Here is a 286,008-nt window from a genome sequence, read left to right on the forward strand (position 1 = left end):
TTAATTCGTAAATTGGTTGAAAATATACTCCTTTGCCCAACGTAATTACTCTAAGGAGGCGCATACGTGGGTTAGCCAGTCGGCCAAGGCATTGTCCGCCTTATTGTACTTTGAGTTTGATCCTTCTTCCTATATATTAGAGTAATTTACGATATTGCTTTGTCAAAAAATAATAATAATACCCTAGGGACCGTATACTACTTGTTGGGCCATGTTGTCCCTTTGAATAGTTTAGACTCATCAAATGTTACGTTCATTTCAAATAGTGACTGAATGAAATTCAAAAATAGTTTCTCAAATTTAATTTTGCTTCCAAACTAATGGTGTCGTGAACTTGAACTTAATATCATCAACCAACCTTATTTGTACACATTTTCAAAGAAATTATGTTTAAAGTTTTATTTTTATATTTTATATAAGCATATGGAGAGAGAGGGAATTGAATCTAGAATCTTGGATGCACGGATTAATGCTTTTAAATAAGACAAAATGGTCAACGAGGTCTAGCCTAGTGGAAAGGGGCTTTGCTGACCAATGATCTAAGGTTTGAACCCCTATGACTAGGCCTGTAAAACGGGCCGGGCCGGGCCAGCCCGGCCCTAAGAGGTGTGAGCCCAGGCCCTAATTAGTAACGGGCCTTTTCAACCCTAAGGAATTATCGGGCCGGGCCGGGCCAGCCCTATATCAAATATACAAAGCCCAGGCCCTACCCATGGGCCTAACATTTTCGGGCTTATGATCGGGCCAATGAGTCGGGCCTATTTAGCCCTATAAAATGGGCCATTATTTTATGCTTTATTAAACTCCATTTGTTTTCAATGTTTGAAAACTTCATCCATAATTATATAATAACAACAATACATTGAAATTTTGAAATAATGTTGAAACAAAATTGAAATAGACTACAAAACAATAAAAATGAAAATATTTATTCTGCATCTTGGACAAACCACTCTGGCCATTCTTGTTCATCTTGTACAATCATTTTCTTCTTGACTTTCTTTTTTTCTTGTTTAATCCAATCACTTCCACAAATGCATGCTTCAACACTATTTGGAGCCAAACTTGCTCGAACAGCACAAGCACAAGTTGAAAACAGATATTTAAATAGAGATCAAATACCAAGGGAAATCAACTAATATGCTTCAATAAATTGTATATAAAATACCGCAAACTTGAGGAACTGCATAAGTGTGAGAGACGAGAGTCCCCCGAAGTCTTGCTCCTTCTGTCGTATGAGAGGCCACAGCCTAGATGAATGCAAAGCCAGACCTGTGCTAAATAAAGGCAAAGAACCTTTGCAGGATGATACTACGAACCCTAATGGAGCCAAGGAGAAAGCAGTTGCAGGCCAGGGTGAGACTTCTAAAGCTGCTGAGAGTGTAAAGCCAAGCCAGTCTCTGGATGACCAAAAAATTCTCTGGTTTGAAAGAAAGATAGCTACTCCATCTTAAAGAAAGAAAAGTTATATTAGATAGCCGTTTCTTTGTCAGCTTTCAATCAACCAAAGAATTTTTTTGATGAGACAAAGCAAAGCATGCTTTCAACTTTCAAGGAAGAAAGTTGCCGACAAAGCATGCATGAACTTTCTTTTTTTTAATGAGACAAAGCATGCTTTAACTTTCAACAAAGAAAGTTGTCGACAGAATAATATTAATATTACATATAATATAATTATATTAATTAAATTAAATAATTATAGTCGGGCCGGACCGGGTTTTTAAAGGGCTTAAAAATAAGGCCCAAGCCCTGCTCATTAGGGCACTTCCAGCAGTCAACCCCTTGCCATGGCAAGGGGGGCTAAGGCTGATACTATTCACCTCAATAGTGTCTGCCCTTGTAAATAGTAAGTTGCACTTCCAGCAGTTGCCCGGCAAAGGGCAAGTACTATTCAATTTTTTGTTTTTTTCACAAATTTGTTTACCTAAACAATTAATTTGGACAATATTTTCGGATAAAATATTCGGAGAAGATTTTCAGATAAGATTTTCAGTTTCAAATTTCAGATAAATTTTTGTTTCAAATTTCGGATAAATTTCAAAATTTAAATTTCATATAAATTTCATCTGAATTTCAAATTTCAGATAAATTTCATTTGAATTTCAACTGAACATTTCAATTTCAAATTTCAAATAAATTTCATATGAATTTCAAATTTCGGATAAGATTTTCAACCTATAAAATTGCGCCACGTGTCATATGAATTTCAAATTTCAGATAAATTTCATTTGAATTTCACCTTTTCATTTGAATTTCACATTTCCGAAAAATTTCATTTGAATTTCAAATTTCGGATAAGATTTTCACCCTATAAAATTGCGCCACGTGTCATGTCTATCGACCTAAATTTTTCTATAAAACTAAGGCTCAGCTCCACAAACCTCTCACACTACATCTTCTCAAAAATTTCATTTCTCAGATTTTAGATTTCAAATTTCAGATTCCATATTCCATTCTCAATGTCGGACATGAAGGAGGTCTTGGAGAGGCAAGAGCGAGAAATAAGAGAAAGAAGGCGTAGACGAGCTGCAAGCAAAAGAGCCCAGAGAGATCTAGATCAGCAACTTGTCATGGCTGTGGCTTTGCTTGATGAAGAAAACCAAAGCAGTCGTGGTTCACATGAAGGCCGTGCAGCAAATGTTGACAGACATAGGCATTCTCGGGGTAAGAATCTTATGGAAGATTATTTTATCCCAACATCTCTGTACTCTGATGTTCATTTTCGAGGGCGATATAGAATGCAACAACATTTGTTCAATAAAGTCATGCATGATATTTGCAATTATGATGAATACTTTGTTCAAAAGAGAAATTGTGCTGGTGTTTTGGGACTGCTTCCCGAACAAAAGTTCACAGCTGCTATACGAATGTTGGCGTATGGTGCATCTACTGATCAAGTGGATGAGATTGCCCGAATGGGGAAGTCTACTGCTTTGGAGAGTTTGGTTAGATTTTGCGATGCAGTCGAGAATCTGTACACCAGGGACTACCTGCGCAGACCTACGCCCAGGGACTTGCAACGACTTCTACAGAAAGCCGAACGGAGAGGATTTCCAGGAATGATTGGTAGCATCGACTGCATGCACTGGCAATGGAAGAATTGCCCAACCGCTTGGCAGGGAGATTACGGAAATCGGAAAGGCCAAAAAAGTATCATCCTTGAAGCTGTTGCAGGATTCGATACATGGGTTTGGCACGCCTTCTTCGGAGTTGCTGGATCACAAAATGACTTGAACGTCCTAGGTCAATCCCCGGTGTTCAACGATGTTTTGAGAGGAGAAGCCCCGAAAGTCACATATGAAATCAATAATACCGTCTACCAAACTGGGTATTATCTAGCTGACGGCATCTACCCGAGGTGGACAACATTTGTGAAATCAATTCCGCATCCCCGAACCCAGAAGCAAAAACTACTTGCTACCCATCAAGAGAGTTACAGAAAAGATGTGGAGAGGTGCTTTGGTATCCTCCAAGCTCGGTGGGCGATCATTAGAGGTGCGGCACGTATGTTTGATGAGGAGGTGTTGAGGAGCATAATGATGACATGCATCATCCTCCATAACATGATTGTGGAGGATGAGTATGATTATGAAGCTGAAGAGGTGTATGAAGAGGATCCCATGAACACGGCCTTGACAAGAATTTATGAAAAACCCATAGGGCCAAATGGAGAACCATTGGAGCATGAACCATTGGTTAGAGATGGTCGTTTCATGCACCGTATGATTGATCGATATACGGAGATGCAATCGTCGTATATTCATGAACGCCGTCAAGTTGACTTAATGGAGCATTTATGGGCGGTGAAAGGCAATGACGGTGAATGATATGAAGTGAAGACAAGAATTTTTTAAGATTTTAATGTTTATGTTTTATGTTTAGTTATGTTTGGTTTTTTTATGCTTTGGTTGTGGTTCGTTTGTTTTTATATTTTTAATGCTTTGGTTGTGGTTAGTTTTTTAAGTATGGAATGTTTTGAATAAAAAGGAATTTTATTTAATAGTTTCTTTGGTAACTCAAAGAAAACCAATACTACTAATAAAATAAAATACATGAATTACAAGCAAAAATTAAAACAAAACATTAAAATACAATGAAATGAAAAGGCAAGCAAACTAACTTAAGGGTTTTCATCATTTAACCAATCCGTATTGCTAGGTCCATCATCACGAAAAAGTCTTCGTCTCATAATAGCCTTTCGTTCAAGCTTCCAAAATTGTTTTGTTTCAGGAGACATATGGCTTGTATCCATGGCCATGGTTTCCCGATCCTTCTTGTCTTCGTTTTCTTTGCGTTGATACTCCCTTTCTTTGCGTACATACTCCCTTTCTTTAGCATATTCTATTCGCATTGCCCTTTCATCTTCTTGGGCTTTCTTGTCTAATTCAAGTCTCATGGCGTTTTGCCTAGCAATTTCCTCCAAAATTTTAGAGGCATTACTAGTAGAATTATTTCGTCTCTTTGCCTTCGCCGCCTTCCTCCCAATAGGTCTCGGCTCCTTTTCAATGGGTGAGTCTTCACTCATAGGGGATTCCATAGGCGAATCCGAAGCTTGTGAATTATGGAGTGGCGTCTCATTTAACATCACCGTTGGACCCTTTGGAATAATGCTAAATCTCTTACAATTCTTCACCACCTCCCAACATTGGGTATGGTTGAAAGTTTTTTTCCCTTGTCCAGTAGCACCAAACCACATTTGAGCTTGCACAATCTATATAAAAAAAAAATTGAATATGCAAAGAACTTAAACAAAATATTGGTAATGCAAAAAAGATAAACATATGAATGAAAATCCAAGAAATATTAACAAAATATATAGAGAATGGAATAACCATTTAAATAAATATTAGAAATACAAGAAATATTAACAAAATATAAAAATGGCAAGAAACATTTAAATAAATATGGAAATACAAGAAATATTAACAAAATATAAAAATTGCAAGAAACATTTAAATAAATATGGAAATACAAGAAATATTAACAAAATATACAAATTGCATGAAACATTTAAATTAAAATTAATAGGACATTAAAATTAATATAATGAAAATTACAAATAATTTACCTCATCGCTTAGATTTTCCCCGCTTCTTTGGTTATCCATCGCTTTAGTGAGGGCATCTCTCCATTTCCCCAACTCTTTGTTGAGAATTTTCCACCGACTAGACAATGCCGATTCTGTACGGGTGGAACCCGATCTTTCAACAAATTCATGATGAATTTTTTTCCACATTTGACTGAATTTCATCTCATTACCCGATATGGGATCATGACTAATTTGGATCCAACACTCACACAACAAGACATCTTCCATGATGCTCCATGCCCCTCTGGTTTCTTGAGAAAAAGCCATAATATGATAGACAAAAATTAAACTTGAAAGTGAAAAAAATATGGAGTAGAAAATGAAAAAAATATAAAGTAGAAAGTGAATAATAGTTGGAGGAGGAGAAAATGTTTGAGGATTTGTGGTTAAAAATGAAGAGGATTGATTGGCATTTATAGAAAAAAAATTCAGTAATTTTTGGGAATTTTTTTAAATTTTTTCCGATTTTTTTTCATAATTGTTGGCCTTGAAAAATTCATGGGCGTTGGATTGGATGACAAAATCAATCGGAATGACCAGAAGCTGCCACGTGGCGTATGACCGTTGGGGAAAAGCTGACGCGCGCGCAGCAAATTTTTTTTAACGTTGGCGCGTGCAACGCACGCGCCAACGTTAAAAAAAATTTGAATTGCGCCTGCTGGCGTCAGCAATGACGTCAGCTCGACTTCAACGTTAAAAAAAATTTGAATTGCGCCTGCTGGCGTCAGCAATGACGTCAGCTCGACTTCAACGTTAAAAAAAATTTGAATTGCGCCTGCTGGCGTCAGCAATGACGTCAGCTCGACTTCAGGCCAGCACTCGGGCTGATTCTGCCTTCGGGCCTGCCCAGGCAGGTGGACCCCAGTAGTTGCCCGGGCTGGACTTTGCTGCTGGAAATGGGTTTTTGAGTTTTAACCCCCCCCAGCCCTTGCCCTAGGGGGCTGCTGGAAGTGCTCTTAGACTTTGGGCCGGGCCAAGCCCGCCCATTACTTCGGGCCGGGTAAGCCCATGCATTAAAAAATAGGGCCGGGTTCGGGCCAGCCCATCGGGCCCGAGCTTTTTTTACAGGCCTAACTATGACACATTGACAGTGTGTGCGTGTGTGTGTGAAAACCCTCCACCTATGTTGCACAGACACGGACACGAGGACATGGAAATGCGACATGGTGACACGGAAAATCTCAAAAAGCTAAGACACAGACACGGCTAGGACATGACAATTAAAATAATAATAAATTCTAATAAAATTATAACAGTATATACTTTTATATATATATATAAATCCATACTCGATACTTCAAAGCCATAATATCATAAAACAAATTCATACACATTTGAGTTAACTTAGCATTACTCATCTTTCCCTAAACAAAATAAAGAATGATACACATATTTATGATTCATCATAAACCAAATTTCACACATTTTTCGTAATATATGATCTATCATCTTCAAAATAAGAAAAATGATTTCCCACTTCATAAAATAAGAATAGAGTTTGCATAAATAATAATAATAATAATAAAATAAAAAAATTGAATGAATTACCCACTCAAAAAGATGCTTCTCTCACGACCAAATTGCTATCAATATCCTTAGTCAACCAAAAATATTAGCTCTACTATAAAGGAACAAAGAAAAAAAAAAATTTAAAAACATATTGTTTACATTTTTAGCCCATTTTTAAAAAATATTTCAAACATGTCGACATAATTTTCAATAATTATGTTTTGACCCCAGTTTTAGTTTTATAATTTTTAAAATGGTCCCTGTTGTGTCTTGACTTCAGTTGACCGTGTCCAAAAGTGTCTTGACCGTTGACCGGTGTCCAAGCCGTGTCCGAGGCGTGTCTTCGTGTCCGACACCCCAACACTTCGGCATGATGGAGTGTCCGTGCTACATAGCCCTCTAGCCCCAATATCGCTTGAATGGGAAAAAGACAAAATGATATAATGATGCTCCTTAACATATATATACACACATATATAATTTGCATAGTTGGTTTTTCTTTTCTTCTTAAGACTTATTCTCAACCAGTGGATTTAATTGGCCAAAATTGTTGTCGTACTTAGTATATGTTTGAATCTAAAAAATAAAAATCGTGGATTTAGATGTTTGGTGGGTTTAAATAGTGCGAAGATAAGGATAACAATGAGGTGAATCGGAGGCTGGGTATATGGTTCTCATTCCTATCCCCGCCTCTACTAATAGAAAATAATATTAAATGAGGAAAAAGTTATAAACTATTGGTGGGAGTCATGGTACAGAGCTAGAATTCACTTAACAATATATTCATGTAATAAATAAATAAGGGAGCTTTAGTAATATACCCAAAATAGGGGCTGAAATTATAAAAAAAAAACCCCACATGGAATGCACTTTAGAAACATACCCAAAAACTATTTAATACATAAGAAATGAGTGTTGAAGTTCCTATAAATTACATCTCTACCATTTATTAACTTAAAACAAGCTCAACACAAAAAAACTCAAAAAACACCCAAAACAAGCCCAGCCCAATTTTTTTTTTAAAAACCCAAACTTAAAAAAAAGAAATACGAAAATCAAGGAGCTGTCCTTACGACCCTTCTCCACCGAACCTCCGTACACTGTTAATACCATGTCATAGAAGTACATTGTTAATACCATTTCATAGAAGTACACTGTTAATACCATGTCATAGAAGTACACTATTAATACCATGGCATAGAAGTACATTGTTAATACCATTTCATAGAAGTACATTGTTAATATCATTTCATACAAAATTTTTTAAAAATACCCAGCAAGACATCCGATATCTTTTGCAGAAACCATCTCCAATTATCCATAGTTTCACCACATACAATTGCAAAGGCAAAAGGAAATACCTCTACGAACACTGTTAATACTATGTCATAGAAGTATATTGTTAATACTATGTCATAGAAGTATACTGTTAATACTATGTCATAGAAGATGTCGTGAGTACTAAATTCTCCACAAGCTCTGATTACAACCCAGTGAAACAACATCCAAACTTACACAACTACAGAGAGAAATCTTATGAGAATGATAACTAGCAAATGGTACACAGAGAGATCTAATTGGAAAAAAGTGGGCAACTTTCCATACCAACTTCCATAGTGGAACAACGGCACTGAGGAGGTCTAAGCTTACGCAAGCAGATTGTGGTGAACTTGTTTGCACGAAAACCACTCCTTTGTACTTGTCCTGTGGCAATTGTAAGGATAGTGGCTCTCATGATCAAAATCTCCATCAGTACCGAAATCAGCGCGTAACCCAGGATTAGCACAGGATCAATTTTTAGCCATGAAATCAGCTAAAAAGAAAAGGCCATGAAACTGAATATGAGCTTGCATTCAATTATAAGAGCTGCTTGATCCAATTTTCTGTCAACCATACAAGCCAAACCCAGTATATACATAATCACTCTTAAGTAAATTTTCTTTTCTTTCCTTTTTCTGAGCTAAGAAGTTCCTTCTCTCTTCAGAATGTAGTTCACTGCCTCTTCTACGGTATCCACAACCTACAGTAGGAACAAAAGGGTATGCAAAAATTTTAATGCAAATGCAATCAAATGGAAATTATAACCATTGCATCAGTTGTTATTACCTGTCCATGTAATCATATTAGTTAATAACTAGTCAAACATCAAGCGAGAAACACTAGAAGACATACTCCAAGCATGGTAGCCATATTGGGGTGGATCATCCCAGAACCTTTTGCCATTCCCCCAATTCTTATATCTGTCCCTCCAACCTGAAAAATTCACCAGTTTTTTTTAAGGACCAGCCTGGTTTCTATTTTACTGCCTACAGGTTTCAAAAATAAAAACATGATATTGCCAAAGTTTTGTACAGCTAATAAGCAATTAACATAATCCAAAAGTAGCAGATATTGCATTCACTACAGATATAAATACAGGAAACAAGATCTTGCACACCAGAGACTGAATTGCCACACTCTTGCTAACGAGGTCGGTTGTTGTGATTGCCACTGCTGCAGCATCTGCCCTGCAGACCAAGCCAAAATGACTTCTCATGAAGATGATTTAAAAATTTTAAGCCCCAAGGTTTCACAGAAAAAGAAAAACACGAACTGAAATTCGATGCTGAAAATAAACACAACTAGAACAGTTCAAATTAAAAAAGTAGGGTTAAAAAACTAAAAACAAGAAGCCAAGTGTATAGTTAATGGAGAACTTACTCATATTTTAACTTCCCTTCCTGTGCTAGGTCTAGGAGGGAATCTATCAAAACTCTACACTCTTTTGCCTTCTCTGTACTCATCCAATTCTGCAACTAGAATCCCCTCAAGTAAAGATCCTGCAAACATAGATATTTGAGACAAGATGACAGACCATAAAAATATCACCAACAGATAAATGTCAGTGGAACTAATCAGAAATTTCTCTACTAACAGAAACTGGTGGACAAAAAACTGTGTTGCTTTAAGACAAAAGAAATCCTAAATCCTATTTCTTCATCTCCGCCACCAGATGAAGAGCTAACCTAATCTAGGTCTTAAAACGCCTAAAAGGAGTTCTGAAACTATACAAACTTTGAATTTCTAGTCAAATAGACCTCCTAGGCAACAGTACCTGAGCCGACAAAAGAATCAAAATTCCGGTTCGAGATCAAACCGCAGATAGCCATTTTGCTCTGTACCTTTTGATTGAAACTAAAGCTTAAACAATCAACTGCAGCTCAACAAGCTCTCACACCATTTCAGAATACAGAGTCCAGCAACCAAAGAGCTGAATGCAAGGGAGGGAGTGAAACGACAGCATTTTCACGCTCTCAAAAGCTAAAATTGATTCCAAATAACTATACTATCAGCAAGAGCATGAGGAGAGGATCGAAATCCATACCTGGATCTGCGACAACAGTCGCTGGAACCACCAAAAAAGGTGTCGGAAAACTTGAAACCCTCGAAGGTTCCTAGAGCTCGCGACGGCGAAAGGAGGCTGGGCTCAAGCGTGGTTCGCCGACCTCCTCTAGTCATTTTCCGACCAGTCACGCGTCTAGCCATGGCTAGAGCACCAAGATCGCTGGCCAAAACTGGCCAACCTGGTTTCTGTGAAGGGAGAGAGACGAGAGAGAGTCCCAGAATTTTTCGAAAAAACTAATTTAATACTAAAAGGATAATAATTTTGGGTTTTTTTTGGGTGTGTTTATATACATTGAATGATGTAGGGTTTCTTTATAGAAACATGTCTAGAAATGAGTATTTCACTAATTTACTAAATAAATAAAGCCGCAAAAACCTTAACCCGTGGACGATCCCAATTGAAGGCCCCCCCTTTTCTCTTCCATTGTTTGTTTGAGTTATTTATTTATTTATTGGTCTTATTTTATTTTATTTTATTTTCATAACTCTTAAAATTCTGGATCCGGTGCAGCTGTAGAAGTGTTTTCCTTTCAAACACACTAACACTCACTACCGTTCGATAAACCTTGACTTGAGAAAACAAAACAAACGTAATCCTTCACCGTTGGATCCCACAAACAGAATTAGGATTTGTGTTTCTGAGGATTCGAATTAGGGTTTGACGGCGAATTGCAAATCGAATTTATCCGAAACTAAAATCACCACGTTTGTTTCGATGCTGGTAAAAGGAAGAAAGGTTTCTGGGCGGGGAGAGGCCGTGGCGGCGAACTACGCGTTCGGGCCGCTCGAAGATGACGTAATCATCAAGCACAGACTTCTCACTCGAACCACAACCACAAGAGGCGAACCCCCATTGAAGAAGCTCCAGAAGAAGTTCACATCCCTGTTCGTCGAGCTCGACAAGAACGAGGACAACTATGGCGATTGCGACAAGCTGGCCAAAGCTTTCCTCCAAGAGCTCAGCACCTTCGAGATTCCGCTCCTGAAGAGCAAAGCTGTTGTGGATGCTAATCTCAGAGAGAAGCACAATTTCGACGAGTTGAGGGAGGAGATCAATCGGCAGATAGTGCAAGCGCAGACCGACATTGAATTGCTGAAGAAGCAGCTTACTAAAAGATTTTCAGGGAATTTGTAATCCTTACTTTAAAAATGTGATTAATTGCCTATAATCTTACTAAAAATTAACTGAAAAACAAAAAAATAAATAAAAGAGAGAAACTCGTACTTTTCGTTGCATGTAAAGTTTTGGATTTTGTAAGTAATACCTTATAAGTTATACATATAATTTGCATTGCAGTATACGAAAAAATTTAGGTAATTGTTCAACCAAAGATTGACACATTCTGCTTGTTCTTTCAATTTCCTATTTATCTAAATCATGAACAAGATTTTTCTCAAATCAAGCTATGCTTAATATCGTTGATTAATTTCATTTTATGTGTAAAATTTGAGATGTGCCTATAAGTTGCACCGTGGAAGAGGATGAGAAAGAGGGAGAGGCCACGGTGGTGGGGAAGGCCACTGGCCACTGTGATAGAAAGTGACTTATTTGTATATCCCAGTCGGCCATTGCACACCGATTGGGGGGGTAAATAAAGTCTTTTACCTGGGGCAAATAAAGTCTTAACAAGAAAGCGTAGATAATACGCGTCTTGAAATATTTATTTTAGATTATTATAAATAAACCCAATTCTAGGCATGTATTTATAAAAAAACCCACACACTATTTAAATATAGAAACACACCCAAAATCAATTCTAAAATAAACAATTATATATTTTTTGGGTGTGTTTATAAATGGGTTTTGAGTGTGTGTAATGATGGGTTTTGGGTGTGTTTATAAAGTATTTTGGGTGTTGAGTTTTTTTATAATTTCAGCCCCCATTTTGGGTTTTTTAGTGAAACCCCATATTTATTTTATCCTCTCATCATAACTTGCAGATACATTTCCAACATAAGTTAATTAATCCTCAAAGTCCCAACTGAAAAGGGGCTGCAAATTTCTTTTATCATTCGAACTCTCCAAGCATTGAACAAACCAATGAAAATAGGATATGATAAAAGGAATTAAAGTTGTATACTAGTGCTAGACTTTAATCTTAACAAAGTGTTGGTCTTTTTTCCTGTCAGGTATTCTTTTCGCCAAATGTCGTGATAGGCGTGCTCGGAAGAATACAATAGCTGCTAAACCGACACCAATGCCCCGATTGTATCTTTTTGGCTCACGTAGATGCTATTTCAATATTCAACAAAATTGAAAGTTGAATCAGGTTGACAAAAATCCAGTCCAGCCCTGTCTTGGGCTTAACTTCCGGATTCCTTCCGATTCGTGGGTTCTGCTTTATAGGCGTGCCACTGTTGGATATAAGACAAGTCCAACAGACCTGGTATAAGCGAATGTGATGGGTATTTTGTGAAGTTTGCGCCTTCTTTTTGGACCTCTGTTCAAGCCATTGTGCTCCAAGTGGGGTACTGGCTTGGATTGGTTCTTTTCTATGCCCCAGTTAAGAGGACTTCAAAATTCTTTCTCTCGTGTATATATCGGCTCTGGTTGGTGCGAGCAACATCTATCCAAGCAAGGGAAAAAGACAAAGTTCTTGGTCAGTAAACACCTCGCGCGGGTTTACAAACCTAAATCTGAATTTAAATATATTTATATATGAGCTAATCACAAATTCGGGCCCAACAATGTGATTTTCGGGCCCAAATGGTTTATATCCCTTAAGCCTATAAGGCCTGTTTCGGGCTAAAACCTTATATGAGTTTTTAGTTTAAATAAAATGGAAACTGGGAAATGCCTAAATATCACGAGTATAGAGAGAAATGCAGATACAGACATAACAAAGTTCTTTAGACACGAGTTCCATCATTCTTATTTGTTCAGTTCTTAAATCAACGACAGAAACAGTAAAGATCCATGCTTATTGGTTTCCAACTATGAAATACATTATCACGGTGATCTAAGGTTTATAGCCGGCTAAATTATACAAATTCAAATTGAACATTTTCAGAAGTTAGTCATACCATGAAGATGGTAGAGAAATAAAAAGATGAACACAGAGGTCGTCTGGCTATCTGAAATCCGAGTGAGTTTGACTGGAATATCTTGAGTGCTTTTTTTGAGTGTTTTACAAGACGTTGCGTCTGGTTTTTGGAGAGAGAGTCCCTTTCTTCTGTGCTGGGAGCTCTCTATTTATACGAGCAGGGGAGGTCTTAAGTGATGATGACTGAGCGAGGATGTTTGGCTGTTGTCCAAAGTCAGCTTGCTGACTTGACGTCCTGAACCGGTCTATAGTGGGGGTGATTGGACTTTCTGACGAGAATCGCTGGTCCTTCGAAACAACTCTTTGGTCTGATGCGTTTTGTACTTGGCGATTTGATATGCAAGTTGGCTTCTTACCTGGCTTGGTGGTTTCCTTAGGCGGCTGGCTTTCTTACTGGAAGAGGGAAAAGTCAAATCGTCATTAAATGTTGATGGTCCTTCTCCAACTTCGTGTGGGTTTGGAACAATTTCCGATTTTTCATTTTTCAGTAGTCCAATCACTTTGGGCCCTCTGTTCCTGGGCTTCGGTTTTGGTCCTGTCTTGGTGCTTATTTTAAACAAGAAAAGTCCTCTTGAAAAATACAACTTACAGACAACTATTGGGCTTGGGCCCTGGCCATGCTCTTTTTTGGGGAGGGAACCACTTTTGGTCCATTGACCAAAATTGGGTACAAACACAAAGTCTTCTCTGATGTATACTTCCCCTACTGCTTGAGTTTAACATATTATTGATTTAACGACGGTGAGTTGTGATTAAGGAAATTTAAAATTATTTAAATCAATATGCTAAACGACACTAACACAAAATTAATCATACTTATCAAGTCATCAGCCTTTCGAATAAACAAAAGAATGTCATGGCACCATTTTCTCCAACTCCAACTACTTCCTCTGTCTTCTTCTCTAATTATCATCTTCTTTTGCATTAGTTAATGACAAAGGCATCTTTTCCTCGCAACACACCATGACGAAACATTGCTGAAGTCCCTTTCTACACGATTATTTTGTTTTTCCGTTTCTTTATAGTCTCTGTCTTTGCCTTCCTGGAACCTCTCTCCGTGTTCATTTTTCTTTTCCATATTTCAATTGGTGCCATTGAACTACCATCTTTCTAATCATTCTAGATCCGCGATCAGGTGCTGAGAGAAGATATCTTGGAACCACTTTCCAATGGCATTGAGCAGCCAAAGGGCCTTCACTTCAGCTACTGCAGTTTGTCCATGGAAATACCAAGTGTTTTTGAGTTTCAGGGGTGAAGACACTCGCAGGGGTTTTACAGACTATTTATACAAACAGTTGGACTGGCGAGGAATTAGAACTTTCAGGGATGATCCAGATCTTGAAAGAGGGACAGATATCAATCCGGAACTTCTGACCGCGATTGAACAATCAAGGTTTGTAATCATAGTTCTTTCAACAAACTATGCTACGTCAAGTTGGTGTTTGCGGGAACTAGCCCATATTGTTCAGTCCATGAAAGAGAAGGAGAGAATTTTCCCAATCTTTTATGATGTGGATCCCTCTGATGTACGACATCAACGGGGGAGTTTTGGGACAGCCCTCGTTAACCATGAAAGGAATTGTGGTGAAGACAGACAGGTGGTGCTTGAGTGGAGAAATGCTTTAGAAAAAGTTGCTAATCTCGCTGGGTGGAATTCAAAGGATTATAGATAAGCAAGCATGAAGCAACAACTGACACATAGCGCTAATAAGACCAATTCTTGAATATTGCACTTCAGTTTTGCCATGCACTTCAGTTTTGCCATGCACTTTATCTACGATATATTCATATAACCTCATCTGATGATTTTTTTTTTCTTCTACTTCTAGGTATGAAACAGAGTTTATCACAAAAATTGTTGATGCAGTGTGGGATAAAGTGCATCCCACATTTTCATTGTTAGATTCCTCAGAGATATTAGTCGGACTTGATACTAAACTAAAAGAAATAAATCTGCATTTAGATACAAGCGCAAATGATGTGCACTTTGTGGGGATATGGGGGATGGGCGGAATGGGTAAGACAACCCTAGCTAGATTAGTTTGTGAGAGACTTTCTCATAATTTTGAAGGTAGCAGCTTTCTTGCAAATGTCAGAGAGGTTTATGCAACACGTGGTCTAGTTCCTTTACAGAAACAGCTTCTTTCCAATATCTTGAGGGAAAAAAATATACAAGTTTATGATGCGTATAGTGGATTGACTATGATAAAGAGGTGTCTATGTAATAAAAAGGTTCTTCTTATTCTTGATGATGTAGATCAATCAGACCAACTGGAAATGTTGATCAGAGAAAAAGACTGCTTTGGTTTGGGAAGTAGAATCATCATTACAACTAGAGATGAACGTTTGTTAGTCGAACATGGGATAGAGAAAGTATATAAGGTCATGCCATTAACCAAAGACGAAGCTCTTTATCTCTTTAGTAGGAAGGCCTTTAGAAAAGATGACCTTGAAGAAGATTATCTAGAACTGTCTAAAAAATTCATAAAGTACGCACAAGGTCTTCCATTAGCTCTTAAAACTTTGGGGTCTTTTTTGTATAAAAGAAGTCGAGAGGAATGGAAGAGTGCACTAGATAAACTGAAGCAAGCTCCTGACAGAAAAATTTATCAAATTTTGAAAATAAGCTATGATGGACTAGAGGAGATGCAGAAGAAATTTTTTCTTGATGTTGCATGTTTCCATAAGTTTTGTGACAAGGAAAAAGTGATTGAAATGCTAGACAGTTGCGGTTTTGTTGGCACTCGTATTGTGATACATGTTCTTATTGAGAAATCTCTCTTGTCTATTTCAAACACGAGTTTGTCCATTCATGATTTGATACAAGAAATGGCACGGGAGATTGTTCGTCAAGAGTCTGTTGACGAGCCAGGTGGTCGCAGTCGCTTGTATCTTCACAGTGACATCGTTCATGTACTCACGAACAATACGGTAAGAAGTTGCACAAAAAATAAAATACCAAAGCCTTGGATAACATACTATAATTCCATTAAAAAAGATAAGAGAGACTTGATTATGACATTAACTTTTCTTTTATTCCTATTTACAAGGGAACGAAGCCATTAAAGGCATAGTCCTATGCTTGCGTGAATTTGAAGCGGCACACCGGAATCCTGAAGCGGCACACTGGAATCCTGAAGCATTCACTAAGATGTGTAAACTAAAGTTGCTCAAGATTAATAATTTGCGCCTTTCTTTGGGCCCAAAGTATCTTCCCAATTCCTTAAGGTTTCTGGAGTGGAGTTGGTATCCCTCCAAATGTCTGCCACCAAGTTTTCAACCTGGTGAGCTTGCTGAACTTCATCTGCAGCATAGCAAAATTGATCACCTTTGGAATGGAATAAAGGTAAGACCTGTGCAGAGCTATTTCTTTTCAATCTCAAAAAATTGTACGGTTCTTGGAAGTTAATTAATCTACCATTTTCATGTTTTGTACAGTACATGGTGAAGTTGAAATCTATTGATCTTAGTTACTCCGAGAACTTGACAAGGACCCCAGATTTCACAGGTACTCAGAATCTTGAGAGGTTGGTTTTTGAAGGTTGTACTAATATTGTTAAGATTCATCCATCCATTGCCTCTCTCAAAAGACTAAGAGTTTTGAATTTTAAAAACTGTAAAAGCATTAAGAGTCTCCCAAGTGAAGTAGAACTAGAATCTCTTGAAACATTTGATCTTTCTGGGTGCTCAAAAGTGAAAAAGATTCCAGAATTTGTGAGAGAAATGAAGAATTTTGCGAAGCTTTCTTTAAGCTTCACTGCTGTTGAGCAAATGCCTTCATCAATGATACCTTTGATCCCGAGTTTGAAGGAGATTGATATGAGTGGAATTTCTATGAGAGATGCGTCATCCGCCCTGGTTCCAGTGAAAAATATCAAACTCCCTAGATCATGGCATTCTTTCTTCACTTTTGGCTTACTTCCAAGAAAGAATCCCCACCCTGTGAGTCTGGTGTTAGCTTCCTTAAAAGATTTACGCTTTTTGAAGCATCTAAATCTGAGGTACTGCAATCTTTGTGAAGGAGCAATACCTGAAGATATTGGTTTATTGTCCTCATTAGAAGAATTAAATCTTGATGGAAACCATTTTGTTAGCCTTCCTGCAAGCATCAGTGGGCTTTCTAAGCTTGGGGAGTTCACATTGAACAATTGCAAAGGGCTTCAAAAATTGCCAAGCCTTCCATCAAACGGGCTTTTTTGTGTAAACACTGATAATTGTACTTCCTTAAAAATATTCCATTTTGATCCAACACAGAGGTGCGGTGGAAGAAACATTATTATTTTTTCTTTCAACTGCTTCAGTTTGGTTGATCATCAAGGTTCCAGTTCCATAATATATTTAATGCTGAAGAAATTCCTTCAGGTACTTCCCTCTGTCCCTCCTTCCCTCCTTAGTTGTGTACGTAGTACTATTTATATCCTTCCTTTGGTGCAGGAAATTCCTCCTTCATTGAAAGACTTCAGAATTGTAATTCCTGGAAGTGAAATTCCTGAGTGGTTCAGTAATCAAAGTGTGGGAGACTCAGTAATTGAGACGCTACCTTCGGATTCTAATAGCAAGTGGGTGGGGTTTGCTTTTTGTGCTCTATTTGTACCTCTTGAAGAAATTTCAGCTACGGAACGTAATACAATCTATTTTCATCGCCTTTTTGATTTAAACACCCCTGCACCCTTGGCTCATGTTCTTCACGTCATTGATGTAGTGTCCGATCACCTTTGGTTGATCCTCCTGCCTAGGGAAAGTTTGTTTGAGGGAGCAACCGGGAGACCTGGGACCTATTGGAGGGAGAAATGCCATGATCGTAAGATTCGGTTTCATTTTGAAGCCCGAACATATTATATAGAAGAGAATAGGTGGGTGAAGATGAAGACGTGTTTGAAGGTCAAGAACTGTGGAGTCCGCATACTGTACGAACAAGATGCGGAAGAGCTCAACCGAACAATGAAACAATATTCCAACAGAAAGAATTCTTTTTATGAGGACGTTACAGATTGTGATATTGACAAATCAGACAAGGTACAAGGTGCCATCACTAAGCGAACACGTGAACAGTACTGTAATGAGGCAGGACCAAGCAGTATTGGTAGCTTTGGCAAAGAATCCAGTGCCTCAAAGGAAGAGTTGAAAGGTTGGTATTGCTAACTCTTCCCATATTATCATATTGTTAGCTTGTAATAGATTAGTTAGTTGGTTACCTTTCTATCTTGTCATACACAAAGTCCTAGTCCTTATTTTATGGTTACCTTGTTTTAGGGAACCTTGTTTTAGGGAGCTTTACTTTCTTGTCTTAGGGAAACTTTGTTTCCTTGTCTTAGGGATGCCTTGTCTACCTCTTGGCTTGTAGTTATAAATGTATTGTAAGTAATACAAAGTGTATGTTGTTGAAATCAGAAAATATGAGCAGCCTTCAATTTCTCTGCATTCTCTCTACTCAAGTTTCCATTCTCTCTACTCAATCCTCCTAAATTTGACACATATAACATTCTGTTTGAAATCGAAAAAGTACTCTCTACGTCCCCAAACAAATTTTTTGTTTTTTACATTTTAGATTGACGATCCAATAGATGGTTAACTAGTACAATTTAAGAACCTGTCATATAATTGGTAGATTTTCCACACATTCATGGTTTCGCTTCAGTTTTTTATCCTATTAGGTTGGATGAGAATACTTATCCTGTTACGTTATATTTAAATTCAATTGAAATGCATATATGCAGGATGTGTTTTACTAGTGTAGTTTTGTAAATCTTCTTTTGTTGTACCAATCAATCACTCTGGAAGTAGAACAAATTTTGACAGTCTTTATAATCAGATCCAAATTTTATTGGGGGAGGAGAGTTCCGTCATCTGGAAGCCTAACCGCGCGTTTTACCGACTGAAGCATTTGAACACGGTTGGGAGACATCTATTTATACTTAAATGGTTTCTTTCTTAGGCTAAATTCCGAATGCTGTAATACATTCAGTAGGTTAATTAGTGAAGCCCTATTTGAGACATTGACATTAATTGGGGCGTGGACAAGTCAATCAACTCCAAAATGACTTGTGCTGTAATTCCACTACTTCATTTTTCCTTATGCAAAAAGCTTTTATTTGTGTTTTTTTTTCAGGCATCTGTTGTAATGATGCTCATATATATAATTTGCATATTTGGTGTTTTTTTTTTTCTTTTCTTCTTAAGACTTATTCTCAACCAGTGAATTTAAATTGGCCAAAATTGTGGTCCTACTTGGTATATGTTTGTACCCAAAAAATAAAAATCTTGGATTTAGATTCTTGGTGGGTTTAAATAGTGCGGAGGTAGGGATAAAAATGAGGTGAATCGGAGGCTGGTATGTGGTTCTCATTCTTTTCCCCACCTCCATGCTAGTAATATTCTAATTGGTGATTCCCCATCCTTGCCTACGTCCCATTACAAAAATACTAATAGAAAATAATATTAAATGTGGAAAAAAAGTCATAAACTATTGGTGGGAATCATGGTACAGAGCTAGAAGTCACTTAACAATATATTCATATGAAAAATAAATAAATAAATAAAGCCGAGAATTTCCCGATTAGATTCAACATATATACAGGGAGAAGAACTATCTTGCAAGATGGAGCTACAATCTGGATGCATTTGCTTTTCTGAAAATACCCTGTCACAGGATGCCACTGTTAACAAACCTGTAAGTATCCGAAGCCAATAAAATGTCGACAGCTAACAACTAATTTTACTTTCAATTTTATATATTAAAAAAATGTTCTGAACCCATTTTGTCTTCTTTCTTCACTTTAGTCACTCCTACTCCATCATCATCCACACACCCCCCTGCGTTCCTTTTTTCTCTTCAATCAGTAATCCTTCATAACCCACACTTAGTATTGATATCTCAGTTTTAATTTGAGTGAAGTATATTTATTGGAGAAATCTGGAAAATTTGTAAATGGTGGAGTTGAGAAATATTGGGTTGGCTTCGGCTTTGTGGAGGAACAGTATACGTTTTGGGGAAGAAAAACCTTCTCCGGCGTCACTCTCTCTCCTCCAGATCTGAGGAATCTCTTTCCTCCTTTTTTTCCTCAAATTTTATTATATCTATCGGGCAGTTTTGGAAAATTTGGAATGGTGAAGCTGAGAGAGCTTGGGTTCTGTCAGGGAACAGTGAAGGTGCGGTATTGATTTCTTCTCCTGCCATTCCATTATCACAAAGTATTAGCCTTTTTCACATTCAGTTAAATATATTAAGCCCAAAAAATACAGAGAGAAATCAATATATGATGTGTGGGTGTTGAAGGAGTGACTGATGAGGAAGTGAAACACCAGAAATAGAAGAAGAACAGAGTTTTTTTTTTCCGGACTGCAAGAGGAATGGGGGGGAGAGAGAGAAGAGGAAGAACATAGGTGAAAATGCCTTTTTTTTTTTGGGTAGTGTCAAATAAACTCTTTTGCTTTTCCTTTTCCGTGTACAATGGCTACTGCGGCTTTACTCAAGTGGAGAAAATGCTTTCGAAAGTACCTTAGGATGCAACATTGATGCATCACAATGTTTTGAATATTTGATGCTAGTTTTTGAACGTAAAACAATCACCCCAGTTGTATTTGTGTTTGCTTTACTAAGAGAAAGGTTTAACTATTGATCACCAGAGAGCGTAGTGGGGAGACTAAACGTTTGCTAAACAAATCTTCCTCCATGGTAGATTTGCTTTCCCTGTTCCTCTACATGGAGAGAGTATGTATATGTTAAATATATTTCTTTTAGATGAGATGACTACCTGTCACATACCTGTTTCAAGTGAGAGGTTTTGGGCTAGTTCCTGGGAAGCAAAGGGGCATAATTTGTCCTATAGCTTGGGACATCAAGAAGCAATGAAATGGGGATAGTTTGAGGCTTGGTATTGAATTTGGTGTTTATGTTCTGGTACGGTTTTTATTTATTTATTTCTTTATGGTTTTAGATAGTGAATAATCCATTTTGCCTATGGAATGTGTATGTAGATGGCCACATTAGAATTTGTTTCCTTAGTACTTGTGATTGATCTTGATATTGGATGCATACGTGCCTCTCCTCAGCCAACCAAATTTTCTAATGAACATCATAGCACATTTCATAAAGTGTAAACTCTCAAGAGGAAAAAGGAAATTTACATTACGTGTGATGCCAAAACAATTTCTACAGAAAAGAGACTCAAAAGTCAGGGCAAGAAACTCAAGAAGAAACGAGGAAATCCGTAAGAAAGAGTTCAACACGTCCGATACTCAGGATAAAGGACAAGGTGAAAAAAAAAAAAAAAAAAAAAAAAAGGAAAGGAAAACGTGAAAGTCTACAGTCAGAGCACGTGTTGTCATTGGGCTTCAACACGTGAAACTCTATACAATGAAAAAAGTTGAGGTTCCACCTCAAAATGGCTTAATTTAAAAATGAAGGATGAAGATTAGAATTATTTAACAAAAATAATAGTTTAACTAATCACAGACTACTAGCACAAACCGAGAGAAAGGCTACATCCTCATTTGTTGTAGTCTTATGCTTTGACTACTCTGCCATTGCAGATAATGCAACAGATTCTGCTCTTCATGATCAATTTCACATTGTGAATAGGTGGAGATTCAAGACTTTTGGGTCTCATCCACCTGTGCTCTTCATCAGATGATTCAATTATTAACAGCATCCTTGTTGACCATTCTCGTGAAAGAAAAACAGGATAGTGGAGATTCGGTCTGGTCCATGTTTGTTTAACAGCATCCTTATTAACAGCATCCTTGTTGACCTTTCTCATGAGAGAGACTTGATTATGACATTAACTTTTCTTTTATTCCTATTTACAAGGGAACGGAAACCATTGAAGGCATAGTCCTACGCTTGCATGAATTTGAAGCGGCACACTGGAATCCTGAAGCATTCACTAAGATGTGTAAACTAAGGTTGCTCAAGATTAATAATTTGGGCCTTTCTTTGGGCCCAAAGTATCTTCCCAATTCCTTAAGGTTTCTGGAGTGGAGTTGGTATCCCTCCAAATGTCTGCCACCAAGTTTTCAACCTGTTGAGCTTGCTGAACTTCGTCAGCAAAATTGATCACCTTTGGAATGGAATAAAGGTAGACCTTTTTAGAGTTATTTCTTTTCAATTTCAATAAATTGTATGGTTCTTGGAAGTTAATTAATTTAATCTACCATTTTCATGTTTTGTACAGTACATGGTGAAGTTGAAATCTATTGATCTTAGTTTCTTCGAGAACTTGACAAGGACTCCAGATTTCACAGGTACTCAGAATCTTGAGAGGCTGGCTTTTGAAGGTTGTACTAATCTTGTTAAGATTCATCCATCCATTGCCTCTCTCAAAAGACTAAGAGTTTTGAATTTTATGAACTGTAAAAGCATTAAGAGTCTCCCAAGTGAAGTAGAACTAGAATCTCTTGAAACATTTGATCTTTTTGGGTGCTCAAAAGTTAAAAAGATTCCAGAATTTGTGGGAGAAATGAAGAATTTTTCGAAGCTTTCTTTAAGCTTCACTGCTGTTGAGCAAATGCCTTCATCAAATATACATTCCATGGCGAGTTTGAAGGAGCTTGATATGAGTGGAATTTCTTGTTAGCGAGTCCTTACTTAATTAGGATTTTGGTTCCTTATTTCATTAGAATTTTGATTACTTACCGATTATTATTTAGTCCTATTGTAATAGAGATTTACTTCCTATTGTAATTTAGATATATTTCCTATTTTATTTAGGGACATCTTTGTACTTGTATAAATACCTCCATATTGGAGAAGAATAATAATATGAGCATATCTGAGCATATTTGAATATTTGCCCTACTTTGTTTGACATGGTATAAGAGCCTAGGTTTTCTTGTGACCTGTGTTTGCGTTCTCCTTACAATTTAAGTGCTTTCCTCCCCTCCTCTTTAAGGGGGGGAGGGGGAGTGAAAAGAATATGTTTATTGATGTATCCCAATTACCTTGATGTATTCCCATGAAGATGTTGCTTATTTCTTGACTCCGACGACCTCTTCTCTTCAGGGGGAGAGGATGAGTGAAGAGAAGTTATGTCTGCGTGAATTAGCTAAAGTTGATATGGAAGAACTGTTGTTGTTATCGTTGCCTCTACTACCGCAATTGATGTTACCGTTGTTGCTATTGATGTTGCCTTTGTTTGCTTCGCTTTCTGTTGCTATGGTCATTGCCGATGATGTTGCTGTGTTTTGATATGTCTCTACCCTAACCCCAGACACTACCTATTTCCGTTGCACTATACATCTAAGTTATAATCCTAGTCTGCCGTCGCTGCTATCTACCTTATCTTCTGCCGTGCTCACAGGGCTTCTGTGTTCTGCCTTATCTTCTGCCGTGCTCACAGGGCTTCTGTGTTCTGCCTTACTGCTGCCGTGCTCACAGGGTTTCTGTGTTCTGCTATCTGCCTTTTTTTTGTCGTGCTCACAGGGCTTCTGTGTTCTGCCTTATCTATTGTCGTGCTCACAGGGCTTCTGTGTTCTACCTTATCTGCTGCCGTGCTCACAGGGTTTCTGTGTTCTGCTATGTGCCCTATTTTTTAGGGTTTGCTCTTGTGTTTCCGCTGCGAACTTTGCTTTAGTTTGTCACTTGTTTCACTCATGGTTGACGAAAAGACCTTCTCTACAATTGGTGCTTCTCAAGTATGGTGTTCTATGACTCGCTTGTCAAGTTGGGCTTGCGAAATATCTTTGCCCAACTTGAGGGGGAGTGTTGGCGAGTCCTTACTTAATTAGGATTTTGGTTCCTTATTTCATTAGAATTTTGATTACTTACCAATTATTATTTAGTCCTATTGTAATAGAGATTTACTTCCTATTGTAATTTAGATATATTTCCTATTTTATTTAGGGACATCTTTGTACTTGTATAAATACCTCCATATTGGAGAAGAATAATAATATGAGCATATCTGAGCATATTTGAATATTTGCCCTACTTTGTTTGACATTTCTATGAGAGATCCCTCATCTTCCCTGGTTCCAGTGAAAAATATCGAACTGCCTAGATCATGGCATTCTCTCTTCACTTTTGGCTTATTTCCAAAAAAGAATCCCCACCCTGTGAGTCTGGTGTTAGCTTCCTTAAAAGATTTACGCTTTTTGAAGCGTCTAAATCTGAAGGACTGCAATCTTTGTGAAGGAGCAATACCTGAAGATATTGGTTTATTGTCCCCTTTAGAAACATTAAATCTTGATGGAAACCATTTTGTTAGCCTTCCTGCAAGCATCAGCGGGCTTTCTGAGCTTTGGATCACATTGAATAATTGCAAAAGGCTTCAAAAATTGCCAAGCCTTGCATCAGGCAGAATTTTTAATTTTTTAAGGACTAACATTAGTAATTGTACTTCCTTAAAAATATTCCCATATCCAACACTGGCATGCGATGGAAGTACCATTTTGATTCATTCTTTCAACTGCTTCAGTTTGGTTGATCATCAAGGTTCCAGTTCCATAATATATTTCATGCTGAAGAAATTCCTTCAGGTACTTCCCTCTGTCCCTCCTTCGCTCTGTCCCTACTTCCCTCCTGTTCCAGTTCCAGTTCCATAATATATCCTTCCTTTGGTGTAGGAAATTCCTCATTCATTGAAGGACTTCAGAATTGTAATTCCTGGAAGTGAAATTCCCGAGTGGTTCAGTAATCAAAGTGTGGGAGACTCAGTAATTGAGACGCTACCTTCGGATCTAATAGCAAGTGTGTGGGGTTTGCTATTTGTGCTCTATTTGCATCTGTTGAAGAAATTTCAGCTACGGAACATACTAGAATCGATTTTGATCACTTTTATGATTTAAACATCCGTGCATACGGGGGTTATAGTATTGATGTAGCCATTGATGTAGCGTCCGATCACCTTTGGTTGATCCTCCTGTCTAGGGAAACTTTCTTTGTGGAACCAATCTCGGAATTTGGGACCTATTGGAGGGAGAATGATCTTAAGATTCGGTTTCAGTTCGAAGCATGTTATCCAGGAGGGAAGACGTGGGTGAAGGTGAAGAAGTGTGGAGTCCGCATACTGTATGAACAAGACGCGGAAGAGCTCAACCGAACAACGAAACAATATTCCAACAGAAAGAATTCTTTTTACGAGGACGTTACAGATTGTGATTTTGACAAATCAGACAAGGTACAAGGTGCCATCACTAAGCGAACACGTGAACAGTACTGTAATGAGGCAGGACCAAGCGGTATTGGTAGCTTTGGCAAAGAATCCAGTGCCTCAAAGGAAGAGTTGAAAGGTTGGTATTGCGAGCTCTTCCCATATTATTATTATCATATAACGTTATGTTTGAAATTGAAAAAGTACTCTCTACGTCCCCAAACAAATTTTTTGTTTTTGTATGCAAACATTTTAGCATATGATTCACTCTCTTTGTTACCTCTACATATTTCTAATTCATTCATGTTAGTTCACTTTCCCATTATCATATACATTAATTTTAGATTGACGATCCAATAGATGGTTATAACTAGTACAATTCAAGAACCTGTCATATAATTGGTAGATTTTCCACAAATTCATGGTTTCGCTTCAGTTTTTTATCCTATTAGGTTGGACGAGAATACTTCTCCGGTTACGTTATATTTAGATTCAATTGAAATGCATACATGCAGGATGTGTAGTACTAGTGTAGTCCTGTAAATCTTGTTTTGCTGTGCCAATCACTCTGGAAGTAGAACAAGTTTTGACAATCTTTCTGCTTCTTATAATCAGATCCAAATTTGGTTGGGGAGGAGAGTTCCGTCATCTGGAAGCCTAACGGGCGCATTTTACCAACTTAGGCATTTAAACATGGTTTGGGAGATATCTATTTATGCTTACGCGCAAAAGGAACGAAAAATAAAGGTCTCTCGAAAGGAGAGTTTGGTTTAGGGTTTGGTGGTGGCGGCTAGGGTTTTGAAAGATACTCAAATTCTTATGGCTGCAAATCCCTTGATTCCCGTATACTACTATTACTTAGACGGCAAGCAAACGAAGGCAACCAACGAACGCAGACACTAAGCCATTTTGTCTGTGTTGCGTGCGAAACACGGGAAGGTGGAGGGAAGGAACCAGATATGGAGGATTTGGAAAAAAGGTTTGGGTCCAATCTTCGGCTCTCGGAGAAAGAAAGAGTTGGTATCCGCATCTCAGAGGATGAGACTATTGACATGATGAAAAGGTCGCAGTTGTCGTTGGCGGCTAGGGTTCTGACTTATAAGAAAGTTAGCAAAGAAGGCTTTATCAGCGTGTTTTCACGGGTGTGGCGGGGCACGGCGGGAGTCTCAATAAAGGAGTTTGGGGATGGCCGATTCCTTATTCGGTTTGGAAACCTGAAGGACAAGCTTAGGGTCTTGGATATGGAACCCTGGACGTTTCGTGAATGCTTAGTGGTTCTCACTGAGGTTAGACCGGGTATGGATGCCAGAAGAGTAGATTTGGGACAAGCTACGTTCTGGGTGCAACTCCATGGTATTCCTTTGTTGAACATGACCACTATGGTGGCTCGTAAAATAGGGTCTCTGTTGGGGCAAGTGGTGGGAGTTGATCAGGCAGAGGGGGAAGAATGTATTGGGCGATTTCTTCGTGTTCGTATTAGAATCACTATTGACCAACCACTGATGCGAGGTGCATTCGTGGCTTTTCCAGACGAGGGCTCAATTTGGATAAACTTTCGCTATGAATACCTCCCTGAGTATTGCTTTATCTGTGGGTGTATGGGGCACCCAAGCAGAATCTGTGTTGAAAAACTCCAAGACCAGCATGGGGGTAACGAGGTGCTGAAGGATAGCTTGTTGGCCTTTACTGGTCTGGAGGCTGAGGAAGACTTGAGTGGCAGAAGGCTTCGTTCTAATGGGAGACGATCGCATACTGATTCTACTTCAAGCCCCTTAGATGAAGGACCGGGAAGAGACGGTCACCGGCGAGGGGAATCCATGCGATATAAAGGGAGCCATGGGGTTTGGCGTAGAGATGATGGGGGTAATAGTGGCCATCGACGATGGAGGGGACATATGAGTGGAGACTTTGAAGATACGGCTTCAGCTTCGGGTACGGCAACGAATCAAGAGGCTTCCACGGCTGATAGGATTCGCCGTCTCCGAGAGGAGGAGGAACGTGAACGTAGGGTCAGAGAAGAGGCATGGAATGCTGGTGTCTTTTCAAGGGGGGGTGAATCGGTGCCTATAGATGGAGATGTTACGTCTCGCAGGCAAAGGTTGTCTTCCACTGGGGTACAAGTTCAAGCAGGCTTGGAGGAAGGCAACAATGGAGCAATTATGGTTTCTGAAGAGAATGGGCTAGAAATCGATCTGAATGTTGGTATGCTGGTGGGGAAGGAAGCTGAAGCGGTAATGGGAGTTGATCAAAGTGAGCATGCTCTCACAGCAGAGCTGGGGCATATTGGGCAGACGCAACCGGTTAGCTTTACACAAGGGTCTGATCCTTTTAATTTGGGACCACTCATTGCACGGGGGCAACTGCAGCCTATGTACAACAGAAGAGCAGTGATGGGGAAAAGAAGACGAGAGGAGTCGGATGAGATTAGCAGGGAGAAGAGGTTACGAGTAAATGATACCACTAATGTGGGGTGGAGGGGCAGAACAACCACAAGTAGGGAATTGCTCTGTGAGGACGATCACAGTCAGGAAGTGGAGACCGGCCGTAGCGGGTCTCCACGGGCGCCATGAGGATCATTGTGTGGAACTGTCAGGGTATTGGGAGTGCTCTGACAGTTTCTAGCCTAAAGGAGCAGGTTAAGCTCCAAACTCCTGACATGGTGGTTCTCCTTGAAACAAAAAATAGGAGTAATCGCTGTGAGTTTTTACGACGTCAGTTAGGGATGAAGTTTATGCATGCAGTGGAGCCACGTGGGTTAAGCGGGGGACTTTGCATGTTCTAGCGCGACATGCAAGCTGTAGTTTTGGTGAAGTATGCGTGTTTTTTTATTGAGGTGGTGGTGCGAGATGTTGACAAGGGGTGTCAGTGGAGATTTTTTGCAGTCTATGCTAGTACAGATGACCGTATTAGGAGAACTCAGTGGCAGACATTACAAGAGCGAGTTATTCGCTGTCAGGAGGCGTGCTTTGTGATGGGAGATTTTAATGATATATTGGATGCTTCTGAAAAAGTGGGGGGTGTAACACGTACAATGAGAAGCATGCTCGATTTCCGCACCTTTGTCACTGATACTAGATTACTTGATCTTGGATTCACGGGCTACCCCTTCACATGGAGGAACCGAAGACTTGATGGGGGCATACAAGAGAGGCTTGATAGAGGTCTTGCTACAGATCAATGGCTATCCTTATACCCTGAGGCTCAAATTCATCATCTCATTGTGGCGGGCTCAGACCATGCCATGTTGTTATTACAAACTCAAGGTGTGCCAAAGAGATGGCGGAGACGTTTTATTTATGAGCCACGGTGGAACACAATCGAAGGGTTTCGTCAGTTAGTAAAGGACAGATGGAGGACACCGTTTCGTGGCTCTCAGAGTATGCAAGTGGTCTCAAAACTCCAATGGGTCAGGAAAGGAATTCTTCACTGGCGCAGAAGTGAGTGGCGGAACTCACAAGTTCGCATTCAGATACTCAGAGGCGATTTATGCATGGCTTATCAAAATCCCAATTGTGATGGGGTACGAGTGCGGCAGATGGAGTCTGAACTGAAAAATGTTTTGCACGAAGAAGAAGCTTACTGGAAGCTCAAATCTCGGGTACAGTGGCTGCAGGAGGGGGACAAAAATACAAAATTCTTTCATTCTAAGGTGCTAGTTCGGAGGAGGGTTAATCGGATGCTTGGTTTGGAGGACAGTTCTGGGAGGTGGTGTGATGGGGAGAAGGAAATCAGAGACATTGCGACATCCTATTTTGATCAACTGTTTACTACGAGTAATCCGACAAATATTGCTGAGATTGTAGGATGTGTCGGCCGACGAGTGTTGCATTCCTAAAAGGACACAAATTAATGTGCAAACAACCAATTAAAAATACCCGCAAGTGCACGAATCTAATGAAGTATAGATTATGTAAGTACGGGGTCGATCCCACGAAGAACTTGTCGGTTTCCTATAAGTTCTAATTTGAGTACGTAAAGAACACTAATTTTACACAACACACAAACACAATACAAATTGGAAACTAAAAATGAAGTAAGGAAGATAAAAGAAATGAAACAACACAAGAAAACAAAGAAAAACACAAACAGCACTTTCTATCACCCGTTTATCACCATTTGGACAGATTCGTTTCTCTGTTTTTCAGTTTCGACCTCTGTCCAGTTTTTGACCTATAACTTTCCAACCGTTTATCCAAAATTCACGTTCTTTATACGGTTGGAATCAGCACAGAAAATGCAAGAACACAACTCGGACCAAAAGTCCAAAACAATTACGGAAACAAACAAAATTCAGTGACAAAGACACAAAACGTGTCAAACACGCAACTCACACACACATTGGGGGGGTTTTTTTGATTTGGTTCAAGTGACCTATTTCTATTGCATGAAAGTAAATGGACTTTGAATTTAAATGTGAATGGCAGAGATGAATTATCAAAATGTGAAATTAAAATGTAACAAACACTAGGGTTTCGGAATCCACCCTAAACAATTCTACCCATGTTCATGGATACTCAAGTGATGAACTCTAAATGTATTGATGAAGATGTTCGCAATCAAGACCATGGGTCGTGGCTCAAGACGCATTGATTCTCTCTAATATACGTAAAGTGCATGGTTCGTGCTACAATACTTGTGCCCTCCTCATAACCGAACCTAGGTATGGTTCGTACTTCGATTCGATTGCAAGGAAAACCCATTAAGTTCAAAGAGAATATGAACATCACAAGAACCCTAATAGCATGGTGTTTACATTAGGTATTCAAGAAACCAATTCACATGGATGGTTCTTACTCCATCCATCTATTGCTTAGGAAAACATGAAGATACACATAATCCCAACAACCTCAAGAAGCATGCTTTCAAAGGTAATCAATCAAGGAAAACACACATCAAGGATAGATTAATTTGGTGAATTGGAATTCATCAATTGTTGTCAAGAAACCAATTCACATGATGCTCACTTAAACAAGTTCAATCATTTGTTGCTAATTAGAAATTGTGTTCTTGGTTATCTTACACAACTTCTCAACTTTAGCTACATGCATACAACCTAAGGTGATTAAGCAAAGGAAGCAAACACATATCATAAAATTCAATTAGTGAATGGGGTTCATCAACAACATCTAGAAATTCATACACTCAAGCATCAAAACAATAAGGTAATCATGTTTAGGGCTTCAACCTAAGCCCTAGCTATGGAGTTTAGTTGCTCATACTTATTATAAATACAAACTCGAAATATAACTAGAAGGAGTTTACAGATTTGGAAATGATGAAAGCTTGAAGTCTTCAATGGTGGAAGTCTTCTCCTTTCTTCCTTGGCTGCACCTCCTTCTCCTTCCTTCCTCTTAGCTCCCCAAAAGCTGCTCTCAAGTTGTGTAGAATGTGGAATAGCCTGATTTCCCACGATCCAAAGGCTCCCAATATCAGATTGCAATTTTGACTTCTCCTCCCTCTCTCCTCCTTTCCAGCTTTTACCTTTTAATATAAAACTACCACCTTTGATAAAGCCTTAGCCCATTGTCCCCTTGCCATGATGGAGCTTTGACTTCACAAAGATGCCAAAAGCTCAGAAAATATCTATTTTACAAATGTAATTCCTTGTTACCAAGAGTTATGGTAACAAGAAGTTAAGATGACACAAGGGAGGTAAAAGCTGGCCAAATCCGGATTTCCAGAACTGTGGTAACATGATGGATTGGTTGGATAGGCAATACTTGTCCAATGGAGCTCAAATTTGGATATGTTGTAGTTAACATCCATTGGAACAAGTCTCATGAAGATCATGACCTTATCCGAGCACCAGAGCATGTTGATCCCAGGCCAAGAAGTTGACCTACGAAAATGAACAAAAACAGAATTTATAACTAATAATGCACTTTTAGCTCATTTTCATCCCAACCAAGGCAAAATCTAAGAAAACACAAAAAGGAAGTAAAAAGCTATAAAATGTCAAGAACTAACTCAAAATAGTGGGTGAATAACATGAAAAATCATGTGTAAAAATGAACCGAACAACGAGTAACTGACCAATGCAATGCTAATCTAATTAAACCGGTGACCCAAGAAGAGATAACAAGGGTGGTGAAGACAATGAACCCCACAAAAGCACCGGGGCCTGATGGGTTCACAGGCAGTTTTTTTCAACAATTTTGGGAGGACATTGGAGAAGATGTTAGTGGGGTGGTCCAGAGCTTTTTTCATTCTGGGAGGATGTCGAGGAAATTGAATCATACTCATATTGTGCTGATCCCGAAAGTTGCGAATCCCAGGAAAATGACACAATGGAGACCTATTGCTCTATGTAATATTCTGTATAAAATTATCTCTAAAGTGCTTACTAATCGTTTAAAGCAGGTGCTTCCGGAAATTGTGAGTCTCAATCAGTCGGCGTTTGTGGCAGAACGGGTGATTACAGACAACATACTAATTGTTCACGAGATTTTGCATTCATTGAAGGTGCGGACGGGGACTGATAATCGTGGCTTGGCAGTAAAGCTGGACATGGCTACACTACAAGAAAAAAGTCATTTCACAACGCGCAATATGCGTTGTGAAAACATATTGACAACATGCGGCGCACGTTGTTGAAGCCGATGTCGTTAAAAGGTGTAGGGCTTTCGACAACACGCGTTGAACGTCGTCGTTTATTTTGGTGCTCGTTGTGAACAACATTAACCACAACACGCGCACGTTGTAGGAGCGATTGACAACAACGTGCCAAGCGTGTCGTCTTATAATATTATGACAACATGTCTGTGCTCGTTGTTGTTTATGTTTTGACAACAAGCAATGCGCGTTGTTATATCAAATATATATGTTTTTTTTAAAATAATTATCAAAATTACCTGATAAAAGTATAATTTATCTATAAATAGAAGCTCTATGATAAACATAAATATTTCCTTACTTCACATTCATAAGGCATCCCAGAATACAAAGCTTTCATTCAAAAGATAAATAAGGAGTTCCATATACATATTACAAAGTTATATTCATCCCAATTATTCTAATTGTGCATGTAGCTGGAAACCACTGCTTGAAGCTCATCAGCATCCTGAAAACCCCATTGCCTGTTGTAATTTGTTTGCATGCCAAAAGAAGACATGGAATGAGAAGTGCCCTCTTCGAAGCTGCCATATGAGACATTTTCTTCTGGGATATTCACTGAATTTTCATAACCCCCATTAACAGAGTTATTTGAATTCATAATTCCATTCTCATAGTATGATGTAGTTCCAGGATTATTGATGTGGGTTGAATTGAATTGTGGCATGGAGTTGGATGAATTTTCTAACTCATGAAACCAACTTTGAGCTGCTTGATTAGGGTTTGCTACAGCAGAGCCATTGACAAAGCTTTGAGCTGCTTGATCCTTGAGGAAAGCTAACTGTGCTTGTAAGTCGACCACCTGAAAATTTCAAACCAAAAGCATATACTCATCAGTTACTTCAACATACAATCTGAACAGAAACCCAATCTGAACATACAAAGGGTACTAAATGATTAACCTGCTGTTGGAGAGCAAAAATATGTGAAACACAGCCATATATGGGATCTTGAAGCCTGGCGTGAGCTGCATATGATATCGACATTGCGGCCGCGCATCGATCGCTCAACGGAAGGGTTGCTAAAAGCTTCGACACATTGCTTGCGCCAAAAATACTGTGGATGGCAGAAAAATGGATATCTCCATCTTCATAGCAGAAATAAGGCGCAAAAATACACCCTCTCACACATTTTCTTCTCAAGAACTTGCAAGCTCCACAGGGAGAACCACAACCAGCCATGGTTCTGATGATCTTTTTTAATTGGTGCAAATGAACTTCGAAAAAATGTTTTGTGCTTCCTACATTATATACGTTTTATGTTGGTGTTTTGTGCCCCGCATTATTGGTGATTTTTGTTTTTGTTTTTACCTCATTAATGGTGATTTGTGCCCCGCATTATCCGCGATTTTTGTTTTTGTTTTTACCACATTAATGGTGATTTGTGCCCCGCATTATCCGCGATTTCTGTTTTTGTTTTTACCCCATTATTGATTGTTTCTGTTTTTACCGAACCTTGGGATCCTACCTAACAAATAATAATAAACCATGGCAATCAGAATAATGTGTAAAGTGATATATTTTAACAGTAAATCCAAAATTCTCAGGCAATCAGAACCATCAAACGCATGCAAAGGATCACTTGAAGAAATAAATTTCTCCACTAGACATGAGACAAAAGAGCCTAACATGAGTAGGCAGAAGCTATCATCGCCCGAGAAAATACAGGGAAAATACCTAACATGATTATTTTCAACGATAGAAAGAGCTGGACTTGCTTTTGGCATGGGGAACATATTCTCATAGGTAGGATATTTTAGTGATAAAGCTAAACAGGCCAAATCTCAAGTGCATAAGGATCGTATACAGAATTTCATACAGCTTATAGTGGCGATTGGAAAGACCAAGCAACTCTAAAAGTAAAACAAACTTAAATAGGAAATGTCCATGCTAATCTAGTTCAAAAATATTATTTTCACATTCAAAGAACCTCATGATGCTTCAGAGAGCAGCCGTGACTTGTGAACATTGCAAAATATCAAACTTCGCTTAATCAACCTTGGTTCTAAAAATCCATAATATAGACAATAGAAATGATTTGCAGTTCACAATACTTCGGAAGCAAAACAACAATGAGGAGCACAAGCCCTCACCTGATATAACAATTTCAGATTTCCCTTTGCAGAAAGTTAGATTGCTCATCTAATTGCATCAGTAACTCCTAAACAGAAAAAGTTCCCATTTGTAGCTCTCATATCAGATATACGAAACAATCATACACCCCCATTGCTACTAACAGATATAATCGCCAGTTAAACAAACTAACATGATATAATCGCTATTTGTAAATCCTAATCCATTAATAAAAAAAGACCAAAATTTGAAGTTATTAGCAATTAAATCAGCGAAAAAGCCCTAACCTTTTTTATGCTCGTCCTTTACCACTGGCTTGATCACGGCTTCTTCCTCGTCATCCTCTTTAACCGCAACAACAGCAGCAGGAGCCCTAGCCTCTCCACCTCCAAGCACAGCCTCTCCTTCATGTCATGGTCCTTAACGATGTGGATCTTGAAGGGAATCTGTGCCTCCTTCAAGGGCCTGGCAAGATCGTCGGCACAGGGAAAGAAAAGAAGAAGAAAAGAAAGAGAGAGAGAAAGAAAAAGAAAAGAAAGAAAAGAAAGAAAAAGGGAAAGAAAGAGAGAGACTGTCGGCGGTACAGGGAGAAGAGAAAAGAAGAAGAAAAAAGAGAGAAGAAAAAGAGAGAGAGAAATAGAAAGAGAAAGAAAGAGAGAGAGGATGCGCATGCGCATGCGGGGCTTTTCCCGCAAAAAATTTCACTCTCTTTTCCGTCAATTTTTTATTTATTAAATAAATTAATATAATTTTGACAACACGCTTCGTGCGTTGTAGAACTTAAAACTACTACAACATGCAAGGTCGCGTTGTGAAAATAGCTCTATTCTATATTTTGACAACACACTATACACGCACGTTGTTATAAATTGTATAATACAACATGCTGCTTCTGCGGGTTGTTAAAAATATTGTTCAACAACGCATATGAATGCACGTTGTTGATTACATGTTGTCATAAGTTATTTTTCTTGTAGTGCTAAGGCGTATGATAGAGTGGAATGGCCTTTTCTGGTGGCCATGTTGAAGGCTTTAGGGTTCTGTGATAGGTTTTGCAGTTGGGTGCACGAATGCATATCTTCTGTCTCTTACAGCATCCTTCTAAATGGAGAGGCGGCTGGGCATATTGTTCCTTCTCGTGGATTACGGCAAGGGGACCCACTCTCGCCTTTCCTATTTCTAGTATGTGCCGAGGGGCTTTCGGCACTCATTCGCTTTCATGAAGAGAGACAGAGACTAAAAGGTTTCCGATTTCACCCCAGCGGAGTATGTATCACACATTTATTTTTTGCAGATGACTCGGTATTGTTTTGCCAAGCTGAGGAACAGGAGGTACGAAACTTGAGATTTATCTTGGAGTGTTATGAACAGGGCTCGGGGCAATCAATCAATTACGATAAAAGTTCCATATTCTTTAGTCACAACTGCCCTGCTCGAATACGACGAAAAGCAGTGGACATTCTGAAGGTGCAGCAGAATGAGGGTTTTGGTAGATATCTGGGCCTCAATGCAGATTTTGGTGCTTCTAAGAGAGCAGTTTTTGACGATGTGCGTAAGAAAATTGGCTCGAAATTGATGGGTTGGTCGGAACAGTTTTTATCGCAAGCGGGTAAGGAAATCCTTATTAAGGCAGTGGCAATGGCAATGCCCAATTACGCCATGTCATGTTTCAAGCTACCTGTAAGCTTATGCAAGGAGATTGAGAAGGATATTGCAAGATATTGGTGGAACAGCAACTAGGAACGAAAGGGTATTCATTGGGTTAGTTGGCAGCGGCTGAGCTTGCTAAAATATGCTGGTGGACTGAGATTTCGTGATTTGATTTGCTTTAATTTAGCTATGTTAGCTAAAATTGGGTGGCGAATTGTACAGCATCCTGAGTCACTATTGGCGCATGTTCTACATGATAAGTATCATTATGGTTTGAATTTTTTGGAGGCGGTTTGCAGCAGAGGTTCTTCCTGGGGCTGGAAAGGAATTATCCAAGGCCGTAAGGTGCTTGAGGCTGGGCTGAGGTGGAGAATTGGAAATGGGGAGTCTGTGCATATTAGTGATGATGGGTGGCTGCCCCGGCCGTATACTTTTAAGGCTCTCTCCAGACATCCGGAAATGCCTCAACGTGTGATGGAACTTATTGAACCAGAGGTCAAAATATGGCGGAGTGATCTAATCCAACAATACTTTAATCCTGAGGAGGCCCAACTCATTCTAACCATGGTCATTAGCCGATGGGGCTGTCCTGATAGACGGATATGGCACTTTACAAAACATGGGAGGTATACCGTTAAGTCTGGTTACGACTTGGCAGTCAAGTTGAGAAGAAATGGAGTGGGAGGCCAGAAAGGAGAGGGTGAATGCAGCAATCAAAGTGGACAAGGTGGTCCATGGAAACGTATTTGGGCCTTGCAAGTGCCTCCCAAAATACGGATGTTCATCTGGCGGTGCTGCAGAAATGTGCTAGCTGTCCGTGAGAACCTCCGACGACGGCGTGTCGATGTGGAGGCTGACTGTCCACTGTGCGGTGATAATGGTGAAACTGAGGTCCACTTGTTTTTTCGTTGTGAAATAGCCAGACTATTTTGGTTTGCGACCCCTTTACAATTAGATGTGCTTGGTGTAGAAGGTGAAGATTTCCTGAGTTGTTGGGAGTGTTTGCTCCAGAAGTTTGCTCAGGTTGATCAGATTGATGAGATCCTTCAAATTGTGGCTTTTGGATTGTGGAGAATTTGGAAAGGGAGGAATGCGGTAGTGTTTGAAAGACAGACCTTGGACCCCATAGATTTGGTGAGGTGTTTGCGCATGCAGACTAATGAATATCGGGGGGCTCACTCGGCAACCAGGGTGCTTAGGAGTGAACTGGTAAGACCACCAGACGTAACCTGTCCCCCAAGGAGAACTTGGCAGAAGCCCCTCCCCGGATCTGTTAAAGCTAATTGTGATGGGGCTTGGGTGGCACAAACGAAGAGGGGCGGGGTTGGTTGGGTTATCCGGTCTGAGTGGGGTGAGCTATTGCGAGCAGGTGGGCGAAGGATTGCTTGGTGTGGTACAGCACTTGCGGCCGAAGCGGAGGCTATACGAGATACGTTGGGTATTTGTCTGCATAATGGGTTTTTGAGCTTAGAAGTAGAGTCTGATTCACAAGAGATTATTCGGATGATCAGGGGGGATAGTTTGAGTGCGACAGAAATAGAAGGTATACTGTTTGACATCCAAGTTCTAGTTAGACGTTTTCAGTGGGTGGAGTTTCGTCATATTCCACGTCTTTGTAACAACGCAGCACATGAGGTGGCTGCTTATTTCTTTAGAGCTGGGGGCTCTGAGGTCTGGGACCAGTCTGGCCCAGCGTGGCTCCATAGTGTTTTAGCTCTTGATGTTATTGATGCTTAGCTCTTGATTTAATAAAACTTCCAAACTTTCGACAAAAAAAAAGATATCTATTTATGCTTAAATTGTTTCTTTCTTAGGCTAAATTCCACATGTGCTGTATAAATTCAGTAGGTTAATTAGTAAAGCCCTATTTGAGAGATCGACATTAACTGGGGCGTGGACAAGTCAATGATCCAAAATGACCTGTGCGGTAATTCCACTACTTCATTTTTCTTTATGCAAAAAGCTTTTATTTGTTTATTTTTTGCAGGCATCGGTTATAACACTTTCAATGCGTTAGTGTGTTAGAGTTACTTAATATGTATAACAAATTTTTTAACAGAAAAATCATTTCACAGTAATCAGTCAAAGAATTTGGGCTTAAGAGTTAGGCATATATTTTTCGGTCTAATGTGTATATGCAGGGCTTAAGAGTTAGGCATAGATTTCACAGTAATCAGTATCCCTGTCTTTATTTTCAATATGTTGCCAACCATCATCTACAATAAGGAATCACGAAGGTAGGACAATAATTCAAGTTTAGTAGAACTGAGAAATAGCCTCTTACAAGTTTCAAGGCAAGACAATAATTCAACACAAGAATCAATTCAAGTTCAACGCAGGACCTTCGAACATTCAACGACACCTCCTTGCCCTCCGACAATGCTCGCTATTTGATTATGGTTGAATATGTGGCAAGTAGGATGTACTTAGTAAAATTATATTTGTTTCACAATTCAATATATCTTTTTTGGTCATTTTATATTATGGTAAATTAGTAATTCAATAATAGTTTGATAGTAGGATGTACTCAGTTAATTTTAGGGCTCGATTAGTAGCATTCTAATGCATTTTGCTTTCAATCGCATCACATCTTCTCAAATTCATAGTTTTGTAAGCATGAGCTAATGCTTATAGGGTTACAAAATGTTCTTTGTGCAAAATATGAGGAAGCATACTGAGTTGCATAAGCCACTTCAATAGTCTATATAACATTATATTGGTCTTCTAGGCTAATCATGTGTTACTTTTGCTTAATTCGTAAATTGGTTGAAAATATACTCCTTTGGCCAACGTAACTACTCTAAGGAGGCGCATACGTGGGTTAGCCAGTCGGCTAAGGCTTTGTCCGCCCTATTGTACTTTGAGTTTGATCTTTCTTCCTATATATTAGAGTAATTTACAATATTGCTTTGTCAAAAAAAAAAAAAAATAATAATAATAATACCCTAGGGAGACAATAGTATATTGGACTAAGGTTAATTACTCAAATGGTCCCCAAACTTGTACACGATTTACATTTTAGGGCCTGAATTAAATTTTTCGTTTAAATGGTCCATCAACTCTATATTAATTACTCAAATGGTCCCACCGTTACATTCTGTCAATATTTCCGTTGAATATGAGGGCAAATTGGTAATTATTTACCCTAAAATTTGGTTAAATTTAACAGAAAATTAGACGGTGGGACCATTTGAGTAATTAATATAGAGTTGATGGACCATTTGAATGAAAAATTTAATTCAGCCCCCAAAATGTAAATCACGTATAAATTTAGGGACTATTTGAGTAATTTACCCATTGGACTATATACCACTTGTTGGGCCATGTTGTCCCTTCGAGTAGTTTGGACCCCTCAAATCAAATGTTACGTTCATCCAAATAATGACTTAATGAAATTCAAAAATAGTTTCTCAAATTTAATTTTGCTTCCAAACTAACGGGGTCATGAACTTGAGCCTAATATCATCAACCAACCTTATTCGCACACATTTTCAAAGAAATTATGTTTAAAGTTTTATTTATATTTTTTTGACATAAGCATATGAAGAGAAGGGAAATTGAACTTAGAATCTTGGATGTACGGATTAATGCTCTTAAATAATACAAAATGGTCAACGAGGTCTAGCCCAGTGGAAATGGCCTTGACTTTGCTGACCAATAGTCTCAGTTTTGAACCCCCATGACACATTGACAGTATGTGTGTGTGAAAACCCTCCACCCCCAATATCACTTGAATGGAAAAAAGACAAAATTATATATATACAATTAACAATGGATGCTCCTACATATATATAATTTGCATATTTGATTTTCTTTTTTGTCTTCTTAAGCCTTTTTCTTAAGATTTATTCTCAACCAGTGGATTTAAATTGGCCAAAATTGTGGTTGTACTTAGTACATATTTGTACCCAAAAAATAAAAATCCACAAAGACTATCCTCTTACCTAAAGCCACGAAGACCTTAACCTAGGGGTGAACATTATTACTGAAAACCCGACCGAACCAGTCGAATCGGAGGGCTTAAGGTGGTTTGGTTTAGTTTTTAGACTGTAAAATCGATGAACTGGTAAAAAAACTGAACCGGGTTGGACACGTTTTAATTGTCCAAAAATCGCCAAAAACCAAACCGGACCGAATATTTAAATTATATTATTTAAACAAAGTATTACACGTGTCAAGTTATGATTTGTGGAGTTTAAGCCGGTTTCGCTGCTCTTGGCTACACCAGATCGAGCGAAACCCGAAAAACATTTCAAGGGGATTCGATATTTTCATTCCGCCTCCTCTTCCTCCTCTCAGACTCCCTCTCACCTCTGCCGCTCTTAATCACTCTCGCCTCTGCCCGTGAAACTCATCCAGATTTATCACTCGATCTCTCTCAGTCACTCTCTCTCTCTCAGCCGCTCTCTCTCTCTCAGCCGCTCTCTCTCAGTCACTCACTCTCTCTCCTAGTCGCGCTCTCTCTCAGCCACTCTCTCTCAATCACTGACGCTCTCTCTTAAACACTCACTCTCGTCTCCCTCAGCCGGTTTTGCTCTCTCTCACTTTCCAGATTTTTCTCACCCGATCTCTCACTCTCTCTGTCACTCTCTCTCTCACCCGCCTCTCTGAGTCTCTCTCGCTCTCTCTCAGTTTGAGGTATATATGTGTAAACCCTAAAAATTTAGGGATTTGACAATTTTTTGTTAATTATATTTATCTGATCTGACTCTTGTGATTTTTGGTGGACAGAATTGATTTTGGGATCATAGGAAACGATTGGCTTGCTCTAGGTAATTTCTCTGATCTGACTCTGATTTTGTTTGATTTATTTCTGGTGTTGTTGTAATTTCTGGTAATATCTAGGATCATAGAATTGATTTTGGGACAGAAATTATTGTAATTTTGAGTAATTATTTATGGGATAGAATTGATTTTGGGACAGAATTTGGGATATAATTGATTTTGTGACAGAATTGATTTACACACAAAAATTATTTATGTTAGATATTGAGTGATATTGCGTAATAATTTAAGTTTTATGATTATTGTAAAATTGCATTTCGGATTTCATATCGTTTAAGCTTTATTTGTGACATTAATCATTTAAGCTTTATTTGTGATTTCATTTCGGATTTTGGAAAATTGCATCATTCAATAATGTGATTTGGCAGATATTGAGTAATAATTTAAGTTTTATGATTATTGTAATGTCACACTAAATTTGGCACCAATACACATAGGCTAAAGGCATAAATAAGAGGTTAGAAAAGTGGAATTATTAAATAATGTGATTTGGCAGATACGCAATATTTGTATTTTGGTTGCTGCTTTATTTGCAGTTTACAGAAAATATTGATGTTAATGCTTATTGTTTTTTTATTATTGAAGCATTAAATATTTTTATTTTGGTAGGGTATTATTAATTTAATGGAAGGAGAATCTGAAACCCCTGTTTCAACTAACCCACCACCACCATCAGCCCTTCTACATGAATCTAAAAATCCACAAAGACAACCCGTCGACAATCCCAATTGAAGGGCCCTCCCTTTTCTCTTCCATTATTTGTTTGAGTTATTTATTTATTTATTTATTGGTCTTAATTTATTTTATTTTATTTTCATAACTCTTAAAATTCTGGATCCAGTGTAGGTGTAGAAGTGTTTTCCTTTGAAACACACTACTAACACACTACCGTTCGATAAACCTTGAGCAAACACAACAAACGTCATCCTTCACCGTTGGATCCCACAAACAGAATTAGGATTTGTGTTTTTGAGGATTTGAATTAGGGATTGACGGCGAATTGCAAATCGAATTTATCCGACACTAAAATCACCACGTTTGTTTCGATGCTGGTAAAAGGAAGAAAGGTTTCTGGGCGGGGAGAGGCCGTGGCGGCGAACTACGCGTTCGGGCCACTCGAAGATGACGTAATCATCAAGCACAGACTTCTCACTCGAACCACAACCACAAGAGGCGAACCCCCATTGAAGAAGCTCCAGAAGAAGTTCACATCCCTGTTCGTCGAGCTCGACAAGAACGAGGACAACTATGGCGATTGCGACAAGCTGGCCAAAGCTTTCCTCCAAGAGCTCAGCACCTTCGAGATTCCGCTCCTCAAGAGCAAAGCGGTTGTGGATGCGAATCTCAGAGAGAAGCACAATTTCGACGAGTTGAGGGAGGAGATCAATCGGCAGATAGTGCAAGCGCAGACCGACATTGAATTGCTGAAGAAGCAGCTTGAGGAGAGTAAAATCGAAAGAAGGCATAAGGAGGAGTGTGAGGCGATCAGGAAAATGATCGCTACGCAACCGCCTCGGTCCGAAACGCTCAAAATCATATCCGATTTGGAGAAAGAGATTGCCGCTTTGGACGCCGAGAATACGGCAAGTTCAAGGATGCTGGAGCTCCGAAAGAAGCAGTTTGCTCTGCTGTTGCATGTGGTATGCAGCTCTGTTAAATTCCCCAATTTTCGATTATGTTGCCTGCGTTAAGCAGTAGAACCCTTTTGAAATTAGATTTAATTTTGGTTGTATTTGATGTTTTTGCAGGTGGATGAGTTGCAGAACACCATAGAGGAAGAGCAGAAGAGTTTGATTGAGGAGAAAGAGCACAAACACGGAATGGAGGATGCAAGTGCGGGCTCGGAACCCATGCATGTTGATTAGAGTATACAATGCATCTCTTGGTTTTGCAGTTGTAAGATTGTGTTTTTCATGAATGGGTTTCTATCTATGCATGATCTCTCTTGAATCTTGATTTACAGAAACAGGAATGTAAGAGTGGTGCTTTACAGATGCAATATGTCAGCGATATTTTGAATTTCTTAATTTTGTGCAACTTGTAGATTTTCTTGCATACTGCTTCACCAAGTTCACATGATGGGTAGAACTTTGCCGGAACTTCTTTCTGGATCAATTTCAATGTAGCTAATTGTATAAGCCTAATGCTTGTGTACATTGCATATATTACAGTTTTCATCCAGATAAATATTGAGAAGTCGGAAATGCATACTTTTTTTTTTTTGGGGTAGTGTCAAATAAATTCTTGTCCTTTTCATTTTCCATGTACAATGGCTACTGTGGCTTAACTCAAGTGGAGAAAATGCTTTCGAAAGTACCTTAGGATGCAACATTGATGCATCATAGTGTTTTGACTATTTGATGCTAGTTTTTGAACGTAAAACAAATATATATTTGTTGTCACATATGCTATCAAAATGCTAAGGGTTTTTGTTTTTGTTTTTTCAATCACCCCAGTTGTATTTGTGTTTGCTTTACAAAGAGAAAGGTATAACTATTGATCACCAGAGAGGGTAGTGGGGAGACTAAACGTTTGCTAAACAAGTCTTCCTCCATGGTAGATTTGGTTTCCCTGTTCCTGTACATTGAGAGAGTATGTATATGTTAAATATATTTCTTTTAGATGAGATGACTACCTGTTACATTCATGTTTCAAGTGAGAGGTTTTTGGCTAGATCTTGGGAAGCAAAGGGGCATAATTTGTCCTATAGCTTGGGACATCAGGAAGCAATGAAATGGGGATAGTTTGAGGCTTGGTATTGAATTTGGTGTTTATGTTCTGGTACGTATTTTTATATCTTTATGGTTTTAGATAGTGAATAATCCATTTTGCCTATGGACTATGTATGTAGATGGAGTTTCATTGCGCCACATTAGATTTTATTTCCTTAGTATTTGTGATTGATCTTGATATTGGATGCATATGTGCCTCTCCTTAATCTTTTTATTTTTTTATAACAAGTGGTGCCAAAGCCCTATTCAATTGGGCATGGTTTTTCAGGGTTTAGTATTTGTGAGGTCAGAAGTACAAGAATAAGGTTGTAGGGTGTACTTTTAGAGGAGGTGAATGTGTTGGGACTTCCTTGTTATCTCCAAGCATACTTAATACTTCTTTTAGTGGTAATTGGTCTTCAAAAAATGAACAAAAAGTATGGTAGATTTTTGTGAACTTCTTGATGAGGCCTTAATGGCTTATTGGAAGCAGATTTTTGATAACGTATTGTTAGTAGATTTTAACATATCGGAAGTAGATTTTAACGTATTGGAAGTAGATTAGAACCATGTGCATGTTTGATAGTGTGTAGATGATGTTGTAAGGTGGTATGTGTGGAGAGAATGCATCAAGGTTCCTCTCCACATGCATTGTGAATCATGTTGAATCAGGACTGTGTACTGCCTTGACTGAAGTTTAGGTTAGGTACTTGAAAGGGTAATCAAAAAATCAAAGATATAGACAAATGAATGTTTGTTTGGGTCGAGTGAGTGATGGGTTTTTGCTTGTATGTTTGAGCTAGATGGTTCTCTCGTGTTCAGGTGGAGTGCTGCATAGAAGACAGAAGAAATAAGAAAGAGGGTAGTCTTGGAGGTAGAATTTGTATAAAGCTAAAGATGGTGTTTAGGAATTTTGCTGTCTGGGTCTTTCATTGTGTGTCTTTCTGATGCAGGACGCATATGACCTAAATTTATTAGTTTCCTAATGTATTTGTTAGTTTCCTAGATTCTCTAGTTTTCCCAATTCTAGTAGGATTTCTACTTTTCCAGATTTCCAGATTTCTAGTTTTAAGTTTCCTATTTTATTTGGGTTAGGATTTCTGTTTAAGCAAGGGATTTTTATCCTATTATGTCTAGGTTTTAGTTTGCTATAAATACCCCCATGTAGTTCTTTAAAATTCAGATTTGGATATTGAGTAAACCTTCTCTTAAAACTATGTGATTTCTGTCCTTCCTTCTCGGATTTCGGTCCTTTCTTTCGTCCCTACGATCTATATTTTCGTCTCCTCGACCTCCGACATTCTTCTTTGTTCTACTGTTTCTGCCCTTTATCTCGTCACTTCGATCTATATTTCGTCTCCTCGGTCTCTTATATTCTTCTATGTTCTATTGTTTAAGTGCTTAATCTAATACCTAAGGGCTGTTCTGCATCACTTTCTTTGTCATAAACTGAATGGGTTTTGAGACATAAGTTTGGGGGGTAAGCCATGGATTACAGTTAGGAGAGATACAAGTCTCTGAGGGTTTCGCAGGTTTATGGAGATGTAAGGAAGAGTGAAGAAATGGCACCCCTAGCTCTGATTGATCCTTCATTTGTGAAATATATTGTAAGTATCAAGGTATAAGGAGATTATAACATGTTTTTATCTGTATCTTACCGTTTTTATTGTTCTTTTTATTTTTTGTTTATTAACATAAAGAATAGCCTGATTGCTGAAAAGAATTAGGAGATTCAATACACAAATATAACAACAAAACATTCCTTATATTACAGAAAGAAGAAGGCTGAAATACATAAAGGATAAAGTACAATCTAGATCCTAACCCTTCTTTGCATCCTGGTCACACATACTGTGATGATTACATAGAGCCTGTCTTGTACATTGTCTAGAAATTGGAAATATGCATATCTCCATATCTTCTTAAACATTAAAGGACCATAAAATCCCCAAAATCCCACAATGAATCCAAGCGCAAGGGAAATATAAAACCATGGGATTTCATGCCCATTGTCCACATCTTGATTATTCTTATTACCTGCATCAATCCCATTAGTTCCCAGGCATTCATTTGGGAGGGGGGCACCACAAAGTTTTTGGTTCCCCTCAAATGCAGAGGCATTGAAGCCTTGGAGCTGAGTACTTGTTGGTATTGGTCCTTCAAGATTATTGTAGGAGACATTGAAAAATGAGAAGAAATTAAGACGACTCAATGATGTTGGGATTTTTCCAGACAAATGATTCACGGAGAGATCCAACGTATCCATATTTTTGAGATTGGATATTTTGTCTGGAATTTCACTGGAGAAGTTGTTGCTGAGATCCAACGCATGAAGAAGCTGCAGTCCACCAATCTCAACAGGTATGCTGCCACTGATGCTATTGTTGTGTAGGTATATCGATGGCGGCAAGAAAGACAAATAGGTGTATTGTAAAGCTTGAGCACCATCAGGTTGGATGAAGATAGGCAGTTCAAGAAAATTATGGTCTACTTGAGCTGCAGCTTGTTCAGATACCAACATGGGAAGTTTGCATAGCTCCTTTGGAAATTCACCAGAAATTAGGTTGGAGTCAAAGTTTATATAAAAGAGCCTTGGAAGAGTTCCCAACCAACTAGGGATTGAGCCTGTGATTCTATTAAAAGGCATGTCCAAGATCTCTAGCTTTTTGAGCTTATATAACCACATAGGTATTTGACCAGTGAGATCACAATCACCCAAAGCTAAAATTCGAAGATTTTCGAATCCGTCGAAACCAACCATGTCTTCATAAGTGGGCATTTCCTCACCTACAAAACTATACGGAAGAAGGAGGGTCGCAAGACTCTTGGAACCCATTAATATCTTCATTGCCCCTGTGACATTGGTCAGTTCATTGGCACCAAGCGAAAGGTAGGACAAGGATTTTAATGAAAGAATCTCAGGTTGTATTTGCCCCTCTAGATAGTTGGAGCTTAGCCTAATTGCTTTCAGGGACTTGCTTGAGTAAAGGCTTATTGGCAAGTGACCATTGAAGGAATTACTTCCTAGGTCAAGTTTACTAAGTTGACTAAGTTTGGAGAAATTTAGGGTGGAGATTTCTCCTTCGAAGTTGTTGAAACCCAGATTCAGTTCTATAAGGCTTGTGCAGTTCATCAAAGATGGGGGCAGAGAACCTTCTAGATTGTTGAAATGAAGGAGCATGAGTTTTAGTGTGGAGAGTTTCCCAGTATTTTTAGGTAGCTTGCCAATCAAGTTATTATGGTAGAGGTCGAGGACTGCAAGGTTGGTGAAATTGACAATTCTATCGCTAATGGGTCCTTTAAGCGAATTCATCGGTAAAGCTATTTCTTGAAGTGTTGTTGCATTATAGATATCATCCGGAAGTTCTCCAGAGAGATTATTGTAACCAGTACGAAAAACCAGTAATTTGGAACATTCCCCTAGTCCGGGAGAAATTTTGCCACTAAATTTATTCAAGGAAAAATCTAGTACCCTAATGAAGGGGGAAGAATGAAGACAAATAGAGGACGGGATAAATCCGATGAAGGTATTGTTGCTGACATTGAAACTAGTCAAGTTCCAAGCATGTTGGAAGAACGAAGATGGGATTGCACTGTGGAAGCGATTGCTGGACAAATCCAAGACATGGATATTACTACTGGATGGTAGAGAATATGGAAGCTCTCCGGAAAGAAGGTTATAGCTCAAATCAAGGATTTCAAGGCGATTCAATGACAAGAGGAATCCGATTTCAAGTGAACCATAAAGTGAGTTGTGTGAGAGATTGAGGTGGGTGAGATGTGTGAGAGAACCAAGGGAAAAGGGAAACTCACCTCCTTTGAGCCCTTTGGAGGGTAAGAGCAATTGGGTTACCCAGCCATCTTTACAAGTGATGCCTTCCCAAGAGCAACAATTATCAGAATTCCAATTTAAAGTAGGAGAAGACAGATTGAGAGCCAAGGACAGGAGAGAGCTGCGTTCAGTTTGGTTGCATGCAAGGTTCGTAGATATGGTGCTAGAGAATACTAGAATTAAAAAGAAGCAAAATTGCTTTGAGTGATGAAGCTCAACTAGCATGCTTGATCTTTGTGGAACTGCCATATTCGTTATAGATTGCTTAGAGGCTTGTATATATATATATATATATATATATACACACACATTAATGTGATGACCAAACTACCAAGAAACAACATAAGAAAAGAAAAATGATATCGTGTCAAACTCCTGGGTGCCATAGAGGATAAATAAAGATGTCTACCTCCACAATCTACTGGAAATGTTGACATAAAATCTTAATTAATTGAGTAAATTTCTTGGCAGGTAAACCCTATAATGTATAAATTGCAAGCCTTTCCACTTCCCAAATGCCACTAGAACATGGTTACCAGAGAAGTTCTCGGATAATTTTCCTGTGATATATGCATATATGTATAGATTATGCTTTCGCATGTCAAAAATTCAAAGTCTTGCAAAAACTTCAAAGTGTTATTTGATTCTTTAATGTTTGAGTTTTTGACTGGAAATGGTGGCGAGAGCAACATAACAAGGACATTAGTGATTAATTAGGACTACATGAAAAGGACTGGACATCAGCCCTTGAATGCCTTCTTTTCATCGTATGTGGTCCCTACGTACTTTAGTTTTCATGCCATCTTTAATGGCATATTCTTACGTACAGTTTAACGGCATAATCTCTATGTGCAGAGACTCGGGATCCCATTTGGATAATTAATTAGAATCAAACAAGTAATACTATGACAATGATAAAATAGTTAAATAGTTTTAGTGAGCTGACTTTTTTAGGGATGATTTCTGAAGGGAATTGATATTAGCACTTCAAAATAGTGATCTTGCACTCCTTTATGTTTTATTTTTTAACTAAAAAAGAGGAGTGCATAATATCCAACCAAAAAAAAAAGGAACTGCTCATAACATCTCCCTTTCTAAATGGAAAATACAAAAATAGATATTTCAGATTACTGAACTGAACTACATATTACTTTTTTTTTTCTTTTTCCCAAAGGTTTTAGTGGAGTAGAAAGAAAATTCAAGGCTCTAATTCTTTTTTCCTATATTTTTGTGGGAAGGCCCTCAATGGGGCCTGCTTTGCGCTTACATTTTGACAATATATTGGCCTTTCAAGTAACGTAGACATGAAATATTTCTAGTTTCATTGTTAATGACTAGTGACATTTAGGTCTTCCCCTAGTTGGAAAATATCTTAAAGTTCAGCCTCCATTTGGTACACCACGCAGTTTTGAGGCTTTGAGGAGGACCACGGGATATGGGGTGGCACAACTATTTCAAACACTCCAAAACAAAAGAAGCCCAAATCGAGAATCAAAGTTGCTTGAAACGAGTCATTCTATAGTGAGGGCATTATATAAGGACCTTAAATGAAGTTTTATCTCTTAATCGTTAGATCAAACTAACCAATTTGAACTAACGACTAAGAGATATGCCTTCATCTAAGGACCTTAAATAAGGCACTCGTTATAGAATTCTACTACTTGAAACCCATCATCATAAGTTAGTTTGGGCTCATCTGCCCATTCATATTTACAAGGCTTTTTCTCTACTGTGCTGGAAAGGCCGTTGCAATTTGTACTCAAAGGAATAGTAAATTTAGAAATTTAGTGAAATACCCATTCCTAGACATAAAACTATAAATATACCATATACCATTCATTATATATAAACACACCCAAAATAAACCCAAAAATCAACAATTGTATATTTTTTAATTTAATTAATAAGATCAAATACCTTTATTACACTTTTTAGCATTAAATTAGTTTTGGATCTCGTTTAGAATCTATAGAATGCAGAAAACATTAAAATTCAACAAAACCACTCCCTGAGGTCTCAAGCCTCAAGCCCCTCTCCTCCTTCAAACCCACATCTCTCCTATGTTCTCTCCCTTCTTCCCTCTCTCTGCCTTCAAAGTAAACCAAACAGTCTCAAAGCCATGGACCAACACAAGACCGACGACAATCTCCGTTACGTCGGTGGCCTCACACGTGTTCTCGCCGCCGATGCCTCCATTTCTTTTGCAGGTTTGTTCCATCTGCTTCAATTCGTTATTTTCCTTTTGATTTTTGCTTAATTTACTTGAATTTTGACTCGATTTCAGTTTCTTCGTTGAATTTGGCGCTAATTTCCATTTTTTCGATATGAACAGAGCTAATGGTTAAGCTCGCGGAGTTCTGTGGCTACTCTGTAGATTTGAGGTGTCAATTGCCGGACGAAGGCTTTCAGAACGCCGACGCCGGTGGTGATTGTGAGAAGAACGAAGATGAAGACGATTTCTCGTTCATCTGCACCAATCCCGACGAATCGCCAATTTCCACCGACGATATATTCCAAAATGCCGTATATCTTCTTTGTTTAATTGGTAGTGATGTCTTGCTCTGGTTCTGAAGTTTCTTTTGATATATCACAGTGATAGTGGTGTGTTTATCGAATAAATGGTTGTGTGTCAGTCGGATCAAGACCAATCGAGGGCCAAATGGACAACATTTTGTACCAAAATATTTGCAGATTTGCTAGTTGAGCAAATACGGAAAGGAAATAGGAGTAGCGGTGCTTTTTCAAAGTTAGCATGGAAGATTATCCGAGATGAATTCAATAGGCAGACTGGTCTCAAGTTTGATAAACAACAATTGAAGAACCACCTCGATGTTCTGAGGAAGAGATACAATTCTGTGAAGGCAATTCTTGATCACCCTGGCTTTACTTGGGATGCTTCTCAGTCTTGTATGGTGATTTCATGTTTGATTAATTAAGTTGCTGATTAGATTTTCGTTTTTAATTTTTTCAGTCTTGGAGTTTAAATTTGACATGCAGATACTATTCTTCTTGATTTTATCTGTTTATTTTTGTTATTGCTGAATTGGAGGTAATTTATTGGATTTTCTGATTTCGTTCTAATTTGTACTTAGATATTCGTTTGAGTTTTAAATTGTGATTTTAATTTCTTTTTGTTTATAATTTGGATTGATTTCAGATTATGTTTGGTTGTGGATTTGCTGTTTGAGATGTGGTTAGAAATTTGTGATATTCGATTTGGTTTTCATACTAATTGAGGTATGCTTTTTCAGTTGAATTTGAGTATATTCGTGTTTTTTCTGTTTATCACTATAAAGTTCCAGTATAGGGTAATAACACTGCTTGTTTGCTATGAAATCCTATTTCTAATGTATGTATACCACTGTAAAGTTCCAGTATAGGGTAATAACACTGCTTGTTTGCTATGAAATCCTATTTCTTATGCATGTCTACCACTGTAAAGTTCCAGTATAGGGTAATAACACTACTTAATTGCTATGAAATCCTATTTCTAATGCACGTCTACCACTGTTAAGTTCCAGTTTAGGGTAATAACACTGCTTATTTGCTATGAAATCACACGTCTACCACTGTAAAGTTCCAGTATGGGGTAATAACACTGCTTGTTTGCTATGAAATCCTATTTCTAATGCATGTCTACCACTGTAAAGTTCCAGTATAGAGTAATAACACTGCTTGTTTGCTATGAAATCGTATTTGTAATGCACGTCTACCACTGTTAAGTTCCAGTCTAGGGTAATAACACTGCTTGTTTGCTATGAAATCCTATTTCTAATGCACGTCTACCACTGTAAAGTTCCAGTCTAGGGTAATAACACTGCTTGTTTGCTATAAAATCCTATTTCTAATGCACGTCTACCACTGTAAAGTTCCAGTATAGGGTAATAACACTGCTTGTTTGCTATGAAATCATATTTCTAATGCACGTCTACCAATGTTATTACCACATACTGGAACTATACAGTGGTAGACATGCATTACAAATAGGATTTCAGAGGAATCAAGCAGTATTAATACCCTATACTGGAATTTTACAGTGGTATACATGCATCAAAAATAGGATTTCAGAGGAAACAAGCAGTGTTATTACCCTATATTGGAACTTTACAGCCATTAATCAGATGACAGTAAACTAGCGACTAAAATACTGATAGTAAGCAATCAATGCAATAGTGAAATCCAATATAGTTTCAAGATTTTGTCCTTGATTCGAATCTAAAATACTGTTATTACCCTAGACTGGAACTCTATAGCAATTAATCAAAATTACAGTGTAAGTTTGGTTTGTAAATGTCTTACCTTTGAAGCGTTTTCTTGTTGAAATTATTCTCTGAAATTTTGTCTTGGTTTTGTAGGTGGAGGTCAGTGTGTGGTGTTTGTTTTTTAAAGTAGATCAAGCTTGGTGGTGGTTATGGAGTTTCGATTTCGAGAGATGAAGAAGACACTTTGATGAAGACGGTGACTGAAGGGACGTTTGGCAGAGATGGTTAATTGAAGTCACAGGCTGGAAGTTACGTTTTTGTTTTCCATTTTTTTGAACGAAATTATGGTTTTGGAGATGGTAAAATCTTTGGGCTTTTTTATAAGTTTGGGCTGGGATTGTTCTGGGTGCTTTTTGAGTTTTTTTTCTGTTGGGCTTGATAGTGGCAGTGCTTGTAATTTATTGGAACTTCAACACTAATTTGTTATTTAATAAATGGATTTTGGGTGTGTTTATAAAGTGTTTTCCATATGGGGTTTTTTTATAATTTCAGCACCCATTTTGGGTATATTAGTGAAGCTCCCTAGTAAATTCGAGTTTTGATTTGGTACTACTTTTGAAAGCGTTTGACATAAAATTTTAAAAGTATTTTTTGGACATGAGAGCGTTTTCTATAGGTGTTCTTTTAGAAATCACTTCCAAGTCCCTTTCCAATAAACACTTGGAATTTTTTTATAAATATTTCAACATACTTAGGACTCGTTGGGGGAGTGATTCTGGAGAGACCAATAATCACTGCTATGGAGAATCATTTCACCTTATATCCGTTTAAGGGCTTGTTTAGGAGTGATTTTCGGAGGACCATAATCACTTGTGGGGAGAAGCAACTCCCACATGCGTCTCCATATAATCACTTTAAGTGGGTTTAAACGATTATGGGGAGAAACACCTCCCATGTGCTTCTCTATAAAATCAATTAAAACCACTTAAAGTGATTATTGGCTTATTTAGAACTAAAATCACTCCCAAACGAGCCTTTATAATACGCTCCTACAAAAATCACTTATATGAGCACAAGTGTCTTCTAAACGGCCCTAAAATTATCTACCTTTGGTAACGAGATGCATGTACTTTTCTTTTGTATTTTTTTGTGACATGATTTGGGCTGAAACAAGAAGACATGAGCTCTCATGCACACACAGAAGTGTGTTAAACTGTCTAACTCCTTTTTGGAAGTTGATCCCCTTGTTGAATTCAAGGTGTATTCCACTATAATCCAATTGAACTTGATATGGATATGACAGGCCTAACCCACAAAAACATCACACACACCATGACCAGTAGTCTCCATATTATATTATGGAGGCAATGCAGTCCCATCCCAGCAAACTCACTCACACAGTGGTGAATTGGGGCAACAAAAAGACGTGAAAGGAATTAGGTTGGTTTTGTTTTTGTCCAAGATATTGCATATGCTATTAGCTCAATGTTACCATTACTTGTTCTACGTGCAGCTCCAGATCAACGTGGGCCACCGCATGAAACACTAATGCTACGATAATGTTGCTACAATCGACCACCCAAAGGAAAGGACTTTCTTTTTTAAGTATAACCTAAACAATGAAACGAAAATGAAAGACTTCGTATTAAGTATAACACTAATGTTATGATTCAAGTCTAGACGATGTAACCCTCGACGAGGAGGAGGAGAAATTTTTGTGTGCGACCGAAGCCTTTAACCAAACGTTGATACACAGAGAGTCCCACCAAATACAAGGGCACTCTCTATATTGTTATAAGTGTGGGACAAAACGAGTTGGGGACACATGATAATTTGTTGTGCTCTCGAAAGACTATAGCCTACACGAAGTAAGAGCTGAATCCCATTTTTCACTATTTCCATTCCATGCAAAAAAGTATGAGTAACTACACATAATCTTGTTTTATTTTTTAATCTTTTATAGTTTAACAAGATGAAAAGAGATGCACAAAATATAAGTTTGGAGAAGAAGAGTGATTGAACGGAGAAGAGGTGCTTTGGTTTTGAGAGAAAAAAGAGTTTGGTTCTTTGATGCTAAAAGGGAAAAGAAGACCCAAAGGAAAATATACATGCATGATTTATAAATGATAAGGCATGATTAAAGAAAAAGTCAAGCATACCCAAGCAGCAAAAAACCGAATATATGATCCACATTTCTATATAAAATTCTACTTAATGAATACATAATTAAATCTATGATTTATAACGAGATTAAATCCATGGTTTCATAATGAAAGTTTGATTTCAGAAATAATGTGGTAGAAAGAGCGTACTCTATGAGTATGTATATACTTACATATATATATATATATATATATAAAGATTTAGATTGATATCATTCACCCACTGTTTGGGATAATGATTTAAATATACTTTTTTTGCTACCTAATATCCAAAGTTGTTGCTTGGCCATGATCAGGGAGAGATTTTGGCTTCAAGTAGAGAAAACAATTGGGCGGTCCACTAAAAGAATTAAAACACAGACATTCAAAAAAGCTTCTTTGGTACGTTGGCTGTACACAAAACAAAAGTCATTTATTGCTCCAAAGAGAGCCATAAAAAGCCATTTGAGTGGGATTGTGGGACGCTGAAAAGAAAGGACGAGAGAAGATAAAGAACCCTAATTCGATTTCTTTGACTCAATATAAAATCAAGATGGTGGTGGCATTCGTATGGAATGCACACTCCCTTCCATTTTCTTATATTATCCAATCCCCACTCTTTCTTTATCGACACTCAGTGCTTTCTTCTTCAGCAATCCATTGCTCAACTTTTTTTAGTATACAGGTTCTTCAGCAATCATACTTAGTATAAGTTGGTGTTCTGTGGCGTACATTTGATAGGAATTTATTAATCAAATGGTGGTGTAAAAGAATATGAATTTTCTTATGAAGAAATGACTTACAAACCAGCTATAATGAATATACTGCTGAACTTGTCAAAAAAAAATGCAACAACTAGGTGTGACGGTTTTTACACTTATTATCATGTGTAGATAAATTATGAATTTCATTTATTATTAACAAGCATACTAACATTTTTTTTCATTAGTACAAGATATTTTGGGGAAGGGGGTTTACACAAATATCATTGGGTGCCTGGGGTTCGAACCTCTGCCTACATGGGTGGAGATGGAAGAACTCAACCAATTGTGTTGTACCCCACTGGCATTATCACTCACTGACATGTGTACTAACACATCTTTCTTGAGCAGATTTGGTGACTCTTAATTTATTGGGATCGATGAAATTTTGTTGAACTTCTACTACGATAATCGAGGATTTCGATTAATTTGGCAAAGCCTTATAATGAACTCTTTTACTAATGGACACTCATGATTATATTATCATATAAGTCATATGAAACTGACAAATTTGATAGTATAACATTCAATCTATGTACTCTTTTATTATCATTTGTTTCATTATGTGTGCATACTATATAATGTTTTTAGTATTTATGAACAGATTGGAGCTTCTTTCTTTTTGGTTGGCCGCACAAATTTGGGTTAAAATGTACAAATCCCACTGATTTGATGTGTATGGGATCAGGTTTTAAGTAGTTTAGAATCCACAGAAAATTGGGTCCAATTACATTTGCTTCTGGCAAACCAAGTCATAGAAACCGCGTCCACTTGATTCTTTCAGATGAGCAAAGCTAATATACCAAAATATAAACTATATAATAAGAAGACCATAACCGAAAGAATTAGAAAAAGTCATAAAGGGAAGGGAAAGCCTTGAATTATTGCATCCGTTTTGATAACCATGTACGAAAGATTGCATAAGAGTTTGTCTTTCCAGCTTTTGTCTGGTTCCATAGTCACGCTTTGCTCATGATCGAGCTGGGTTTATTTTTTATTTTTTCAGGTGTAATTGCTTAAAAGTATATGTCTTTAATTTCCTTTTACGTTTCCTCTGATCACATTCGTCTGTTTGTTCTAATTTCCGATCTTGAATTTCTTCTTAATTTTCTTTATTTTGGTACAAGCGATAGTCTAAATTAATCTACAGAGAGGGAGATTTGAACATGATCAACGAGCCTAACCCACATCTGTATCTTTAATTTTTCTTCTTAATTTCATATATTATAGAAGCTTATTGTACAATTGGCTCAGAAGCAAAGCTGGGTCGAGATCCACCAGCTATCTCAGCTCAACTTTATTCTATATTACAATTGTTCTTTTTTCTTTTTTCTTTTTCTTTTTAGGTGCTACTTTTTTTCTTTTTATCCTCTGAAGATATAGAGCATTCATACATTCAAGGTCAACACCTAGTAGGATTTGCATCACTAAAACTTTGAGCATTGTCGTGGATATCACTGGTATAAGAGAACAAGGTATTTAGGGTATCTGCTTTTAAATTATCTCTCAAAAAGTTTTATTCCCATATGTAATCAAAAACTTAAATTAATGATTTCTGCTTTCACCCTTTTTTATTTTAGAATGGTTTTCCCTTGTATTTATTCCATCTTTCTCAGATGATATCTCAGTTAAATTCACGCTAATAGGGTTTCACTTTCGTACTGAATTAGTGGACATATCATATGAATTCCACTTTCTACCAAACTACGACGCAAGTCTCGCCATTTGACCACCAAGGCAATTAGTCAAATTAACTAATTATTTTCGTGATAATTTATTCATCTGCTTAATGTTCAAAACATTCTTTTTAAAATGAAGCAAAAATAAAACACACTTATTCTTTGCTTTTTTTTCCCATTAGTGGCTATACCCCACCTTTGCCTCCTCCATAATTGAACCTCTTCCACCATATATACCTTACTTGTGAGCGTGTGTCCTCCACACTTAGCAAATCTCTCTCTCTCCCTCATTTCAGAACAACACACCCATAATCCTTAATCTTCCCCGTTATCCACTTTTCTCATTCATTTTTCCATGGCGCCAAACAGCCAAACATCCATTAACGAAGGCAAGTGTGCCATCCCAATCACCACAAACGACCTAGAACACCAACAAACCCTAGATCAAAATGAGTTCGACTACTCAAAACGCTCCCAGTGGCTTCGCGCCGCCGTCCTAGGCGCCAATGATGGCCTAATCTCAACAGCGTCGTTGATGATGGGCGTAGGAGCTGTCAAGGAAGACATCAAGGTCATGATCCTAACTGGGTTCGCCGGACTAGTTGCCGGGGCATGCAGCATGGCCATTGGAGAGTTTGTCTCTGTGTACTCCCAGTTGGACATAGAGGTGGCTCAAATGAAAAGGGACAATCAGAACAAGCAAAAGAATCTGGCACACGTGGCGGAAGATGGTGATAGCGAGGGAGACAACGAAAAGGAGAGCCTGCCCAACCCTTTGCAAGCTGCGGCTGCTTCAGCTCTTGCGTTTTCAGTAGGGGCAATGGTCCCATTGCTAGCAGCTTCGTTCATAAGGGAGTATAAGGTGAGGTTAGGAGTTGTGGCTGCAGCTGTGAGCTTGGCTTTGGTGGTGTTTGGGTGGTTGGGGGCTAAATTGGGGAAGGCACCAATTATGAGATCAATGATGAGGGTTTTGGTTGGAGGTTGGATGGCCATGGCTATAACCTTTGGGTTAACCAAGTTGATTGGCTCTAGTGGGCTGTGAAACACCTTGATCTTGTATCCATTGTTACTGTGTTATTACATGTTTCATCTTTTTTATGTTCTCTTTTTTCTACTTTTGGTTTTTGTGTAATGAAAGATGACAAGATGTGTATAGGGAGTGAGTTTTGCTAATTTTCTTGGTGTAAGTTGAGTCTCAAAAGAAAGGAAACCCATAGTGTTATTGGGGAATAAAAGTACTATAAAGATCACGCACGTAACTGATCATATATTTTATTTTGAGGAATGTAAGTGGGATTTCCCAAGGCCTCTTTAGTTTAATCAACAAAGAACTTATTCTAACACACTATCTGCAAATCAAGACGCTTTTCCCCGGGATGGAATCTGCTGTCTCCATTTTCCATGTCCCGTCGTATCCCTTGTATAATTTTTTGACACGTGTCCAACAACTTAACCCTAATATAACACTGTTAACTTGAATAAATTAGAAAAATAAAAATTAAACATTAAAAGAATAAATATAACCAAACAGCCACCAGTCCGAGCGCCCACCACCTCACCCGCCACAACCCCTTGTCCTCCTCACTGCAGACCAGCCCTCTCCCCTGTGTCTCTCTCAATCTCCTATCTATTGCAACCTCAAAGGTCTCCCATCTTGGAAGGCTTGGGGAAAATGTCAGGATATTGACCGGCGGATGTGGGTGGGTGTCAGGAGTTGGGTTGGCTGTTGAGATTAGCGGCTGCTAGGTTATTTTTGTTTGTTTTGTTTTTTCGTTTCAATATTAAGTTTTTATTTTTAAAATTTTATTCAAGTTAACAATGTTATGTTGGGGTTAAATATAGACACGTGTCAAAAAATTATGCATGGGACACAAAGGGACATGGAAAAAATGGGGACAACGGATCCTGTCCCCTTTGCCACTGAGCTAAATTCTATTGACCTCTTTGTAGTTTAAACTATCGTTTTGTATTAAAAAAAAAAACCATTAGAAAGAAAAATAGCACTAAAAAATGTCATATGTTTAATATGTTGGAGGTTGTTATGAGTTCCAATTTTAGAAAGAGAAATAACATTAAACTCAAATAATATATTTAACATGTTGTGGAGGTTCTGGGTTCAAAATTTATGGATATACAAAAATTGTTAAATAACTAAAAAAAATGTATGTAGCCTTACTTTTAAGGAAGTGAAAGTTTGCCGACTTAGCTCCCCTTTAAAAATTATGACCAATAAAGTTACCCAACTTTTTAATTTTGTCATACTCAATGTGTGTAAAAACACAAAAACAAAAACTTCAAATTTTTATCAATCATCATGTCCCTCAGATGAAGGGTGAATGTTCGTATTTTTAATTTGGAATTTTAAATTGGAACGTATTTTAATATTGGGAAGTACAACTAAATTAAGACCTAATTCGTATTTTTAATTATTTCATATTGTTTTTGTTAGAAAAATTTAGGGGATATACCTCTGACTCAAACTACAAGTACACATCTATAAACTTTGTAAATTTCTTTTCGTCTTCTTCCATATCCACTTGTCTCAATCAATAGGACAAATAATCATCACGATATCCGGTACATAGTGTTGCCAACAGCGCAACAGTTTTGATAATGACGATGTATATATATATGACGTAGTGGGTAGGGAAAAGGTAATGACTCGACTATAACCAAAAAAGCACCAATTGCATTATTGCAGTATGGGAAAGCCTCGAGTCTTTTGTTTTGATGGATTATATAGGACATTTGGGAACGATTTGTAAAATCATGCCACCTCCATATATATATAGGATGGTAATTGTTATATGGGTAACTGAGTCCTTTTTTCTCGTCACTTGACACTACAATATCATTAATATCATTGAATTTTTTATGAGTGCTGCTAAACCAACCCTAAAATTAACTGAGTACACTCAGGGACGGACTCCCGTTGGAGCAAAGGTGGTCAATTGAGCCCCATAATGCCGGAATTTGACACTTGAGCGAAATTTGTTGACCCCTACAACGGGCGCAGCAGCTATGGTTGCCATGCAATGTAAGCTTTGTTTGGCGCCGTCAATGGCTAATTCCCCACGAGGAAGAAGACCCAACCCTAACTCAACTTTTGTTTTCCTTGAAGACGTCAGATTGAGATGTGTGAGGTTTTTTTTAAGGAAAATGCTAGGCTTACCACAATTTTCATACCACATTTGTACCACCTCTCTAATAGAGACGGACCCCGTTATATTAGTGGGCTCCACCTCTATTAGAGATATGATACAAATGTGGTATGAAAATTGTGGTAAGCCTAGCATTACCATTTTTTAATGAAACAATGTGTTTCGTGTAGTCTGGCTCATACAATAAAGACACCACCGTTTGGTTTGTAAAATCCCCTATTTTGACCAAAACTCTGCCTTTTAAATTCCATATAATCCCTACCATCTTCTTTTCATTCACCCAATAGAATCACTGCACTTAGCCTGTATTTTAATGTTTTGAACCTTGTCACTTCTGAGGTGATTTATTTCTAACCACAAAATATATATATTTTTATTTATATATATTGTATAATAAAAAAGTCCTTTTTAGTTGTTTTATATTTTCTTAATTAAAATAATTTGTCAAAAAAGCTTACGTCTCAATGTCTCGAGGCTTAGGCTTCGCCACGCATAACCAAATGAGATATCAATGATAGAGTGTTAGCTTGGTTGTTTATATTGAGAAATATGATTTTGCTTGTATTGATAATCAAATTATAATACGATGTTTTCATAATATGAAAAATCGTTGTAGACTATTGTAGTTTGTATGAATTATGAATGCTAATACTATCGATTTATTTTTTAAGGGTCTTTTTGGTCAGAAAAAATGTGAGCTTTTACACGTGATTGTAAAATTATTTTTCATATTATGAATTTTACCTAATTTACATAAGGCCAATGCCTAAAAAATAGGATGTAATTTTACAATCACGCAACGAAAAAACCTCAAAATTACAAAACTATTATTAAATGCTGTCAAATTTTATTATTTCATTTAAACTCAATCACAATAACTGCAACTGCACCATCAAACTCAATAAATGACAGTTGTCCTAAACCAATGCCAAAATTACACAAATTGTACAAATATAGGCCTTTACAAACACACATGAGTTTTACTTACTGTATGGGTGGAAATATGAAAAGAAAACATAAACTAGCTGCAAATTAAAGCATGTCATTTTCTTTTTGATAGAAAATATATAGTTCACTTCATTCAAAAATCACTTCGTAAAAATTCTCCCTTCCCTTCCAATCCCAATCCTGGCATTGGGGCAAGTATTTTCCATCATGGCTAACTAGTTCCAACTTCTAACCAAGGAAACCATCTAAAGAGTTTGACTGGTATATATGAACCAGACAAGAAACAAAAAGAGTTTTAACTTGGAAAATTAGTTTAGTTAACATAAACTCAACACAAGTTCAATCAAGGAACTATCCCAAAATAACACACTCCTCTCCAGAACATCAATGAATTGCCAAAGTTTAGGCTCATTATTTCATCCTCAAACTAGAAGCCATTGGTATATATATTATACATTATGTGGGAAGAGAGACAAATCAACCTTTGATTTTTAAGATCCTCTGTAGATGACTAATTTTGAAGTCAATGTCAATTGACTTAACCTATAATGGTCTATGTTTTGTCAAGGTCTCTGATACCTGAAACAGTAGACAAGTATCTGTAGAAACATTTCAAGCTAGGAGATTCGTGAGAAGGCACACCTAAATTTATATATTTGACCTTCTATATACTGCAAGATGCTAAGTGATAGGAATACAAAGTAAATAAATCATCATAGATAAAGGGAAAAGTTCGAAAGAGTGCTAGATATCCCATTAAACAGAATTAATACCAGAAATTAAGGATGCAAGTGAGAAGGCATTTTCACCTCCTGCCACACGCACAACCACTGTAATACCTTTATGGTCGTTGAAGGTGCAGCGGTTCCAAATTTCATTGTCCACAAATGCATATTAATTTCACAGTGATTTTTTTATCAAAGGCAACAAAGCAGGATCTACTTCATCCTTCGACAGTAAATTAACTATCAACTCCATTGTTGATGCATCTGCAGAAAAACCCTTCTCTACCATTGTTTGAATAAGTACCATCGCCGTTGATGTCTGTTTATTATGGATGAACCCTCGGATAATTGTGTTATAGGTGCAACCATCAGGAGAACAGCCTTTCTCTTCCATTTGGATAAGAAACTTTTCTGCTTCACTTGTTAGGCCCACGATACAGAGTCCATTAATCATTATATTGTATGTCCTCAGATCAGGTGGATGTCCTTTTGATGATAAACCACAAAAGAGATCCCTTGCAGATTCAATTTTTCCAGCTATGCACAAACCTTCAATAAGAATATTGTAAATCACAATATTAATATCCAACTTCTTCGCTTCCATCTCTCCAAACAATTGCATTGCCCTAGAAAGTTGTTGGTTTTTACACAGGCCATCCAGTAAAATAGAATAAGTTTGAACATTTGGAAGTTGGCCACAAGCTTGCATCTCAGAGAACAACTTTTGTGCATCCTGTATTCTACCTGCTTTGCCAAAACCATCCAGAAGAGTGTTGTAGGTAACGGTATTTGCAACTAGTCCCTTATGAGACATATCCAGAAAAAGCATCATGGCCTCATCTATTTTTTTAAGCTTACAATATCCATTTATCAATGTGTTGTAACTAACAACATTAACCATCAAGCCCTTGCTAAGCCTAGTTCAAAAACATTTTGTGCCTTGCCTATTTCTCCTCGCAAACAGTAACCATCCATGAGTGAAGTGTACGTAACTGTATTAGGATCAATATCTCTTTGAATCATCATCTCAACCACGCCTTCTGCTTCCACGACCATTCCCTCCTTACAAAGTGTGTCTACCAAGATGCTGAACGTGAACACATTTGGAAAGATATTTTTACTCACCATTTCATTCAACAACCTTGTAGCTTCTTTCCACTCGCCTAATTTGCAAACTCCATGAATCAAGGATGTATAGGTAATGACATTTGGAGCAATACCCTTGCACATCATTTCTGAGAAGAGGTTTAATGCATCATCAACTAGTGTATCCTTACAAAGACTGTCGATGATTGTGTTATAGACAACTAGGTTAGGCTTGCAAACCCCTTCCTCCATCTTCCTAAGCAATTGAATCGCTGCACGGTTGTTACCCCTCATGCAAAAGCCCTTTACTAGTGTGCCATAAGTAACCACATTAGGCTGGCAATTATCTCCCGCAATCATTTTGTTGAAAATTCCTGCCGCCTCCGCCACTCTATTCTCGAGCAGATAGCCGCGGATTAAAGTGTTGAAAGTAAAGACATCTGGTTCAAGACCAACTTTGAAGAATTTTCCCAAGACAGATAAACTAAAACCCATTTGGTTCAAATGACAATAACAATTAATGACAATGGTTAGGTTATAAACATCATGTCCAATTCTCGACACACCGATTTGGTTATACAGGGAGATGACGGCCGAGTAATGTTTCAATTTTGCAACTTGACCCAATATTTGAGTGAAACGAACAACTGAAGGCCGAGGACGCATTTGGAGCATCCTATCAAACACATTGAAAGCATCCTCAACATTTGTGATTTTGGGCGAGTCTCTCACTGGCTGGTCTAGTTGGGTTCTTGTAGATTTGATTGGTTTCGAAGGTTGAGAGTGAAAGAAAGCAAAGTAATTGTTGTCGAAAACAACAAGAGTGGAGTTAGAGTGAAGACAAGGCATACCTCTCCATCTCCGACTGCTGCAATAAAAAGAAGCAGCAGCTATATTCAGCATCTCAGTGAGTCAGTGAGTCTCAGCCAACCTTCAACATTTGGGAAGCGAGACCAAATCTCGAAAGGGAGCGGCGGAGCTCTCAAGTGCGGGGATGATGATCCAGTCGACAAAAACTTTGTTTCGATGAGTTTCGAATTAGATTTCCTTTCTACTTGCATTTAGGCAACAACTTCGAGAACAATGCTATGTCGGGAAAGGGTTGGCCTCTTCTTTTTTCGTCATTTTTACAAAAAATTTATTTCGGTGGGTTAATTGTTACCAATGAATTAATTATAGAGGGTTTCGGAATTATCTCGAGTCCTCATCAATATTTTTAATTTTTATCTTTTAAGGTGTCATATTTGGACCCCTTAAAGTAAAATTCCTGAATCCATCCCTGAGTACATTCTGTTAACAAACTATTTATTTAATTGCTAATTAACATAGTATAAAATGACTAAAAATGATATATATTGAAATGTGAAACAAATGTAATTTCAAAAAGTACACCATACTGACCATATTCAACCCTAATCAAAACGTAAGTGAAAAACACTACTTCCAAAAACCTAAACATAATAGCTGCTTGTTTTGAGTTTAAATACTTGCTATATCCCATATATAACTTGTCATTTTGAACAATATAAAATTATTTCCAGGGAGTTGATGAGTAGGACATCTTTTACAAAGGAAATATGGAGAGCAATAGCTATTATAGTACTTATATTTAGAGAAGTGGCAAAAGCGTGATGGATGTGGAGTTTTTTTATAAGCACGACATGTATGTTAATCGATTCCTTTTTCTAGTCCAAAATGTATAAATCAAATACTTTTTTAACTAGATATGCCATCAAGAAAAATAGGAAAATAATAAAGAAGGAAAATAGGAAACAATCTTTTTGTAATCGGGGCTGGATACAAGGCCTAGTCTTCAATAGTCTTCAATTGCAGGGATGAATACTCAAGAAAGTAAAGTGGTTGATTTAGCCAATTCGTTGGGTACTGGACTGGGGAGTTGGCGTTTGAAATGCTTGGGGGCTTCCACTTTAATCCATCGGCAGCAAGGTGGGTTTGGTGTTGTGTGACAGAGTGTATTAGGGTGTACCATGAGTATTTTTGGTAGTGAAAGAGGGTATACTTAGTTAATTTTACATTTTGATTTTAATATTAGAGTGTACTCAGTTAATTTTAGGGTTCATTTAGCAGCTTTTTTTTACAATTGAAAATTTATGTTGATCTTTTTTTATGTGCTCTTCATCAACCACCTGGAGATGGATGATTTTTTTTGTTTAATAATTTTTATGTTACATTTCATAATTAATTTATAAATATTTTAACTTGATTAATGAATTACTCTTAATAATAAAATATAAAAATACATTCATTTAAGAAAGTAATAAATAAATCAATACCAATATAATAAAATAATATTTTAATTTGACATATCGGTAGAGTGTAAAACTGTGCAAGATGTCAAATTGTCACATCAACCATCAAATTTAAATTTACTGTTTGGTATTTGACATCTCCTTGGAGAATTGTGTTGCATTCTATAGCCTAGTACATCAAATGCATCAAAACTCTATGCAAATTATAAATCCAACTTGGTCTCGCTAATTAGCACCACTACTGATAAGAAGAACAAACACAATGTCTTTCTCCTAAAAGGATATCCTATGCCTATCTTCCAACATTTGAGGAAATATCAAAGTGAGAGTAGAGAGAAATGGAGCCAAATCTCATTATCCGCCTATTTGACACCAGTTTTAGCCTCATGTTGGATTATTAATTTTCATTTCTTATATCTAAAATGGTCACGAGGATCAAAATAACAACCTGAAAATAGAAACAAACAGCCAAAATCTTTTCATAAGACGGTTTGCCATCGATAGAGCAAAAATGAAAAATAAAACATAGTCATGTCTCTTGAGGTTTCCTTCAAGCATATGTATTTTATCATCAGCAAAACACGGGATAAGATGCTTTTCTTGCCATTTTGCTAGCTTCTTCGCTGTCGATTTTCAGCTCTTTCCCCAGTTTTACCTGCTAGACCAGTAGGGTTTTGAAGAGGACACAACTAAGCTGGTTTGCCATGAAAATTTCAATATTACTCTTCGAAAGCGAGCTCACGTGCACCTAAAATACATTTTCCATCAACAGACTTGTAAGGCGGGTATTATAACCTATAGAGACTAGAGTTCCAAAAAGATACGGGTGCAAACTACAAGGACAAAACAACGTAGTGTAGCCTAACATGATAAAAAATCAGAACAGGCCCAGCTTTTGACTCTTTGGAAAAAGGACCTCATGGAAACGCGAGCTGGAACTACTTTTGCTCCCTCTCCACTCTCCACATATGGCATTTGAACTTAGAGTGCCTAAATGTATTGGTGTCGCTTAAAGATCAAAAATCTTTCCACAAGGAATCTCGGCATTCTCTCTGATTGCCGCTGAAGTCAGTAAAGCCCGCAAGTGTTGTGTTATAAAAGAACTGCTCAAGTATCGCATCAGCTTCACTCATGGTATCTCGAAAAGTTTCTTCAATTTCACAACCAGCTTCCATTCGTCAATTGATAGCTCATCCTGAATATTTAAAAGTACAATTAAGAGCCACAGTTGACATAGTCCGAAAAGTGAACTGTACATGAAATTTAAGCTTACCCGGTAATTCGCTTTTAGTATATCAATCGACCTCCTTGAGATATGACTGACAAGTTCATCTTCAATTTCAAAATGCCTACCAAACATCTTTTGCTGTTCATCAGAATTTGTCCCAACTATCTGCAAAAACACAAAGAAAAGACTGCGATAAGCACTATGCCAAGGAAAGTCAGAAGCAGACAGGAACCAGATCACCCATAAAGCAAAGATGAGCATGGGTCAAATGCTAAAAGCCAACAAATAAAAGTAAAAGCGAAGGCCAGTAATGCATCAAAGGACTAGTTGCAAAATCAGAATAGTGCTTCAGTAGGACTTAACCTCAATGAAATCAAACCCCCCTCCCCTTCTCTCAAAACAGTAGTTACAACTAGCTTGATGATCATAGGGAGTTTTTAACTGTTGTCTAGAAATTCTTTTATGCCTTTCCTTCCAAATGGCATACACAGCTTCCTAAAGGCAAAGTTCTTTTACAAGAGTTTCCCTTTTCATTGAGCTACAGCCCCAATCAATGAGCCATGACCATGGAGTCTATATTTTCTATATTTTCAAATTACTTAAGATTCTAATATTAAACGACTACTGAACCCTGTGAAAAATTTAAGTTGCGCGGAAAATATGTGAGCAGTTACTTGTAATACATCAAATAATAGCACTTACACTTCCAATGATAATATCGAAAAGTATCAATCTGTGTATAGCTTTGCTTCGTCATTGCTCATACAAAAGAGCATTGATCTAACAAAAACCTATTATCTAGAACCCACTATTCATAACAAAAGTCATAAAGCCCTATAATTTTTGACAGGGCAACTCCATATATTTACCCGAGGCAAGAACAGCAACAGCTACAAAATTGAACTTTTCCGACTAGTGACACGTGTGTGTGTGTGTGTGTGTGTGTGAGAGAGAGAGAGAGAGAGAGAGAGAGAGTATACGTATACATACAAATGTCAAAAGTTATCATACCTTAATGGCTACCTTCAGCCCCTTCTTCGCTATATCAACAGGTTTGTGGTTATTTTCAATGGATGCAATTCGCCCAATAGTAATAAAATCCCTTTGCGGAATACAAATTGGAGTCCCAACCTGCAAAAAGATCACATAATATAAAGACAGCCAGATTTAATTAACAAACATTTAATTGATCTTATAAAATAACACTTTCAAAAAGTTCCTGTGAAGGCGCTGATCACTATCTACACCCCGGAACATAATACATATGCTTTGAAAGGATGAGGAATGTAACACATGCTTTGAAAGGTGAAGGAATTAAACACATAATAACAGGAGTGGAACTTATTCATATTAAACCAAAAAAAACTCGCAAACTTTGATCATACATGATTCAAGAACTAGTATTAATAAAATGAAGAGAAAAAATTAGGAAAAACCAAAAGAGCTAGCTCTGGAAACATCAAATATAATTTACCAGCATCTGGGGATGAACTTTCAGTGTAACAATACCTAGAATGTGTACTAGTTGTCTGGTATTTCGGATGATAAAGCATAAATACCACACAAACTAAAATTCTCATGAATTTCGAAAATTAATTGTTTTTTTAAGTGCACATTGTTTAAACAAAATATATTGCATGTGAAAGTGCATGAGAAACCTTCTGAGAAATTCCACTACTTAATCCAAGATAGTAGTCGGCAATAAAAGGGCTTTCCCGCTCAGGAGTTACATCCTTAGCAGCGCAAAAAAATGAAAAGGGGAACCAGCAAAACATTGGCAGGTTCCACAGGAACACTCGAGCTTTTTCAGCAAGATTGTTTCCACCGCCTACTTTAAACATTCAACAACTCTAATAACTCATTCGGTGAAAATTACAGACTATCCTTCTACTTGGGGCAATTTTCAACATTGAGTCTAAGAAAAAAAGAATCTAGAACAGAAATAAAAGGAGACAGACACAAATTAAGATGGTAAAAAATTAACCAAACACTCCTAAACAGTACTCTGAGAATAAACACAATGGGCTCTTCCCAAATGTATTGACATGTCATGCCACGATAAACCTAAATTTCAGACGGTATATCCCACTAAAGAGAACAAGGTGAAACAAATTCAATGTATATAATAGTACCTTCGCAATGCCTTCCACAACATCAACTCCCAAAACAATTGGATCCTTCTTGTTGAAAACACAGTTGGGTAAAATCTTGAGCACACAGGGAAAGACAGCTTCATCAGCAGATTCCTTTTTCTTTTCCTCCTTCAGATTGTCAATATAGGCCTTAAATTGATCGAATAAGTGATAGATGATATCGGCAATAAAAATCTTCACACCTAAATCATCTGCCATTTCCCGGGCCTCTGGTGTCACTTTGACATCAAATGCCAGGATGGTGGCATACTCCTTTTTCTTTTCGAGCATTACACTGGCCTTCATGATGTCCTTTTTATGTACGGGACCTATGCTAATACCACTAACAGGAATATTAACTTCTGGGGTCTTCAAAAACTCTAGCAATGCTTCCAAGGAGCCTAGAGTAGATGCTTGTACGCAAACTCCCTCGCCACTCTTGTCAATCCTGTTCAAGACTGACTTCATGTCTTCCATAGCTGCTTCCTTCACCTCTTCCAAGTCATCACGAGGCCCTACCACATGTAGAGCAGTCCCAGCAATAGCATGTTCAAGACCCTGCAGATAACAAACATCAAAAATCAAAACAATCTCACAACAGGAGTTTACAAATAGTAGAATTGAATTGGCCTTGATTTCAGCCAAAATTACCTGTGCTGTAATCTTGATACCCTGTGCAGCCTTAATTTCACTATGATGCAGATAAGTTCCCTGAAATAAAGAACCATTAAATCATCATCTGATGACAACTGCCTAGTCTCAGACATTAAGGGTTCATACATACAAGACATGAGAAAACAATATAATTTTTGGAGCTAATCCAGTTGATAACAAATGAACAGATATTCACTCAATAGGCTGTTAAATAGCTAATTCTTGTTATATCTGAAGTTCTAAGTTCTAACATGACAGAAGCAGAAGAATTATTGACACACTGACATCAACAGAGTGCATTAGAATTTCTAAAATTTTCAAAAATTTGAGGATTGATGTGATGGTTTAACCTTACAGTTTTTTCTCCTACTGTTCGTCTTTTTGTGATTTCAGCATAAAATCCAACAGCAGTTTCTGTTTTTTCCATTTGTATAATATAAACAGTGCAAAAAGGCTCACCTAAGCACCTACAAATAGGCGCTGCTAACATCTATCATCCCGTAGTCATAGGACACCATCCAACGGCTTCAATGATTAAAAAGGTAAATATATATTAACTTTGCAGGTGTTAGATTCAATATTTAATAACTTTGCAGGTGTTGGATTGAACCCAACACCTGCTGTATTGAATCCCAATACCTGCCAGATAATAAACACTCGACGATGCATTCCATAGAAATGAATCTCATAAGAAGTTTCAACTAAATTTAAATTTGAAAGATCAAAATAATAAAAATAAAAGTAAAAATCTACTTTAATGTGCGTTTAACATTTTTAGCAATACTGATGCTGCTCCACCAATTCTTCAGTGGACTTTCACTGGGAGTAACAGATTTCATTCTCTTACCAAATCACCAAAAAGCTGAAAGCAAATTCGAGTAAAAAGGACATGGAAGAAAACTCACCTTCACACGAAGTTCTTTCATTGGATGTGGTGTCAATAAAGCTCGAATTGAAGCAACAATAGGTCCCTAAAAGAGAGAAAAAGAAAATGATATCAATAATGGCAATCATATGTAAACTTCTTCACATGCTGAATGCACCAATTGTAAAATAAATAATCACAATAGTTTGTAAAAATTATAAGTCACAATTTATTAAATTGTCTTGTGAAAAAAGGTTTTAGATACTTGCCTGCATGCCGCAAACAACTATTTGATCTCCTTCATGAAGCACACCATTAACCAATACAACATCAATTGTTGTCCCAAGGCCTTCAATAACTTTAACCTCCAAAACAGTACACTGGTGCACAAGATCAACCCCCACCAAATTACTCACATTTCAACTGTTATAAAAACCTTTACATTTCTGGAAAAAAGGTCAAAAGAAATCAAACCTGCACTTCGTTGCTGTAAGTAAGTTTCTCAACCATAGTTTTCTGGGTCCATTGAACCAACAGTAATAGCATATCTGGAATCCCTTCACCACTGCAATATTCACAATCCAAATTTCAGGACATATAGAAAAGATACTTACAAAACTAACCTTCAAAGTGGAGACTAAGAAGAAAGACAAGGCCAGATTCCACAAGCCATACCTAATGGCACTTGTAGGTATAATACTGTATGTTTCCCCCATTTCTTTATTCTTATAATACAATTCAGTATTTAACCCCTGCTCCTTGAATTGAGTGATAATCTGGCAACCCATACAAGAATTGAAGGTTTTTAATACCAAGAAAGTCAAATTAAATAAAGTGACACAAAAAGACAAGGTTGGAATACACAGGACCTGTACGAGCCTCATATTGAACTCATTTTGCACATCCTTAGTTTGTTGCTTCATTGCCTTAACAATTGGTGCATTGCGGCAGGTTTTCCACCCATAGAGTCTGTCCACCTAAAAATTGGACATTCAAGAAAAGCAAAAACTAATTAAACATTGACAATAAGACACTACTAGGGATCCAGAGGGTGGATTTAACCATAAAGCTCACCTTGTTCAATGCAACAATGAATTCCGTATTCCTCATTTTCAAAAGATTGAGTGACTCTATTGTTTGAGGCTCTAAGCCATGCATGATGTCAACAACCAAAATGGCAATATCACATAAACCTGAACCCCGTGACCGCAAATTAGTGAATGACTCGTGCCCAGGGGTATCAATTACCAATAAACCTGGGACCTTCAGCTTTGCATCAGCTTTCAGTTCCTTAGTTCTCTCACGGATGTTCTCAGCAGGAAAATACGTTGCGCCAATCTGCTGAGTAATACCTCCAGCCTCACCTTCCTGAACATTTGTGCCTCGGATACAATCCAGCAGCTTAGTTTTACCAGTATCAACATGGCCCATAATGCAGCAAATAGGAGAACGAAGGTTATCTTCACCCTCTTTAGTGGCAGAATCTGAACTTGGTGCTTCTTTTTTAGCAGTAGCCTCTTTCTTCCTACTTCTATCAGCGTCAATCTCAGGTTGTTTTTTCTTATTCTCAGCATCCTGAGATTTTATTGGTTGAGATGGAATGCTTCTCTGGGCATAAACTGCCAACTTGGAACCTGCACTCTTTATGTCCTTTTTCACGACAGGTTCAGGCTCAGAGTCAACCTCTTCATCAGAAAATCCACTTTTAAGAGAAAGGTTAACAACAGCGTCATCCCAGCTCTTTGCATCCCATTCTTCATCATCATCTTCTTCTTCTTCTTCGACTCCATTCTCTTTAACAGATTCAGCAACTTCTGATTTGTCCTCTAGGTCCACTGATTCTACCTCTTCAACCTTGTCAAATTCCACAGAGTACAGCTCAGGAACGGTGTCTTGCTGGTTTTCCTCTTCTTCTATGTTTTCCACTGGGTTCACAGGAGCCACACCATTTGCATGATTGGGTACTGCTTTTGACTTCTTTTTCTGATACAAAGGTCGTTTAGCTTTTTTCTCATTGTCTGTGGTAGGGAGAGGCAAACTCCCTGATGCATTAGCTGCATTAGCAAGTATCTGGTTTCTCATTGCCTCCAGCCGACGGGCTTCTTCTTTTTGCTTTGCACTTAAAAGCTTGCCTTCCTGTCTCTTCTTTTGTAGCTTCTCCTTTTCTCTTTCTTTTTTCTTACGCCTGGCCTCTTCCTTTTGCCTTTCAAGTTCTTCCAGCCTAAGCCTCTCCTCTTCTTCTTTCCTCCGTTTCTCCTCGTCTTCCCTTTGCTTCCTCTCTTCCTGCTCCTTCCTCCTAGCGAGGGCCTCTTGCATCTCCCTAACATGCTTTGGCACTTTCTTGTCTGCTGCTTTACCTTTCACTTCATTCTTCTTGGATTCTTTTGGTTCAATTTTTTTTTCTTCTTGTTTTTCATCCTCAATGGCCACAGAAGCAGTAGCAGTCCCTGCAGCCGCTGCTGCAGCTGCTGCCTTTTTCTCCTTTTCCTTGTCCTTCTTCTTTTTCTTCTTCTTCACCGCAGCAGACTCCACAGTCTCTTCTTCACCTTCCTTTTCACCTGAACCATCAACCGGGGCGACTATATCAGGTTGAACCTCAACTTTCTCCTCTTGCATAGGAGCAGCAGCAGGTTTCGATGCAAAAGACCCCTCACCTAGCTCAGCAAGAATCATATCCAAATCATCCTCTTCCTGGGCAGTCCTTCCACTTTTCTTCTTCTTTTTCTTACTTTTTGAAGTTTCTGGAACCTCTTTACTCTTGTTAACTTTAGCATCGTCAGCTTCAATTTTACTAGTTTCCTTACTTGGTTGTTCTGGTTCAACTACATCTGTATTTTCAGCCCCAACCTTAGTTTCTTCACTCGATGCAGTAATAACACTATTACCTTTCTTTTTGGAAGACTTCTTCTTACCTGTGAATGCAATCACAGATGCATCTTCGTCCTCAACTCCGTCATCACCAACTCTAGTTGATTCGGATACAGAAGTATTTTCATCATTTCCCTCGTCAAGCAATGCTGCGCTAAAAGCATTACCACCACTCTTCTTTGAAGCCTTTGATGACTTCTTTTTCTTGCCAAAGAAAGTAATCTGAGGAACATCATCATCCGCATCTTTCTCTTCATCCTTATCCTCATCCGCATCATCGAGGGCATCGAAGCTAGCTGCTGCAAACACACTCCCCCCCATCTTTCCACCCTTGGACGGCTTCTTCTTCCCCGTAAACGCAATTACAGGCTCATTTTCATCATCTTCTTTACTCTTACCCTCAGAATCATCAACAACCTCACCATCACTATCGCCCTCATCACCAATGACATCAAAAGCTGATCCTGTAAACAAACTACCAGCAGATTTCTTTGACGATTTAGAAGCCTTCTTCTTGCCCGAAAAACTCACCACCGGAGCATCCTCCTCCTCGTCCCCTGTTAACCCAGATTTCTCATCATCCTCAACACCCTCATCTTCATCACCAAGCAACCCAAAACTTGAAGTGCTAAACACACTATTCCCACCACTCTTCTTGGACTTTCCCTTCTTCTTTCCAGTGAAAGCGACTTGGGGAACCTCATCATCACCCTCGTCCACCTTTCCCACATCGTCTAAGTCCTCATCCCTGCGCTGTGAAGCTTTTGAATTTCCCTTTTTGCCCTTCTTTCCAGTAACAGCAACTTTCTCTTCTTGGACTTGAGACTCCTCGGACAGCTCAGTTCCGATTGAATACTCATCATCTTCAATTACCAGCGCCTTCTTCTTCGATTTCGACCCTGCAGGTTGCGGGTTCTCTTCGTCGCGAGTAGTCGGCTTCTTCCGACCCATCGAGGTTTCGACTAATTATACAATCTTTTGGAACAATTGAAACGAAGCCCCTCCAAAATCCTAAATTTCAAAATCAATAAACACAATCAAGAAAAAAAGATACAGAAATGTATTTGTTTATGTATGTTTCAGAAGCTAAAGAATTAGATCTAAATTTTTAAAATCAGAAAGCAGTAACCGCAAGAATCATTTCAGAAAAGTGGAAAAGAATCTGATCATATTTATAAGAAAAAACACACATATATCATACATATATATATATATACGTATGTATGTATATTATATATTAGAGAAAGAGAGCTCACTTGAGGCGGTGAGGAGAAAGCAGAAGCAATAGAACCGAGGGGTTGCAGAAGAAAATGACTGTTCGAATGGATTGGAATTACAGGGAAGAAGACAGCGAGCTTGAGAGAGAGAGAGAGAGAGGGAGAGCAACAATAACAAACGTGTTCTCTTTTAAAGTTTCTAGGGTTGGGTTGGGTAGGCTTGGATTTCTTGGAGAGGAAAGGCGGTTCTGGGCTTTCGTATAATTTTCCAGGACCTTGGGCCTTTGTCCAAAAAATATTTTTAAGAGAATAATGGATTTTGCAGACAATTTTTACCTTCATTACCTATACTTTTTTTTTTTTTTTGGACACTTTCATACACAAACTTTACACTCTTGTCGTAAAGAGAACCGAAGTCGTGGCATACCACAAATTATTTAAAAATAATAAAATGAATTATTAGAAAGGAATATTTGTAAAAATGTCACCTGAACTTATACCTTAGTTTCAATTTGTCACTTGAAAAAAAAAATTAAGAGAATGTCACCTGAATTTTTCAAAATCTATAATTTGTCACCTGACTTTAACATCATCCAATTTTTCATCCATGATTAAGGGTATTTTAGTCTTTTCATTTAAAATATATACAATTTTGTATAATAATTGTTCCATTTTTAAACCACCTTTAAAAATAAAAAGACTAAAATACCCTTAATCATGGATGAAAAATTGGATGATGTTAAAGTCAGGTGACAAATTATAGATTTTGAAAAATTCAGGTAACATTTCTCTTAATTTTTTTTTCAGGTGACAAATTAAAATTAAGGTATAAGTTCATGTGACATTTCTAAAAAAAATTAAAATTTTCATTTATTAACATGTATTGTATAAATATTTTTATGGTATTCTAACTATTAACATGAATTTTGATTTTATAACTAATGTATAATAGGCTTTAGAAATAACGGAAGCTTTATTTATATGTGTAAACCTGAACGCACATGATTATAACGAATGTTTATGTTCCAACCAAGAAAAACCTCTCTTTCTCATTGAGATAGTAACACAGAGACATGCTCCAAATTTAAGGTTGTTGGCTTTAGATCTGGAGGCATGCCCCTCCTCGACCATCGTCCAGATGGGTGAGAGAGAGAGAGAGAGAGAGAGTTGGGAGGGGAAACTGGGGAAGTAGGGGAAATCCGTTTGGTTCACGGAACGGAGTTGAGGGAAAATCATTTCTCATGTCATTTCCCAAGGGATGGGAAATGGAAGATTCATTTCTCACGTTTGGTAATATTGGGAAAGTAACCTAGATATATCACTTTATTTCCTTTCCCATGTTTGTTTTGAGTATGAATGAAAAACAAAGTTTGTATAATTTTTTAATTATACCCATATTAAATCAAATAAAATAAGAATGCATTTAATGATATATTGTAATTCTAAATTATTAATGGGGATAAAATGGTCATGAAAAATGTGCATTTAATGTTGACTCATTTTTCCAAACTTTCACATGAGGATGGAAAACAAAACCCAAGTTGGGAGGAGGGCTTCACTTTCCCCCCTACTTTCCCATGTGCTGGACAACCATTTCTCATGCATGGACTTACCAAACATGGGAAAGCAATTAATTTATCATCGCCAAGCCTCCTTTCCCATGCACCAAACGAGGCCTAGGGTGTCGAGGGAGTTATCGGCAACAGATGACACAAAAGGCAACGGATAGCTCACACCTTTTTTTTTTTTTTTTTTTTCTCTAGGGGCAAATTGTGAACTTCAAATTTTGGGAAAAATATATATTTGTTTGGTCCAAATAGATGCACATTTATATATGAATTGCATTAAAGTTGAGTTATTTAAAGCGATTAGTTAAATAGGTCTTCTTTTTTTTTTAATTAAATAGGTCGAATTGGAATGACTATTTTGAGCAATGTTAATGTAACGCATGGGTCGGATTGGGACAAATCCATCAAATGAAGCACGTGTGAACACTCAAACCATAAAATTTTGTTTCAGGTAGGGGTGACAATTTCCAACACAACTCGATACACGACTCGAAACCCACATGAAAAATTAGCTGGTCAACCCGCACGATTAAATTTTTAGGTCATTTTCAAGTCAACCTGCCACTGACTTGTTTATAAACGGGTGAGTTTTGGGTCAACCCGCCAACCCTTTCTTTGTTTCTTCTTCATTTTCTTCATTTTTTAAATTTATTTTATTTCTCTTTCTCAATCTTCTTACATAGAGCGAGAGAGAGAGAGAGAGAGAGAGAGAGAGAGAGAGAGAAAATGCAATCACAATTTTATATAAAAAAAATACAAAATGCAATTACTTGATTAAATTATCAAAATTTTGAATTTTTTTTTATTTGCTACCACTTAGCGGGTCAACTCGACACAACCCGAAATTCGTACGTTAAATTAACGGGTCAACTCGTAAATAATACGTTTATTAAACAGATCGGGTTTGAGTTGAGCATTCTTAGAGCACTTCCTTCAGTTTGCCCTTTACCATGGCAAGGGGGGTTATGGCAGCTACTATTCACATGAATAGTGCTGCCCTTGCAAAAGGTTGTGGTGTTTCCACCCATTGCCATGTCAACAACTATTCACATGAGATATGAGGAGAGAAATTTGTATAGAGTTTTGGTGTGGGAAGTAAAAACTATGACTAAGTATTTATTTTTAAAAAAATATGAAATTTTTTGTATTTTTTGTAGATTTTTTTATAAAAAATTTTGTTGCTGACATCATCACTGACGTCAGCAAACTTGGGCTTGAACTCGGGCTCATCTTGCCTGAGGGCTGGCCTGGTTTCGTGGGCCCCAGCAGTTGCCCTGGCCAGCCCTTGCTATTGGAAACGGTTTTTGGGCCTAAACCCCCCTAGCCCTTGTTGCTAGAACTACTCTTAACACATATATAATCATGACATAACACGACCCATTGCCGGCCGTAATTTTAGGTAACACAAACTATGCTTTTTTCTCCCATCTATGCTTGTTCTTTTTCTCCCAACTAGACCTCACATGCATTTTCTTTTAATCGACAAGGGGCCCAACTACCCAAGAAGAAAACAAACAATTCATCAAGTTTCATCCAGCCTTGTGACGAAGGGGCCTCTTGCCTTACATTAGCTTTGCTGCATTCCAAGGCAGCTTTTTTTTGTTCTGTTTTATTTTGTTTTTTGTTTGTTTGTTTTTCTATTTTTTGTTTGTTTGTTTTTCTATTTTTTATTTTTTTGGTCAAGAAGATCAAATCTTCAATAGGAACAAAACCTCCCCTGCAAAACACATGTGAAGGCTAAAAGGTACAAAAGCCTAAGCACCCGAGAAAGGAAGCTAAAAAAAACAAACTAATCTGTGATATCACATGAACAAGAACAACGAGATTGTCCCAAATGAAGATATCAACAGATAAAAAAAAGAAAATTTCACAACTAAAAGCATTCCAAGGCAGCTTTAGTAATTATATTTACAGGGCAAAGCTAGATAATATTTTCAGCTGTAACAGCAAACAAAACATTTTCAGGTGTCAAAATTTTTGCAACAAAACTGTTAGCTCCGTCAAATACCAAATCAATCGACAATTGTCAGTCTCGGGTATATATCAACAATTGGCTAGCAATAGCCTTCCACGCACCCATTGACTACTAACAGTCATACACGCGCATGTAGCGACTCCCTCAGCCGCCACTAGCAAAATCTTCAAGTCCAAAGTGGAATGCTAATCGCCATGCTATTGGAACTTGGACTCAATACTAATAGTCTAAGGGCATGTTTACGTATCAGTAATGGGTATGGAAAGAAAGGGAATGATTTCCATTCCTAACTTCCCCTGCATTTACTTGCAATCAGGAATGAAAAAATAAGTGGGCCCCACCTCAAAATCCGTAATCACATCCCCTCAAAACTAGGTATCAGATCAACTAGGGGGGAGTAGTCGATACGATTCCCATTCCTGTTTTCTCTTATTAACTTCCAAAAATACCCTTACCACTTTATCATAATTCCAAAACACCCCAAACCCTAAAAAAAAAATAACTCACTCCAAGAAGTTCCAAGACACTCCAACTTCTTTTTCACATTAGCGTTGCAGACACAACCTCTCAGAAGCAGCAGCAACGCCTTATGCTATGTAAGTCATTCTATCTATCTATCTTCTTCTTCTTCTTCTATCTTTTGTCTTCACATTCATCACAAAACAAAGTACGGTCATGGATGAAGACTTTTGTGGAGATTATATATATCTTTTTTTGGTAGTATGAAGATTATGTATTTAATTGTATAAAGATTATGCAAGTTATTATTATTGGATTTGTTTACTAGTTACGTAGGTGAAAGATGTATATTTATTGGAGTTTATTTTTTCGTTTGAAATTGGCTCTGGAAAAAGGTGTTATTAACATTATCATTGAACTGGGCTCTTGCTGTTCATCTTGTTCAGCATATTGAGTCCTCATGTTTACACTGCCTTATTGGTTTGCTGGATTAGTTTGGTCTCCTTAGCCAATTTGAGAATTATATATGTGATGTGGTGAAAATATGTAGGGCATTTTAGTAATCAAATTAATTTGGATTCTGATTCATGAAAATGAGTAAACAATAACAATGGGAATCAACCACATTCCTTTGCTAATTCCATATGTTTAGTAAACAGTTTAATGGGAATGATTCTTCCCATACCGATTCAGTAGTTCCCCGATTCCTAAATTCTCTGATTCCTTACTTTCTCCATTACTGATACGTTAACATGCCCTAATAGGCTGCATAATCCACCCATAATACACATGATGTAAATTGATGGTAAAGTTTATAGTAGTATAACAATAATTTAATGCTATTGGACTTGGACTAGCAAAATTCTCTTTATTTAGCTCACTACATTAAATCCAAAACAACATGTAATATTAACAAACTCACAAAATTTTCTTTTGGGTTTACTCAAATGGTCCTCAAATTTATACTCGAGTTGTATTTTGGTCCATTAATTAAATTATTCATTCAAATGGTCCGCCAATTCTTTATTATTTGGCGCATTGGTCCTATCGTTACATTTTCTATGAGTTTTAGTCAAGTCAATGTTGCAGGTGGGGGTATAGGATGGGTATATACGTCTTTTCCATACCTCGGGAGGCTTTGACAAGGTCGTTCTCTTTTTGATACCTCCAGAGGTTGCTAGATGTGTGCTCGCCTAAACGACATCATAAACCATTGCACCAGACCAATCATGGAATCAAGAGACCAAGCCTCACCTGCATCGTAGCCCTCCAAGTTGTCACTATACCAGAACCCCTCCTTTTTCGTTGTCCTCACCGCCAATAGCCTTCGAAGCATCTACTCCTCTACATCTTCTTTCTCTCCTTCGCCTTTGCAATCACCTTCATTGCCGTGTTCTCCAGGTACCTAATTGCTTGCAACGAATATTTTAATTTTTGGTTTTTTTTTTGTTTGTTTAATTTGAGAATTTAGCTATGTTTGATTGTTGAAAAAAGGAAGAAAGATTGGGGGTGGGTTGCATGGATGGAGGTGTGGGGAGGGTTATGGGGGGTTTATTTATTTTTTTGTTTTTGTTTTTATGATTATTGGGCATTTTAGTTTTTATTTTTTTATTTTTTTTATTTTTTTATTTTTATAATATTTTTATAATATTTTTTATTAATTTATTAATATTCTAGTATAAATTGACAATTTTAACCCTCAAATTAACGGCAATATTGAAATAGTGTAACAATAGGACCAATGCACCGAATAATAAAGAGTTGGTGGACCATTTGAACGAATAATTTAGTTGAGGGATCAAAATACAACTCCGGTATAAGTTTGAGGACCTTTGAGTTAAAAACCCTTTTCTTTTTATTCTAATTCAATACCTCTCAACAACATCTTAACCATGTCGCTGAAAACAAAAACGACGAACATCAGGGCACAAGTTCAAAAACAATATCCACCGTAAAACAGTAACGATTAATGGATGCGAGACCCTAAAACTGCCACTCAGCTACTTGAGTGCTCCAAATAACTTCGGCGCAACCTACACGCCATAAGGCAATGATCAACACATGAGTCTGAACAAAATTAATACAGCACAATGAATTAAAATGAAGACTTACACATTTGTCAACACAAGATATGTAATCAAAGTATTGGCCTGTACAATGCTTCTCGCCATTGTTATCACCTTCAACCCTCTTAACACATGCCTACAATAAATGAAAAAGTTGAACAATTTCAGTACAAATACGAAATTACATTCATTCAAACCAAATGTGAAATCCCCTCTTTTTGTGTCAGCTCAAATAGAAGAAAAGATTCAAATTTTAATTTTATTACTCAACAATTATGGCAGGAGGGAAGGGGTTGCAAAAAAGTAGAAATAAAGACAATAGGAATGCAATACGTATCCACAACTTTTAAGGTTGAACTATAACAAGATGCTCAGCAGAAGTAGCTGCCTAATCATCTACTCTTTTGTAAGTAAAAAGATTCAAGCAGTTTATTAAATCTAGCACAATAGTTCAAGTGGGGGAAATTCGATTGAGACCCAACAGTTTGCGATGTTAGGAGTCATTCTGTGGGTTTTAAACTGCTGCATTTAATACATAACTGTGGTATTAGAAATGGCATTATATTCATAGAGCTACATACAGCAGAATAAGTACCTACAGTGTAAGATTTGTTTTCCATAGCAAGTCCAAATTTCAACAGATTCAAGTGCAACAGATTTTGATTGAGACTTCATAGTCTGTGTAACACTTCCTCCAAAATAAATAATAATTAAAAAAAACCCCAGTAATTATATGTTCTATAATTTTTCCCTGTTCTTAGCCTGTTCTATAATTCCAGTAAGTATATGGTCAAGTGGGAAATCTTGGAGTAAACCAAGAAAGTAAAGGTAGAGAGCCGAATCTTGATGTTGTCTAGGCGAGCGGCCGATACTAAGAGTAGTAGTTATGAACCTTGTAGGCCAACCCAACAATCCCATTAAAATATGTCAAAAGAGCTTGCTTAATCACTTTGGTATGACATCCTGAATCCTGATCTTCTCATACTCTTATTTTGTGCTATAACCTTTGTACAATTACTCTCTATAACGTTCTGCACGGCATACCCAACTTAATAACTTTATATTACTAAATTTCACATTTGATGATATATATATGATTCCCAAATTGCTTCTTCTTATGGAAAAACATAGAGAACGCATTTCTAACTTGTCGGACCATGCAAATATATGGTTCCAACTTCCAAGATTTCATAGGAGAACTAATTTTGGGAGCTTTTCTAGGTTGTAATTCCCTTTACCTCTCTAGTAGGAAGCATGGATATGGATAAAAGACACAGGTACAACAAAGACCAATAAGTTGATACGACTCTCTCTCTAGTAATTAGATTTAAAAAAATATCTGATCCAATTGTAAGTTCATATTAACAGCATCTAAAATTAACCTAGGAAATAAATTTCATTACCTGATATTCAATCAGAGGCTTCACACATTTAGGCTGGCAAGACTCCTCAAGATACTTCTTCTGATCAACGAGTTCTTCATCCGCCCTTAGTAGAGAAAGTAAAAAGATCGATGAGAGAAAGAGAAAAGCTTTAGGTTTCAATCCAAAGAGAAAGAGAAAATTAATATGAAAATTTGGAGTTTTGACCCCTTGATACAGAATGTTCGTGTCGACATTTCAATTTCTCCATGCCTAACATTAATGTGAAAAAGCAAAATCGGAAAACCCGCAAAGATTAATAAACCCAGAGATACTCACATAGAAATGAATCAAAAAGCTCTTCAATTTCCTGCACAGAAATATAAATAAATAAAATCGATAAAAAAAATTGAAAATTTAGTTTGATTTTTGGAGGCGAAAAAGAAGAAGGGTACCTTCTGATTCGAAGAGAAAGATCAGCTCCTGAGTTGCAGAAAAGAAAGAGAGAGAGAGAGAGAGAGAGTGGAAATGGGGAACTTGGAAGTTTGGAACAAGTACGATTATGATGGTGGACCGGACCTCAGATTGTGGAGCTGTTGAATGGGTCTCTCAAGACAGATCAAGTATAGACAAAATCAAGTTTTTTTTGCTTTTGGGCTTGGGTCCAGACGTACACTACGATTTACCAATCATGCTCTTACACAACATTTGTTATTTTATCATTATACTAGACTCTCCGCACGTGTTTCCGCACCTGCGAGAGGTTTTTGTAAAAAAATTTAAATTTATTTTAGAATTAAAAAAGATAATGGGTAATTGTGTTCCATAAAAATAGGATTCATTATCTGACTTTTCTTTTAATTTTAATTTTTTTTTATACGAAAAAGTGTGAATTTACCATATTATCCTCATTTAATTAATAATTTCAATTTTTAATGTTTGAATTAACCTATGGCATTTTTTGGTATTTTGAATGTTTCACCATTCTCTGCCTTTTGCTTTATATATATAGATCTATATATGCCCTAGGTTAATTCAAACATTAAAAATTGAAATTATTAATTAAATGACGATAATATGGTAAATTCAAATTTTTTTCATATTAAAAAAAATAAAAATAAAAACAAAATCAGATAATAGGTCCTACTTTTATGGAACATAACTACCAATGTTATATTTTCTTAATTCTAAAAAGAAAAGAAAAAAGAAAAAAGAAAACCAATTTGCATGCCAAGGGGCTAGTATATATATATTTAAACTTCTAGAGGTCACAAAATGATGATGTTTATTGTAGAACTGTGAGACTGTTCGTAAGAGTTTTAGCTCCTACAAATTGTTTTATTTATTAAAGTTGATGAAATAACAAAGGTAATTGTGGCTTGGTAATTTGGCATGCTCAGTGAAAATGAAGAATTTTGATCATGAACACAAATTATTTGTGGCCTGTTAATTTCAATAACTCGTCAAATGTGAAGAATTTCAGACAAGTAAATAATACAATACTCAAAAAGGAAAAAGAATTTCATTACAACAACAAAAAAATTACAGTTCTGTTGCATTTGATTTCCTGCATCAAAACCTCGCCCCTCATTTCTGCTTTGTTGTCCACTTTCCCAGGCCTTGAAGCAGCTTCATAATTCAAAGCTAACTCTTCTCTGCCCTTACCATGGCCACTAAGGAAGACCATGCTTCCCCGGGTTGCTGCTCGTAGACCGAACATGATGAAATAAATTTTCCTCTCAGCCATCTTGGGCTTACTCCTCATTTCAACTCTTCTTGACTTTCATGATTTCTCGAGTTTCACATCCCTTTCCCCAGCCTGAACCATCCTCTGCAGATCACAAACCCTTCTTCTCGACTTTCATGATTTCTCGGATTTCACTTCCCTCTTCCCAGGCGTATTACATCATCTATGAGACCATGTCCAAATTGCAAGTCACCCATCCATCTAAAAGCCGGAGAGCAGGTCTGCTCCAGGTAATAAGACAGAGCTTCCAGGACAGCCCCTGGTTACCCACTTGACCCATTTCACCATGATGGCTTGACCCTATGGCATCTGATTTCCAATTTCCACAGTAAAGACAGGAGTGTGAAACAGCCAAGGGCAGTGATGGCTTTGTGGAGCTAAGATTGCTGACTGGAGGCAGTGCAGAGTCAGGCCCAAGTGGTCCTTCCTTGCTTAAAGATATTGTTCTGGCAGAAGGCTTCAACCACCACCGCATCAACCTCCTTTTATGGGGCACCATCATCAAAGAGAACCTTATAGAATCGCTTTCTTTCTTCTGGGTCAAACAATCCTCCTCTATCTCCCTGATCATCTGGGTCAGACATCTCAGAGCTCCTGTCCTTGCCTTCATTTGGTCTACCCAAAACCATGCCTTTCTTTTTCTTCTTTTCTAGATTTACCAAATGGCGCCTGCGGTTATATTCATGAAGCCCCTCCTGCATAAGTTCTCCAAATTTTTCCTTCACAACAACAAGTGGATCCTTATCTACCAGTCCTTGCCCATTATAACCTTCTCTAAGAACGACAGTATAGATCTGATACTTATTTGAGACATAGAATATGCCAGGGTGCTTAAGCAGCAAAACGTTCAATCTCTCTGGCAAAACAAATTCTCTCTGAAAATGTCCCAGCTTTGAAATTGATGCTTTCTTCCATAGAGTCAATGACAACAACTCATGCACCAAACCCACCGTCCTCTTCTCCATCTCCTTTGATCCCTCCACTAAGCCTTTGGAGTCCAAGTAGGGTGAAATATAAGGAGTCGCATTAAATTCATGAAATCTTTCCCATGACTTGACCCAAGTTGAAGGCAATGAGCATGTAAAACATGGCTCAGTTCCTTGCTTGTGAGCTGAAGCTTCAATAGCAGAAACTGCTAAATCTGGATTCCAAGAGACCAGCTCAATCTCCATGGAACTCCGCCGCCCACTATAATTAACAATCTGAAACATATCAGAATACTTTGGCACAAGTCTAATCAAATAGTCATCCGGAAAACCTAAGTTCCGCTTTAGTTCATTAAGCTTGACAACATTTAGTCTTTTATTGGAGCTCATCATAAGTAACTTTGCTAATCTCTCAACAAACACAGGTTCCTGCATATCTTTAACAGATTCTTCCTCTTCCACCAAACCCATCATTCGTTTTGTTAGCTGGCAGTAATACTCATCACCCTGCAAATAGACTTGAAAGCAGCATGGGTACTTTTTGAGCCAATTGAGAGCCTTTCCTTGGAGATCAAGGGTCTTGAACTTCTTCTGAATGAATCTCACTGTTGCTACTTGATCAGGGCACCTCAGGATGATGTTTTTTATTTGATTATTCACTATCCATCGGCGATTCTTAGACAAAGCTGATTCAAGATATGGATCCTTCTTCATTGACCACAGAGAAAAGTTCCGAACGAAGTATTGAACAAGTCTTGGGTTCCGAAAGTGCATTGTAACAACCATTTTTCTCTTCTACATGCAACTTCAACATCTAAGCAACAAACTAAAGAAAAATGTAGAAAAATTAATACATGTCCCAAGCACACAAAGTGATGTGGAAAACAATTAAAATTAGAAAATTGGACAGTTAAAATGAAAGACAGATAAGATAAACCAGATAACCAAAGTGGTGCAAATGAAGGTTAACAAGATAAAGTACTTCAAACGTTGCTAACTTTTCATCATAGTTAAAGTGGCTAAATTTTCCAATGTTGGAAATTTGGAAAATTTAGCTACTTTAACTATGATGATTGCCAACGTTAGGCGTTTGGTATCCTATTCAAGCAGGGAACTCAAAAACTTTTATTTTTCTTAAAAACAAGGAGTTCTCCAATGCATTTTTTAAGATTCAAACACTTGTTTGGTATGCAACTTGAAAACTATTTTCAAATCTTAAAAATGTGAGAACTTGTTTGGTTGAATTCTTGAAAACATTTTTTTTTCAAGTAAGATATTGATAAACATTATTGGAATTATATATATATATATATATATATATATATACAGAAATTCTCTTATGCGGACATCCGGACGTTATTATCGTGCGGACACAGTGTATTTTGTACTACCCCTCTCTGTTTTCCTGCCTATTTACAATAGGATCCGCACGATAATAATGTGCGGACATCCGGATAAGAGAATAACTGTATATATATATATATATATATATATATATATATATATATATTCTTGACAAACAACATTCTACTTAATCTAAACTACGAGGAGGGGGATCCGAACTCAGGTGTAGAGTGGGGAGCACATTATTGAAATTATATTAAACATACTATTTTAACATCCACGTTTTAATACCATACATATATGATCGCCAAGCTCAGTCCAGGAGAAGACATTCACTGAGACAAAACATACACTGAAACACATAACCAGAAAAAAAAAATACAAAGGACAACTTGCAAAGCAAAACTCAACACCAATACAAACTCTTATCTCACAGCAGATTAAAAGGACTAGAAAGGGACACCCATCAACGTCAAAACCCAGTTCACGATGAACTCAAACTCAAAACACAGACACACACATTTAACATGCATTAAAATCAAAACCCTTTTCCCAAAAATGACAAAGTAAGGCAGAGAGAAAGACAACCAGGGGTGCATTCACGGGTGATTTCCAGGTCACCATTTACGAAAACCCACCCAACAACAAGGGCACCAACCAATCAGAACCAGTTAGCAAAGAAAAAAAGTACAGAAGTATCTGATTTTTTTAGGGATAAAAAGAAGGAAATATCTGCATATGGACTCAATGATTGATGGCACCTCAACTCATGTGCAGAGTGATTTTAGACCTCCAAGGCTAAAAGATATATTCCCAACCACCTTACATTGATAAGGCATTTCATCTGAATTCTCACGCCCAAAGCTTCAAGCTTTGCTCGACTATTAATTTACCCATATATGGACTCAATTAGCTCTTAAATAATTAAATACCATATACGAACACAAAAGTAGGACATCCAATATTTCATGGTGAATAAGGCATGGGCATAAAAGAAAACAAACCTGAGCACAGATATGAAAAATGAAAAACCTCAGTCTATCAAATATCATGGTTTTGCAATTCATTTGAAACTTCTTCCCTCAAAAATTATCACAAAACCAATTATTAACTTCTTCCCTAATAACAGGAAGAAGCTATTAGAAGCTATTGTAATAATATACAGAACATTACAAAGAAAAATTAATATGTTTTCTTATAAGAAAACAAGTGATGAAAAGTCTAAAATCTCCTCTTATAAGAAAAATAAATCCAAAAGAACAAAAAAAGAACAACACTATACACTATACATTTTTCATAACAGTAGAACCCAATGAAAAAAATCAAAGCTTTCCCCTCCATGACAGGACCTTCCGAGTTTACACTTTAGATTTCTGGAAAGCATAAATGCCCTGCATAGAGTGAAGAAAACAGAACCTGGTGACAGGTTCTGCGGATTGGGGAATGAATTGAAGCTTCCTATGGATCTTTGTTGTGGGGTTTAAACTCTAAAGAATGTGTATTAATGGTTCATAAGTAAAAAAATCTGAAGACTAATATAAGACTGGTTTGATTCTATGATAGGCATAGCAAAATGCAGGGCCATAACGAGAGCATACCAAGGCAACGTAAGCTCTAAACTTTAACATCTAATACGATCTCAGACACTTACATTATCAACTATAATCAATTGAAAAGCCCATTGCATCATAAAACACAACAAATGAACTTGCATAAACAGTATCACAACAAGCCATTAAATTTTAAACAAATCCACACTTAATTATGAAGTCACTAAACCACATAATTATAATCCCAAAACTATGAAAACTTAAAACACATATAAATAAATCACTCATGGGCATCCTCCACTCTACAATCACAAATGGCAATAGGAAAGCCATATGTATCCACAACTTTTAAGGTTGAACTATAACTGATGACCAGCAGAAGTAGCTGCCTAATCATCTACTCTTTTGTAAGTAAAAAGATTCAAGCAGTTTATTAAATCTAGCCCAATAGTTCAAGCAGGGGAAATTTGATTGAGACCCAACAGTTTGCGATGTTAGGAGTCATTCTGCTGGTTTTAAACTGCTGCATTTAATACATAACTGTGGTATTGGAAATGGCATTATATTCATAGAGCTACATACAACAGAATAAGTACCTACGGTGTAAGATTTGTTTTCCATAGCAAGTCCAAATTTCAACAGATTCAAGTGCAACAGATTTTGATTGAGACTTCATACTCTGTGTAACACTTCCTCCAAAATAAATAATAAAACAAAAAAAAACCCCAGTAAGTATATGTTCTATAATTTTTCCCCGTTCTTAGCCCGTTCTATAATTCCAGTAAGTATATGGTCAAGTGGGAAATCTTGGAGTAAACCAAGAAAGTAAAGGTAGAGAGCCGAATCTTGATGTTGTCTAGGCAAGCGGCCGATACTAAGAGTAGTAGTTATGAACCTTGTAGGCCAACCCAACAATCCCATTAAAATATGTCAAAAGAGCTTGCTTAATCACTTTGGTATGACATCCTGAATCCTGATCTTCTCATACTCTTATTTTGTGTTATAACCTTTGTACAATTACTCTCTATAACGTTCTGCACGGCATATTCAACTTAATAACTTGATATTACTAAATTTCACATTTGATGATATCTATGATTCCCAAATTGCTTCCTCTTATGGAAAAACATAGAGAACGCATTTCTAACTTGTCGGACCATGCAAATATATGGTTCCAAATTCCAAGATTTCATAGGAGAACTAATTTTGGGAGCTTTTCTAGGTTGTAATTCCCTTTACCTCTCTAGTAGGAAGCATGGATATGGATAAAGGACACAGGTACAACAAAGACCAATAAGTTGATACGACTCTCTCTCTAGTAATTAGATTTTTAAAAAAATCTGATCCAATTGTAAGTTCATATTAACAGCATCTAAAATTAACCTAGGAAATAAATTTCATTACCTGATATTCAATCAGAGGCTTCACACATTTAGGCTGGCAAGACTCCTCAAGATACTTCTTCTGATCAACGAGTTCTTCATCCGCCCTTAGTAGAGAAAGTAAAAAGATCGATGAGTAAAAAAGAGAAAAGCTTTAGGTTTCAATCCAAAGAGAAAGAGAAAATTAATATGAAAATTTGGAGTTTTGACCCCTTGATACAGAATGTTCGTGTCGACATTTCAATTTCTCCATGCCTAACATTCATGTGAAAAAGCAAATGGGAAAACCCACAAAGATTAATAAACCCAGAGATACTCACATATAGAAATGAATCAAAAAGCACTCCAATTTCCTGCACAGAAATACAAATTAAAAAAATCGATAAAAAAGACATTGAAAGTTTAGTTTGATTTTTGGAGGCCAAAAAGAAGAAGAAGGGTACCTTCTGATTCGAAGAGAAAGATCAGCTCCTGAGTTGCAGAAGAGAGAGAGAGAGAGAGAGAGAGAGTGGAAATGGAGAACTTGGAAGTTTGGAACAAGTACGATTACGATGGTGGACCGGACCTGAGATGTTGAATGGGTCTCTCAAGACAGATCAAGTATAGACAAAATCAAGCATTTTTTTTTTCCTTTTGGGCTTGGGTCCAGACGTACACTACGACTTACCAATCATGCTCATTAGTGCTGTGCGGTTGGACCGCAAATACCGGAAACCGGCGGTTTCCGACCGATATTTCCGGTCGACAAACCGTTGACTTTTCCGGTCAATGACCGGTTGCGGTTGGACCACCGAGCCGAAATATGGCGGATGCGGATGCGGATGCGGTTGCAGGATACCAAAGCCGTCGGCAACCGCAACCAGCCGATATATATATTAAAAAATATATTTTAAATACACCTAGAGGTTGAGATCGACTCTCCCTCATTTCATTTCATTCCCTTCAAATTCAAACCCTAGTCGTCTCTGAATTTCCTCCTCTCCTCGTCTTCCCCTTGAAACTGAGAAACAGGAGGCCAAAAACCCCACCAAGCCAGGCCAAAAAAAGGAGAAGAAGAGAAACAGAGAGAAGAGAGAAGCAACGAAAGAGGAAGAAAAAGAAAAAAAAGAAAGAAAAGAGAGAAACGAAGAACAAAAAGAAAATGAGAAACAGAGATAAAAGATAGAAGGGAAGAAGAAGGAAAACAGAAAAATGAGAGAGAAATGTTTCTCTCTGCCGTTACATTTTCTTCTCACTCTCTTGATATTCTATACAATATTTTAATATTCTAGTGGGGAAATGGGCAAATGGGGTGATGTAATAAATTTTAAATTCTAAATATTAACAACTTTTGATTGTCATGGGATTTTTTAATATTTTAAATGGATGTTAATAAATGCCAAAGGTTTCCTTTCACCTTTCACTGCCCAAGGAAACAAAAAACCATGAGCCTTCTTCCTTATCTTCTTCTTCCCCTCTCTCTTTAACTCATCTCTCTCTCTCTCTCCCCTCCCTTTTCTCTATTTCCTCTCTGGTTCTTAGGTTAATAACTAAATTTGGTTTTTTTTTTTTTAAATTTCTCTCTCCCTCCTTCTCTGTGTTTGTGATGAATCAAGGTTATTTCTCTCTCTTTCTCTACTTTTTTTTTTTGCAGGTTTGTTATTCCAGTTTTGGTAACCGACCGATACCGCAGCTACCCACGATAACCGGCACTTCCGGTAACCGTCTTTGTGCGGTGCGGCGTTGGTTTGGATTTTGGCTAAACTGCAGGTAGTCGGCCGGTAAACGGTTTCTTTGTTTCGGTGCGGTTACCGCACCGAAAACACCCCTAATGCTCATACACAACATTTGTTATTTTATCATTATATATATATATATATATATATATATATATATATATACACTTCTAGAGGTCACAAAATGATGATGTTTATTGTAGAACTGTGAGACTGTTCGTAAGAGTTTTAGCTCCTACAAATTGTTTTATTTATTAAAGTTGATGAAATAATAAAGGTAATTGTGGCTTGGTAATTTGGCATGCTCAGTGAAAATGAAGAATTTTGATCATGAACATAAATTATTGGTGGCCTGTTAATTTCAATAACTCGTCAAATGTGAAGAATTTCAGACAAGTAAATAATACAATATTCAAAAAAGAAAAAAAATTTCATTACAACAACTAAAAAATTACAGTTTTGTTGCATTTGATTTCCTGCATCAAAACCTCGCCCCTCATTTCTGCTTTGTTGTCCACTTTCCCAGGCCTTGAAGCACTTCATAATTTAAAGCTAACTCTTCTCTGCCCTTACTAGGGGCGGCCCTGGGGTGGCGCAAGTGGCGCCATCGCACAGGGCCCTGAATGGTGGGGGAGAGTAGAAAGTGTTTGGAGAATGATGTGCCTAGAATGGTGGATATGTACACTTCCAAGTTGTATGAAACAATGTAAGGCCAAATAGATATAGGTTAAAGAGGCTTTGTTGACGAAATGACTTGAAGCTGAAGCCTCTTCTTCTTCATCCTCTCCTTTTTGTGCACATTCTGATGACCTCCCAATGTTTGTGAGTTTGCAAATTCCTTGAAGCAATATTGGCGCTCAAACTTCTTGTCATCTGCTTTACTGGTTGAGCTTTTCTCATTGCTGGCAGGTTTGTTCATATGAACCTCCCTTCCATAGGAAACAGAGTTCCATGAATTACACTTTCATCTCCTTCTGTAGAGCTTTTGATGAAGTTGTCCTCCTTCAATAGGAATCCGGAATCTAACTCCCCTCAATCCATATGGTTTAGTAAACAACTTCAATATGAATCCGGAATCTAATTCTCCTTAATCAAACTCCTTCTCAATTCAATTCCTCCTAATCCAATTATGGATTAGTAAACATCCCATTATAACCTTCTCTAAGAACGACAGTATAGATCTGATACTTATTTGAGACATAGAATATGCCAGGGTGCTTGAGCAAACGTTCAAGGGAAGAAACGACTGTCGGCAATCGTTTCTTAATGAAGTACCCAACCAAGCAAAATTGCCACTCCTTGGCACAGTCCAAAGCAGCACGTGCAGGAGGAGAGACCACTTTCCTGGACCCCACAATACTAGGTTGACAAAAATGAAGCCTCCTTAGGCCTGAAGACCCAGAAGAATTACCTTTAACAACGTCAAAGTAGTTGACATTAAGTTAGACCACTATAGGGTTGGTGTGTCTCATTCAATCTAGCAGGAACAATGTTCGAGGTGTCAACAGGACTCCTCGAACCTTAGCCTGAGGAATTGACACCACAACAAGAATAGCAATGTGGAGGATGCTCAGAATGAGTAGATTGCACGTTTAGCATAGCAGAGGAAAAGCCAGACAGCAAAGGTTGGCAATAATCCAAATTGGCATGGGGCCCAAGCTCTTGGGAAGAGTGCAAATTCAAACCATTGGTTGCCTCATAAGACCTTAAGGAATCCAAGCCATAACTAGGTATGGAAGCACTAGCCAGATGGGAGGCATCGCCATGACTATGGCACCGAACCATGGAAGGACTCCCACAATAATTTCCTCAAAGGGGTTAAAGATAATACCAATTGTTAATGGCTCATACCATCACTGTGAGCCGAGCCTATTAAAGAACACCACGTGGCCATAGGGGGCTAGTTTGCCCTTATACTGACCCGACCAGATGGACTACCCCGAGTGCCGATAAAAGGCCTCTTAGCCAAACCTGTCAGGAAAGGGTGTGAATCAAATGGTTGGGCATTCGAACACCGACCCGACCACTGGGATACCATGTGTGACTAGAAGTGCATTAATGTTCAACATGCACAATCAGACCCTTGTCAAGTCAGTCACTCCATCTGTCTGATACAACAGCCTAGCGATGGAGAGAGATCAGTTAATGTACTTCACATCCAAAGCTAGGTGTCGCTTTACCATATGTTCCTTGATGAGTAGCCAGGTGATAGAGAAGGATCAATTAATGTGCCTCCCATCCAAAGTCAAGTGTCGCTTTGCCACCTGATCCCTGTCAGACAACATAGTGATCAGAAGAAGTCATTTAATGTAGTCCAGTCCTATCAGGGGGAAGAGAGATAAATATCTCCTCCTTAAATATCTTTGTCTATCCTTCTCCCCCTATAAATACCCCTCACCTATCTCAGGACAAAGGTAATAAATATTCACACCTTACAAACCCTACATCCATCTTTCCACCTATAAACTACTTCTGACTTATCCATCTGAGGGGGTTCAACTGGGATAAACCCCAGTTTGCTCTAATAGCTGTTCGAAGTGTGCATGTAATCTCAAGAGACACCTCTACCACGAGATCGAGTATAAGCTTTAAGCTTAACCCAGGTTCAAGCCATTTACTCTACGAGAAGGACGAACGGCTTACACTAGTAACTTGCTTACCGTTCACCATTTGAGAGTTATAAGCAAGATTTTTTAGACAGGGACTAGTTAGTCTGGTAGCAATTAAGACAGGCAATTTGGTTGTTTGGCTAGGAGGGGTGGTGTCGGGAATATTGGGCATGTGGGTGGGTTGAGAAGTAGTTGAAAGAGTGGGCTTCATGGTGGGGTCAAAAGTATTTGGAATTTTGGGTGTGTGGTTTGGGATAGAGGACTTGGGAATCTTGGAAACATTACTGTTGCGAGACCCATTGTTGTGTGTATTGTTGGGATCAGAAGTATTGCAAGGTTTGGGTTTGTGGGTGGGTTGAGAGCTTGTTTAGTGTTAGCCATAGGAGGATTAAAGGCGTTTAGATAGAGATTTGGGTGGGTTGGGGACTTTGGGGGTGGGGGGCTCTCGGTTTTCCATTTGAGAGGAAAAGTTGATTGCTCTGTTTTAATCCGAGACAACGGCTTGCGCGGCTCTACTTCAATTATTTTCTAAATTTTTCTAATAAATAGTATAGCCGGGCGGCTATACTGGTTCTTTAAAATTTTTTTAAAATTTTTTCTTCTTTGAATTTCATTTTTCGATAAGAGTAGTTTAGAAAATAGACCTTTAAAATAAAATAAAAAAAGAAAACGTACAATACATGTATGTATGTATGTTTCATATCTAATACATGTGTTTCTTTTACAAAATTTTCAATTTCAAATAAAGATTTATGGGTATAGTAGTAAGAGAAAATATAGTATTCTTCATGCAAAGTGTTGTTTGAAAAGTGAAGCATAAGCAAAAGCATGCCATGTCCTAAAATCCTATGTGCCATATCAAATACAAAATGCTTTTCTACATGTCTTTAACCGATGAATGCATCCTTCTACATATAAAATACTATTATAATTAAATATTATAGCCGTGCGGCTATACTCTTTAAATATAATATAATTAAATAGTATAGCCGAGCAAATATACGACGTTTTTTTAATTTTTTTTTTCATAAATAGTATAATCGCATTGCTATATTCTTTAAATATAATATAAAAAAGTAGTATAGCCGAGCAGCTACATGACTGTTTTTTTATTTTTTTCTTAAGTGGGGGCTAAAAGCCCAAAGCCAAACAATTACAGAATAAAAGCACGAGGCCTCACAGCGCCCCTAGCATCCGCATCAAGAATATCTTCAAGGAAGTCAGGCACCTCATCATAGACATGGAGCCCAGGGCCAAGATTATAACTTCTGGTAGCCAAAGCATCTGTGGCTACATTTTGTTCACGGTAGATATGCTTAATTGCACAACACCAGGGTTCATGGATCTTTATTTTACAGCAAGAAATGATGTTGTACAAAGGATGAGTTGGAACCGTATGAGAAGATAAAAGAGTGACAGCAGTATTAAAGTCGCATTCAATCTCCACATCACGATAGCCAGCGTCCCAAGCCAAACTAAACCCCCAAAAGATAACCCATAATTTCGCCTCAAGGATTGTACTTGAACCCAGATTCACAATAAAGCCCTGGATCCAAGCACCAATAGCATCTCATAATAAACCTCCAGCACCACTAAGACCAATGGCATTGATTCTACTTCCATCTGTGTTAACTTTACATGCACTAGGTCTGGGAGTTTTCCATTGGAGCTTAACCACAGTGTGCTCTGGAGTGCCTACAATTGTTTTACAAGCATTGTACCAATCCAGTGCATACTGGTAAACTAGGTCCCTATAATTGTTTTATTTTATTTTTAACTAGCCTCTCCGCATGCGCTTCCGCGCTTGTGAGAGGCCTTTTTTTAAAAAAATTTAAATTTATTTTAGAATTAAAAAAAGATAATGGGTAGTTGTGTTCCATAAAAATAGAATCCATTATCTGAATTTTCTTTTAATTTTAATTTTTTTAATAGAAAAAAGTGTAAATTTACTATATTATCCTCATTTAATTAATAATTTCAATTCTTAATGTTTGTATTAACCAAAGGCATTTTATGGTATTTTGAATGTTTTACCATTCTCTGCCTTTTGCTTTATCTATATATATACACATAGTATAATCGCTAGGCTATACTTTGATTTTTTTTTTAAAGTTTTTAAATGAACAGTATAGCAGCCTGGCTACACTTTTCAAATATAATATAACTAGCCTCTCCGCACGCGCTTCCGCGCCTGCAAGAGGCTTTTTGTTTTAAAATTAAAATTTATTTTAGAATTAAAAAAGATAATGGGTAGTTGTGTTCCATAAAAACAGGCCATTATCTTATTTTTCTTTTGATTTTAATTTTTTTAAATATGAAAAAATGTGAATTTACCATATTATCCTCATTTAATTAATAATTTCAATTCTTAATATTTGCATTAACCAATGATATTTTCTGGTATTTTGAATGTTTCACCATTCTCTGCCTTTTGCTTTATATATATAGATTAAATAGTATAGCGGTGCGGTTATCCTCTTCAAATATAATATAACTAAATAGTATTTTCTAAATATTTCTAATAAATAGTATAGCCGCGCGGCTATTTTTTAAGTTCTTTTAATAAATAGTCTAGCCATGCGGCTATACGGAGTTTTTTTGTTGTTGAATTTTTTCCTTGAATTTGGTTTTTCGATAAGAGAGAGTAGTTTAGAAAATACACGTTTTAAAAAAAGCAAATGTACTATACTTGTACATACGTTTGTTTCCTATCTAATACACGTGTTCTTCTTACAAAATTTTCAATTTCAAATAAAGATTTATGGGTATAGTAGTAAGAGAGAAGTCGTATTCTTTATGTAAAGTGTTGTTTGAAAAGTGAAGCATAAGCAAAAGCATGCCATGTCCTGAAATCTTATGTGCCGTATCAAATACAAAATGCTTCTCTATGTCTTTAATAGATGAATGCATCCTTCTACGTATAAAATACTATTATAATTAAATAGTATAGATGGTTGGCTATACTTCAGTTTTTTAATAAATAGTATAGCCGTGCTGCTATACTTGCGTTCTTTATTATTATTATTTTTTAAATTTGGGATCAATCTCACCTGAAACGGTCACCAGACAGTGACAAAATCGCCGGTCAAAGTTCGGCATCGCTGAGAGAGAAAGAAGAGAGAGAAGTCGCACAGAAGAGAGTGGCATCAATTTTTACCCTGGTCAGAAAGATGTGTTCACCAGAGGCACCTCCTACCGATGCCTAGATAGGTTGACCTCTTTCTTCTGCCATTGTATTTCAGCAAAATCAACCACTTCGGCATCTTAAGGGAACATCTCTTCCATGCCAAGTAGAAGCTTCGGAGGTGCATCCAGGTCAAAGGGCAGCAGCTTCGGTCCTCTCTCCATCATACTCTGGTGAGCTTCCTCCAGCGTCCTCGTCTTTCCAACCAAAGCATTAGCCACCAGACCATCACCATCGTCACGTGACCGTTTTCCTCCCGTTGCATCTTCAGCAGGTCTTTCGCCCCCTTCCTTACCCTCTTTGATCGTGTGCCCTTATCCTTCGGCCTCCTTTCCTTCAGACGTCTTTGCTTCTCCACCTTGACGATTTGGACAACTTTTGGCGAAGGCACCACCTTTGTAAATCCCTTGATAATTCCAGCCACTACCAAACATCAAATAGTTAGAATTCATTTCTAGTACCCAACAAAAATATATACCAAATGCACACTTACTTCCTTGTAGAAGCCTTGAATTTAACAAATTCCCAAGTGTCACAAGATTTGGGTATTCACGAGCCTCTTGTGACAACACTAGCCTCACCAAGTCAATTTCAACCTTCTTATCTTCTAACAACCCTCCATGCTTCACTATACCTGTATCGAAGTGAAAACAAATAAGTAAACAACAAGTATCCTAAATTCTACACAGATAATAAACAAAAAGCACAAGCTAAATCAAGCAAACACAGATTGAAGGTTCTAAGAAAAAAACCTATGGTCAGGAAGTCGGTAGGCACGCGTCTGTCTACCTCTCTTCCAACTACACCTTCCCAATCCCTGCAGGCAAAACACCGTTTCTTCCTCTACATTTTTTGAGATGACGGGATTCAGCCGATGAAATACCTTATTTCCTTCGCCTTAATACAATTGGTCTGAACCCAACCAAACTAGCCCTTCTGCCATGACACCGAGTACAAGCACATAAACTGCTCAAATATTGGCTCCCTCAGCTTTGTGAACCACCAAGCAACATACACACTATGGAGAAAGATCCAAAAGTTCGGATTATACTGACTTACATTTTATCTGAAATTTGATGTTTATGGGGTTGCAGAGATGTGTAGTTGTAGTGATTATTATTATTAGTTTTTTTTTTTTTTTTTTTGGGATTGCAGGGATTGTTTTTCCTTCTCTGATTGCTGGGGAAAAGGTAAGTAAAGAATAATTGTTATATTTACTACACTGTTAATTTTGAACAATTTGGTTTTTTTTTTTCCTTTTAGCCTATCATATGACCAGAAAGACTAATTTGGTTTAAGAAGATTTCTCTAAAAGATAGGCAACTCATTGGGGTCTAGAATTTTGTTGTACCCCTTACAAGAGTTAAAACTCATAAACTCATAACAATTAGTCTTGTATGCTTTCCGGGTTTTATTTTTTGATAGATCTGTATACTCATCTGTTTACTTTTCATTTTTATGTAGAGATCATATCAAGCTTCAATTGTTTTATTCAGTGTCTGGAATCTGGTAAGGATTGCATTTATTGGAAGCTTATGGTATGAAAGTAGCAAGGACTGTGTCTATATATCATCTCCCTCTTCACCAAGCCAACTTGGAGCTGCAACTAACTTAATTGAGACTCATAAGCAAGAGGTACTTTCATAATTCTTTTATATTGGTTATTATAACTTTGTTCTTTTGTGTAAGTTCAATTTAACTAAAGAAACAGAGGTTGGCTGGAATCATTTGTTTCTGCTACATACATAGCTAAGATAATAAAAATATTCTTGTATATGTGTAGTTCCTAATGTTGGTTAAATAGTTCTTTATGAAGTAATTCACATTTTTGTCTCTTATCTTGCTTAGTTTGAGCATTTGTAATAAATCTTTAATCTAATGTTGAGTTTTTGATAATTTGACATGCTTATTTTGTTTTAATATAGCCACTGATAATTCTTGTTACAATTTTTTTTTTCTGGTAACAATTTCAGTGATAATTCTTGTTTTAATACAAGAAAATGTGGTGTTTTGCTAGGGGTATGCTAATATAGTTGATATCTTCAATGACTACTGCGTAGAGATGAGCCTCACAGTGGAGAGAGAGTTTCACCGTGAAGGAGAGGAATGAGAACAACTTAGATTTTTGTGTCAATTCCCACAGATAGCGCCAAATGTTAACATGCGAATTTGTACATAAAGGATTAAGACATAATCACACACACATAACACAAGTGTTTGAGTGGTTCAGCCATAATGGGGCTACATCCACTATAGTTTATAGCTTTGTATTTGTATTTGAATATGTAGATTACATTGCACATGAGAGAGATATGGGGAGAGAGGCTTGAGAGCTCTAATAGAAGAGAAATAAAAAGCTTGGGAGTGCTTTGGATAGCTCTTGGAGAAGTGAAGAAGTAGCATCCGATTCTCTTTTGCTTGGAGGTGGTGAGTTCCCTTTTATAGTCCAAGTTGGAGTTGACAAGGTTGATTGATGGCTGGGACATTTGCATGGCCCCCCTTAATTTGGGGTCTTGGACATTGAGAAGGCATAGGACGGGGCATGGCTAGCTACTCCTTGTTTGGTGGGATGTGACGTATGACAAGCAAAGGTTATCCCTTAATTGGTGGGATTTGCTTAAGGGGGACGGTGAGGTCAACATGGTGTCAACAAGAACTATTGACAAATTTCTATGACATGAAACTCTATAAATAGAATAAACTGAAATGCAATTAAAACTAGTTTGTAGCTCGCAAGAAATGCTATGAAAGTAATTATATAACATTCTATAAACGCTACCAAAACCTATAAGATAGCATTTGAAAAATGCTATAAAAGTTTTGGACATTTTATAGCTTCGGCTATCATAGTGTTTCTGATAATGTTATGATATCCTACGATAGAGTTTCTGGCATGCAATCGATGGTGAGTTATGGTGTAGTGAATATTGGGTCCAAGAGTCTGGCACTAGGCCTTGTGGTGGTACTGGCTGTGTCAATGATTTTGAGTTGTTATACCATATGGGAATTCGTGACAAGAGTGGTGGATTTCAAGTTGATAATGTGCATGTTGGTTATGGTTAGGTTCAGAGCTCTTGGCACATCTTGAGTTCGACAATTGTCTGTTTTTCTTGTTTACTTCCATTTTTTCTTTGTATGAATGATCAGTTCATAATTGTATATCATTTTGTACCCCTCTAGCTTATGATTTGGTTATGTTATTGAGTTAAACTTGTGCTTTTAATCCCTTTTCTGTTTATCATTCAGTTCATTGGGCCTTAGGTAGCAATGGTGGCTTTGGATAGAAAAAGATGCAAAATGGTGCAAAAACGAGCAGACTGAGTTAGCAATTTGTTTCGGCCTTAACTTCCTCCTCCCAACTTGTATTGGCCCAATTAATATGTGGTTGGAAAGAAGAGATTCTGAACTGCAAGATGGACTGCTAAAATGTATCAATTGATGAAGTCAAGCCCAATCCGTGGGCCCATCAAAATGCACACCATACATTCCAGTCTATTTTTGGCAGTCAACTTGCAAGGCCCAAAACGTACACTTGTACTGCTCAGATGGGAATACATTCTTCATAAACGTTGTTCCAACGGGTATCTATTATGACATATCCAAATTTGAGCCCCATTGGATACATATTGAAACCTCAGGCCTTCCTACACCAAGCCTGGTTCAGAAGAATCGTTTTTTCCAGCAACCAAAAGAAAACCCACATGGGTTGGCAGCAAAAGGCAGCCACAATTGAACACCTTTGAAATCTCATGTGAAGAAAGCTTGAGTTGCAGCAAAAGAAGTATGGGATGGGATTGACTCCAACCACACTAACATAGACAAGATGAAGTGGGAGTTATGGATTGTATTAAATGAGGAATGGTAGTGTTGGAATTCATCATAATGTTCCTCCCTCTTAGCCTTATAAATAGAGGAGTCTTCAAGCTACAATATTCACTCCAGCCATCCTCCACACTTCCATCATTCCATCAACACATCTAGAAATCATCATCATACATTCCCACAACCCCAAACACTCCAGCAATCAACCCAATACTCTAAACTGCCCAAAAATCACCAAAATAGCTCCAGAAAACCTCCCTTCCATTTCCCTACGAATTTCCTCTTTCTCAACCATCACCACTCACCCAAACTCATCCCAAATCACCTACTAGCTGTCATACATCATTCTAGATGTGGGGAAGCTCTTGGAGAAGCATTAGACGTGGAGAAGCACTTGAAGAAGTCTTGGACACCACAAGAACTTCAGAAAAAGGGTTTTTCTACTCTTATTGCATTCCTTATGTTTTCTCATTTCTATCTAAGTTTATTTTTCATTATGAGCAGCTAATTTCATAACTAGGGCTTCGATGTAACCTAACATGAATATTCTGGGTTTATAAGTTTGAAGTTTGGAGTTTCAAGTTTGATTCATGATTCAAGTTCTTATTCATTATGCTTATCAGTTAATATGCTTGTTTGAATGATTGATCACCATTAGAACTTGTATGTTAGCTATCTTGGTTTGAATCAAGAGTAGACACCATGCTTTGTTTCAAATTGAACTATGAATAGGAAGAGTATGTATGGACATTCGACAACAGGGATTAGATACATGCTTGGTTGTTTAAATTGTTCTTCTATGCTTAATGGGTTCCTAATGCTTAATTTAGGTTAGACAACAAATGATCAAATTAGGGAATTAGGAACACAAGGTTAGAACCAGACACCATGGCCTAATCATACTTTAGCTAGAATCAATCTTTGAATTTGAATTAGACTTGTTACTTGACTCCTTATAACCCAGAATTGAATTGTTATGGTGATTCAAATGCCCTAGTCTCCAAATCTGTTTTCCAACTCTTAAAACCACTCTTTGTTACATTTGTTTACTTGTTTTTTTTTTTTTTTGCAATTTCATTTTGCTTCTTTTGTTCAACAATCACAACCACTCTTGCTTTAAATTATGTTTTAGACATAACCTCCTACTTTCTTGAATTTGGTAATCTAAGTATATAACTAGTTTTAACTTCTCAGTCTTCGTGGGTACGACCTCGTACTTGTCTTGCTATACTACTAATTGCCCCGTACAATTGCGAGTTAACATAATATTAACAACAATGAATACATCTAAATATGCCCAAGGAGTAGTGGATCTTGCTATTTGGTTGATGATGATATCTATAGGTGGCAACAATTGGGGTCAGATTCATTCATTTTCTTTCTCCAATAACAATTAATTGAGTTGGTTCAAATTCTGAATTTGCAAATGTTGACAAACATTTTGTTAATTTGGAAGTTCTCTTCACAAGCTCAGTTGGTCAAGCGTAAATATTGTAGCTGCTACTACATATTCCTATGGGTGGTGGGCAGTGTTGTACTTCCTGGTTTACATCCTTGAGAATAAGGATTGTTTTTGTAGGGAGGGTAATGATAGGATCCTAAGGGCTATTTAGTCATTTGTAAACTAGTAGCAACTGTCATTGTATGACTACATTATGTGGTTCATTAGTATTAGCAAGTATGTTGGATTCTATTGTGTTTTTTAGTAATAAAAAATAGTTCTCTAAGTACATTTGGGTTAAGGTTGAATGGGGTTCTATCAGAGATGAGGAGTCATAATCCTAGACGGGAGCCACGTGGCAGAGTGTTTTAGGTAGTTGAAGGGTAATGATTTGTGTTGGTTCGTAAATCAAGGCGATGTTGGTGGTCAAGACCATAAATTAGTCCAAGAAATGGAAGGGAAGGTACTTAGTGTTTGTGATTGATTTTGATAAAGTAGTGGATGAGATTTCCAACCAGAGAATGAGGAGGAAGCGATTTCAAGCAAGGGGTATTCACAGCGGAGACCATTTCCGCTCAGTTAAAAGACGAAATTAACAAGGTTTGCTTGATAGTCCCTTGCTTTTTTGAATTAAAATGTTGTTTCCTTGGAACCTTTGCATGAACCTTTGCATGAACAATGAGGATCATCCTTAGAACAGAAAACTTAGGCATACCAACCTTAGGGTCCATGCTTTTGTTTGTAGATGTTTGATGGAAGTTCTAAGAATGAAATTCAAAGTACCCACGCCTTCTATTTGAGGGTACCGCGATGCTGGAAGAACTTTAGAGGAAAATGTGGAAAAGGCCTTAGGGGAAAATAAGGGTAAAGGGAAGGAGGGGGAGGTGTGTCAAGATGCCGATGAGGCGGGTATCTCAAATCATGAAGCCATGATTGCAGAATTTGTCAAGGCTGCAGCGTTGGCTAAATGGATAGTGGCAAACCTTTAAACTCCTATACATGGGTCAAGCAATCAAGCAAGGGCCTTCACATCTGGTCATGTGAAGGTAGTAATGGCGTCGCCCTCAGCAAGCAGTGAGATACCCTTTATGGCACCAAAGGTGAAAGCCTGGGGAGTAGATCTATTCCAGAAAAACAAGATGACGAAGTCAGCTTTAGAAGCATTCAGGGCGAAATACAGCATCCTACCTTCGATAAGTCTGAGGCTATCACAACTAGAGGAAACATTGAGATACCTTCTTGATGGGCATAAATTGATTTTCCTTGATACATTTCAACAGGGTTTGAGGCTACTGTTCCATCCCTGGGTTCAGATGATTTTGGCCAAACTTGGGTATGCACAAGGACAGTACAATTTGAATTTCTGGATTATGCTACGTGGAGTCTATATAGCCTTCAAACTTGCCAGAAATGGAGTACCATCGTTTGAGCAATTTGTATGTCTCTATTCTGTTACAAGGCAGAAGGTTGACTTGGGTTGAGTTCAATCAAATTGTTTAAAGGCAAAGGATCGAGGTTACTTCGTTGATTGGATGTCGTCCTCTCAGTAGTCATGAAGGAAAAGATGGTGTTTTGCATATGATAATTGGGAGAGGGTTGTAGAGAGAGAATAGGAACAAAGAGTCCCCACCAGTTTTCAATCTCTAGATGGTTAATTAAATCCTTGGCATGATATCCCTACCTTTATTGCATGCATACTTGTGTTGTTGGTTACCATTTCTTGAAAAATACTGAAGCTGACAAGAATTTTTATTTGATGCAGGTCCATTGAAGTACGCGATTGTGTCGAAAGTGGAAGAGAATGTTGTTGAAGATGTAAGAAAAGTGATGCCCCATGAAGACCGTTTCTGGAAAAACTTATTGAAGCCACAAAACCTTCGCAACACTAGCATCGAAACCATAGAAACAGAAAATCCGTATCAAAAGCTCAAGCTAAATACAAATAAAACAACCTAAATTTAAAACAAACAACAACAAACTCTTAAAGAGTTCTTGAGAATTATTAATCTTACACAAATTAAGAAGTAAGACCACCACTCCACATCTTCCCGGAAGAAAGCCATTGCGCCATACCTTCATCTTCCTGGAAGAAATCCATCACGCCATAGTGCCGCACCATATAAACCCAAATCTGACACAACCCGACATCTTCCTTGTGTACATGGACCAAAAGACGAAGACTTTTTCATGACTATGACAACGTTTCACAACGGTTGCTTCCACATCAAAAAACAAGGAACAAAGAAAAATTATTAGGGGTAGGGGAAAGAAATTGAGAAGAGGGGGAGGAAGGAGAAGAGAGGGGATGAGGAAAAGATAAGGGAGGTGGGTAGGAGGGAGGTCGTCGACCTCCAAAGGGGCGACTAGGAATTTTTCCCTAGGGTTTTCTCAGAGAGTGTTTAGGTACGCAATAATCATGCAATGCATAAGTTTTTATTGTAAATGGTGTGGAGCACACAAGTAAGTGGTGAAAGGAAAGAAGTAAATGGAAGGTGAAGACTTTTGTATAGCCTATGAGATAGGTGTAAGTCTTTGCCTATAAAAGGGGGTCTCCGTAAGAAGGAAAAATACACCAATCAGAAACTAAGAGAAAGTGAGAAAGAGTTAGAAAGTTTCAGTGAGAAAAGAGAAATTTGAGAGGAAATTTTTTTATTGTAATACTGCAAGAAGAAATACAATTCCTCTCATGAAGTGTGAGAAGAAAATGACTTTGAATTATGTCCACTGGCTAGACCCTGTTGGCGTTCTTTACGATCAATTTATGCCAAGGTGAAAACGAAAATATAAAATTCAATAAAATGTTGAATTAACTTATTATAGTAAAATTGTTTGTATAAAAAAAAAACTTATAGTAAAATTGAGTTACAATGTAGACATGGGCTTAGCCAAGTTGGTTAGGCGGACATTATGTATAATGTATTTTCTACTATTCCTTCTAGTTTACAATAGTGTCCGCACGATAATAATGCTAGGACATCGAATGTGAGAAGATATATATATATATACCCTTCTGGAGAAGCAAGCTCTAGTAACAGTCCTAGCCATAGAACCCTACGAGTTAAAAACTCTCAAGAAATAATCATGCGGGACGTAGAAAATGAGTTGTGCAACTGGGATATACCCAGTGTACCCATCACTGATATATACTATAAGGGATCTTTCAAGTTCAGATCTGATTACGCAATAAAAACTGTTGAAAAAACGATATCTGTCATTGATAAAAAAGATAGTTTTCAGCTATTCACCCAGAGTCAAATTGACCAGCATATGGAAAGAAATTATAACTATTTGCACATAGGATTGGTGCAGGTAGCGGTGAAACCACTTACCAGAACAGGATTGCCCAGTTCAATCTTGCTTTGTGTAAGAGATGGAAGACATAGAAAGTTCACGGATTCCTTATTAGGAATAATTGAGTCAACCTTAGGGGAAGGTCCGATATACTTTAACTGTTTCCCAAACTTTTATGTTGCACTTTCCGACGTAAATATCTTAAAAGCTTTAACATTGAATATTCAAACTCAGGGTTATGATATGGACCCAGGATCCCAAAATCTAGCGATCATTTATAGGGTTTCATATAAGGTTATGAACACTGTCTATCCCAAAGCTAAAGATTTAGACAGCAAAGGTGAAACTACCTTGTTCCAAACCAACCTTGAAAAATCAAACGTAGCAGTCCCAAAAATGATAAAGTTGAGTGATATAACCCTACCAGAAAAGTGGATTTTGGATGAAGTAGTCCCAAAGAAGCCCCTTGAAAATCAAGAACCTACTCAGATCTCCCAATTCGCTGATGGAGAGGTAGAAATACAATTCTCCAACGCTAGAAAAACTAGGATTGATCTAGCACCCTTTGGATCTAACCTAGAACCACATAGGTCGAGTACCTCTAGGATTGATCTAGCACCCTCTAGATCCAACCTAGAACCCCATAGGTCGAGCACCTCATCTGATATAGCTTACGATCTAGACCATGATAGAATGATCTTGGCAAGTCTTAGGAGAACCCAGGAACAGATACAAAGGCCAGCCTACAGGTTTGAACAAACCCTTCCAAACCCAGGAATTAGGATAAATCCACCTCAACCCGAGCCTTCCTTCTCGGATGTAGAATTTGAAATAAATATGTTAAAATCCTTTGAAATAGAACACGAAAAGATAAAAAGGAATTATCTGAGTATTAAAAATATTAATAAAAGAATCTGGTTTGAAACAGCCTTTCAGGAGCATAGGCAAAATCATCTCTGGAAAGCCCATACCGCCTTTATGAAAGAAAAGAAATTCAATTGTTTCTTCTTTACGTGGTTAGATTGGTGTGCTCAGAAATATGACATTCCTGAATATAGGAGCCATATAGAAATGATAGGAAGCCCATTCTCGACTTACACTTCCAGAGATGGGAAATCAGTAAAAGCCGTACATCCACCCGAGATGGTAATTAAACAGAAAGATATGATAGCTGCTCCCTACAAAGAAACCACTTTCCTTGATGATAGCGCCAATAATTTTCGCACAGCTAGTAAAGAGGATATAGGCGCAGTTATTCAGCAGAATAATTACACCAACCTGTTTCTGCAATCTCTAGGAAAGCAAGTCACTAGGATTGAAACGTCTGTTTATGCAAAGGAGCAGAAATCCGACCCCGGTCCCTCAGAAACTAAAAGGATCAAGGAAATGAGTAGTCAGGTGTTCTTCAAACCACCTCCCCCTTTAGATAATAAAAACTTTAAGATGGGAAGAACATTGTCAGAAGATGAAAATTTTGTTGACATCCTGGCGAAGAAATTATCAGAAGTAAAATTGTCAGACAAAGGAAAAGGTCCTCAAGTGTCGGTTCTCACTGAAGGAGAAATAGAAGATCTTGAAATGATGATTAAGGAAGAACGACCTGAAATTAATAGGTTAACAAATGAAAAGAAATTCACTCAAACTGCTAAAACAAGAAATTACTACCCCAGACCCACTCCGGTAGATTTACAGTTTGAGGAAGATGGAATGTGGAATTCCGCTCAGTATGATGGAAGCTCCATAGTAGAATGGAATATTGATGGTCTAACGGAATATCAGATCATTAATGCAATGAAACATATGATGATGTATGCTACAGCCTCTAAGATAAAAGGAAATGGAGATAAGAGGGTGGCTGAAGCTATCATCGCAGGCTTTGTAGGTCAATTAAAAGGATGGTGGGATTTCCACCTAAGCGACTCAGCAAGAGCCCAAATCCTGAATGCCCAGGTGGCTATTGGTCAGTAGAATGTACAAGATCCAGTAACTGGGTTAATCAAAAGTGAAAACATTTACCAGGAAGATGCGGTAAATTCACTAATTTACACAATTACTCTATATTTTGTAGGAACTACAGAATTACAGCACGACAGGTCTAGAGAACTCTTAATGAACCTTAAGTGTCCAACCTTGTCCCATTTTAGGTGGTATAAGGACGTGTTTTACTCCAAGGTATTCACTAGGCAAGACTGTAATGCTGACTTTTGGAAAGAGAAATTTCTTTCAGGATTGCCACTTCTATTCGCTGAAAAGGTTAGGAATAGAATTAAAGAGAAAAATGGTGGTGTCATTCCTTATGGGTCTTACACCTATGGGGAATTGTCCTCTGAAATTTGCGCAGAAGGATTAGCTCTTTGCACAGATATGAAATTAAGAAAACAGCTTGATAAGCAAAAGGCCCTAGGAGAAAAGGAATTAGGTGACTTTTGTGAACAATTTGGTTTTGAACCAATAAAATCATATTCACATAAAACATACAAAAAGGGAAAGAAATTTGGGGGGCGTAAGACTAAAAAATACGAGAAATATAAGTCTGAACCTAAGAAGCCATATAGAACTTTCAGAAAAAGGAAATACACAGGAGATACTAGCAAAAAGGCTAATAAAGGAAAGAAAGGAGCTGTCCCAACATGCTATAAGTGTGGAAAAGTGGGACATTATAAATCTGAGTGCAAAATGAAGGATAAAATCAGTAACCTAAGCATTAGTGAAGACCTTAAGCAACAGGTTTGCCAAATAATGCTTAATTCATCTGGTTTTGAACAAGATAGTGATGACGAACTAGCCTAACTAGAGAATGAAGAATTGTTTGAATCAGATACTGAGACTAGCTCAGGTAGCAAGGAAGAGTGTGCCTGTCAATTTAAAGATCTGAGAATATGTGTCTTAACAAAAGAAGAAAGTCTAATAGTAGACTTAATTGATAAAATAGAAGATCCAGAAAAGAAGAGAGAAGCTTTGGAAAGTTATATCTCGCTAGCTAGAACTGGACCAAATAATCCCCAACCGGCCATAGCTAATGTAAGACAACCAGTTGAAAACTATAGTTTTAAGACTATAGTAAACAGAATGAATGATAAAATTCATAAAAAGGAACCTACGCTCAACGACCTTCAGTGCGAAGTCCATGATGTGAAAGAAGAACTTAGAGAGTTAAAAAATAGGGTTAGAGTTTTAGAACTCTATCGTCCTTTTTCAGAAAAAGATACAGAAGAAAAATTTGAGCAATTAGAATTCGAAAACCTAATGGAAGAATTTCAAGAGAAAATAGAACCTGTAACAAGAGAAACCCTACAGGAAGAACAAGTTAATACTATGAGATTCATTAATAGCATAGATAAGGTGATATCACAGAAATGGTATGCAATGATAACTATTGTTATTAATAAAACCTACAAGTTTACTGTTGAAGGGCTGATAGACACTGGAGCCAATCTTAATTGTATAAATGAAGGTGTTGTACCAACAAGGTATTTTCAGAAAACTACCCAAGTCCTACACACAGCAGTCAATAGTCAAAGGATGGGGATTCAGTTTAAATTATCTAACGCTACTGTACTTAATCAGGGAATTTTCTTTGAAACCCCTTTTGTCTTGGTGAAAGGATTAAACCAGTCCCTGATATTAGGAACCCCTTTCATTAATATGCTTTATCCTTTCTCTGTTTCTGAAGAGGGAATAAGAACTGAGGTAGAGGGTCAACCTATAGTTTTTAGGTTCTCTCAACCACCCAAGCATAAGTATATTAATGAAATTCAAGAAAAGATAAAGAAGAAAGAAAGTTATCTATATCACCTGAAAGAAGAATTGCAGTACAAAAGAATAGAGGAACAACTGCAAGACAATAGGGTAAAAGAAAAGGTAGAAGAAGTCCAAAAGATGTTTGAAAATCAAGTTTGTGCCGAAATACCCAATGCTTTTTGGAATAGGAAAAAACACATAGTGGAATTGCCGTATGAGCCTGATTTTGATGAAAAGAAAATCCCAACCAAAGCTAGGCCAATTCAAATGAATGCTAGGCTAATGGAAATTTGTAAATCTGAAATTCAAGATTTATTAGGGAAAAAGTTAATTAGGAAAAGCTCATCTCCCTGGAGCTGTTCTGCCTTCTATGTAGAAAACGCAGCAGAATTAGAAAGAGGGGTACCTAGATTGGTGATAAACTACAAACCTCTTAATAAAGCCTTAAATGGGTTAGATATCCAATTCCTAATAAAAAGGACCTTTTGGATAGATTGAATAAGGCAGTAATTTTTTCTAAATTTGATATGAAATCGGGATATTGGCAAATTCAAATTGCGGAAAAAGACAGGTACAAAACAGCCTTTAATGTCCCCTTCGGACATTACGAATGGAATGTTTTACCGTTTGGTCTGAAAAATGCTCCCTCTGAGTTTCAAAATATTATGAATGATATATTTAATCCTTACACAGCTTTCACCATTGTTTATATTGATGATGTTTTGGTTTATTCTAATTCTTTAGAACAACACTTTAAACATCTGAATATCTTTTTGAGAGTTGTGAAGCATGCAGGATTAGTGGTTTCGGCAAAGAAAATGAAATTATTTTCTTCAAAGATTCGTTTTTTGGGACACAATATTAATAAGGGACTGATAGTTCCTATTGATTGAGCAATATCCTTTGCTGAAAAGTTCCCTGATGAGATAAGGGACAAGCAACAGTTACAAAGGTTCTTAGGAAGTCTTAATTATATAAAAGATTTTTATAAAGATTTGGCTCAAGATTCAAAATTGTTATACCAAAGGTTGAAAAAGAACCCAACTCCCTGGTCAGAAGAACACACTAAAGCGGTAAGAAGGTTGAAAATTAAGGTCAAAGAACTTCCTTGCTTAGCCTTAGCCAACCCCGAAGCCTTTAAAATAGTAGAAACAGATGCTTCAGAAATCGGGTATGGAGGAATCCTAAAACAGAAGGTCAATAATTCAGAACAACTGGTTAGATTCACTTCTGGAGTTTGGAAACCGGCTCAAAAGAATTATTCTACTGTTAAGAAAGAAATGCTAGCCATAGTCCATGCTGTTTCTAAATTCGAGAGTGATCTTTTAAATAAAAAATTCCTGATAAGAGTGGATTGCAAGGCTGTAAAAGACATTATGTTTAAAGATGTAAAAAATTTAGCATCAAAACAAATTTTCGCAAGATGGCAAGGAATGCTATCTGCTTTCGATTTTGATATTGAATTTATTAAAGGTGAAACTAATGCGCTCCCTGATTTCTTAACTCGAGAATTTTTGCAGGGTGCGAACCAGGAGTTCCGGACAAATGACTCCAAGTAGGAGCTCTTCAGGATCTCTTGCTAGGTCTTCCCCGACTGATCCAAAGCCCTTGATGACTTCTTCTCCATATAATAAGGGTAAGGAGAAGCATATTGCTGAAAATCCATTCCGTGAGTATATGAATATGTCTGTAGCAATTATTGAAATGAATGATCTGGACAAACATCCGAATTTTCTAGCTGAAAAATATTTAAGGGATAACCTTCCTCCCTTGAATAAGCCCCGTCTATTCTATGAAACTCTCCTAATTGAAACTAAATCTGTTAATATAGTTCATCGTCATAGAGGTGAAAATACCAACACAATAGCCTTTTCCAAAATCCAAATTCTAAATGTTATTTCATTGGAAGAATGGGGTCCTAGGCCTGAAAGGGCTAAAAGATTTATCCATCCTGAAATTAGGCCATATTCATATAATTTCTGGGATTATAAAAAAGCATGGGAATATGTCTTATGTTTTCAAAATCAAAACTATTCTCATACTTGGTTCATCCAATTTAAGCTTCGGGCTCTGAAAGAACTCCCAAATTGGTTCAAGAGCTTTTTCCTTATCTGGGGTCCTACTATGGAATACCTTCCTCCTGAAATTAAGGAGTCTTTTCAAATGAAATTTTGTAAATGGAATAAGAATCATCCTGATCAGAGGACTTTGTTCATGTGGTTCATGATAATGTATGAGCTACCTTGGATATTAAAATGGGAATATGTTATCTCGGAAGACATTGATGAGGAATGGACCTATATTCCTAACTTAGTCCGAAGCATCTTAATTCGTTGGTGGGACAAATTCACAAGAGACCATTTAGTTCCTGTCAAGATTACCCCAGCAATTATTCCCTCCTTTGATCCTGTTGCTGCTCAGCCTTTGGTCACTTCTTCTGCCAGTCTAAGTGTTTCGCAAAGGCTACAGATGCTGATAGATCAGCCAGGCTCTTCTTCATCAAAAGAAGATTTGAAAAATAAAGTCCTCGAGATCCTGGATTTAGATGACGAGTCAATGGCATCAGCTTCCGCCACTCAACCTGAAGATGAGGTGGACCCTTTTGCTAATGAAGACATGCTTGACCACTTTCATCCGAATCTCCATTCGGATCTTTATGGTGGGCCCAAGTAATATTATGTCTGATAAGAAGACAATTTGTGTTTACTGTAATTTTTAATAAAGCTTTTTACTTTTACGTTTTTTCTGGTAAAAGCAAGACGTTCCTGCTTTTACTCTGTTTTTATTTGCCTTTTGTAAGAGTCTGCCTTTTTCCTTTTTTGGCCGTTTGCGTGAACGTTCGGACAGAATCATTAAAGTGAAGATGCCGCTCTACTGTAGGCTGCTTTGTGATCTTCTGCCTCAAATTGACACGACAACAGCGAGGAGGCTTTAAATGAAGGGCTTCTCCTCCTTTGCGAAGCACCGAAAAAGATCGCCTCTCAAGCAGAAAATAAACTTTGTGTTTTGAGTGTTTTGGAGTGTTTTTGAGTGTTTTCAAGTGCTGCTTCTGCGAAGCTTCTGTTAAGCACTACTGCTTTCCCTGCTTCTATGTAAGTTTGTTGAATATTAATGATACTACGTTTGATATCGTATTTAATTTCTCTATATTATTATCCTTGGTTTTGGCTTTGTATGTTTGAATTCCTCATAATAATTATGTTTATTCTCTACGTCTCTACACTACCTTCCGCTCGAAACCTTAAAATTGATTGAGAAAAATTTTGCTCTTAAGAGTCTGGGCTATATATACACATCTTCATAGTAATATTGAGTTCTTGTTTTAGAAAATTAATGAAATACCCATTTCTAGACATAAAACTATAAATATACCCTATACCATTCAATATATATAAACACACCCAAAAAAAACCCAAAACTGACAGATGTTACATTTTTTAGTTTAATTAGATAAATGAAATACCTTTATTACCCATTTAGTATTAAATTAGTTTTTTTGAAAAATTCTGGGTGCTCTCAATCTTGTCTCTCTCCGTTCGAGGAAACCAGGCCGACGATCTTGGTGCTCTGGCTATAGCCAATCGTGAGACCGGTCAGAAAAGGACCGACCAGGGCCGACGATCAAGTCTGGGCTAAAGCCCAGCCACATCAGCCACTCACGACTCCATTATGAGCTCGGAAAGGTCTGTGGATTTTGAGTTTTCTGACGTCGTTTCCGACGACTCTAGCGATTGTTTCCGTCAATCAAGGTATGAAACTTCATTTACTTTTCATGCTTTAGCTGTTTATGTATGTGGATAGGATAGATTTTGGAGTTTTGGAAATTAATCAATACACCCTAGTTTGACCAACGGCTTTGTCAGTGTTTCTGGTTGCTCCGGCCACTTTTGGGCAAGGTCTGAGACCAAAAATTACTCATCTTGTTAGTCTGAACATGTTGGTATAGGTATTGTAGGCAGTTTTGGGAATTTTTAGCGATAGGTTACCGTTTGACTTTGACGGTATGCTCGGTATGTTCGTTTCAAACTCTATCCAGGGTTGTAGGAATGCTAGTAGCATCTTTTTTCTATAATAATGTTAATATGAGAACGTCAAGCGAGACAATTTGAGAGGAAGCAAATTTAACTGTAGATGTTGGCCTGTGCAATTGTAGATCCAATTCTTCTTGATTTTATATGTTTATTTTTGTTATTGTCGATTTGGAGGTAAACTGTTGGATTTTCTGATTTCGTTCTAATTTGTATTTAGATATTCGTTTGAGTTTTAAATTGTGATTTTAGTTTCTTTTTGTTTATAATTTAGATTGATTTCATATTAGGTTTGGTTGTGGATTTGCTCTTGTGTTTTGGTTTGAGTTGTGGTTACAAATTTGTGATATTTGATTCGGTTATCATATTAATTGAGGTATGTTTTTTCAATTGAATTTGACTATATTCATGTTTTTTCTGTTTATGCACTATTGGTTTTTGAGTTGACTTAATTTGCTGTTAGGTAGCAGTGTTATGACTGGAACTTTATAGACATGAATTAGAAATAGGATTTCATAGGAAACAAGCAGTGTTATTACCATATACTGGAACTTTACAGTGGTAGACATGCATTAGAAACCAGATTTTATAGGAAACTAGCAGTGTTATTACCCTATACTGGAACTTTACAAGGAGTAGACATTTATTATAAATAGGATTTCAGAGGAATCTAGCAGTGTTAATACCATATACTAGAACTTTACAATGGTAGACATGCATTAGAAATAGGATTTCATAGGAAACAAACAGAGGAATCTAGCAGTGTTATTACCCTATACTAGAACTTTACAATGGTAGACATGCATTAGAAATAGGATTTCATAGGAAACAAGCAGTGTTATTACCCTGTACTGGAACTTTATAGTGGTAGACAAGCATTCAAAATAGGATTTCATAGGAAATAAGCAGTGTTATTACCATATACTGGAACTTTACAGTGGTAGACATGCATTCGAAATAGGATTTTAGAGGAAACAAGTAGTGTTATTACCCTATACTGGAGCTTTACAATCATTAATCAATATGACAGTAAACTAGCAGTGTTAAGAATGGGTATATGACTAAATATCTCTTTCTTTTTTGAGTTGCTGAAAATCGACTATTTTATAGTCCTGTGCAATCAGTTCAATAATGAAAATTCATATAGTTTCAAGATTTTGTCCTAGATTCGAATCTAAAATAATGTTATTACCATATACTGGAACTTTACAGTGTTAGATATGCATTAGAAATAGGATTTCATAGGAAACTAGGAGTGTTATTACCCTAGACTGAAACTTTACAGTAGTCGACATGCATTAGAAATAAGATTCCATAGGAAATAAGCAGTGTTATTACCCTCTACTGGAACTTTACAACCATTAATCAACATGACAGTAAACTAACAGTGTTAAGAATCTATATGACTAAATATCTCTTTTTGTTTCAAGTTGCTGAAAACCGACTATTTTATAGTCCTATGTAGTCAATCCGATAGTGAAAATCCAATATAGTTTCAAGATTTTGTCTTGGAGTCGAATCTAAAATACTGTTATTACCCTACACTGTAACTTTACAGCAATTAATCAACATTACAATAAAGGTTTGGTTTTTAAATGTCTTACTTTTGAAGCCTTTTCTTGTTGAAATTGTTCTTTGAAATTTTGTCTTTATTTTGTAGGTGGAGGTTTGTTGGCGCTAAATCTGAACAGATAGAGATGAGTGCAACTTACAAGAGATGTGGACGATCTAGGAGATCGATTGAGTTGTAAATGGAGATTCCTCCTGTCTTCAGATGCTGATCCTGAATAGAAGATAAGCGAAGCTCGTGAGGTCTATGGAACCGGTGTGGAACCAGCCTAAGACCCTCCGATGCTCAAGTAAGATTGTTTTTAAGAGCTCTTGCTGTTGACCATATAGAAGTATAAAAGTCAAGCTGAAAAGTCTTACCCCTTTGTTGATGGTGAAGGGGTGTATTTATAGAGGGCATTTGGGATGCTTGTGGTGTTCATTTCCGATGTGGGACTCGTGGGAGGGCCCTGTGAGGTTGACACGAGTCCTTAGATATTTCGGGCGGGTGCTTCAAGGCTGATTATGTACAATCGGTATGGGGTGCCGATTGTAGACGAGCTGGGCCTGTATCGGTTGTTTGCAGCTTTGAGACAATGTCATCGGTAGCCGATGCCGATTGTTCGAGGCCTTGGGTACTTGGGTGAGCTTTTCTGATCCACATGTCGTTGTATGAGTGGAGGGTCAGATATGGTACAAACAAGGTTAGTGTGTGGTGTTGGTTTTTGAAAGTAGATCAAGCTTCGTGGTGGTTATGGAGTTTCGGTTTGCATAAATGATGAAGACGATGAAATGAACAGACGTTTTGCAGAGATTGTTTAATGAAGATGCATGCTTGTAATTACGGTTTTCAAGACACTTTTGTGTTGTAATAAAATTTTTGGGCTTTTTTATAAAATTGGGTTGGGCTTGTTTTGGGTGTTTTTTGAGTTTTTATTTTTCTGTTGGGCATTAGTGGTAGTCCTGTAATTTATAAGAACTTTAACACTAATTTCTTATATAGTAAATAGATTTTGGGTGTGTTTCTAAAGTGCATTCTATGTAGGTTTTTTTTTATATAATTTCAGCCTCTATTTTGGGTATATTAGTAAAGTTCCCTTTTTGTTTTTGTTTTTGTTTTTTTCTAGAATAGTATTGAGTTGCAATAGAGCCATCCTTGCTTTATTCTCTTCCAACCGGAAACGGCTTTTGCTCGCATGAAAGGAAAGTATCATCGGCCACTTTTATTTTAGCCAACCCTTTATTTCGTTGGCAGTCTTGAATTGACCAAACTACCCTCATCTAATCTCCCAATTACTCCTCTCATTCTCCTTGGTAAAAGAAACTACAGGAGCATGATAGTCATTTTAGGTACTAAAATGTCTACAAAATGGACCCACGGTGGGTTCCCTTAAACGACCCGTTTGGCATCGTATAGGGGCAGCCTGGAATTTGCTTGTCTCATTATTTTCACTTCCGTTTTTAACTTTTTTTAACGTTTAACCCTCCAATCGAGGGTTTTGAATTCGATTTCCGATTTCATTCTTCTTCACAATCTCAAAATTGGTTTACGAATCGTAATCAGAACCCTAATTCTCGAGGTTTGGATCTAAAAGGTCCCAATGGCGGATCACGAGGAGGACCTGCGCACGGCACTACGGATGAGTATGCAGAATTCGCCTCCGGAGCCCAAGCGCAGCAAGCCCAGGGACGGCCCCGCAGGAGCTCCCACCGGGTTGCCTGAGGAGTCGTCGGAAGTGAAGACCCGGAGACTTCAGCGCGAGCTCATGGCTACTGCAGCCGAGAAGAGAATGCTGGATGCCAAAAAGGCCTCGCCTTCACCTAGCTCGGTCTCGGGGTCTGCGGGCTCCTCGGGTTCGGGTTTGGCGGCAAAGGTCGTGAGGAAAGATAAGGAATTGAGCTTGGAGGAAGTGAATTTGGGAAAAGGTTTGAGCGAAGAGGATGCAAAGCAGTTGTTTTCGATGGTGTTTGGTGCTGAGGTTACAAAGGGCATTCTTGCACAGTGGAGTAATCAGGGTATAAGGTGTGTGTAACACTCAATTTGTACTAATGGCCTATATGTTGCCTTCATATCTGGTCATGCTCATATTTTGCTATATATGGTGTTGCCACTGGTTTAGGATATAATGTATTGATCCAAAGACAATTCAATTTAAGTTTACTTTGAATCGACTCGCAAGTTCTGTTCATCGTAGTTTTATGCTTCTCTCCTCAAAATTTCTGTTTCTTTATGCCTCATCCTGTTATAGCGCCATAATTTTTCTGTTATTGGAACTGCAGCTGTAAGACATCAGTTATGGAAATATTGAAACCACTTTTTGAAACTGCTGCTTCATTAAAAATATTGCCTCCTTCGTTAACAAGTTTCTTGAACTCACTTCTCACTTTGATTTCATCACATCCTTTATATGGTTTCTATTCTTTACTGTTTTTGTAATATTTGAAATATAAATTGTGGTTGTTTCTTGTACTTGCCCTTGGTTAGCTAATATAATTTCTTTTCTCTATAGGTTTAGCCCTGATCCAGAAACATCTATGGGTCTAGTGCAGCATGAAGGTGGGCCCTGTGGCGTTTTAGCAGCAATTCAAGTAACTTCCTGATTTCTCAACATATGTGTTTTGAGTGTCCCATAATATTTGCCATGGTTAGATTTTGAAGTTTAATGATGCTGATTTGAGAATAAATTCTGGTTACAAAAGTTGAACTCTGTGGAGTCTGGACTCATGTATTTTATAAAATTATTTTCATTCTTTGCACACAGTTACCAGTGCATTAGGACCTGATTTTAGTTAATGTTCCCTTTTCTCATATATTGGTTCATTTTATTCTGATAATTTTGGAAGTCAGTTTTTTTCTATTAAAAGAAGCTTTTTTAAGCTTATTGTTTAAAAGTAGGTTGTGTTTTTTTTGGCCTCTTGGTTACTAGTGATGGGGGAGAGAAAGTAGGAGTTGTGGGATAAGGGAGAGGGAAGATGAGAGTAAGATTGGGGAAATGATGGGAGTTATATAAAGGTGGAGTAGTGGGATAAAAAATAAAAATTGTTGTTTGTTAATTAACCCAATTTGTTTTATAGAACACTCAATAATTTATTTTCTTCATTTTATGGAATAATTGAAGGCCTTACTCTGGCATGACTAACTCACACAATAAATTGGTATTTTTTTCGTCTATTGGTTCAGAATTATACGTTGACTGTGAGGGGCTGAGTAAAAAATATTGGTTTTAAACATGTAGTACTTTGGTAAACACATGGAGTGATAATATGATCTGGTTCAACTATTGAATAAGCAATGTTCATTGGTTGTAACTCATTTAATTATTTAAATTGGTTGGGGTTTATAGATTATAAAGCCTGGCGAAACAAGTCATAGCATTCGATATGGTTTCCCATTTCTTTAAATTAACAAATAATTATCTGTTAGTCTGCATCCTAGAGCAAATTGTAGATTGACACATCTGATGCATCATTTATATGAAAAGAGAAACAATACATCCAATGTATAAGGGTGTCCATTTCACTTTTGACCATTTAGCATCACTTTAATTGATAGCGTTCATATGTAATGTAAAAATAAATTTTTACGGTATTGGTGAATTGTGGTCGATTAACAGGTCTCCAATTGTGTGTGGAAGGCCTAATAGAAAGGTGATACCACCAATAGCACGACCCTATTTTAGGGCGGTGTTGCCCAAATGCCGAATCAAGCTTAAAGTGCTTTGTCTTATCTTGGATATCTGATAAGTTTGTAAGTGGCATGTCAATTGACTTAGAATGTAAAAATAGAATTTCTTTGTAATCAACGTAATTACTGTTTTCTAAATTATAAATAGTTCAAAATTTATATCATAATTACAAAAAGAAATTTACATAAAGTGAAGCATTCTATGTCTGAACTCAGATGGGTTTCATTGGCTTAGCTCCCTGTGAAAATCAGATGGTCCTAGCATTACAGCTTACCAGACCTACCTGTAGACCGCATAGGTGTAGCCTTAATGATGTAAAGAACACTAAAGAGTTTCTAATACAAAAATACATTTTTAAACCCCAAATTGATGTGGATGGGCTAGTGTAGTCTGAGAAGTGGTCCAAATTCCTCTACCAAAATTGGGTAATGATGCCCTTTATTGTTTCTCAGAAGGTTTCTAAAACAATAAGGTGGTATTTCACTTGTTGAATTTTGAAAATTTTCTAACTATATTGTAAGTAAGATTTTTGTCTCTTCAATTTTAATGATGTGGATGAAATTATGATGGGAGGAAAGAAAAAGATTGTATTGTGCCTTTTATCTTCCTTTCTTTCTAGTATCCATGTTTCACATAAGACTCAGGTTTTTTATTCATGATGTCTTTGATGTAGTACTAGTTATCGTGGGATTGCTATCATCATATGTTAGTTTTTGTTGCTGTAATGAGATATATTTGTTTGCTTTCACCCCTAGGTTTATTTGATCTTTTTGTCACTCTGTTTTATTATTATTATTGTTGTTGTGGTTGTTGTTGATGTTACTGTTTTATATTTCTTGGTGTTGTGTTAAAAACTGCTATTGACCTGTACATGCATGTCATGATTCTATATTTACATTGGTTACAGTATTTTCTGTTTGGTTGTGCAGGCATTTGTTCTCAAATACCTCCTTTTCTGCCCAGCTGAATTAGGTAAAGTTGTACCAAACGTGCATCACAATATGGGTTCAAGGACACTGTCTAATAGTCCGTGTGTTGCATCGAATAATTTTGCCTCTCTTACTGAAGATGCAAAAGCAAGGTGATTAATCGTTGCATGGTAAATTATACATCTGTGGTTTTAGTTGATGATGCTTATGCATTATGTTATTCATATTGGACTTTTACTGTTTCATAGTCCAATCTAGGGAGAATCATAGAAATCTGTTTAAAGCATATGATCCTGTACATCCTTTCTGGTTTACTCATTTCTGTAGCCAATTGTTTAGTTGCGTGTTTACACACTGCAAACTGGTGTCGTCCTTTGTAAGTTTACACTAATTTTACTGTCCTAATGCTGTTTAACTTCTGGTTCTTTCCATAACTTTGAGTATGGAATTTTTTTTCTAGGATGCGCAGAATGCTTTTTCAGTTGTTTTTGTCCCACTATCATCATTTTAACCTGCACGCTTATAAAGTCTAACTTTTCATAACTATTTTACTTTTATATGTCAAAGTTTTGTAGTATTTACTTTCTCCATGTATGTTGTCTCCAGAAATCATCTATAATTTTTTGAACTTTGTTTTACGCGTAGACACAATATACTCTTTCATGTGCAAGGCTTCCTGCTTATATGATTATTATTTTCTCTTAAATCTGGCACAAAGTCTTTGTAGAACCTTCATTTATATCAATACTTCCATGTCTGAGATGACCCTGCTTCAGCTAAAATTGACGTTTAGTGCTTTATCATATGCCTATAGTCATGGTTTTCGTTCAGTTTCCACTTTCACAGTCACAAAAACCTTACATATAGAACAAGTGGTGTCTTTATTCTGGGATAGATTTTTTACTTCTGTTTGGGCTTCACCATCTAGTATCTAGGCATTTTAAGGATGCTCCTTTCAGTTTAATCGTTCTGTATTGTGCTGATTTTGTGGGTTAATGGTTCTGATAGTTTTTGACCTGGTTTAGTTCTGTGAGGCCCTTGGTGTTCCTGATGGACCACTTCTCCATCCTGTTTGGTACTCCTTTTTTTTTTTTCTTCTCGTTTTAACAATATACTCATTCTAATTAATTTTGTTGGTCCCAAATCAGTCTAAGATGGTATCTTATAAAGAGGAAAAAGAAACCAGTGTGTAAACGTGGTAATGATATCTTCTGTGCTATTTACATATCTGACTCTGATTATAGTCTGGAATGGACGATGATTTATATTGGTAATTTGATTATTGTTTTTGACGATTGATTAAAGTTTTTTTACTCATTGGGATGATTGTTGAAATCAACACCTGATCTTTTTGACAGAGCACTGATTAGAAGTATGGGTGAAATATTGTTCTTATGCGGAAGTAATAAAAGGGCTGTGGTTGCAACTTTGAGTGTTATTGGAGATGACACTGAGAGGTCTAAAGACAGTCTGGATGATGAAGTAAGTGAACTGAAGCTAGTGGATAATGCTCTGTTTTCTGATAGGAATAATGTATGTTGCACTTGCACAGCATTTATTTGGATTTCTGGGTTGAATTGAAATTTTAACCTTTATGTTTCCTGCTGATGAATATAATTCTCATTCCACAGGTAATAACAAAATCACTTGAGGGTCTTTCAATTGAATCAGCTGCTGATTTGCATAAGGTGCTAAGAGTTAACACATACACAACACGAGAAAGTGCATTTAAAAGGCTCCAAGCTGTGATTCCTGTTTTCCAAAGTCGTATGGGGGCATTGCTGTTCCTTATTTCTGCTTTACTTTCTCGAGGACTGGTATGCTTGTTAGCTTAAAATCTCTCTTGAAAACTGTACACTTCAGAAACAGTCACATTATTTCTTTGTTAATCTCTTTTGCAGGACTTAGTTCAAGCTGACAGGGATGATCCGAGCCTACCTCTTGTCACTGCTCCATTTGGGCATGCTTCACAGGTACAATTCTATATTAATGAATTTCCACTTTGGACCCAGTGCTTCAGTAGTTGATCCATTTGCAGCTCTTTTTTTGAATTTTGTGTTATGATTTCATTGTTTTACCTTTGTATTTTACGGGACAGGAAATTGTGAACTTGCTGCTCTGTGGGCAAGCAGTCCCCAATGTTTTCGATGGAAAGATGGATTTAGGTGGTGGCATGTCTTTAAAGGGTGTATCCAGAACTGTGGAAGTTGGATTCCTCACTCTGTTAGAATCCCTAAATTTCTGTAAGGTTGGCCAGTATCTGAAATGCCCAAAATGGCCAATATGGGTAGTTGGAAGTGAGTCTCATTATACAGTCCTTTTTTCCCTTGATACCACTGTTCAAGATGAGAATGAACTGGAAGGAAGGGAATCACAGATTCGAAAAGCTTTTGATGCACAAGATCAGAGTGGAGGTGGTGGTTTTATTAGTGTGGAAGGCTTTCATCAAGTCCTTAAAGAAACTAATGTTGAACTTCCAACTGAGAAGGTTGACCTCCTTTGCAGCACAGGATTTATTGTATGGAGCGAGTTCTGGCAGGTCATTTTGGATTTGGACAAGAGCATAGGAGGGCTGAAGGATTCAACTGGGTTGATGGGTAAGAAGGTGTTTGATCTCTACCATTTTAATGGAATTGCAAAATCAGATCTGAATGGAAGCCAGGTAAGCTCTGGAGGCGAGACTCCAGTTCAAAGACCTAGGCTCACAAAATTGAGGGTGTCGGTTCCTCCAAGATGGACTCCCGAAGAATATATGACAGATGTGGCGGTGTCCTCTGGTTCTGGTGGTAATGAATCTGGAGGGAAAGTCACAGAAATTGCTAAGCCAGAGCCTTCTCAGCATGCACCTCTGGTGGACTGCATAAGAACACGCTGGCCCCGTGCTGTCTGCAATTGGATAGGGTACCCGCCTAGTATAGTCTGAAATGTTTGCCAATCTTATTTGGGTACGGTTTGTTGTACTTTTATTGTTGGAAGCACGCAGAGCTCATTATTTAAGAAAGCTAGAGTGATGAGCTTGTGTGGTTTGGAGTGCCACCATTAAGATATAGAGAAGGTTTGTCTAATGTTTGGACAATGCCGATGGCGTTCTCTATGTGCATGCCGCAGCTTCAACAATCAATTCGATTTTGATTTGTCAACATGTTTTCGGAGGGGGAAAAACTGTTGTGAAGTTTATTGTCAATCCGAATTGTAAAATTAATTCATAATTATCCTTGTTGGGTAGAGTTATCAGTTCTTGGGAAGGTCTTCAATAAACAAACATCAAGTTTGTCTCGTCGAAATTGTTGTAATGATTCTTCCTGAATTACTGTTGTTACAGTAGGAAGTTTTCCATGTCTTGATATGTTACATATGTATTCCTTCTCTTGAACCTTATTCCAATATTAAAAGCTATATGCTTTTTTTGATGAGGTATTAGGTATTACAATTTTTTCCAGTGGATTTTCAATTATAAGAATTTTGAACTCACACAATTAGGGGTGGGGGGGAGGAGAGAGAGGAGGGGGAGTGGGGAAAGATGCAGCTAAACCCCATTGGCACACCAATTAGTTGTTGAAACTAAAGGAGAACATTTTAACCAAGACTGATCAGAATCTACAGACATTTTCATAGTTAAATGCAGCAGAAATTGAGGTAAGAAGGCAACACCAATATTTTACTAGAAATCATTGAACAAGATTTGGAGGCTTCAAATTTAGCATACAATTTTCAAACAATGCCCATGTTTCATGGGGAGAGAATGGAAACAATCTACTTGGCACCCATATATAACTACTACTTGAATCAATCTGCGATTTCTTGTGCTACATACAAGCCTTAATTTTGTGTTGACCCAAAAAGCCTTGAGGAATTTCGTGATTTTTCAATTTGCTAACAGATATCTCATTTTCCAAGTTTTGATACATTGTTGGGATGAAAGTGTAGGAAAATGACTTGTTGGGAGAGAGAAACCCTTTAACATGCAATGTGCTACAATTGTTTGGACATCTATCAAAGAACCCCCTCATCTTGTGCATAGCCCGTTCTCTCTACTTTTTTTATAGCTCAACTTCCTTCTTTCTTTGGCATGGCTTCAAGGTGTTACTAAATCCCAATTATTTTATTTGACCAAAAAGAAAATCCCAATTATTTTATACTTAATTTATGTAATATCAAATTGATGTAGAGTTTTCTTTGAAAAAAGAAAAGAAGTTACGCGATAAATTGACAATGTCAATATAGTTTAGAGAAAAGTGGCATATGACTTTAAATTTAAATATTATTTTTGTAATCATTTCCCATTTGTTATGAAACATTCTTTTTTGCCTCACAGCGAAGCTCCCACATTTTTATTTGGTGGAGATCGAGCTATTGTTTGTTTTCCTAAACTCTCACTCATATTTCAAAGCAATACCCCTCTTGAACTACACAAAATTGGTAAATCTACTCTCATTATTAAATTTTTAGCAGTTTCATCTAAGATGTTGTCAAATAAAATCTCATGTTCAACACGTGATTCACTTTTGAATGTCTCTTAATCATGCCATAATCGTTACAAAAAATTGAATTAAATGTCATTTTGAAAAGTAACGTGCTTTACACTTACTCACTTTTGATGACATGCAGAGCCAGTTTTTGTAAGAAAAATATGACGTGAGAAATCAAAATAGCAAGGTTATTTTGAGTAATTCAATCAAATTTCAGGGTCAAAAAACCAAATACCATAAAAGAAAAGCACCTATATGCAACAAGGCACTTGTTAAGTTGTTATAGAACTTCAAAAAGTTTGCTTGAAATCCACACAACCGAACCTCGTCCACTTCATCCCCCACCTCCAGAGACAAGACAAAAACCTGGTAACCGCCGAATCAGGAAGAAAACGACGAGAGGCGTTATCTTTAGTGACGACCACAGAGCTCACTGCCCCATCCCAGGCCCTCCACGTGTCCTCCGAAACTTCCATTAGTACCAGATTAGCCCTCTCCCTTCCCAATCCAGTAACACCTCGAATCGAGTACCACCTCCACCATCTAATCCAAATCTAAACGACCATTTATTTATTTTTCTGTAAATGTTTTTTGGGGGATAAATATATATTTATTTGGCCATTAGTGGGTTTTTGGTTTTTGAAGTTTATAGTGACAGTGGTGGTGGGTTGGGGAGAGAGAGAGAGAGAGAAATAGGCGAAAATGGATCACGCAGCCGATGCTCACCGTACGGATTTGATGACCATAACGAGGTTCGTGCTCAATGAGCAGTCCAAGCACCCTGAGTCTCGCGGAGACTTCACCATCTTGCTCAATCATATTGTTCTTGGCTGCAAGTTTGTCTGCTCTGCTGTCAACAAGGTCTCTCTCTCTCTCTCTCTCTCTCTCTCTCTCTCTCTCTCTCTCTTTGTATCATTTTCTTGTTACACATATACGTATTGGTTGTTTTTTCTGTAAAATTATATCGAATGCCAACCTGGGTTTTGTTTTTTATTTGATTTTGTCATGGAAATGAAGGTTTTTTTTTTTAATGTTAATTTGGCAATTATAGGTTTTGAATGCAAGGCTTTCTCTGTTTTTAGTGCTGTGATGTGAAATGGGTTTTTACATGAAATTTTTTACTTGTGCAGGCGGGTCTGGCCAAACTTATTGGGCTTGCTGGAGAGACCAACGTTCAGGCAAGTGTTTGATGCTTAATTGGTGTAAAGTGATATCTGTTTACATTAAATATTTTCTGTTGGGTTATTCTTTATGTGAGTTTGATTTGCTGTTTTGGTTAAAGGGTGAAGAGCAAAAGAAACTGGATGTGCTTTCAAATGAAGTTTTTGTTAAGGCTCTGGTTAGCAGTGGCAGAACTGTAAGCCATCACATTTCCTTTTACAGTTAAACTGAATTTTGAAAGACTTCATTTCTGCTAACGATTTGGGTTTTATGGCAGTCTATCCTTGTTTCGGAGGAAGATGAAGAGGCCATATTTGTGGAGCCATCCAAGCGTGGAAAGTAATTGCCTATGCTTTATGCTGGTTATTTGAGCTTGTTGCAATGGAAATTTTATTTTTTTCAATTTCTTTTTTATGAGACTTTTAACTATAGGTTCTATGTGTAAATAATTCTCTAAACTTATACTGGGGGCAGGTACTGTGTTGTATTTGATCCACTGGATGGTTCGTCTAACATTGATTGTGGTGTTTCCATTGGAACGGTATGATCCTTCAGTCTGAAGTATGATATCTTTTATGTTGTTAGCATTGAAAGTCTGTGCTGACATATGTTCGCAAAGCAATTATTTGTTCCAGAATAACTCAATATTGTGGTGGGAACCATTTGTCTTCTCTTTCATCTAGATTTTTGGGATTTATGTGGTAAAAGATGGCATTGAACCTGCTCTGCACGATGTCTTGCAACCTGGAAAGAATATGGTTGCAGCAGGCTACTGCATGTATGGAAGCTCTTGCACGGTATATGAAACATCACCTTTCTTCTAGTTCAGATGCATACATTTTGTTTAGTAAACCCAGCCCCTTTCCTGGTTTCCCAATTACTGGCTATTCCTTTTCATTAAAGTAAAGTTTCTTAGTTCGTTACTTTATCGGATTCCTCTGAGTAGTGTGCCTGACTAAATGGCAATCTTTATTTGAATCTTTCTTTTGATGGTAGGATCTAGGATTTTCTTTGCCTGCAGTCTAGATTTGCAAGACAGTGCTTTAATTATTTGAGAATGTAATGATTTTACAGTTTGTGTTGAGCACTGGAACTGGAGTTCATGGGTTCACTCTGGATCCATCTCTTGGGGAGTTCATACTAACTCACCCAGACATCCAGGTATATCTCTTTTTATACTCCTCAACCAGTATAATCCTTACTCTATTCTGTTGAGAATGTACCAAGGGACATATGTTATCTTTGAGATTGGCATTCTTTTCCCTTTGTTTTGGAGCCTCTAACATTCAGTTTATGTCTACTTCTTTGCCCAGATTCCAAAGAAAGGAAAAATCTATTCAGTGAATGAAGGGAATGCCAAAAATTGGGATGGTCCGACGGCCAAGTATGCTAAGCTCAATTAATAATTTCTTATTTCTAAAACCATCATTGGAGATGTCTGACCCATTTGATTTCCAGGTATGTGGAAAAGTGCAAATACCCGACAGATGGTTCATCACCAAAGTCTCTAAGATACATTGGAAGGTATCCTATATTCTCAACTTAGCAGTCAATGAATTTCAGGTGTTTAAATTGTTTGATTTGGTCTTTCAATCCCAATCTGAAATTGGTGGTGAACTAAAAGTTTATTTATAGATCAATGATTTTTGGCTTTCTTTCTTCATCATTTTAGTTTCTCTTTTCGTGTTTGTGTTCAACATCTGATGACGTTCTGTTTCTTTCAATAAGAAGTTATAAGCTATGATTTTATCATGTTTAACAGCATGGTTGCTGATGTTCATCGGACACTGCTTTATGGAGGTATCTTTTTGTATCCTGCTGACAAGAAGAGCCCAAATGGGAAACTGCGGTACGTTAAGCGCGATTATAGCTATAATTATCCGTTTAACAGTCTATTTTCAGACTGAAGTTTAAGGAATTTAGTGACTCAATTTGGTTTAACCTATCTCAACTAGTGTTCTCTACGAAGTCTTCCCCATGTCTTTCTTGATGGAACAAGCAGGCGGTCAGTCATTCACTGGCAAGGAACGGGTAACATTTCTTATTCGTTATTTTGGTAATTGAAATTGGTGAAATAACTAGCTAGTTTTCTGTATGCAAAGCTTATCATGCACGATATGCCAGAGCTATTCTCTACCCTGCCATGAAGCTTTGTAGGAACAGAGCATACTCTATACAATACACACAGGCATTCTCGTAACTGCAAAATTTGAAGAAATTTCTTTTACTAGGGAAATAGTCAAACGAAATTGGAAGGTACTAAAAAGGGTTATGTTCTCTTGTCCGGCAATCTGGGATGCTATGTTGTTTCACTATTTGAACAATTGGTTAATTGTTGAAATTGATAATCTAGCAACTTAACATGCAAACGGGTACGACAAGAGAACATTCAACGTTGCTTGAAATTCGACAATTTTTATTTGATAAGATTAAGTTCTTGCTAGTTGAACTTTTGAGTCTCAATTGGGGGTATATTAACTTGTATCTTGGCAGGCCCTTGACCTAGTTCCAAACAAGATCCATGAGCGCTCTCCAATCTTCCTTGGCAGCTATGATGATGTTGAGGAAATCAAGACACTCTATGCCGCAGAAGGGAAGAAGTAATGAACTTATAATTCTGATTCTGTTACAGTAATTACATAATTGTTCGGCTATCTGAACTTCCATCTATTAAATCAATCTGTAAAGAGAGCGTACAATAATTTGTTGACGTGTACAACTCTAACAAGGTTATATTCGTATGTTTTGAATTATAGCCTCATAACGTTTTTTGGCTCAAGTTTTCTTAAAATATGATATATTACAACATAAATCATAAAATAGCATCATTAGATTTAATTTTATTTATAGATTAAATGAAGAAAAATAGAACTTGATAAGAGAAGGTTCTAACTCTAATCCTCTCAAATCTCTGTTGCTGTAATTAGAATTCTGCCTCATTCAATTTTATATTCTAGTTTCTTTCCTTATTTTCTCAAATTAAAAAAATGAACTCGAAAAAACGAAACTCAACAAATTTTTTTTTTTTTAAAAGAAGGTTAAAGGATAATGAAAAACAAAAAAATAAAAAGCTTAATGGTAAGAGAAGAAAAAAAAAACGCAGCAGTATTGCAAACTATTGGAGACTACATTATTTCATGGGAAAATTTTAGACCCTAACTAGTCAATTCCCTAGGAGGCCATAACGTCAAGATTTCTATCCTTACTTGTGAACATTGTTGCCTGTAGTTAGTCACAGAACTGGATGCAGAATTTTTTTAGAGAATAAGGGTGGGCCCCCATAACTAATTCCTAATGACTATCCTGGGACGGTGTAAGTAAAGATAACAAGAAGAAATCAATAACAGTAAGAAACCATCAAACTGAGATTCATCAAACTCCACATTCTTTTATGGCTACCTCAAAGTACAGCTGAAAATCTGATCCTAGATAGCTGGGATTCAAGAAATCTCCATGCATTCAAAAATCTAAAAGTAGAATAACATTGAGAGAGATTAGTTAAACGTCACAACAACTGATTTCCCAACAAAAGTATCTACATCAAGCAGTCCTCAGAGGAGGTGAAACAAGGATGACACCGTCTCCTCTAACAAAGAGAAAAGGAACATTCCGCTTTGTAGTCTGCAATAGAAGAATGAAAAAGAAGTCATCACCTAAAAATCTAATACAAGAGCAAGCGAGTAACAACAGCCAAAACATACATGACCAAACAAGTAGTGGTAATGCAGAAACATTCAGATCTAGGTGAGCATTCCCACAGGTAATAAAGAGTATTGCCTCTGGAACAATCTGATGGTACAGTCATTAAAGCAGTTCTATGCCATGGTTTAAATTTATGCATCATTTTTGCTCCAAGAAAACAATATTACACGTTACAAATGATGGGAGTATAATTTACCATATTTAAAAATAAAAAAAAGTGACCAAAGACAAAAGAATTGAGTAACATACCCGGACAATCTCTTCATAAGTTTCATCATCAATTTCTATAGAAGTAACAACTTCTTCAACATCACCAAGAATCATATTTAAGTGTTGATCATAAGCCTGCAAAGCCAGATTTCAAAAAACAAAATAAGAATCAGACACTAAGCTTTAAAAGCAAAAATATTATGCTCGTAAGTACCAATTAACAAAATCATCTGACATAATTGTACATATACAAGAAACTTTCTCATCACCCTCCATCCCTAATGTCATTGCATCAATTCAGAAAATTGGTCCTCACATAACAATCTTCGGAACCAAACATCTTAGGTCTTTATTCGTTTCTTTACTACATATAAATTTTCTGATAAAAGAATGCCATTCATTTACACATGTTTTCTTACAAGAGAGGCAGGTAGAAGATTAGTGATTCCGATTGGAAAAACTTTCGAGGAACATGGAAACAAAGGTGTAATGGAAAAGAGAGATGGTTTGGAAAGCATCAGTGATTGGCTTAGCATAACTCTTCCGACAATTTCAGTGCTGGCTAAGAAGTTTTGTTTGGTAAAAAAGACAAGTAAATCATACTGGGATGAGTTGACTAGACAACACATTTGGAAGCTTAGCGCTGAATCTAGGTAGAGCATATAGCGCTGGACCTAATCCTAGGTTCAATAAAGATGCGTTCACAAGTAGAAGTGCGAGACTTAACATTGATTTCACATGCATAATTTAAAATTTGAAATCAGTAATAAGAAAAGAGAGGATTTACCTCTGGAAAAATCATAAAGATGGCTAAAGATTTCTTATACAACCACACAATTGCAGAGAATACAGTAGAGTATAATTTCATGCTATGATAAAGCAAATAGCAAACTAAACCATCGTTCAACATTTTTTTAAAAGAGAATACTCAACAATTAAACTATATGGTAACCACCAACTAAATCATTGCCCTAATCAACATAGTGTCAAAGTAACCATTGTAAGTTTCTTTCCATATTCAAAATGCAGTACATAAAAACTAGCTCAAACCTTCAAAGGAAAATAAAAAAATTAAAAATTAAAAAAAAACACCTTAACGCATACCATAAGGAAACAACCCTAATTTAATTTCCATTGAAGACATAACACTAAAGTAGCATACTTTAAACCCTAACTTTCTTTTCTCTTAATTTTTTTGTTCCTCCCGAATCTCAAACCCTAATTCGAACACCCCTGAAAGTAGGTAAAACCTAATCTAGAACAGAGTGAGAGACATGGTAGGGTGTGGATACGTACATGGAGTTTACCGCGGAGCTCACGGTCGGAGCGGAGCTTGACGTAGATGCGCTCGTCGAGGCTGAGCCTTATCAGATCCAACGGCTCCTTCACGGCGCTCTCTTCCTCACTCGCCATCTTTTCAGTTTGCTCTTACTCCGAATGGGTTTGGGTAAAATATGCGGGTAGCTCAGCAGCGGCGAGACTATAATGCGGAGATTGTGTGCGGAGGTTATTTGCGGGGCTACTTACTGGGCCGTTAGATTGATCAAATGGCTAACGTTAGTATCCTCTTTATGCTACAACCGGGTTGGCATTACCCGTTAATGTATTCTCCTTTTTTTTTTTTTAAATTATTGTTTCTCTACCTTCTTGTCTCTCTATCTCTCTCCCTTTGTTTTTTTTAAATTAGTTTTTCTCTTTTCTCTCGGTTGCCTCCCTCTTTCTTTTATTATTCTTCTCTCCGTTGCCTCCCTCCTCCTGCTTCTTCTCCTTCTTAACAAACGGGGCTAAGCACAGACAACAACTAAACACAAATCAATCTAGGCTAGTTATTTTATTTCCTCCGCCAGTTATTGTCTTCCTTTTCCCTCTCCTTCTTCCTATTTCTTTTGTTTTTTCCATTCGTTTCTCCACACAAAAATTCTGCATTTCTCTCCTTTTCTCTATGACGCTGCTGATTTAGATCTACTAGGAATTGAGTTTTTGTGTTTATGATTCCCACAGTTTCTGATTCCAGCTTAATAAGTAAAAATAAATGATTTTTTGTTTTGAGGGGAGAACAGCTCCAGTATTTGGCCTTTACCCAAATTTACACACACACACTTGCACAGAGTTTGATGAAGACTGACGGAGAGAATAACAGATGGAGAATAAGAGAGAGAGAGAGAGGGAGTGAGAGAATTAAAAAAGGCTTATTATCACAAAAGGTTCCTAAGGTTTACGAAACTATCAGATTGCATCCTTAATGTTTTTTTGTGTCATTGGTGGTCCTCAAGGTTAGTATGTGTGATCACAAATGGTTCCTGCCGTTAGGTTCCGTTAAAAACTCCGTTAGTTTGCTGATGTGGCGTATATATATATCACAAAACATCCCTGAGGTTTACACACCTATCACACAACTTCAAAAATCATACCAAGCACAAATGTAACTTCAAATCTCACCAAAGTTGTCCTCTCACAAATGAATCACTCGGAAGAGGGTTACAATGCATCACTCAATAATAAATATGAGAATCGAGTTAAACCGTAAGGGACTTAACTCACAATTAGCAAGATGAAAAACATGCATGAATATGATCTCAAGAAGGATGCTAAACACTTAAAAGAAGAAGAATGTGTGCAATTCAACCACATGACATTTAGGATCAATTTAGGTCTTTATTATAGGTTGTAATGGGTCTAAGGGTGTAAGGTGAGTAAGAAATGAAGGATATGGATACAACAAAGTCCAAGGAACTCACAATGTAAGAGCATATAATCGTTGACTAAAAGACTTTGAAACATCACACTTGAGATTTTCATTCAAATTTTTTTTGTATGTGATCAATTAGACCACAAAGCCTTATACCTCCACTAATTATGATTCACACTCCTTTCTTCCATTCGAACAACCAAGAAACATGGAATTGAATTTGAAACCATTGCCACTTAACCACAACTTTTCTCTTTTCTTTCACCCTTTGAGTGAAGTACTCTTCTTTTTTCTTTTTTTTTCTCTTTTTTTTTTTTTTTTTTTATATATTCGAAATGTAATAACCCTTCCCAAACTTAGCATGAAAAACACATCTAAATTAAAGCTCATGAGTTCCTTAGAAAGGTAAATTCTTGTTTTTCAGGCTAAGGCTAGAAGTAAAAATTGGTTACTTGAAAGAAAAGGCATACATATAGGCTCAAGGTGGTTAACAATGGAAAATCATGCTTAAGCATGCATAGGGTTAGCTTGAAAGGCACAAACGGTCCAAAGAGGGCCTTAATATCATTTCTCAAATGTCATGTAATCAAATTGCACAAGAATGAGTGACTTTTAAGTGCTCAACCAAATCAATGAATAATCAGATCAAACAACAACTCAGATGACAAGAAAAGTAAGAATATGTGTATAACACTCATGAATTGAAGCACAAGGCTCAAAGCTCACATTATATGGTTATACAAGTCTAATTCATGCTTGATACAATTCTTTGGATCATGCAAGTCCCTCAACTGGAGAATTATGAAACAAATGGCAAGTGCATAGAGGGTTTCAAACATATCATGCTAAATCTGTGATAGCTTCTAAATCCCAAATATATAGGGTGTTGGCGCTAAATCTGAACAGATAGAGATGAGTGCAACTTACAAGTGATGAGGACGATCTAGCAGATCGATTGAGTGATAGATGCAGATCCTTCTTGTCCTTGGATGCAGATCCTGAATAGAAGAGAGTTTGAGGTTCGTGAGGTCTATGGAACCGGTGTGGAACCAGCCTAAGACCCTCCGATGCTCAAGTAAGATTGTTTTTAAGAGCTCTTGTTGTTGACCATATAAAAGTATAGAAGTCAAGCTTAAAAGTCTTACCCATGTATTGTAGTGAAGGGGCCTATTTATAGAGGGGATTTTGTATGCTCTTGGTACTCATTTTCGATGTGGGACTCGTGGGAGGGCCCTATGAGGTTGACACGAGTCCTTAGATATGTCGGGCGGGTGCTTCGAGGTTGATTCTGCAGAATCGGTAAGGGATACCGATTGTAGGCTGTGTTGGGCCTGTAGCGATCTTTTGCTGCTTTGAGACAATATCATCGGTAGCCGATGCTGATTGTTCGGAGCCTTGGGCACTTGGGGAGTTTCTATGATTCACATGTTAATGGATGAGTGGAGGATCAGATATGGTACAAACATAGGGCAAGGCAGAAGGCAACATCCATAACCGAGGGGACTTATGAAAAGTAGTATGAGTTATTATGGGATTATGCTGCTGAACTAAGGAGGACAAATGTGGGTGGCACAGTCATTATCAAATGTGAGTTAGAGGGTGAAAGGCCAATGTTTCAGAGGATTTACATTTGCTTGGCTACAGTTAAACAAGGGTTTTTGCAGGGATGTAGGCCAGTGATAGGATTTGATGCTTGTCATATCAAAGGTCATCACCCTGGACAATTGTTATCTGCTGTTGGTGTGGATCCTAACAATGGCATGTATCCTATTGCTTATGCAGTGGCTGAGGTGGAGAATTATGAAACATGGTCATGGTTTTGTCAACTGTTGGCAGAGGACCTTGGAATCGAAAACAGCACAGGATATGTCTTTGTCACAGACAAGCAAAAAGGCTTGATTGAAGCAGTACATGATAATTTTCCAAACGCTGAGCGCAGACACTGCCTCAAACACTTAGAAGCAAATTTTTTGCTTGCTAGTCATAGAGGATTGGTGTTGAAATTGCAAATGGAGAAAATTGCAAGGAGCACAACCATCCCATGATGGGATGCTGAGATGAAAAAGATGAGACAGTTGAGCCAAGCTGCATTTGATTGGGTGGCGGCCTTAGATCCATCACAATGGTGTAGAGCTCACTTTAAAACTCATTCCAAGTGTGACATCCTTTTGAATAATATGTGTGATGCTTTTAATGGTGCCCTTGTAGAAGTCAGAGACAAACCCATTTTAACCATGCTAGAGAGGATTAGATACTATATTATGTTGTTGATGACAATTAGAAGAGCATCTTGTGAGAGATGGAAACATGACATTGGTCCAAGGATTTTTGGCATTTTGGAGAAAACGAAGAAAGAATCATCTTGGTGCATTCCAAAGCTTGCTGGGGAGAGTTTATATGAGGTCAAAAACCATGATGGAAGTCAGGTTGTTGTTGATTTGGCAAGGCATAGTTGTTCATGCAGGAAATGGGATATCACTGGGATCCCATGTAAGCATGCTTGTGCTGCCATTAGGCAATTAAATGGGGATCATATTGCTTATGTACATGGTTGTTATAAGAAGGAAGCCTTTATGAGAGCTTACAGTCTAATGGTTCACCCAATGACAAGTGAAGACTTCTGGCCTAAGTTTCATAGGCCTCCTTTGATGCCACCACTTTATCACAAACAACCTGGGAGACCAAGGAAGAAGAGGATGAGGTCAGCAGGTGAACAACCACGCAAATCTAATCCTACAGCCACCAAGTTGCAAAGGTATAACTTGGAAACCAAGTGTTCACTTGGTAGACAAGGAGGCCATAATAGGAGGAGCTGCCCTAAGGCAAAAGAAGGCAGTAGCAGTCAGGTTTGTTTCTTCCCAAAAACCATTGGCAATACTTATTTGTTTTGGATCCTTATTATTTATTTTCAAGTGATTCTCTTCTTATGTTAGGTCTCATCTAAACCAAAGGTGAAGAAAACAATTGACACGACATCAACCAAAGGGGTTACAAGACAATCAAGAGCCAAGCAACCTGTAAGTGACTTTCCTTTTATACATATTTAGAGGAAGAGGTATGGGATGTAGTTGATGTAAATTGCCTTGTGCTTGAATGTTTAGGTCAGAAGAAGGTTGGAAACTGGCAAGTGTTCTCAAACTGCCCAATGTTCTGAAACAGCCCAACCTTCTGAAACTGCCCCAACTTCTGAAACTGCCCAAGCTTCTAAAACTGCCCCAACTTCTCAAACTGCCAAAAAAAAGAGGTTCAAGTATCCTGCAAAGTGGATTAAATTTACTAAAAGGAATGATGGTTCTCCAACTGTGCAAGGATCTCAATTTGTGCAAGGAAGTGAATCTGTGCAAGCTTGTCCAGGTTCTCAAACTAGCCAATGTTCTAAACCTGCCCAAACTTCTCAAATTGTGCATGGATCTCAACCAAGTGCAAGCTCATCACACCCTTTTGCTCGTGGTACAATAAAAAAGAGGTTCAAAGCTCATGCCAAGCGGATGAAATTTACCAATCGGAAGGATTTGTTGGATGGTTATTAGCCTAGGAGATTCTGATGATGTGCAAGTGTTATGTGTTTTGTTAAAATGCCTCTTATGAAGTCCTTTTCATTCCACTGTTATTTTGCAAGTCCAACTGTTAAGGACAAGTGTTAAGGACAACCCTTTCAAATGGGGCTTTTCATTGAACTATTATTTTGCAAGTCCAACTATTAAGGACAAACCTTTCAATAGTATCAAGTATTGGTATTCATTTTGAACTTAGGTCTTGATTGAAAGTAATGTTATAAACTGTGAGGAGTTGATGGATATTATAACTTGCAATGATTAGATTAGTGTTATAAACTATTTCCAACTTGGTGAAATTTTGATGTTATAAACTGGGAAGTGTTGGAGGTACTGTTGTTTTGGTAATGCTTTTGATACCATTACAGAAGTACCAAAATCCAAAAACTGACTCTCACATTCTTGGCTTCGCAAATCTCACGGCCTGTTTCTCCAGGCCGAGGGGATCTGCGTCAACACAGATCGTCCTTCTTTGGTGCGGTGTGCTTGTGCGCGGGAGTGTCAGCACGGTTTACCGTGCGTCTGAGGGTGATGTGATTGGGCGAATAGATGAGTTGTGCGCCTGTTTTCAGTCTGACTTCTAATCAGAGTGATTGTGGCCGAGAGAGGAACTGATCTCGGTCGTTGGGTTCACGGCCTGAGCTACAAGGCCGTTAATGGTGGTGTTGTGGTGGGTTTCTAGGTAGTGCTCCGGCGCGTTGCCGGGTGGCAACGGTCGTGTGATATATGAGATGAACGGAAAAATAACAAGAATAGTGCTCCGGCACCTTGAAAATCAAGGGTCATATGATATATTGATGAATGGATTTTCCTACAAACTGTCACTACTCCTAAGAAAGCTAGTAAAAGTATTGAAATTGCATTACAAGAGGATAAATGACAGGAAAACATAATCTACTCCGTGGGAGGCTTGTGTTTGGTGTTGAACCCTTTAAATGTAGCTGGAGCTTGGTATTTATAGGGAAGATCCTGAGAAGACAATGAGGCTGAAAATCTGCATGATGAGGTTGATCAGAGCTAGTGAGTAGTCGAGTCGACATTTGGGAATGTGAAGCATGGTGGTGTGACCCCCATAAATCCCGGCAGCCGCCCTGACGGTGGGCTCTGCGTCTCGGGCCTTAGAGGAGCATTTAATGCCTTGGTCTGATGGTTGGTGACTTAATCTTACAAGTTGTGAGATTTTCGCACCTAACCCCTGATTTTACCCGTCATATCCTGACTTCAATCACTTCCTCTCCTTTCTTTCACATTAAATGCTCTTTACGTGACGTGGGTCTTCTGCCGGAGTCAGAGGCGCTACTTCATTAAATGAAGCGTGGGACCTTGACGCCACTTGATTTTCCTATCTTGGCCGTGTATCAGAGGAATTATTACTCTCATCGGCTTCGGTCGAGATCACCGAGGCCGTGATGGCTTTGCCTTCACTGCTCACTGATCGGTTCATAATTGTATATCATTTTGTACCCTTCTAGCTTATGATTTGGTTATGTTTTTGAGTTAAACTTGTGCTTTTAATCCTTTTTGTGTTTATCTTTCAGTTCATTGAGCTTTAGGTAATAATGAGGGCTTTGGATAGTAAATGATGCAATCCATGCATGTTAGGGCCTAATTTGGATGAATGGATGAAGAGCTTAAAGACAAACTCAATTTTGGCTACAGTCCCCTGCCAGCCCAGTTTCGTAGGTCATATTACAAGCTTTGTTTCAGCAACCTACATAGCTCGGATGAGGCCACATTCTTCATGAAAGTTGTTCCAATGGGTGTATACTATAACATATCCGAAATTCAGCCTCATTGGATAATTGTGGAGTCTGTTACCTAGCAAACACAGAGCCATGCTCAGGATGGATTTTATCAGCGCGCAAAATGAGTTAGCAATTTGTTTTGGCCTTAACTTCCTCCTCCGACCTTGGATTGACCCAAATGATATATGGCTGGAAAGAAGACATTCTGAACTTCAAGTTTGAGTGCTTAAAGTCTTAATTTGCTTAAGGGAAGCCCAATTCGTAAGCCCTTGAAGTTGCTGGTCATGCTGACCTCAGGATGAGCTATTATTTCTGGTTGGAAGCTTGGTCATGGTGACATGAAGATGAGCTAGGGCTGCTGGTGGGATTTATTAGTGAAGTGCATCAACCATTTCAGATTTTATAATGGAAGTGTTGTATGCATTAGTGAAGTGCATCAACCATTTCAGATTTTATAAAACAAAGTGTTGTATGCATTAGCCATACTTAATTCAGATTTTCAGCTTCCTTAGGCCTATATATAGTGAGGTTTCCCAAGCTTGTAAACACACCCCAAGGGGGGGAGCTCTCAAACACTTCTCTAGAGCTCCCTTCCCTTCTCTCCCTCAAATTCTCTTAGTTTTGCTTTCTAGTTCTCAATTCTAGCTTTCTTTAATGTTTTCTTAGTTGTAATTTATTTTTCTTGTTATGTAAATTCTTTTCTTAAGTTTTCAAGTTGAATTAGTTTCCAAGTTTCAATTATGGTTTTTGTTCTTATTCATTATGCTTATAAGTTAATATGCTAGTCTGAATGATTGATCACCATTTAGGCTTGCATGTTAGCTATCTTGGTTTGAATTAAGAGTATACACCATGCTTTAATTTGAATTGAACTATGAATAGGAAGAGTATGTATGGACATTCGACAACAGGGATTAGATACATACTTGGTTGTTTAAAATGTTCTTCTATGCTTAATGGGTTCCTAATGCTTAATTTTAGGTTAGACAACAAATGATCAAATTAGGGAATTAGGAACACAAGGTTATGACCACACACCATGGCTTAATCATACTTTAGCTAGAATCAATCCATTAATCTAAATTGAACTTGGGAACTTATTTGCTTGAGTTACTTATTTCTTTCTTCCTTGTTTTATGTTCTTTGTTTTTGTTTCTATTTTGTGTAGGGAAACTAAATTGGATCATTCAATCACCAATCCTCGTGGGATCGACCTCGCACTTACATATGCTATACTACCAAACGGCTCGTGCACTTGCGAGTATCACAAGTTGAGGATGCAGCTTAATCCGTTTGTCGTCTTTGTTTTATTTTAGTTGGGAAGTGTGTTTTCTTTTTCTTTTTCTTTCTGCAACCTTACTCTTTTATTTCCGAAACAAAATAACGAAAATACAAAAACAACAAAATAAAATAAAAACAACAATAATGCAATAGGAAATCATTTCTTCTCGGTGCTTGGTGTCTCGACCATTGGAGCTTTGAGTTTGGCCCTCTGGCTGTCCTCTTCCGGGGCTTCACGCACAGCTTCTTGGGGCTCATCACTTGAGCTCCCAAAGATCGCAATCTTAGCTTGAGCGTAACTACTCTCGCGATCTGCTTGTTTGCGTTTACCCGGTCGGTCTAGGTCCTCCAGCTGTTTTCGCATGTCGCGAGAGTACAACTCTACCATTTTTGATAGGTTTTTATTCTCGTCCCGCAATACTTCTAGCTGGTGTCGATTCACCTCCACTATCCTTGACCTCTCCCTTTTCAAGCTTTTTATAGCAGTCTGACACTCCTCAACCATACTTCGCTCCGCCGCCAACTGACCTTTCAGCACCTCTACCTCATGGGACTTCGCAAGTAGGCGATGACCCAAACTTGCGACTGTTGCCGTACTCTGCACGCTCAGTGCCAGGGCATCGCTCACGACCCGGTTGTCATCCCTTGTCCCCAGAACACGTATATCTTTAGGAGTCACTAAATTTCTAGCCACTCCAATGGCAACATCGTTGTCCAGGAGTATTGAGTCAGTTACTGTCACAGGCCCCCGTGCGGAAGCAAAGTAGGGCATCCATACTGGTGCCGCTGCTTGGCCTCGTGTCTGAGTCGGTGGAGCTAGGTTGAGATCCAACGAAAATGGGTAGTTAGAGGCCATTTGATTTCTCACTCTCTTTTCTTCTTTCTTTCTTTTCTCTTTTGTGTGTTTCTGAGTTTGTGTTTTTTTTACCCTTTCTTTTTACCTTTTATAGACTTAGTCTGCTAAACCCTAGCCGCTGCGGTTCTGAGTTCTGTGCGGCCCTTACCGCTTATCTCTATATGTCGCCGCACCCGTTTCCCAACCCCCTTAATTGCATTTTCACCTTTCACCACCTTCTAGTGAAAAAGTCGTCCCGCTTCACCCAAGAAGCCAATAATTCTGGCTTGGGGGATGTGACTGCTGCCTCTGCACGCCGACACGTCCCTTACCCCTTTCACCCGTGACTCCCCAGGAACCAAGGCATCAGGGACCACGCTCTTCCCTTTCAGAAATCACACTCTTTGCACTCCCAATGCACATTTTTTTTTTTAATTAAAAAAAATAAAAATAAAAAATAAAAAATAAACGTCTGGGCTTCGGATTTTATTGTGGGTCGGGTTTTCACCGTTGTTTAGGTTTCAAGGTGGGTTAACTTTCTTTTGGGTTGGGCTTTTAATTGTTTGGGTTTTGGTTTGCGTAAGACTGTCTGTTTAGGGCTTTTTGTTTCGACTGTTTTACTGTTTCATTTCTTTTTATTTGTTTGTTTGTTTTGTAATTTTTTATTTTGTAATTATTTTATTTTATTTTATTTTTGTTTTTTGTTTTATTTATTTATTTATTTGCTTTAATACCTTCAATTGTTATGTTTGACATTGCTTGTGCCTAAATTTTAAACATTGAGGACAATGTTCATTTCTAGGTTTGGGGGTATTGGAGTTTAGCATGTAAATTTGGTTTTTCCTTAATTTATTTTTTTATTTTTTTATTTGCTTGTTTTTATTTTTATTTTATTTTGTTAAGTCTTGCTTTTATTTTGATTTTGATTTTGATTTTGATTTTATTCACTTTCCGAACACATTTGATGAGATTGTGATAAATGTTTGCATGACTTAAATGAAAATTGAATTTTATTTATTATTTATTTTGTTTTCCTTGTAAATTTTTATTGTAAAAAAAAAATTAATTAATTAATTAATTTGGCATCGTTCTAGCATGACATGTTCGAAACCTTCTTTGCACTTGCCATTTGTTTCATAATTTTCCAATTAAAGGATTTGCATGACCCAAATAATTGTATCAAGCATAAATTAGACTTATATAACCATATAATGTGAGCTTTTGAGCCTTGTGCTTCATTTCATGAGTGTTATACACATACTCTTATTTTCTTGTCATCAAAGTTGTTGTTTGATCTCATTATTCATTGATTTGGTTGATCACTTAAAAGTCATTCATTCTTATGCAATTTGACTTCATGACATTTTAAGAAGTGATATTAAGGCCTTCTTTGGATCGTTTGTGCCTTTCAAGCTAACCTTATGCATGCTTAAGCATGATTTTCCATTGTTTACCATTTTGAGCCTACATGTAAACCTTTTCTTTCATTTTACCAATTATATTTCCTCACCTTAGCCCGAAAAACAAATATTTACCTTTCTAAGGAATTCATGAGCTCTAATTCGGATGTGTTTTTCAGGCTAAGTTTGGGAAGGGATATTACATCCAAAAAAAAAAAAAAAAAAAAAATCACACAATTGGTGAAAGAAAAGAGAAAGTTGTGATTAAGTGGCGGTTGTTTGAAAATTCATTTTTGGGCCTTCAAAATAATTTGGTGTTTGGAAAGGAGTTTGAATCAATGTAAATGAAGGTATAAGGAGTTTTGATCATGTAAAAGAAAAAAAAATCTAATCGTGATGATTCGAAGTCTTGTAAACAATTGTTTTATGCTCTTACATTGCGAGTTCCTTGGACTTTGTATTATCCATACCTTTCATTTCTTACTCACCTTACACCCTTGGCCCCATTACAACCTATACTAAAGACCTAAATTGATCTTAAATGTCATGTGGTTGAATTGCATCCATTTTTCTACTTTTAAGTGTTTGGCATCCTTCTTGAGATCATATTAATGCAAGTTCTTCATTTTCCTATTTTGAGTTAAGTCCCTTATGATTTAACTCTAATCTCATGTTTATAATTGAGTGTTGCATTGTAGCCCTCTTCTGAGTGATTCATTTGTGAGAGGACAACTTCGGTGAGATTTGAAGTAGCATTTGTGCTTGGTATGATTTTTTAAATTGTGTGAAAACTAAGATTGGGGAATTTGTTGCATTTGGCTATCACACTAATACACTTTGAACATGTTATGTTTTGAACTTTGCCGCCTTGTAAATAATGTCTAAAATTGAGCTTTTAAACTTTTGAGTCATGTGCATGAGTCATTTATCTTCATAAAATGTTCGGAAAGATTGTTTTGAGTTTTTATTTATTTATTTTTATTTTTATTTTTGTTTTGTTTTTGTAATTATTTTTGTTTTTGTTTTTTATTTTGCTTACGGACTAACAATCTTTTAAGTTTTCTAATTACCTTGTTTTACAGAGTCAGTAAAACGTTTGTGGGTATCGTATCTGTTAAACCCTCAGGAGACACAACTCCTCCTACTAGGGATGCCTAGAGGTTTAAAGGCTTGTTGCATATGCTCAATGCAATCGAGTTACCTACGAAAGTGGTCTAGTTAACTTCTTGTTTGTTTTTATCTTTGTTTTCCTTTTGTTTTGCTCGAGGACTAGCAAAATCTAGGTTTGGGGGTATTTGATCGGTTCATAATTGTATATCATTTTGTACCCTTCTAGCTTATGATTTGGTTATGTTTTTGAGTTAAACTTGTGCTTTTAATCCTTTTTGTGTTTATCTTTCAGTTCATTGAGCTTTAGGTAATAATGAGGGCTTTGGATAGTAAATGATGCAATCCATGCATGTTAGGGCCTAATTTGGATGAATGGATGAAGAGCTTAAAGACAAACTCAATTTTGGCTACAGTCCCCTGCCAGCCCAGTTTCGTAGGTCATATTACAAGCTTTGTTTCAGCAACCTACATAGCTCGGATGAGGCCACATTCTTCATGAAAGTTGTTCCAATGGGTGTATACTATAACATATCCGAAATTCAGCCTCATTGGATAATTGTGGAGTCTGTTACCTAGCAAACACAGAGCCATGCTCAGGATGGATTTTATCAGCGCGCAAAATGAGTTAGCAATTTGTTTTGGCCTTAACTTCCTCCTCCGACCTTGGATTGACCCAAATGATATATGGCTGGAAAGAAGACATTCTGAACTTCAAGTTTGAGTGCTTAAAGTCTTAATTTGCTTAAGGGAAGCCCAATTCGTAAGCCCTTGAAGTTGCTGGTCATGCTGACCTCAGGATGAGCTATTATTTCTGGTTGGAAGCTTGGTCATGGTGACATGAAGATGAGCTAGGGCTGCTGGTGGGATTTATTAGTGAAGTGCATCAACCATTTCAGATTTTATAATGGAAGTGTTGTATGCATTAGTGAAGTGCATCAACCATTTCAGATTTTATAAAACAAAGTGTTGTATGCATTAGCCATACTTAATTCAGATTTTCAGCTTCCTTAGGCCTATATATAGTGAGGTTTCCCAAGCTTGTAAACACACCCCAAGGGGGGGAGCTCTCAAACACTTCTCTAGAGCTCCCTTCCCTTCTCTCCCTCAAATTCTCTTAGTTTTGCTTTCTAGTTCTCAATTCTAGCTTTCTTTAATGTTTTCTTAGTTGTAATTTATTTTTCTTGTTATGTAAATTCTTTTCTTAAGTTTTCAAGTTGAATTAGTTTCCAAGTTTCAATTATGGTTTTTGTTCTTATTCATTATGCTTATAAGTTAATATGCTAGTCTGAATGATTGATCACCATTTAGGCTTGCATGTTAGCTATCTTGGTTTGAATTAAGAGTATACACCATGCTTTAATTTGAATTGAACTATGAATAGGAAGAGTATGTATGGACATTCGACAACAGGGATTAGATACATACTTGGTTGTTTAAAATGTTCTTCTATGCTTAATGGGTTCCTAATGCTTAATTTTAGGTTAGACAACAAATGATCAAATTAGGGAATTAGGAACACAAGGTTATGACCACACACCATGGCTTAATCATACTTTAGCTAGAATCAATCCATTAATCTAAATTGAACTTGGGAACTTATTTGCTTGAGTTACTTATTTCTTTCTTCCTTGTTTTATGTTCTTTGTTTTTGTTTCTATTTTGTGTAGGGAAACTAAATTGGATCATTCAATCACCAATCCTCGTGGGATCGACCTCGCACTTACATATGCTATACTACCAAACGGCTCGTGCACTTGCGAGTATCACAAGTTGAGGATGCAGCTTAATCCATTTTGGTGCAGCTGTATCTACACAACACTCACCTTTGCCTTCAACGAAAGAAAGCAAACAACGACTTGCAATGCTCGGCTGTGGGTAGGCGCTAGGGCCGAGAGGAAGTTCCTTCGATCAGCTTAATCGGCCGATATTTATTAGGCACAAACACACATTAATTAGATAAGTACCAATACATTGTCACATACAGTTGCAAAATCAAACCATGTTCCTCCATCATTACATACGTACCAATACATGATATTTTACATACAGTTGCAAAACACAGACTTCTAAAATCTGCCTAATTCCTCCATTGTAATGTGTTGCGTAGATACAGCTGCACCAAAATGGATTCAGCTGCATCCTCAACTTGTGATACTCGCAAGTGCACGAGCCGTTTGGTAGTATAGCATATGTAAGTGCGAGGTCGATCCCACGAGGATTGGTGATTGAATGATCCAATTCATTTTTCCTACACAAAACAGAAATGAAAAAGAAAGGAAATAAATAAAACAAGGAAGAAAGAAATAACTAACTCAAGCAGATAAGTTCCCAAGTTCAATTAGATTAATGGATTGATTCTAGCTAAAGTATGATTAAGCCATGGTGTGTGGTCATAACCTTGTGTTCCTAATTCCCTAATTTGATCATTTGTTGTCTAACCTAAAATTAAGCATTAGGAACCCATTAAGCATAGAAGAACATTTTAAACAACCAAGTATGTATCTAATCCCTGTTGTCGAATGTCCATACATACTCTTCCTATTCATAGTTCAATTCGAATTAAAGCATGGTGTATACTCTTAATTCAAACCAAGATAGCTAACATGCAAGCCTAAATGGTGATCAATCATTCAAACTAGCATATTAACTTATAAGCATAATGAATAAGAACAAAAACCATAATTGAAACTTGGAAACTAATTAAACTTGAATACTTAAGAAAGAATGTACATTACAAGAAAAATAAATTACAACTAAGAAAACATTAAAGAAAGCTAGAATTGAGAACTATAGAAAGCAAAACTAAGAGAATTTGAGGGAGAGAAGGGAAGGGAGCTCTAGAGAAGTGTTTGAGAGCTCCCCCCCTTGGGGTGTTGAGAACTTTGAGAGGGAGAAGAAAGTATTGAGAACTTGGAGGATTTTGGAAGAACATGTGTTTGAGGAATTGGAGAATGCTTGGAAGAGAATAGAGAAGTGTTTGGGAAGTGTTTGAAGATTTAGTAAAAGGATCATATTACAACAATTGAGAACTACAAAGGGAAACTAAGAGAATTTGAGGGAGAGAAGGGAAGGGAGCTCTAGAGAAGTGCTTGAGAGCTCCCCCCTTGGGGTGTTATTACAAGCTTAGAGAACTTCCCTATTTATAGGCCTAGGGGAAGTGAAAATCAGAATTCAATAAGACTAATGCATACAACACTTGAATTATAAAATCTGAAATGGTTGATGCACTTGTATTAGAAAATCTGAAATGGGTGATGCACTTGTATTAGAAAATCTTGAATTGGTTGATGCACTTCACCACTAAATCCCACCAGCAGCCCTAGCTCATCTTCATGTCACCATGACCAAGCTTCCAACCAGAAATGATAGCTCATACCTAGCTCACCACGACCAAGCATCCAACCAGCACATGCTGAGGTCAGCATGACCAGCAACTTCAAGGGCTTACAACTTGGGCTTCTCTTAATCAAATTAGGACTTTAAGCACTCTAAATTGAAGTTCAGAATGTCTTCTTTCCAGCCATATGTTATTTGGGCCAATCCAAGGTCGGAGGAAGAAGTTAAGGCCGAAACAAATTGCTAACTCATTTTCCGCGCTGATAAGATCCATCCTGAGCATGGTTCTGTGTTTGCTAGGTAACGGACTCCAGATTTATCCAATGGGGATGAATTTTGGATATGTTATAGTACACACCCATTGGAACAACTTTCATGAAGAATGCTGCCTCATCCGATCTGTGTAGGTTGCTGAAACAAAGCTTGCAATATGACCTACGGAACTGGACTGGCAGGGGGCTGTAGCCATAATGAATTTGTCTTTAAGCTCTTCATCAATTCATCCAAATTAGGCCTTAACATGCTTGAATTGCATGAATTATGTTCTCCAAAGCCATCATTGTTACCTAAAGCTCAATTAACTGAAAGATAAACACAAAAAGGATTAAAAGCACAAGTTTAACTCAAAAACATAACCAAATCATAAGCTAGAAGGGTAAGAAATAATATACAATTATGAACCGATCATAATGCCCACATTTTGTGGCAACTTTTACAGAAAGTGCCAAAACAACATAAACATGACCTAGGAAAGAATAAGCCAACCCATTAACTTTCTTTCTCTTGATTGACGACACCCAACGTCCTTTTCAAGTTCCTTCAATCTTCTAAGTAGCCAACTCACCAAAGCCTTCTCTCTAGGTGGAAATTCAACATCCACCCAAACAAAAAACCCACATCCTTTTTTCCTCCTCTGCATCAACCATTAATAGCAATTAATAAATAAAAAAATTAACCCAATTCACAGACTTTGAACAACAAAACTTATCCCTTATGAGTTTGGACAAACATGGAATCTTCGAAGTGGGTTGGCCTCAGTCCACGAAGTTTGTAAGCGAGCTATCTTCCCACAAAAGCAACGCGGTGCCGCCATATCCAACTCTTCCCCTCCGTCAATTATTTCACGCTTCATCTTCAATTTTCATGGAAACCCAACCTCTGATTTCTAGGGTTTTATCTTCTTCTATGGGAGGAGGAAGCCAATTTGGGGTTTCTTGATTCGCCAGCGAGCTCAGATCATTTCGATCATTTTAGCTAGATCAGTCGTTAGAGGTGGGGTTCATAGGAACACGTCACAACCTTAGATTGGTGGGAAAAATCACAGCTTAGTTGAATTGACCAATATACCCTTGCCACGTCAGCATTTTAACGGAACTTAGGATGGCATTGATGGAAAGTGGTTAAGTGACACACGAAACCTTGGTCAAGAGGGCATAGTGGGTCACTTTAACTTTGAGGGGGTAAAGTGAGAATTGACCAATGTTCCAGGGGGCACTGTAGCAGTTAAGCCTTTAGAAAATTGAAAGGAAGAAAAGTTATTCCCCCCTCTAAAATTCATCCTTTTCTCCTTCCTCCCCCTCCCATCAACTGAGAACCATAGCCAACATTCCTCTAATCTATCCAAGAAAAACCCGTCAATAATGAAATCTTATAAATAAAAGAAAAGAGAGAAACTGATTAGCACATGAAATGTTCTCTTCGCACGGCAAAATAACAATAAAAAATAATTTAAGGTAAAAAAACATTAATAAATATAAAGGTTAAAAAATAATATAATAATAATTTAGGATAAATAACAATAAAATAATAATGCAGCGTAAGGGAATTCAGTAAGGAAGATGAAGTCTCAACGAATTCGTAGCAATTTTTGAAATATTTTTTCAATTTTTGTGTATTTAGTTTTGAATTTTGTAAGAAAAAATTAATAAAATAATAATTTAGGATAAAAAGCAAGGATGCGACCATGTTGATTGACGTACACATGTGCAACTGCTGAAAGGTGATGCACTCAGGTCGTGCCATGTGTCTATTGCGTTTATTTTGACTTTTTTAGTGCAAAATTCTTGAAAAAATGGTAATAAATAATAGGAAAATCGGAAAAATGCCCCGAAAATTGCTCCGGCCTCTTTGTGATGTTATAAAACTTGGAGAAGCTATAAATCATCCATTTCATAATGAAAAAAAAAATAAACACATTTTGATAACTCACTTTCCTCTCAACCCTAGCTATATATCCTTACTAACTTCAACTTCAATAACCTACATCAACAAACATCTCCTGTGAATGTTCGGAATCGTTTTTTAAAATGCCTAACCATGATCCAGGGAATTCAGTAAAGAAGACGAAGTTTCAATGAGTTTGTAGCAATTTTCGGAACATGTTTTCAATTTTTGTGTATTTAGTTATGAATTTTGTACGAAAAAAGTAATAAAATAATAATCTAGGGTAAAAAGCAAGGATGTGGCCATGTTGACTGACGTACACATGTGCAACTGCTAAAAGGTGATGCACTGAGGTCGCGCCATGTGTCCTATTGCTTTTATTTTGACTTTTTTTATTGCAAAATTCTTGAAAAAATGGTAATAAATAGTAGGAAAATCCAAAAAAACCCCGAAAATTGCTCCAGCCTCTTTGTGACGTTATAAAACTTGGGGAAGCTATAAATCATCCATTTCATAAAGAAAAAAAATACATTTTGATAACTCACTTTCCTCTCAACCCTAGCTATATATCCTTATTAACTTCAACTTCAATAACCTACATCAACAAACATCTCCCGTGAATATTCAGAATCATTTTTTAAAATGCCTAACCGTGATCCAAGGAATTCAGTAAGAAAGATGAAGTCTCAATGAGTTTGTAGCAATTTTAGGAACATTTTTCCAATTTTTGTGTATTTAGTTAATTATGAATTTTGTAAGAAAAAAGTAATAAAATAATAATTTAGGGTAAAAAGCAAGGATGTGGCGATGTTGACTGATGTACATGTGTGCAACTGCTGAAAGGTGATGTACTCAGGTCGCGCCATGTGTCCTATTGCGTTTATTTTGACTTTTTTTAGTGCAAAATTCTTGAAAAAATGGTAATAAATAGTATGAAAATCCAAAAAATGCCCCGAAAATTACGCCGGCCTCCTTGTGACGTTATAAAACTTGGGAAAGCTATAAATCATCCATTTCATAATGAAAAAAAAATCCAAATGCCTTTTGATAATTCATTTTCCTCTCAACTCTAGCTATATATCCTTGTTAACTTCAACTTCAATAACCTACATCAACAAGCATCTCCCGTGAATGTTCGGAATTTTTTGATAACTCACTTTCCTTTCAATCGAAAAAATATATTTTGCAATAACCAACATTACAAGTATATTTCCTTAATGTTCATTATTTAATTTTTAATAATACAAGTATTAGTTTCCTTTCATATATAAGGCTGTAAAAATATCTGTTTTGTTATAATAATTAGACAATGGTTTGAAGTCATCATGAGTGCGTTATCTTTGAACACGTCAAAGGTGTTCAATAAGTTGTCAATATGACACCGCATGGGGAATCAGTAAAGTATCTCTATCATGTCCAATCACATAAAATAATGGCATACTTTTTCTGAAAAACCTCACACATCAGTCAGAAGCATTTTTAAAATATTACTGAATATTTCTCCTCGTCTATATGAGTGACTATATCTTCACTCTAATTTTTTTTCTCAGTATATGTTCACTTTGAGGGATTCCACAAACATATAATATAAAGAAAGATAGCAAAAGTAGCAGATGAACAAGTACAAACAACAACATATAACTAGTACAAAATAATCCCATAAACTTGTCACAAAATTTCATGTATCCTTTAGATAGCAATGTTTACAAAATCGTGCACCAAAATCGTGGACTATTGGAGTTTTTGTATTGCCAATGTATAGCCTCCTATTGCCCTAGTATTGGCACTATTTAGCCTCCAATTGCCTTCATTTTGCCATTGCATTGCCTTTATATTGCCACTGTATTGCCCCCAATTGCCTTGTATTGTCCCCGTATTACCATAAAAGGCAATAAATGGCTATACAAAGATAATGAACAATCAATACATAGTTAATAAGCTCGCAATAACAAGCAATAGACAGACAATATACACACAATATACACCGAATGTATATAATGTCTATTCTCAAAAAAGGATGTGACAACCTTTCATGCGCATTGTCAAAATTAAGAGTTGATAGGTCCAACTGTCATAAAAAAAGCCAAATTGATGAAGGTTCCCAATGACAAAAATCTTCCATAAGCCAAAAATCTAGGTCCAACTGCCATAAAAAAGAATTGTCAAATATCTCAAGAGGGAGATTATTGAAAAGAAAGAAAAATCCTAAAACACCTAACATTAGAAAAATACAAAGGCAAAAGAAAGCAAGAAAGAAAGGCTCCAAAAAATTAACACCACCAATCGAGAAACATAAAAAACTTCAGAGAAAATCAAAATCAATCAAGAAAAAAAACACAAAAGCTGATACAAAACGAAACAACACAAAATAATAAGATTTCTTCATATTGAATCATATTTCAAAATTCTCACCAATATTGACGGCAAATGGGCTTCGTATAGTAAAAACATAAATCACTTGATAGGTCTGTGCATGCTATCAAATTCATCGAATAACGGGTCACTAAGATTGATCGGAGTTGATTCTTCATTGTTTGACGGGGATGTCCTGCATAAACACCAAGCACAATATTACAATAAAATAAACCACTTGGAATTTTAACTATTATTTATAAATATTTGTACAATCTTACGGTGTGTTCGCCATTCTTGGACATTGTCTTATATCATGACTAGTTTGTCCACATTGTTGACAATATCAGATCCCTCGCTCCATTCTCTTTTCCTCTGCGCCCTTGACTCGTTTCGAGCTTCCTTTGTGATTTACTCTCTTAGGGTCCTTCAAATATCGTGTTTGGGAGCTGGACCCTCCAACTTCGCTAGGACCAACCCCATCATTCAATAACTTCAACGTCCCCCGCATATCATTTAGAATATTCGACAATAGCTCACAACCTTCTTCGGACATTAAAGCATGCTCAATTACATCTGAAGCAAGTCTAGACATTCTACTTCGCTTTATTAAGAGAGAACTGTTCTCACAATCTTTAATTTCATTGACATTCTACTTCGCTTTATTAAGAGAGAACTGTTCTCACAAGTCTAGATTTTGCAGTTTTCTTCCATCTATTCAAAATGTATTTATTGGGCAGATATTCAATTTGCTCCCTTTTTAACAATGCTAGTGCATGGCAACAAAGAATTCCAATAAATTCAAATCCTTTACAGCTACACGACCATTGATCGAAATATTTATCATATACAACTTCTGTCACTCTTGTTTTCCCCCTTTTCCTTTCACTCACTTTATAGATAGCTTTGGAAGTGTCATTCATTTTCAGTTCCATAAAACACGGTAAACTTTGCATTAGCTCATGTTTAAACTTTTGGAACATTGCCTTTGTGTATATTTCAGCCATTTGTTTATCCATTGTCATCAATATAGCACATTGAGGCTTTTCAAATGCATCAATGTGATCAGCAAGTGGAGCTAATTATGACTGTGGAAGGATGTGTACACCGGTGGTGGCAAACCGAATTGTGGTGCGCAAGAGTGATACGTTGTGCGATTGGACGAATGCAACGTCTTTATCATAAAATATTGATGAAGTGTCTTGGAAGATTGAATGATATTAATCAAGTTTTTAATATTAAATTTACTACAAATTTACCTAAGAATGATGCTAGTATGATTGACAATTGGATGCTTAACATTTACAGTGATTCTAAAGCGGAAAAGTATAATGGTAACCAAATAAAAGATCGATTTAGATTTGTAAAAAATATGAAAGCAGGTTGTAGAAATTAATGGTGTGGATATGGAGATCCAACGTTTGTATTTTCAAGTTTTCGATGAGGTCCTATTTTGTCATGAGTGTATTATATTTGATTTTTTCAAACAATACTATGGACCTGTCATATAATTTTTCTTTTGTTACTGTGTTGTTTTTTATGTTTGATTATATTTTTCTTATGTAGGAATCAACGTCAAGGGAAGAAATTGGTCTTTTTGTTCAAGGTGGGAAGAGTCTTGCGCAAACACTTTATCAAAGAGTATGATAGGAAATGTACTTTATTTGACAACTAGTATATATGACCTATGCTCACTTTGTATAATGAGTATCGAGGGGTTGGTAGTATGGGTCCTCTCCAAACAGTAGATGAGGGAGAAGAAAAGGGTTTGGATAAACTTGATGGTGATGATGCTTATCTCAAATGTTGAGGGAGATGTTGCTTCCAAGGACTGAGGAACAACAAATGGAGATATCTAATGAAGTTAATAAATACTTCGCCGATCCATTTGAAAACTCAAGGAACAAAAACTTCAATCATTTGGATTGGTGGAAGGGGAATCAATCAAGATATCCAATCCTTTCCAAAGTTGACAAGGACATATTTGCAATCCCTTCCTCAACGGTTGCTAGTGAGAATGCCTTTAGCCTAGGCAAAAGGATTGTGGATCCTTTTAGAAACTCATTGACTCCAAAAATAGTAGAGGCGTTAGTGTGTACTCATGATTGGCTTAAGGCGGAAGAATTTAGCTTGTACAAGGAACCAACAGATCAAAAAGTTGCTTTTTATAAGGAATTTAAAGAAATTGAAGCAAGTAAGATCTTTCAATTATCTATCTTTATTGGAATTTGATGTTTTTATTGTTTTAATGCGTCTGATATGCGTCTATATATATATATATATATATAAGGGGCGGATTCGTGGCACTATGTTTTTGACATAGGTTTTGACACAATTTTTCAACCTTTAGATTAGAATGCATTGAATGGCTGAGATTAAGTGTTATTAATCTTAATTCTTTAATTAATTACATAATAAAATATATTTTCTCTCTCTTCATTCATGTTTTAATTTCTTTAATTAAATCTCATTAATTGCCACGCCTTCTAAAATTAACAACCTTTCTCAAACCTTTTCTTCTTCTTCTTCATGCATGTTACATTATGAGGTTCTATAGTCTGAATTTTCATGTTGTTTTTCCATTTTTTCTTATGTAATATGTGACCAAATTCAAATTCTTAGGTCTTATAAACCCTACGGCTCATCCTATGTTAAGGAGATTTTCATTATAAATTTGACGGAAAAAAGAAGAAGAAGAAGTTGTAGATTACGAATCTTTAACCACACAGTGTTTTGGCAAGTCTTGTGCTGTAGGTATAGTCAAAGAAAAGGAACCCATAAATACTATTTAAATACCCAACGATTTCAGAGACGCATGTTTAAGAGTCTTGGACAAGTTGTATGCTTGGAGAAAAGGAGCCTAGAAACACTAGTCTACTTCTAACGGCGCCATTGGCACCAACAAGGTTAAACTTGAAGATGGGATGTTAGCGAACTTAATACTTTCTCCAAAATGGTTTCAATTTTTTTAATAGATAGGGGAAGAAAGAAATAGTGAACAACAACAACAAGGTTTTTTTTGGGTTTGATGAGAGAGAGGTAGTAGAGAACGTGTTGGGAAGAAGAAGAGGAAAGAGAGAGAAAAAATGATTTATTGAGAGAAATTTATCTTTCCGAGAAAATAGAGAGAAGAAAGAGAAAATTACTTTAATTTTTATTTTTATTTTTTATGTCAAAAAGCCATGTCAGGTATAATCTCATCCATTGAAAGTGGAGTAATCTAATGACTCAAAAATTATGTCAAAAGCATAATACCATTGATCCGCCCCCATATATATTTTAATGTCGTAGCCGTTAAGGATCAAGTTTCTAATTCAACAAGCATAGTGCTTCTTCTAACTCCAACAAATTTGTCATGCTCAAGTTCTATGCATTTTGGAATGCAACTAATTAGAACTTCTACTTTCTTTTGAATTTTAACTAACTAATTCAAACTTCTTTTTTTGGGTTGTAATTAATTATGCCGTATTTTGAATTTAGATGTTTAGTTGTAGGTTTCAATTTTTTATGTTTTAAGCATGTTTCAATTGTGGATTTTAGCATGTTTATAAACTGTCCAGGATGTGGGATTTTAGCATGTTTACAAAACTGTCTCAGTTTAGCATTATATATACAAATAGTCCAGGATGTGTAAAATTAGAAGCACAAACTGTCCAAAATAGACAGAAACAGTGTCTAAAACACTGCCCAACAAAACTAGGCCTAAAAACTGTCGTGAAATCCCAAATTGCAGCCCATAAATTTGAACTGGGTTAAGACAATTGGGCAAAAAAAAAAGCCCAATCCGTTTGTTTCAGTAGGCCCACTTTCAAACTGGCCCGACCGCCACAATGCGATATACAATCGGCGGCGGTTCCACTTTTGCACATACGGACTACCCTCGGTCGGTCATCGGTTGGGTACATTTCATATCAAATGGTACCAACACTAATTTGTTGGCTATTTCAAAAGCAAATTTTTTAAATTTAATGGTGAAAGGGACTTGGGGTTATCAAATTTGAGTCATATGAACCCACCGAATCTTCCCATACATTGAACCTGGTAAATCCTTGGCTAAAACTATTAAAATAAGTGAGGTTAAAATAAAATATAAAACTTACCAATTATTATTATTATTTTTTAAAACTTGCCAAATAAATAAACAACTTTTCAGTCTCTTTTGACATAAATGGGAAAAAGTAAAAAGGATATTTTTTGGTGTCTGTATTATATAGGCTGTGGCGTTACACAAGACCAAGCTCTTTTTATTTATTTATGTAGCGTCTGAGCCGGAGCTAGATTTTTTTTTTTTTTTTTTGGGTTAGATGAGACAGAGCCAGATAGGAGGTGTATTTTCGTGATCTTTCGCCCTGGAATCTCGGCTTGATTACTGGAAGGTTCTCAGATTTGTGGGCATTTCCTGCAGATAAGTTGCTTTGTTTCTATGCTGTTGATCTTTGAGGAATGATTTTATTTTCTGGGAACTTGTTGTCTTAAAATTTCTGCTGAACTGGGTAGGTTTCTTAGTTGGTTGTGAATGTTTCGATTGAGCTTGTAAAAAATTGTGCTTGGTATTGAAATTTAGCAAATGGGTTTCTGTTTGGTTTTGGTGTCTGGGGGAATTGGACATGCATATACTTGGTCTAAGAAAAGGTGAAAAATGTTCTAGGAGGGGGAAATAGATAATGGGCAGGATTGATTTTGATCTATGAGTGCATGAGGTATTTGCAAATGGCTTCTACAGACTATGGATATGCATGTAAAGTATGGGTTTAGGCTAAAGAATAGTTCTTGATCTGATTGTTGTTTATAGTAAGGAATGGAAGGGCATTTATCACAGGGAGGTATGGTTCCTGGTGGGGCTTCCTATGGTGGCCTTGATTTAGAAGGATCAATGAGGGTTCAACATCAAACCCAACACCCACACACCATACACCAACACCATCCTCATCCTCGTCAAGGGTCCTTGGCCCATCCATCGATTCACGAGGGTTTTCCTCTCAAAATGGGAACCATGCATAATTGTGACCAAACCATCTCCATGATGGATTACAATAAGGGAGAGAGGTCCAAAAACTCAGCAAGCGATGAGGATGAGCCGAGTTATATGGAGGAGGGTACTGATGGCCATGCTGAAGGAAATAGAGGGAAGAAGGGATCACCATGGCAGCGTGTGAAGTGGACAGATCAAATGGTGAAGCTTCTGATCACTGCTGTATCTTATATAGGTGAGGATACAAGTTCTGATTGTGGTAGTGGGGGAAGGAGGAAATATTCTACTCTACAGAAAAAGGGAAAGTGGAAATCTGTTTCCAAGGTCATGGCAGAAAGAGGTTTTCATGTTTCTCCGCAGCAGTGTGAGGATAAATTCAATGACCTGAACAAAAGGTATAAGAAACTTAACGATATGCTTGGGAGGGGCACGTCTTGCCAGGTTGTTGAGAACCAGGCACTTTTGGATGTGATAGATTACCTAACAGAGAAAGAAAAAGATGATGTTAGGAAAATATTAAGCTCAAAGCACCTATTTTATGAGGAGATGTGTTCTTACCATAATGGGAATCGTTTGCATCTGCCTCATGATCCAGCATTGCAGAAATCCTTACAGCGGGCTCTTAGAAGAGATGAGCATGACAATGATGATCCGAGAAGGCACCACCATGATGATCTTGACGAAGATGATCAGGATATGGAAACTGATGAGCATGAAGACTTTGAGGAAAATAATGCTTCACATGGAGATAACAGGGGAATATATGTTTTAGAAGACTCTGTAAAGAGGTTGAGACAAGGCCAGGGCCGTGAAGAATTTAACTATGGTAGTTCATTGAATCCCCAGGACTGTAACAAGAGTTCTTATTGTCATCCACCTATTCCCCAAGCTGATATGAATCAAGTCTTACCTGATGGCACAAAAGCTGCCTGGCTACAGAAGCAATGGATTGAATCTCGATCGCTTCAGTTAGAAGAACAGAAGCTGCAAATTCAAGTTGAGATGTTAGAATTGGAGAAACAGCGTTTCAAGTGGCAAAGATTTAGTAAGAAAAGGGACCGTGAATTGGAAAAGCTGAGGATGGAAAATGAGAGGATGAAGCTTGAGAATGAGCGCATGGCATTGGAATTGAAACGGAAGGAAATGGGGGCTGGATTTAGTTAAGTGGCTGTTCTGATCAGTATTTATTGCAATAGTGGGACTTGCAGCCAACATTGCTTCTTTTTTAAATTGGTAAGCTGCAGTCGGTTCAAGTATCACATATTGGTTGTGGGACCTTTCTGGAAACCGTGACCTACCTGGATGTACTCTGTAAAGCTTATGATTTTGGCAGTATGAATGACTAGTTTTCTTTATTTTACGTCTGGTAAAATGACATTTTCCTATTGTTGAAACTTTTTGTGGAAAATTGTATGAACAAGGTCTAAATAGCGTAATGTATGCTGGTGCTTTGTGTAATTTAATCAGCTTTTTATTTCTTGTATCATTGCTTGGTTTCCTCAAATTGAACATTGGCATTCATTTTGTTGTCTTTTATTTTCAATAATCCATATTTTACTGGCAGCTCTATAATATTTTGATTCAATGTCTTTGCTAATGTTTTTCTTTTGAAAGAGCAATTTGTACTAGTGAGTTACATGTCTGTATCCCAAGTAATATAATATTTTTTTCAATAAGTAACAAGAGTGGGTTGGTAATTAGGAGGCCGCAGGAGCAGGTTCTGCAGTCCATCCTGTAAACCCTACAAAAATGTACACGTGTCATGTTCAGTGCTTGAAACAACTGCTATCATGAGCCTTGTTTCCTCACTCATGTTCATGTTACTGTATACCTAGAGATACTCTGGTCCTTTGTCTGATTTAAGGTCAAAGATTATGATTTCCTGGCTTAAATCTGTTGTATTTTTCATGTCACCTTAAGTTCTAGTTTGTTATACTTATGCTAGTGCAGAACCATGTTGGTTATTCTGAATCTCTGATGGGAAACCTTCAAGGTGTTTGACATTATAAGTTGGATAGGTCTATTATATTTTCTAGCTGGAGTCTATGCGATATGTTTATTTGGTTTGCCCACTCCCTGTCCATACTATTTTATCATCTTGCAGGACTGGATTCTTGTATTTTTTTTCTTCTAGTTGATTTAGTCAGCAATTGTCACCATCTCAATTTTTTGCGCCATTTAATTTAAATTTTTTGTAACTTTGACAAGCATTTTGATTTAAGGTATGTACCAGCCAGTTGTCTTTACCATCATAGAGAATACCATGCAAATCTTGAAAGCCAAGAGCTATATATGGTTTCTCTTTGTAGGAATTAAATGTACTAGAATGCTTCAGATATGTGGTGCGAGTTTCTGCGCCCTCTGGGCTCTGGGCTCTGGCCTCTCACAAATCATCTGATTTTTCTTCTGTAGAAATTGCAACTTTCTCATAACCAATAAGTGATCCATGCAATCTGGGGACTTGCATGTCAATCCCCTTTAGATGCTGATTCCTCTCTGGCTTTAGACCTCTCTGTCTCTGTCTGTCAGTCGGTCTATATGTTTCCATTTTTTTTCTTTCTAAAATACTTTATGTTCTCAAATGATCTTGTTGTAATGTTGTCTAAACGGCATTCAATATTTCATCCTCAAGTTTTATGAGTTTATCTTTAAGACAGATATGACTTATTACTGATTCAATAATAACCACAAGTAATTTGCATCTATAAACTACTATATTGCAATACTAGAATTGGACAGTATATAAAGGTTTTGCTAGTCAGTAATGTTCTCGTTAGGCTCCTTCAGCAAATTACTACTAGAGGTTAAAGTAGTTCTTCTCAATAACATGCTGTTACTTCCAATCTTACTTGATCTTTCTGTATTGATCATTTTGTTAAAACACGGAGATACTCAAGTAAAAAGTTTCTGCTGAGCAAGAACTAAATTTGTGCTAATTTCAAAGCAGGCTGTAGCTCTGGTTATCCCATTATTCTTCCCATGAAGATCTTTGGTTGTTGTCCTGTCAAATAACCACTGCTCATTTCAGGTGCGCTCCTCCCTCTGACTTTGTGGCTGTTTTGCCTGGGCAGTGGTCAGTGAATGATTGGATTGGTTGAGAAAGAGATTCCTTGCAGCAATGAAGGGGTGGTTGTTGGGGCCATAAGAGACTTAGTTAAATTATCAATTGATAGACTGCAAACTGCAATGTTCTTTTTAGCTCAAAATGCTTTAAACTGCAAAGGAAGAAAAAGAGAACCTGAGATCCCTTGTTGAATGTGAATTTGAACGTGCCGTTAGTTCACGAAATAACTAAGGGACCTCTAATGGAGTTGAATTGATGATAGATTATTATTTCTTGCAGCCATAGAAGTTTCAGGTCTTGTTTTGTAATTTCTGAAGGGCCTGAGTCAGCATATAGCTTTCATCATCTAAGGATGTATTTCTGTATGGCTTGTTTTGGTGACAAGCCCATGTCACTAAAAATGTTGGAGTTATCAGATGCTCTGTGTGAAGATTCGCCTCTGTGTATCTTTCCTTTGTGATGTCAGGCTACAGGTATATTTGGTTGAAGTTGCTTTCTGTAATCTGCCATTGCAAGTGCCTTTGTAACCATTATTAGAAAAGTCAAATCCCTTGTTTTGTATATTATCTCTCACAATAATTTTACCCTATTACCAAGTGAGAGGTTGTGCAATACCTAATATGTAACAAACAGTAATAAGGTATCACGCCACCTTCAATTAAAGGACTGTGGTCTGACAGTAGGAAGATAATTTTGATACCTGGATGATATGGGTAGGCTAGGGTCGAAGACTATTATGCTTGGGGATTAGAGATATCAGGTTACAATAAATTTATGATGGCTATAATACTGTAAATTTATTTTTAATAGAAGAAAGAGAAACTAATTTTTTCAAGAAGGATTATACTGTTATTAACTGATTGGATTTCATGTATTACTTGATTGGTGGCTTTAGGTAATCTTGACAATATTGGATTACTACATTCTTGAAATTAAGAGGCCTGTGTCGGTTTCATGTTGGTGCTTACTGCATCGGCTGCGATTGGATTTGGCAGTTTTGGGTTTGGCAGTTTTGGGTCTGGAATAATTTTCTACCTGGCTATGTCCTGCCTAAACAAGATGAATTTTCAGCTGTAGCAGGGTTGTGGTGTCTCTTTTTTCAAATTGGTAGTATTGGGGTTGACATGAAATCTACTTGACAAATTCTCCCCAGAACTGATGGATTGCCAGCTTTACTGGGGACTGGTATTCTCATTTTACAATACGCATAGTCTTTTTTATGTCCCTGCATGCTCTCTCTCTCTCTCTCTCTCTCTCTCTCTCTCTCTCTCTCTCTCTCTCTCTCTCTCTCATGTGCACATCTGTGTACAAGGGCAGAAAATTCACGCCATAACTAGGGACCTTTCATAACCTCTTCTTAGAGCCTAAGTGCTAATGTTTTTTGTATTCTTTTTTAGTGAGGGATTTTTTGCATTTGTATAAATTGCAACTTATTTTTATATATATCAGAATGTTAATTGGGAATTCTTGCATGAGCAGATAACTATGGCATTCATCACTATCTTGAGGAGATATAACAGTCACAGACTAATTATATTGCTGGGGCCATGAGAGCTGCGGCCACTCTAAACTTAGTAGTGACAGAGCTCACAAATTCTAATTTCTAATTTGAACATATGGTCTTTAATGTTCTGGATCTATAACATTAGGCGATCAGTTGCCTTCCATGCATTGCATGAACTTTACCAAATCCTTCTTTGCATTTAAAGGAAACTTTTTCAAATGATGCAAAAAGAAGACTGTCAAAGATGATTGGACGCTATCTATCCCTGCTACATGTGTCTGGTTAGTGTTTCTCCAACACGCAAAGTTGGGTTCTGTATCACTTTGATATCCATGCAAACTGGTCTTGTTGATGCAAGATGGTAACAAATGGTATAAAGATCTGTGCCCCGTTACTAGGAAACTTTTAATTGGGAAGATGTTGAGAAGGTATCAAAGCATAGAGATTTACTGTCCATAGATCTTCTATGACATCTATAATTTCTTATAATGATTTCCATGTGGAGTTAATGCATTTTTTTTTTGGTAACAATTTAATGCATTTTTAACTGTAACATACTTTGAATGACTCAGGCAATAAGTTCACTTGCCTGAATTTTTCATATGATTGGAATTTCTTTTATGCTTTATTCATAATTTCCTTTGAATTGTTCTGTATGTTAGATTTAGATCTTAACAGGTTGATATCGAAGAATTTATCACCTTCATAAGCTTTGTGTATACATATAAAATCATTTCTGATTAGAGTTATCTTTTCATATTCTTGTTCTGATCATGCTTAGTATGCAGAAGCAACGGACTTTAGTTTCTTGTGCAATAGATTTCTTTTTAATAAGAGTTTCTTATACAGTAGATGTGGATAATGGGAAATGTTATGAATGAAAGTTTGACAATTTATAGGACTACAAAAGTTATTAAGAGTTGATTGTCTTACTTTCTATTGTTGTTTAAGTAATCATCTCTGAAAAACCATTCTCTTAAAGTGAGTGTTGTGACAGCAACATAAACTTTAAACTGAGAGATCATTTTTAACTCTTTGCACGCCTTCTGGTACCTTGAAATTTTTAACCCAGATTGAGTTAGGGCATGTGGTTCTGCTTTGAATCTATTTGATGACTGTTGGTGGAAAACACAAGTCAATAATTTGTGTGTGGTGTTTTTTTTCTTCTTCTTTGAATGTCGAACACCCAAGTTTGCATCTTTGCTTAGCGTTGAATTCATTATTGCTCAGCTCAGCCAAACAAGTTTGGTTCGCAATTTTATTTAACTTTGGTGAGTTAGTATACTGGTTGGGGCATGTTGGGCATGAAATCTCATCAAGTATTTCAAACTAAATTCACACCCCAGATCGCAGATTGAACCGTGGGGTTTATTTATTTATTTTTTTTTGCATCAATGATGAGCTGGGCCAGCGAGAGAGACAACGATGGAAGCAGAGGGAAGAGAGAATCGGGAGAGAGTTTTTTTGTTTTAGTATGACGTGGACAAAAAGTACAGGTGTTGTCTTTTAATGGGGTTGGGATGCCAGCTCAGTAAACCGCAAGTGACAGACAAGTTTTTCTCCTCTGACAGTCTGTTGATGTGCTAATTTTTCTTAAAACATGTATCAGACAGCCATTGGAGGTGTCTAAAGGCTGAAAAGATTGGTCTGGAATTTAACGAAAATCTGGATGAATGGATGTGAGAAGGGTTGTATATATATATATGTGTGTGTGTTGTGTGTGTGTGTGTGTATATATTTCTCTTTTCAGATGGTCCATGTTGATATTAGTATATAATGTAAAAATAATTTTCAGTTGACCACAAGTTTAGAATGGAAAATGTGCTCAGTTGGGGAAAGAAGCACTGTGTGCTAGACTCAAACTATGCTGATACTGAGATAAGTTACAGTTAATGGCCAGGTAGTGTCCCGTTTCTTTAATTTGTAGCTCTTAAGTTTTACCTGATTACTGCAAAATGTCCTTTTGAGAAGCGTTTGTGTTTGCAGGATGTATCTTGGAAGTTGGAGGATTAGTACTCTAAGAAAACTATGAATTATAACTGTTGTTTACAATACTTCTGTTTCAGTTATATATCTTTGCCTTCAAATATTTTGTCAACTTGTTTGGCCTTCATTTAGAGACTCAGATTAGTGCTAAATATTTTTCACACCAGCGTAGGCTCATCTAGTTTGATATTTACATTGATCCACCAAACCTATACGTTTATCCTGCTCCTTAGCTCTCTCACTTAATAGGTCTCACTTCTTGTGTAGGGAGTGCTAGAATCAATGACCCTATCATATTTTAACAATTCAAAATCTCAAGACAGACAGTCATTGGGTTCATAGGGCCATAATTTTGCATTGTTGACTTCATTTAAAAGAAAACCAAAACAGAAAATTTCTGTAATGGATGTACATGTACAAATATTTGTTAATAGCTGAAATTAATTATTGAAGAGTAATATTTATACTTATTTCATGAAGCTATGGGGAATAGTGCAAGAAAGAACATCTAACCTTAGTAGATTTATAGATGTTGGTCAAATCGAGTATTGGTGTTCAGTTTCTATTCAGGTCGAGTTAATGTAGATAGTCTTGGTTTTGGGATTTATTGTTTGTCTGACTTAGAGGACAAATGTGAATTGTGAAAACAATTTGCATTAGGTTTCTAGGAGGGCTGCTGTATACTGTATAGGTTGCTTCCAAGGTGGAAGTTGGCTATAGAATATGAATGAAACTATAATAGCTAATAGGCCAATATGGTAACTGCAGTGTTATCTGGTTGTGGACATTTTGCAGTAATCAGGTAAAACTTCCAAGATCATCCATCAGTTGCCCTTCACTTTCCTCCTTCGGTGGAAAGTTTCTTTTGTCATGCTAAGGCCAGATTGTAGCTTGTTGTCTTCTATTAGACCGAAAGAAAAAAAAAGCTTGTTGTCAACGTTGCCAAATTTTCCTCCCACCTTTGCACTGCCGCAAGACATTGAAAGCAAGGAAGTGAATGGATTCCTAGACAGCCTCCATAACATTGATGTCAAGAATCCCTTTGATGTTGGTTAGTCAATGATGTTCAAGCCCCTCACTTTACTCGCCGGAGTCGAGTTCTTGTCACTAGGGGAGAATGATGCAGAATAATATATTAGGGATATTTTAATTTAGTTTCCTATTTGATTTGTTATTTTTCTGTTCTTATTACTTTCCTGTTTCTAGTAGGAGTAGGATTACTTTCCTATTTGTAGTACTTTTTAGAAAGATTAGGTCATTATAAATGTTAAATACATGCTATGTAATTCAGTAGAGGTAGAGGCAGAATTGGTTGATAATGGAAAATTATCTCTTGCTTCAATGTTCTTCTAAACCCTAATCTCTCATTCTCTTATGTATTTCTGTTTCTAATCCTCTGTCTTCTTCTTCTATTCTTCTTATTCTGTCTGGTTATTTCTCGTACTTCCCCTCTATTTCTATTATCTTGAACCATAGTTCTTCTTTTATTCTAAAATGCCTCTCTATCTTCTAAACCCGAAGCTCCCTTGTTTACAAGTATACCTATTGCCTACCCATCAAGTCATCAACCTACCTGGAATCTTAGGCGTGTTTTTGAGATATTGTTGGGTTGTCGGGTTTGCACAATTTTTTTAGTCAATGGAAAAGTTCAAATTGGCAGCAGAATCTCAGAAAAAAGAGGACCGTTCTTATAAGAACAGCTAAAGAAGTGATAAAACACCAGAGTGCTCTGGCAGTCCTTGAAGTCGAAAGATATCAGCCAGATGGGATCCAGACGAAGCATGCAGGCTTGCCATTGATGAAGCACCTGTATTTTATCCAACTATTGAGGAGTTTGAAGATACACTAGGTTACATAGCAACGACACGCCCAGCAGCCGAATCCTATGGTATATGTCAGATTGTCCCTCCACCTTCCTGGAGTCCTCCCTGTCCTTTTAAGGAGAAACAGATGTGGGAACGTGCAAAATTTTCTACGCATATTCGGCAAGTTGACTTACTTCAAAACAGAGAGTCCATGAGAAAGAAAAGTAGAGGTCGGAAGCGAAAATGAAGGAGGCACTCAAGAATGAGAACCAAAAGATGTTCAAACGTTGCTTCTGAGACAGATGAGATGTTCGGGTTCTGTTCAGGATCAGACTTTACATTTGATGAGTTTCAGAGATATGCCTACACTTTCAAGGAGAGTTACTTTGGAAGAAACGATGCTAAGGAGGGTTCAAATTCTGGTGAAACTAAAAAGAAAACATGGAAACCTTCTGTGGAGGATATTGAAGGTGAATACTGGCGAATAGTTGAGCAACCAACAGATGAGGTTGAGGTTTATTATGGAACTGACTTGGAAACAGGAGTATTTGGAAGTGAGTTTCCTAAGCATTGTCTGTGGTAACTGGAAATGATTCGGATCGGTATGCAATGTCAGGTTGGAATCTAAATAACTTCCCACGTCTGCCCGGTTCTGTACTAAGTTGTAAAATCAAGTGATATCTCAGTAGGTCTAGTCCCATGATGTGCTTTTCTTCATTTTGTTGGCATGTTGAGGACCACCACCTCTATTCCCTAAATTGTCTGCACTGGGGTGATCCAAAAGTATGGTATGGAGTGTCTGGAAGCCATGCTCCCGCTTTGGAATGTGCAATGAGAAAGCATTTGCCCAATTTGTTCGAGGAACAACCTCATTTACTCAATGAACTGGTCACTCAGCTATCTCCTTCAGTTTTGAAGTCTGAAGGTGTTCCTGTGCATAGAGCTGTCCAACATTCGGGGGAGTTTGTTCTTACCTCTCCGAGGGCATACCATTCTGGATTTAATTGTGGCTTCAACTGTGCTGAGGCAGTCAACGTGGCCCCTGTTGATTGGTTAGAACATGGGCAAAATGCAGTTGAGCTCTACAGTAAGCAGTGTTGCAAGACATCAACTTCACATGACAAATTGTTACTGGGATCAGCTCGGGAAGCTGTACAGGCCCTTTGGGAACTATCAGTTCTTGGAAAAAAGACTACAAGAAATATGAGCTGGCAAAGTGTTTGTGGCAAAGATGGTATGCTCAGAAGAGCAGTTAAGACATGAGTGCGAATGGAGGAGGAAAGACTAGATCGTCTTCTAATTTGTTTGAAGCCGCAAAAAATGGAAAGAGACTTTGATTTGAACAATGGGAGAGAATGCTTTTCTTGCTTCTATGACTTACACTTGTCAGCGGCTCGCTGCAAGTGCTCTCCTGACCGATTTTCTTGTCTCAAACATGCAAAGCTTTTTTGTTCATGTGACATCAATCATAGATATGTCCTTCATCGTCACACTATCAATGAACTAAATATGCTAGTTGAAGCGAAGGGAGATCAGAAGCCATAAAAGTATGGGCATCCGAGGACACTACTGATACGCATACAACTAGACTGGATCATGAAAGTGGCATGTTTCATAAAAGAATCAAGTCTTGTGATCCAAGGGAAACTTGATCTTGTTGCCTGTTTCAGAAGAGAAGATGAACGTAAATGCATCTTGCATTTCGTCTAGTCAGGTTTCTTCTGCACTAGTCCAGTCAGGTCACATCAATCCTGTCTTCCATGATGTTTGTCCGATGATTTTCATGCTCTGAGTCCGAGTTATTTGGGTAACAAATTATCAATTTAGCATGAAATTTATTTGTCACTCTGTTATTATTGTCAAGAGATGTTAAAGCCAAGTCCATACACTTCCACTGACATAAATCTTCGTTATTTTTCTTCATCATGAATAATACTTACCTTTATTAGATCATTGTTGTGATATATAGATGCAAGATGGATTGCTCTGAATATGTTGTGCTCTGGTTGTGATCAAGGTCTGGAATTTACTTTAATTTGTGTGAATGTTCTGTTCTTAGATTAAAAAATGTCTGAACTGAACACTGATGTGTGTTAATCTTCACAACTACTTGTGTTGACAGTGTTGGTGCAGCAACTCTTCAACCTTATCAATCAGCTGTTGCTATAATAACAGGTAGCCAATCAATTGAAAATTATGTTGTGAGATATCAGCTTGTAAAATTAGTTCTTGTTTCTTCCCTATTATTTATTGACAGACATTGTCGTTAAGAATGAGAAAATTAGGTGAAGGGTAAATGTAAATATTGCACTTGCAAAACCATCTCCATATGTTGACATTTCCTTAATTGTCATTCTTTTCCAGATGTACATCTGGGACTGTTTATCATTTTGTTTCTCAGAAGTTGAAGGTTTTTTTCTTAAAGGTATGCAATTTAAATAGACTGTAAATTACCCAGTGGACATGCATTAAAGCTAGAGCCTTTGGCAACTGAAACTCTGTCTCTGTGGTGAAGTGTACTAGTCAAAGCTGAAACAAAGCTTGTGTACAGGCCCCCTATGTTGGCAAATTGATGGAAAAGGCCCCCTTATATTGGCAAATTTGTGGTAGAGGAGAATTCAATTTTCACCCCTCCCATTTTTTCCTGCTTCATTAAGTTGGTCGTTTCTTAAGTGACTCTATTGTATTCATTGATTTTCATGGTTCTTAAAGGTAGAGCAGAAGAGGATGGCAGGAGAGGGGTCCACAGTCAATTGGAGTATGCCTCCTCCCATATTTGTATTCTCTTTTACTTCAAAAAGGGTGGATTTAAATTTATGGATGATGCATTTTCATGAGAAATACATACAATTCTCTATCTGGTTCATAGCTTTGTATGGATATGGAAAATAACCAGGTAATACGGCCAACACATTTCTAATGAATATTGTCAATGGTTTAATGTCATGCAGATCCTTGTTTTTTTATTTGGTGGCCTGAAATTCTTATTCTTTGATGGTGCGGACGTGGATGTCATTGTAAGAGGGAGGAAAACAAGGATGGGTAGTAGAAAATACATGGTGTACGCACGGTAATAACGTTCGGATGTCCATATAGGAGAAAATCTGTTTGATTCCCAAATGATTTATTATTCTGAATTATCATTCCACTCCGCTATATATGTGTTGAATTTAAGACCTCTTTTTATGTTGTTGCTGTTGGGGTATTAAGAGTAAGATGGGGATGGGAAAAAGGACCTTTCCCTAAAAGATGTGGCTAAAAGTTCGGTGCTATTTTATTGCATTAAGACATTGGAAGTGAAAATAAAACTCATGGATGTTGTAAGCTTGATACTATTTGGAAATGTTCTTAGTTCAACAATTTGCAATTCATCACAGAAATTGTTCTGCTTCAGATTAGCTGTGCATATTATGTAGTGGGATTATTATGGGTTTGCTGTTTCATGGGCTCTGTTTGGAAGATAGATAATTTACAAAATTGCTTATATAACCAACATTACTCTTGAAAAGCGTTATTGGCAAAGGCTTATCCTGTTATCTATTTGGGTCTTAACATAACGTCAAAGAAGTGGACATGAGTAACAATGGGAAAAAAAGCAAAGAAGTGGACGTGAGAACGTGGTTTTTTCCCAAGTACTCTCCCTTTCTTGCCCACTGTTAAGTTGTTGCTTGTGGGCACATGGGGGCCTCCACTCTTTCTTGCTCAATATGGGCTTTTTTAGTGCTTTGCTTTGCCCACATGGGGGCCATCCTCAATCAACCTCTTAATGTTATGATGGTAATAAAATCGATTTCTCTATAACCATTTGCTCCATTAACGCGGTTTAGTCCAATAGAAAATAGCCTTGATTTGCTAACCAATGCCCTCAAGTTTGAAACTCCATAACACCTTATCAATGTAAGAAAATTCTCATTCCGCTTCCTAATTTTGGCCAGAAAGTAGAAAGAAAGAAAAAGACCATTTGGTCAGAAGAAGTCTTCAGTTCAAATCTTATGTGTAAACAATTGATACATTAATCATAAAAAAAATAAAAAATAAAAAATGATTGGGATCCTTTAATTAGGATCTTCCATTGCAATTTTCATAGTTATTTCCATGCACATGCTCTCATGTTCCAATAATATAAATGCTTTGCAACATCTGGTTTTCTTTGGTTATACTTATCTCTAAAAGGTGCAAGTGAGCATGCATAAAAACATCATTAAAGATGGGAGTTTTTGGCACATGGTTGCAATGGCTTTCAATTTACTCAACTATCATCTTTCAAGTAATACTTTACAAAGGGCTAAACTCAAAAGGTCTAATTATTATATGCTTATAAAGGATTCTCAAGGAATATTATGAATTTGGGTTGTACAAGGAAGGTTCTAATGGAAAGGCTTATATATATAGGAAATTAATTATAAGCATTGTTGGTAAAGAACAACGGCGGTCACTTAATACAATTAATCATTGTTTCTTTCACCATTAAATTTGAGTACTTTCTCTTTTATAAGATGAAATGAAATGGTACACAACTTGGAGGAAAAAAAAAAAAATCATCAAGTGTGATAAAAGTGGGAATATTATTCTAGCTTGCTAGCCTTGTTGATGGGTCACATTCAAGTAATTACCTAGCACCCACATGGAAAATTAATATCTTGAAAAAGAAAAGAAAAGAAAAATATCATTAATTCCATGAGGTTGAGTGACATGAGTCTTAAATTCTCCTTTGGTGGGCTCCTTGAAAGTTAATATGTGATGCATAATTTTTTTGTTATTAATTCAAGAAAAGGTAAAAAGAGAGAGAGAGAAGCTTGAAGAAAAAAAGAGAGAAAGAGAAGAATCAATTGGGTTGGGTTGCTTAGCTGTTGACAGATAAAATCTATGGGTTAAACCACATGGAAGACAGGAGATGTGTAAACATTCACACCACATGCCCACCCATGTGAATTGCAAACCCTTTTGTCTACATGTAAACTTTATTTTTCCAAATGGGCTGTAAATTATAAAAGTCAGCCATTATTTTGCATACGTATATTTTCAATTTTCTGAATTTCAGATAAAAGAACTAATGGGGTGTTTATTGGATTGACGGAGGCCTTTGGTGTGCTCCCAAGTGGTCCTCGATTCAAGCTCCCATAATACGTACCCGCATGTGTGAGTGAGTTTCCCCACCTCCCCTTCTTAGCTTTAGCCAAAAAAGAAAAAGAAAATTAATGATGACATTGCACCAAAACTTTTTTCTCTATTTTCAGGCATTTGTTTGTCTTGTATGTGAGATAGTCTCGGTACAATACTAGAATAAATATACTACAATCACAATATATTTTGGTAATTTAACCGAAGCAGCAAACTGCAAAAGTTGGATTTTATCGAAACAACTCTGTTGCTGTTATTGTATATTATTATTTTTATCAGTTTGTTAGATTTTAAGCCTAAAGTTGTGCAGCGGGATCTGGTTGCTGCTCTCACAAGTCACCTAGATTGGTTTTTCCTACAAGTTGTTGCAGTAAAAGACAACTCTGATGAAAATGGTAATTCATTTTATATCTAACAAATGACAACACTAAACCCGATATATACACATATACACATACACATACACATACACGTTTGTATATACAAATTAATATTTTCTTTCAAGACTTATATTATATATATATATATATATATATATATATATGTATATATATATCTTTCTCGATTCATATTCGAAATTAGAGAAAATGTGTTAACCCTAATAAGGGAGCAGTGGCGGAGCCACTCCTAGGCCTGGAGTGGCTCTGGCCCCCCCATATTTTTATCTCTCCTCTATAGAATTTGTAATATAACAACTTATAATTTAAGTTATAATTCCCTCTAAAACGAATTAGACATGACTAAATTATAAATATTTAGCTTTAAACATGTAATTATTGAATACTTAGATATTTTATATACTTGTATTTTCCACTTCGCCCCTTCTAACTTCACAATTCTAGCTCTGGCCCTGTAAAAGGAGGATGAGATATATTGAGGGTTCGATTTCTTCCGATATAACCAAAAGCATTATAAGAAAAGTTAACTTAGAGTAACATTATTATTTCGGTATCTATTACTGTATGTTATTCATACAAGGTAGCATCAGAACATGGTATATGTGATTGTCCTCAACTTGTTCTTAATTACCAACGATCGTCATAATTTTGTGACTGCTTTGTTAATTATATAATGGCTGCAGGCTACTGCAAATGATTCAGATATGCATGCATGCTCTCATTTAAAAAACAAAAATAAAAAATGTCTCAGAGAGAGAGAGAGAGAGAGGTGTAAATACAAAAGAGTGGGCAGGCAAGGCATAGTGGGGGAAGGCATCTCAGTCCAGAGGCCAGCTAGCTATAGCTTAGAGAAGTTGTACAAGGCATCTATATATATATCTTCCCATCCAACTATTCTACGCATTAGAGATATGTTCTGCCAGCAAAGCACACCCACATATATATATATATATATATATATATATATATATATTATACAACCCAGTAAATCGAATTAATGATTTGTAACACAAGCAAAATTTGATTTAAAGCAGCCAAAAAAAGGTTGCCGGAAGAGAGTTTGTGGGCAATCGGTTGTGATTCTGTCGCATCGTTGTTTTCTAATAAAATACTATTACATTACTGCATTTGACAATCACTAGTTAGTCGATTATGGCGTACTAGTATCAACCACCGTCTGGTGTGCTACCATCAATATTTCTAATATAGTGAATGCGTAAATGTATTAGATTATTATGTACAATAATTAGGATAAAAGAATTTGACTCAAAGACGCGTAAAAGTTTAAGAGTTCGCAAGTGTTTTATAGCTCAAGTGGTTAAAAACGTTTATTTTTGTTCAAGGTCTAAACATATACTCAATTTTCTTATAAAGTTTAACATTGTGAAGAAATTAACTAATATAAATAATAGTAGTGATCAAGCGCTAACCGCTTGTTTTAGCTTACTGCACTTAATTTTATAATCTAAACCGTTCACTTTTAGGTCCTTATTCAAAGATCATCCTTGCAAAAAATACACCCAACAGTTTAGCCATTTGGTTATTGATATGAACATTTCATTATTTACCGACAACATTGTGTCCGTCTATTTATTTAGTCTCAGTTAGACAATTGAACTTTGTTCGATTTCGGTGGATTTTTGCAAGGATAATGTTTTTACTAAGTAATGACCTTTAAAAATGAATGGTTATGATCATGAGAAATATTATGGAGTAGATCAGAATAAGGAACTATTGTCGTATATTAACTTACTAATTGGTTGGTGCTTGAGCTTTATTGTATAAATAATAACTTTTTTGTTGATTGTGAGTAAAGTCTCAACGTCGTGAATCATGGCGAAACAAAAAAAAAAAATTATTCTAGATTTTTAATTTATATTCTGATTGTCTATTAAATATATAGTTTAAATGGTGAATATAAAATCGAAAGCAGAGTTTTTGGATCAAGACAGACATTTTTTTTATTAACTATTATGGAGGCCGTAACTAATTTTATCATTATCATCAGTTACGTAAGATTCACCCTTGTCCCAAATAAAGACCAAAATTATAGACGGTGCTCGTTCCTTTGACGTCTACCTTACTCGCCACTCCCACCTCTTCGTCCTCATTTTACCAAAATACCCTTTCCTTTATCCTTCCTTTATTGCTTTTACCGATGGCTTACGCTATTCGGTTGTCCCAAAATTAACCCTTGTGGGATGTGGTGGGTAATTTTCCATATTTAATTTTGTAGTGAAAGCTAATCATAGTGTATAAATACTTTGCACACAAAAGTTGATCTTCGATGATTTGTGCATTAAATTGCTTATTGATTGAATAGGGCCCCACTCACTTGCATTATATGTGCTGGGAAAACCACTTGTTTCTTCAACTCAATAATTGAGTTACTGAATTGACTGCAAATTGTAAAAAAAACTTTCAAAATTTTAATTTTTTTTTTTTTATGTGGATCTATTTTCTCCATTGAAATTTACATGCGTGGGTTCTTCTTGATTTAATAGACATTTTGTTTTCAGAACATTTATTTGATTCGAAAGTCCACCATGAGCATTAAATAGAGTACTTGGAATTTTCAAAAAGATTATAAAGTTGAACGGGCTTCTGCCTCAAACTGTATCCAAGATTTTAGGTTCGACTCCAATTATGATTCTTAATTTGTAATGACTAAGAGCTAAATCTTTCAAAATTTCAACTTCGGAACTCATTTAAGAAACCCATTGAAAATACTATTCTAACTCCTCAACTACAACCCAATAAAAAAATACATTTCTCAACCTTTATTGGCTCATCGAGTGAGGATATGAGGAATTATTTGCTCAAGTCAAGGATGAACTTTTCATTGCTTGACTTTTATTTTTAACAATAAATTATACCTCAAGTATCTTTCGAATGTTATATAGTTTGATATGCTATGCTGTTAGATTTGTAAACCATAATCGTTAATTATGAGTGTACTTAAACATACATATATGGTTTAACGTGTGAGTTCTTAACATGACATATAATCATGCATCCCTAATTACATCTTTTGAAAGCACGGATGGTCTAAAATGTTAATCCATTATTACATACTAACACCAAATGCAAGAAGAAAAAAGAAGCTTGAAAGTCACAACAACCTTATCCCAAAAAGCAAGTCATATTCAAGTTCATCAAGTTTAATTTAAAATATGACATAATGTTTGTATACAGTCGTGTCACAAAGTATATGTATGGCTGCAATGCTTGATCTTGACAGCATTAGAGAGAAACATGCATTATATTACAAAGCTAGAAGAAGCTAATGGTCCCAATAATGTCTAATTATTTTCAGATCATGGGTGATGATTAGATCACAGCCATCGAAAATTCCATACAATTTATTAGGGTAGGTTGATAACCCAACTGAAATTGGCCACCATTTACTTCTTTTCATAAATGGCTTGGCCTAATAACATGACCTACATCTAACCAAGATTAATTCAATTCAACAGTGGATCCCACTACTCAAAATGTCTCTTTTAACATCAAAACTTTTTCTTGCCAATTTTCTTTGCTCAATTGTGAGAACAAGATTTTGTCAAACTTCGATTGTCACCATCACAAGAGGCCCCTTACGCCACAAAAACTACAGTCCCGTTTCCACCCAACAAAGTTGAAAATTGGAGGATTCTTTTCTTGTTACAATTTTGAAAATTCTACATTTTTATTTGTGGACATAACTCAATTGATTGTACACTTCTACCTCTGTCTATGTGATCAGAAGTTTGAAACCTCTAGACACCCAATGAATTTGTGTAAACCCCACCTCCTCTCAATCGCTTATACTAAATAAATAAAAACTATTTTGTAGAATTTTAGGGTCTAAAGTTTAACATTCAAAGTAAATTTACATAAAATAAAATATTGGTTACAAATGGTATAGTTTAAACAAGATGGCTCACACTAAGATGTAAATTGTTTTTTTGAGTATATTTTTTTTTTAAAACCAAGGGTATTTTGGTAATTACAAGATTAGTCAATTAAGTATAAAAATATCTGAATTACATAAACAAACCCAGATCTCAAATATACCGATCCAATAAAATATACGTGAAATTAGCTTTCAATGATTAAAGGTCAATGGGACTCACGTTAGGAGTAAAATAGTAATTTCATGCCGATTGTGGGCAACGGCCACTGAAATCCAAAACAGCCCCCAAAAAGCAAAGACGAGCCTGAGCCTCACTTCTTCATCTCCACCAAAAATAAAAAAATAAAAAGAAAAAGAAAAAAAAAGCTGACCTACATGGGCCGGCTTTTAACTAAATTTAGCTGGACAGACAAAAACCAACTTATTATCATCATCGTCTCTTTGCGCAGCTGTTAAAAAATGTCTGTGTAACACTTAAAATACGTATTTTTCTTTTTCTGCAATGTATTTATTTATTTCAAATTTGAAAAAATACAACAAAAAAGACTAAAAGATTCCAGAGGAAAAAGAAAGAGAGGAAGGAAAAAAAAAAAGGAGTTATATATATAAAAAGAAAAAAGGAAAAACAACTTCCTTGAGATCGACAAGCAGATCCCCACCGAAATAAATTAATAACTTCACCCTACAACCCATCTTCATAAAACCCTTGTAGAGAATTATTCACCATCGCTCTCTTGTGTGATATATTTTTATTCTTTTTCTTTCATATCCCCCTCAGCTGTAAGTTGTAATTGTTTTGTTTTTGTTTTAGAGAGAGATAGAGAGAGAAAAAGGGATAGTTGAAGAGGAGGGAGAGAGTAAGACTACTCGTCGTCCTATGCTGGGGGACTCTAGTGTGTTAGGGAGCGCCATCAGCCGCGATGCTGCCACCACAGCGGCTGTGGCGGTTCCCGAAGGTGGTGGAGGCGATGGCGGTGGCGGCGGTGGTGGCCCGAATTCGGGTGAGGACACTTTTAGAGGTGGGGGTGGTGGTGATGATTTGTTAGGGAGTGGTGAGAGGAGCTTTGGTGGCAACCGTTGGCCTCGGCAAGAAACTCTAGCTCTCTTGCAGATACGGTCTGATATGGACGTGGCGTTTCGTGATGCAAGTGTGAAAGGTCCATTATGGGATGAGGTTTCCAGGTTAATTACTATACTAGCTCAGCTAATTAAGATTAATTTTGTTTTTTGTTTTTGTTTTTGTTTTTGTGGTGATTAATTGGAGTGAGAATTTTGAGCTCTTATTAAATTTGTGTTCATGGGGGTTTGAGATCTGGGGACTGATGAATTTTCATTTATGTGCTGTCTTTTGTTTGCTTATGATCTATTTCGAGCTCTTCACCTAGTTTACTCTTCCGGGTAATTTATCTATCTTTTTTTTTAAAAAAAATTTATGAGTCTTTCCTCTGAGGGAAATTACAGCATGAGCAATGGGAATTCATTGCCATGGAGTTGAGATTAAATGATTTTTACTTTTTCATATATTACAGAGAATATTATTGAATTGAAATGAATAAATTCCACAAACATGGTTTAATTTCACTCTTACCAAGTTAATTAATACAGAATAAATTAATTCTTCTAACTTCGGTCATACAATTTCCGGGAGAAGCTATACAATTTCCATATGCATATATATCTGAGTTGCTGGCTTGTATTTTATGTGTGCCAATGCTTTGTTTTGTTGCTGAATTCAAGATGGCAAGTGTACAAACAGATATGGAGCTAATTTATTTTGTGCGAACTGTTGTTTTCATCAGGAAGCTAGCTGCGCTTGGCTATCATCGAAGCGCCAAGAAATGTAAGGAGAAATTTGAGAACGTCTACAAGTACCACAGGAGAACCAAAGAAGGCCGGACTGGCAAGTCCGAAGGCAAGACTTATCGGTTTTTCGATCAGTTAGAAGCCCTCGAAAATCAACCTTCGACGCCGGGAACTACTCACCATCATCAAGCAAAGCCTCATCATCAATCTACAATGGCTGCGGCCGCGGCAACAATGGCAACAATGGCAAGTACTATTCCATCATCAGCTGCACCACACCCTATAATTAGTAATGTGTCCTCTCAAGCCATTGCCGCACCAGCACTCAACCTCGCAGCTCCCAATTCATTCCCACCAACAAACCCTATAGTTCTTCCACCACCGCCACAGCCACCGCCGCCAACAATGACAAACCCTACGAATAATCCTCATCATCATCATCACAACACTTTCTCATCCTCTTTCCCAAATATATCGGCTGATCTTTCGACCTCTTCGTCCACCTCCTCTGACGAGGATTTGGAAGGGCGGGCGAAGAGGAAGAGGAAATGGAAGGACTTCTTCCAGAGACTAATGAAGGAGGTGATCCAAAAACAAGAGGATCTTCAGAAGAGATTCTTGGAAGCCATCGAGAAACGCGAACACGAAAAAATGGTGAGAGAAGAAGCTTGGAGAATGCAAGAGATGGCAAGAGTCAATCGAGAACGCGAGATTCTAGCCCAAGAGAGATCCATGGCAGCCGCCAAAGACGCGGCAGTCATGTCATTCTTGCAAAAGATATCCGAGCAGCAGCAAAATCCAAACCAAAGCCAAAACCAAACCCCGCCACCGGGCCAATCACAAATCAATAACAATTTGCTGCAACTACAGCCACCACCACTAGTGCCTCCTCCTCCGCGGCAGCCTGCACCCCCACCGCAACAGCCCGCGACGAATTTTGACCTTGTTCCGAAACCAAACAACAATGGGGAGAATAACAATTTGAGCTCGCCGGCAAGCTCATCAAGATGGCCAAAAGTGGAGGTACAAGCATTGATCAAGCTAAGAACGAGCCTCGATTCAAAGTACCAAGAGAACGGGCCGAAAGGGCCGCTATGGGAGGAGATCTCGGGGGCCATGAGGAAGCTTGGATACAATCGGAGTTCGAAGAGGTGCAAGGAGAAGTGGGAGAACATAAACAAGTACTTCAAGAAAGTAAAGGAGAGCAACAAGAGAAGGCCCGAGGATTCCAAGACGTGTCCCTACTTTCACCAGCTGGATAGTTTGTATAGAGAGAGGAACAAGTTTGATCACAACAATGTGAATCCTAAGCCCGAAAATTCGGTGCCTCTGATGGTGAGGCCAGAGCAGCAATGGCCACCTCCTACTCCGCAGCAGCAGCAGCAGCAAGATCATCAGAACATGGATATTGATCATCATCATCATGATCATCAGAACCAAGAAGATGATCGTCATGATCATCAAGATAAGGAGAATATTATTGGTGGAGATGAAGATGAAGAAGAAGAAGATGATGATGAAGAGGATGAGGAGGAGGATGAGGGGGATGGGAACTATGAGATAGTGGCAAACAAGCCAGCTCCAGTGGGTGCAGCAGCAGCTGAGTGAGTTGAGAAAAAGGCCAAGATAGATTGAAAGAAAGAAAGTGGGTCTCAATGTGGGTCAGGTTTTGCAGGGCTTCCGGACGGGTAAGTGGGTCAAATGCATTTGGCGGGTCCTGAATTTTGGGTGGATGTATTGATAAGAAAATATACACAAACTGGGAAAGAAAGTAAAAAAACAAAGAGACATGTTGAGGGAGGGAAAGAGGAGGGAAGCTAGGGGGTTGATATAGTCAGTGAAATCATAGTTTGTTTATTTTATAATTTATTTTATTTTTTTCTCTAAATAAATAAGGTCATGAAGAGGAGATACAAGGGTCATCAACTTCAAGTTCCCGAAAACAAATAATAGACACTGTTAACTGTAGTGTTGTAATTTTGCTTTTGCTTTTTTTTTGTTCAGGGGATTGGTGGTGTGTAAATGTGAGAAATAGTTATAATTTAGTCTTTGTCGTCGTCTTTTTGTCTTGTTTAATTTTCCTTAGCAACAAATCCATTTTTATTTTCTTTCGCATAAATTTTTTTATTATTTTAATTTGTTATTACTTATTATACTCTGTTTCAGATGAAACGTATATATCATGACGATAACATTATTTTATTATCCAAATCAATCACATTCCGTCACGCGTTCTAACTTTTCCAAATAGTGGAATGGGATTGGATAGTTCGTTGAGATGGGGGATGACTGAGATGATTCAATAATCTCTCTCCTCTCTCGTATTAGGTTAAGGGTTTGAGTTAATGGTGTTGCAGACAAGCCAGAAGATTACAGGGAAACCCTCTATTTAGGGCTGTGATTTATATACATAGCGCAAGAGCTTAAAGCGAGGGGACAATTAGGTAACCCTACGGCAACAGAACCTATCCAACAGCACATGGAGCCATGGAGCCTTTCATATATAAAAGGGGTCCACCAAAAGGAATCTTCATCCTTTCCTTGGTTCGTAGGCCTTACTTATTTACACTGTTTGTCTGTCGATGTCGTTTAATTTCAATTCAATTCATGGATGTCAGTACCAGAAAAGGACGAAGGTTCATAGTTTAATGCGCTCCTGTACCTTGTCCTTTTGTTTATTCAATCATTTATTCACTTTGCTAGATGCCTCATCTCAATATCCATACATTTTCTAAAGAAATTCAGCTACATATATATTAGTTTTATATAGTCACATGATGAGTCGGTTTGATTAAGTAACATTTGAATTGTCCACCTCAAGGAGTTTGAGATCCAAAATTTCTGTCTAGGCAACTACAAAGAGGAGTTGGGGATTTGAGAGAAGAGTCAATAGTCTAAGTATTTGTGCAAATCATGTACGTATTATGTATATACTATCGGTTTAATAATATTTCTCTCTCACAATGTTGAAAGAGATTCTAAGTTCGTATATACTCATTTCTTAACAATTAAACAAGAAAACTAATCATTTGTCAGAGGACCGTTATGCCGACATTTTTTGTTGTTGTAGGTAAAAAATCGTTTTTAACCACAAAAAAAAAAGTCATTTGGGGAATCATAGCTCTTTTTAGTGGAATAGTATTCACCCTACACTCATGGTAATAGTTCAATTCTTACTCTTATTGTGGGTAAAATATCATTTTTAACCAAAAAAGTACTTTGGGGATTCATGGCTCTCAATACTAGAATAGTACTTACCCTACATTCATGGTAATAGTTCAGCTTTCACTCGCCGCTTCTTTTGAAAAATTTATGAATCTATACATCCGGTTACAACTAAGAATTCAACTTATCTTTTTTCTAATTCTCTTTCAGGCCTTTTCAGGGTCTAAAGTGGAATATACATAAAAAGACAGGTTCAGATTTATTGCATTTACTACAATTGATTTCGAAAATAGGATTCCAATTCATTATAAGGTACATATGGACTGGCCTGGCCTGGGTTATATCTTTCTGCCTTCATTAAGAAAATACCGTAAATTTCTGGTATTCGAAGATGTGCCCCACAAATTGATTGGCCTGGCCGAATGGATATATACGAATAAATATTCTATTACACAATGCTACAGTCTAAGACATAAAAGCTAATGTTATCACCATACATGCAGAAAAGTCTTTCTCCCTCCTCAAATTTAAGTGACAGCATCAATCTCTTTTGGAACGATTGTTCACTTTATTGCAGATTGTGGTTCTTTTGATGCAAAAGAAACTCTTATGACTTTCATTGGTGTTGGTTCCATTTGCGAACCAGTTAACCTTACCAAGAAGTGATAGCTGTAGTCCTGCAATACTAGGCAAATTTTGATACATAAAAAACCATCAGAAATATTGTGTCTTCAAACAATCTTACAACTTATGGATTGCCAAATTCTTGTTTGAATTTATTGTCCAAATCTAACATAGAAATAGAAGTGATGATAACACAACTTTATCTAGTGGTGTCTGTCTTCATTTGGTTGAAGGAGGTCTCATGTTCGACCCACATGAATGACGAGGGACGCTATATATTTATGATGAGTTTGTTGATACGTGGTTGTGGCTAGCCTCAGCTTTCTTGTGGGTGTATTGCCGGTTGTTTTGGAAATTGATTTTGTCTTGTGCCTTAGACCCATAATTTGAAGCATTAATTTTGTTTCATAATCATAGAATATTCTGATAGGAGTCTTCATAGAAAACACATTAATGGCAGGGGTGCCAAACAAATTCATTATTGCTTCCATATGTTTGTACATACATGACTTGCAGGGAAAAGGAGGAACAAAGAAGATTAGATTGGGTTTTCTGTTTAAATTAGTGGATTGAGTGCAAGTTTAAGATCTGGGGAAAAGGACTGTAGAAAACCCTCTTCACAAGGTTACATGATATATCTGTCTGTGTAAGTCATGATAAAGAAGTAGAACACATAACAAGCAAAGAATCTATCAACACATCTCATGTCCTAGGCTTAGAGTACCCTTAAAATAAGCAAAATCCCCATTTGGCAAAGGTGAAATTTGTTCAGATTATTTTACGCAAACAGAATCTGTGGATATCTATTGATGTGTTTGATCTTATGGTTATTCAATCTGTCACGAAAACCAGTATAACCTTTTGAGTGATAAAGCTGTCAAGATCCCATCGTCATCTTATGTGTACATAGTTTTTCAATGCTAAGAATTTCCTTATTATAAGAAAAGTGCCGTAGACCGTAACGCTACTCAATAGTGTCTTTCAATGATTAAAACTGTCTATATTTTACGAATCTTTCAAAAATTATCGATGCAAAAAAGAATTCCCATCAGAAATTATTTGATCACTATAATATGCACGCACAAAAAAGTAGTTCATTAGATAACATAAAACTAATACAAAAAGTGTGGATATGTTTAGATAAGTTTTGAAAGAAAACCTAAAAATTTAAAAATATTCTAATCATTAGTTTATTGCTCAGATATAAGATCTACTTATTTTAATATGGATTTTGCTTTCCCCACACTCAAAATGGTATTGTCATTGTCCAGTGGAGGGTAACGTGAAAGTGCCATGGATCATGTGGGAAAAGGGGCTTGGAATTGCATGGAGTTTAATAACTTGAAGAAAATAGATACATATATGTACAAGAAGCTTCAAATCCCACAGAGCTTTAGTTTTTCTTTTTGTTTTGGCTTTTTGTGTGTAGGAGTGGGACTAGAACCGTTCAGTTGCGGACTCGTGAAGTTTTAACAAAGACAACTCCAAATGAGAGTTTATGAATCTTAAGCAATGATCAATTAATTTTTCGAGTCAACACGGTAGACATCTGTATAAAAATGTTACAATATAAGAACTTTTTGTTACCATACTGTGAATTTGAACCATTCATCATTTTGATTCTTGCTTGTGGTCAAAATTAATAGTCTGACAACATATTGTCACCCTTCGGTGGAGAAATTGCGCATTGGAGATAAACTGAAATGTTGAAGTCGAGGTAATCTTCTCTTTTTAGAATTGAAGTATCACAATTTCTCTCGTCATTCAACAGAAGTTTTGTCAAACAACATGGAGGATTGTGTGAACCTTATAGCAAGATACTCAGTCACATTCTACATTCCATTTAGGGGGACTGGGATTTGTTGGGAAGCTTCATCTAAAAGTCCTATATATGCAAATACTTGGACAATTGACCAAGTCATTTTAACGAAACAAAACAAGCAAGTAAGAGTAAGAAAATAATTTTCCAAGCTGTTCTCTTGCACGTCTGTAGAATATTACTTGCTGCGAGCTCTATGAAATCAAACGATCATATTTTTTTAGTGTCTAAATATTGAGAGTTGTTCTTAAGCTGTCAACAAAGCGGTAACAAAAAAAATTTCGATGCGCCGACATGGATGGATAAATATTTCTGAACTTTCCAGTTGAAACTGGAAAATATATTTTATGCACCACACGTGGAACCCATTGTGGTGGCCGTCCATTTTATCTTTTCTTATTTTAATCAAATATTAATTTTTATTTTTTTTTAATAGATGAAATCAAATATTCATATTAATTAATCTTATATTGATAATTAGTGGAAGTTAATTATAAATTTCATTTAAAAAAATTTCTCATTATTTTATGTATGTGCTGTCTATGCGAGACAAGTGGATGTGGTAACAACAAACTTGTTGCTCCTCTTGAAAGATGCCCATTTCATTGGATTGACTCAGGCCTTTGGTGTGCTTGTAAGTGGTCCTGAGTTCAAACTCCATGATACCCGTGTGTGTGAGTTTCCCACCTACCCCTTTCTAACTTTGACAAAAATAAAGAAAGATGCCCATTTGGCGCATTGGTTTTAATATTCACACGTAGTTTTTGCTATTTGCAAAGCTTGAAATTCGAAATGGGTTTTGATACGATTGAGCTTAAGTTATCAAAGACAAGGAATAATCAAAGCCATGTATAGCCAAATATGGAGTTGACGGCTGCAGTTTAAACTAATGGTGTGTTTACTAATTATGAATTGGAATTCTCATCAGGAATTGAATTTCGCATAGGGAGGATTCCTGCGTTTACTTCACATCAAGGAATTGAAAAGTAAGTGGGGCCCACACAAAATAAGAAATTGAATTCCTGATTTTGGAGGAATTCAATTCCTTGGTGGGAGGTGGTATTCTAATTACTGGAGAATGAACCCATTAGGAATTCTTTTCTTTTTTTTACCCATTATATCCTCACACAATATTCAAAATTTCAAATTTGTCATCTACTTTAACCCAACAACGAGGACATTTGAGTAATTATTACCACTCCTATCCCAATTCCATATGGTTTAGTAAACAACTTTAATAGGAATATGGAATCTAACTCCCCTCAATCCATATGGTTTAGTAAACAACTTCAATAGGAATCCGGAATCAAATTCTCCTCAATCAAATTCATCCTCAATTCAATTAATCCTTAATTCAATTCTCCCTAAACCAATTAGGATTAGTAAACATGCCATAAATTAAACTAAATTAAATTGAACACCAAACTTGGCTTAAAAATAATGACAACGGCAGTGAACAATTGTTCATATTTTTCTAGATTTGCCACAGTTTCTTGTTCATATATAATTTCCTATACGTATGCAAACCCATAAATCACATTATTAATATATAAAGGATTTTGGGGGTAATTTATATTTTGTAGTTTGCAGTACTGTAATGATTCTTCACCTTTTGGAATGTGGAAGACCATATATCATGATCGAGTATAATAAGGCGGCTTGACAGCTGACCACAACGAGGCTCCATTGCAACTTGCAATTTCAAGTAACATTATGATGTATGAGTGTGTGGATTTATATTGTAGTGAAATTCATGAGTTCTTAAAGGGTTTAATTCCAAGAGTTTAATTTGAGTTGATATGTTGTGGGACAAATAAAAAACGTGTTAGACTCTTAAGGATAATTTAATTAATGCAATCAAAAGCCCCCACCCCCCCACTACCCCACAAGGAAAAAAATGAAAAAAGAATTACGAAAATCCTAGCCCCCTATCTCCCAAAAAACACTCTACACCCGTTTTCACTTTGAGGGGGGAGGAAGCCATTGTTCTTCCTCCCCTCTCCCCTTCTCCCTTCCTCCCTTTTCCTCTTTTCCCCAATTTTCAAAGACAGAAGGTTTTCCTTATTTGTCTTCGTTCTATAAAGATTTTCCTCCGCTCATTGTAGGCGGATGCGTCTTAGCATCAAATCTCCAGTTGCGTTTTAGTGTCGTATCTCTGTCACCGTCCTTTTTTGGGTTTCTTTATGTATAGAATAAGTCACACAGACTCTTTGGGTTTTCTATTTAGTTTTCACATCTCCTTTTGTGAGAGTTTTTCACATCTTCTTTGTGAGAGCTTTCCACCTCTCTTTTGTGAAAACTTTTCACCTCTTCTTTGTGAGAGTTTTATTTGTATTGTTATGGCTTGGTTTTTTGAAACTTTATCTATTGGTTGTTCTGAGTTCACACTCTTAGTTTGGATACCTATGTCAGAGTTTCTTCGACCCTGCGTGATCGTTAGTGGAGGAGCCCCATAGTGTCTTAATTTTGATATTAGATTGCTCTATTATTGTAATGGTCATTGTGGCTGGTTTGTATTGGCCCTTTGTGGTTAGTGGCTTTTTTTTAACCGAATGATGAATGCAATCCCATAATTTCTAGAAAAGAAGAAGTTATAATTAAAATGTTCGTTTTGTCCCAATAATGCAATATTTTTAATACAAAAGGTTAGCATTCTTCCCTTTTCTTTAATGCTAACAAACCTTTCACTTCATATCATTTTCTGCCTACAGTTTCTGAGCTTTGCCTTCTTTTATAATAATATTATCATATTTAGGTTGTTACTTGTTCCCACAATTTAGTGCATGTAGGTCAAATAAAGAGGCAACACTATACATAGCTTAATTGGGACCCCAAACCCTAGGTTGAGTTGCAGATCATATGATGGAAATGTATACACTTTCCAATCAAATAGGGTCATTCTGAAGGAGAATATTTTGGCAACTCTAGCCCATCTAGCTTTATATATACATATAAAATACCTTCACTTCACCAAGGATTGACCAAATGAAAATTGATCAATTATTGACGCTATCCAAGAGTCACTTCAGCGAAAAATGTTTTGCCTCAAGAACCTGATGACTTTAGCAATAAGAGAGACTTTACTCAGGTAGATGCTTAGACCAGTTTTTAATTTAACTTTGATGACTTTGAGGCACCTAATTATTTACATAATATGCATATAACAATTAAACCTGATGACTTTGAGGCATCGAACTAATCTTTTTTCATATATAATTGGCGGCCACTTCCATGCGGTATAAGATCAAAACAGGCTACCTTTTCGTGGAACTTCTTTGTAGATGTGTGATGTGTGAAAATGACTTGTCTCATTATATATCCAAGATTATTATTATAAACCATCAAGTTCACATTAGGACGATCACAGTCAACCTGATGCAATATGATTTGCTAAAAAACATAACATTATGCTTCACTATCTAAAGGTTGACTCAAATTTCAATCCACTTGCTGGTTTCAATTGCTAAATATTAAGAGTAATGCTACATTTACCACATTTTTATCCCACGTTTCTATACCACATGATGTGGCATGTTCATATCATATGTCACATCAATTAAATCAATGAAGTGTATTTTAATAAAGAAAAATTTAATTAACAATTTTTTTTTAAAGTGTTAATAAATCATAAAAGAAAAGCAAATGTTCAATAATTTTAATTGATGTGGTTGTCCACCTCATCTGCCACATAAGGTGGTATGGGAATGTGGTATACAAATGTGGTGAGAGTAGCATTATTCAAATATTAATTCTATGAAGGAGTTAGCTTTGTGCTTTGTGGTATACTCTTTTAAAATCTTGAAAGAAAAGCTGCACTATTAGATTCATTTATAACATCAAATTCGACAAGGCACATACTGAACACTTTATAAGTTCCCTTCCTTTTATCAGTTCCTCCCCGCAACCATACCCTATCTAAGGCGTACGTTGCCGAACAACACCTTCCAACTAAAAATCATACATTCATACCTGTGTAGAGTACTCATGAAACACAATCCAAGTATCTCAACCCGAAACGAATCCACACACACACACACACACACACACACACACACACACACACACACACACACATACACACACACACACACACATATATAACACATCCCACACCATCATCATGTACCAGGGGAAGACAATCCAATCCGGGAAACGTTTGACTAGACCACATGGAGGAATCCTCAACAATCGTGTGGCCAGGGACAAGCCGTCCATCCAGGGGATTGGGCTAACCAGCACACACAGCAGAATCCTCAATACTCGTGCTCCTGTAACAAGTCCTACACGCCCAGACTAACCAACTATCCATTTCCATGTATCCAAGTATCCATGTCCACTATTTCCAAGTATTAGTATTCAAGGGGAGGTACATATTATAGTACACATCATGTACCTGGGAAAACAATCCAACGCGGGAATCGTTTGGCTGAACCACATGGAGGACTCCTTAACAACCATGTGGCCAGGGACAAGCTGTCCAGCCGGGGGACTAGGCTCACCAGCACGCACAGCAGAATCTTCAATACTCGTGCGCTTGTGACAAGTCTTACGTGTGCAGACTACCCCGCTAAGGGTCTACAGTAACATCCCGTCAAGAATGTCGGGGTTCCGACATATCCAAACCATATCCACAATTTCCAAATATTCACCAGTTCCAAAATCCGTAACCAAGGAAGCCCACACGTCGGAATATCCAACGCCACGTGTAGGTATAGTGACAAGGGAAGGTATATATGATGGTGAAGTTCGTAACCCTTATATAAATATTATACAAATAATATTCCATTCCTTAATTCAATTTTTTCAAATATCTATTCATAGTATAGAAAATAAACTCCCTAGCATATATTCCATAAAGACCCAAAAATAATTCAAATAAAAACCAAAATTTGTATACACCTACTTTCTATAAAATACTAAATTCCACAATTAAAATAATAGACTTTCGTAAACAACCATTTATCACCCAATCCATATACTTTAATAATAATCATAATAATATTACATTATGATAAATAATAACCCTTAGAGATCCCATATCCTCATTAACCCAAATTAAATCAATTTCCAATCAAAACTTATTTATGCAAGAAATTTCCATAATAGAAGAACAAGGTACACTTAAACACAAACGTCCACTCATTTCCTAATAATTATAACCGAGCCCAAGGCTCACTTTCACAACCCACCAATCAAGTATCCCATGCTCATCTATTCCATAATTTCAATTATCAAAATAATATCCAAGAATTCCATAAGATACTATATATAAAAAATCTCATAATCCCAACGTAATCAAAATAACTCAAATAACGGTAAATACTCGTTTACATGGTCGTTCTAGTACTTCTCAAAGGGTTAAACTACCTCGGAAGACTCACGTCAACCGAGGGTCAAACTATCCAAACTTGGTCAATCGGGCCCGCCGGGCCCACAACCTCCAATTTTCGATCCGAAAGTTCCGACAGGTTCAACAATGTTTAATAAACATGTCCTGCAAGTTTGGTTCGAATCTAACGGTCAGATCGCTTGGACGATCGGACGGTTATTGTTTAACGCAAACTTTAAGTCATTGAATCGAAGCATCCGGGACTCTGATTCACGATCCGCGAATTCTTACACAATCCTAGAGATGCCTAGATCAACATATATGAAAATGGATTCGATCCAGCAGTCCGAACATATCGAACCCGGATAACGCCCAATATGCGATATCCGACCAATAGTCAAACGATAACCAAATTCAAATCCGAGCATACCGTCATGCTCGGGATGACATGCGGGTCATTTTAGGACTCAATGGCCTGCCACAAAGTGGCCCACGCGCTGCCGGCATGTGGGTGCCCAAAGTAATTCCGGCAATCGTAAAATCCTCAAACCGTCGGTCAAGTTCTATACCTACATTATCAAAACAATGAGTGGAGCAACTTTTGTTCTTGGACCATGGCCAAAAAGTGACCAGAACTTGCCGGAATCACGAGCCGAAAACTAGCCAAACTTTAAGCGATAATTTGAGTTTTAAAACGCAGAAATTCATCCTAATCAACCCAACCATCAGCTAGAACATATTGAGATGATGAAAAAGCATACCTAAATCGAAGAAGTTGGTGGCCAGAATCGCCGGAACGAGCGATGAAAACTTTACGTAAAAACCAGCGAATGGCAACGGCGGTTGAGGGATGGGGTAGGAAGAGGGAGTCGAGCTTGACATTTTGGTACTGGTCCCTCCAAAAATGGCGGCCGAACGTGACGATGGCGAGGCAAAAATCATCAGTGCTGTTTGGGGTGGGGGTCTATTTCGCACGGAGAGAGAGAGAGAGAGAGAGAGGAAATTCAGGTTTTTAAAAACCATTTTCGAAATATTTACGGTTATGCCACTAGACTTCCGTAGATCGTAACTTTTTCGCTACAACTCTGATTTGAGCCCACTACATGTCTACGAACTCATCTCGACGCAATCTATGTCATGGTGCCATTCAATTCCCCAAAATCCTGCTTGATTAAAAAGTGACCAAAATAACCCTACTCCGAGGGCAAAATTGTAATTTCATAATTTATTAAATTAAATAAATTAAATGAATATTTAAATTTTGGTCGGGATGTTACAGTTGTCTTCAGGTGAAGTGGCTGAGGCCAGGTTTGTATTTCTTGTTGCATGGTGTTCTTCTCTGTTGTTTTACCTCTCAACATACCTTTCGATTCTTCGCCTGCCTAAAGGACTATGGTATTTCATAGGAGTTTTCCTTGCCAGTGTTCGGATGAGGTGGTGTGTTCCTTGAGGGATTTTTCCTTTTTTTTTCTTTTTCTGGCATGTTTGTTGTGCTTTGTTTCTTCTATTGTGTTGCCTCTGTGCAAATTTTCTCTTTTCAGCTCCATTTGCAGAGTTTTGGTCTTGGTGGGTTTTGGATTTAGTTGGTGTGCTCTTTTGGGGTTTCTCTTTTGTCGACTCTGGAGTCTTTCTTGGTGTGCTCTCTGTCGGGTGCTCTCACCACTCTGATGATGCATAAAGGACTATGATTTCATCATAGGATTCTTTTGTCAGCTGGGATGTGTTGATGCGCGCTCATAGAGGGTCTTTGTGTTGGGTTTCGTTTATTGTTTTCTTCGCATTCTATAGCGGTCCAAAGTGACCTGGTTATGACTCTTTTGTGAGTCCATAACATATGTGGTACTCTTTCTTCCTTTGGGGTTTATCCCATGTGGTTTCCTAGGAATGTTTTAACGAGGCCATTGTATCGTGTCGTCCTATGTACGCCTTTTGATTTATGAATGAATTCTTCTTCTTAAAAAAAAAAACTTACACTTGTATGGTCTCTAGTTTATTGCCTTGTCTTGTGTGTTCAGATGGTTTCATCGCCTATATGCTCCCTAAAACCCTATATATATCCGCACTGTATTTCACTAATCCAAATGATGTATTTTTTAGATATTCATTCAAAGATCATCTTTACAAAAAATCACCTGAATCCGATATCATTTGATCCTTTAATTAAATTATTGAAATTTAAGTACTTTCTTGAAGCACCGTGTTCATTGATTTTGTTGGTCTCAATTAGATGCCTTAATGATTTTCAATTTGTCTGATTTTTTGCAAGGATAATCAATGAATGTAGAGTTGAAAATAGATGGTTAACATCCTTCATTCCAGTCTCATGGAATTAGACATGGAAAGTTCATTCCCAAAAAGTTTAATCCGGAACCAAACAGGCCATTAGGATTTAGAAACTGAAAGATCTCTAAAGAATCCCGAAGTTCTAATTCTTAACCAGAACAAGTTGTGCATTTCCTTTTTACTGCCCCTTCCATACCTGTTAATTAACAACATGATGTGTTGGTTGATCAAGATTCAGGATCGATCGATGAAGAAAACGGTTATGTCACTATGTGGGGAAGTCAACAGATGTGGATACATTGATATATAATTGAAAGAATTATTATTTGAGGGCACAGAAGATTCCTTCCATATGGTGGTAGGGCCTTTTAAAAAGGGAAGCTGATGCTGGCATGCTGTAAGAAGCCACCTCCTGGAAAGTGGAAAGGGCTCACTGCTTTGTCCCCCTCAATTTAAGCTCATATGTTGTGTGCACTACATACCCAGAACAAGTAACTCATGAATTGTTAATTTCTGCATTCCCAATCAAAACCCTTAAATAGCAAATGTTAGTGTATATTCTCACTCTCATAATTCATATACAATGTTAGTGACAAGGCCAACAAAAAATATATATTTGGACAAGTATTTTAGTCTGACCATGGTGTTTGTTTATTCCAAAAACATTCAAATAGAAAAAAGTAACCAATTCCCCACCATTTACATGAACACACAAGGAAAAATACTACTTTGGTTACTTTACTTTATTTACCATGAGGATTGGGGAATCTCCATCTCCCTATTAACACAAAGATACATAACAATAAATACAAAACTATATATATATATATATATAGCTTCTTCTTTTATTCTTTGCACGCGAGCTCTCTTTCTCTCTCTCTTTCTCTCTCTCTCTCTCTCTCACTAAAATTACAACCCATTGGTTTAAGATCACCTTAATTAATTGGGTCTGTGATTTCAAAATTCTCCACCTTAAAACACTGCCCTTACTGCAGATCATTCTTTTGCTGCAAACAAAGCCCACTTGATGCTTGATTGTACTTCCTGCCATACTATTGATCGAGAGTGACTGTGAGATAAGTTTTTGACTTGATAAAAGATAAAAAAAGAAAAACATTATCCTTTTTTTGTGTTGTAAATTTGCCTTTACAGTCATGTGTTGGGACAGTTTTGGGATTGACATTTTACGTCAACTGGATCTGAAAAATTAACAAACCCCCGTTATCCTGTCTCACTCATCATGACTCCACCATCTCCATTGATGACTCTTTGTAATTGGTCACTATCCCCATCTGTTCATCTTGATCATCATCATTGCTATGATCAAGATGATGGTCTTCTTCCTCCGTACTTTCTCCGTCTTCGTCTTCTTCATTTTTATTCCCATTTTCCCTTTCGATAGCTTCAACGACGGGCTGATCTGGATGGACCTTGATCAATGGCTGGATTTCTTGAGGAAGGGGTTTCTCCACATAACCAACATGACTAGAATTATTCATGTTCTTCTTTCTGTACAAGACCTCCAGCTGGTTAAAATATGGACATGTTTTTGAATCTTCAGGCCTTGTTTTGCTGCTCTCCTTCACCTTCTTGAAGTACTTATTGATGTTCTCCCACTTCTCTTTGCACCTCTTTGCACTCCTATTGTATCCAAGCCGCTTCATCCCCGCCGATATCTCCTCCCAAAGAGACCCTTTAGGCCCAGCTTCTTGGTACCTCACATCAAGACATGTCCTTAGATTTATCAAAGCCTCAACTTCAACTCTTGGCCATCTTGTAGACCCAGGAGGAATAATTGAATTGTCGCCGTTATCCAGTCTTGGAACCTCAAAACTTGTTGTGATCACCGCCACCGGAGCTGGAGGTGGTGGTCGCGTTAGTACTGGTAATGGCTGAGGCCGAGATGGTATTGTGCGGTTGACCTCAATCGCTTGAATATTATTCGTCACATTTTGTTGCCCCGAAACTTTTTGCAAGAATTCAATAACCGCGGCATCTTTTGCTGCTGCTGAAGATCTCTCTTGGGCTAAAATTTGATGTTCTTTATCCAATCTTGCCATCTCTTGCATTCTCCAAGCTTCTTCTCTCACCGTTCGTTCGTGCTCACATTTTGCTATAGCTTCTAAGAATTTCTCCTGCAGCTTCTCTTGCTTTTCTAGCACCTCCTTGGTCAGCCTTCTGAAGAAGTACTTCCACTTCCTCTTTTTCTTATGGCGCTGTTGAACTTGAAACTCTTCATCCGAGGCGGTAGACGAAGTAGAACTCGAAAACAGATTGCTTGTTGCCAAGCTTGGCTTGAAACCATTAAGGTTTTGATGAGAGAGATTCACAGGTTTTGTAACTTGTGGTGGCAAAGAATTTATTGGTGGGGGTGAGATGTGAGAGCCATTTGGAGAACCATTTGTTGTGGCCATCATGTTTGGTGTTGAGGAAAGAGGAACAATAGAAGTGATCACATGAGAGACTACAGTTGGGTTGTTTGGATGGTGGTGGTTGTTGGGCCACAAGAGTACTTGAGGTTTTGGTGGAACTGAAGGGTGATTGTTTTGATGATCAAAAGCTTCAAGTTCATCGAAAAATCGATAAGTTTTTCCTTCTTGTTTCCCAGATCGGCCTTCTTTGGTTCTCCTGTGGTACTTATAAACATTTTCGAATTTCTCCTTGCATTTCTTGGCACTTCGGTAATAACCAAGCTCACCTAGCTTCCTGCAGAGATTAATAATAAAAATTAGATTCCAAAAAGCTAATGAGCTGCTGTAATTTTATTTTTTATTAATCTTGTTGTTGTAAACTCAGTAACTAGGGAAGTTTTTACAAGAATGGACTCATTAAATAATTGAAGAAAAAAAACCAAGACAGGATAATGAAACAACAAAATTTGGTTCCATCCTTCATCCTTGAATTAAAAACACATACAAAATCATTCATCTCCATGTTGCATGCTACTGCTACGGTTAATATTAAAACCTTGACAACCCATGTTCATTGTTTGAATCATAATTCATATGCTTTTTCATTATCACTTAGTAAACAACTAACTCTAGGGTAAGAAAATAATTACCCTTCCAACATATGAAACTAAATTCGTCAGACTTAAAAAAAAAAAGGCACCCCGTTTAAGCCCAAAACTAACAGGCAAAGCAAAGTAGCTAGATCGCTTGCAAAAGTATGAACTTCTTACGGATCAAAACCTACAAAAATTTGTGAAAGCTTGTAGCTCCGGTGATTAAGCGCATTTACTCAATCTGTAAGTAGCTAACCGAAAAACATAAACAAAATTTACCAAAAAGATGAACCGAAAACAAGTAAACAAAACAAAAGAAGAAGAAGAAGAAGAAGAGCATGAAGATCGACCTGAGATGCATAGAGTTAAACCTAGACTAACTACGTAGCTTTCACTTTTTTGGATCAAGACAGCAAGAGAAATTAAATTCACCTTGAAACATCTTCCCATAATGGAGCTTTGAGACTAGAGTCACGAAAAGCAGCATCCATTTGCGACCGTATCTTCAACAGCGCCAAGGTTTCTTGGCGAGGCCATCGGTTTCCTCCATATAAATTCCGGTCCCCCGGATCATCAACTCTGCCGTCCTTGTCTTCTTGGACTGAATTTGACAAAACGGCAGTCGTTTCATGACTGCCTTCACGAACTACCCCAGCCACGCCTTCCCCGCTGGAGCTCCCTGCCGCCAGCATAGTCGATGAGCTGTCAGGCACAGGCACATCAACTGCAGGCATCTCCTTGCCGCAATTAAAGTTGAGAAATATATGACAAGAAAAAAGTGAATTCTCTCTCGGGTTTTATGAAGGTGGGATTATATATCTATGTTTTATTTTGGAATTAATTAACTTATTTTGGTGGGTTTTTGCCTGTCATTCTCAATAACCCATTTCTTGTCTCAATTAAAAATTATGAAACTTTAGTTGTACACATAGGCTATGGAATCTTCAGTCATTTTTTTTGGTTGTTGTTGGTTAAAAATGTACATCACACACTCACTCGGTTCCCTTGCAGACATGTTCTTAGTAATAATAGGAGTGCCAGCAAGATATAAACTAAAATACATTTTAAATAATAATAAAAAATACCAAAATGTTTTACTATTGTAAATTAGTTTTCTTATTACGGTCATAAGAATCAATTTTATAAATAATTTAAATTTTTATATCGGCACCATAACATATCAGACTGTTAAAAATATTCGTATCTTTACTTATTATACATTTAATAAATAAATAAAAATCAAAATTGTGTTACTATTGTATATTAGTTTTCTTATTGCGGTCATATGAATCAACCTTATAAATAATTTAAATTCTTATATCGGCAACCTAACATGTCAGACTGTTAAAAATATTCATATGATTATACAATAATATTTGTATTTACTGTTCATATAATTTGATCATTTATCACAGGGGAGTGGCAACAGCTGCAGATAGCGATGAGGATAATAAGTTGGCCCATTGTAGGTCAGCTTTGCCATTGGCTCTTGGGTTGGTGTTTTGGATTTCAGTGGTCGTTGTGTGCACTCGTAGGTGAAATGACTGAACTACCCTCACCCATCAACATGGAACCCATTGACCTTTAATCATGCAGGCTAATACACAGGCACTATTCTATTGGGGAAATGACCTAATCAATTCCGTGAGATTGTCTCTGTAATTCAGATTTTTTTATTAATTGGGTACTTCTCATAATGCCCAAATTGCCCTTCATTAAGAAAATTAATCAACCACCCCTGAGTTTTTTTTTTCCAACTTTTGGACGAAACTTTGGCGCTCGTGAGGCCACGTGGGCAAGGGGGCCAGGCAGAAGTTGGCCATTGAAAATCTTTTAATTTTTTTTTATTTTTGTACCAAGTCATCCAAAAATAATGTTCATAAACTTATCTTAAAGATGATTTTTTTCTAAATTCAAGGCAATTCCAATTTAATTGGCTAGGCCAAGACATTTATGAGAGGAGGAATTGACCTATTGGGTTAGGTTGCGACCCACCACACATAATTATTGGGATGGAAATTTTGGTATTTGAATTTTGGGGACCATGTTTGATATATTATTAGGTCATGATGACAGTTTTTCTGAGTGGTTAGTTAAATGTTTACAGTCAGTGAGGAAGATGGAAAACATGAACATCCCCTTCTTCTGTCACAAAATGGCTGAGTTTTACAGTTTTAATTAACTTTGCATTCAAGGGGCTTCAGTAAATCCAACGTACACTTGCTATGTTAATTCAACGACTTGGATGCCGTTTATTTAAAGGCTTTGTTTGAATTGAGGTATTTTAAAGAAATTATTTCGATTTGACAATAAAATTAAATATGCAAAGAGAAATTAGAAAACATTAGATTTTATTGTTTTTTCTAAACACGGATATAAGATTATTGAGAAAGAGGAAAATAATATATGATCCGATTAAAACTAAGAAGATTAGGTGAGCACTTCTACACATAATCCTCAATAAGAAATCAACAATTAAATAATGAGGTTCCCAAACCATGACCTAACCATCCCAATTTTCAAGGCTAGTTTTGCAACACGATGTGCTACTTGATTGGCACTGTGAAGGATATTGGTAAAACCTCCTTCGGTGATCCTAGTCAGCAAAAACTTACTATGTTTCACCACTAGTCTTATTGGAGGTATGTATGTAATTGAAATGATTAGATGTAGTTTGAAACGGCATCAATAAGTGACTTATAATCTGAATTTTTTTTTTTTTTTTTTTGGTTGAGAAAAAGCGATAATATTTATTGATGAAACATATCAGAGTACAAAGCCCCAAAAGAGCCAAAATGGGTACAACATCTCTAATGACCAAACACAACAACATGTTGATTTGATCCGGAGAGATTTACCAACAAATATTCAACCCCCTGATTGAGCATCTCTAAGGACTTGTACTCAGACTAACAATACATCTCCATCGCGCAACGACAAATCTGTATTGCAGCCGAAAATTAGAATACAAAACATAGCAAACTCCTAAAGAGTTCTGGAGAATTAAAATAAAAAAATACAACAAACTCCTAATGAGTAATAGACTTAAAACAAGAAACAGGAACACCGCTCCACATCCTCTCCGGCAACCAAAGACATCCATAATGTCATACCGGCTAAACCCCAACCCACACAAACAGGTAACTTTCACTACTGTAACTCCAAACACTGAACTGTAGCAAAACCCTATATATGTGGGCCAAAAGCAGCAACTAAATCATGGCGACAATGGTGTTTCGCGGTGTCTGCTTCCACAACACATACGAACCAGCATAACAACTGTGACTACCTCTATCCACGTCGATTCCACCGCCTCCGTGAGGATAGATAACACTGAAATTAACACTTAGGTGACAAGGGGTAAATTAAATGACACTCAAACAAAACCACAACAAACTTCACACACTTTAGACCTTGACCAATACTCTTATGACTAGTTAATTGTCAGACATGAATAATCACAACCAAGAACATACACAGAGCATATCAATATGTACTTGCAAGCCTAGAAAATTATTAGTGACAACCTAGGCACTCAGAAGGACCAGTCAATCTAGGCATCCTCTGTGCTAGCAACAACTATGGTGAAAGTGTGTGAAAGCATCATAATCAAGTAAGCATCAGACAGCATAAAATGATGACTAGTCAACCGCAAGAACACAAACCCAAAAATACATGTGATGACTAGTCAACTGTCAAGAACACAAACCCAAAAAATTTAAAAGATGCAAATCAGAAATTTGTTCACCCAGAAACTGACCATTGGGAAAAACTGGGGGTCATCAACCGACCAGGCAATTCACTAAGCAAAAAGATTCTTACAAGGAAACACTAGCAAGCTCAACAAATCCTAGGTCTATTTAGGAAGATGAGCTATACCTTTCCTTGTGCAATCTTCTTCTCTAGCTTAGCAAAACCAGCAGCTTGGTCCTTCATGACAATGACAACTCCTTCTTCACCTCATTCATCCCATGGCACCAGCTAGCTAGCTCCAACTCAGACAAAAACGAAATTTGGATTCAAAGAGAAGATGACCAATATCTTCAAGAAACCATACTCTTGAAGAAATCAATCTTGAATCTAACCTAGATATATATGAGAGAGTGTTTGATCTAGCAAGATAAGGTTTTCATATTTCAAATGCAGTTTTCAGAAAGAAACAATTTGGAAAACTCAAGGATGAAAAATATGAAGGTTACTCTTGAGGAAGAAGCGAAAGTTTGCAAAGAAACTTTCCAAAACTTGCCTTCCAAAGTCACAGTTGCCAAATGAGGAATACACAAGTTTTTACACTAAAATTCCTAAGTTAGAATCGTACAAGGCAGCAAAGGATTTCGCACAATAGGACAAAAACAAATGGGTAGGTCCAGCTGGAAACAGTGAGCTGGAAATCCTAACATTACAAAAGTTGACTAGTTATACGAAGGAAAGATGACTAGTCATAATTTTCAGGAATTTAGTTAATGCAATGCAAAACTTACCTTTATCAAACACATTGTTGTCTATCATAATGCAGCCAGTTAAGAACACCTAGAGATGTAATTCTTAATCTAAACTAGAGCTTGAGAAAATACAATGATTGTCCTATTACAAAATTATTTAGGGAAGCCAAAAGTAAATCACAAAATGCTTACAAGCACCACCAGTAACTCTTATTACAGCTAAGCAAAAAACACCCAAATCAAAAAAAAAAAAACATGCAACCATAAACAACAAAACAAAAAAAAAATCAAGATCCAGGGAAAAGGAAAGGGAAGGAAAGTGGAGAAGAAAAAAAAAGGGAATACAGAAAGAGAGGGGTTGAGAGGAAAGAGAGAGGAGGAAGATAGGGACGAAATGGAGAGTTAGGGAAGGAGAGACAGATGCCACCTAACCCCCACCCGGTGCGGCAATGAAGGGTGGGGGGCAACAATTTTCTTTTTAATGTACAGTAATGTATACCTTTTTAATATCTAGTAATCTTTCTCTATCTCATGTTAAAAAAGAATCTAACAAAAAAAAAAACCAATCAAGACAATGCTTTGAGAGAGGGATACGATTGTTTTTACAATTTTGCTATCAACCAAGTAACTCAATTATTTGTTTTGTACATATTAAAAAAGAAAGTAAAACAAAACTCAATTATTGGAAAGAAATGAAATGGGCAAGCAGACATTATGCAAGGTAGTGGGTCCAAAGTCACCCAACCAATCAATTACATATTAAATGTTTGAATCACAATGTAAACCCCATCGCTTGTTTAGCTGGAGCCTCGATGTTAGCTTAATTATACAGGTATAAAATTTTCCATTTTAGCTGAAAAATATCATCTATTTAGTTATCAAATTTGGGGAATTTAAAGCAAGATTAATGATATTGATAAAATAGAATACAAGGGTTACATTAGAGAAATCGTGAGAAAGAGGATGTGGAGAGAAATGAGGTAGGATGTGGAGAGAAGAGGATGGGAACTGTTCGATGGACTCACATCCTCTCCGGATCAATCAATCCCGGTCGTTCTCCGGTAGTAAATGGGATGGGGGTTACATAATTATGATGATTGGACTAGTCATTACATTACAGTTTGTTTTTTATTTTTTAACAAGCAACAGCGCCAAAAATTGCTTGCTAAACCCAAGTGCAGGTGTTGCATAATGGTAAATCTCGGACGTTGAGTATTGTATCCATAGAAAGCGGTATGAAAGTACAAAAATTTGTAAAATAACTATAACAAGAAGAATAAGATTAAACGAGTAGAAGAAAAATCAATAATAATTAACACTAAGACGTTGGAGTTCCACCTTCAAAATACATATGTCATCCCATTAGTTTGACTCTCACTATGATTGTTCACAATTAAAACCCAATTTAATTTCGTTTAGAAAGAATTTCAAGCATAACCTGTACCTACGACAACAACCTATCAAGAAACAATTTCAGTGAAATCAAAACAATATACTAATTTTCTACAAATCTCATAAAAAATATGGATGTTTTTACTAAACTATAGGAAAAACATGACTAAACTTATGAATAAGATTATCAAGCACCCATCAATCGATGAAAGAGAAAAACTATAATTAAATTGAACAAATCCATAAATAAGAATTTAACATTGAAGCTCCATTCAAATCAAACTAACGAAACCACATAGTATCTCGAAGGCTTTACCCCTAGCCTTAGCTAGGGAGTATGTTCTCCGTAACAAAGAAAAATAACTCTAAAGAACTAAAATGTTTTGAGCCAAAAGTAGAATGTCTGAGACAGCGCGAGTAGCACCCTTTTATATCAGTCAAACCCTAAATACTTGAACTTCCTTTTTCTTCTTGGACTTGGACTTTCCTCTTTTATTTTCTTCTTTCCTTTTGCCGTCAGTTTGTACTAACCTTGGCAAATAATTCCAATCAAACTGGTATTTCTCGTTTTTGTCCTTCCTTTCTCTTGTTTTTATTGTTGCCCAAATCTGATGCCCATATAAATCAAACACCCCTACAAACAAACACATCATTTATTAGGTCTTTGTTTTTATGGAACCTCGACGATATGAGGATGAATTTTATTAAATAAAAATCAAACTAGTACAATGAGGGGGACGTAAAAACAAAACCATGCAAGAAATGAGAACCTAAAATAAAAGAACGACAATTAAGAAAAACAATAATGAGTAACTGAAGAAAGATCTTGAACATAAGCATTGGCAGCACATGAAGGAACCGGTGACCATCAATAATAAGCATCATGAGTTGCACTAAAATTAACCAAGGCATCAGCTGCACAATTACTCTCGCGAAAAATATGGGGACAAAAAAATCCATCTGACGAAGTTTCCATAAAGAATTGTTCCAATCAACCAGCAAATACCAAAGAACATCCAAAGGAGATGATAGATAATGAAGCACCAAAGTGGAGTCAGTCTCCAACCAGGTGTGATGCCACTCATCAACCCAAGCAACACGATACCCTCAATTAAACCTCTGCCGCAATGGAACTAGGAAACTCAGTCCATGAAGCAAATGCACCCAAAACTTTTCCATGATAATCTCGAAAAATGCCATCAAAACCCGCCCGTCTAAGGTGTTATTATCCTACCATTTTGTGGGGATTAGATGGGATAAATTTTATTAATGAGTAATCCATCTTCTACCTTCAACTTGACCCCAAAAAAAAAAAAAAATCATTTCTTTCTCAAACATGCTTTAAATATAGGGAATATCCAATCCGATTCAATACTAATTACCAAACGTTGGCCTAAATGATTAAAATCTACTGCAGTATGCACACAACTATTAACCAAATTTCATTTGGTTCATATGTTATTGGATTTCCTTGTTTGGGCTTAGCCCTGATATGGACGAGATGCACTTGGGCTTGAAATGAAACGTCATCAGAATTTCTCCCAATTCTCTCTACAAATGAGACCCAGTTTTTAAGCCTTCACGTTAAATGGCCTTTCATTTGAAACCTTGCTGACTATTTTAATTGCTTTTTTTTTTTTTCTCTTTCTCTCCCTTTTTTATAAAAATCAATTTGTTAGGGTATTGATACGATTTTTACCATCCATACAAATCAGGTTAAAATCACATAAAATACTTGCAAGAATACAAGGCTATTGTAGTATAGATGCTCATGCAAGGTCGTTCTCCTCAAGGACTATTTAGTAATTAATGTAAAAACAATATCTAATTAACTACTTGAAATTAAGGGTTGAGAAGGATGATTCTGAAATTGTCTAAAAACTACGAATGTTGATTAAAACGAATATGATCAAAGAAAAGAGTTTTATAATCCAATTTATAAAAGCACTAGGGTTTCACCATCACCTAGCAATCCTACGAATTTTTACCAATTACTTATGATTTGCACATGCCACTTTGAAGGTTAGGTTTTCCTAATTTATATTCTACTTGGAACCTCCAACATAGAACATATATCTAACATGCAACTTGTCCGGACGTTCGAATCAAATCTGAACATGAAAGACTCACTATGTTTTGTGAAAACCCTTTGAAAAACCATGCAACCCTTAAGACGTGGTGTTCATCTTAAGTGAAATTACAATTATTAATCACAAGAAACCAGAGTCAATTTCAGGGAACCTTCCGACCAAAATTGCATCCAATTACTTTTCTAAAGATCCTAATGGTGATCAAGCATTAAGACAATTAGATAGTTTAAAACAGTGATTAACAATTCAAAGTATGCATGCAATCAATCATAAGCAATTAAATAAAAATTACATATTCATGCTAAGGTTCAAGGTTTCACCCTAGCAAAAGAGAATTAGTTATGCATATTCATAACTGAATTCATGGAAAATATTATTAAGAAGAAAAAGAATGAAAACACCTTAAAGTTGCAAAATCCTAGCAATTTTGCTCTCCACAATGTCACATTCAAAAGCCAAAAAAAAGTCCCTCAAAATTGCCGTGAGAACCAACTTAAATACCCCCTACAAACAACCTGCCCACGTCCAGCTTTTCTATCTCCGCAAGGAAACTAAATAAAATAAAATAATAACATGACATAAAGTCCAAATTGGATTAGGAGAATCTGCCCACAATCTGCTCAGCCACGTTTTGGCCTCAAATTTCCTCCAAATCAGGCCCAAGATAGCTTGTTTTAAAGATACAAACGTTCTGAACACTTCTCCAGAAGGCCACGAACCCATCTGAGGTCATCTTGGGCTCCAAAAACGCAATAAAAGCCCAAAATGTCACTATTCCAGCACCGCGCACTGCTCCTTTATTTTATTGCCAGAAAATAACCGCTTAGTAGAAAAATCTGAAATTTTGATACGATCAAGCTAAGTGACTCACGAACGTCATCCAACTAGAATTACTCCAAAATTCGTCCATTTGATTATGTTTTGCTCCAGAGGAAATCGAAAGTCCTATATTGGAAATATAATTCAAAGTATCAAAATTTTTCCAAAATATTAACCAAAATATACTAAGAATGGGGTTAAATATATAATATAAAACTAGCCTCTCTGCACGCCTTCTGCACTTGTGAGAGGCTTTTTTAAAAAAAAATTAAATTTATTTTAGAATTAAAAAAGATAATGGGTGGTTGTGTTCCATAAAAATAGGATCTATTATCTGATTTTTCTTTTAATTTTTTTTTTTTAAAATATGAAAAATGTGAATTTACCATATTATCCTCATTTAATTAATAATTCCAATTCTTAATGTTTGCATTAACCAAGGGCATTTTCTGGTATTTTGAATGTTTCACCTTTCTCTGCCTTTTGCTTTATATATATAGATATACCCATCAGGTATCAAACTTTCACAGCATGTTTCTCATCCTTCGTGAGAGTAGGAAAGCCACAGGAACTTGAGCAACGCTTACCGGATTGAAAATTTGTTTGGATACTCACAGGCAGCAGCTTACCCATGGAAATTCATTTTTGTTGTTGATGTTGTTGTTTGCTTTGGCTGGCATGTTTTGGTTGTTCAATGGAATTCCTCGAGGTCCAAGAAAAAGAATATATATATATATATATATATATATATATATATATATCTCTCCTATTCATCAGCATCTTCTTTGTTGTTGTCTTCATCTTCTTTTCTTCCCTCAATCTGTTGTTATTGAAATTTGGGGATTTTTTAGGGTTTATGAAGTATCAATTAGGGATTTGCAAGTTTATCAAAAAATTGGGGATTTGCAATTGAGTATTAGGAATTAGGATTTAGGATTTACTATTAATTTTGGTGTTCTTGCTTGATTGCATTATCAAATAGGATTTCCAATTGATTTGTTGTTTTTGCTTATATGAATAATGAATTATCAATTAGGGATTCGATGAATTAATTAATTGTTGACATGTTGTCTTCTATATATTATTCAATATGGGTTTTTTTTTTTTTTTTTTTTGTTATTAATGAAATTCTCAAGTTTTCTTTTTTCTTTCTAGGGTTTGTACGTTGGTAAATTTAGCCCACCCCAATTATAAACTACAATTATGATTGTTAGTGGTGGAATCTATGACTTAGGGCTTTATCTCATTGAATTTTTCGTTCTATTTTTATGCTTAACTGATTTAGTTTATTTTAGTTAAATTGAAAGCAATTAATCTCTGTTGAATTAGTAAAGACATATTTGGAATTAGGTTGTTCTAAATCAATTTTTTGTGGGTACAATCTCGTTCTTAGGTTTCTATACTTCAATAGATTCATGGGATTACGAATTTAATTTGATTTAAATTAATCTACTATAAGAATCTTTCAACATCGAAAAATTGATCAAAATTTATTTTAGATTTTAAATTATACACCCATAAAATCGCAACCCATATTGTTTGAGCCTACCCATTAACAAACACCAACCCAAGCAATTGCAAAAGACGATGGACTCAAGAACAAATTCGAAGCAAAAATCCTAAGATTAACCCCCATTTGCCTGGAAAGAAAAAGAAATTCAATGTTTTCCTTTACTAACACCCAAGAACAAACTGGGGGAAGAGAATAATTTCTTAAAATTTTATGCAATAAAAAAAACGGAGAAGAAATTAAGAGGGTTTATGAAAATCTGATGGCACCAGCACCAACATAGCCACTACTCAAGGAGTCAAATGAATCTTGCATAAATGGAAGTCGTTGGTGATGGATAAAGATGGGGAAGTTTCATTTCATGGACGGTGATGTTAACGTTGATATAAAACAAAACGTTATCTTTGTTGGAGCTGTTGTCTATATGTCATCGTCTTATAGGTGCGTACTACCACCTGGCAAGTGCCGTGTGATAGTACCGTACTATTGTATAATTTCTCCAAAAGAGAGTATCCGATTACTTTCACCCCAACGAACGATGTTTCATAATAAAGCAAAAAAGGCAAACAAAGTTTAATTTTTTTGGATAGTGAACTGAGCGGCTTCCAATCAAAGCTTTTATGCAGGACCAAAGCAACTACTTTTTTTTATATACCTTTCCGGCTTTCAATTGCCTTGTGCATGTAAAACTTTGGTTGCGTTTCTCTTCTTCCAAATGAAAAAGTTTTCTGCATGCTCGAAAGTTAAAGGCAGATATACCTAAAATCTCACAGTTTTTTAGCACCCTACTTTGAATCTTTATATTTTGAAGTTCCCAAGTTGTTCACCATGGAGATGGAGGTAGGCAACATGGAGTTCTCTTCTTTCTTAAACAGAATAAAGCTAGCCCTACCTCGCATTTCATTCAACAAAGATATGACCTTGGCATTGCGATGTCCACAATATATTGAAATTAATATCGAAGGTCAATTTTAATAGATAACGTATTAGTGGAGTTGTAGGGTTTGCAAATCACTTCAAATAGGCAATTGCTATTGATCACTAGTATTTGCATAAAGAACACATGCGTATCTGTGTGAGAAAGAGACATTAGATATCGGGGACTGGCTTTTAGCATGTCTGTATAGACATAGATCCATGTACTATACTTTTAGAACATGTACACATAAATACTTTTTTATGAATAGTATTTAAAGCGATGCTATTGTTGGGCTCACTCCAAGATATGACTCAATTAGTCAAACTATCTAATTTTTAGAAACTCGTTTAAGAATCATTCATGTAAAAAAAAAAAAAAACTTCAAAACTTGAAATTGTTTGACCATTTGATTGTTTATTACAAACATTTGTAACTTAACAGTTAAATCATTATTTCTGATCTCGTTAATTTTTTGTAAGGGTGATTTTCGAATGTGATCCTAAAAATTGAGTGCTTCAGATTATTGAATTGCATTCATAATTGGGCCCACATGCCAACATTTTTTGTGAATAGTAAGAAGGTATCCTCTGGATGATTAAATTTCTCATATATATATAGGAAATTTGAAAACATAAGGTATCATCTTAGTTATGTTTTACGTAGTAGATAGAGGCATATATATAACTTCCACAGTGTGTCTAAGAACATACACTAAAATCATCTTATTACTTGAAAGTGTAGTGACATAACTTTTTTTTTTTTTTTCTCTATCTTTGTATGACATTTTTTTTTGTTACAATATTGTTTTTATTATTAGGTAAGTCAAAGAATTTATTTTCTCAGCCACTTCTATGAATGGAATTCATTAACTACTTTAGAATCTAGGTAGGATTTCCATTTACTTAAAAGTGAGTCATTCATTGCTAATTGAACTGAGACCTTTTTAAATTAAAATTCACACACTTAAATGGGTCTATTAGACCTCATCTCACCTAATGTATTAAATCGAAGTGGTTAAGTTTAGTAGTGCGATCAGCTGGTCTCTGTTTCACAACATCCATAAAGAAAAAGTGAGACATAAAGCATTATCTTGTAGATAGGAAATGGGCATCCATAAAGAAATCCAATGATAGACAAGCTTTATGTATTTTATCATGCATCACACTTTAATAGGAATGGGCAGCTCCAAGTAGCCTTAGATGATCACTTGATCATGATTATAGTCTCTCTCTCTCTCTCTCTCTCTCTCTCTCTCTCTCTCTCTCTCTCTCTCTCTCTCCTTGTTAAAAGCATTGTTTATGTACAACACCCACTACCTGTGATGTGACTGTAATATATCACACTTGCCTGCCTTGCTATATACTTGAATGGGAAGAAAAAAAAGTGTACGATTTTGTCTCCAAAAGAAGAGGGAAAAAAGTTGTTCTTCTGTACTGCGAATTATTCAAATAAGATTCATATGGCTCATCTCAATTTTAGAAAAGAAGGGAAAGATATTCTCTACAACATTTGGTAACTTTGGCCACTATACAAATATCAAACTGAATGGGAAGCTACGAAAAGCTTTATATCATGTGCCCTTGTCTTTCTTCTTTCTTCTCTCTCCTGTCCCTTTTTTGCGCAGACTGAAATCTCCCTCTTTTTCTCTCTCCTCTCTCAGTTTTCCTTTTCCTTTTATTCTTTTAATTATTCACACATCGTGATCAATGTTAGGCCATTATATAGCATTCATATTTCTAACAGCCAGAAAACAAAAAATCAACCTGCATTAACATACCAAAGCAACGAGTGGACAGATGTGAGCATAGCAAGTGGAAAGAATCGTTAGTGTATATATTATTTGTCACGTTTTATACTATTAAGAAAGTATTGGAGATAGTTACAGTATTGGCCATGATTATCAAAGCCAAACTATCATTATTGTTCATGATCTGTCTTTTGACGAATCATGCAAATTAATATTGCTGTAGCCAGTGGATGTTTACCTCAGTGGTTGAGGTCGTTGTTTGCAAACCCCATGGCATCAGTTCGAATCCCCTTGTGGGTGTCCACTCCCCTTCAAATAGAATTCCCCCTCCCATTAGAATACAAAGCACCAAGAACTACAAAGCAAGAACTACAAAGCAAAATGGGATCAAAATTTGATACAGGAAAGTATGTAAAACCCTGCTGATCCACAGAGTTGATTTTTTTTTTCTCCAAGATTTTGCCTTCTACCACTAAATAGGGTTTGACGCCAACCTAAGAATAATTCTACACACACCCACACCATTTGATGGTATACCACGGAGTTCTCTTAAGCATCAACAAGGTCCACACATGTCCCTTAATATCGAGTATACAAAATGGCATAGCGGAAACCACGTAGGTACCTCAACCGTGACAATCGTGTGTGCTATTGGCTTGGTGGCCAATAATGTCCTTGGAGTTTCCTACCCTTAAGAGGAGAAAAACTTACGAGAATAACATTGTTTTGCTATCTCTTATCAATAATATATACTATGTCACGTGAAAGTGTTATCACACGTGTATGTCCGTCCCCTAAGCCCACTCTTTGCCTAGCTAGAGGAAGCTAACTTAGTGCCGCAATGGTGTAGGCACTAGAGGTGGTGCATAGCTTGACACCATGTTGTATACCATTTTATAAAATTTCTCGTCTAGGTAGGAACATCAGCTATTTATGCGCAAGAAGTTGATAAATTCATACTAACTCGGATTAGTGAATCGTCAGTTGCATTGAATTCGTATCGACCTCCCGGGTTTGCTAATATTCTTAGAATTCCCAAAAATATTCATACAGTACCTGATAAATTATACTTTTATATGGCTGATCGTATGACACTATGAAAAAGAAAGAAAAGAAGTACTTTTTCAGTTCCTTTGATTCTCAGATGTAGCCATAAGGGGAAGCATACCCTATGATTAGAGACTGGGCTTAGGTTAAGCACCAGCCAACCATAAATAAAAATGGCATCTGAATGGAAGGCAATGACAGATACTATTGTCCCCTATTTGCGAGAGCCCTATTTGCGAGAGCAAAATCTAGAGATATATGTATGCCTAGGTTGCTCCTGCTAACTAGCTCTCATAAAAATACCAAATCCATAACTTGACACCCCTACCTGGTTTTGAACTAGTCTAATTGCACATTCCTTCTCGAATTCCTCTTTTTATGAAGACGAAATCTATATTTTTTTTATCTCTTTCGAAAGGTGGGAGAATCAAATGTATTTTCCTTCTCAATGAAACTCCAACAAGTTTTGAAGAAAATTAAATAAATTTGTATCATATGATGAGATGCAAATTCTACACAAATTTTCTGGTGTCGCTTCATTTTTCATGTTTGGACTTACCAAACATGGGAAAACAATTGATTTCTCATCCCCAAGCTTCCTTTCCCATAAACCAAATGGGCTAAGAAACTAACGCAATGTGTGATATCCCACAATAAATCTTCTCATGGATTGTGGGATGACAGTAGGGTCTCTTATTTTACAAACAAAACGAAGCTCACTTGGTGGATGAGTTTGCGGTTAAAATGGATATATCTTGTGAATGGAATCGCTTGCCTTTTATCTGAGTACTGCTCCCAACAGTTGAAAAGGGTGTAAACATTTTTATTTATGAATAAAATTTCACAACAGTTCTGGAAAAACAAAAACAAAAAAAACAATCTTAGCCACTTAATCGATAACTCTTTTCAAGCTTTATCTCTCTTTGGTTGTTATGAGTTTGCAATTTTAGTTGCGATGATCTCTATCAGAGTTTCTTCGATCTTGCGTGATCATTAGTAGAGGTGCACCAAATTGTCTTCATTTTGATGTTGGATCGCTCCGTTATTGTAATGACCTTTTGTGGTAGTGACTTTTTTGATTGAATTATGAATGCAATCCAAGAATTTCTCGAAAACAAAAACAAAAAATCAACTCCTCTTTTAAATTTACATTTTACAAAATTAACAATATTAGTTTAAAATCTTCCGGCCGGTTTTTGTCTTCTTCTTTTTTCTTTTTCTTTTTTGCCAAATAAAATCTTCAATTATTGGAAAGGTCAGATATTTTCTTTTCGACAGCAAGGACACAACAAAGGACGGCCCAAAAACAGGATGAACCATTCGCTTATGAACTGGTGAGATGTATCATGAAATTCTTACAAAATTTTGGAATTTTCCACCAATTGGATTTTCCGTTTGCTGATATTTTGTCTGGTGCATATCCACTCAACGACCTTGCTGGTCTGAGTGGTTTTCAATAGCACTAAGTCGATGGGATGCTTAACAAGTCATTGAAGCCGTATGAGGGGAGTTGTCCAAGCCTATCTTAGTTATACCAATAATGTTGTAATTATCTTTTAAGAACCAACAATTAATAATGATTATTGATCATGAATATTGGTTGATCATGCTCCAATATTAACACCAGCATTAACGCTTATGCATGACATATCATTTGACTATATTTGACAAAGAAATTTGGATAGAATTTATATTTTAGATTTTCTTTTTCTTTTTCTTTTCTTTTTTTTATAAAAGGCGAAAATATTTTGTTGATAAGAGAAACATAAACAAGTACAAAGCCACTATATGGTGCCAAATATGGATAAATCTTCTACAGTGATCAAACGCAACAACAAGTTGAATTGATCTGGAGAGAATCACGCACAACCCACAAAGTGATTACAATCCTTGATTCATAAACTAAAAGCACGCCTGCTCAAACATACAATACCAATCAGCCGGACAACTGAAGAAATGGCAAATCCATATGGAAAATCGAAATCTAAAAAGAAATAAAGTCTCCTAAAGAGAATAAAACACAGCAAACTACTAAAGAGTTCCTGAAAATTACTAGACAAAAAACTATTTTATCTATTTTATATGTCAGTTCTTTTACATTTTCCAATTATTATACTATTTTATAAATTTTGTTTTAAAATTTTATATTAGTTTTCTAACCCATGTGGAGTTGTTATTATTAGTGTATTTCTATCACGCAATCATTTAAAAGATTAGCGAACAAGATAAGAGAGAACATATGGGTAGTGTTGTGTTGTTTGGTCATCAGGACATGGTTCACTGGTGGGGTGTTGAGGTGTGGGTTCCCATAGGTTGGTTGCAGGCAAGGTCTTAAATATCGATGTTTTCGGAAATATCGGTGGTTCAAAAACACGGAAATATCGGGAAAATATCGATATCGATAAAAATTAGATAAAAAGCACGGAAATTGTGATAAAAACATGGAAATTTTTAATGAAACTTTGTAAAAATTTTATTTAGTCAATCATCTATTATTTTAACACAAAAGTTTATTTTACCACCGCCCCGGTCAAGATCCACCGGTCTAGCTCAGCTGGTCGATAAGCTGGCCAACCCTTTGATTGAGGAGGAGACCATGTCTATGACCACCATTAGAGGCTGGCCTTCTTCTACTTACTTCATAGAAGGTTTGATTGAGTTTTTGGATCCTGTTCATTGGGTTTTGTTCAAAATTAGGTTTCTGAATTGTGGATTCTCCTGGATTGTTAGTTGGAGTATCTGATTCTTTTTTGCAATTTGATCATCTTGAAAGTTCATATCGCGATATTATCGATATTATCGATAATATCGCGATATATTGACCATTTGCAGCTGTTATTAGAATGAAAATATCGCAACCGAAATTATCGCGATATTATCGAGGAAATTATCGATAAATTGACGATAAATGAATGGAATCATGTGAAAATATCGCTGCCCCCAAAAAACGATAATTTCGCCGATATTTCGGCGAAATTATCGATATTTTGTTCATTGGTTGCAGGTAGGTGTCGAGGGAGGGGTGCAAGTGGGGTGTTGGTTGCGGCTTAGGGTGGGTGCGTGGGGTGGGGTGACAAGGAGGGTGGGGTGACGAGGAGGGTGGGTGACAAGTCAGTTCTTTACATTTTCCAATTGTTATACTATTTTATAAATTTTGTTTTAAAATTTTGTATTAGTTTTCTAACCCATGTGGAGTTGTTATTATCAGTGTACTTCTATCACGTAATCATTTAAAAGAATAGCGAATGCTCTTGCTGACGGAGGGGCTTACATGTAGGGTTTTCGTTAGTTTGGATATGAGTTTGTAGGGCCTTCAAAGATCGAGTACCAATTTGTAATTACCCCCAAAGTTTAGGAATTTTATGCAGTTAGCCCTAAACTATACAAGCTATGAATAATTTAACACACACACACACACACACACACACAAACACACACATATATATATTTAAGAAAAGAGATAATTGTATTCATAAATTAGGCACAAAGAGCCACTAGGGCAAATACAAATACCCATAAAGGGGTAATACAAATATGGAAGCATAGTAACCACACATGGCTATTCCAGATACAGGCCACATAAGGCTAGAGAAATTTCAGCGTAAAAGTCGTATTCTTGAACAAACTAGACATGAATCGCAACACCCAAATCTACCAATACAACTTAAACTCTCACAAGTATAAAAACCAAGTAAAGATTAGAACAATCAAACACCCAACTCACAAGAAGTTGATGCAATTATTACAAAACATGGAATCAGCAAACACACAGCAACCAAAAGCCAACAAAGCCATTATCACTACTTCTGCCTCTGCCACCACAATCTTCGTTGCGGCCTTGGAAATAGAGAACACCATTGAGATTGCAGCCAAGAGCCAAAAAAGATCTAACCACCAAAACTACAGATCCAAGCAGATTTGGGTATAAAAAAAAACCATGATCCAAAATAAATCTAGGCATAAATAACCTCCCCAAATTAAAATCCTCAATCGAGAAGATGAGGAATGGGAGAGAGAGAGAGTTTGGAAACACACAATGCCGCTTAGAAAGAAACAGTTGAGAGAGATTTTTATTTAATACATTTTATAACTACATACATAGAGAGCAAGGGCAAGAATTTCCTAATACACACCATGTGTAACCTTTTTCTTTCAATACAACTAGTATTGGTGGATTCGAATACAAGATCTTGAGTACATGGATAACTGCTCTTAACTATGTAAACTTCAAGCCCTTTGCCATACTATATGTAACTTAATATGACAAAAACCACCTCTTTAGGAATGCCTCACAATGAAGTTTAATAATCCAAACGGTTCTATATTTTACGGCTCCGTCAATGATCATCCATAGAAAAAATATACCAAAACTAAAACAAAGTGCTCATTTAATTACGTACTAGCATGTATTTGAAAATTCATCACATATATGTTTGGTGGGTGGGTTGGACTGGACTAGACTATTTCAATTCAAATGGACAAGAGTCTTAGCCGTTGTTTGGTGCGTTGGAACTGGACTTATTAAAATGGAAATAGTCCAACATATTGTATCTTGTAGGGTTACTTACAGTTTAATACCATGTGGTTACACCCTTAAGACATGTTAGAGTATCTCCAAGGGAGATGTCAAATACCAACATCAAATTTAAATTTGATGGCTGATGTGGCAATTTGACGTCTTACACAGCTTTGCACTCCACCCGATATGTCAAATTAAATTATTATTTTATTACATTTTAGTGTTGATTTATTTTTAATTAAAACGAAAAAAAAAAGAAAAAAAAATAAAATATTCATTTGACATCTTGCTTTTGGGATGTCAAAAATAACATCTCAACCTCCAGCCTTCATTCCACAAAAGCTTTGACACATTGGTTGGAGTGATGTGAGATGTTATTTCTAGCCGTTAAATGTCTATGTGGCACTTTTGACACATCGGTTGGAGATGCTCTTAGTCCCTACTTTTTCGATTTTTACAATTAGACACCCCAATCTTTTAAACTTGTTACAATGTGGTTCCGTCGATAGGGTTTTCGTCAGATCTCTCTATTAATTGCCTACGTGGCACTGTGTGTAAGATCCCACATCGACTAACAGAGAGGGGGTGATGTGCCTTATATGTACATGCCCACCTCCATCTAGCACGAGGCCTTTTGGGAGCTCACTAGCTTCGGAGTCATGGGAACTCCAAAGTTAAGCGAGTTGAGGCTAGAGCAATCTCAGGATGGGTGATCCACTGAGAAGTTGCTCGTGAGTTCCCATAAACAAAACTATGAGGGCAGAGAGGAGGGCCCAAATGGGACAATATTGTGCTACGGCGGAGCCGATCCGGGATGTGACAATTTGGTATCAGAGCCACTCCACCGTGTGGCGCGAGTGTGCCGACGAGAACGTCGGGCCCCTAAGGGGGGTGGATTGTAAGATCCCACATCGACCAAAGGAGAGGGGGTGATGTGCCTTATATGTACATGCCCACCTCCATCTAGCACAAGTCCTTTTGGGAGCTCACTAGCTTCAGAGTCATGGGAACTCCGAAGTTAAGCGAGTTGAGGCTAGAGCAATCCCAGGATGGGTGACCCACTTAGAAGTTGCTCGTGAATTCCTAGAAACAAAACCGTGAGGGCAGAGATGGGGGCCCAAAGCGAACAATATAGTGCTACGGCGGAGCCGATCTGGGATGTGACATTGTGGGTCCCACATTTATTTTAAAATTTATATGAATAAAAAAAAAAAAATTTAAAAAAAAATTAAAAAAAAACTAGAACTCTCTCTCTATCTTTGCACTCTCCCTCTATCTCGCCGATTTCTTCTATCCTCATCCCTATGACAACCACCCGCAAGCTCCAACCCCCAAACCCATCCCACATCCACCCTCCACCCTAGCCTTCAACCACAGCCCCCATGAACCCCATTGTGTTTTTCACCCATAAACCCTCAACCTTAAACCCACCACTTGCAACCCACCCACATATGCAAACAAGGTTCAATTTTATTTATTTTTCAATTTGTTGGTTTTTGAATTTGTAGAGAGAGAGAGAGAGATGCATACCGTCAAATCTCATCGAAAAACGTGGGCTGATGGTGGGAACAAGGTCTGGAGGATGGAGAGAGAGCGGTCGGCGAACTGTTGTTGGTGGGTGGGGACTGGAGTTTGGGGTTAAGGCAGGGGTATAAGAAATCGGGGGGGAGGGGGAGAAGGGGGGAGAGTGGTCTGGGTGGTTGCAAGCTGGGGTTCTAGGTTCGTTTAGGGGTAGGGGGTTAGAGGGTAGATGCGGGTGGTGGTCATGGGGAATGGGGGAGAAGAAATTGCAGAAGGGGGCTCTGGTTTGGGAGGATATTTTTTTCTTCTTTTTTTCTTCAATTTTTTCCCAAAAAAAATAATATTTTAACCAATTTAAAAAAAACATAAAGTTACAATGCCACATAGGCAACTAACAGAGAGATCTGACGAAAACCCTAACGGTGGAACCACATTGTAACAAATTTAAAAGATCGGGGTATCTAATTGTAAAAATCAAAAAGGTATGGACTAACATGTCTTAAGGTGTTTGGTGGGCTGCTTAGACTAGTTAGGATAGGTTTTGAAGCTTTGGATTAGACTGGCTTGTACTGGCTAGCCTTTGAGTCCAGTACTATTCATTTTTGTACCAAACAACAGACTGGAATTATTATTTTTTAATGAATCAAATTTTATTATATTATTTTGACTAACAATAATTAGATGCAATTCCAACTTTTTGCCTCAGTGTTTTTTTTTTTTTTTTTTTCTTTAGCATCTTTTAGATCCAAGAAAATACAAACTAAAAACATTTTAAAAAAAGAAAAGAAATAGGAATGATGCAAATCTTAGATGGGAAACCAAATTACCCATAAATGCAATTAGACTATTCTGGGAAACAGAAAGATGAATGAATTTTTCTTTTTAAAGATATCAAAAGAAATCAAATCCAAAAAACCACAACACTCAATATTTAACAATAAAATCAGAAAGAAAAAAAAAAGATAGGAGAGAAGAAGAGAGAGGAGAGATGAGAGGGTAGAGGAGAGAGAGCAGAGACGATGTGAAGTGGTTGAGGGAGACGATGCGAGGGAGACGACGCCAAGGGACACTTCAAGTTCGGCAAGAGGTAGCCGAAGAAGAAAGGCTTTGAAACCCATATCTCGACGTGAGTTTTGATATCCAACATATGAGTCGTTCTGTGGTGAGGGTGCCATATATAGATTATAAATTTGGACCTTCTTATTAGCCACATGATTCATTTGAATAGTAACTTCACTTAAGTTTACTAAAATGATCTTGTGGCTAATATGAAGGTCCACATGAAAAGTTGATATGTGACACCCTCACTATAGAATTTCGCATGCTGGATTCATATCCTAGACAAAAATTTAAGTCCAAGCCAGTGTGTGATGCAATTAAGCCCACCAAACAACAGACTGGACCCATGTCCATTTTAATTGAAAAAGTCTCATCCAGTCCAGCCCACCAAATAGGGCCTAAGAGCACTTCCAACAAGAGGCCCTAGCCTGAGCAAAAGGCCCCCCCAAGCCCCCATTCGTGTTTTTAGAGCCCCATTCTTGCCAGGGCAAGAGATGGGCTCCACCAACTTGGGCAAGACTTGCCTGGGCTGTTGCCTGGGCAAGCTAATCTAATGATTATGTTAGCAGCTAATTTAAATAACAAAAAAATTTTAATAAAAAAAAGGAGAGAAAAAAAAAACTAAAATTTTCAGAATTTTCAGAATTTTTTAAAAATAAATACCTGGCCATATTCTTCACTTCCCACACCAAAACTCTATACAAATTCCTCTTCTCATATCTCATGTGAATAGTGGTTGCTCTTGGGTTGCCATGGCAATTGGTGAAAAACCAACAAAAAAAATTGCTAGGGCATGCACTATTCATGTGAATAGTAACAACTTTTGCCTCCCATTACCTTTTACCATGACAAATGGATGGAAATGCTCTAAGGGTATAACAACATGGTACTAAACTGTAATTAACCCTATCTTAGGATATAAGTCTCACCTAACATAAAGGACTAACTTGGACTCAACTCCAATCCAGTTCAAGTCGAGCCACCAAAGGGTAATGTTGTCCTATCATATACACATATGCCATATATTACGATGTGAATATGACTTATTTTTAAAAAGTCTATTTAGGCCACTGGACCATAGTTCCCGTCGCTAAGAAAAACAAAAGTTCAAATTAACATTATGACACGTCAGTCTTGCCACAAAATGTTTCCACGTATGTGTATTCGTATACATAAAAAAATAATAGCAGTAGGGACAGTGTGTGAAAGCCAATTGGTGCAAAGCTAAGGTTAAGAGAGCAACCGTTCTCTATATATTGAAGATGGAGTTCCTCAAATTAGATGCCACAGATGAACGTCTAAATTATAAAACCACAACATGAAGAGTTTACTTGGTTGTGCTTTGGTAATGGAGAGGCACAAGCCTTATATTGCCATGCTCTTCATACAATTTGTGTATGCAGGTATGGCCTTGTTCTCTAAGGCAGCAATGGCCAAAGGAATGAACCCTTATGTGTTTGTGGTTTATCGTCAAGCTTTCGCTTCCCTCGCCTTAGCTCCATTTGCTTTCTTCTTTGAAAGGTTAGTTCATAAGCTTCCATTTGTGGCATACATCTCTCTAGACTTTTCAGTGGTTGTTTAATTTGTCTTCTGAATTTTCAGTTCGAAAGACGCTCCTCTTTCCTACACCTTACTCTGCAAGATTTTCTTCATTTCCTTATCTGGGTATGAACTTGGCTATGCTCTCTCTCCTCATCAACAATATTTCAATTAAATTCTCTAACATACATAATAATTTTTCCAGGATTACCCTGAGTTTAAATCTGTACTATGTTGCAATAAACTACACCTCTGCAACGTTTGCAGCAGCCACCACCACAACAATTCCAGCAATTACCTTTGTCATGGCGGTTTTGTTAAGGTAATTAATTAATAATTAACTATGATATTTAGCTAATTACATGGACCAAGTGCTTCTTCTTTTTATGTCATTGAAACACAAATGGTTTTGAAATTTTTGGGCAGAATGGAAAGCATTTCTATGAAACATTTGTATGGTGTAGCCAAGGTGTTGGGTTCTCTCACAAGCCTTTCAGGGGCATTGGTGTTTGCTTTAGTTAAGGGGCCTTCCATAAAGTTCATGAATTGGTATCCATCACATCATCAGACACAAATTTCAGACTCATCATCTTCCTCCAGAGGGGACTGGATAAAAGGATCCTTGTTCATGATTTCAGCCAATACTGCCTGGTCTTTGTGGCTAATTTTGCAGGTTCACATCATTAATCATTAGCACTGTTTTTATTATTATATTATTTTAAACAGTTTAATTAAGCTGGAATAATTTATTTTCTTTTGTAGAAATTTTTTTTTTATATTGCCCTTGTTGAACTAGCTAGTGCTTCTTTTCTAGGGTCCCATTGTCAAGCAATATCCGGCAAAGTTGAGGCTTACCAATCTGCAATGCTTCTTTAGCTGCATCCAATCATCATTTTTGGCCATTGCAATTGAGAGAAACCCATCAGCTTGGAAGATTGGATGGGACATTCATCTTCTCTCTGTTTTCTATTGTGTAAGTCATTTTTATCCACCCAACAAGAAAAAAAAACTACAAATACAACGAGTATGTATAACTTATGTCTCTCGTACTAAGCTATCACATGATAAACATACAGAAATTATTGTGAAAAGGACGTTGTACGCACCCATATTGTACATAAGATTTTTTTCGGGCAAACACTTCCATCTATACGCAAAACAAATTATGAATTTCTGTTTAAGTTCTAACTAAGCCACTTGTATAATGTTGGGTAGATTGGTAATTAAGCTATCGAAGGTACAATTTGGAAATTTGCTTGGGTAAATTTATATGGTTCATATTCCCTCCAAAGAGATAGGCTCATCTTTTGACTTATTGATATATACACAATGGTCATCATCTAAGTGATTCTGAGATCAAATATTGACAGCTAGTTCTTGTTTATATGTATATAAATTTTTTCCACATGCACATGTAACATGTCTATGCAAAATAGAAAAACTAGAAAAACACCATAGAGAAGTTAAAATGGAAGTTGTAGAAGTTGGAACAGAAAAAAAAAGTAGAAACTCGGAAGTGGGCGTGGTATGATTTATTCAATATATTGCTTTGGTATTTTGGATTTTGGATTTTGGATTTTGGATTTGGAGGTCCCGTTCAAAAAGAGATATTTTTTCTTTACAACATAAAAATTAAAAATTAAAAATAAAATAGTTACCAAAAAGGCCCTCATTTAATGTGAAGAATGACATGATTGAAATTTATACTGTCTGGATATTTTCTTAATAATAGTACAGATATAGATATAGATATAGATATAGATAAGTAGTGTCTCATGATGATGGGAGATGTTGCAGGGTGTAATTGTGACTGGAATTACCTACTGGCTGCAAGTTTGGGCCATAGAGAAGAAAGGCCCAGTTTTCACAGCGATGTTCACTCCTTTAGCACTGATTATAACAGCGATCTTCTCAGCAATCATGTGGAAAGAAGCCCTTCACTGGGGAAGGTCCGTTACCTTTTGCCTATCATTCAAACTTTTCACTGCTTTTGATTATTGTTGTTGCTGAGAGATAGACATGAGTAAAGCTTTAAAATCACAACAATCTTTCTAGGAAGGCCTTTGTGGTCTTCATATGTTACCAATTTTAGTCGGATTTTTAATTTCCACCGATTTACGTGCACATATGTAAAAGTGTTAAGATCATTTTGTGTTCTATTTCATAAACTGACTTGGATATTCACAGTTTAATGAGATGTGCGCAAAAGGGTCAAAATAAAAACGGAGATCTAATTATGATAGGTAACGAATGAATATCACAAGAAGTATTCTTAACAAAATCAAAATTACTAGACTTGTCTTGGTTGATTTGTTGCAGTATTGGTGGAGGCGTATTGCTTGTTGTGGGTCTGTATAGCGTTTTGTGGGGAAAGGACAAAGAAGACAGGAAAAGCGAAGAAAGTGAACAGAAACAAGAAAGCAAGGAGGAAGTGATATAAGAGTGCATTATTAGTTGATGGGGATGGGATTGTAGCAAAAATTCGATTGGATGAATAAAAGGCATTCCCACGATGAATGTTTGTCATGAACACACATTAGATTAAAGCAGTGATCATCTCTTTTTGTAACTATCAATCGAGGGCTAAAGTTTCCCTTTATTTTCTTTTTCTTGTCTAAATTTGTGTTGCAAAAGTTAAATGTTTATAGGCTTTGTTTGTGCTAGATTCCCTGTTTACATATGAGATGCGTACTTATGAATTTTTGGAACAGATTTGAAGTTGTAAACATTTCCAAATTGGTTTTTTCATTTTTTGTCCGTGGTCACATGACACATGAATGAAATCATTAGACTTGTCAAGGAAAACATGTCAAACATGTCATGTACCCCATGACTAAAGTCTGAAGGCAATTAAACCATAAGGTATGGTGCAGTTGGCAAATTGCCACATTCAATTGGCGAGTTACCTGGTGCCTCAATGGCAGGGGTTCGAAACCCGTTAGAAGCACTTTATAGCCAAGGGCAAGTCAAATCCCGAGCGGGGATTAATCTCACCCTTCGGATGTGGGGACACCTCGTGGTATTTACCAAAAAAAAGAGTTTAAAGGCAATTGTGTTTCATGTCACATAATAAGGCGTACATGATTATCCACTATGATACTAACGATGGAATGATTGTCGATTATGTGAGAGAAACACGAACGTGGGACTTAAAGCCGAGGACTTCATTGTCTATATAGTGTCAACTAACTTACCAACAAGCATATAGTGAAAGGTATGACAACAATTCATATTCTACTATAACCCTCAAGAACACTCACTAATTTGAGCTTCAAAATGTTTTCGTGCAAATACTCCTCCTGTCTCATTGGTGGCAAGTGAATGATATATTATGTCTCATTGGTGACAAGTGAATATGATATCATGCTTCTCAAATATTCCATAGAAAAAGCTTTAGCTACATAATAGCGACCCTTTTGGGTTGTATTATTAACAAGACTTGGGTTAAATTCTTTGAGTCTGGCCCAAGCGGCTTTCTTTTGGGATGGCATTGGGTCTAACTTTATGGGCCCCTATTGCATGAAAAATATAAACTACGCATATTGTTTTTTTATTTATTTATAATTTTTGGTCAACATTACTGCCAAAAAAGTTCAATAAATTAAACTATTAAACTGAATTAAAATGAACTGCGAGTACTCTAAGCACGAATGAAATAATCAAATAATGCTAGAGTTATTATACTCTTGGAATGCTCGCTTTATTAATAAATTTGGAACATAGTTTATCCTTTCTTTTTGGAAAAAGATTTTACAAGATGTTTGAAATTTTTTATTATAAAAAGAATAAATTAGTTTTTAAATAATAAGTCCCCCAAGTTAATAAAGCAATTTTACATTTCATAAGTTTCTTGGGTGAGTTTTGGAATGTTAACAAAATTAAAATAAAACATTGGAAAAATAAAACTTCCAATGAATATGGATGGATTCCACCAGCTGAAGGTAATTATTTCAATTTTTTTTCTTTGGTTTTGTTAAAATTAATGGTTAAGTTGCTCCAAGCTTCTTGATTAGAAATCATTGTCGGTGGGAGCCAATGAGATTCAATTTCCCATCAGGATTTAGTATTATATGTGAGAAACTCCTTCTCCTTGTACTTTAAATTATCGCTTATATTAAAAAAGAAATTACTGTTGAAAAACAATATTAGCTCCCTTCTTTTATTGGGAAAAAAACAATATCCTTTCCTTGTACAATTAGGAGATTTGAGGGCCTAAGTTATAATCCATATATAACTAGGAAACTTCACCTAGTTCTCTATAAATAAAAGCTTATTGAGATGGAAAAACACACTCTCAATCTCAAATTCAATTCCCTCAAATATTCTCTCGTACCAACAAATTGTCAATTTCAAAAGTAAACATCTTTTTAATTTCATGTCAAAATAGTTTTTTCCCCAAATAGTTTTATTCGCAAATTTCCCCTCCTCGTCCTCCACCAAACCCTTAACCCTGCGACTCAAAATCCCCTTCCCTTCCTTCCACTATCTCTACCGTTTTTCTCACACAATGAAACGCTCAGCAGATAGCATTCCCGTAGCACCCTCCTCCTCCTCGTTGCCGCCCAAAAAACCCGTTTTCTTGACGAAAGCCCAACGCGAGCAGTTAGCCCTTCAACGCCGTCAAGAAGAAACCGAAGACCAGAAACGCCGTCAAAGTCATGTTCTCTCCAATCTCTCCCATTCCCGCCCTTCCTCAGACGCCGCACCACCCACAGCCACCGCCAATTCCGACCGAGACCGGGACCGGGACCGAGACAGAGACAGAGACAGAGACAGAGACAGAGACAGAGACCGAGATCATAGGGACCGAGACAGGGACCGATATTCCCGAGACAGAGACCGGGAACGAGATTCGGAGCGGCGAAACCGCGACCGCGACCGAGATAGGGAGCGGGAGGAGGAGACCAAGGTTCGAGAGCGTGCCCGCTTGGACAAATTAGCAGAGCGCGAGCGAGACAAAGAGCTGGACGCCATTAAAGAGCAGTATCTCGGATCGAAGAAGCCGAAGAAGCGGGTCATCAAGCCCAGCGAGAAGTTTCGGTTCTCTTTCGATTGGGAGAACACGGAGGACACTTCTCGGGATATGAATGCTTTGTATCAAAACCCTCACGAGGCCCAACTCTTGTTTGGGCGAGGGTTTCGGGCTGGGATGGACCGGAGGGAGCAGAAGAAGCTGGCTGTGAAGTACGAGAGGGAGCTGAGGGAGGAGATCCGGAAGAAGGAGGGCGTGGAGGAGAAGCCCGAGGAGGCCATGGCGCAGAAGCTCAAGGAGGAGGCTGCAGAATTATACGATACTTTCGACATGAGGGTCGATCGCCATTGGACTGATAAGAAGCTTGAAGAGATGACTGAGAGGGATTGGAGGATTTTTCGGGAGGATTTCAATATTTCATATAAAGGGTCGAGGATTCCGAGGCCTATGAGGAGTTGGGCAGAGAGTAGATTGAGTGAGGAGTTGCTCAAGGCTGTGGAGAGAGCTGGTTACAAGAAGCCTTCTCCAATTCAGATGGCGGCGATTCCACTTGGGCTGCAACAGCGAGATGTTATTGGCATTGCTGAGACTGGTTCGGGTAAGACTGCTGCCTTTGTTCTTCCTATGTTGACTTATATTTCGAGGTTGCCTCCCATTAGTGAGGAGAATGAGGCCGAAGGACCTTATGCTGTTGTTATGGCTCCTACTCGTGAGCTTGCACAGCAGATTGAGGATGAGACTGTCAAGTTTGCGCATTTCTTGGGTATCAAAGTGGTTTCCATTGTTGGTGGGCAGTCGATTGAGGAGCAAGGGTTTAGAATTAGGCAAGGCTGTGAGGTTGTAATTGCCACTCCGGGGCGTTTGATTGATTGCCTGGAGAGGCGTTATGCTGTTCTTAACCAGTGCAATTATGTTGTTCTTGATGAGGCTGATAGGATGATTGATATGGGGTTTGAGCCGCAGGTTGTAGGGGTCTTAGATGCAATGCCTTCCAGCAATTTCAAACCTGAGAATGAGGATGAAGAGCTTGATGAGAAGAAGATTTACAGAACCACTTATATGTTCAGTGCCACAATGCCGCCTGCTGTAGAGCGGCTTGCTAGGAAGTACTTGAGGAATCCTGTTGTGGTCACGATTGGCACGGCTGGAAAGACAACTGATTTGATCACTCAGAATGTGATCATGAGCAAGGAATCTGAGAAGTTTGAGAGGTTAAAGAGGTTGCTTGATGAACTTGGTGATAAGACTGCTATTGTGTTCGTTAATACCAAGAAGAATGCAGACTATGTCGCTAAGAGTTTGGATAAGAATGGATATCGTGTGACCACTTTGCATGGGGGTAAGTCACAGGAGCAGAGAGAAATTAGCCTTGACGGTTTTCGAGCCAAGAAATACAATGTCCTTGTTGCAACTGATGTTGCAGGACGTGGGATTGATATACCTGATGTGGCCTATGTTATTAATTATGATATGCCTGGGAATATTGAACAGTACACGCATCGTATTGGACGTACTGGACGTGCAGGGAAGACTGGTGTGGCCACAACATTCTTGACTATGCACGACACCGAAGTCTTTTATGATCTCAAGCAGATGCTCATTCAGAGTAATAGTCATGTTCCTCCTGAACTGGCGAAACATGAGGCCTCAAAGTTCAAACCCGGTTCAGTTCCTGATAGACCACCTAGGCGTAATGACACTATTTTTACTCATTGAGAAGCTAGGAGGTAACAGACTTTTCAACGGAGGGCCCAACTTATTATGCAATGTGATGCTGTTTTAGTGGCTGAGACATCTTTGCCTGCTGGTGGAACTGAAGAAGTGAGTTACTTTGAATGGGATTGTGCTTATCTATAATTTTGATTATGAATATTTCTGCTGTACTGTAATTGGCAAATTGATGTCATGACTTTTTTCTTATGAAACAATGTTGTTAGTCCTGATGACTAGTTAGAACCAGTAAATTGTTTATGACGATATCAGTTGGGAATGTTTATTTTTTTTCTCTTCATTGGTTTTTGCAAATTACTGGTTTACTTTATTGGGTGGGAGCACAAATCCTTTAAATATTGCTGGCATATCTCATTTGAATGCACAAGTAGAACATTAAAGCCGCTAGTGTATACTTTTTATGTATTTTGTATGTATTATGTTCACAGTGTGGTGGTCACCTCCGTCCTAGAGGTCCCTGGCAACAGATCTCTAAGAGTCTGCTGGACCACCTCACTGGACAACATTGTTTGATATTTGGACTTTTTGTGCATGCTAAATTTGATGACGACATTTGATATTAAGGTGTTGTCTTCTCTATGGTACCTTAGTTGAGCCTTCTTCTTTTTTTCTTGAATTCTTTCATCTTTCTGTTTGCTTATTGAGAAATCTTTTTACGAGAATTCTTATTTGATTTTGATTTTCATGTCATTTGGTCCATATTGGGCCAACCGATGGAAAGAAAATACAAAAGTGATTTCCAGGTGAAGCTGGCACATCATTTTGCTTATGCGCCTGTTGAAGCTTTGCATGGACAGGTATGTAAGTGTAATTTTTCCAAAGCATGTATGATTCATAGTTCTCGGAGAAGTGGAACAGTTATGTACTTTAAAAAAAGAAAAAACAAATTGTCTGCTTTAAGTTATTATGTGGCATTCTTGAGGAAGAACTGTGATAAGCAAGGAAATGAATATATGAAGGGAACAAAAAATTAATGCTGTTATCATGATTCATAACATGAAGTTTGTAAAGAGGGGATACCAGTAGCTTGTTGTCTTTTACAGCATATGTGATTTTGGCCAACCAGTACCATTCTGATGTAATTTTGTGTTTAATGCTTTTTGTGGTTGCTAGCCATTGGTTGCAGCTTTATGTGTCTTATGCTTTTACTGTGGGTTTTTGGTAGACTCTAAATTTTTTGGAAATTTTTTGGGATCTACGGGGTGAAATGAACAGAAGGGTTTTTGAGTATGCATTGAGTGAGGGGGTGGAATGCTTATGGGATAGGGTGCATTTTTGGCCGTCTTTGTGGGCATCTGTAACTTTAGAGTTTAGGGAGTTCTCCTTTTTCTGTCGTTTTGTCGGATTGGAAAGCATTTATTTTGTAGCTCTTTGGAATTCTGGTTTTTTTTTTTGTTGGTGTTTTCGCCTAGGATTGAGTTGTTGAAGCAGTTTGCATGTCTAGTTCTTTTAGAAGTGGACTACTTGTTCACTTTTTTTGTACTCTTATAGATAAAAAATAAAAAATAACCACTTGTATAACTTTTTGTTATTCTGGTGTTCCAATTTATTTAAAATCGTAGTTGAACTTTCATCATTTATTTACTGATTGTAGGACTAATCTGGTTTGCTGTCAAGTTTTCTTTTTACTATCCGAGAAGACAAGAATTAATCCATTCGCTCTCATTTGGGTTAAAATAATTCCAGTTATTTTTTACTTTTTGCATTTATGTTTCTTGAGAATGCTTATTAACTTATAGGAGAACCCTAGACATTCTAAGATCCTTTTTGAACCCTGGAACCCTAAGGCCAGATTAAGTGTTCTTGTGTGCTTATTTGAAATATAGTGAGCTTGTAAATTACTTTCCTTATGTATTGCTGTATGTTTTGATAGATTCCTTGACTTTTTGGTCTTTGGGGTTACCTTCATCTTCATGTGATAAATACATTAGTTTCAATTTCCAAAGCTTCTAGCAACTATTGGTCTTTGTTTTTTCAGCGTTCTTGTTCATTTCCAGAGATATATGACGGCAGCAAGTTTGCCTTTGGTCACACTGCTAGGTTAGTCTCCTTGCATGCAGAAAGGTATGAGTTTTATTTTTCTTAAGCCCCTTCTCCAATAAACTTTACAAACAACACATGCATTTAAAGTCACCATGTTTCTCAGAGACTAAACATGAAATGGATTCCACAGAAGAACAGGACGAGTGGAGAGTTGGGTTTTGGTTTTGGAAAAAATTAAGCCTATGTTGGTCGCTTAAAGGCTTTCCTTTTTTTGGGAGGGAATTGAGTCAAGTTTTGTTAAACTTTCTGTACTGTTTAGAAAGTACCATTTTCAAAAGAGTTTATTGGGAAGGGCTAAGATAAAAGACATGAAAACCGTAGCATCAAATTGTACAAGATTGTTTGATGTTCGTGAAGATGTTTAATTATTTATTTGATTGTTTCAATGGATCATTCTGTTAAATTAGACGTTGGCATGTTTCTGAATGTTTTATTATCTTCTACATGTTTGGCACTGGATTTATACCATCAATTTTTAGATGCATGAATGAATGTTGTGTTCTCCTTCGCGTAGTGCATCTGTCTGGTTTAAGATTTCAGAAGCCGGAACTGCCTCATCCCTCAACGACGCTGCCTGGTAGTGTGGTAGAGAACAAAGCCTAATTAAGTAGTCCTCACAATTAGGATTTTGTTGTCTGAGGATTTTGATGCTTCGTAAAATTCTTCTTCGGGTGCTTTAATCGACTTTTCCACACAATGCTCACCCTAACTCCAACAAACTTCACAATATTTAAACCCCAGAACAATCATTTGAAATGCCACCATGAAAGGCCAAAACCCACTTACAAGGTGTTTGCGGATAGCCTATCAAATTGTATTCGTGTCATAAGCATTTTCTATTGCGCCTACATGCTAAATTATCTAGGGTAATATACTCAAATCAGGTTGGCTTTCCCAAATCCCGACTACCAAATCACAATGTCAAAAACTGACCATGTGTGTAATTTTCTTGAACTCTTAACAACCGAACCTTATATCATAGCAATTATTACCCAATAAGACCTATACTTAAGGTAATTGTTTGGATCCGATTTTGCTTGACCCAGGGAGAAACACCAAGGCCAAGACCTTACAAGACAAGGTGTGTTTGCACATAAAAAGCCCATAAAGGGAAGAACGAAAGAATGCTGAGATTATGATTCATGACATAAACCAATAATTAGGTGTTTAATTGTGGTTGCTATCTATTTCTTGGTACGTCTCAGCAGCACTGATCTACCAGATTCTAGAGCTAATCTGCTTTGCTACCAAGTTTACTTTATACTATCCAACATGTACTTGAGAATGCTTTCATGTTTTCAGTGATTTTCAGGAGAAAATGGGCCTGGACATTATGTTCACAATCCCTTCTTTTATCTTTTCTTGTCATGGTTCTTTTGTGTACAGAAGTATACCGTACACAAAAAACCATGACGAAAGAACTCTGTTTTGGCATAAATATTTTTTTGTTTGAATTTAAATGAAACTGAAGGAGTTTTTCTTCTTCGATCTGGCAGCTAGGCAGGGTGAAAACAAAATTTGTACCAAGAAGTGGAGATCCACTTCTTTATAAGACTAGAAGGCCTTGTTACTTCAATCCAAAACCTTGTGGAATAGGCTCACCATTATTTCATCTCATTCTATTTATGGGCTCAAGCCCCAAAAGAAAATATACATGGAGCTATGTTCCATGGATTTCCCTAGAACCAGAGTCATGGGGTAACTTTTGCTTTCCCTTCCAGAACTGCCTTGCCTTGCTTTGAGAAGAAACCTAAATTAGTCTCTAGAACCCTATGTTCTGAGCTGCTTTTTGTTAGTTGACCAAAAAAAAAAAAAGCTGCTCTTTGTTCATGTTTCCTTTGCATAACGAAAGCTATGGGATATATATTTTTTTTTTTAAGGTCGTCCACTAAAGTTTGAAAACAACATAGTAAGTTTAGCCAAAAATTGATTTTAAACTGACCAGGATATCCTTGCAAAGCAGCTCAGAATATCCTCTCGTCTTGGCGGCTAGAATTTTTCTTGTCCGAGGACTTTAATGCTTCTGAGGTTTTCAGGTATATTAATCGATTTCTCCACACAATGCTAACCCTAAACCCGAAATTAGCTTTCCAAACCATCAAAACCGAAACCTCGCGGTTAACTTGATTGTCAAAAACACCAATGAACCGCATTGGTGTCCACACACTCCCACTTTCATTTCCGTAGTTTGTTCTTTTTATCTGTAGATAATGCTTCGCTTCTAAAGAAGAGGAAGGAATCGCTCCTGAAATGATTATGCGGTTCAATCGAATGAAAGCATGTCCAAATAATTTTTTTAAATGGTTTAAAATCTTTGGAGTGGGGTTGGTTGTGAGGCTATAGTAGCGGTGTTCCTAAGTTTTGGAGGTCCTAGGCGAACAACTTAAATGGGACCTTCTACTTTATATGTATATTTATGTGATTTTTTTTCGGTATGTTAGAAAATATATTATATGAACTCAAATTCAAAATTGTAACATAAAACAAACAAACAAAATGTAATTTACACAACTTTATAAAATGCATCAAGATTTATCAAGATTGAAAACATCACTTAACATATCACCCGCCTTAAATTTTTGAATGCAAATGTATAAGTTAACTCTACATAATATTTATATAATATAATTTATTTAAAATAACATATATAAGTATATATAGGGGTTTATACAAATTGGGCCCCACCCAATTTGGGGAACCTAAGCGAACTTTTTATTATTTTCAATGTTTCGGTATGTGTCCATTTCTAATTGGCCACATGTTCATGTTAGGAGGAGTTCCTTTTCTTTCGGGAGCCAATCATTATCCTTCATGTATTGGAAATTGCTTCCCTTCTTTGAGGGCACTCTTACTTCATGCAAATCATATTTTGACACATATGAAAAAGTAATTCATCAAAAATAGAAAAAGAAAAATCTCTACACTCATGTCAAACTATGATTAGAAGAAAAGCAAGAGTTCTTACTTCCAGAAAATGAGGCAAGTATATATATATTTAAATATTTTCACTAATTGTGTTTTTACAAAATAGAAAGAAAAAAAAATAGAAGAGGATTTTTTTTTTTTTGGAGTGGCAATATCGACTACGTTTCCAATATGTTTGAAATGTCATTGTGAAAGGGCAAGAACCACTTACAAGGGAAGCTGCGTTTGCCTTTGCTTTGTACAGAAAAGCCTAGGAATCTGTGGATGGCTGGCGTGTTGCACGCAATTTGGTTGACTTGGAATTCAACCTTCATACCCTTTGAAATCCTTAACGCGACAAGAAAATCAAGCATGCCAACTAACTCTGAATTTCGGTGTTATATCGCATCATCAATATTTCTTAAATGTGACACGTAATACTTAACTTACCTATATTTTTATTTTTATTTTCCCCCTTTTAGGTATTTACATGTTACCTAATTTCTTTTTCTTAGAGTTTCCTAATTGGACTCTACTCTTTTGTCCTTTATTCTCGTTTTCTCTGAAGCCTAGGCTATACCAAATGATATTAAAAAAATTTGTGAACCTCTAGAATTGTGGGGCGGTCGAAATAGAAAATAAAGTATATACATATGATTTTTTTTTGGTTACATTGGAGGAAAGAAACCCCACTGGGGTTCGATCCTGGGTGCCATGGGGGGAAGGGGGAATCCACCACCACTGTGGTGGGAACCCATTGGCGTATATACATATGATTTAAAACTTACATAAGTTAAATATTTCGAACTTAATCATATCTAATATATTATTATTAAGTGTATAAAATATATATTATATATAATATAATAGAGGAGGAAGGTCAAAAAATTAGGGTGGCCAAGGCCACTCCTGGCCTATGAGTGGCTCTGCCCCTGTGTGAACCCCTCGTTGAGCTTACCACTTCAGTTATGAAGATCGACGGATAGATGTCGACTTGAGATAAAGTGTCACCGGCTAGTAACAAATCACTATGAATATCATAAATGTTAAAACAATTGCTCATATGTTGCGTGAAGTTGCATAAGTTAAAATTTGTCTCATGTTACTATTCAAAATAATTTATTCTTAATACACATTTTCAATGAATAAAACTCTTGATTTTTAATCTCACCATTCTTCTGCGACATGATGAGACTTCATAGTATATGTTGTAGAAAAATACAAATAGATATAGACTACACCCAGGAAAAACACCTTGTCTATATCTAGTTGGTGAATTGGCCGAGGCTAGCTACTAGCTAGCTATTACATAAATATCTTGAAGCTAAGTACACGTGTAACAAGAGAAATAATCATGCCACCAGTAGTGGCTTAATAAAAGTTAACAAGTTGTTTTATAATCAAATACCTAATAATATCAGACATATGCTATATTTTATTTTGGGCTGAGCCACCCAACCTGACCCCCATCTCAAGTAATTTATACCAAATCATTGGTAATCAGCATATACTTATCCAATTCATCATTTTATTTTTGAAGTCGTGTTACAAGACCCATAACTTCACCTTTAAACCCTTTTAACAATATCTTCATATTGGCCAGTTTAATAACAATAATAATATTATTATTATTTACTATAAGCGATAGTGTAAACTACAAGGGCAGGAGCATTTCTCACACACGCTACCAACACGCCATGAAGATTCAAACTTAAGACTACTAGTCTGTAAATCAAAATTATTTTTTATTGAGCTTGACCTCGTTGTCCGAAGCTAGTAGATATAAGGAAAGTTTGACAAGTGATTGAACTTGAACGAGTCTACTTCCCACTTGGTTCTTGGGTTTTTTTCTTTCTCATTTAAGATCTACTTGGTAATAAGTGTTGATTAGTTACATGTTAACCATAAAATTAATGTATTATAAGTTAACTTAGAAGTCAAATAATTATATATATATATATATATATATATATATATATAAGTACCATCACTTGCACCCCGTATTAAGATAATCCATACCAGACAAGAGCGCTCAAAAGTCTTCTCGATTTTATGGCCATACATGGACCAAGTTTTAGCATAAATGGCATTCTTGTATCCTTTTCTGTTTTCAAATTTATTCCTTTCAGATTAGAATGGAAAAGAATAAAAAGTTGATTTTGACTAGACAAAACATTTTCTTCTACCAGTGATGATCTAAAGTTTGATTTCACATTATTAAACTTGTACAAGTGCAATCTAATTAAGGATGTAAGTAAGGGTATAATCTCATAATATTACAAGAATGTGCAGCAAATTTTATTTATATACTCTCATTACTAATTAATTAGCTGCCATCTTGTATGACTAAATTTATATTTTCAGTCATTCATGATTTCTTATCCTTCCCATTATCTATATGAATAAAAATAAACAGATAAACATTGCAGGATCTGAAAACAATTCTTTCGGTAGTTGCACGGACGGCAACACCCATGCCACATTCCACAGGAACAGTGCACAAGCTCTTTTAAACTACTCATCTAAGGCTTCCATTTCCGTTGTAGAATAATACTCTCAATGCACCCCCTCACGTGTGACGTCACTTAGGCCAAACACGTGGACAACACATTGGATACATAAGAGCACATGAAGCCCTCCAACCTACCACATGGGTAACCTTTATTCTCATACCATATTATTATGTGAGCATTCAATCCAAAACCAATTGGCAATTCTCAAAAAATTTCAAACTACTAATACAAGACTTCTATTTCTAATGTGGGATAGTACTCTCAACAAGATTAGAACCACACATTTAGACATAATTCCACCAAAATGAACAATAATTATGTGATTACATTCTACGAACATTTTAGGACGTTAAAAATTTGATATAAACCCAAAAGCATTAGGGTTTCTTAGAAGTAACCATCATATTTTTATTTTTTCAATGTAAGCTCATTGGTCATCTTTTCCACATAAGTATACTTACCATAGTAAAACTTCTAGCCTATATCACAATAATTAAGCACAATCCCAAACAAAGACCACAAACCCAACATAGTTGAAACCCTAAAGCAACATAGGAGCCTAAATGAACCCTACCACCACCACTCACCGCATAAAATCTTGAAACGAGAAATTTTTTTTGTAATAAATATGGGGAAAACATAGTTTCCAACGATCTACTTGCGCGTAAGAGAAAATAAATAAACCAAAACAACAACCTTGACAAAGATCAATTAGGTGATTTGCAACAAACTCTGTCAGATATGATTTAGAACCAAATTTAGAGAACATAAGCAGTTTTGGAGAGCGGATTTTGGGAGAATGATTTGATTGGGAATATATCCCAAAAGAGGTGATGGGAACTTCAATCTGAGCATGATTTATAAGAAGAGTGGTGATTTCCCCACTCCAATTTTATCCACTTACACTCCATTTTATAACTAAAAAATAAGTGTAAATGGATAAAAAAGGAGTGGGGAAATCATAACCCTATAAGAAATCACCACAATTATACAAAATAAATTTAAAAAATTAAAAAAGGCAAAAAGAGAGGAGAGAGAGGAGGGGCAGTGATACTTTTTCCTCCTCCCCTTCTTGGGATTCATAAGGGGAGAGAGCGGCTAAACACTCTTTTCTAATTCATAGTTTAATACTTGGATTGAAGAAGAATCATCCTGGTTGGTTCTTCCTTGATTATCATGATGTACTTGTCTTATGATTCAATAAATCTCTTGATTATTAAAACAAAATAATAATTAGCACAGCACATGCAGGCATGCTCCATGCATGAACACTGAATAGGAACTATTATTGCATCAATAAGTAGAAAAATAATGGATTATTTTAATTGGTATGGATTCCTTCCAAGTCCTTATTTTTTTTAAATATTTATTTTTCATTTTTAGAGAAGTAATTTTCATTTACTTACTTTCTCTCTTCCACTATGTTTTTCTTCTTTATTTTTTAATTATTATTTCTTCAATAACTTTCATCAACACATATATATATATAGCTTGTATGAACGTTACGTTCTTCTTGATGGAGCACAAATATTAGAAAGGTTCTAGTCACAAATCATGATGGATGCTATTCGAAGATGATTCATAATAGATATGGGTCCAACTTGCCCAAAGAAAACTTGAAGTATCACATAACATTATTGTAAAATTAATTAAAAACAAGAAAAAGATTATTGTAACATTATTAATATTCATATGACATTGTATATGAGTACTCATGCCATTCATTAAGGGATTTTTGTAGAAATGTCACATGAACTTATACATCAGTTTCAATTTGTCACTTTAAAGAAAAATTTAAGCAAAATGTCACCTTAAGTTTTCAAAATCCATGATTTGTCACCTGACTTTAACATTATCCAATTTTTCATCCATTTTGAAGGGTATTTTAGTCTTTCCAACATGTAAACCCTTTATTTTATATAATTTAAATATAAAGCTATGTAAATCCCCTTTTACTTGGAGGTGCCTCTGGTCCCTAGCTATTGGTTTTTCTACCAAGATCTCTATGGAGCAATGGTGATGCAATTGAGATCCTCTCTCTTTCAACTTTGAGTGAGCTGAACTCAAAATTTGTGTAATTAATTTGCTCACCGTCTTACTGAATTTCTATTTCCTAGCCTTATTGTATGCAAGAACCTCTTTAAAGGGTGTGTTCTTATTGTCAAATTCTTGTACTTAGCCCTTATTATGAATGAATTTTTGTTTCACAAAAATAAAATAAAAAAAGAAATGCTAATGTTTAACCCATATTTAAACTGATCAAAATGAAAAGTTGAAAGCCCTATGAGCTTATTATGATATGGGTGATTTTATATCACATAATCTTTTATTTTTGTGTGTTAATATAGATCACATAATCTAAAATCCCAATCTCAACAACAACTTACATTGTACCCTCCTCCCTCCCTCGAAAATTTTGTCTCTTCCATTCCATGAAATCCAAGCAACACCAAAGAAGATCTACTTCGGTAGGAAAACTTGTATGAAACGGGGATATCAATGTTTTGCTATCCCTTTTTAATTATATACTGTCATGTGGAAAAGTTAACACACGTGACATACTGTGATTGGTCGGGAATAGCACGATGTAAGTGTTCATCCTACTTCTGAATCAAAACACGTGGCAGGAGCTGCAGCATCCTGGCAAGTACAGTCCCAACCAATAGGGATACAAATGTCATTCCACTCTCCAACAGGCCTCCATCATAACAGCGTGCCCATTTCATGATCTTCCCACATGCACCCACCTTCCCAAATCCCAACAGAGTCAGCGGTTCAGATCAATAACACAACTGCTTCCACATCATAACGAGGTACGCTGAGAAGTACCATATTTAACTCTCAAAGCGCGATGTCGTAAGCGGTGCATGCTAAATTACGCCGAAGCTCCAACAAGCGGCTTACGTAGGAATCTCGCACTAAGATACGCCGTTGGTCGGGTAACGGAAACACAGGGAGTTGTTCTGGGACTAAAAAGTCAACCGTCAAGGGCCCAATGGTCATTTCGTTCTGGTTCAAGTGGGTGTTATTAAAATTAAGACAAATAGATAAAATTAAATAATTTGGATTAAGTTAATAAAGCTATTTGTTCGTGAACTGGATTGAATAAAGAGTTGAAGTCCGGGTCTTCTCACAGAGAGAGAGAGAGAGAGAGAGAGAGCAGAAGCTGGTGAGCTGGTTGTGATCTTCAGGTCTTTGTGGTGTTTTGCATCGCAGCTTTAAGAAGTTCTGAAGCATCAGCCGTCTGAAATGTTTGTCTAAATTCCTGGGTTTTTTTATTTTTCCTTATCTGTTTGTTAAATTTACAGCCCCACCTGGGATCATTTCTCTGATTGTTGAGTTTTAGGTCCGTTTTCTGGGTTATAACTTTGCAGTCCCAAAAACGTCTTAGAAAGTCTGATTCTTGAAACATTTGTGGGTTTTCTTCAGTTGGTTGGGATGTAAATCCCTTATGGATAATATCTGAATTTTAATTTTTTTTTAGTTAAGGGGTTTGAAGCACCACATTTTGGTGTGTGTTCTGCATTAATTTGTTTCATTTCATGAGTTTTGGCTAATTTTAATTTTTAATGTGGATGCTTTTGGGCTTTAAGCAAATGTGGAGAACAAAATACTGACTTTGCTTCATCTACTTTTTAACATCAGTAGTTGGAAAACTGAAAGAAGAAAAGAACAATTTTTTGGTGGTTTTTGCTTTCAATTTTCTGGTTTTGTAGGCTAAATTTATTAACCTTTTTCTTCATTTCTAAGATTGCAGTATTTTATATTTGCAGGAATTCCAGCAGTAGGCTTTGATTCTTGAAAGTTGTTCACCGATCTCTGATAGCCTTACTGGTGAAGCAATGTATCTGTGATCAGTGCCAAGCTCTCAAACTCAAGTCTTTTGGCATTTAATTTGGTGTTTTTCGGGTTTGCGCTCTCTCTCTCTCTCTCTCTCTCTCTCTCTCTCTCTCTCTCTCTCTCTCTCACTCTCACTCACTCCCTCCCTCCCTCCCTCTCGCTGTGAGTTATTAAGGAGTTGAACATTTAAACTGCCAGGTCAACTTGATTTTACAATTTATTTATTTTTATTCAGGTTGCATTACTCATTTCGGTGCATAATTCATGCTGTCTATATTTATGACGCTGTTTTACATTTTTTTTAAACAAAAAGTATTTGGGTTTTAGTTACAATCTTGTCTCTGAAGGGTTTTGCATTCTAGAATAACAAATTATGGACACTGTATTTTTTAAAATTCCATGTAGAAGAGATTTCAGTCTCGGGGTTGTTTTCCAAAGTTTTTATTTATTTTTATATTTGGATTAGACTGCACAAGTAGGAATTTAAGTTTGAATTAATTGTAGTTTAGGTTGTGGAAGATCAGCTTTAAAACCCGCCAAAAGATGTATCTGATTAAAGTCTGGTACTTTAGGCTGCTTTAAGTCCATGTGTGAGAATGAGACTTTCTTTATTGAGAATCTCCTTTTCTTGCTTTGTGCTTTTGTCAATCAGTCTTCTTCCTTTTTCTTTCTTAGGTTTTAAGCATTGTAACAGAAATTTGAATCCAGTTTCGTTCATTTGCAGTTGAACCTGCAGTTATAGTTTTGTGGTTCATCCCAACTTGAAGCGGATTATATTGTGCATCTGCATTGAGGACATATACAACATCTGAGTCTGTTGGCACGCCAGAGTAAATGTCATTTCGCAGTATAGTTCGTGATGTAAGGGATGGGTTTGGAAGTTTATCCAGACGGAGTTTTGAGGTGAGACTGCCTGGTCATCACAGGGGGAAATCACATGGTTCAGTCCATGAGCTGCACGACCCACCTCTGGTAATCCAGAATAGCCGTTGGGCCAGCCTACCTCCTGAACTCCTACGTGATGTAATCAAAAGATTGGAGGCTAGTGAGAGTACTTGGCCTTCTCGCAAGCATGTTGTTGCCTGTGCTGCCGTATGCAGGTCATGGAGGGAAATGTGCAAAGAAATTGTCAGAAGTCCTGAATTCTCTGGGAAGATTACCTTCCCAGTCTCCTTGAAGCAGGTGAGAGCTTTATGGTATTGTCTTCCTTATGAGAATTACTTAATGAAAGGCAGAAGGTGCCCACACATTTATGTTTTAATGTCATTACCTGGGTTTCTGTTTAAGTTAGTTATACACGTGTTTATGCACTTAGATGCTCTCTTTTAACCATATTCATAATAGCCAGTAGCTGACACGTGGTTGCCTTTCACAGCCAGGATCTCGGGATGGAACGATCCAGTGCTTTATCAAGAGGGACAAGTCTAATTTAACTTACCACCTTTTCCTTTGCCTTAGCCCTGGTAAAGTTCTCATTAGACAGTTTTGTTGGAACTAATGCTTTACCAAGTTAAATGTGAGATTTAAGGTTATGTGGTTTGTTGGGATTTCACAATATAGTTATGATCAACTTACTAAAACATTTGTTGTGTTCAACTTAGTTGAAAAGTTTGTGTATTATTGCGAATAATATTGGTTTCTTGTTAATCAGTATTTAATTAACTCAACCTTTGGTCAATATACCATCATGTTTATCAGAATCTGGCATGGAAACTAATTTGTAAATAATACTAACTGATCCATTGATCTGTGCTATGACTACACAATCTCTAATAAGACCAATAACATATAGGCAATACCCATTTGGAACTTTCTATTGCTAAGAGCATCCTTTTGACAGTGGATGCTAAATCTAGGCACTATACCTTAGACAAATTGTTCATGTCCTAACATAGGTAGATAATATCATCGGGAAGACACTAAATGATTGTTTTGTAAAACTGATGCTGCTGATTGTGATGATCTAACCCTTCTCTTTAAAAACTGAAATTCTATGTTCAAATAACTCATAGTAGAGGACAGCATTGTGCAAAGTTGTAAAATTCCTGCTTCGTTGAATGTAACCTGATTCAGTATCTTAGAGGAGTTGTTTGGCAAGCAGAGTATGGTTCATTTTACACAACCACTGGACTTGAGAAGTTCAAGTTAGTGAATGGACCATCAACATATATCTAGTTGACATCCTTCTTGAAGTGCAGTCCTCCACATAAAGAGGTAGAAAAGTACAAATAAAGAGAAGCATATAAGTTCAGCCCCTCCCTGCACCTTGCAAGTTAATGAGTGAGAAATGTCGATTGGAAGTTTGGAACTCAAGGTTTCCGACAATTAGAGCTCTGATACCATGTTAGTCAACCATTGGACCCCCAAAACTGAAGCTGTTAGAGAATTGACCAATAATGTATGTCAACCTACTGATATATCTAAGGGATAATTTCAGATCTAACTATATAGGCTAGTTGGGTCAACTTTAATTTCGTACTTTCGTTCTCTATGGATTCCAAACAACCTATTTGGTGTATTGTATCCACTTATAATGATCTCTTCTCATGCTGTGTTTTTTTAGTCTGCTGTTGTACCATTTTCCGAGGACTAGTGCATTCAAGGCTCTAGAGCCCGGCTGAGTCGGAGAGGCCTAGCCTTACCTGACTCAGACGTTATCATTGGGTTCCATCAATCATGCTGTCCTGTATCAGGGAATTTGGTTTCTGTTGATAATAGAGGCTATTAGCAAGTGTTAAAGTTCAAAACTTTATTTTAATGCTGATTACCAGAATTTGATTTAGCTAAGTTCTATTACTAATTGGTTGATTTGCTGTCTAAATGTTATAAATAGTGTACATCTCTCACTCTATACTGCATAAGAATTATCATCTTCTCCCTATGTCAAGATCATAGGGATTGTATGCGGACCCTACTTAGCCTCAGTTATATAAAGGGATTGTATTGCAATAACTCATATAAAGAGGGGTTGTGTAATTTTAAATCGACCTTGAACTTTATAGACGAACATATTGTGCAGTAAATAATTTGCTTCGTTTTCTAGCAAGCAATTTTCTGTTGATTGCATTATTGCTTGCAAGTCTATTTTAGGATGTTCTGTTGATCAATTCCATGCCTTTGCAGCCTTACTTGTTGAAAATGGGAAATTTCTTCTTTCTGCCAAGCGAACGCGCAGAACTACTTGCACAGAGTATGTGATCTCAATGGATGCTGATAACATATCAAGATCAAGCAACACCTACATTGGGAAATTGAGGTGATTCTTGTTGAACTTCCTTTTTCAGCTGTTCTATTCTATGCTGAAATTCATATGTTAGTAACTTCAGATAAGGCAGTGAAATATGCAACTTAAGAACTTGAAAAATGTGTCATTGTACAATCTTTTTCTTTTCTTTTCTGAAAGTTACAAAACTGGAACTGGAATATTGAGCATGTTGAAAACTCATTGTGCGCACTTAGGGATCAAGGCTGAATGAAAAATATTTTTCTTGTCTTTTGCATCTGCTGTCCATTGGCCATGGATTAATGATATGGGCTAATGGGGATTCGTTATGGTGACTTTACATTCTTAGCCTTGGTTTTGCAGTAAGCACTCCTACAAGAAGTATTTCTTTTGCAACTGATATTATTTTAAAGAATTTTAAGGTGCATATTAATTGTTTTTTATACGTATAAATTCCCTTCTCTTCTTGAAAAAAATCCAGGGATATTGGTGATATTGTGGGTTAGTATTGTACTTTTATGTGTTATCTCTCTATTTCAGTTGCTTTGGCTGCATTGGAACTTCCATTGCTATATCCGTAATTTGAACATGTATGAAATACTGACTTTATGAGGCATTATGACCATGGTTGAATAACTGGTGACAGTCCCTTTGTTGTGAATTGTTTTGGTGCAAGGATATAAGATTATCTTCTATTTACTTATAATACACACACTCACTCACACACGTATATATCTTTAATCAGTAGACTTTACATCCATTGTCACACTTCTGAACCAACTTGGTCTGTCACTTTGCAGACATGCAATAGTAATAATAATTGTATTAGGATATTACTTTCCCTTCATTTTTGTTATTGATGGGCCTGAAGCAGTTTCTATCTGGTTTGGTTTAACGTGCATCATTTTCAGGTCTAATTTTCTAGGCACCAAATTCATTATTTATGATACCCAGCCTCCCTACAACAGCGCTCAGCTTTACCCACCTGGCCAAAGCCGTCGGTTTTACTCTAAAAAGGTCTCTCCCAAGGTTCCTACTGGCAGCTACAACATCGCTCAGGTGACATATGAGTTAAATGTACTTGGCACTCGGGGGCCACGCAGGATGCACTGCAACATGCACTCAATCCCTGCCGCATCCCTTGAGCCTGGTGGCATTGTCCCTGGCCAGCCTGAGCTTCTCCAGCGCTCCCTTGAGGACTCATTCCGGAGCATATCCTTCTCAAAATCAATTGATAATTCAACTGAGTTTAGCAGTGCTCGATTCTCTGATATAGTCGGGTCCCATTATGAAGATGAAGGAAAGGAGAGACCATTGATTCTTCGGAACAAGGCACCGAGATGGCATGAACAGTTGCAGTGTTGGTGCCTTAACTTCCGTGGAAGGGTAACAGTTGCCTCTGTCAAGAACTTTCAGTTGATAGCAGCTACACAGTCAGTTGCTGGTGCACCAACACCCTCACAACCACCGCAGCCAACCCAATCTGACCATGACAAGATCATACTTCAGTTTGGTAAAGTTGGCAAGGATATGTTTACCATGGATTACCGGTATCCTTTGTCTGCATTTCAGGCCTTTGCTATCTGCTTGAGCAGCTTTGACACCAAATTAGCATGTGAATAGAGGAGAGAAATTATGGCAAGAAATAGAAAGTGTAGTTGGTAATTCTTTCTAGGCCTTTCATATAGATTGTGGTTGTTGTATGATGTCACTGTTACAACTCATGCTAGACTGCATGTGCGGAACAAGAAAAGTGCACATCGGACGAGGGCCTCTCTCCCTCTTTTTTTTTCAATTGTTTTTCTTTTTTCTTTCTATTTTCCCATTTCTCTATCTTTTGTTAAGACTTGTTTTGTTATATGCTTTGAAAATAACAGTCTAGACTTGGTAGCATCAATCAAGCTAGGATTTGGTATGAGATGAGATATTCCAGATGGGGCTGAAAAAGTTTGGACCCATGAAGCAAAAGGCGGAACAGCAAGTTTTGTTTGTTGGTTTTCGGAACCGGAAGGATCAGTTGTGGCGCGCCGCTGTTTCCTATCTGTGCACCTGAGGCGCGTGCGGTCAAGATAAACAAACCATTGAGATCCAACGGTTTACTTCAAATCCCATTTTTTGTTTTTTCAAATCAAACAAACGACAGATATTTAATTGTGATGGTTTTAATGGTAAAAAAAATTCAACGATCCAAATTTAAATCCAACGGTTAAAAAAAATAAAAAAAATAAAAAAATAAAAACCATATTCAATCCCAAATTACACCCCAAACTCTATAAATATGAAATACCAATCCATTTGTGAATTAATCCACACAAAATCAATTTCTTTCTATTTAACTGTCAAAGTTTTTTCAAATTTATTTTAATTTTCATTCTTTTTTTCATTTCCTTTGAATATGGCTCCAAAACCATCCCAAAGGGGTTCCAATTGGAAGCACCAGGAAGATGAAGCTCTATGTAGAGCTTGAATTTCCATAAGTGAAAAAAATAACACACATTCTGCTTCAGATTTCTTTATTAATGGTGAGTCCCAACCATAATCATACTCACACCCCCCATTTTGACCCAAAAAAAAAAACAGCATCCGCACTGTAGCGGACTTGACTAGTTTTAATTTATTTTTTATGATATAAGTGATATTGGGGAGGGGAGATTTGAACACATGATCTCGAGTGTAGGGGTAACTGCTCTTAACCACTTAAGTTACAAGCCTCTTGCTGACAAACTTGACTATTATATTCATTACATCGACCACGATCCCTTCACTCAAAGGTCCACAGAGAGAATGGAGAAGGTTACGAAGATTGGAAATCATATGGGTTTTTCTATTTTTTGAGAAGATAAAGCTCTTTTCTCCTATGCTATGCACATAACGTGTCTTATTACAATGAAGGTTATTGGTGCTAAATGGAAAAAAAAGAAGGTAGGGCCTATGCATTATGTAAGTTAATTATTCGGTATTAAAGGGTTTAATAAATGTTTTTTGGAATAATCGTATTGGTCAAATGAAATGGAAATCATATCTAAAGTTTAATTTGAAGCTAATTGAAAAGGGAGCTGGGAGTATCCACAGTCCAAAAAAATCATCCTCTACTTTATAGTTCAATAAATGAGTGATGAACCATAAAAAAAAAAGAGAATATTTTTAAACCCAGATCATTACAAATAAAGGAAAAATCTCATAACAAGCGTGATACACACTAGTTTATTTCGAAGATGTTAACTTCTTCTGAAACATACATAAAAGGAGGAAAAACAAAAAACACTCACGCACAAAGGAAGAAGAAGAGGGACCCTAACTGAGTGCTATAGCAGCACACTCTTATTCTGACCTTTTGAGCTATAGCAATAACATAGAGGTCACAAATCATATCACTCAATAACAGACTTTACCCTGGCAAACGCCGAATACAGAATTTCAAATTTAAAATACTTTCAATAAACAATTTCAAATTTACAAACACATCACGAATTAAAGATATAGTCGGCTTCATTATTTTCTTTGAAATGTATTTCAAACTTTTGCGAAATCCGTCATACAAAGGAAACTGCGAGAGCCCAAACACAGAGACAGGAAGAAGGGCAACCACATAAATGAGGGACGTTGTCCACATCTTTTGATGATGAATCAAGAGCACAAGAGTAGCAGTGAAGGTGAACATGGTGGCTACCAGCGAGAAGAAGAGAAGGGCGAATCCTAAATGCAGCCTGAAGGGAAGAGAACAGTGAAAGTTTTCGTACTCAAACGGGGACGTCAGGATAGAGAGAAACGTGCCCAAAGAAGTCAATGAGCAGATGAGCGAGATAGTGTCCGAAATGGCGAATGTGATAAAGAAAGGAGAATGACCGAGAACAGGAACCCCTCTTTTATCATTACCCCCGGGAACCGTAAAGGCAGCTGCATAGGCAACGGTGGCCACCAAAGCTGCCACGGTCGAGCACGACTGAGCTGTCTCTTTTATCCATCCTTTTGCCGACGCAAGAAGACTTGAATGCTTACTTTCGAAGAGCTCCTTCGCTGTCACACCCTGATTGTTCTGGTGCATGGCGTAATGACGTGGCATTATCTTTTCCACACGCTGGCCACAAATGGAAAAATTGTTGAGGATGATGAACCATTTTGATCAAGTAAACAATAGATTTATAATTAGTTATATTTCTCTTTGTAATGTTGGAAGATAATTATTAAAATTAAGGAATTAGGCGTATATGTAAAACTCACTCACCGCCATCCAAAACAATTCTTCTTGCAATTGAAATGCAGGACCGCTTACGTGTTGAGCGTCTACAGTGTAAAACTTCATATCTGCAGCGTGGTGCAATATGCTGTTCCCATCACTATCAATCCCGTAAGCCAACCTTGACGTTATTGTTTTCTCCTTTCTTACGAACTTGAAGATGGCCAACTGACGATGCTTAATGGCCACGTGCAAAATGTTTTCTCGAGTTTCAATATCACGAGCCTCAATCGCTTGAGGGTTAAAGTTGATAATCTTTTCCACAATTTGTAATATTCCGGTACATGTTGCTGTAAGCAATGGGGTATACTTGTAAATAGATTTACTGGTTTCCCCTCCGTCGTGGCAACCACAATCAGAATCTTCTTCCACCTGTTTGTTTGAACACAACAGACAAAAGGTATTCCTTATGTTTGGTGAATCACTGTACTCCCCCGCCCATGAATACTCCTTGACCAGCAAATCAGTCAGTTTCGATAGTAATTTTTGATTTTGCATTTCCTCGAACATCTTACTTGTTGGTCGCCATCCTAGTAGTAGTTCTGATCATTATATATATATATTAATATTCATGAAAGATATTGATGGAGAAGGGAAAAAGTAAAGTTGTAAGTAAGCATGCATCCACATGCATGTTTTCACTTTTGTTACTCATCTCTTACATCGATCCTCTCTCTCAATCTCATAATCTACTATATTAGATTATATATCTATGAAAATATATAGATTATATAGTCAAAAGGAGCAAAACTAAAATCTAACCTCGCAGTAAGTTTAACGAAAAAGTTTCTTAGCTTATCAACATTTTTGAGATAAAGACGAGAGCATTTGTAAGTCAGTCACAAAGGCTACTACAAAAGTTCAGTCATGATAAATTGCCTAATAATGGCTTCCGTATTTATAATATCCTCATATGGTTATCTGTATTAATTTGTACTGACTTACCAACATTTTATATTATGGAAAAATAATATCCTTTTCTTTTTTAACAAATAAGTTGTTTTTAAGATTTTAGGGTTTATGGAAGGATGACATTCTATATATATATATAGACACAGACAAACATATATATATATATATGGCCCACTTTGAAAGTTTGATTAATTACTCGTAATCTTCTTTGAAGAACTAGATTGGCGAGGTTGATTGGATCTTCTGTCCAAGTCTTCATCGTTTTGATTTGGTGGCTGATTGGATCCGCTCTCCAAGTCATCGTTTTGATTTGGTGACTGATTCGATCTCCTCTCCGAGTCACAGTTGTCATCATCAAAAAGGCCTGAATCTGAATGTATAAAAAGGGGAGCACAATTAAATTTAAAGATCAGCATTATCATCATCAGAAGTTAAGGCTTGCATAAATAAAGGGTACACTATTCCTTCTTGCTCCACAAGCTTGGCTTGCGAGATCATTAATACCAATGGTTGTAGTCCAGGTTATCCTTTGAAGAAACAGAAAATTACCATCTATAGCTTTACTTGTTTGAACTGTTGTCCAGCTAAAATAAACTAAGAAAAAAACAAAACAAAAACAAAACCCAGCAGGTGAATTTTTTTTTTCTTTTTAAAGAAGAAAGAGATTATAAAAGAATATTATCTATCCAGGGATCACATAATAAGCAAAAATTTAGGAATTTAATGGGTTGCTTCCCCTAATAACATAAATAGGTTGACTCATCAGTAAGACACATCTAAATTGAATTTTTGAGTTTAATTGTATCTAATTTTAGTAGTAGTGTATGAGCAGTAGAGTAGATGGTACATTTATAAATGAGCTTCTTCCATTTGCTTTGGCGAAATTTGGGTTCGAAGGCAGATGGCATTTGGGCTAGCAATTGAAGACTTGTGAGTCCATTGCTTTCCTTTCTATTCGCAAGATCTGGGTACTTTTTTAGTAACCATAGAGCAGTCTCTGCATTGAAGGAAAACAGTGTTAGTAATAATAAAGTAAAAATAAAATAAAATATTAGACTAATTTTATTTGGCAAGGTTATATATTTTCAGACAAGAATTAATCTTAGTTCACAGCTATATTTCATAGATAACTAACATATATAACTAATAATGCAATTGTAAAAGAGGGGAGAGAGAGAGAGAGAGAGAGACCAAAATGTTGGCTAATGACTGCGATCTGAAGAATGGATATGTTATCATGGTTTCTGTTGAAGTGGTACTCTATAGCCAACTCCAGCTGCTGCTGCTCTATATCCTGCTGCTGCGGCTTCACTTGGGAAGCCAAATATTTGACCAAGTTTGTGTGACCGAAAGCAGTGGCCCTGTAGAGTGGGCTCTCTCCTAACTGGTTTCGAATCTCTACTAGACTGCTAAAAGAAGACTGACCGGAAAGTATCTTATCCTCGTCCACCAAGAGCTTTGCTGCGTCCAGATTTCCAGACGCAGCCGCCTCATGAAGAGGGGTGTTGCCATCGTTGTTCTCTATCTTCAAAGCACGTCTTAACATCTCAGGTGCATTGTCTTTTATCAGCAAAATCAAATGCTTAAGCAGGTCGCTGTAGCGGTTGGAGGCTACGACGTGAAGTGCAGTGTCGTTGTTCATTGTCATTGGGGAAACTATTTCCATCGGATTATCCTCGTAGAAGTATTTTAGGGCAATCCACTTGCCGTCCATGGCCCATTGATATGGCTTTTTCGCCACACTCGGCGCCTCTCCTCTTGTCATCTCTAGCTATATAAATTTTCTACTCAATGCACTGGTTTCTTTTTTATAACCGGGCGATCTCCCAGCACATCTATATATAGTATTTGATATCAATCCCAATATCACCTTGCTTTGTTTTTTCTTTAGCATCACATACCTTGCTTAATCAAGTAACAAAGTATTTCGTACTAGCCAAGAGTAATAAAATTTAATAAAGAAAAAGTAATAAAGCAAAAGTAGAATAACAAGTTAAAAGAAGCATAAAATAAATTAAACTTGTTATAAGGATCAGCCAATAAGACATGAATCACGTTTTGATTTGTTATTTGTCTTGGCAAGCCATGTCATCTGTCACGTTACTTTTGTCTTAATTGTTTATTTTCTGGAAAAAGAAAATAAAATCACCAAGAAAAACAATAGAAGATACCACCCAGCAAGTTTAGTTTACATCCAATCGTTGAACCCATGCCAGAAAAATAGTTATGCTTTACTGTTTGTTTATCGTGATTTTTTTTCTTTCTAATTTTTCATCTGTTAGAAAATTAAAAATTAAACAAAAGTTACGTTACGGTTTGGTACATGGCCTTTCAATTGAATTGCCATAAAATTTATTATTTTATAATAGCAGGCGTGTGATAGCAAGCCTTGGTTTGAGGAACACTCCTATGCAACGGAGATAACATTTTTGGTCATTCCAGTCAATAACTCATTGCCACGTGGGCCATGTGTCATTGTCTTATTAGTCGGGGATGATAGGACCCGACTCGAATTCTCCTTGGAATCCGTGTCAAATCCTACTTCTCTGCCAACACTCATAGGATGCCAGGCACATTTACTAATTTAAACCCCTTTTCCCGCCTTAAAAGCATAAAAGGGTTAAGACTTCTACCGAAATTTCGGAAGAGTCTTCCCTGAAAAACAGATAATTCCAAAATTTACACTCGCATATATCCATAACAAATTCACCAACTTCCTGAGTGCATGGTCTACACTCTAACCACTGTCAAAAGAAATTTTAAAGTGGCTCAGGCTTTGTTATACATATATAATTCAAATCTCAATCGGGCTTCGGGCCCACCAAAACAAAAAGAATTCTAAACCTTATTCGCAAACTACTTCGAGTTTAAGACTCCGTAACCATTAACAAATTCAATGATATATTTTGATGCAATTCAAGCACAACTCACACAATTTATTCCGTGGCTGCACCTTACTGAGGTATCAAACCACACGTAGTTCTTCCAGTAATGATATTATTCGCATACAATCCAATAAATCAGTCTAAACCAAGTTTCAAAATGAAATCTTACTTAAAGATACTAATGCTTGTGCAAAGTAGTCTCATTGCAGATACTCCAAAAAATCCCACTGTAAATAACAATATAAAACTCATACTGATTTTCTCCCACCGTTGTTCCCATTATACCTTTATCTTTACATATACACATTTCATGACGGAATCCTCGACGCCCGTGCAGCTGAAACTAAATCCCCAGACACACACGATGGAATTCCCAACGCTCGTGCGGCTGGAACCAAAACCACTATCCCAAATCCCAAAAAACAAGGTTATATAATTATATAATAAAAACTCAGCCCACAACCAAATTTCCAATAAACCAATATACATTATTCATTTACTTAATAAATAAAATAAACTCAAATGAACGCGTAAGACATTTATAATAATATTCGATATATAAATAATCCAATACCAATATCCAAACATACCTTTTTCCACAACCATATTCGAATTCTAGGCTCGTACAGACAGTAACGTCATTCAATATCAATCAAGGATCAATTCGCACTATCCCCATAACCCAATTTATATCACATATGACACCCATCCTTTCCTTCTCCTAATCTTGTACCCACTATCTATATATGTATATATCTATATTACACAACCCACACCATCACACTACTACAAAACTGTAAAACCACGACACAAAATAGACGACCGTGTAGTTTAAAACCGTCGTTGTATTTTAAAAGATGACGGTTTTACAAAAGCGTCGTGATATACCATTTTAGACATCACTAAAATAGAGTTGTGTTTTAAAAGACGACGTTTGTAAATTACAACTTAAGTGCGTTCGCTCTCGACCTAATTTTCAGATTTCCTCCCAACTTGAAAACATTCCCTCCTCTACTTCTCGCAGCGCTCTCTCAACTCTCTTGAACGAACTCTGAATTTTCCTCATCTCTCTTCCTCCCTCGTCGTCACAGATCTCTCTCTTCCTCCCTCGTCGTCACAGATCTCTCTCTTCCTCCCTCGTCGTCACAGATCTCTCTCTTCATCTGTCTTTCTCTTTCTGCTATGCGTCTCTCTCTTGACCATTCGCTTCTTTTGCTTTGCAGGTCGTGATCGATAACGTCGTCTGCTCTCCACTGCGACTTTACTCAAGGTTTCTGAGCTCGCCATCTCGTCGGGCCGTCGTGGTAAGTGATTTTCAATAAGAGATTTGGGCCTTTTTCTATTTCAAATCCCTAGTATCCTTTTACTTGTACTTTCTCATCGATCTCCATCTCTTTCAGATCAAACCCACCGAAACCCTAAGCTTGCTCCTTCTGCAACAAAACCTCCAAAGCCGCGAAGGCCTCTGCAACAGTTGGTCTGAAATTTCTTTTCTTTTTTATGTTCTTTATGATTTACCTATTATATTGTTTCAATTTGATTATGAGTTGTTGCTCTGTTTGGATTATGCTGGTTGTCTATTCATATAGATTTTTATTTTCTGGAGTGCATTTCTTTCATAAGAACTCTGGTCAGTCCCCTTTCTCAGTCTCAGGCTTTAATTTCTCGAACAGAGATGAGAGATGGTTTGTGGTTCGTGAATTTTAAGGTGGGGTTCAGATAATCTTAGTTGAGTCTTGCTAATACTGCAGCTATATCATGTATATTTTAATCTCAGTTGATCTCTCTCTCTCTCTGTTTTTTTGTTTTTGGTTCTCTTTCTTGATCCACGGTATGTCTCAAAATGCATCAGATACTCAGAATTCGTATTTAGTTGACTACATGGATACATGATGGATATGCAAGGGATACATGAGGGGTTATTTTGTATTTTCTTTTCCAAGAACAAAGGGGAGAGGGTAATTTTTTTTGGAAAAAAATAGATTGTTTGGAATTGTTTCTATAAAAGCGAGATCTGAGTGCTAGTTTCAAATGTTAAAGAAAAAATAAACAATTAATATTTAACTATATATTTCTTTATTGTCTTATCCCTGTATATGCTAATCTTTTGTCATATCGTCGTATTGTTTTGCATATCTTGTAACATATCTGTGCAACACAACAATGGATTATTAGCTTTCTTGTTTGAGATTTTTCCTTTTCTGATTTTTCGCTGACAACTTGACATTGATGTTCATTTTTATGCTTCAGTGTTGTAGTTTTGTCTTAGAATACTATCTGATATAATTCTTTTTCAATGCTGTAGTTCCGTTTGGTTTTCGCTTTAAAATTGCTACTTTATCAAATGCTTTGGTTTAATTGGTTGAGTATTGGCCAATGCTTGGGTGGTGGTTCAGCTCATGAAATATGGTTTGGATTTTCATGTCTGCTTTCCTTAGTTGCAGCTAGGTGTGTAAGCTTTTCCTTAGTTACTGCTTCAGAAGTAAATTCCGCTTGATTTCTGCATTTTGGTGTATAAACCACAATAATTCAGTGCTTAGTATTGTGAAGTTGTTATCCAATTAGAATGAGTATTGTACCAATGTTGATGATCATGTCTAGCGTGTTAGAAATGGATAAGATAAGTGAACCATATTGCTGAGATTACTGTCATTACTGAGATTATTGCACTTTTTGATGTGATTTCCCCCCCACCCCTCTCTTTTTTTACACTAACACTGGTACTTTCCTTTCTTGACTTTGTGGTGCTAAGGGTTGCATTTGTTTGCCAAATATTTAGGTATTGCGTGCTAAGAATCATTTATTTTACTTTTTATTTTTTCTTAATTTGTGCGGCTGTATTTTACCTGAAATTAGAGTTCCTCTTTCTCTTTGACATGTTGTGATAAGTTTAATGGGTGATTTGCGTTTTATAAATATAAAGTGAAGGTCTTGGGATAATTTGTTCATGATCCAATTCTATCAATATATGTTTTGCAATTTTCTGCATAGTGTACCAAATCTTAAGTGAAGGCACTTAACTGTTATCATGACATGGTATTCTTCAGCATCGCAGTGTGGTTTTAAGATGTTCACTAGGGCTGCTGCAAGAAAGTTTTTCACTAACATCCGTTTGAACAGGTAATTCCACTTTAGATTGTATAGATAGCATTCTTTTTGAACAAGTAACTGCACTTCAAATAGCAATTTGCAATAGTTTATGCTTACCTCTGTTGCTAGAATTTCAAACCCATTCAACCTATAATTTAACAAGCACTTGGTTTGGCTTATTTAATTGTCAATTTCAGGTCATGCATATCTCAACCATCTGAAAAAAAAAAAAATTTAAATAAAAAAGTGGACAGGCAATGTTCAATTAATTATATATAATGCAAGAGACGTGTGCAGGTGATGATCCTAAATTATTAACAACGGGCTAATTTAATTGTGCATGCATATATGATATACCACTTTCTTTTTCTGCAATATGCTCGTGCATGTCACGTGCTCTGTGTACTTTCATGTTAGCAGAGCAGATTGCCACTTCCTTCATCTTTTATTCATTTTATTGCGCACTTAGAGTTAGAGCCACTTCTTTTATTAGTCATTGGGGAGAATTTAGCTTCATGTCGTTTTGCCTGTAATGTTGCTTCAAATAGCAATTTGAATATATGCATCTTTTTACTGCTTCTCTGTTATCCTTTTGTTGTTGAGAATCTGATATGTATGTCAATTTGATGTTTAGGAGCAAATAATTTTTCTGTTGGCAAAGCGGCTTGGAATGATGACAAAAATTAAATTATGTTTTTCTGTGCTTCCCTGATATTATAGATTCTTTTACGGGAAGAATGAACAGATGTTGATTTTCTGCAGGTGGTGCTTTGATGTTGAGGTAGTTTACCTATGCAAATGGTTCATAATTCGAATGATCGAGATATCTGTGAACTGGTGGATCAAAGGAGAACCTGTTAAGCATGCCAAATATGCTTTAGGAGCTTGTGCTCATGTCTGGTGGATATAGAACTGCTATGTAATTGCTATTAAATTTTTGAAAGAAACGATTTGGATATATTGGTAAATTATGAAATTACTATTGAATCTTCAAATTTTAAGAAAGAAACAATTTGAGTACATATGTATGAGTGGGTAATAGCATATTTGGATATGAATTTATTGTTCACAAAGCATTATGGTTTTATAGTTAAAATTGTTGTAGAGAACCATTGGAAGTGGAAAAAAAAAAAGCTAAAATATAAAATCACTACGTCAGTTTTGCAATAAATACATGACGATAGTTTCAACGAAACCGTCATCTTTATAGTTGATAGACGACTGTATTTTAACAAACAGTCATCTTTAGGGATAATAGATGACGATTTTTTTTTAAAATCGTCGTCTTTTCAGTTAATACACGACGTTTTTCAACAAAACCGTCGTCTATAGATATCTATAGACGACGGTTTTAAAAGAACCGTCGTCTTTACATATAATAGACGACGGTTCTTTCATAAAAACCGTCGTCTTTACAACTAATAGACGACGGTTATTTTAAAAACCGTCGTCTTTACATGTAATAGACGACGGTTAATTACCGTCGTAGTTTGACATTTAAAAAGACGACTGTCGATTTAACGACGGTTTGAAAAAGAAAAAGACGACGGTGTTTCCCCGTCGTCTATTTCAATTTTTGTAGTAGTGTCATCATGTACCAGGGGAAAAAAATCCAACACGGGGATCGTTTTAACTAGACCACATGGCAGAATCCTCAATACTCATGTGGCTAGGGAATGAGCAGTCCAACCGGAGGACTATTCCTACTGAATATCCCTCCTACGCACGCAGACTGCTGGTTAAGGCCTTCGGTACACCTGGTCAAGGGTGCCCGGTATCCTGACACACCTCCGAAGAGATACCGCGTGTCAATATATCAAGTATCAATAACAGGGGAGGTTCCTATAGGTCCAATAATGTCTACTAATCAAATCCCGAGGGTTTAGTCTCGATCAAGGGGTCGGATCGCTCTCGATCGCATGATCGGACGGTAACCGGTTTACCGAACCCCAAATTCATTGACTCAGAGTATCCAGGACTCCAATTCTCAATCCACAAGTTCCCACTCGATCCTAGAGATACGAGAAACAACATATTTGAAGTTGGGACCGATCGAACTGTCTGAACCTATCGAACCTTAATATTGCATATTGGGTGCAATATCTGATCGACTGTCAAACGGTAACCAATTCCAAATCCGAGCATACCGTCGAACTTAGGACGACAAGGAGAACATTTTAGAACCCAATGGGCTGCCACAAAGTGGTCCACGCGCCGCCACCTGCCGCCGACAGAGTGTGAGTGCCTTGAGTAATTTTCGATGACCGGAAAACTCCAAATCACTTGTCAATACCCATACCATTAGAATTAGACTACCTAGGGGATCAACTTTTGTTCTTGGACCATGGCAAAAAACTGACAGGAACTAGCCGGATCAAAGCCGAAACCGTTGGCATAATTGAGGGTTAGAAATCGATCTCTAAAACCTCAAAATTATCCCAAACCAACCACATAGACAGGTAGAGCGCAATGAGAGAATGAAGTTTCATATCTGGTTCGACGATTTTGGCTACCGGAATCGCCGGAAATCGCACAAACGCCGCCGGAGATGAACGAGGGTTTTGGATCGGTTTCAGTGGGTTGGACGTGTAGAGGAGGAACGAGGGTGGAAATGGGTATGGACGTGTAGAGGAGGAAGAGACGAACGTTTTGTGGGTTGTAGCGTCGCCGGCCGTGGGAAGACGGAGGAGAAAACGCCGGCCAAAGAGGCCGGTCTGCTTTCGCAAAGGGGAGAGAGAGAGAGAGAGAGAGAGAGAGAGAGAGAGAGAGAGAGAGAGAGATTTTTAAAAATCCGACTTTGCAAAATTTATGATTGTGCCACTGCACTTCCGTAGATTATAACTTCTTTGTTTTAACTCCGAATTGAACACACTACGTGTCTACGAACTCGTGAGAGCGAGCTCTACGCAAAGGTGCCAGTCAATTCCCCAAAATCCTTCCAAAACAAAAAGTGACTAAAGTGCCCCTACTCCCGAGGGTAAAAATGTAATTGCGCAAATAAAATAAATTGAATAAGACGATTAAATTGGGTCGGGGTGTTACAAGGGATAGCAAAATAGTGCTATCCCTGTTACAAATAAGTTTTTTTGCCTCATAGAAAAGTTGTCTAAATAAAATAATACATTTCAAAAGGTTGCAAAACAGGAATGGTAGAATGAGCAGTTGCAATTATGAAGCTTTTATGTTGGAATAGCGGGGGAGGTCCTGGTTGGGTTTTGCTACTCAAGTTGTTTTTCTTATTCAGTCTTTGCATTTAGATTTAGGTTGTATTTTGGAGCAAGAGCCTCTGCTAGGAGAGCTGAGTCATTAGCTCGTAGTGTTCCTCTCCAAAACAATTTCTTTGTTCCTACAGTGTGGGGGTCTTTTGTTGTTTTGGAATCCTTTGGTTATGAATTGTTCTATTTTGCTTTATCATGACCGTTTCATTCACTGCTTTATTAAAGATGTGCTTGGTAAGAAAAGCTGGTATGTTACCTTTGTCTATGCTTATGCTTACCCTAAAAAAGAGAAGCAACTTAGCCTGTGGCAGGATATTTTAAACCTTAAACATAATAGTTCCTTGCCTTGGTTACTCATGGGAGACTTTAATAATATTTGTAGTCTCACTGAAAAAGCAGGTGGTATCCAGTTTCCATATCCTTCCATGTCTAGGTTTAACTAATATTCATCAGTGATTGTGGTACTTGTTCACTTAATGCTGTAGGAGTTCCCTACACATGGTCTAATGGCCATAAAGACTACTCTGTTATCTTTGAAAGACTTGACCGTGCCTTAGCTAACCCCTCCTGGATTCATCTTTATCCCAACCTTAAGCTAGAGAACCTACCTATCCAACGATCGGACCATGGTCCCATTTGTCTAACATGTGCTCCTCTCTGCAAACAACTAGACAATCCTTCAAAATTGAAGCTATGTGGTTTTCTCACCCTGACTTTACTAACATTATTAAACAAGTGTGGCACCAAGACTACTTTGGAAATTCAGCTCAAAAGTTTAATAGCAGCTGTATAGCTCTCAAACATGTGCTCCAAAAGTGGAACCGGACACTTTTGGAAACTTGTTTTCCAAACTCAAAGCTGCCCAGGAGGAGCTCTCTCTCATCCAATCTCAACTAGGACTAACCTTTTTCTCCTTACTTGAGAGAGACAACTATCTTAACCAAGAATTGTGAACCCTTCTTGAGCAGGAAGAAATCTTATTTTCTCAATGAGCCAGAGCACGCTTTAGTTAGGTGATAAAAATACCAAATTCTTCCATACTCAAGCTCTTCTAAGAAGAAGAAGAAGAAAAAGAAGAAGAAACCAAATCCTCAAAATTAGAAATCCTCAAGGTTTTTGGGTTGAGAATGAGCTCCTTGTGGGGACTTTTATTGAGTCTTTTAAAGGCAGGAACTGCCTCAGCTTGGCCTGGCATAAGTTGGATAACACTTATATTGCGTTTGGTGTAGGTTTGATTGGACTAGGACTAAATTTTTTTTTTGGTGGGGCCAGTAGTAATAGTCCCACTTAAAACTAGAACCAAGTGAAAACAAACAAGGGATACAAATTTGTCCAGTCAAATCCAAGCTAAGAAGGTGTAACAAACGTGCCCTTAGAGCGTTTCCAGTAGTTGCCCCAAGCCAGGGCAGGACAGGGCCCAAGCCCAGGCGACGCGTTCCAGGGGGTCAAGCATGCCCGAGCAAGCTGCAGGTCCAACGTAATCGAGCCAGCTCGAGGGTGAGATGAGCCCATGCTCCAGCCCGAGGGCTGCTGACGTCATGGCTGGCGCCAGCACTTGGATTCAATTTTTTTTTTTAATGTTCATGCCCATGTTAATTTTTTTTCTGAAATTACATGCGTTGACGCCAGGCTGGCGTTAGCCTTGGTTTCAGCCAACGGTAACACACCACGTGGCACGTTTTGGTCGCTCCGATAATTTTTTTTCCTCAAATCCAATGGCTACCCTTCTTTTTTTGGCTTAAAAAATCTGAAAAAAATCTGAAATTTTTTCCTATAAATACCTACCAATGTTGTTCACTCTCAACACCAGATCCTCATACATTTTCTTCTCCTTCTAATATTATTCACTTTCTACACAAAATTTTCTTCACTTTCAATTTTCATTTTTATTCACCATCTTATGGCATCTTCCATCAAAGCTGGAGGGTCGTGGACAAACGATCGAAGAGGTCAAAATCTTGGTGACGAGGTAAAAAATTAATTGTTGTTTTATTCAATTTAATGCCATTCTTTTTTATATTTTCTTGCATTTCCAATTTAATTTTTTAAATAGATTATTCAAGGTAAAACAAAAAAAAGGAAAACCATTACACATGGCTCCTCAAGTGAACAATGTCTGCAATCGGTTCCCTTGGTGCGTTCCATGTCGGAAATAATGGCACTATTATGTCCTCCGAAGGAAAATACTCCCCCACGTCGTGATCCAGTGGAACCGCCTCCGCCAATGATCGAGTCGTCCTTGTACTCGATTGTGTCGGACTATGAGGACCATGAGTGAGTAGGTATTCAATTGTATGATGCGGCAACCGAAAATCTTTATGCGAAAATTTTATCTGAAATTTGAGATGTGAATTTTATAATAAATATGGACATGTGGCAATCGAAAGTCTTATCCGAAAATTTAATATGAAAATTTAATCGGAAAATTTATTCCGAAAATTTATCCGAAATATGAGATGAGAATTTTATATATAAAAAAGGACACGTGGCAACCGAAAATCTTATCAAAATTAATCGTTTGAGTATAAAAAATAAAAATAAGTTAAAGTGAATAGTATTTGCCCTTTGCTATGGCAATGGGTGGAAACACACCTTGTCTTTTGCAAGGGCTGGCACTATTCATATGAATAGTAACAGCCCTTACCTCTCCTTGCCCTTTGCCATGGCAAATGAGTGGAAGTGCTCTTAGTGTTCTAGAGCCCTATGTCTCTCAGGTGGAGAATGACACCCTTCTCTCTCATGTCTTTGATATTGAGATTGAGAACGCCTTGAGAAGTATTGGTGCTTATAAAGCACCTGGTCCTGATGGGATTCATGCTCTCTTTTATCAAAATTGTTGGGAGGCAACCAAACTAGCCATTAAGACCCTTGTTCAGGATTTTTTCACCAACAATTTGTCTCTCAAACCTACTAACCACACTAACATAGCTCTAATTCCTAAAGTAGATCAACCAGAATGGGTGCATCACTATCGTCCCATTAGTCTCTGTAATGCCTCTTACAAGATCATAACCAAGATCATGATCAATTGGATCAAGCCTCTCCTTTCTCACTGCATTTCCAAAAATCAGGGAGCTTTTGCTCCTGGAAGGTCTATATTTGATAACATCCTTATTGCACATGAGCTTTTTAGTGACTTCAAAAGGAAAAAATGTGTTCTTGGGGCTATGGCTGTCAAGATTGACCTTGAAAAGGCCTATGACATGCTTGACTGGTCCTATATTCAGGCTTGCTTGTTTAGAATGGGGTTCCATGCGAAGTGGATTGCCCTGATCATGAATTGTATAACCTCTGTCTCGTATTCTATTTTGATAAATGGTTACCCATAAGGTTTTTTCCACCCTACTAGAGGCATTAGGCAAGGGGACCCTTTGTCTCCCTATCTTTTCATTATCTAAGGAGTGGTACCCCTCCTTAGACATCTTAATAACCTAGCTTTACACTCTAAGAACCAAGTGGGTATCTTATCTTCTCTTGGCAGCTTGAGACTCTCCAACTTAGTTTTTGCTGACGATTGTCTCATTTTTGCTTAGGCTCCCTTCCTTTGCTGCTAGGAAGATAAGGTCTGCTCTTGATGTCTTTGCTGGTTTTTCTGGCCTTCAGATCAACTTTCACAAGTCTTCTATTTTCTTATCCCCTAAAGTTCCTCATGCTACTAAGGATATCATTGGTAATATTTTACAGATCCAACACAAGGCTACTATTGGACGTTACCTTGGAGTGCATAATATTGTATTCTGGAAGGATCCCCATAATGCTCAGGACCTTATTGATAGAATCCATTGCTGGTTGGAAAGCCTACACTCTTTCCAAAGCAGGGAGACTTACACTCATCAAAGCCAGTGTTTCTGGCATTCCAAACCATATTCTTTCCTGTTTCAAATGCCCCCCAAAAGTTTCTCAGACTTTGGACAAGGAGTGTAGGAAGTTTTTATGGGGTAGGGACACTTAGTGCCCTCCTGTAGCTTGGAAACAAGTTTGCCTCCCAAAGGACTTGGGTGGTTTAGGAGTCAGATATGCAACTCATTTCAACCTTGCTGCCTTGGCTAAGCTTGGTTGGAAAAGCCTTACTGGCACTGGAAATTGATGGTCCCAACTAGTTAACAAGAACTTTATGAGATTAAAGTCTTTCTTTGATCAAAAGAAAAACTCTTGCCACTCCTTAGCTTGGAAAGAAAATTTGGATACTAGACCTATTTTGCTCAATGGTATCAGATGGTTGGTTGGGGATGGGAATTCAATTTGTTTTTGGACTCATAACTGGGTCTTTCCTTCTCCCCTTCTCAACCTTCTACCTGAGAGTCAAAGAACTTCTATTAATTCTGATCTCAAGGTCTCAAATTTTATTATAAACAATATTTGGGATAGAACTGCTCTTCTTCAAATCTTACCTCCTGATATTGTGAATCATAACTACCATTCCAATTCCTATTACTAATCCTCAAGACAAGTTTGTTTGGGGCCCCAACCCCAATGGTTCTTTTTATGTTAAAAGTGCCTACAGACTTCAAATGCAGAATTGTAGCCCTCATAACCACACTATTTTACTTAATATTATGTGGAAACAGACTCTTCCTCCCAAAGTCAAAATGTTTGCCTGGCTTTTAATTCGTAACAGACTTCAAGTCCGATCCAGACTTAACAAATTTATCCCCTCAATCAACCCAGAGAGTGCTTTGTGTGGAAATCACGCTGAAACTGTGAGTCATCTCTTCCTACATTGCCCATTTGCTCAAACAATCTGGAGTTGTGTTGGGGGAAGTCTCCCCCCCATTTACTGTAGGGAAGATCTCATTACTTGGCTTAGTTCCCTTCATGTTGCTAGTGACACAGTGACTCCTAATGATTTGTGCAAAGCCTTGTATATTTGCTCGCAGATTTGCGATGCTAGAAACAACCTCATCCTGCTAGGGTCCTCAACGCTGCACGGCGCATCCATATGGATTATTGGCGTGCTAACGTCAAAGCCAGAGTTCGTAAAAAAGCTATCCCTTACATCAAATGGCACCCACCTCTATGGCTGGGTCAAGATCAACTTTGATGGCCCTGTTCGAAACCATCAAGCTGCTATTTGCTTTGTTATCAAGAATGATGATACTCATGTCCAGCTTGCTGGGGCTAAGAGGATTGGTAATGTTTCAATCACTGTGGCAGAAGGTTTGGCTTTCAGAGATGGGTTAGCTTATGCAGTTTCTAAAGGGTGGCGTAGAGTGGTTGTTGAGGGGGACTCAAAGCTTGTTATCGACTCCGTCAACAACCAGTGCTCAGTTCCTTGGTGTCTTTCTCAGATCTCAAAGGATGTGGAGGTGCTCAAGTCTTTCTGTGAGGAAGTTCAGTTTGTGCATGTTTTCCTTGAGGCTAACACGATCGCTGATGCGCTTGCTGCTCCTGGGCATTCTCTATCTCCATCCCAATTGTGGGATGGATGTTTACCTTTGTCTATTGTTAATGCTTTCTAGATCTCTTTGGGCCTGCGTGTTCTCGAGGATCCAAACTCTGTTAATTTATTTTCCGTTAAAAAAAAAACATGAGCAGTTGCAGTGATGCGAAGCATTGATGAGTGTGTGTCTTTTGCTTTTGTACCATTGTCAGTATTCAAAAATTAAAGAAATGTATTATACTTTGGTGGAATCGATTTTGAAAAATTATTTGGTGGATGGATGCTACTTTACATCACATAAAATAAATGTTAGAAAAATCAAAATTTTCATGGATATTGTAATAAAACTAAATAATGGAATTATTGTAAAATACTTATCTTTGGGGCATATAGAAGCTTCAATACAATGATAATTTTAGGTTGAGGCATGTCCTCAAGAGTAGATTTTGTCCATCGAAGATAATGTTTTGGTATAGCTAGGTTGTATGGGGTCCTACCCTCCATAATGTCAAGTTGGTGATTGTGTTGAGAAGAATAATTCTCAGATGTTATTGATAGAGCCTAAAGCAGGGACGGACCCAGGATTTCAAAATGGGGTGGACTAAATTTACCTTACTTACAAAACCTAATTGCAAATCCCTAATTAACAATTCTTAACACTGAATTGAAAATCCCTAATCTATACTTCTTGAACCTTAAAAAATCCACAAATATCAGTAACAATAAATTGAGGAAAGAAAATTGTAAGATGCCACCAATAAAATAAATTTTTTGCTGACATTCCACCAATAAAATATGACCCACCAAGAAAATTGAACATGTTGAAGGGCTGATGCGTGAAGTGGGGTAGGCTGTAGGGTGGGCTACATGTGACTTTGGGCTGGAAAATAATAAAAGCCACCTGGGCTATAGCCCAGGTTAGCCTGTGGATGGTTTGTCCCTGGCCTAAAGGCTAAGTATTTATAAAGAGATTCAAGGTTAACGAGGAAAACTAGGTTTCTTGGAGACTACTCAAAATCTATTACAATGAACAAATAAAAGGAAACTAAATAACAATTAAGTAACTTTCCTAATTTCTAACACTCCCCCTTAAGTTAGAGAGTGGATTTCAAGTACGCCCAACTTGTGCAAGAGATTGTAAAAGGCATTACTGCCAAAGGTTGCTATAAATGGTGCAGCGGTGTTGCTGGTGTAAATGGGGGGTTGTTACTTCCCCTTAAATCTGATGATGTATGAGAGTCGTGAGTTCGAGAATGTAGCACCCAAATAAATTTTGTGCTGAATGTTCAGCGTATGTTGCATATACGGAGGCTGTGATATGGCCTGTATGTTGCTGATGTTGGTGGCGAAAACAAAAAAATATATATAAAGTGCGGCTGTGGCTAAAGGAGAGAGAAAAATATGTTGATAATTGATGAGAGGAGAATCAAGAGGACTATACAATATAAACACCCATATGGGTGAGGGATGAAAAGAGCCAACAACTCTCAATTTGGAGGATGATCTGAAAGATTAGTAACTAGTGTTGTGAAACATAGAGTCGTGAAGAAAATAGGGTTTGTAAAAAGTTTCAAGAGACACCCTCGAATCGGTGCTCTAATACTATGTCAAATTGGTGATTGTGTTGAGAAGAATAATTCTCGGACGTTATTGATAGAGCCAAAAGGCTAAGTATTTATAAAGAGATTACAAGGTTAACTAGGAAAACTAGGTTACTTGGAGACTACTCCAAATCTATTACAATCAACAAATAAAAGGAAACTAAATAACAATTAAATAACTTTCCTTCTAACACGTAAACTACACGTAGTTTTCTTTTTTCTTTTTCTAAAGTCGTGAAGCTTCTCTGCGTGTGATGTTTCTGGCCTTTCTTTTTCACTTTCCATTAGTTTCTCTCCAACGAAACATCAACCCCCCCATAATAACAACACTACCTCATGTATGTTACTCTTGTTCCACCTCCACCAAATCATTATCACAACACCAAGGCCATAACCCCACACATGCCAAATGAAACTTGATAGAAAATGACATAAATTTCTTATAGAAATCCATGAAATTCATTCAGAATCGTGGTAACTTGCACCCCAAGTTATTGATTCTAAACAAGCAATCGTGAATTTGGGTGAGGAATATCTCCCAAGTAAGTTCTTTTCTTGCCTTAGACTGGTGAAGACTTCACAATTTTTCACAGTACAAAAACTGGTATTTCTGGCCAGAATGAATATTAAAAGAGAGCAAACTGTTTAAGCAAATGTCTGCCGCACAAATCTTACGGCCTGGAGTTCCGGGCCGAGGGGATATGCGTTAACACGCGGTTTCCTGCTTTTGGGTGCGGTGCGGTTTGTGCACGGGCGTGCCAGCACGGTCTACCGTGCGTCGATGAATTGATGAGTGTTGGATGGTTGAGTGGTGCGCCTGTTTGAACTCGTCTTCCTAATCAAACGATTGTAGCCGAGAGAGGAACTGGTCTCGGCTGTCAGGTTCACGGCCTGAACTACAAGGCCGTTAAGTGATGGTGTAGGTGGTGGGTTTTGGGCGGTGCTTCGGCGCGCTGCTCAGGGAGCGACAGTTGTATGATATATGGGGTGAATGAACAAACAACAAGGATGGTGCTCCGGCGCCTTGAAAATCAAGGGTCGTATGATATATTGATGAATGAGTTTTCCTTACAATCTACCACTACTCCTAGGAAAGCAAGTAAAGATATTGAAAGTGCATTACAGGAAAAAAATAAGTTGCTCCGTGGGAGGCTTTGTTTTGGTGTTGAACCCTTTGAATGTAGCTCGAGTCTTGTATTTATAGGAAGAGTCCCTGGAGGAGTAATCGAGGTTAAAAATCTGCATGGTGGAGCTGGATTGGAGCAAGTGGGCAGTCCAATCGACATTTGGGATTGTGAAGTATGGTGGTGTGACCCTAGAAATCCCGGTGAATCTCGGCCGCCGCTCTTGATCGGGTTCTGAGCTTCTGGCCGTGGAGACGCATTTATGGCATGGATAGCTGGTGAACCAATATCTCAGGCTATCAGAATTCTTGTGAGAATGTCCACATCTAATCGCTCTGATCCCCATCACCAAATTCTGACTTCAGTCACTTCCCACCTTCCCTCATGCATTAAATGCTTCCTTGTAGCCAGTGGGTTTGCTGCATTAAACATGCACTACTTCATTAAATGAAGCCTGGGTCCCTGCTATCACGTGATGATCTGATTTTAATATTTCTGGCCGCGATTTTGTTTGGCCTCGGCCTCGGCCTGCGCTTGAGGCCGAGATGATCATGCCTTAGCATTTCTTCTTTTGTCTTTTAGGAAGGCGAAGTATCCTGGCGAAACGCTGCGTTTCAGTTTTTATGAACAAGTGCCAGGGCCGAGAGAGGAAATCCTTCGGCCAACTTATGGCCGTGATTTATCAGGCACAAACAGCAAAACTGCCTATTACAAAACTTAAAAGAGAGTTGCCTAGTCCAAAAAAGACAACAGAACGTTGGACTTCGATTTATGCCTGGGTAGCTGCCTCTAAACTGGGTTGGATTGAATGTGTTTATGCTGGATTGAAGCGTCAGCACCTTTAACTGATAGGTTTTAATTGGAAATCTATGCTAATGTTTGAGTTTGGCAGAGCTTTAATCTGTTTCAAGCTCGTTGGATGGGCAGAATGGAGGCGTCTTCAGTCTGGATGGGGCCAAAAGTGGCTAGATTGATGATTGCTGAGTTGGAGCTGTACTATAGTACCTGTTCTGCTTGATCAAGGCCTCTTTATTAATTTGTTGAGGTTTTCATATTGTAAAAACCCGGATCCTGCCTGATTTGGTCTATGTTGAACCAAATTTGTAACAAGAGAAAACTTGTTCTCTTTGTGAATTGTTCCTTTGAATTGAAAAAAAAATGACCTAAGTTCTGGCTGTTTTTGCTTGGGGGTTGGATAATTTTTCAAGACTGAATGGCTCGATTGCTTCAGAGTCCGAAGACTTTTGGGATCTGAATGACTTTGTTCTTTTGAATTTTGTCAAGATAACTTGAGAGTTTTTGTTATGATTGATATTTTTGGCTGTCCTTGAATCTGTTCACTTACTCTCATATTTATAGAGAACTCTGGAATGAGGGTTTTTTGATTCAATCTTTTAATACTTGGTGGCAGATCTTTCAAAAAGATTTTCCTTTTCTAATGCCACAAAAAAGGGGAAGTTATATTCTGGCAAAGCAGAACCATCAATAGTCAGCTCCTATGATGGTCCTTCTGCTTCTCTGGCGAACAACTCTCCTGTCACCTGTTTATTTCTTGAAAAACACATCCTGTTCCAATGTAGAGCCTCCTATGGGTATAGAAAGGCAACTTGGCCACCCTTTCTTTCTGGCTTTTTGAATGGTTTATGGAGAGTGTTCTTTTGGTTAACATGTTTTCCATTAACTCCCCATCACTTCCTTAGTTGAAATTTTTTGACTTTCAACGTCACATGGGTCTCCTTTTTCGGGAAAGAGATCTTCCAAAATATCTACTTTGATTTGAATTGAGATCAACGGTGACGGTCAAATTCTTTTGGGCTTTTGGAGATCTTTGAAATTGGGCTACTTTTGATTAGCAAATGGTAAGTATGGATTTAAATCACCCCTCTTTTAGCAATTAATCTTCTATTTGTGACTTTTATTTTTGCTAATTGGTCTACAAAAGGTCTAGGGCTCTAAAACCATATGGGCTCATCTTTGTCTTTTAAGTCAAAGCCCAAAACTCCTTCTTCTGATATGGGCCAATTATAATTGAGCTGGCGTGTGGAATTTGGGCTCAAACAATGCCCCCTTAAGTCTGAATCGTTTTGAAACGGTTTCAGACCTAATGATTGGCCAGTTAATGATGCGTGCCATTTCCTTCCGTTGCTCTAGCCCAGGTCTGCCTATTCACTTAGACTTAGTGGGGAAGTGGGCAATCTTAATGGCTATTTCAATCTAGATGTTTCCTCTCCTCCCACGATCTTTTCTGAGCTTTTATAAGAAATTTCAAAACCTCGTTACTGTTCATCTAAAAACCTAACTCCCTTCAGCTTTTGATATCCATCAGAATCCAATGTTTTCTTTCGATCATCATTCAATTCTTCTTTGTTTTTGCTTTGAAATCGAAAATGTCATCCCTAAAGCTTGTGCCAAAAGCTCTTCCTCCTTTCTTCCTCCTCCCAATATTTCTGGAGCAAGCGTTGATCAACACGCAATCAAAGTTCGCAACAAGCTTCACCCGTATACCCAGAAGAATCTAGATTAGAACGTTCTCCACTTGTTTGAGAACACTCTTGTTCTGGGTCCCCATTGGTTTGGCACTATTCTTGAAGAGATGGCTGAACTGTTCAAGGAAGATGCTAAGGCTCCCCTGTGCTACCAGAGTTCTTCTCCTCTGGCTTCTCATATCTGGGTCAGCAAGAACTTGAGCCGCTCGTATCCCTCAAGTGAAGTAAGGAATAGCACGGTGAAATGGTCAGATTGGATTGACAGGCTTCTTCCGAAGTATGGAGCTCACTGGAAGATGGCTAGAATTTACGATGCCATCCTTCTGTCCAAACAGTCTGTGAATAGGGATGAGAATCTTTATTGTTCTGAGGTGGTGAAGCTTCTATGATAGATTTTGCTTTGTTGTTGTCGATTTCTATTCCTCTTTGGTAGACCAAGAAACCTAAGAAATTGCCAACTTTTACCCCAAAGACGCACTTCTTGGGATTCATTTTTAACTTGTGTTGTCTCATTCTTAGAAAGGCTTTCCTTAGATTAGATACATGATTTCCTTTTTCTGGCGATTTAATCACCACATCATCTATGTATACTTCTAGGGATTGACCTATCGTATCATGGAATACAGAATTCATTGCTCTTTGATAAGTAACCCCTGCATTTCTTAAGCCAAAAGGCATCGCAATGTATTCAAACGCGCTTATGTGCCCTAGACACATGAAAGCGGTCTTGTGGATGTCTTCTTCTGCCACAATTATATGATTTTATCCTACATTGTCGTCCATGAATGATAGCATTTGGTTATGAGTAGCTCCATCCACCAACATGTCCACCATAGGCATAGGATATTCGTCCTTGGGAGATGCCTCGTTTAAATTCCTGTAATCCACGCAGACTCTGACTGCTCCAGTCTTTCTTTTAAGAACTGGCACAATGTTGGACAGCCAATCAACATAAATGGCCGGTCTGATAAAACTTGCTTTAACCAGTCTTTCTATTTCCTTTTTAACTTTCAATTTTGTCTCCATGGACATCCTTTATTCTGGCCTGCTTGACTGGTAGGTATCCTTCTTTTATTGGCAATTTGTGCTCCACCAATCCTCTGTCCTGTCCAGGTATTTCGTGATAATGCCATGTGAAACAGTCTCTGAAATCATGCAGAAGTGCAATGATTTCATCCTTCAATGGCTCTTCCAGTAATGCACTGATGAAAGTAGGCCTAGGATCCTCTTCTGTCTCCAAGTTTATTTCCTGTAAAGGGTCCTTTACTTCTAGTAAGGAGTCATCCAATGCTGCTAGTGCAAACTCCAATTCTTCTTCCAATAAACTTTCTTCCTATTCTTCTGCACTCTCATGCATGAATTCTGCCATATTGACGGCTGGATTCTGCATAGAGAGCTTCCTTTCTTTCCAACATACCAACAATCTATTTGTAATGGATCAAATTGTTGTGGCTCGATCCTTTTCTTGTTGGTTTGAGCTAATCATCAGAACTTTTTAGATTTAGGACAAATAGTCTGTTCCAGTCCTCTAGAGAACCAGCCAAACCTTCTTCAATGAGCCTCTGGGATGTGACACCATGGGGGCGGCCGTTCTGGTTGACTCTAAAGAAAGTAAAAGGACCAAGGTCATCGTGATAATACCTAGCCTCAAAACACAATGCAGATGGCAGGAATGGCCATGGATAGGCCTCCACTATTTCCATATAACCCTCTTCATGCCAAAGGGCTAACGGTTGGTGTAGGGTGGAAGGAACACATAGGCTCTGGTGGATCTAGTCTCTGCCAAGCAATGCATTGTAAGTGGTAGAAGTGGTGTCTACCACAAAAAAGGCAATCTTCAGCTTTTTGTTCCCTATTATGACATCTACATCTAGTATTCCGTGGGTCTTAGTGATGCCCCCAACAAAATTGGTGACTGTAAGACGCGTTGGGATTAGGTTTTTTTTTTTTCTGTTATGCCCATCTTGGCCAAAAGCCTGTGAGGCAATAGATTGATGATTGCGCCTCCATCTACCATTACTTTAGAGATAGGAATACCCCCAAAGTTTGCAGTGATGAACAAGGGCCTGAGATGATTGGCCATTTCCTTGATAGGTTTGGAAAAGCATAGCTATTCTGCGACCAATTTCGTGGTAGTTCTGCTTATCTGGACATCAAAGTTTTGCTGTTCTGGCCCTTCTTCTACTTCTGCCAACCTGCTTTCGAAACTTTCTTGGGAGAACACATCCCCTTCCATGGTGCTTTCTTGTCCTTTTGCTGCTCTAAACTTTTCTAGCAAAATAAACACCATGTTGATGCCCAAATCACCTTCCAGCAAGCTTTCCAGTTCTGCACCGAAAGCCTAAGTTTCTTTATCTAGTTCTCCATTGTATTCCATTTGTTCTTCTCCATATTCCTCTGTTCAGTCTTCTTACTCATCTGTTTCAAGAAGTCCAGTTTGATCGTCTGCAGATGGCTACACCGTTGGTCTGCTTCTATTCTAATGGCAGCTAGAAGAGGTAGAGGAAGGTATGGAAACCATATGGGGGACCACGATTTTAGGGATGAGCGAGATGAAGAAATTCAGGCACTTCGAAGACAAGTTGAGCAGCTAAACGTTACATCTTGAACGCCAAGAAGCTCGCAGAGAGCGTGGTGGGTCGAGTCGTGGGTCCTCTAGTGATGAAAGTGAGGTGAATCCTTTCGGGCACCATAGAACGAATTATCATGATTCTTTTAAGGTTTTACTACCAAAATTTCATGGTCATCTTCATCCTGAAGAATTCCTTGAGTGGCTTAGTTCCATTGAGAAGTATTTTGACTATAAAGAGACACCAGCAGAACAAAGAGTCAAGATTGTGGCGCTAAGACTTTGTGGTTATGCTTCAGTGTGGTGGGAGAAGGCATAGGAGATGAGGCTTCGTAAGGGCAAATCTAAGATTTCTTCTTGGGACAAGATGAAGTCCAGACTCAAAGCGAAGTTTCTACCCGTGGATTTTGTTCAAATAAGTTTTTCTCAACTTAATCATCTCCGCCAAGAATCAAAGAGTGTGTAGGCATATACTAAAGAGTTTTATAAACTCTTGGCTCGTAATGTTATTCAAGAAACTGAAGAACAATTGGTTTCTTGATATGTTGGAGGACTAAGAATCCCAATTCGAGATGAAGTGGAGGTGCACCAACTATGGAAAGTCACTGATGCGTACCAACTAGCATTGAAGATTGAAGCCCAACTCACTCGTCGTGTTACAAAGAAATTTGTTGATGTACGCATCTTTTATCCATCTTCCAAGGTTGAATCTCCACCTACCACAAGTAGTACCTATAAAAATGAAAAAATTGAAAAGTTTGGTCCAAAGTCAGCCACTAATCATACCCGTAACCTGGGTGCTTGCTTCAATTGTGGTAAACCTAGTCATTGCTTCATTGATTGTCCTAGGAGGCAAGTAGATGCACCTGTGAATTATGTAGCAGAAAAAGGTGAAGAGGCTGCTTATGATGAGACATGTCCTCCTATTTATGATGAATAGGGTGGATATGAGCGTGAGGAGATTGAGGCTGAACAAGGTGAATGCTTAGTAATCCAACGAGCTCTTACGACTCCAAAAGTAGTTCATGAAGAGGATTAGCTTCGTTCATGAATTTTCAAAAGCCGCTGCAAATGTCTAGACAAGATGTGCACTATTGTCATAGATGGTGGAAGCTGTGAAAACATTGTCTCCAAAGACATGGTGAACAAATTGAAACTCGATACTCAGCCACATCCAAAGCCTTATCGGATCTCTTGGTTCAAAACGGGTATGAGGTAAAAATCTCTAAACAGTGTCTCGTCTCATTTTATATGGGCAAAAATTATAAGGACCAAGTCTGGTGTGGTGTAGTGCCAATGGATGTGTGTCACATACTTTTGGAAAGGCCATGACAATATGATAAGGAGGTTATCCATGATGAGCATAAAAATACTTACGCTTTTAAGATGGGAAAAGTGGAAATTGTTCTTTTGCCTTGCAACGAAGAATTGAGTCATGCATCTCCTCAAGGGGAGGGTAATAATTTTCTCACTTTGTTTGAATTTGTGAAAGAAAGTGAAGAGAGTGGCATTGTTTACATGCTAGTCTCTAAAGAAAATGTGCAAATCTCCAAGGCACCAGGTGTGGTACATGCTCTATTAGAAGAATTCAGTGATGTTTTACTTGATGATCTCCCAAGTGGTCTTCCCCCTCTTAGATATATCCAATGCAAAATTGACTTAGTTTCAGGAGCAAGTCTTCCTAATAAAGCTCATTATCGCATGAGCCCTAAGGAGCATGAAGAATTGAAGAGGCAGGTTCTAGAGCTCTTAAGCAAAGGCTATATCAAAGAAAGTATGAACCCATGTGCAGTCCCAACTTTACTCACACCAAAGAAGGATGGAATTTGGCGTATGTGCGTCGATAGTTGTGCAATTAATCGGATTACTATCAAATACCGATTTCCAATTCCAAGGATCGATGACATGTTTGATATGCTCGCTGGTGTAAAAGTGTTTTATAAGATTGATCTTCAAAGTGGATATCACCAAATTCGCATCAAACCTGGTGATGAATGGAAGACCGCATTCCAAACCCGCGAAGGACTTTACGAATGGCTTGTTATGCCGTTCGGACTTCAAATGCCCCCAGCACATTCATGAGGTTAAAGAATCAATTTTTCGTCCTTATATTTGTAAATTTATTGTCGTTTACTTTAATGGCATTCTTACATATAGTAAGGACAAAGATGAACTTTAAGAACTGCAAAGCTTTATGTAAACCTCAAAAAGTGTTCTTTTGTGAGGAATAGCCTAGTTTTTTTGGGCTTTGTACTGACCCCTGCAGGAATAAAAGTTGATAATGAGAAGATCCAAGCTATCCAAAATTGGCCAATACCCAAAAGATTGGAGGAAGTCAGAAGAATCCATGGATTAGCTTCATTTTATTGGCGATTCATACGAAATTTTAGCACCATTTCTGCTCCCTTGACTGATTGTATGAATAAAGGAGTGTTCGTTTGGATGCCAGAAGCTGAAAAAAGTTTCCATATTGTCAAAAAGAAGTTGTCCAGTGCCCCCATACTTTTTATACCAGATTTTGAGAAAATATTTGAAGTCGATTGTGACGCCTTGCATGTGGGCATTGGGGGAGTCCTCAGCCAAAAGGGACATCCAGTGGCTTTCTTTAGTGAAAAATTGAATACATCAAAGAAAGAGTATTCCACCTATAATTTTGGAATTTTATTCCATTGTGCAAGCACTTCAATTTTGGCGGTCTTACTTGATTCAAAGGGATTTCATATTGAATACAGACCATGAAGCTCTTAAGCATATCAATAATCAAGGGGGTAAAATCCCAGACATGCGAAGTGGATTGCTTTTCTGCAAGAATACACGTATGTGCTAAAGCATAAAAGTGGACGATGCAATCAAGTGGCAGAAGTGCTGAGCAAACGGGTGACACTTCTCAATACTATGCAAATCCAACTTGAAGGATTTGACCACATCAAGAGTCTGTACGTCCAAGATGAAGATTTTAGTGAAATTTGGAGCCTATGCAAAGAGGGTCCCCATGAAGATTACATTCTACAAAATGATTATCTTTTTAAAGGCACTTGCTTGTGTATTCCAAGACGTTCCTTGCGAGAGTATATTATTAAAGAGCTGCATTCTGGCGGTTTAGGTGGACATTTTGGGAAAGATAAGACAATTTCCCTAGTGAAGGACAAGTATTTTTGGCCTGCAATATATTGAAATGTCATCCAGTTTGTGAAGAGGTGTCATATATGCCAAACTAGCAAAGGGAAGAAACAAAATACTGGGTTATACATGCCATTACCCGTTCGAGCAACCCCTCGACATGATATAAGCATGGACTTTGTAGTTGGTTTGCCAAGAACCCAGCGTGGTAATAATTCTATTTTTGTGGTTGTTGATCGTTTCTGCAAAATGGCTCATTTCATTCCTTGCAAGAAAACAATGGATGCTTCCTATATAACTGATATTTATTTCAAAGAGGTGGTTAAGCATCATGGTGTTCCAAAGTCTATTGTTTCGGATAGGGATACAAAATTTCTCAGCCATTTTTGGAGGCATTTGTGGAAGAGAATTGGTACTAATTTGCTTTATAGTAGTGCCTACCACCCTTAAACGGATGGGCAAACTGAGGTTGTGAATAGAACATTGGGCAATTTACTAAGGAGTTTGTCCGCAAAGAAGCCAAAACAATGGGATTCAATACTTCCTCAAGCAGAATTTGCCTACAACTCGAGTGTAAATCGTTCTACAAGAAAGACTCCATTTGAGGTTGTCTATGGGAAAACTCCAGGCTACTATCTAGAGCTTGTTCCCATTTCTATTCCTACAATAAACAGCAAGAAAGTAGAAGATTTAGTTGTTTCAATGGCAAGATTTCATGAGGATGTGAAGAAGAAACTCGAGGAAAGCAATGAGAAGAACAGAGAAGCTGCCAATGCTCATGGGAGTGTGAAGGTATTTCGTGAAGGTGATATTGTGTGGGTTTATTTGAAAAAAGAGCGTTTTTTTGGTGCTTATAATAAATTGAAGGAAAATAAAATTGGTCCATGTCAAATTTTGGAGAAAATCAATTGACAATGCTTACAAAATCGAGTTGCGTTAGAATATCCGTACCCATCCTACTTTTATGTGCAAGACTTGTCAAAATATCTTGGTGAATTCAATTCCAACTCAAGGTGAGTTTCTTCTCATAAGGGGAGTATGATGCAGTGCACTAAGGGAGATGTTTAATGACTAATCTATTATTGGGTAATTGGGAAGTCAATAAGTCTTGGGTGGTGCAGGAGAATAAGAGTCCGTAGGCTATTGTGGGGATGATCAATTATTAAGAATGTCAATTGTAATGTCAAACAGAGCTATGCTCTTTCTATTATCAAAGACTCCTTCTCTTTGAGCGTCTCATGTAATTTCTAGCTATTTCACATTAGCACTTTGTGTTTCATCAATCATATAAATAAAACTTCTGGCTATTTGATCTTGAACATTAGGTTCAAAAAGATCACATAAAAGTATTGATTTTAAGAAAAATATGTTAAAAACTAAATGATGAATCAAAGGTCTTTCAAACTTAATTTGATAGCAATAGCATAGATATGATAATTGAAGAACTTCGGGTTCCAATTAGATTGCGTGATATAGAACTACAGGTTCTAATCAAATTTAAGAATAATAAAAATTAAAAACCAATGAACTTGAAAATTCCAATCTTTTGATTCCATTATGGAAAACATGATAAAGATAAAAGAAAAAACAACGTTTGATTCTGAACTTCAGGTTCAATTAACATTTTATATATGTTATGCCAGAACTGCAGGTTCTTGATAGGATATGAACTACGGGTTCATATTAATATTAATCTCAATAGACAATTATGAACTTTGGATATATATTAACATATATCTGAAACTTCAGGTTCGAGTGCCTATATCAAATGAAAAAGAATACCTGATTTTGAACTGTAGGTCCAAATTTGTAGTATATGATATTGTTCAAGTAATAAAATAAAACGATAATAATAAATAAAAATTGGAAAACATAAAATCCAAATAATGTCGAAACTTCAAGTTCTTAACATGATGTATATTTTTCAGCCCAAAATCATAATACATATGCACTTGTTGAATATCAATTTGGAGGTTGACACAATTAGAACTTTAGGTTCTAGAATTTATTTATTTTAATGCACATGTGGCCGAAACTTATAGTTTGGATTAGACATTGAACTTCAGGTCCTTAAATTTAAATTATTGAAATGAAAACAAATAACTGAATATAACAATAAAAATAAAATATATTGTTGGAACTTCTGGTTCCAGTTAAAGAAAAATCAAAGAACTCCAAGTCTTGATTTGCTTTCTGAGAACTGCAGAACTTCAAGTCCTTATATATATATATATATTATATGGATTGAGAACTAAGAGACTTTGGGTCTTTATTTAATTATATAATTTAGGGACTTCGGGTCCTTGCATAAAATAAAAATGAAACTAAAGAAAAGAACTAAGTAAAAATAAAATACAACAAAAATTAAAATATTGCAATAAAATAAATTGTTGAAACTTCTGGTTCCAATGAAAAATAAGTCAAAGAGCTTCAGGTCTTCATTTTCCTTATAAGAATTGGGGAACTTCAAGTGCACAAATATTTATATTATAATAAGGATTGAAATTTAAGGATCTTCTGGCCCTTACATGATTGAATAAGAACTGAGTAACTTCTTGTCCTCCATTAGTTATATAAGAATTGAAATTCTTGAGTATCTCACTTTACCTCATAAAGATTGGTGACATGAAATATCACGTTGATATTGATCTTTACTCTTAACGGAAATCTTGAATTTATGAGAAATAACAAAATACAGTTGAAATTTTGTAAGTAGATAGACAAGATAGATATCTATAACAAAAATGCTAATTTCTTTGTAAAATATCAAATTTCATATGCACTAGATATGTAAATGAAAATAAAAATAAAATAACTTATATGTTTGGAATCTTGTTGTTCACCTTCCTTTTGTTGATGCACTTCTTTCCTTTTGTCAAAGCCTATGTAACAAGAGTTCTATACTTGCGATAGATAAGAGGAAACTATTCTATTTCTAGGAGAAAAAAAACAAAACCTCAAGTGATTAGAGGCTCGTGTTGATAACGTGTTATATAACTAAGGGAAAATTGTAGAGAGAATTCGAAAATAGAGAAAGACAATAGAATTTGTGTCAATCAACTTGTATGTCTCATCCTGGTAAGACCACTTATGTATAGGCTTACAATGATATGAAGACAATAGGCCATCTCCAACCCAAGGACCTAAACCCAAATTATTGCCAAAAACCTCCCCCAACCCAAGAAAATGAAGGACCCAAAATTTGGGAAAACCCAAATTTAGACCCAAATAGCAGTCCAAGTATTGCTTGGACCTAAAAACAATTTGTTGAGCCCACCTGCATCAGCTGCCCATGTGCAAGCTTTCATCACTGGGCCCGCCAACAGCCCATGTGGAAGATGCTCCCTTTGTCTTTTAGTGATGTCATTTGTTTATTTGTTTATTTTTTTATATTCTAATATTAACTTAAATCAACAATATATATTAAATCAAAGCTATTTTAACGGTACAAAAAAAGATCCAACGGTTGAAATTTAAATCCAAAGATCAAAATAATATTTTAACTTAATCTAAATTAGATCCAATCCCAAAACTCGCCCCAAACTCTATAAATACCCACTCATTTATCAAATAATCTACCAAAAATATTATATTTGTCGAATTTCAATTTTTTTAGGTCAAATTTTCAAGAAATTAAATTATGAAGTTATTTAAAAAGATTAAATAAAGAAAAGTTATCCATAACAAAAAAATTAGACTTAAACTATTCTTAAACAATTTAGTAAAGTTGCGGACTTAAAATTTGAGTCCGGAGGATTGGGAGAAAAAACAATTTGAGTCTGGGCAAAACCCAAATAGTCACTTTTTGGAGGGGGAAAATTTGGGTTTAGCCCCTCATGGGTTGGAGATGGTCTTAGGAACTCATAAATTACAAGCTCATAACTATGGTATTTAGTGTATAGGTTACATATAATTAGAAAAGGTGAATGCTAAGAGGTATGATGGTCATCCACCAACCCATGCATTTACAACATCACACAACTTTTCATTGTTATACACTCTTTTCTATAGAATTGATTCCTTTGGTGGACATTTACATTATACAGTACGTCTCTTAAAACATAGCACTACAAAACGAATATAATGTTTTCAATAAAACAACGAAATATTCGTGAGGATAATCAAATAGTCAAATAATTTCAAATTTGTTGATTTTCTTAAATGGAGATCGAAAATTAGACAGTTTATATCCTTGAACCACATGTTGAAGTGACCAAAAAAGTAATTATTTTGTGCATATTATCTACAAAAGAGTTAAATTTGTAAATAAATTTTAATTTTTTATACAAGCGATAGTCTGAAATTATTCTAAATTAAATTTACGGGAAGGGAGGTTCGAACTTAGATGCAAGGAGGCGGGCTCACTTGCATAACCCACATCTACATGTCATTCTTATTAATAAATTAAACAAAAGAGCGTAAACAGAATATGAAACAAAAAATTTAGGGAGAAATTATGGTATATGTATACACATATATACATGTCGCTTAATGAACAAATGAAAGGGATGAAAAATGTTACTCTTTTTTTTTTTTTTTTCTTTAATGAAAAATGTTACACATTATATAAATGGATAAAGTCACACACACACCAAATACCAAGTCACATAAGTTAGGGGAAAAAGGCAAACATTTCAATTGGCATGGAGGTCCCGGTGTTATACTTATGTTTATTTATTAATATTATACTCTAGACTCATGAAATATATCAATTATGTTGTCCATATATATATATATATATTTGACAAAAACAATGTTCTAAATATCTCCAACGTACAGATGAGCAGGTTCGAATTCGAGTTCAAATTAAAGTGTCTCCACCCATATTAATAGCTATCAAGACATTGTACACCCAAAACCTTTCCATAATTTACAAGAAAATCACACCCCTCCCCCCACTTATTTGGATGAAGGCTATCACTGTCGAGTATGATATCCGTGCTGTGTTATCCATATGGCATCTATCTACAATGGGGTGCTTGTCCCAATAGTCATAGGCCAAATCTCACATAATTAATCTCAATTTTTTTTTTTTTAAAAAAAGAAGGATAAATTACCATATAATTGTTCCCAATAGTCTTCGGTTTGATTCTTATAATAAGGACAAACCATGGGCCCTTCGTGTTTGTATATATGCCTTTGAGTCTGAGGATTCTATTTCCAACATGAATTTAGGGATTTTAGTTCTTATTGTTAAAAAAATGCTTCACCACGTTGGCCAGCGGAAAAGTTGAATTATAGAAAGAATAAAAACACAAACGGAAAAGTTGAATTATTCCTTTCGATCACTGTCCATAACAACATTCCATGCTTTATTTGCACGCAAAAATCTGGTCCATATATATTAGTATTGCAATCATCATTCAAGCCCTATATAAATGGGATTGAATTCATAGTGCAAGTCATTCAAGCCCTAGTTAATTCCTTATCCTTGAAGTTTTGCAGTTAATAAATTAGAAGAAGATGGTTTTGTATAAGAGTTTATTCTACACAGAGAAGCAGCTAATGAAACTCTTCAAAAGTCATGACAAGAATGGAGATGGTCAACTTTCCAAAGATGAACTGATCGCAGTCTTCAAGGAATTAGGCTCGAAATGGCCTACTATTAGAGCTTCGCTTGCTATAATGTATGCAGATGGCAACCGCGATGGCTTCATTTCTCTAGAGGAGGACCTCAACAAGCTCGTCAAGTATGTCCTAGAATTGGGGTTTACACTTCGTTAATTATAGTATTAGTGGGTAACTAGTTCTTGTACGTGCTTGCTATAGATATATATATATATTTTAAAATTTATATAAGGTAATTATAGTATTAGTGGGAAACTAGTTCTTGTAGTTCTTGTACGTCCTTGCTATAGATATATTATATATATTTATATAAGGTAACTAGTTCTACCTTCAATTGAAGCTCTCTATATATACTTGTGTGTGGATATGTAAACGTCTTGGTGGAGCTAGATCTTGGTATCTTGGGGTGTTAGAACCACTTCAGACATGTATATGACTTCATCGGTGTGTAAGCTGTGAGATTTCCTTATAAGTGTTCATGATCTTTTACACAACTTGAAACACATAGAAGACATACTTGTCGTTATCTTCCTTGAGTACATGATCTCAGAACTCATTCCATCCTCAATATCAACAACACTAGCAAAACACGAACGGCTCAAGACTTTAGCTCTCTCTCAGAAACTGTTTCAGCTCTCTCTTTATGATGAGATTAGGGTTAGAGAACGTATCTGACGAGAGCAGGGTCTTAAGCTTATATAGGGCTAGGTCAAGTCGTCTCTACTCATCACTGAGGGCCGACTTGACTAGCACTCTAAGCCCATCAAGCAACGGTTCACACAAAAGGAAATAAATAGGAAATAAATAGGGCCTCTTTAATTGGCTTCAAAACTTTCTTTATTTCACAAAGTTTTGGGCCTCAAGGTATAACCTAGTTTAAACTCCTATCAAATCTGATATAACTTAGTATCTAATGCACCGATCTAAATAGGAATATAACATAAACGTCTTTAATTATTTGTAATCCGTAGTATCTATGTATGTGCGTAGGGTAGAGGGAACGAAGGAGGTGACCTTTGGGTGCCCCTCATTCCGAGAGAAGACAAATTTGAACCCTAATAATGTATAATACATAATGAAGAATGTTACTCTCGTATTTTTTTCTTGAATGAAGAAAAATATTTCACTTTATAAATGGATTAAGTCACATACACACACACACCAAATACCAAGTCACATTACTTAGGGAGAAAGGCAGACGTTCTTTTCAACTGTCATGGACGTCCCAATGTGTACCACATCCACATGCCAAAATATGCCATATGCCACCTACACAACAAAGCCGAAATTGCTTGGAATCTGGGTCTTTTTAAAAGTGATATATTCTCGTACCCAATTTTACTCTCTAGTGTGGGAAAGAGATTATTAAGTGGCGACAACACTAGTTTTCTTTCTTTGTAAAGATTCGATCCAATCCTTCTTAATAAGCCTAACTTTCTTTTCATTCGGAAATAGATTTATAAGAATCAAATTATTCTAGCTAATTAACTTTTAATTTAGTGGTAATTATCTTCACTTAATTAGAAGAAAAAAATTTGAACCCAAATATATTTGTGGTGAGTTGGATACACATAATTCTTTTTATTTCAAAAAACACAATTATCCTAATTATTTTGCCTCCACACACAGTTTCAGCCATTTGTCTCAATCTAAACATCTCTCACCCTTAATCAGCAATGTTGAGAGAGAGCAACAATGATTTTTTTTTTCCTTTATATTTTCTATTTTCTTTTAGTAACCATTCTAGAAGGTATTAAAATTGAAGGTATGTAAGTCGTAGGTGTTTACACCATATCTTACCAACCAATCAAAAGACGTCACGTGGAAAAAAGGACCTACGAGGATGACTCGCTAAAAACCGACAGTCAATTGTATCCCACGAAGCACCATCGGCAAGGGGAGCCCTCGACACCCAGGATTGCCGATCATGGCAAAAGACACATTTCGTCAAGTATTTCTCACAAGTACACTTGGCACCTCCTCACACAATGTCCACAGTCCAACATCGAAATTCAACTCAAGATGCACACCTCCCAAAGTCTATAAAAAGGGGCACAAGTCCCACAAATGAGGTAACTGCGACATTCGGCAATTCTGCCATTAGTGTGTCCAGATCACCATTCACTCCGTACTTATTCTAATTTAAGCATCAGAGAGCCTACGGCCAGTACCGTACTGGTGCCGAAAGGCTTATCGAGCGTTCTTCGTCTTGCAGGTCAACTGTTGTGCCGAAGATCACGTGAGGCCGAAGGTAACATCATCACTAAGTTGGGCCCAGAAGTGTCCGACCATTGTTGAGCATCAATAGTTTGGCGCCGTCTGTGGGAAGCGATACTAATCGATCCACAATCTTTACCCTATCAAGATTGGAATTGCCTCAGTCCCATTGTTCCTACTGACAGAGGGATCACCGTTCGGAAAGCAGAGCGGGGCGAGCCCAGCAATGCCCCCACGCACATCGATTGGAGATTCGGCAACACTCCAAACCATTGCCAAAGCTGAGCTTTTAGCCCAGTTCGCAGCGTTATGGCAGGACATGGCAGAGATGCAGGGACACAACAACATCCTTTCGTCCAAAGTAGATGAAACACAAAAGCAGCTCAATCAACAGCAAACTTAGAACATTCATACTGAAAAGTCTTTGCAGAGCTTGTGCACTCCCAATCGGAAAAAGTTGGAAAATGGCACGACGCCAGCCCTGTCCAAGTGCCTAGTCGTCTTGGCTCCCAAGGACAGGCCACATCTCCCCCAGAAAGTTTATTTTGACTGTCGCCATTGACTGATTATATAGTCGACAACCACGTCGTTTCTTTTTAACCAATGTCATTACAGTATTTCTACACGGCGATTGACTAATAAACTAAGCCATCTATGATCATTGAAATGACAGTCTTGGTGTTGTAGGTGACGTGTATATTCTAAAACACGGCTCCCTTTATATTTTTTTCCGACATTGTAACAGCCTTACGACGTCATAATTTAATGTCGTCATAATTTTGTTTTCACGTCTCTTATTTGCTCATGTGTCATGGAATATATATTAAAAACGTCGATTTATTTTAAATTATTGTCGTGAAAATATCATGGGACAACGGTAAGTTAATAGTTTATGTCGTGGTATCCTCTTTTTACGGCGGTATTTTGTTAAACTACGTCATGTTTTGATGTTTAAACGACGTTGATTTTTGAAAAGGGTCATCTATTCTTATCCTAGTCTATTCTTTTTTTGGCTCATTTTCAATATTTAGACGTCGGTTTTTAGTTGGCCATGACGTTCTATGTGTTAACAACATGGGGGATTTACCGTCGTGATTTAGTTCTTCAAAAGATGTCGGTCGATTTCACGACGGTTTGAAAACCGGCTACACAACGGTAAATTCCCGTCGTCTATTGCCTTTTTTGTAGTAGTGAGTGCTCATTTCCTAAATAGACCTAGGATTGTTTGAGCTTGTGATTACTTTTTCTATAAGAATCTTCTTGACTTAGTGGATTGCCTGGTTGAAGTAATGACCCTCAGTTTTTTCCAATGGTGGGTTTCTGGGTGATCATTTTTGGTGTGCTGTTCTTGATTTTATGACTAGTCATACTATATATATTATCTCTGAAATGTTGATGAATGTTCACATACATTTCACTCTAGTTGTTGCTAGCACAAGGGATGCCTAGATTGATGGATCCTTTTGAGTGCCTAGGTTGTCACGTAGTTATGTTTTAGGCTTGCAGGTTCTTATATTTGATTTGTAATGAATCTGTGATGGGCTTGTTTGTTCATAGGTCAATGACTAGTAATTCACTAGTCAGATTGTTACTAGGAACAATTAATCATTGTTGTCTTAGATCTTTCCATTGGGGTTTTAATTTACCCTCTTCACCTAGTACAAATTTCAATTGGTATCAGAGCACTAGCTCTTAACAGAAATAGAGAGATCCTTTGGGTGCTAATTGGTACTAGGTGTGTAAACATACAAATGGATCAAATTCCCCCTTGCATTCATGATGAGCTTGCTTTGTTTGTAAAGAAATATAGAAGGGTTGTCAAAGATAAAACCAAAGTCATTAGGAATTGTCAAAATCCTCCTAGTTCGTCTGCATGTGTGTCTCAAGACAATTGTTCTTGAGGAGAGGAATTTTTTGGATTCTTATGGCTTTATGGAGGATAAAAGTTTGAAGGGTCTTGTAAAATGCTACGTATGTGGTGGTGCTGGTCACATTGATGTGGAATGAGCAAATACCCACATGACAGAGTCTAAAGGGAGAGAAGAGTCAATTAGTGCACAATGGAGTGATAGTGATAGTGATGATTCCAACAAGTATATCACTTCATCTAATGAAAAGGCAAATCATTTTGCCCTTGCTGTTTTTATTCATAACTCTAGCCTTGCAAGAGTTCATGTAGTTAATGAGGGAGAATCCGATTCAGCAAATGAATATGAGTCTAGAGATAATAGGTAGGATGACCAGTCATACAGGTAACTATGAGAAAAGTATGATATGCTTTTCAATGAAACCTGTAATTTCAAAGAACAAAATCACATGCTGGAACAAAAGGTCAAATAACTTGATGAACTGAATGAAACTCTCAAAAGGACCAAAAAGAAGTTGAGTGATATCTTGTATGAGAATGAAGTTGACATGTATGAATTGTATCATAAAGTTAGCATTCTTGAAAAAGAAAATTCTGATTTCATCGAGAAGTTGAATATGCTTGAAAATGACAAATCCTTGTTTTTTCATAGACTAACTTTGTTTGAGTTTGACAAGTCATTAGTTGAGCATGAAAAGGTAGTCATGCATGATAATTTTGTGGTTGAAAATTCTATTTTGCAACGCATGTTATTTGAGAAAGATATTGAGTTGCAAAACTTGTTTGAGATGGTAAAATCACTTGAAAACAACATGGTTAAACAATCTGAATCTTTTGATGCTTTACAGTTTGAAAATATAAGATTGGAACATGAAGTTAAGTTGGAAAAAGAAAAGATTCAATGTTTAACCATTGGTGTTGGAAAGATTGATAAAACGCTCAATTTGGGAAAATTGTTTGGTGATAAAAGAGGTTTAGGATATATAGATGAGTCTTCTACACCTTCATCATTTGCGACAATCTTTGTAAACGATGTGTCAACTCAAGAAGCTCCAAAATTGGTTCATGATCTCAACTTGGGTTTTGATTCTATGAATATTGTTTCTAAGAGAAAGTTATCTCCTCCACAATCCAAATTTGTGCCCACTTGTCACCATTGTGGTGTGAAAGGACACATTCGACCTAGGTGTGATATTCTTAGATTGAGTCTCGAGGTACCAAAGAAAATGAGTTTAAGAGTCATGTGTCATCTTGTAAAGGGTATGTGGCTATGAAGTCAAGAGTTTGTACAAGAGGTAAACAATCTTCATTGTAAAATTTGGTTTCCTAAAACCAAAAAGGTTCATTCTTACATGCCATCATTGTGGCACATTAGGACACATTAGACCAAAGTGTTTTGAGCTTAGGAATTTTGAGCAAAACCCTTTTGTTCATTTTCATGGAGTCTAGATACATTGTCATGTATGTGCATTTTACTTGTTATTTTCTTTATTTTGGTCTCATAGTTTCACTTTGTGCACATCATTCATCTCTCACAGTACTTTGGATATCATGTTCATTCAAACTTCATGATGTGTGAGATCTTGTAGGTGTTTGACTAATTGACTTAAGGCATTTTCTTATATAAGAGATCTTGGTGAAAACAATGTCTTGCAATTTGTGCATACTGAGAAGCAACTAGTTGTTTTTTTCTCTCAACCGATATTGATTTCCTTCAAAGATCTGTTGGGTTGTGCAAAATGGATTAACTTGTGTTTTAAGCTTGCAGGTTCTTATATTTGATTTGTGATGAATATGTGTTGGGCTTGTTTGTTCATAGGTTTATGACTAGTAATTGACTAGTCATATTGTTACTAGGAACAATTAATCATTTTTGTCTTAGATCTATCCATTTGTCACATCCCGGATCGGCTCCGCCGTAGCACGATATTGTCCGCTTTGGGCCCCCCTCTCTAGCCCTCACGGTTTTGTTTCTGGGAGCTCACGACCAACTTCCCAGTGGGTCACCCATCTTGGGATTGCTCTCACCCCCAACTCGCTTAATTTCGGAGTTCTTACGACTCTGAAGCCAGTGAGCTCCCAAAAGGCCTCGTGCTATATGGATGCGGGTGTGTACATATAAGGCACATCACCCACTCTCCGTTGGTCGATTTGGGATCTCACAATCCACCCCCCTTAAGAGCCCGACGTCCTCGTCGGCACACTCGCATCACACGGCAGAGTGGCTCTGATACCAAATTGTCATATCCCGGATCGGCTCCGCCGTAGCATGATATTGTCCGCTTTGAGCCCCCCTCTCTAGCCCTCACGGTTTTGTTTCTGGGAGCTCACGACCAACTTCCCAGTGGGTCACCCATCTTGGGATTGCTCTTACTCCCAACTCGCTTAACTTCGGAGTTCTTACGACTCCGAAGCCAGTGAGCTCCCAAAAGGCCTCGTGCTATATGGATGCGGGTGTGTACATATAAGGCACATCGCCCACTCTCCATTGGTCGATGTGGGACCTCACACCATTGGGGTTTTAATTTACCCCCTTCACCTAAGTACCAATTGCAATAGTGTATCTTTATTTAATAAATATCCATGAGCTTTAATCCCCCATATTTGGCATCTGTCATTTCTTAGTTTCTCAACTTATAATTTAATTTTGTTTTATGCAGATTTCACGTTTATTTATTTAAAGTTTCTCTTTGCCTTGTCGACTAATGTAGGTGGGTTCATGGACTCCTTGCACTTGAGTTTCACTTACATACTTTTAGCCTTTTGAATGTTACCCCTACCTTGAACAATTCAAGGGTCCGCCAGTGAAAGAGACCACCTAGGAAGACCCATGCCAGAAAAATAGTTGTGATTTACTGTTTGTTTATCGTGATCTAGGTCCACAACGATTAGCTATCATTGGGTTTAGTCCTCGCGGTTTTAGTTTTAGATGCAGGTCCTTTTACATTTATTACTTTTTTGTTGTGTCAATTTTACCCTTTGAGGTAAATAAGGAAAACACATTGAAAATCTAAATTTAATACATTATTTCCTTGTAATTGAATTCCATAATTTAAATTTTGAATTCTTTCCTTCATAATATTCCTAATATATGGACAAAATACAATTTAATCAATACAAAGTAAAGACCCACAAATTATACCAATACAAGCACCCACATTAAATTATATACCTGACATACAAGTAAATAGTGTTATTATTAGTAACGAAAAATACTTAGTGATAAATCATGTTACCTATAAGTTAGGAACATAAATTAGAAAACTACCTATAAGTCAGATAAAAAAATAGAAAACTACCTATATCTCCGGTACATAAAAAAGATAAATGGTAAATCGTATGTTACCTATAACTTAGATTCATAAACAAAAAGGCAAAAAAGTGTGGTACCTATATCTCATGTATGTCAAAACACAAGTCAATTAATAACTTTTTTTTTCTTAAAGGAATATGTTACCTATAATTTAGATATATATATGAAGAAAAATATATCAAAAAATGTATTACGTACCTATGTCTCCGGTATACTATACATAAAAGAACAACTAAAAAGAACAAAATAACTGAACCTGATTAAAAGTTGAGCATATATTCAACATAGAATAATAATAATAAGATTACCTCATTAAGAGTTGTTGGATGAGGAAAGAAATATAATATTGGCTAATTATCTCATTAAGGTAAGTAATCTAAGATAATGGGCAAGGGTAAATTGGATAAGGAAAGAAATATAATATTGGCTAATTATCTCATTAAGGTAATCTAAGATAATGGGCAATATTGGAAAAAAAAAAAGATTTTAAATATATAAAATAAAAAGATTACATCAGACAATATTCAAAAAGGAATGTAATCCTATGTGGCACAAAAGTCAAAGGACTTGTATCAAAGTCACCAAATCCGAGGATTAAACCCAACTTCTAGATGAGAATTTGGATCTATATCAACTTTTATATATTTTTTTTCTCTGAGTTTTTGATAAATTATTTACGCCATCCGATAATTTCCATCAATGTCCCCTTCAGTACCTGCCAGCGCCACTCGGCCAGAACCCTCAAAATATCAGAGCCGGCTTTGCTAGGACTTATGTAATTATGCATAAGAAAGAAAAATAAAAAATGTAAAGGTTCAAATATAAACGTTCAAAACAGTAAAGGGCTACTTGCAAATATTACTTTATAAAAAGGGAATATATATATCGGATGTGATTCCCTTACCTTAGAATAAAAGCTTTATTTCTTTTCGTGAAGAATGGAATATTATATGTGAAGCAAACAAAAGTTTAGCATATGGAATAAAGGCGTTTTTCTGATATTCCAAAAGTATTTTCCAACCCATCGGTTGCTATTCATGCATGAGAAACTGAAAACCAAAGAACAAAAAAGTTAACAGGTTGGGTTCACAAGCTAAAGCCCTCATCCTCACCGTACACGTAAATACCAAAATCATATGGATTATATGCATACATGGAAATGACCAACTTAGCCCTGTTTTTACCTATATAATCAACAAGAAGCATTGGATGGGAGACGTACATTGAAGAGATGGCGGATTCCCAAATGGTGAATGCAAGGGGTCTCAACATCACTCGTTCTGATGACCGTCGTTACTGGCGATGGGTCAAAGAGCCAGAAAACAGGTAACAAAAACTTCCTTACATAACTTATAGGAATAACATATACAAAAATTTATATATATATATATGCTATCAGTAATCTCAGTCCTAACTTCGATTTCATTGCAGTGGTGACTACTTTGAAGCTGCTGAACTGTTAAATGTATGTTGGCTACAAGTGAGTGGAAAATTTGAGAACCCAAAGCTGTCGCAAGGAACTCATGAAGTTGTGTTGGTGGCCAAGATGAAAACTAGAGCTTATGGATGGGATGCTCCAGTGAATTTCAAATTAACTCACGCAGATACTACAAATCACGGGACCATTAATTTGGAGGATATGTTTAAGGATAGTAAAGATCAATGGAAAGATATTAAGTTGGGTGAGTTTAATGCATCCACAAATCAAGGGAACATCGAGTTTTGGCTGTATAAATTTGGTGGGAAATGGAAGAGCGGACTTGTTATCAAGGGTGTTGCCGTTCGACCAAAGAGCTAAGTTGCAGAATATTATTTTAATAACTAGTTGGCATATGATATGAGCCGACAGATGATGGTATGCATATATGTAATAAATTATAATTAAGAAGAGAATAATGGAGCACTTTTAAGTATTGCCAAGAACAAGTATCTCTGCAGCAGTGGTTGTTTCGATTAGCAAGAGCCATGCTGCTCATGATAATTAACCCCCACCTTGTCCTCCTTAATTAATTACTTGAATTTATAAGATAATTTTCTTTATTTTCTTATTTAATTCATTTAATGTTATTTATTATTTAGTTGTATCATTATTATGTACTATAGTTGATTAAATCACTCAATCATGAACAACGTTGAGCAGTAGCAGCACCAACTAATTTTATATTTATATGACTGGCATAATAACTACATGCAAAATTATTTTGGAGATTTATCGTTTCATGACTTACTCTTTATAATACATGTATGTACTATACACATAGACATGATGAAGACAACAAAAAGTGTGAAGAATTCATAGGAATTTTATGTGATACTAAGTTAATTATGTGTCTTACCATGTAATATATAAAATATAAAATATTTAATAAATCAATGTAGATAATGGATTAGGGTGTGTTTAATCTTGTTTAATTAATTACTGCACGTATTCTGGTTAGCTCACAATATACTCAACTTAAAGCACTCGAACAAATTTTTGTATTGATCAGAAAGCTGAGCCGCTTATTCATGCGTAACCATTACGAAAGGTGAGCTGCATATATATTCTTTTATAAAAGCTTTCCATGGTATCAGAGCTTCTCTCCACCCATCGGTGATTCCCCCTCCTGTGCACTGGTCCATATCGCATCTCCTCCTTTCACCAATTCCATTAATTCTCCGTATGGCATCTATTCCTTTCACCAATCCTTCATGTCTACACTCCACCTGCCACAACCCAGCATATCTCCTCTTTTACGCATCAAGCTCACTCGTACGTGACAATTAATAAGTGCATAAATTCACACATCTTTATATACATACTTTTAATTGGTTTATGTATTTGGTCCTCTTTAACATGAGCCAATTAGTTTGGTTTCAATTGTGTTTTGTAGGATAATTAGGTCAAAGAGAAGAATTTTGAGCATAAACGGAAGTTTATGAGCCTCTCCTACAAAAAATTGTTGTGAAAGTTACGAACCTAATTTCTAGACCAACTTAATCAAAATTTTAATTGCAAGTGTACGAAAAATGTAATAGTACATCAAGCGAATACGAGATCCTTTCCATAGAAATTAATTTAAACACTTTAGTTCTATTAGTTAACTTCGTTAAATTAGATGAAGATTTAAGCAAAGATAAGCATACACACAACTCAAGATAAGTACACAACTTATTGTAACCATATATTTCTTCATGGCCAAATTAATTCTTCCAAACAATCCAAGGTGATTGTTTCAACCCATGCAAAGCCTTTTTTTTAACTTGTACACATGTTCCTCTTTCACTCCCCTGTCATGGAGTACCCAAGTGGCAAGTTCAAATATACTTCTTCATGTTTATCAACTTCTTCGTAATGATGAGATTTGATTCTTAAGAGAACATGCTATCCAAGTCAAGAATAATGAAAACATAATATTTTAACTTAAATAAAAATAGTGCCCAATTAGGAAAGAATCTTAAGAGATAAAATCTAATCCTATTAAAAATAGGACTAACATAAAAGTACTTGAGTGAAAATAACTCAAGTTAGGAATCCTATAATGAATGCATGATTATGTCATGATTTACCTGAAATCAAGTTCCTCATATCGATCAAGTGATACTTTGAAAATCCGGGATTGAATGTGTTGCGCCAAAACTTCCAGTCAAAGATATTCACACACTAATACTCGACCTATGCTAGAGTCTAGGAAATGCCAATATAATTTGCATACTAACAATCTCCTCTTTTGGCATTTCCTAGACAAAACACCTATTACAACTCAAAAGAAATTGCATAGGATTTAACAAAAGAAATCCTACTCTAAACTCGAAGCTCTGAATCCCTGCACATTATGAAACAACAAAATCAGTAAAGCATGTGGGAAAGGAAATGTAATTTAAAGCAAAATTACAACACCACTCCCCCTTAATTCCTCAACAAAATCTCTCCCCCTTTTTATCATAATTTCACACAATCATCTCTCCCTCTTTTTTGTTAGGAAATCCAAAGGGCAAGGAAAATACACAAGGGAGCTAATATAAAGGCATAAAGAATCACCAATTTAATTTAATGCCCAAGAAATAACAAGATGTTAGAAACCAAAAAGAGAGGGATAACAGTACCATGCATTAAAGTGGCAAAAATATGAGAGAATGATTATCACCAAAAATCATAAGAATTAACCATTGAAGTCCTTGAGGAACTTTGTCTTTTCGTGACTTAAGGAGAGACATATTGAAAGGATCAGTGTGTCTGATTCTAGATGTTCAAAGGGTGCAAAAGTCTCATCTTGCATAGTCACTTCTAGTTACTTTATACATATGTTGATTGGGCTGGTTCTATTATAGATAGACTCTCTACTTCTGGTTACTTTACATTCGTGGGAGGTAACCTAGTCACTTGGCGGAGTAAAAAAAAAAGTGGTTTCTCGGTCTAGTGCAAAAGCAGAGTATCAAGGAATGGCTCAAGGAGTTTGTGAATTATTGTAGATCATAAAACTCATGATTGAATTGGGCTTCATACTAGAAAATCCAATGAAGTTGCATTGTGACAACAAGTCAGCTGTCGATATTGCTCATAATCCAGTTCAACAAGATCGAATCAAACATGTTGAGGTGGATAAACATTTCATCAAAGAAAAAATTGAAAATAAGATCATCCGCCTACCATTCGTAAAATCAGAAGATCAACTGGCACATGTCTTAACAAAAGCTGTTTGTGGAATAGTATTTTATGATTCACTTACCAAGTTGGGCATTGGTGACGTATATGCACCAACTTGAGGAGGAGTGTTGATGTGAGCCTTCATAATTAATCAAATAGATTTATTTCCTTCATTAATTAAGAGATTTACTTTTTTATTTTATGTAGTTGACATATCAATATTATATAATTAAGAGATATAATCATAATTGATTACTGTATCTATTAATTCCCTTATAAAAAAAAAGGTAGGGCCCAAGCATTATGTAAGTTATTAATATATTTTGGAATAATGATATTGGTCAAAGTAATGGAAATCATATCTAAACTTTAATTCGGAGCTGGGAGAGTGATGAACTACAAACAAAAAAAAAACAAAAAAAAAAGAATATCTTTAAGCATGATACAAATAAAGGAAAAATTACATAAAAAAGCATGATACATATGTTAGCTGTTAGCTGTCATCTAGCAATCCTTGGAGAAGTCTAGGGGCTGATTTCCTGGAAAAGTTGTCTGCTACCTAGAGCACACAAAGCTGGGAAACACAAAACCTGATTTCATGGTAGACTCTCTCTCCTTGGAATTAGTTTGTAGTTTGTAGTAATGTAAGCCATCACTAGTTGTATAAATCAGCTGTTAGTAATACAAAGAAAACAAGTTGAAGAAACCAGAAAATCACTTTGTTGTTCTCTCTATATTTTCCAGATTTTAACAATACATACTGTTTAGCATACGCTTTATTTCGAAGATGTAACTTCTTCTGGAATACACATAAAAGGAGGGAAAAAAAAACACAATCACACAAAGGAAGAAAAGGGAACCTTAACTGAGAGCTATAGCAACACCCTTATTCTGACCTTTTGAGCTACAACATAGAGCTCACAAATCATCACTCATTAATATAATATATATCAGCCTCCTTTTTCTTTTTTAGATATAATCTCCCCACCTCCTTTTTCTTTTTTAAGGGTTTTAGATATAATCTCCCTAATTGTCTTTGAAATGTATTTCACACTTTGGCGAAATCCATCATACAAAGGAAACTGCGAGAGCCCAAACACAGAGACTGGAAGAAGGGCAACCACATAAATGAGGGACGTTGTCCACGTCCTTTGATGATGAATCAATAGCACAACAGTAGCAGTGAAGGTGAGCATGGTGGCTACCAGCGAGAAGAAGAGAAGGGCGAATCCTAAATGCAGCCTGAAGGGAAGAGAACGGTGAAAGTTTTCGTACTCAAATGGGGACGTCAGGATAGAGAGAAACGTGCCCAAAGAAGTCAATGAGCAGATGAGCGAGACAGTGTCCGAAACGGTGAATGCGGCAAAGAAAGGAGAATTCCTGAGAACAGGAACCCCGCTGTCATTATTACCCCCGGGAGCTGTAAAGGCGGCTGCATAGGCCACGGTGGCCACCAAAGCTGCCACGGTCGAGCACGACTGAGCCGTCCCTTTTATCCATGTTTTTGCCGACTTAAGAAGCTTTTCATGCTCACATTCGAAGAGCTCCTTCGCTGTCAGACCCTGAGTGTTCTGGTGCATGGCGTAATGACGTGGCATTATCTTTCCCACACGCTGGCCACAAATGGAACTCAAGAAAACAATATATTTAGAACTAGTTTCATTTCATACTTAATATATAACTATATTAGTCTAGTGATATACTTCTGTTTGTAATGTTTGAAAATAATTATTAAAAAATTAGGGAATTAGGCGTGTATATATAAAGTCACTCACCGTCATCCAACGCAATTCTTCTTGCAATTGAAATGCAGGACCACTTATGCGTTGAGCTTCTACAGAGTAAGAACTCTTAAGTGCAGCGTGGTGCAATATGGTGTTCCCATCACTATCAATCCTGTAAGACAACCTTGACACAATAGATTTGCTCTTTTCTAGATTGTTAAAGATGTCCAGCCGACGATACTTAATGGCCATGTGCAAAATGTTTTGTTGAGATACAGGATCGTGCGCCTCCACCGCTTGAGGGTGAGAAACCAATATCTTTTTCACAATTTTTGATATCCCCTTGCATGTTGCTATAAGCAATGGGGTATACTTAAGGGTAGATTCAGTGGTTTCTTCGTCGCAACAACAATCAGAAATTTGAGCATTTTCTTCCCTTTGTGGAGGATCATTTGATTTTTTTGAATATATCAGAGTAAATGTGTTGACTTCGGGTTTTATATTTACCGCCCATGAATAGTCCTTCTCCACCAGCAAACGAGTGAATCTCGATAGAAATTTGTGATTTTTCATTTCATTGAACATATCTTGGATTCGTGGCCATCCTAGTAAGTTATGATCATTATATACATGCATCCATATTAATATTCATGAGAAATATTATGAAGTGAAGGAGAAAAGTAATAAAGCTGTAAGAGCATGCATCCACATGCATGAAAATGAACCTTCAATTGTACAAAATTAGTCTTAGATTGTCATTCTTGGGTAAGGCCTAATTTCAAACCTGGCTGTTAGATTGGTTCTATTTTATTTTTAGTTCTCTAAATCTTTATATTTGCAGTTGCGTTATTATTACATTCTAAACACATATACATTTGGTAGGTATATCGATACTAAGTTATGAACATCTTTGTAGATATATTAGACTAGGTATGATCATAATTTACTATATTAGAATATATATATATATAACAAAATAAGTTGTTTTAAAGATTTTATGCAAGGATGACATTCTATATATATATAACTTTGAAAGTTTGATTAGTTACTTGTAATATCCTGTGAACAACGAGACTGGGAAGGCTGATCGATCCTGCTCAACATGTCATCAGTAGAAGGGCAAATCCCTGAACAATAAAGGGAGCACAAAGATCAGCATTATTACATCAGAAAGCCTTGGATAAATAAAGGGGGCACTATTTTTGTGATAAGGATATACCTTGAGTTAAAGTGGTAAGCAAAAATGATCTCAAAAATAATAAATGGGTTGTTCCTAAATTGAATTTGTGAGTTTATATCTAATTTTAGTAGTAGTGTATAAGCAGTAGAGTAGATGGTACATTTATAAACGAGCATCTTCCATATGCTTTTGAAAAATTTGGGTTCGAAGGCAGATGGCATTTGGGCTAGCAATTGAAGACTTGTGAGTCCATTGCTTTCCTTTCTATTCGCAAGATCTGGGTACTCTTTTAGTAACCAAAGAGCAGTCTCTGCATTGAAGGAAAACCGTGTTAGTAATAATAAAGTCAAATAAAAAAAATATTAGACTAATTTTATTTGGCAAGGTTATATATTCGAACCACACATTCAGACAAGAATTAATCTTAATTCACAGCTATATTTCATAAATAACTAACATATATAACTAATAATGCAACTGTCAAAGAGGAGAGAGAGAGAGAGACCAAAATGTTGGCAAATGACTGCGATCTGAAGAATGGACATGTTATCATGGTCTCTGTCGAAATGGTCCTCCATAGCCGCCTCCTGCTGCTGCTCTATATCCTGCTGTTTCTCAATATCCTGGTGCTGCTGCTCTATATCCTGCTGCTGCTGCTGCTGCGGCTGCTGCTTTACTTGGGAAGCCAAATATTGGACCAAGTTTGTGTGACCGAAAGCAGCAGCCCTGTACAGTGGGGTCTCTCCTAACCTGTTCTGAATCGCTAGCATACCTTCATATGTAGGATCCTTTTCCTTGACTTTGTTCTCCTCGCTCATCAAGAGCTTTGCTGCCTCCAGATTTCCAGACGCAGCCACCTCATGCAGAATGGTATTGCCATAGTTGTTCTCGATTGTCAACGCATCGCCTAAGTCCTCAGCGTCTGTTATTAGTTCAATTAAAAACTGAAGCACGTCGTTGCGTCCGGCAACGGCTACGACATGTAGTACAGTGTCGTTGTTCGTTGTCAATTGGCCAAATACTTCGTCTGGATTATCCTTGTAGAAGTCTTTTAGGGGTTCCCACTCGCCGTACATGGCCCATTTATATGGGTTTTGCACGAAACTCAGTGCGTCTCCTATAAAAAACTCCTCCATCTCTAGCTATATTATTTTTCGATTCAATTCGTTGCTTTCTTTATATATAGCGAGTAGTATTTGATATCAATCCCAATATCACCTTGCGTTTTCTTTTGTTTTCTTTAGCATCACATACCTTGCTTAATCAAGTAACAAAGTAACTTCCATCGTTCTGGGAAAAAAATAATAATAATAAAATAAAGTACCAAAGTAACACGTATACCAGCCCAAAGTTGTAAAATTTAAAAAAGAAAAAGTAATAAAGCAAAAGTAGAATAACAAATTTAAAAAGCATCAAATAAATTAAACTTGTCATAAGACCAGCCAACAACACATGAATCGTTTGGTACGACTTAAGTATAAGCAAAAGTAATAAAGCGAAAGTGGAATAACAAGTTAATAGAAGCATCAAATAAATTAAACTTGTTATGTGGATCAGCCAATAACACAGGAATCACGTTTTGGTACGACTTAGGTATAAATATAGATAGAAGGGAGCTTCTCTGTTACAGAACAATAATGCTACGGACACCAACTTATTAATACCAATATATATTTCACGCAAGTTATGTCATCTCTCATAGCAACCCTGTCATCTGCCACATCATCTTTTTCTTAATTGCTTATTTTGTTTATAAAAAGAAAAGAAGATCACCAAGAAAAACAGTAGAAGAGATCACCCAGCAAGTTTAGATCCAATTGTTGAACCCATGCCAGTAGTGGCGGAGCCACTCCTAGGCCTGGAGCGGCCCTGGCCCCCTTAGATTTTGATCTCTCCTATATTATATTATATATAACTTATAGAATTTAAGTTCAAATTCCCTCTAAAATAAATTAGAAATATTTAGCTCTAAACATGTAACTATTCAATACATAGTGTTTTATATACTCGTATTTTTTACTTCAGCCCCCCAACTTTACAATTTTAGCTCCGCCCCTGCATGCCAGAAAAATAGTTGTACTTTTACTATTTGTTTACCGTGATTTTTTTTTTCAAAATTTTCGTCGATTATTTTCGATATCTGATACTTTCATGCATGAGCCACTAATCTACTCAGCACCTTGCCAAAAATTGGAGAATTGGAGTTGCACTCAGGGGGATTCAAACCCCTACCCTATGCTTCAATACCTGCCAGCGCCACTCTGCACATCTTGTTTTTCTGATATGCTTCCATTCCTTTTATATTTATACACATGTAGACTTGTGTGAAGGTATAGGTTATTCTTATAATAGAAAATTTGGCATAAGTCCAATTCTGATGAGAGATGTTGAGTGCAATCCACGCAAAAGTTGTTGTTGATCCAAGTCCTTTGACTTTTGTGCCACATAAGATTATATGCCTTTTTTGATTTATTGATGTTTACATGTTATTTTATTTATTTATTTAATTATTTTGTTGCTCCAGATATGCCCCTAAAACATAAAAGCATCTCCAACAGCCTCTTCAATAACTTTGGAATTCTAAAATAGGTGAACCACATTAGAAAAAATCTCTTCAACCTTAGTCATCAAAGTTGCAATCTCTTTCTCTCTCTTCAGGACTGGTAAGTTGACTTTGGCTCTTCAAACATTTAATTTTACTTTGGAAAAACATATACATTTGGTAGGTATATCGATACTAAGTTATGAACATCTTTGTAGGTATATTAGAGTATGTATGATCATAATTTACTATATTAGAATATATATAAAACAAAATAAGTTGTTTTAAAGATTTTATGCTAGGATGACATTCCATATATATATAACTTTGAAAGTTTGATTAGTTACTTGTAATATTCTTTGAACAACTAGACTGGGAAGTGTGATCGATCCTGCTCAACAAGTCATCAGTAGAAGGGCAAATCCCTGAACAATAAAGGGAGCACAAAGATCAGCATTATCACATTAGAAAGCCTTGGATAAATAAAGGGGGCACTATTTTTGTGGTAAGGATACACCTTGAGTTAAAGTGGTAAGCAAAAATGATCTCAAAAATAATAAATAGGTTGTTCCTAAATTGAATTTGTGAGTTTATATCTAATTTTAGTAGTAGCAGTAGAGTAGATGGTACATTTATAAACGAGCATCTTCCAT

At 37.1% G+C, this 286,008-nt stretch overlaps 24 protein-coding genes, 2 long non-coding RNA genes and 3 pseudogenes across 49 annotated transcripts; 16 read left to right on the forward strand and 13 right to left on the reverse strand.

The window, feature by feature from the left end:
• Positions 1-8,014: 8,014 nt before the first annotated feature.
• LOC110751543 (arginine biosynthesis bifunctional protein ArgJ, chloroplastic-like) lies at positions 8,015-10,234 on the reverse strand. 4 transcript variants are annotated; one of them, XM_088245121.1, is made up of 6 exons: positions 9,963-10,234; positions 9,693-9,848; positions 9,299-9,417; positions 9,036-9,105; positions 8,771-8,851; positions 8,015-8,618 (listed from the first exon to the last, which is right to left on the reverse strand). In XM_088245121.1, exons 3-6 carry the CDS (start codon positions 9,379-9,381, stop codon positions 8,559-8,561), a joined length of 294 nt encoding a protein of 97 aa, XP_088101247.1. In that variant the 5' UTR covers positions 9,382-9,417; positions 9,693-9,848; positions 9,963-10,234; the 3' UTR covers positions 8,015-8,558. The 4 variants fall into 4 exon arrangements, 2 of the variants coding, with proteins under 2 accessions (XP_088101247.1, XP_088101246.1); XR_015826115.1 differs by lacking the exon at positions 9,693-9,848 and having other exon boundaries at positions 8,705-8,904; positions 9,963-10,231; XR_015826114.1 differs by lacking the exon at positions 9,693-9,848 and having other exon boundaries at positions 8,705-8,851; positions 9,963-10,227.
• Positions 10,235-10,664: 430 nt separating this feature from the next.
• On the forward strand, positions 10,665-11,117 carry LOC148291137 (THO complex subunit 7A pseudogene; annotated as a pseudogene).
• Positions 11,118-13,960: 2,843 nt separating this feature from the next.
• LOC110746797 (TMV resistance protein N) lies at positions 13,961-19,126 on the forward strand. The gene is made up of 6 exons (XM_088246221.1): positions 13,961-14,692; positions 14,853-15,956; positions 16,075-16,372; positions 16,465-17,388; positions 17,461-18,154; positions 18,839-19,126. Exons 1-6 carry the CDS (start codon positions 14,196-14,198, stop codon positions 18,883-18,885), a joined length of 3,564 nt encoding a protein of 1,187 aa, XP_088102347.1. The 5' UTR covers positions 13,961-14,195; the 3' UTR covers positions 18,886-19,126.
• Positions 19,127-31,989: 12,863 nt separating this feature from the next.
• On the reverse strand, positions 31,990-34,481 carry LOC148291138 (LOB domain-containing protein 14-like). Of its 2 annotated transcripts, XM_088245131.1 has the most exons (3): positions 34,087-34,481; positions 32,630-33,887; positions 31,990-32,529 (listed from the first exon to the last, which is right to left on the reverse strand). In XM_088245131.1, the coding sequence occupies exons 2-3, from the start codon at positions 32,906-32,908 to the stop codon at positions 32,128-32,130; spliced, it is 681 nt and encodes a 226-aa protein (XP_088101257.1). In that variant the 5' UTR covers positions 32,909-33,887; positions 34,087-34,481; the 3' UTR covers positions 31,990-32,127. The 2 variants fall into 2 exon arrangements, with proteins under 2 accessions (XP_088101257.1, XP_088101256.1); XM_088245130.1 differs by having other exon boundaries at positions 32,630-34,481.
• Positions 34,482-39,712: 5,231 nt separating this feature from the next.
• Positions 39,713-42,681, forward strand: LOC110766260 (THO complex subunit 7A-like). Of its 2 annotated transcripts, none has more exons than XM_088246208.1 (4): positions 39,713-40,087; positions 40,181-40,221; positions 41,076-41,874; positions 41,983-42,681. In XM_088246208.1, exons 3-4 carry the CDS (start codon positions 41,281-41,283, stop codon positions 42,097-42,099), a joined length of 711 nt encoding a protein of 236 aa, XP_088102334.1. In that variant the 5' UTR covers positions 39,713-40,087; positions 40,181-40,221; positions 41,076-41,280; the 3' UTR covers positions 42,100-42,681. The 2 variants fall into 2 exon arrangements, with proteins under 2 accessions (XP_088102334.1, XP_088102333.1); XM_088246207.1 differs by having other exon boundaries at positions 41,081-41,874.
• A 2,077-nt stretch (positions 42,682-44,758) lies between these two features.
• Positions 44,759-47,038, reverse strand: LOC110746397 (receptor-like protein 3 pseudogene; annotated as a pseudogene).
• Positions 47,039-55,804: 8,766 nt separating this feature from the next.
• On the forward strand, positions 55,805-56,868 carry LOC110766259 (vacuolar iron transporter homolog 4-like). The gene has a single exon (XM_021969551.2). The coding sequence runs from the start codon at positions 55,916-55,918 to the stop codon at positions 56,600-56,602; it is 687 nt and encodes a 228-aa protein (XP_021825243.2). The 5' UTR covers positions 55,805-55,915; the 3' UTR covers positions 56,603-56,868.
• A 3,529-nt stretch (positions 56,869-60,397) lies between these two features.
• Positions 60,398-61,295, reverse strand: LOC148291139 (uncharacterized). The gene has a single exon (XM_088244987.1). The coding sequence runs from the start codon at positions 61,293-61,295 to the stop codon at positions 60,570-60,572; it is 726 nt and encodes a 241-aa protein (XP_088101113.1). The 3' UTR covers positions 60,398-60,569.
• On the reverse strand, positions 61,295-62,383 carry LOC110766257 (uncharacterized). The gene has a single exon (XM_021969549.2). It carries the CDS (start codon positions 62,381-62,383, stop codon positions 61,295-61,297), a length of 1,089 nt encoding a protein of 362 aa, XP_021825241.2.
• Positions 62,384-64,205: 1,822 nt separating this feature from the next.
• LOC110766258 (eukaryotic translation initiation factor 2 (eIF-2) family protein) lies at positions 64,206-72,913 on the reverse strand. The gene is made up of 12 exons (XM_021969550.2): positions 72,754-72,913; positions 69,704-72,508; positions 69,499-69,606; positions 69,305-69,405; positions 69,104-69,194; positions 68,899-69,009; positions 68,670-68,735; positions 67,762-67,821; positions 67,111-67,668; positions 65,990-66,109; positions 65,024-65,143; positions 64,206-64,945 (listed from the first exon to the last, which is right to left on the reverse strand). The coding sequence occupies exons 2-12, from the start codon at positions 72,446-72,448 to the stop codon at positions 64,880-64,882; spliced, it is 4,146 nt and encodes a 1,381-aa protein (XP_021825242.2). The 5' UTR covers positions 72,449-72,508; positions 72,754-72,913; the 3' UTR covers positions 64,206-64,879.
• Positions 72,914-78,467: 5,554 nt separating this feature from the next.
• LOC110744797 (cytochrome b-c1 complex subunit 6-1, mitochondrial-like) lies at positions 78,468-80,739 on the reverse strand. The gene is made up of 5 exons (XM_088245368.1): positions 80,599-80,739; positions 80,483-80,513; positions 80,186-80,270; positions 78,829-78,918; positions 78,468-78,749 (listed from the first exon to the last, which is right to left on the reverse strand). Coding segments are annotated over exons 2-5 (210 nt in total). The 5' UTR covers positions 80,485-80,513; positions 80,599-80,739; the 3' UTR covers positions 78,468-78,716.
• An 817-nt stretch (positions 80,740-81,556) lies between these two features.
• On the reverse strand, positions 81,557-88,242 carry LOC110744792 (Ubiquitin carboxyl-terminal hydrolase family protein). Its single transcript, XM_088245367.1, has 4 exons — positions 87,536-88,242; positions 87,413-87,445; positions 87,115-87,199; positions 81,557-83,642 (listed from the first exon to the last, which is right to left on the reverse strand). The coding sequence occupies exon 4, from the start codon at positions 83,600-83,602 to the stop codon at positions 82,376-82,378; it is 1,227 nt and encodes a 408-aa protein (XP_088101493.1). The 5' UTR covers positions 83,603-83,642; positions 87,115-87,199; positions 87,413-87,445; positions 87,536-88,242; the 3' UTR covers positions 81,557-82,375.
• A 25,635-nt stretch (positions 88,243-113,877) lies between these two features.
• Positions 113,878-120,499, forward strand: LOC110763869 (ubiquitin interaction motif-containing protein). Of its 2 annotated transcripts, none has more exons than XM_021966749.2 (7): positions 113,878-114,494; positions 114,982-115,060; positions 117,087-117,238; positions 118,445-118,619; positions 118,718-118,903; positions 118,988-119,059; positions 119,185-120,499. In XM_021966749.2, the coding sequence occupies exons 1-7, from the start codon at positions 114,073-114,075 to the stop codon at positions 120,007-120,009; spliced, it is 1,911 nt and encodes a 636-aa protein (XP_021822441.2). In that variant the 5' UTR covers positions 113,878-114,072; the 3' UTR covers positions 120,010-120,499. The 2 variants fall into 2 exon arrangements, with proteins under 2 accessions (XP_021822441.2, XP_021822442.2); XM_021966750.2 differs by having other exon boundaries at positions 113,880-114,494; positions 118,445-118,568.
• A 1,361-nt stretch (positions 120,500-121,860) lies between these two features.
• Positions 121,861-125,495, forward strand: FBP (Inositol monophosphatase family protein). Its single transcript, XM_021966751.2, has 12 exons — positions 121,861-122,416; positions 122,686-122,733; positions 122,838-122,912; positions 122,994-123,055; positions 123,191-123,257; positions 123,400-123,513; positions 123,791-123,877; positions 124,030-124,100; positions 124,175-124,240; positions 124,479-124,565; positions 124,672-124,747; positions 125,210-125,495. The coding sequence occupies exons 1-12, from the start codon at positions 122,258-122,260 to the stop codon at positions 125,318-125,320; spliced, it is 1,023 nt and encodes a 340-aa protein (XP_021822443.1). The 5' UTR covers positions 121,861-122,257; the 3' UTR covers positions 125,321-125,495.
• Positions 125,496-126,057: 562 nt separating this feature from the next.
• LOC110763872 (sm-like protein LSM3B) lies at positions 126,058-128,113 on the reverse strand. The gene is made up of 3 exons (XM_021966752.2): positions 127,925-128,113; positions 126,668-126,763; positions 126,058-126,337 (listed from the first exon to the last, which is right to left on the reverse strand). Exons 1-3 carry the CDS (start codon positions 128,039-128,041, stop codon positions 126,257-126,259), a joined length of 294 nt encoding a protein of 97 aa, XP_021822444.1. The 5' UTR covers positions 128,042-128,113; the 3' UTR covers positions 126,058-126,256.
• A 3,270-nt stretch (positions 128,114-131,383) lies between these two features.
• Positions 131,384-132,250, forward strand: LOC148291140 (uncharacterized). The gene has a single exon (XM_088245377.1). The coding sequence runs from the start codon at positions 131,384-131,386 to the stop codon at positions 132,248-132,250; it is 867 nt and encodes a 288-aa protein (XP_088101503.1).
• Positions 132,251-151,336: 19,086 nt separating this feature from the next.
• On the forward strand, positions 151,337-155,690 carry LOC110763859 (sequence-specific DNA binding transcription factor). Its single transcript, XM_021966742.2, has 2 exons — positions 151,337-153,298; positions 155,094-155,690. Exon 1 carries the CDS (start codon positions 151,892-151,894, stop codon positions 153,227-153,229), a length of 1,338 nt encoding a protein of 445 aa, XP_021822434.1. The 5' UTR covers positions 151,337-151,891; the 3' UTR covers positions 153,230-153,298; positions 155,094-155,690.
• On the forward strand, positions 155,495-163,752 carry LOC148291141 (lysine-specific demethylase JMJ18-like; annotated as a pseudogene). The gene is made up of 2 exons (XR_015826404.1): positions 155,495-155,602; positions 156,025-163,752. The product of XR_015826404.1 is annotated as a lysine-specific demethylase JMJ18-like (transcript).
• Positions 163,753-170,462: 6,710 nt separating this feature from the next.
• On the forward strand, positions 170,463-173,717 carry LOC110763857 (trihelix transcription factor DF1-like). Its single transcript, XM_021966740.2, has 2 exons — positions 170,463-171,020; positions 171,638-173,717. Exons 1-2 carry the CDS (start codon positions 170,716-170,718, stop codon positions 173,247-173,249), a joined length of 1,917 nt encoding a protein of 638 aa, XP_021822432.2. The 5' UTR covers positions 170,463-170,715; the 3' UTR covers positions 173,250-173,717.
• A 12,216-nt stretch (positions 173,718-185,933) lies between these two features.
• Positions 185,934-188,703, reverse strand: LOC110763867 (trihelix transcription factor DF1-like). Its single transcript, XM_021966747.2, has 2 exons — positions 188,298-188,703; positions 185,934-187,567 (listed from the first exon to the last, which is right to left on the reverse strand). Exons 1-2 carry the CDS (start codon positions 188,597-188,599, stop codon positions 186,100-186,102), a joined length of 1,770 nt encoding a protein of 589 aa, XP_021822439.1. The 5' UTR covers positions 188,600-188,703; the 3' UTR covers positions 185,934-186,099.
• An 11,746-nt stretch (positions 188,704-200,449) lies between these two features.
• LOC110763846 (uncharacterized) lies at positions 200,450-201,251 on the reverse strand. The gene is made up of 2 exons (XR_002527791.2): positions 201,023-201,251; positions 200,450-200,800 (listed from the first exon to the last, which is right to left on the reverse strand). It is a non-coding gene; the product is annotated as an uncharacterized LOC110763846 (long non-coding RNA).
• Positions 201,252-210,194: 8,943 nt separating this feature from the next.
• UMAMIT22 (nodulin MtN21 /EamA-like transporter family protein) lies at positions 210,195-213,132 on the forward strand. The gene is made up of 7 exons (XM_021966728.2): positions 210,195-210,451; positions 210,533-210,595; positions 210,675-210,791; positions 210,896-211,142; positions 211,284-211,442; positions 212,267-212,418; positions 212,789-213,132. The coding sequence occupies exons 1-7, from the start codon at positions 210,249-210,251 to the stop codon at positions 212,907-212,909; spliced, it is 1,062 nt and encodes a 353-aa protein (XP_021822420.1). The 5' UTR covers positions 210,195-210,248; the 3' UTR covers positions 212,910-213,132.
• Positions 213,133-214,741: 1,609 nt separating this feature from the next.
• On the forward strand, positions 214,742-219,601 carry LOC110763856 (P-loop containing nucleoside triphosphate hydrolases superfamily protein). 8 transcript variants are annotated; one of them, XM_088245553.1, is made up of 4 exons: positions 214,742-217,262; positions 217,867-217,969; positions 219,151-219,236; positions 219,319-219,601. In XM_088245553.1, exon 1 carries the CDS (start codon positions 214,977-214,979, stop codon positions 217,155-217,157), a length of 2,181 nt encoding a protein of 726 aa, XP_088101679.1. In that variant the 5' UTR covers positions 214,742-214,976; the 3' UTR covers positions 217,158-217,262; positions 217,867-217,969; positions 219,151-219,236; positions 219,319-219,601. The 8 variants fall into 8 exon arrangements, with proteins under 8 accessions (XP_088101679.1, XP_088101681.1, XP_088101682.1 ...); XM_088245555.1 differs by having other exon boundaries at positions 219,346-219,601; XM_088245556.1 differs by having other exon boundaries at positions 219,170-219,236.
• Positions 219,602-227,720: 8,119 nt separating this feature from the next.
• Positions 227,721-233,592, forward strand: LOC110763858 (tubby-like F-box protein 8). The gene is made up of 6 exons (XM_021966741.2): positions 227,721-227,883; positions 228,406-228,541; positions 229,197-229,654; positions 229,848-229,935; positions 231,596-231,728; positions 232,607-233,592. Exons 3-6 carry the CDS (start codon positions 229,307-229,309, stop codon positions 233,316-233,318), a joined length of 1,281 nt encoding a protein of 426 aa, XP_021822433.1. The 5' UTR covers positions 227,721-227,883; positions 228,406-228,541; positions 229,197-229,306; the 3' UTR covers positions 233,319-233,592.
• Positions 233,593-234,841: 1,249 nt separating this feature from the next.
• LOC110763866 (uncharacterized) lies at positions 234,842-238,636 on the reverse strand. The gene is made up of 5 exons (XM_021966746.2): positions 238,036-238,636; positions 237,692-237,841; positions 237,041-237,214; positions 235,921-236,474; positions 234,842-235,773 (listed from the first exon to the last, which is right to left on the reverse strand). The coding sequence occupies exons 1-5, from the start codon at positions 238,607-238,609 to the stop codon at positions 235,084-235,086; spliced, it is 2,142 nt and encodes a 713-aa protein (XP_021822438.2). The 5' UTR covers positions 238,610-238,636; the 3' UTR covers positions 234,842-235,083.
• Positions 238,637-240,664: 2,028 nt separating this feature from the next.
• On the forward strand, positions 240,665-243,841 carry LOC110763860 (uncharacterized). 10 transcript variants are annotated; one of them, XR_015826411.1, is made up of 5 exons: positions 240,666-241,033; positions 241,130-241,437; positions 242,035-242,177; positions 242,777-242,849; positions 243,582-243,841. It is a non-coding gene; the product is annotated as an uncharacterized LOC110763860 (long non-coding RNA). The 10 variants fall into 10 exon arrangements; XR_015826413.1 differs by having other exon boundaries at positions 242,785-242,849; XR_015826415.1 differs by having other exon boundaries at positions 243,454-243,592.
• Positions 243,842-250,626: 6,785 nt separating this feature from the next.
• On the forward strand, positions 250,627-251,496 carry LOC148291142 (uncharacterized). Its single transcript, XM_088245378.1, has one exon. The coding sequence runs from the start codon at positions 250,627-250,629 to the stop codon at positions 251,494-251,496; it is 870 nt and encodes a 289-aa protein (XP_088101504.1).
• A 24,952-nt stretch (positions 251,497-276,448) lies between these two features.
• On the forward strand, positions 276,449-277,322 carry LOC110763854 (protein PHLOEM PROTEIN 2-LIKE A1). Its single transcript, XM_021966734.2, has 2 exons — positions 276,449-276,608; positions 276,714-277,322. The coding sequence occupies exons 1-2, from the start codon at positions 276,514-276,516 to the stop codon at positions 277,078-277,080; spliced, it is 462 nt and encodes a 153-aa protein (XP_021822426.1). The 5' UTR covers positions 276,449-276,513; the 3' UTR covers positions 277,081-277,322.
• A 3,291-nt stretch (positions 277,323-280,613) lies between these two features.
• On the reverse strand, positions 280,614-283,999 carry LOC110763862 (uncharacterized). Its single transcript, XM_021966743.2, has 5 exons — positions 283,319-283,999; positions 282,974-283,123; positions 282,683-282,760; positions 281,685-282,238; positions 280,614-281,522 (listed from the first exon to the last, which is right to left on the reverse strand). Exons 1-5 carry the CDS (start codon positions 283,947-283,949, stop codon positions 280,860-280,862), a joined length of 2,076 nt encoding a protein of 691 aa, XP_021822435.2. The 5' UTR covers positions 283,950-283,999; the 3' UTR covers positions 280,614-280,859.
• Positions 284,000-286,008: the final 2,009 nt, after the last annotated feature.

Source organism: Prunus avium, chromosome 8, assembly GCF_965620075.1.
Source record: "Prunus avium chromosome 8, drPruAviu1.hap1.1, whole genome shotgun sequence".
NCBI classification, from domain to species: domain Eukaryota; kingdom Viridiplantae; phylum Streptophyta; class Magnoliopsida; order Rosales; family Rosaceae; genus Prunus; species Prunus avium.

Bases quoted from the DNA above. Each gene is read 5' to 3' on its own strand.
- LOC148291139 (XM_088244987.1), bottom strand. From the start codon at position 61,295: ATGGTTAATGTTGTTAGTTACAACACATTGATAAATGGATATTGTAAG.
- LOC110766260 (XM_088246208.1), top strand. From the start codon at position 41,281: ATGCTGGTAAAAGGAAGAAAGGTTTCTGGGCGGGGAGAGGCCGTGGCG. The intron at 41,875-41,982 runs GTATGCAGCTCT...ATGTTTTTGCAG, and splicing joins TTGCTCTGCTGTTGCATGTG to GTGGATGAGTTGCAGAACAC.
- LOC110763858 (XM_021966741.2), top strand. From the start codon at position 229,307: ATGTCATTTCGCAGTATAGTTCGTGATGTAAGGGATGGGTTTGGAAGT. The intron at 229,936-231,595 runs GTAAAGTTCTCA...ATGCCTTTGCAG, and splicing joins TTTCCTTTGCCTTAGCCCTG to CCTTACTTGTTGAAAATGGG. The intron at 231,729-232,606 runs GTGATTCTTGTT...CATCATTTTCAG, and splicing joins ACCTACATTGGGAAATTGAG to GTCTAATTTTCTAGGCACCA.
- LOC110763857 (XM_021966740.2), top strand. From the start codon at position 170,716: ATGCTGGGGGACTCTAGTGTGTTAGGGAGCGCCATCAGCCGCGATGCT. The intron at 171,021-171,637 runs GTTAATTACTAT...TGTTTTCATCAG, and splicing joins TTATGGGATGAGGTTTCCAG to GAAGCTAGCTGCGCTTGGCT.
- LOC110766259 (XM_021969551.2), top strand. From the start codon at position 55,916: ATGGCGCCAAACAGCCAAACATCCATTAACGAAGGCAAGTGTGCCATC.
- LOC110744797 (XM_088245368.1), bottom strand. The intron at 78,919-80,185 runs GTAATGAAATTT...CATTTATTGTAG, and splicing joins AGCCTCTGATTGAATATCAG to GCATGTGTTAAGAGGGTTGA. The intron at 78,750-78,828 runs GTAAGTCTTCAT...TATGGCGTGTAG, and splicing joins TATCTTGTGTTGACAAATGT to GTTGCGCCGAAGTTATTTGG.
- FBP (XM_021966751.2), top strand. From the start codon at position 122,258: ATGGATCACGCAGCCGATGCTCACCGTACGGATTTGATGACCATAACG. The intron at 122,734-122,837 runs GCAAGTGTTTGA...TTTTGGTTAAAG, and splicing joins CTGGAGAGACCAACGTTCAG to GGTGAAGAGCAAAAGAAACT. The intron at 123,878-124,029 runs GTATATCTCTTT...TTCTTTGCCCAG, and splicing joins TAACTCACCCAGACATCCAG to ATTCCAAAGAAAGGAAAAAT.
- LOC110763866 (XM_021966746.2), bottom strand. From the start codon at position 238,609: ATGACAAGAGGAGAGGCGCCGAGTGTGGCGAAAAAGCCATATCAATGG. The intron at 236,475-237,040 runs GTAATTAATCAA...TATAATGATCAG, and splicing joins TTCTTCAAAGAAGATTACGA to AACTACTACTAGGATGGCGA. The intron at 235,774-235,920 runs GTGAGTGAGTTT...ATTTGTGGCCAG, and splicing joins AAGAATTGTTTTGGATGGCG to CGTGTGGAAAAGATAATGCC.
- LOC110763856 (XM_021966737.2), top strand. From the start codon at position 214,977: ATGAAACGCTCAGCAGATAGCATTCCCGTAGCACCCTCCTCCTCCTCG.
- LOC110763862 (XM_021966743.2), bottom strand. From the start codon at position 283,949: ATGGAGGAGTTTTTTATAGGAGACGCACTGAGTTTCGTGCAAAACCCA. The intron at 283,124-283,318 runs GTCTCTCTCTCT...CCTTCAATGCAG, and splicing joins AGTCATTTGCCAACATTTTG to AGACTGCTCTTTGGTTACTA. The intron at 281,523-281,684 runs GTGAGTGACTTT...ATTTGTGGCCAG, and splicing joins AAGAATTGCGTTGGATGACG to CGTGTGGGAAAGATAATGCC.
- LOC148291140 (XM_088245377.1), top strand. From the start codon at position 131,384: ATGAGACAGTTGAGCCAAGCTGCATTTGATTGGGTGGCGGCCTTAGAT.
- LOC110763869 (XM_021966749.2), top strand. From the start codon at position 114,073: ATGGCGGATCACGAGGAGGACCTGCGCACGGCACTACGGATGAGTATG. The intron at 114,495-114,981 runs GTGTGTGTAACA...TTTTCTCTATAG, and splicing joins TGGAGTAATCAGGGTATAAG to GTTTAGCCCTGATCCAGAAA. The intron at 118,904-118,987 runs GTATGCTTGTTA...TCTCTTTTGCAG, and splicing joins CTTTACTTTCTCGAGGACTG to GACTTAGTTCAAGCTGACAG.
- LOC110766258 (XM_021969550.2), bottom strand. From the start codon at position 72,448: ATGGGTCGGAAGAAGCCGACTACTCGCGACGAAGAGAACCCGCAACCT. The intron at 66,110-67,110 runs GTACTATTATAT...ATCTTTTTGCAG, and splicing joins TTGTGGAAGGCATTGCGAAG to GTTGGGACTCCAATTTGTAT. The intron at 64,946-65,023 runs GTAAGCTTAAAT...TTAAATATTCAG, and splicing joins TACTAAAAGCGAATTACCGG to GATGAGCTATCAATTGACGA.
- UMAMIT22 (XM_021966728.2), top strand. From the start codon at position 210,249: ATGAAGAGTTTACTTGGTTGTGCTTTGGTAATGGAGAGGCACAAGCCT. The intron at 211,143-211,283 runs GTTCACATCATT...CTTCTTTTCTAG, and splicing joins CTTTGTGGCTAATTTTGCAG to GGTCCCATTGTCAAGCAATA. The intron at 212,419-212,788 runs GTCCGTTACCTT...GATTTGTTGCAG, and splicing joins GAAGCCCTTCACTGGGGAAG to TATTGGTGGAGGCGTATTGC.
- LOC148291138 (XM_088245131.1), bottom strand. From the start codon at position 32,908: ATGGCTGGTTGTGGTTCTCCCTGTGGAGCTTGCAAGTTCTTGAGAAGA. The intron at 32,530-32,629 runs GTTAATCATTTA...TGAAATTTTCAG, and splicing joins TTTTTGCTCTCCAACAGCAG to GTGGTCGACTTACAAGCACA.
- LOC110744792 (XM_088245367.1), bottom strand. From the start codon at position 83,602: ATGGTTGTTACAATGCACTTTCGGAACCCAAGACTTGTTCAATACTTC.
- LOC110763859 (XM_021966742.2), top strand. From the start codon at position 151,892: ATGGAAGGGCATTTATCACAGGGAGGTATGGTTCCTGGTGGGGCTTCC.
- LOC110746797 (XM_088246221.1), top strand. From the start codon at position 14,196: ATGGCATTGAGCAGCCAAAGGGCCTTCACTTCAGCTACTGCAGTTTGT. The intron at 17,389-17,460 runs GTACTTCCCTCT...CCTTTGGTGCAG, and splicing joins TGCTGAAGAAATTCCTTCAG to GAAATTCCTCCTTCATTGAA. The intron at 18,155-18,838 runs GTTGGTATTGCT...CTTTATAATCAG, and splicing joins CTCAAAGGAAGAGTTGAAAG to ATCCAAATTTTATTGGGGGA.
- LOC110763867 (XM_021966747.2), bottom strand. From the start codon at position 188,599: ATGCCTGCAGTTGATGTGCCTGTGCCTGACAGCTCATCGACTATGCTG. The intron at 187,568-188,297 runs GTGAATTTAATT...TAATCTCTGCAG, and splicing joins TTATGGGAAGATGTTTCAAG to GAAGCTAGGTGAGCTTGGTT.
- LOC110763872 (XM_021966752.2), bottom strand. From the start codon at position 128,041: ATGGCGAGTGAGGAAGAGAGCGCCGTGAAGGAGCCGTTGGATCTGATA. The intron at 126,764-127,924 runs GTACGTATCCAC...CTGGCTTTGCAG, and splicing joins AGCTCCGCGGTAAACTCCAT to GCTTATGATCAACACTTAAA. The intron at 126,338-126,667 runs GTATGTTACTCA...CTTCTATTGCAG, and splicing joins CTTATGAAGAGATTGTCCGG to ACTACAAAGCGGAATGTTCC.
- LOC110766257 (XM_021969549.2), bottom strand. From the start codon at position 62,383: ATGCTGAATATAGCTGCTGCTTCTTTTTATTGCAGCAGTCGGAGATGG.
- LOC110763854 (XM_021966734.2), top strand. From the start codon at position 276,514: ATGGCGGATTCCCAAATGGTGAATGCAAGGGGTCTCAACATCACTCGT. The intron at 276,609-276,713 runs GTAACAAAAACT...ATTTCATTGCAG, and splicing joins GTCAAAGAGCCAGAAAACAG to TGGTGACTACTTTGAAGCTG.
- LOC148291142 (XM_088245378.1), top strand. From the start codon at position 250,627: ATGTTTGCCTGGCTTTTAATTCGTAACAGACTTCAAGTCCGATCCAGA.
- LOC110751543 (XM_088245121.1), bottom strand. From the start codon at position 9,381: ATGAGTACAGAGAAGGCAAAAGAGTGTAGAGTTTTGATAGATTCCCTC. The intron at 8,852-9,035 runs GTGTGCAAGATC...TGAATTTTTCAG, and splicing joins GTGTGGCAATTCAGTCTCTG to GTTGGAGGGACAGATATAAG. The intron at 8,619-8,770 runs GTATGTCTTCTA...TTCCTACTGTAG, and splicing joins ATATGGCTACCATGCTTGGA to GTTGTGGATACCGTAGAAGA.